The sequence below is a fragment of the Primulina tabacum genome, chromosome 3, assembly GCF_025594145.1.
Source record: "Primulina tabacum isolate GXHZ01 chromosome 3, ASM2559414v2, whole genome shotgun sequence".
Lineage (NCBI taxonomy): Eukaryota > Viridiplantae > Streptophyta > Magnoliopsida > Lamiales > Gesneriaceae > Primulina > Primulina tabacum.
Window position 1 is genome coordinate 5,689,371 of NC_134552.1, and position 212,048 is coordinate 5,901,418.

The 212,048-nt window shown below is 34.1% G+C and overlaps 23 protein-coding genes, 2 long non-coding RNA genes, 1 other non-coding gene and 5 pseudogenes across 45 annotated transcripts in view; 14 read left to right on the top strand and 17 right to left on the bottom strand.

Moving 5' to 3' along the window:
• Positions 1 to 5,437: 5,437 nt before the first annotated feature.
• On the top strand, positions 5,438 to 10,229 carry LOC142539597 (uncharacterized). Its single transcript, XM_075645160.1, has 9 exons — positions 5,438 to 5,754; positions 6,227 to 6,347; positions 6,457 to 6,557; positions 8,104 to 8,229; positions 8,319 to 8,439; positions 8,527 to 8,611; positions 9,035 to 9,148; positions 9,265 to 9,304; positions 9,658 to 10,229. Exons 1-9 carry the CDS (start codon positions 5,575 to 5,577, stop codon positions 9,808 to 9,810), a joined length of 1,041 nt encoding a protein of 346 aa, XP_075501275.1. The 5' UTR covers positions 5,438 to 5,574; the 3' UTR covers positions 9,811 to 10,229.
• Positions 10,230 to 16,224: 5,995 nt separating this feature from the next.
• LOC142539598 (isoprenylcysteine alpha-carbonyl methylesterase ICME-like) lies at positions 16,225 to 22,747 on the top strand. 2 transcript variants are annotated; one of them, XM_075645163.1, is made up of 11 exons: positions 16,225 to 16,740; positions 16,946 to 17,022; positions 17,396 to 17,465; positions 17,543 to 17,623; positions 20,824 to 20,898; positions 21,033 to 21,134; positions 21,532 to 21,669; positions 21,762 to 21,827; positions 21,912 to 22,055; positions 22,199 to 22,265; positions 22,343 to 22,747. In XM_075645163.1, exons 1-11 carry the CDS (start codon positions 16,490 to 16,492, stop codon positions 22,502 to 22,504), a joined length of 1,233 nt encoding a protein of 410 aa, XP_075501278.1. In that variant the 5' UTR covers positions 16,225 to 16,489; the 3' UTR covers positions 22,505 to 22,747. The 2 variants fall into 2 exon arrangements, with proteins under 2 accessions (XP_075501278.1, XP_075501276.1); XM_075645161.1 differs by having other exon boundaries at positions 16,227 to 16,740; positions 22,175 to 22,265.
• Positions 22,748 to 23,238: 491 nt separating this feature from the next.
• Positions 23,239 to 25,832, top strand: LOC142539600 (protein GAMETE EXPRESSED 3-like). 2 transcript variants are annotated; one of them, XR_012818949.1, is made up of 4 exons: positions 23,239 to 24,397; positions 24,470 to 24,582; positions 24,677 to 24,841; positions 24,925 to 25,832. XR_012818949.1 is itself a non-coding variant. In XM_075645166.1 (4 exons), the coding sequence occupies exons 1-4, from the start codon at positions 24,076 to 24,078 to the stop codon at positions 25,107 to 25,109; spliced, it is 789 nt and encodes a 262-aa protein (XP_075501281.1). In that variant the 5' UTR covers positions 23,239 to 24,075; the 3' UTR covers positions 25,110 to 25,832. The 2 variants fall into 2 exon arrangements, 1 of the variants encoding a protein (XP_075501281.1); XM_075645166.1 differs by having other exon boundaries at positions 24,470 to 24,841; positions 24,925 to 24,957; positions 25,048 to 25,832.
• A 195-nt stretch (positions 25,833 to 26,027) lies between these two features.
• On the bottom strand, positions 26,028 to 34,009 carry LOC142539599 (nuclear matrix constituent protein 1-like). Of its 2 annotated transcripts, XM_075645165.1 has the most exons (9): positions 33,644 to 34,009; positions 32,436 to 32,645; positions 30,130 to 30,383; positions 29,758 to 30,028; positions 29,571 to 29,654; positions 27,346 to 29,360; positions 26,606 to 26,873; positions 26,306 to 26,453; positions 26,028 to 26,165 (listed from the first exon to the last, which is right to left on the bottom strand). In XM_075645165.1, exons 1-9 carry the CDS (start codon positions 33,842 to 33,844, stop codon positions 26,146 to 26,148), a joined length of 3,471 nt encoding a protein of 1,156 aa, XP_075501280.1. In that variant the 5' UTR covers positions 33,845 to 34,009; the 3' UTR covers positions 26,028 to 26,145. The 2 variants fall into 2 exon arrangements, with proteins under 2 accessions (XP_075501280.1, XP_075501279.1); XM_075645164.1 differs by lacking the exon at positions 26,028 to 26,165 and having other exon boundaries at positions 26,255 to 26,453.
• A 6,153-nt stretch (positions 34,010 to 40,162) lies between these two features.
• LOC142539601 (transmembrane ascorbate ferrireductase 2-like) lies at positions 40,163 to 42,465 on the top strand (annotated as a pseudogene).
• A 9,308-nt stretch (positions 42,466 to 51,773) lies between these two features.
• On the top strand, positions 51,774 to 53,997 carry LOC142539602 (calcium uniporter protein 3, mitochondrial-like). The gene is made up of 2 exons (XM_075645168.1): positions 51,774 to 52,486; positions 53,339 to 53,997. The coding sequence occupies exons 1-2, from the start codon at positions 51,920 to 51,922 to the stop codon at positions 53,825 to 53,827; spliced, it is 1,056 nt and encodes a 351-aa protein (XP_075501283.1). The 5' UTR covers positions 51,774 to 51,919; the 3' UTR covers positions 53,828 to 53,997.
• A 3,742-nt stretch (positions 53,998 to 57,739) lies between these two features.
• Positions 57,740 to 58,975, bottom strand: LOC142539603 (fatty acid elongase 3-like). Its single transcript, XM_075645169.1, has one exon. The coding sequence runs from the start codon at positions 58,730 to 58,732 to the stop codon at positions 57,824 to 57,826; it is 909 nt and encodes a 302-aa protein (XP_075501284.1). The 5' UTR covers positions 58,733 to 58,975; the 3' UTR covers positions 57,740 to 57,823.
• Positions 58,976 to 64,829: 5,854 nt separating this feature from the next.
• LOC142539606 (uncharacterized) lies at positions 64,830 to 66,490 on the top strand. Of its 3 annotated transcripts, XM_075645173.1 has the most exons (3): positions 64,830 to 64,995; positions 65,415 to 66,135; positions 66,220 to 66,490. In XM_075645173.1, the coding sequence occupies exon 2, from the start codon at positions 65,490 to 65,492 to the stop codon at positions 66,087 to 66,089; it is 600 nt and encodes a 199-aa protein (XP_075501288.1). In that variant the 5' UTR covers positions 64,830 to 64,995; positions 65,415 to 65,489; the 3' UTR covers positions 66,090 to 66,135; positions 66,220 to 66,490. The 3 variants fall into 3 exon arrangements, with proteins under 3 accessions (XP_075501288.1, XP_075501287.1, XP_075501290.1); XM_075645172.1 differs by having other exon boundaries at positions 64,831 to 64,995; positions 65,415 to 66,490; XM_075645175.1 differs by lacking the exon at positions 64,830 to 64,995 and adding an exon at positions 65,091 to 65,237 and having other exon boundaries at positions 65,415 to 66,490.
• Positions 66,351 to 69,138, bottom strand: LOC142539605 (vacuolar lysine transporter YPQ1-like). 2 transcript variants are annotated; one of them, XM_075645171.1, is made up of 12 exons: positions 68,878 to 69,138; positions 68,662 to 68,704; positions 68,555 to 68,581; positions 68,327 to 68,425; positions 68,163 to 68,260; positions 67,905 to 68,076; positions 67,171 to 67,272; positions 67,012 to 67,104; positions 66,885 to 66,905; positions 66,746 to 66,804; positions 66,575 to 66,665; positions 66,351 to 66,490 (listed from the first exon to the last, which is right to left on the bottom strand). In XM_075645171.1, exons 1-12 carry the CDS (start codon positions 69,096 to 69,098, stop codon positions 66,413 to 66,415), a joined length of 1,104 nt encoding a protein of 367 aa, XP_075501286.1. In that variant the 5' UTR covers positions 69,099 to 69,138; the 3' UTR covers positions 66,351 to 66,412. The 2 variants fall into 2 exon arrangements, with proteins under 2 accessions (XP_075501286.1, XP_075501285.1); XM_075645170.1 differs by lacking the exon at positions 66,351 to 66,490 and having other exon boundaries at positions 66,494 to 66,665.
• LOC142539607 (uncharacterized) lies at positions 67,946 to 69,293 on the top strand. Its single transcript, XR_012818950.1, has 3 exons — positions 67,946 to 68,084; positions 68,882 to 69,041; positions 69,134 to 69,293. It is a non-coding gene; the product is annotated as an uncharacterized LOC142539607 (long non-coding RNA).
• Positions 69,294 to 72,514: 3,221 nt separating this feature from the next.
• Positions 72,515 to 75,246, bottom strand: LOC142538869 (serine/threonine receptor-like kinase NFP). The gene is made up of 2 exons (XM_075644164.1): positions 75,106 to 75,246; positions 72,515 to 74,998 (listed from the first exon to the last, which is right to left on the bottom strand). Exon 2 carries the CDS (start codon positions 74,387 to 74,389, stop codon positions 72,515 to 72,517), a length of 1,875 nt encoding a protein of 624 aa, XP_075500279.1. The 5' UTR covers positions 74,390 to 74,998; positions 75,106 to 75,246.
• A 2,738-nt stretch (positions 75,247 to 77,984) lies between these two features.
• Positions 77,985 to 84,048, top strand: LOC142539608 (BEL1-like homeodomain protein 2). Its single transcript, XM_075645176.1, has 5 exons — positions 77,985 to 78,225; positions 78,360 to 79,662; positions 80,571 to 80,956; positions 82,324 to 82,384; positions 83,438 to 84,048. The coding sequence occupies exons 2-5, from the start codon at positions 78,529 to 78,531 to the stop codon at positions 83,918 to 83,920; spliced, it is 2,064 nt and encodes a 687-aa protein (XP_075501291.1). The 5' UTR covers positions 77,985 to 78,225; positions 78,360 to 78,528; the 3' UTR covers positions 83,921 to 84,048.
• A 10,289-nt stretch (positions 84,049 to 94,337) lies between these two features.
• On the top strand, positions 94,338 to 98,113 carry LOC142539609 (uncharacterized). Of its 2 annotated transcripts, XM_075645178.1 has the most exons (12): positions 94,667 to 94,763; positions 94,844 to 94,920; positions 95,231 to 95,291; positions 95,573 to 95,656; positions 95,747 to 95,860; positions 95,949 to 96,326; positions 96,434 to 96,837; positions 96,926 to 97,025; positions 97,113 to 97,172; positions 97,260 to 97,346; positions 97,451 to 97,579; positions 97,666 to 98,113. In XM_075645178.1, exons 2-12 carry the CDS (start codon positions 94,856 to 94,858, stop codon positions 97,972 to 97,974), a joined length of 1,791 nt encoding a protein of 596 aa, XP_075501293.1. In that variant the 5' UTR covers positions 94,667 to 94,763; positions 94,844 to 94,855; the 3' UTR covers positions 97,975 to 98,113. The 2 variants fall into 2 exon arrangements, with proteins under 2 accessions (XP_075501292.1, XP_075501293.1); XM_075645177.1 differs by having other exon boundaries at positions 94,338 to 94,920; positions 96,443 to 96,837.
• An 88-nt stretch (positions 98,114 to 98,201) lies between these two features.
• Positions 98,202 to 98,895, bottom strand: LOC142539610 (STS14 protein-like). Its single transcript, XM_075645179.1, has one exon. It carries the CDS (start codon positions 98,878 to 98,880, stop codon positions 98,272 to 98,274), a length of 609 nt encoding a protein of 202 aa, XP_075501294.1. The 5' UTR covers positions 98,881 to 98,895; the 3' UTR covers positions 98,202 to 98,271.
• Positions 98,896 to 104,010: 5,115 nt separating this feature from the next.
• LOC142538870 (uncharacterized) lies at positions 104,011 to 104,635 on the bottom strand. Its single transcript, XM_075644165.1, has one exon. The coding sequence runs from the start codon at positions 104,593 to 104,595 to the stop codon at positions 104,101 to 104,103; it is 495 nt and encodes a 164-aa protein (XP_075500280.1). The 5' UTR covers positions 104,596 to 104,635; the 3' UTR covers positions 104,011 to 104,100.
• Positions 104,636 to 110,600: 5,965 nt separating this feature from the next.
• Positions 110,601 to 112,899, bottom strand: LOC142539611 (pentatricopeptide repeat-containing protein At2g29760, chloroplastic-like). The gene has a single exon (XM_075645180.1). It carries the CDS (start codon positions 112,755 to 112,757, stop codon positions 110,769 to 110,771), a length of 1,989 nt encoding a protein of 662 aa, XP_075501295.1. The 5' UTR covers positions 112,758 to 112,899; the 3' UTR covers positions 110,601 to 110,768.
• Positions 112,900 to 113,961: 1,062 nt separating this feature from the next.
• LOC142539612 (CASP-like protein ARALYDRAFT_485429) lies at positions 113,962 to 116,238 on the bottom strand. Its single transcript, XM_075645181.1, has 3 exons — positions 115,749 to 116,238; positions 114,430 to 114,562; positions 113,962 to 114,344 (listed from the first exon to the last, which is right to left on the bottom strand). Exons 1-3 carry the CDS (start codon positions 115,877 to 115,879, stop codon positions 114,153 to 114,155), a joined length of 456 nt encoding a protein of 151 aa, XP_075501296.1. The 5' UTR covers positions 115,880 to 116,238; the 3' UTR covers positions 113,962 to 114,152.
• Positions 116,239 to 117,318: 1,080 nt separating this feature from the next.
• LOC142539614 (oxygen-evolving enhancer protein 1, chloroplastic) lies at positions 117,319 to 119,256 on the bottom strand. Its single transcript, XM_075645183.1, has 2 exons — positions 118,957 to 119,256; positions 117,319 to 118,223 (listed from the first exon to the last, which is right to left on the bottom strand). The coding sequence occupies exons 1-2, from the start codon at positions 119,188 to 119,190 to the stop codon at positions 117,465 to 117,467; spliced, it is 993 nt and encodes a 330-aa protein (XP_075501298.1). The 5' UTR covers positions 119,191 to 119,256; the 3' UTR covers positions 117,319 to 117,464.
• A 2,553-nt stretch (positions 119,257 to 121,809) lies between these two features.
• LOC142539615 (uncharacterized) lies at positions 121,810 to 124,732 on the bottom strand. The gene is made up of 2 exons (XR_012818951.1): positions 124,675 to 124,732; positions 121,810 to 122,549 (listed from the first exon to the last, which is right to left on the bottom strand). It is a non-coding gene; the product is annotated as an uncharacterized LOC142539615 (long non-coding RNA).
• Positions 124,276 to 124,344, bottom strand: LOC142541235 (small nucleolar RNA Z105). The gene has a single exon (XR_012819299.1). It is a non-coding gene; the product is annotated as a small nucleolar RNA Z105 (small nucleolar RNA).
• A 1,696-nt stretch (positions 124,733 to 126,428) lies between the features above and the next one.
• LOC142539613 (BTB/POZ domain-containing protein At5g66560-like) lies at positions 126,429 to 129,060 on the bottom strand (annotated as a pseudogene).
• A 6,930-nt stretch (positions 129,061 to 135,990) lies between these two features.
• LOC142539616 (extra-large guanine nucleotide-binding protein 1-like) lies at positions 135,991 to 141,772 on the top strand. Its single transcript, XM_075645184.1, has 8 exons — positions 135,991 to 137,674; positions 137,763 to 137,900; positions 137,989 to 138,093; positions 138,232 to 138,417; positions 139,750 to 139,930; positions 140,149 to 140,390; positions 140,642 to 140,802; positions 140,995 to 141,772. Exons 1-8 carry the CDS (start codon positions 136,379 to 136,381, stop codon positions 141,572 to 141,574), a joined length of 2,889 nt encoding a protein of 962 aa, XP_075501299.1. The 5' UTR covers positions 135,991 to 136,378; the 3' UTR covers positions 141,575 to 141,772.
• An 848-nt stretch (positions 141,773 to 142,620) lies between these two features.
• Positions 142,621 to 146,195, bottom strand: LOC142539617 (uncharacterized). The gene has a single exon (XM_075645185.1). The coding sequence runs from the start codon at positions 145,653 to 145,655 to the stop codon at positions 142,866 to 142,868; it is 2,790 nt and encodes a 929-aa protein (XP_075501300.1). The 5' UTR covers positions 145,656 to 146,195; the 3' UTR covers positions 142,621 to 142,865.
• A 12,080-nt stretch (positions 146,196 to 158,275) lies between these two features.
• LOC142539618 (dof zinc finger protein DOF5.8-like) lies at positions 158,276 to 162,353 on the top strand. Of its 5 annotated transcripts, none has more exons than XM_075645187.1 (3): positions 158,276 to 159,262; positions 161,222 to 161,312; positions 161,401 to 162,264. In XM_075645187.1, the coding sequence occupies exons 1-2, from the start codon at positions 158,590 to 158,592 to the stop codon at positions 161,284 to 161,286; spliced, it is 738 nt and encodes a 245-aa protein (XP_075501302.1). In that variant the 5' UTR covers positions 158,276 to 158,589; the 3' UTR covers positions 161,287 to 161,312; positions 161,401 to 162,264. The 5 variants fall into 5 exon arrangements, 2 of the variants coding, with proteins under 2 accessions (XP_075501302.1, XP_075501301.1); XR_012818953.1 differs by lacking the exon at positions 158,276 to 159,262 and adding exons at positions 160,213 to 160,586; positions 160,698 to 160,805 and having other exon boundaries at positions 161,222 to 162,353; XM_075645186.1 differs by having other exon boundaries at positions 161,222 to 162,265.
• Positions 162,354 to 165,211: 2,858 nt separating this feature from the next.
• LOC142539619 (LOB domain-containing protein 10-like) lies at positions 165,212 to 168,843 on the bottom strand. 8 transcript variants are annotated; one of them, XM_075645192.1, is made up of 5 exons: positions 168,620 to 168,843; positions 168,422 to 168,478; positions 167,881 to 167,929; positions 166,646 to 167,748; positions 165,212 to 165,404 (listed from the first exon to the last, which is right to left on the bottom strand). In XM_075645192.1, the coding sequence occupies exon 4, from the start codon at positions 167,719 to 167,721 to the stop codon at positions 166,729 to 166,731; it is 993 nt and encodes a 330-aa protein (XP_075501307.1). In that variant the 5' UTR covers positions 167,722 to 167,748; positions 167,881 to 167,929; positions 168,422 to 168,478; positions 168,620 to 168,843; the 3' UTR covers positions 165,212 to 165,404; positions 166,646 to 166,728. The 8 variants fall into 8 exon arrangements, with proteins under 8 accessions (XP_075501307.1, XP_075501304.1, XP_075501308.1 ...); XM_075645189.1 differs by having other exon boundaries at positions 167,838 to 167,929; XM_075645193.1 differs by having other exon boundaries at positions 168,412 to 168,478.
• A 7,360-nt stretch (positions 168,844 to 176,203) lies between these two features.
• LOC142539620 (CDPK-related kinase 5-like) lies at positions 176,204 to 180,053 on the top strand. Its single transcript, XM_075645198.1, has 11 exons — positions 176,204 to 177,058; positions 177,481 to 177,611; positions 177,752 to 177,793; positions 177,924 to 178,032; positions 178,167 to 178,245; positions 178,323 to 178,619; positions 178,697 to 178,806; positions 178,993 to 179,100; positions 179,178 to 179,240; positions 179,340 to 179,507; positions 179,605 to 180,053. Exons 1-11 carry the CDS (start codon positions 176,492 to 176,494, stop codon positions 179,743 to 179,745), a joined length of 1,815 nt encoding a protein of 604 aa, XP_075501313.1. The 5' UTR covers positions 176,204 to 176,491; the 3' UTR covers positions 179,746 to 180,053.
• Positions 180,054 to 182,290: 2,237 nt separating this feature from the next.
• Positions 182,291 to 185,546, top strand: LOC142539621 (uncharacterized; annotated as a pseudogene).
• Positions 185,547 to 185,617: 71 nt separating this feature from the next.
• Positions 185,618 to 187,091, bottom strand: LOC142538871 (uncharacterized). 2 transcript variants are annotated; one of them, XM_075644168.1, is made up of 5 exons: positions 186,977 to 187,091; positions 186,684 to 186,779; positions 186,472 to 186,588; positions 186,314 to 186,387; positions 185,618 to 186,111 (listed from the first exon to the last, which is right to left on the bottom strand). In XM_075644168.1, exons 2-5 carry the CDS (start codon positions 186,768 to 186,770, stop codon positions 186,045 to 186,047), a joined length of 345 nt encoding a protein of 114 aa, XP_075500283.1. In that variant the 5' UTR covers positions 186,771 to 186,779; positions 186,977 to 187,091; the 3' UTR covers positions 185,618 to 186,044. The 2 variants fall into 2 exon arrangements, with proteins under 2 accessions (XP_075500283.1, XP_075500281.1); XM_075644166.1 differs by lacking the exon at positions 186,314 to 186,387.
• Positions 187,092 to 195,596: 8,505 nt separating this feature from the next.
• LOC142539622 (uncharacterized) lies at positions 195,597 to 205,174 on the top strand (annotated as a pseudogene).
• Positions 205,175 to 206,102: 928 nt separating this feature from the next.
• On the bottom strand, positions 206,103 to 210,258 carry LOC142539623 (tetraspanin-10-like; annotated as a pseudogene).
• A 1,694-nt stretch (positions 210,259 to 211,952) lies between these two features.
• Positions 211,953 to 212,048, bottom strand: part of LOC142538324 (fatty acid elongase 3-like) — a 1,084-nt gene continuing 988 nt past the window's right edge. The window contains exon 2 of the mRNA XM_075643669.1: positions 211,953 to 211,983. Coding sequence (XP_075499784.1) covers positions 211,953 to 211,983 — 31 coding nt within the window. The remainder of the gene's footprint in view (positions 211,984 to 212,048) is intronic.

Below are 212,048 nucleotides of genomic sequence, written 5' to 3' on the forward strand. Positions count from 1 at the left end.
TTTAAAAAAATTCCTATTATGATCGGATTAACAGATTTTAATTTGATTTGGCTTGTTTGGTTTTTTATTTTAAGAAAATCGAGCAAAATGAGATGAATCTGTTAAATTGTATGGTTTTAACTTTTTTTAGCAAATATAAATTGGCCGGTTTTTCATCAAAACTAAACAAATAGCATCGAATTAAAATAAGTTATTTCAGTCGATATTTGAATGAACCGAATTTCATGAAAAAAAATCTAATACCATTTGAATATAGAAAAGGAATTTTTTTAAAGTTAGTTTATTCGGTTTAACTGATTTTTTTTTAAAAAAATAACATAAAAGAAACCAACTAAACCGATTTGACACATTTTAAAAATAAAATAAAACTGTGTTCTTTAAATTTTATAAGTATATATTTTTTTACTTAAATGATAAACAATGGAAGCGTATGTATTGGTGATGATCACAAATGCATGTCTAGCTAAGTCGGTGTAGAATACATGCATGTCTACCCAAGTCGGTATAGAACACCACAACCTTGACGTCAACATGATAGACAGTACACTTTTGGGAATCATGCGTTGTGATCCTGCATACGAGATCAAAAATGTGCGAGAAAGTATTAAAGGAAAATATGTGTATGATATATCGCATACTAAGGCATGACAGAGTTTGAAACGTGCGGTGGAGGTCGTCTATGATACATGGGAAAGCTCTGCAACTTTGCTTCATAAATATATGGGAGCTTTGTTGAAGTACAATCTAGAAACTATTGTAAAATGAAAGCATCTTCGACCGTATGATCATCCACATAAAATTTTGAACTTTGTATTTTGGGCCTTAAAACCATATATAGATGGTTTTCGACGTTGTCGCAACATAATCAGTGTAGACGGTACCCATATATGCACCAAATATAAGCACAAACTACTCATATCAGTAACTTTGGATGCCAATAACCAGGTTTTGCCTATAGCATTTACGCTTGTTGATGAATAAAATTATTAGTCTTGACATTGGTTCCTACGTAATGCTGCACGACATGTTACAAGATGGTGTAGTGGTGGGTGTCTTATATCTGATAGACATGCGGGTATAACAAGTATAGTGCAAGATCTCTCTGACTTCAATCCTCCTCGTGGTGTTCATCGTTTTTGTTTGAGACATATTTGCTCTAATTTCAACAGTAAGTTGAAAAACATTCATTTGAAAGACTTATGTTGGGAAGCAAAGATACAACACCGAATAGGAAAATTTAATACGTCAATGGAAGCAATTAGAACAAATTATGTAGCAGCTTTCACTTATTTGTCAAACATTCCAAAGGAAAAATGGTCATTGGCTTATGATGGTGGATTAAGATGAGGGATAATAATGACAAACATGTCTGAGTGTATTAATTGTGTGTTGAAAGGGGTTCAACGTCTCCCAATAACTGCAATAGTGGAGCTGACCTTGCAGCTATGCGTGCACTATTTCATTCAATGGCGAACGCGAAGTGATAAGATGATGGAAAAAAATCAACCATGGACTGATTATGCATACTCTAAATTTGATATAAAGTCAAAAAAGTCAATTGAACGTCGAGTAGTAAAATTTGACCGAAGGGATAAAACAGAATCCGTCGCGACATAAGCAAATACAGGTCGTCAACATCACGTACAAGTTGTTAACATTTCTACGCGTGATTGAACATGTGGTAAATTCACAATATTGGAATTCTTTGTTCACATGTTATGTGTGCAGCAAAATCGTTTGGTTTAAATCTCACACAGCTTGTACAACCATGGTTTACACTGAGCGAATACGTGAACACATATGATGGAAGATCCTACCTTGTTCACGATGAACAATATTGTGATGAACCTACATTCCAATTACAACACAATAGTGTTCGTCAACAAAAGAGACAGGATGATAGAGATCGCAGGACACGCATAAGAAATGAGATGGATCAACCATCATCGAGGGAGAGACAACGTGGGAGGTAAAATATCTACAATAACGTATTCTACATTATTTTTACTTGATAACATGTGAAGTGATTAATGTAATTACAAAATTGTTTATTAAAATTTTATATTTATTAATAAATCTTGTCAATTGCATGTAGGTGCACGTGAGACGATCGAGTTATGGTGGCAAATAAATATGTTTGTAACACAGATGTGACATTTTAATAGAAGTAGTAAATAAATTGTATTCAGTGTTATATTGTTTTAAATATGTTTGAATATCAAGTGTGTTGACTTATTTGACTTAATTTATTAATTATATAGGTGTTTTCATTACTATAACTTTATCCCTAAATTTATTAATAAAAACTAATAAATCACATACACTATTTGAATATAAGTTTTGTTAATAGTTGTCACCATTCAGTTTGTCACTCTTGTTGAGATCAACAATGATAGATTTGATGTCATGTTATGTTTTTTTTAGAGGTGATAATAGTTGTTAATGCTCATTAAATGTACACTTTAGTTGTGTACTTAAAATTAACATCTATAATGATTTAACATAACGCATAGGCTCAAAAGTTCACTAATTTCCCAATCATCATCTACAATTCTAATGTTGCATAATTATAAATGTAATTTCTAAGCAAAAAAAAAAAATCAATTGATTTTAGGTGAGAATAACTCAAAATTTTCCAGCCTAAAAACTCCCACTCAGTTTGGAATATCTCAATAAATTCCAAATAAACATACGTAGATAAACATGTATTAAAATAAACTAACATTTGTCACACAATATGCTCATAAAAAAACATTGAAATAAACATACATAATAACAAGTCATCTTCCTAAAGAAAGTCTAATTTATTTTTATTTTTACACATGCGGGATATCATTTTGGTCATTCCTTTCGAGAGCCTATCTGATGGATCGAACTTCAAAAGACGAACTCCATAATTTATCAATAAAGATAAGTCTTCTTCATCTCAAGTTCAACCTCTTTCTCCCATATCTTAATCAATGATGACTTCAATTCTTCAAGGTAGATCATTCATCTCCTTTGGTTAAGTATATCATCGATTATACTCTTCCAACGTCCAGTTAGAGAATCTCTTAATAATCCAACTATTATATCATGTTCAAAGTGATAACCCAAATGCATAAGATATAAACGTTTGGTATCCCAAATTTTAATATGTTGAGGAAGGGTGTGAGTGGATCCATTTTGTAATGTTTAAACATGTGCAACTTTGCTATTCGATCTGGGGCTCTTTGAACTTTAGCGGCTCCCCGAAAGATACTAAGAGTGTGTTTAATTCTTGCCATATCTATAAGATGAGAGCAAATATTAAATTGGACACAAAGCCAACCTTAATATTTAAGATTCACGATGGAAGTTTTATTGTACCATGACAATATCTCTTTCTCAATCTTATTGATAAATTTTTTTGATATCAAACACATGAAAACTCTTGTTATGGATCACATCAGTCATAACATGCACCAAAAGGAATGATACTCATAATTATATGATATATAATTAGAAAAAAATTGTTCAAGGACTATACGGACTATTCATTCATTATAAATGGAATTTATTTCTTATCTTTAGTTTCTTTCTTACAATTTTTTTTTAGGCATTCAAGTATACTTCAGGTTTTGTATCAAATGCTCTACTCTAGACACGTGGCCCATTCATCATTTGATTTTATATATCCCTACATGAATTATCACACTTGACTTCCATAGTGTATATTCATTCATGTTTGAATATCTTGCTCTTCTCTATTCTTTCGACACATGTGCAAGAATCATGAGTATTAATTTTGTTTTCTTCATATATGTTCTCCCTTAGTGCATATTTTATTCCTTTCTTTAAAAAAAAAATAGTCACGTACAATTTTCACATTTAATGAACATAACAAAAAAAAATAATAATAACTTTCGGATCAAATGAGTTCACCGGAAAAAAAATGAACAATGTTCTTCGATGGTCAGATACCGATCACGAATGGAAATGAATCAAGTTTTCGCAATCCAAATGCTTAATAATTGTGATATGATCTATGTATTTTGAAATGAATGTCTCGACCTACTGTATTCTTCCGAGAACCAAAAATATATTATTTAGTTTGCGTAGTGAAACACTGGAAACTAAAGAAAGTTATCCAACCAAAAAATAACTACTCCCTCTTATAATTCAAAATCAAACTTTTTAATTATTTGGGTCCAGTAAAAGTCAATCCATTAACCCATTAGTTATTTCCTACTGTTAACAAGATAGCTTTTCATTATCTAATCTCCATGCTCGTCCTTTACTTGCACGAGCACTCAAGACAAAAGATTTCAGTGACTTGGTAGATATAAGGTTGGACAAAAGCTTCCTAGAAACTGAAATGTTCCGGATGATTAATGCAGCCACAGCTTGTGTGCATCATTCTGCTACAAGACGACCTCGAATGAGCCAGGTGCTGCCACTTCTTGAATTCTGCGGATGCCTTTCCAACCTGTTAGGATTATTTTGTCCGACAGATGCTCAAAATGATAAAAGTATCAATATACGATGTAAAATAGTAAATTTGTGTTTTATCAGAATTAAGTGTTGTGCCAGATGTTACAAAATCTCGGACAACATGTAGCGGAATATTATATTTTACAACACAAATTCACTTTCAATAACTAAATGGACTAGATTAAATTTGCACAAGTATAAAAATTAATCACTAGAAAAATCAATCGTTCACAAAAACCTAACACTAGTGATTATGACAAAAATCAATTTCCTCAACAAGTTGAGAAAACAAATGCTTTCTAAAACAAACAACCAGAATAAAACTAAAACAAGAAAGCAAAAAACGTGATCCAAAAAGGTAAATCCACGAGAAGCAATCTTCGGCCAACTTCTTCCCAGATGTTGTCCGCAGATGTTCTCAACATTCAGAGCAACACTCTATCACGCTCTTCACAGCACGTCTCTTGAATAGGTTTTCTCTGAATTCCTGAACGTGCACACGTGAGTGAATATTAACCGAGAGAGGAGAAGCAGCACGAAAATCTCCCACGAAAAACTCTTCCACGAAAAATCTCTTCCACTAAAACTCTTTGAATTTTTATTCGTCTCTCTCTACATAATTAAATATTATACTCAATCAAATCAACAAGGAATAGATAATATTAAGGAAATAAATCAATAAATATTTCCCTTCACAACCCATTTTCTTGGTTTGCAGATAGGGAGGGCTTTGGATTCCATGGACGGATATGCAGATTTGAGCCACCGAGTGAAACCGGGACAAAGTGGCCTTCACGAATCAAGAAATCATTCTGGTCAAATCTTCTAAGATATCATATTTGAGACAAAATCTAAGGTCTATTATTTTTTTAAGATGCCTTTGCTATATTATTTAAAATAATAAAAAAATCGATTTATTTGTGAGTGTATATATAGATCGGTCTACAGTACTTTATGCTAAAGTCGTGAAAAACACAACAGCGATTTTACGTCAGACCGGATAAATTGTTGAGAGCAAATCAGGAAAGCGGAGGAACAACGACGAATCTAGTAGTGAGAGAGTGAGGCTTAGGGTTTCTACTATCAAAGGCGCGAAGAGATTTCTCGGGGGTAGAGAAGATAATGGCTGGCGGAGAAGGAGAAGATCCGCAGAAGTTGAAGCGGATTGCGGCGGCCGCTTACGATTATGAGAACGATGCGCGGTGGGCGGACTACTGGTCAAACGTGCTCCTTCCTCCCCACATGTCTTCCAGATCTGATGTCGTTGATCATTTCAAGCGCAAGTTCTACCAGCGGTACATTGTATGTTCTTCTTTCTTCATTTTTTTTTGTATTTAATTGATTTTGAGATGGATATTCTTTTGCTTTTCGTTAATTTGTTTCTTGGTGAAGGTTTTTGGTTGTTGAAATCAGGTTGTTTAATGCTTTTCGTTTTTTCACATTTGAGAAGAATGATGGTTTTTAGTTGCTTAGTTGGGTGTTGCCAAACGTAACAAACGAATTTTATCTGGCCCTGATCTTTGTGGTATAGATGGGCAGCTGGTGTATTGAAATTCTTTTTCATTGCATCTGTTCAGTTTGCCGTTGTAAATTTAGGAGTGTGCGAACCCGGATTTTCCTCGTCTTCATACTTGTCTTGCATAAATGGGATATTAAGTTTTCAGTGTGAATATTAGGTGGAATGTTTATTGTGAATGTCATAAAAAGAATGTTTATACCTGCCAGTTCTTGATGTTTATTGTGTATAGCTAAGTTCATGTATATTACATGCCAGGATCCAGAACTTCTTGTCGAGCCCATGGCTACTAGTACCGCACCTGTAAGACCACCGGCACCCTCACCACAATCAACATCGTCATCTGCTTCTGGAAGTAATCCACGTCAACGGAGTTCAGGTCTGAATTAGTTATATTATATGAGATTGGGTGATGATTTTGGTCTATATATCTTATTCATTCTTTATTCCGATTTATGGTGTTATTTTCACTTGAACTTGTCATGTAGGGTCTGCGAATAGAACGTCAGGGACACCTGCAACTCCACCTCCTAACTCTACATCATTGCGTTGGGATAGTCGAACCATCCAATTTTCTGTCAACGCTTGGGTATGTTGAATTCATTGGAAATTATGTTAATGTTTAACTGCTTTTCTGTAGGTGCAAAAATTACAAGTTTTATGTCCAGATTGGAGCTGGCATCGCGTCTTGCTTTATTGGTCTATGATTTGATTCACGCCCTGCTTTAAATGTTCTTAATGTGTTCACAGATTTTATTATATCCTGCAATTTTTTGTCTAGTAAACGTTTAAACATTTTTGGGCCTTCGGCTTGGAAGGATGGGTTAATGTTACCTGCAATCTTGTGTAGATTTTGATCAAAATTTGAAAAATCAAGTTTATCTAGATCTGTAAAATATTGTAAACTTGCGCATCTTGGCACATTATACGTGGATATTTACATAAGTAATTTTTTTAGTGTTAAATACATTTTTGTTATTTTTTATTCATGCATTTTTATAATATTTTTTTATGCTAGGAGTTATATGATCATGTAAAGATTTAAAAGTTTAGATAAAGATAAATAAATATTTAAGTAATTTTAAATTTCTTTGGGATGATAGTTATAACCATGGTTATTTAAGGTGCAAGACGCACTAAAGCGCTAGGGTACCTTGAAGCCTGAGACGTAAAGTGAAGCGCACACTTTATCAAAGTAAAATGTATTTGGTATTAATTTTAAATTCAATATATATAAAGTGATTTATACTGGAATATTATATAAAATAAATATTTTTCACAAAGATAGCAAATATTGTAAATAAAAATTCATGAATAGATAATGTAATGTTAATCATAATCAAGAAAAAAACTTCAATCATTTAAAATTCATTGGTAAGTCATCAATTCATAATATATTAAAAAAATTACTTCAAGTATCTAAATCATCAAATTCTTCTTCATCAACTATATCATCATCAATTTTCAAAACAATGGTGATAAATGAGTGTAGAAGAAATTTGAGTAAAAGTTTTCATAAAGGATTACATTATAATCTGAATCATCAAATTCCTATTCATTCTCTTCAACTATATCACCATCATTCTAGGAGAAGATTACTGTAAAAGTTTGCATGTATGACTTTTTAACTTTCAAATAAAAAAGTTTTGCATAAATGAGTGATGATAGAGTTTTTTTATAATTAAATAGTTCGAACTTTGCTAATTGAGCTTCAAAATTGGTTGGGCTCGAGTTAATTTTTATTTACTATAAAATATCAACCCGCATCTTTAAAGTGCACGCTTATGCACCTCTTGAATGCCTCGCGACTAGGCAGAGGCGCATGAGATAAGCCGGCTTGTTTCAAGTGCTGCTGGGCTTGTCGCTAGGCGCACGCTTTCAATAACTATGGTTATAACCGAGCTACAAATTTACTAAATTATATTTGTATGATATTTTTATATTAAATAAAATGGGGTATTTTGTAATTTTAATGGTGTATTTTTGGCATTTTAAAAATTACATCATACCACCAAAGTTAGTTACTTTAGACCTCTTAACAAAGTAGTAGAGATAAACTTTCCTTGGGGTTGTTTTTTCCATCTTCAATAAAATTTTATTTAGGATACTCAAAAATTTCCCCCCTTCATCTGCAGGTATTTCTTGTGGGAGTCCTTTCGGTATTTCCATTAGTACCACAAAATCTATCAAATCGGGCATACCGGCTTTCGTTCTTGGGAACTGCTTGTTCTTCTCTGTATTCTCTATATTCATTGTATGGGGTAATGCCACTTAGTTTCTTTGTTTGTGTCGGTCCATGAATTTTGTTCTATTTATTGGTTGCCTATGGTAACTGATTATTTTTTTGCAGAAACCAAGAGCATGGAACTTGCAGGCTTTGCAGGTGTGGTTTCAATCAGTGGTGGCTACAAAAGATTTTCTCTGTGCCATTTACTGTCTTAACTTTGTTTCGTCGCATGTTTGCCTCAAATGTAAGTATTACTTGCTCACTTATTAGTTTCTCGGTCATGTTTACAGAATGCATGAGATTCTGAAAGTACCAATTTCGATGTTGGCAGTTGCTTTAATTCCCATTCTGTGCCGGACACTTGAGCATGTCACAAAGTTCCTGAGGCATAACTTTAACCATTCCACCTTGTACAGGTGAGAAAGCTAGCGCAGAATATTTCGAAATTCTTAAATTGTACTCACTGTCCTGTCGTATTGCTCAGTGGCACGACCCTTGATTGAGGATAACATCAATTGGACTATGTCTAAACTACAAGTCCTTCAAACGAGGGAAAATGGGTCGGACTATGTCTAAACTACAAGTCCTTCAAACGAGGGAAAATGGGTCTAATTACTGAGTTTTTGGAATTGTGTTTTCGTTTGTACCCACTTTGATATGTAGGTTGGTACATCAAAATTTGTTTAACCTATAGCTCGTCTAACGATATTTATGAAGAAATTTCTTCTTTTTTCCTAGTTTTGTATCAAATTTCCTCTAATAATCTGTCATAAATGAAGCCTAATTTGTCTTGAATGTTTGTTCCTCCTATTTGAGACATTCTTGATGATCCTCTTCAGGAGGTACTTGGAAAAGGCTTGTGTTTGGGTTGAATCAAACACGACCACTCTTGGGGTTCTGTCATCACAAGCTGAGATAGGAATTGGGTTCCTTCTGATAATTTCTCTTTTCTCGTCAGTATCTTCCTCATTTCCTTCATGAACAAACCCTGATTCAACTCATTATTTTATAGCCTTTTTTGATAATTCACATCGAAAATTGATGTTTTATGCCTTGATTTAATACACAGGCGGCAACGGAATATCATACAGGCGTTCATGTACTGGCAGGTGTGTGTTGCTTTTGCATTGCAACCTTGAAATTGATGTTTCTGCGCATCTAATTCTTGTTAAAGATTGGCGAGTTTCTGTTAAATATACCATTATCGTTGTCCACTATCCTGTCGGCATAAACTTGGGCAATGATCTCAAAATTACCATCAATTGGTCCTCTTTAATATTTCCATCATTTTACGTTGACTCGGTACTCATAATAGAGAATCCAGTGTCCAATATCCTACCAATACGTCGGAATACCATGAATTTCTATGATATTTATATATTTTACTTTGTCAAACATTTTATGGACAAAAAATGACCAACTTATTGAAGTTGATTCAGTTCTTGAACTTTCTTTGTGACAGCTTTTGAAACTCATGTATCATTCTCCTGTTACTGCTGGTTACCATCAAAATACATGGGCCAAGATTGGGCGTTCTGTGAATCCATTAATGCAGCAGTACGCTCCATTTTTTAACACTCCGATGTCTGCCATTCAGAGATGGTGGTTTCGGTAAAAGTTCGGTGGAAGGAAGAAAAAGAGGTGAAACAAGAGATTAATCGCGGCATACTCTGTTAGGCCATTAGAGGCGTAATCTTGATTCAAGAAAAAGAATTGTCTAAGAATTTGAATATGTGCCTGATCGATGACTAATCTCTGATAATAATCATTTGGGGGAAGCTCAATTTGAACCATGCTCTGTTTTTACCGGTAAGGAACTGGACTTGAAGATATACATTGATCTTGCTCTTAGTTCAAAAGACCGTGTTTCGAAGTCATTTTTTTACATAATTAGTTCGATTTTAAACTTGCTCAAGTTTAGTGCAGTTTCACCTCTATAAAATCAGTATTGGACTTCTAGCTTTTGAAGTTGTATGTTGAACAGAAATCCACCGTGAGAGATGTTTTTATTATATATAAGGTTTTTTAAATTGATTGATTTTGATTTATTTTAAAATTTATTTGATTTTGACATTTACTAAGATTTTAAAATCATTAAATGCCTCAACCGTCAGCCGCCTCCATCGCCTACAGGATAGTCTCAGACCATCTATAGAAATTGCCTTAGACAAAGCGGTACGGTCGAGGACCCGTGGCCGCCTCGATGAGAACATTGAAATTAACACCATAGTCGAAAAATCTCTATGACACACACATATATAATCGGATATTCAGATCGAATATGAATTAGATTTTTTAAAATGTGCCTCAATCTTCATGCAAAAAAACTTCATACATAATTAATCATTTATTTAATAAAATAAATCTTTATACTTACTCCATTCGAATTAGATCAATTTTCGTTCGAAAGAAATTGACATCCCAAACTACACGTATCTCTTGATTTCAATTTTATGGGCATAAATTTATATTCCTGTTCCATTATGTGGTCTGGATAGTGATGAATAATTAATGATAGGATAATTTGGAGAAAAATATATTTGTCTATGATTTATTTAAGATTCAGTACCCATAAATTTTTTTTTTTTAGTACCTGACAAAAGACCAACTGAGTTTTTACTACATGTTTCATGCATTTTTACCTTTTTACCCTTTTAATTAATAAAAAATTATATAAATACCTATTTTTGTTGGTCATCTTCTCTTTCCATTCATCATTCCTGATGCATTTGGATGACATGTAAATTGAATTTAAATATTTTTTATTTAAAAAAAAACAAATTCTCAACTAATTGAACTTTTTGAAATACTTAGTTTTATTTGCGAAATACTTAATTTCAATTTTAAAATACTTGATTTAGTAAATAAAATATTCAGAATGTGTATTAAAATACTGAATATTCGAATATGCAAAACAAGTTCACCAAATGCTCGCATTTCCATCCAAGATCCAGTTGGATGACATGTTCATTTCATTTATTTTTTTTATTGTTAAAAAAACAAATTCGCAACTAAGCATTGAACTTTTTCAAGTACTTAGTTTTATTAGCGAAATACCTAATTTCAATTTTAAAATACTTGATTTGGTAAATGAGATACTCAGAATGAGTATTAAAATAATGGATATTCGAATATGCAACGTAAGTTCACCAAATGCTCGTATTCCATCCAAGATGCATTTGGATGACATGTTCATTTTATTTAATTATTTTTTTATTTTTTTAAAAAAAATTCGCAACAAGCATTGAACATTTTGAAGTACTTACTTTTATTTGCGAAATACCTAATTTCAATTTTAAATACTTGATTTGGTAATTGAGATACTCATAAAAGTTAATAAAATACTGGATATTTTAGTAGGCAATGTAAGTTCACCAAGTGCTCGCATTTCTATCCAAGATGCATTTAGATGACATGTACATTTCATTTAAATATTTTTTTAATTTTTAAAAGAAAAACAAATTCGCAACTAAGCATTGAATTTTATAAAGTACTTAGTTTTACTTGCGAAACACCTAATTTCAATTTTAAAATACTTGATTTGGTAAATGAAATACTCATAATGAGTATTAAAATACTGGATATTAGAATATGTAACGTAAGTTCACCAAATGCTAACATTTTCATCCAAGATGCATTTGGATGACAAGTTCATTTCATTTATTATTTTTTAATTGTAAAAAAAAAACAAATTCGTAACTAATCATTGAACTTTTTCAAGTACTTATTTTTACTCGCGAAATACCTAATTTCAATTTTAAAATACTTGATTTGATAAATGAGATACTCAGAATGAGTATTAAAATACTGGATATTCGAATATGCAACGTAAGTTCACCAAATGCTCGCATTTCCATCCAATATGCATTTGGATGACAAGTTCATTTTATTTAATTATTTTTTTATTGTTAAAAAAAAATTCGTAACTAAGCATTGAACTTTTTTAAATACTTAGTTTTACTTGCGAAATACCTAATTTCAATTTTAAAATACTTGATTTGGTAAATGAGATACTCAGAATGAGTATTAAAATACTTGATATTCGAATATGCAACACAAGTTCACCAAGTGCTCGTATTTCCATCCAAGATACATTTGGATGACATGTTCATTTTATTTAAATTATTTTTTTATTGTTAAAAAAAACAAATTCGCAATTAAGCATTGAACTTTTTCAAGTACTTAGTTTTATCTGCGAAATACCTAATTTCAATTTTAAAAGACTTGATTTGGTAAATGAGATACTTAGAACGAGTATTAAAATACTGGATATTCGAATATGCAACGTAAGTTCACCAAGTGCTCGCATTCCCATCCAAGATTCATTTGGATGACATGTTCATCTAATAGTTTTTTTAATTGTTAAAAAAAACAAATTCGCAACTAAGTATTGAACTTTTTCAAGTACTTACTTTTACTTGCAAAATATCTAATTTCAGTTTTAATATACTTGATTTGGTAAATGAGATACTCATAATGAGTATTAAAATACTGGATATTCGAATATGTAACGTAAGTTTACAAAGTGTTCGCGTTTCCATCCAAGATACAATTGGATGACATGTTCAAGGACTTTTCAGCAGCCACAAAGCTTTGAAAGAGAAAAAAGGCTTAGAGCGAAGATTTGAAGATTTTCGGACAATGTTCTTCGAGAGAATAGACCGTGATAGGAACGAGTAACATAATCCGTGGATTTACAATTTACAGAGAAATATGAAGTCGGATACACGTCGATAGTCATAGTCCAGTAGATCGAAAGCTATGAGATTTAATAAAACGACATGCAATTCACCATTGATAAATAATTAAAGAGATTTAATTACTTCATTGAGTTGAATTAGTTTGGTATAGCTTGAGATGACGTGTTCAATTGGATATGAAATCTCGTCGAAAGCATAGATAATTGTCGAACGAATTAAGTAGATTAGCGAGGGGTAGGTGAACCAAGATTTCCTACAAATTCATTTCTCATTGAACTTTAATCAATCATTCTAACTTATTTATTTCATCATTTAATCCTTGAACAATTTCATTGAGTTTTTATTTAATAATCGTAGTAGTGAACAATCATATGAAGTATCGCTGCTAAAAATTGAATAATTGAGAATAATAATTGAGAAATACAGTCCTTAGACAATGAAAGTTTTGCTCAATCACTAAGCATGGAACATTTTGACATCGTGCACTTGTGATTATTGAAAGTCCATGACAATATTATTAATTGATATCGTGCACTTGCGATTATTTCGAGCTTGAATATTATTAATTTTTATTAAGAATTTTACAATGCAAGTTTTGCTCGATCACTAAGCATGGGTTACATATTCATCTTATTTAATATTTTTTTGGTAAAAAATTTTTCAAATAAGAATGAAAATTTTAAAGTACTTAGTTTTACTTGAGAAGTACCTAATTTGAGTTTGCAAATATTTGATTTCGTAAATGAGATACTCACAATATGAATTAAAATACTGGATATTCGAATATACAATATTTCCATGGAAAATTTATTATGATACTTATTCATATCATTTAAATAAATAAACATAGTTCATTATCATGGACTAATTGAGAGATGCATTATGAACATAGTTCGTAAATGAGCTTGAAGTTTGCACTTTAAGCATATCTATCGACTCTTGGATCAATGATTTATAAAATACTCATAAATATTAATTGACAATACTTTTTTATATTCATTGAATGACTTATTTGACAATTATACTTATTTGATATAATACTTATTGGTAATTATTCGTTATATTTATTAGCATTTTTCTGTATACTTATGAGTATTAATTTATAATATCATTAATATTCATTCACAATACTTGTTAGTATTCATTAAATGACAATGCAATACTTCATTTGATATCATCCTCATTAGTATTTTTTCATAATATTTATTGGTAATCAATCATTATATGCATCAATATTCTTTCATTATATTTATTATCAAATTTGAGTTTTTAAAGGGTAAAATCAATTATCAGTATAATATAATTATATAGTACTTATAACAATTTATGTATCACATTTTTATTTCACGGATCTCATCATCAAAGGCAACTCAATATTGACTTCAAATTATATATTTTGACACCATCAAATAATCGAATTTGAGTATTTAAATGGTAAAATCAAGTATTTGTGGAATCGTATTAGGCATTATTTGTATTAATTTAGGTATCACATAAGATACTTCTCAAGTAAAAATAAGTATTTTAAAATTTCAATGCTTAGTTGAGAATTTGTTTTTTTTACAAAAAAAATATTAAATGAGATGAATATGTCATCCAAATGCATCTTCCAAAGAAAGATGAACACTTGGTGAGGTTACGTTGCATATTCGAATATCCAGTATTCTATTACATATTATTAGTATCTAATGTACCAAATTAAATATTTGCAATCTCAAATTAGGTACTTCTCAAATAAAAATAAATACTTTAAAATTTTTATGCTTAATTGGGAATCTGTTTTTTCTTTTACAGAAAAAATACTAAATGATATGAATATGTCATCCAAATGCTTATTCCATGGAAATATCAATACTTGATGAACTTACGTTGCTTATTCGAATACCTAGTATTTTAATACATATTGTGAGCATCTCATTTACAAAATCAAGTATTTGCAAACTCAAATTAAAATACTTCTCATTTAGGGAGTAAAATAAAGTATTAGTAGACTCGAATTAGATATTTTGTGCACTAATTTGGGTATCACATTTTAACTTCACAAATGACACATTAAAAGTCACTCAATATTACTTGAAACTATATTTTTTATATCCCAAAATAATCAAAATTGAGTCTTAAAAGGGTAAATCAAGTATATGTGAAATCAAATTAGGTACTATTTGTACCAATTTAGGTAGCACGTTTTTTATTCACAAATCTCATCATAAAAAAATATTCAATATTATCTTCAAATTATATATTTTGACATACTCAATCGAATTTGAGTATTTAAAAGGTAAAATCAAGTGTTTGTGAACTCGAATTATGTATTATTTGTATTAATTTAGGTATCGCATTTTTGCCTCACTAATATCATCATCGGTGTCACTTAATATTACCTTCAAATTATATTTTGGCATCCTCAAATAATTGGATATGAGTATTTACGTGGTAAAATCATGTATTTATATACTCTAATTAGATACTCTGTGTACCAATTTAAGTATCACACTTTAACTTCACAAATGACACAATCAAAAGTCACTTAATATTATTTGAAACTTAAGTATTTTCTTACACATTTGAAGTATTCAAATAGCCAAATAAAATATTTGGAACCCGAAAATAGGTATTTTATCGATCAAAATAAGTAATTTTTCTAATTCAACAATGAGTGAGAAACTGTGTTTTTTCAAAAATTAGACGACATGAATAAGTCATCTTAATGCATTTTCAATGAAAATACCAAAAATTATTGAATTTATTGTGATAGCTTGAAGATCCAATATTTTCTTACACATTTGGAGTATTCAAAGAGTAAAATCAAGCATTTGAAACTCCAAAATATGTATTTTTTTTTGTCAAAATAAATACTTAACTTTATTTCATGATGAATGATGACCTATGTTTTTTTTTAAAAATAAAATGACATGAATAGTCATCTTAATGCATTTTTCATGAAAAGACTAACAATGACTGAATTTATGGTGAATGCTCGAAAATATAGTATTTTCTCATATATTTGGAGTATTCAAAGAGCGAAATCAAGTATCTGAAACCTCATAATAGATATTTTGTATGTCAAAATAAGTATTTACTTTTATTCCATGATAATTAAGAAACAATATTTTGTTAAAATTATATTTTAAATAGAGAAAAATGATATAATTTTTGTGGATAAAATAATATATTTATTTAAACAATAATGGGTAAAAATACAAAGTTTGCGTTATGATTAGTTAAATCTAAATGTATAGATTTGTAAGATATTGATTTTTAAAAAATTATGATTAAATATTAAATTTTAATTAAAACATTGATAGAAGTATTTTTTTGAAATTTACCGTTGATGGGACAGGTCGAATGAAGCAAAAGTTTCTAAAATTCTTACCTGTTTTGTCAGATTCTTACCGGTAAAAAAAACTCCAGTCGGCCATTACTGTTTCAATCACGCAACCCAATGCGAAATCCGACAGTTCGTGGAAGCTTTCCGAAAGAGGATTCTTTCGCGAATCCCGTGAGAAGAACCCATTCCTCCGTAGCAATATAAAATCAACTCCATAGAAATAGTTGGAATCTGTCCTCGGATTTCACGCAGACGCATCGGCGGGTATGGAGGCGACGACGTCTCTGCCGCCGGTTATTTCTTCCAATAACTTGGTAGAGCAAGACCCGGGATCGGATTCTCTGTTCAGGACCTCGAGTTTTCCGAGTGGTTCATCGGACCAGCGGTGGAGGAGGAGAACGTCGTCGTTGCTTGCTCGGCCGACTCGCCAGAAGTCATTTGGCCGTGAGGTCGGCCACGCTGCGGCGGAGACTTATTTGATTACTGGGCTTAGCTTCAAGCTCCTTAGTTATCTTGGGTATGCTATTCCCAAAATTCACTGTTCTATTTCTGGACAATGAATCATGATTCAGTGCAAGTTCTGAGCTTATTGGATTTTAGATGCAACGTAGCTCGAATGAGGAGTTCTTGTATATTCAGGAAAATAAATAAATAAATAAAAGTTGGATTTTTGCAAGGAGCTATTTTTATTTAAAATTTTCTCTAATAATTTCTGTTTTCAGGGTAGGCTATCGATGGATCAGTAGACTCCTTTCTCTTGTTCTTTATGCCATGTTTCTTTTGCCTGGATTTCTCCAAGGTGAGCATCAATTGTCCCACGTTTATTTGATTCTTTGAGTTATTCTTTAATTTGGGTGTGTGTAGAGCATATTTTTACTAAGGAAAGCAAATGAAGTTCAGAAATGCTGGGAGGCATTTTGTTAATGTATAACTATATAGAGTACTAGCAAGTAATAAGCAAATGTTTCCATTTGTTGTTTTGGACTTTTTTACTAATCTCCTCTGTGGAAACTGCACTTGATACGTTAACCTTTCACATGTTTCCTCTCTTTAGATGGAAATACCGTCCCATTTTCTGCAAATACTTTGACTGAACCTGTACTTTCGACATGCCTCCCTCTTTTTAAAGAATGCACAGTTCTATTTATCTTTATAAATCTGCCTATTTGTAGTTGGATTCTGTTACTTCTTTTCAAGCCATGTCCACCGAAGTATTGTTTATGGAGATCGGCCAAGAAATAGGTATGTTTACGCCAAAATAGTGCTTCTTCTCACTTCATTTATTTTCATGGTGTCGTGAACATGAAATAATCTTGCAGATTGGATTTGTATTTACCAAAAAATATTGATGGCCTAAAGCCTATGGTGATATTTGTAACTGGTGGAGCTTGGATTATCGGGTGAGTAAGCGAGAGGTCATTTCCTTTCATTTATATGTTAGGGGTCTGAGTTTGAATATTAGCTTGTTATTTGAGAGATCACTTCAGAGTTTCAACAGACTTGTACTTTTGGTACAATTGTTAAGATTGATTTAAAAGTAGAGAGGTGTTATTTGTAGTCCACAAATTGCTAATTACACTATCTTTCGGCTTCTTATACATTTTTCCGATACTAGTTACTTCTTAACTATTTAATGCTTGTAAGGAAAATCTTGCCTACTTCAAATGTTTTTGTTATCACATGCATAAAAGCATATATAAGGGGAGTCAGTTGTCTAAATTTTGTACATAAACTAGGATTAAAACCAAGTGTCCAAAAAGCAGGCATCTGTTTAATTTTCTTTGCTCTTAATCAAATTAAGTATTAAGTTCATGGGGTAATTTCACATTTAATCTATTAATTAATAATTAATACCAATTAACTTCATTTTATGCTTATGGTTTTGTATTTTTGACTTTCTACCCGTATCTTTTTTTCGTTATAATATTTAATTATGTCATATTTTATTCTATTTCTTTTAAACAAACAATATTTCATTCTATATACGTACAAATGTGTGAATTTTTTCGATCGTGAGAGAAATAAATTTGATTTATATTCATAATGAAATAACTCATTATAAAGTATATATATATTTTAAAAAAAACTTCAAAAAATTATATATACGAAGGACTCATGATAAGACACAAATGTCCTCCTTATTAATAAAAATCCGAAAATTCAATAAGGATATAAATGCTAAAAGTCTAACAAATTGCTAATGAATTATCACTACAATTACATTGATTGTAGTTATTTATATCATTTCAAGAATAAAATTTAACTCCTAATTGATATTCTCAAATAATTCATCTTTATATTACCTTTAAATGTTTTATCTTTTTAAATTTCTCTCTACATCATATTTTTTATTTTAATGCAAATTTGTAATTATTTTTTTAGTATATTTTCTAATTAAGTAATAAATTATAGTATCACAAGAAGAAATAAAAAAATTAATGCAATATGCGATAAGTAGAATAACATGATAAATATATAATAATATATTTTTTGGTTTTTTAACTAAGAATTGAAAATAAAGAGTTTAATAAATTATTTAGGAGAATTTTTATCAATAATTATGAGTGTTAATATATTAATAATACATAAAATATGAATATCTTAGAAGAATTCAAACAGTTTAGCTATAATAAGAAATTTAAAGATTTTAGTAACACTTTTTAAAAAATATATATATATATCAAACAAATTTATACATTCAATAAACAAAAATTTGGTAGCATTTGAAATATCTACTAAGAATGTTTAAGATTTAGATAATAAGAGTGTAAAGGTAAATTCGACCATGGTTTTCAGGAACAATGAAACCAAAATCAGAACTAATTTTTCTTGACTTCAGTTCCAAAATCAGCTCTCATAATATATAAATTTAAGACATGACTGTTAAACAATTAATTTCATTGTCTCACATATTATATAACTATTTTATTTAATATTTAGAAATGGATGATAATAGCAATTTTTTAAAAATATTATATGTCAGACAAATTTATAAATTCAATACAAAAAATTTGGTAGTATGCGATTTTTTTATTTATAATTTTTAATTCATATATATTTTTCTTAATTATTTATGAAATTTTAGGAAAAAAATTAAAAAATCTATAGTCAAGTAGGTGACATAAATATTGCATATAATTTTACTATGATACAACTCAAAAACTCAAAAACCAATGATTTTAATGTTCAATATTACGACCTATTTGATATTAAAAAATGGATCATAAAAAACGAATAGTTTGAAATGTTCAATGTACATACATATATAAGTACTAAACACATACATATACATATATATATATATACATACATATACATATATTTATATTTATATAACAATGCTGAATAAATTATCTATGATATAGAAATCTAAAAACAAAAGGTAAAAAGTTCTGTAGGAGGTTAAATATTTTTAAATTAAATATTATGAGTTATAGTTTACTATTAATATTATTATTTCATTAGTTTTGATAATATTTTGATGAGACGAAAGTTATTTCTTACTATAAAAAATAATATATGATATAATCCTTATAATAAATATAAATTATAATGATCATTGATTAACTTATGTCAAAGTATTAGAGTTTTTACATATGATATTTTAACATTTTTATTTATTTTGAAATCAAACTAACAAATTCATCAAATACAAAAATAGCATTTTTTATGCAAGTTTATTTTTTTTTTGTTATATTTCAATTTTTTATGTGAAAATCATATCAGTAGTTTAAAATATATATTTAATAATTATTCTATAAGTTTATTAGATTTTATTTGATATTTACTATATAATATTATTTAAATGTGTATTTCATTACATATGTTGATTTATATATTATTTTAAAATTATATTTAACAAGAAATTAATAATCATCGATATAGTTTATAAAAGATAGATTCTGATATAAAATTAATTATTTATGATATAAAATTCTAAAAACAAAAGTAAAAAAATTATGTAGGTGTTTAAATATTATTTAAATGAAATATTATGAGTTATATTTTACTATCGATATTATTATTTCATTAGTTTTAATGTTGTTTTGATGAGTTAGTCTCAATATTTTAAATTGATAATTATTTATCATTAGTGTGCTTGATTAATGTAAATTATGATTTATGCATTGATAAAGTCCACAATTTAATTGATTTTTAGTTTATTATGCCTTATACGTGGTGTTTGAATATATTTTTAACAAAATTTGTTTCAGTTCATTTGGTTCTATATATTATACTAATTATAATTTATTATATATCATAAAATTAACAATTTGAATTTTAATTTAACAAAAAATTCGAAAGTAAATTATATAAGTTCTTAATTAATTTATTCGTTTAATATAACAAGAGATTAAACTCAAATAAATAACAAAACGATTCAAATTATTTTTTTAGAAAATCAAATTTTTTTTTATCATATAATTGTTATTTACGTGCATCGCACGTGCTTCATTCTAGCAAAGTAAAAAGCTTGATGAAGTGTGATCAACATTATAGAGTGTAAACGGCACTATCATAAAAAATAACTTGCGGGATTTCCTGCTGAACCAAGTAAAACATCTCTATTCAAAACTATAAACATGATTTATATTTGCAGGTATAAAGCATGGGGGTCTCTTCTAGGACTACAATTAGCAGAAAGAGACATCATAGTTGCTAGCATTGATTACAGGTATCTGGCATGGTTCGAGTTATAGTTTGTTAATCCTATTATTCATGGTAATCAGTCTATTTTGTTTTTTTGGAATAAACATACATTCTTTGAGTTTCACACCATACATTCTAATATATTCATTTGCAATTCAGAAATTTTCCACAGGGGACAATTAGTGATATGGTTAAAGATATTTCTCAAGGGATTTCTTTTGTCTGTAACAATGTTGTTGAATTTGGAGGTGACCCGAACAAGTGAGTCATTTATTCTTTTACATTTAGATTTAGTTGCTTCTTAGTTGGAGAGTTTGGTATTCGATGAAAGGGCTCAAATGGCAAATCCTGCTACGCTTGATAGGCAATAGCTCTGTGTATCATCATTCAAGCCCTACATTGTATAACAGGAATTGATTTCATAATTTAACGGCCAACACGTTCCGATCTCAACTTTTGTTATGCTGGAAACAGTATCACATCATTCTTTGTCTTGTAATGTGAAGAAAAACAACGATATATGATAAACGGTTTCTGCTCTATTTTTTTTGTAAACTCCATTATCAGTGACGAGTGCTAGGCCGAAGCACAACGTTTATGTTAGATAATGTACAACCATAGATCTTCTAATACCAAGCTTTCCCTTTTGATTTATTAGGATCTATTTAATGGGGCAATCAGCTGGTGCCCACATTTCTGCGTGTGCTCTTCTACAACAAGCAGTCAAAGAGTCCAACGGAGATGGCATTTCTTGGAGTGTGTCTCAGATAAGAGCTTATTTTGGTTTATCTGGGGGGTGAGTTAAATGCGACAATTTCAAAAAATTACACAATGATAGGCACTTTGCTATTTGATGGGCATCATAGCTCCTAATTGATCAAACAACAGGTACAATTTACTCAAATTGGTGGATCATTTCCATGGCCGAGGCTTGTATCGCTCCATCTTTTTAAGGTGTGCTTAGTTTCTGGTCTTAACCTTTAGTCTAAAACAAATTTTGTATGTTTCTTTCATCGTCGTCATGATATTTCATCACAGTATAATGGAAGGGGAGAAATCATTGAAACACTTCTCTCCTGAAATCATTGCACAAAGTCCAGGCCTACATAATGCAGTTCCTCTGCTGCCTCATTTTGTCCTTTTCCACGGTACCTCGGATTATTCCATACCATCGGATGAAAGGTTCGTTTTTTTTAAGAAAGACGGTAATATCTTTACATTAAAACAATTTAAGTTAACACAATCTCTTGTAGAATCAAAACGTTCTCTGTTTTGCTGTCTAAACTTGGTTGCGATTACAGCAAAACATTTGCTGATACGATGAGGAAAGCTGGGGCTCGAGCTGAACTTATCTTATATAATGGGAAAACACATACAGATCTATTCCTCCAAGTAACTGATGATTCTATTTCTGCTTTGTTTTCTGTAATTCTTGGTCTCTGGATTCTAAAGCCAATTCCAAAATTCAGGATCCTCTCAGAGGCGGTAAAGATGAGCTTTTCGACTATGTAGTAACCTTCATACATTCCGATGACAAGGAAGCTCTTGCTAGTGATGCCATGGCTTCTCCAAGAAGACGCTTCGTCCCTGAAATTTTGTTGAGATTGGCTCGTGAAGTTAGCCCCTTCTAATGTTTAAGCAATATACACCTCGTCAAGATTCTTCAACTCGCAGATTCTTTACGAACATTCACCTTGTAACTGTTGAGAGTTCTCTGTTCGATATATTGTATTCCTATTTCCTAGAAATCGTATAATTGAAAATTTCCCATCTTGATACTATCACATAGGATCTTGTTGACGGAAAACGTAAAGGTGGATCAAAAAAGAGTGGAGTGGGAAATTATATGTAATCTGACTAAAATTTTTAAGCTATTTACAACGATGATAATTGTAGTTTAAAAGTAATCTGTATTTCGTAGAACTTCAAAGAAAATAAATTTTCTAGTTTCTAACAACTTGAGCTAGCATTTTCTATCGAATTAAATTTTTTTAGTTAATTTAAATCGAAAAAAAAGATGAAATTCGAGATAAAAAATCAGACTTTTAATTAGACCAAAATTCTAAATCCGTTTCCCGCCATGAACATACAGTTATATTAACCGTTTGTGGATATGGATTTCTTTCTTTGTGGGTACTTCTCAGATGTTGTGCTTTGCGAACTTAAGAAGAGAGATGTTTCTTCCTTATCCTGCTTTGATAATCTTGGCCATTGTTGTCCAATTGCCGTCTGTTGTAACATATAATTCCCGACATTTCAAGAAATCGTCATTGTTTGCAGGTACCCTTCAATCTTCTCCACTTAGGATTTTGACCGGGTTTTCTTTTTCTTTTTTTTAATGTTTCAGTTGGCTGTTTCGTGAAAAAGTTACTGTGACAACTTAAATTTTACGGATGGGGATTTCGATTACTGAATAATGATCTAAATCTTTTGACAAATGACAATTGGCCTACTGAAAAACAATGGACGATTTAATGTATTCAGGAAAGAAAATAGGATTCTCAGAAAATTAGATATTAAACTTTAAGATTTGGTGATTGAGGGCGTGAGTGGTCTGAAGAATTTTCTCGTTTCAGCAGATAAGTCTTCCAAGAAAGCAGGAGGCCAACTTTTCAAGAACTTTGTTGGCGATGATGGGCGGGTTTTTGCGTGTTCCGACGGGAACTTTTTCGCCTTTGACAAGAATGGATCCATTGCTTGGATGTTACATTTAAATTATACATGCAATGCTGATATAGCTCCAGTGCATGGGGGTTCAAGAAAGGCAAGGCCCAACACTCTTTTTTGTTGCATAAAATTTTCAACTTTTTAACGTATTTATTAGTGATCCCTGATATTTTCGAGTCCTACGGCAGATATATTTGGTTGCTGAGAACAGGGTACTGAAAATCCATCCTTTTAAAAATGGAAATACTGAGTCTGTGGTTGAAGTGTTCTTTGGTCCGGTTGAAACAGATATTGTTGGAATTGCAGTACGTATATCTAGCTCGCGTGTTGTTATAAATGTTAAGAACAGGGGCCTCTTCGCACTTAGATTACATGGAAAGCTTCTCTGGAGCGCTGGTCCGGTACTTTATCGGCATGGTTATCGCCAAGGTTGCCGGAAATGTACAACATATTCTTATTTTACTTCTGTCCCTGTCATTGATCATTGTGAAGCTAGTATATATGTAAGCCTTGATCGTCAATTGATCGCTCTTACATGACTATTATATATTTTGAACATGCGTTTAGTTTTAAGGTTGTGAAAGTATCACGTATTCTTGTCTACTTGCAAGGTCTCAAACAAGTAGGAGAACTCTACTCGTTATCGTTTCATGGTCCTCATTTCAAATGGATCCAAGATTTTAGTTTTTATGGAAACAAATTTACCATAACTTGTGGGAACAATGGTCTATTGTACGTCATTATACCCGATAAGGCCCGAATTCTAACCTTGGAAGTTTCCATGGGAAGCATTGTTTGGGAAGGAAGTGTTGAACCTTTAAGTTCAGAAGATAATGAGCCAGTTGTTGATGCTAACGGTAAGGATAAAAAATACGAGTAATTTATGCTTATTATTTACCTTCGAGACCAAAGTTGACCATATTAAGCAGGGTGGATATCCATTGGATCATTGGATGGATTCTTGTACTCATTTTCACCAACCGGATCTCTCAAAAAGTTCCCACAGTCAACAAGTTTGAGTTCGGTTATCCAGGTTAATCTGGTACGTGACTGCTCCGGTTATGCAGTTTATGTTTCTCAGACAGAAATGGAGGACAGAGAAGCCAACATAATAGGAGAGAACATATATGTTGCAGCAATGAAACCTAGGAATGCTGTATTTACATTGTTGGTTCCAGCTTTGGGGTCCTCGTACTGGTCTGAGAGCAATCACAGTAACTTATTGTTCAATCTGTCACAAAGCGATATGAAGCACTTTTCGACGGATGAAAGAACAGTTCTGTCATTTTTTGCAGTTTCGAGTAAGTTATCAAAACCTTAATCCGAACTCGTTACGCTTTCTTAATAATTAGGAGCTCAACATTCAAATCGTTTCATTGTGCAGGAAATGGCAATCCATTCCCTTGTCGTACTACTCGTAATGCTCTTCTGTCGAACCGGCATTTACCAAGTGATTGTAAATACACACATTAATGTCTTATATTTTGCTGTTGTTGCTCCAGGCCAGGCCAGAAGCTTGCATCCTACACGGGTAATTTGGTTTCAAGATATCATTTTTTGTCGAAATAATACAAAGCTTCAGTCTGATTTTAACATGTTATGCAGGTAACGAAAGCACGATTGTACTGTTTCTATTATCAGAATCAGTTCTACTGGTTTTACTAGCAGCATCTGTCAAGTACTGCTGTATACGAAAATTGGATTTTTAACAGCTAAGTACATTACTCTTTTGTTCAACCAGCGTTCACTGCGTCTGCAACAGAAAGAATTTGACAGGGCAATCACAGATCTTGAACAAAAAGCATCAGAAGCAGCAGTAACCAGTGAAGTGCTAGAAAAACTGAACGCCTTGGTTAAAGAAAGAGTAGGCATCAAGAGAAAGATCTCAACAACATATAGTTTGGGACGGGATAGGGAAAAATCAGGGTCGAAAAGCGTTCTCCCATTGTATGATGGGACCATCCAGGAGCCATTCATATCAGGGTTCGAAGAAAGAAAGTACTACAAGATTTCATACGCCAACTGACTGTTTCTTCAAGTGACAGCAGTCTTGATAAAGGGCAAGACACAAGTATCCGCAACAAGGCTAAGGGACAGTTTGTAGTTGATAGTAGCAGCAATGATGAAATTCATGGAGGTTTTGTAACTCTATTGATTTCGGAGCATTCTTGTAGTGAAATTGAGGGAGTGAGGATGGAAGGTGATGAAATGGGAAAGGGAAATATAGTTTGCAGGAGTAGAAGTTTGAGGAGAACGATGTCATTTCAGTGACTTCCGTTTAGAACGAGGTTGCAGCGTAGATGTAGTTTAAGAATAGGTGTTATGTGTGTAACGAATATTTGTTAAACTGCAATAATCATAATTAGAGTATCATTATATACATATTCAATACTGACTGCAAGATGAGCATTTGATTAATTATGGAACTTTCATTTCAGGGGCGACCCTACAGAGTCAAGAATTTCTGACAGAAGTTTATACAGATGAGAGAGTAAAGCAAATGCCAAAGAAATTGAAGAAACCAAATCCAGTGTCAATAAGTGCACTGATCAAGAATGTTACATATCTATGTAGTACAGACACCGAAAAAACCCTGGCTTTCTATTCAACATGAAATCCTGCAGCCTGAAACAGTTAAAACAAGCAGATAAACAGTAACTCCTGACTAAAACCTGAAAAGAAACTTGAGTCGTGGGACATGATTAAGATGACTAAAGGCTACATGGTGAGAAAAGTCCATATCTTTTTTCTGATTGAAACTTCACCTGGATGATTGACCTCATCGCCATCATCATTGTCAATCTCAAGGTTCTCACATCCTGCAGTTATATTTTCCTCTATCAAATCCATGTCATTTGTAAAAGTATTGGTTGTGTCCATATTTTCTTCATGATTGTCCCCCTGAGTTTTCAACTGTAAATGCAACAAATAGAAGTCAGGAAGTCTTAAGGTACATTAATTCTCGGTAGCATAAAATCAGGGTCATTCAAGATGAAGGTAGTTTCGATCACGGGGATAACTACATAAAATCATTATGGTGAATAATAGAAGCATGATAGACTGACAGGGCTGTCTGCTGAAAACTCACTAGCTGCTTCAGTACTCCTCACAGGCTCGTCACCATCACTGCCATGAAATCCCTCAGAAAGAGTAACTCCAGTTCCAGGTTCATGAATTTCATCTGTTGAAGCTCCAACACCTTCAACCATTTCGGAAGAGCTAGCCATAATGCCAGGTAATCTGTCATCTTTGCCTTTTTTACCACTGGCTGTCTTTCCCTTTCTCCTTTTCCTTGATTCATGCAAAGATCCATTTGCTAAAGTAGCTCCTAAACTGGATAAAAAAAATGTGAGGAAGATAAGTATCTCAACGATGGATCCAGAATACATAAAATGCAAATGGAGAAATGGCCGTGAGCAAGATTAGCCAACACATGTTTATGGCGAAATTGGGATCTCCTCATGAATCCACAAAAATAAATGACCTGCAGTTTCTCAGCTCTCAACCTTCAAAAAGCACGAGAAAAACTATCCATAAGGTATATATAGTCAAAAGGCAAGCATAAATATGCCACTTGCACATCCACAGCTGCTCCATTTCCAGCTATGTTTTCTCAATAGAAACTCCAACTGGTAGAGATGTACATGAAACATTTTAACTTGTACAAATGTTTTTAATTTGTTAAAACATTTTATTTTACGAAATTTATCAAGCAATTGTTTGGCCATTCAAACTCTTCAAAAGAGAAGTCCTTCCAATCTCTCTTAAACAATCATACTTTTCTATGAAATGATACAAGACTCACATTTTGGGTGTCCGGAGGTTATAACGTTTCTCAACAAATTTTTGTTCAGTAGCAGAAACTCTTTGTTGCTTCTTTCTGTGCTCACCATCAAAATGGCCTGCATTGTGTCTGTCATTGCTTGCCGTTTCTTGTGATATAAGCATGTGGTTTCGCTTTATTCTCTTTTTTTGTGTTTTAAAGAGATCAGATTCTGATACACAACCATTAACACACCAAATCTCATTCTCTTTGGTCGATTGCCCTAGAAAAGAGCTACCACCTTCAATCACAGCTTTCACAGAACGTGTTCTAGTTGGCCCGGGCCTGACATTCCTTCCAGGTCCATGGGAGTGAGTCTTCGCATCAGAATTCTGAGAATTTGCTGGAACATCTTCAGGGTTATGATTAGAAGATAAAGCTTGATTAGCTTCATCCTCCCTGGTGCCACTTTTGGACAGCATTATTTCAACATTACAAGAATCATCAGCAACCTGTAGGATTTCTGGTCCATTTTCAGTGCTTCTTAAGATATTTGGTGAATCCATGTCCATGTGCTTTATGATTGCATCCACGGCAGAAGCAGGTTCTGGTTTTTTTCCTGGTGAGAATTTAAATATCTTAGAGGTACATTTTCTAAACCAAGACATGGTTCCATCAGTAGCAGGAGATCCTGAATTAATGGGGAAAGGGGGCAATGCATTGATTAACCACACAGATGTGCCTTCGACCGGCTCCTTCAAATAATTTTCCGCTACTACTGGCAATGGAGGGGCCTCAAAGTTTTCCAACGCAGTTAGAGAATTAAGATTGGATAGTATATACTCATGAACACTATCCCCACATATACCGCAGTTCTTCTGTTTATCAACAAATGTAAGGAAGCGCTCTCTTTCCTTGACAAGTTGTCCCCTTTGATCCTTCAACTTTTGACTTAGTCCAATAAGATCCATTAAATCTTTTTTCATCTCAGAATGTTGGGCCTCCACTTGCTTCTTAAGATGTGAAATTTCTATTTTGTCTTTTTCGTTCCCATTTCTTTCCAACTTTATCTCTTCCATTTGTCTTCTCGCCACTTCCCTCAGGCAAGTAACATTGTTAAGCTCTGCCTTGCTCTCTTCCTTGAACAATTTTTCTTTGTCATGCAAATGAGTCTCCATCTCTTCCTGCCTTCTCAGCATTTCAGTCTCAAATTCTTGTTTCTGCAGTTCAAAATCGTATAGGAGTTTACTTTCGTCACTTTTATATTTTTCAACCAATGTTAACTTCTCATGCTCCATGCTAGCAGCAAAAGAATCTTTTGCTAATTTAAGAGCTTCCAATTCCCTCTGCACGTACTGTTGTATTTCGATCTTCTTGTTATTTAACATTTCCTCTTCAGACTGCCTTAGTTTTTCAAAATTCTTTTTCTTCTCGAGAACATCAGTCAATTCTTTCGTTATATCAGCTCTTCTATCATCCAGCTGTTCCCATTCTTTCTCAAATTTCTCCTTTTCTTGCTTCAAATCATCCGTCTCCTTCAAAAGCTGTTCATTTTGCAACCTCCACTTGTCCAACTCCCTTTCCAACTCAGATTGCAGGCGTCTATGCTCCAGTCTTTCATCTTCTGTTACCTTTAATTGTTCATGTTCTTCTTTTAACTTCAGTTGCTGTTTTTCAACGTCAGCCCTGAGGTATTCAAGATCAGCCTTGACATTAAACAAGTCTTCTTTTTCAGTATGCATTTGTTCCCTATCTTTCTCCAAGCTCTTCTCATCAAATTTAAAAGACTTTTCTCTTTCCTCCAAAACTTTAAATCTGGAATCCAAATCCATTTCCTTTTCCCTCAATTTCTCCAATTTCTTTTCAATTGCTTGATCTCTTTTCTTCACTTTCTCTTCCATACGAATAATTTCAGCTTCTTTTTTCTCCACTTCAACCGCCTTGCTTTTCAACTGTTCATCATGAAGCTTTCTTTTGTGATCCATCTCCAACTCAAATTTCTTCTGCTTTTCTTCCAGAATGGCCTTATGTTCATCCAAGTGTTTCTCCATCTCCAACTATGTATTTTTAAGAGAAAATGATGGGAGAAATGGACAATCAGATTCACCAGGCAAAGTATTAACGGCCGAAAATAACTCTCAGATGAAGTAAATATACAGGCGTTAGTTAATCACAACACTGAAGTATTTCAAAACACAGGTAAATATGTTCCGAGAAGACAAGAGTAGATGTGACTTGATAAATAATATGTTAAAGAAAATACTCACTTCTTCTCTGGTATTTAACTTCTTTTGCCATTCTAGCAATTGTTTCTCTTTCATCTCTAAGTTCTTTCCTACAACGTCAGCTTCCTGCACTAAAATTTCCTCACAACTTAAAGAGGACAACCTGAACAATTCCATCAAGTCACCAAAAAACATGATCTATAAAACCATTCAAGTAAAAGAATCTTGCCTTCTCCTTAAGAGCAAGGCCTGCTATTCTGCTGCTTATATCTTCTTCTTTCATCTTTAAGGTTGAATTTTCCATCTCAATAATTTTTTGCAGTTGTTCAAGGTCATTCTGTTTCTCCTTTGTAATCTTATCCTTCTCGTTTACCCTCTCCTCTCTTTGGTTCAGCAATCTGCGACAATCTACCAGCCTCTCTTCTCCTCCCTTTAATTTGTTTTCCCACTCTCGCAAGTCTTCCCTTTGTTTAGATAAAGCAGTCTCTTGCGTTTCACGCCTAAGAAAATGACTCCTTATCAGTATCATTTAGTTGAACATATAAACAAATCAAACTATGCAAGAGAGTTAGAAGTTATGATAAAGAGCTAAAACTTATACTCTGCAGCAAAAAAGAACCGTTCTCTTCTAAGTGTGTTTTCTTGAGTCTCCATGTCACGCAATTTCCTCTCCAACTCTGAGCTCTTCCTGCTCACCTCAGCAAGTTTGGCATCAGCTACATGAACCTGCTTCTCAACTTCCAATGATTTTTCCTCAGCACCAGCGGCCAGAGCAATCGCCTCAGCCAGCTTTGATTTAGTATTGAACTTAATTTCAGCGTATTGTGTGCGTATCTCACGCAGATCCTTCTCTAACTGTGCCAACAGCGGCACAAAAAGTCACTTAATGACAACAAATGACTAAAGACGTGATTATCATTAACGAACCCTCACGATCACCTCTTGAAAATATGCAAAAAAATCCATGATGTCTAGAACCCAAATTAATATTAAATCATGACAGCCGACCTAATTGATTTTTTCGTTTCCAAATGCTTACATCCACTTTGTTGCACACGGATAGCTAGCAGCTGCCTCAAGTAAAAATAATGTATCACGTTGAATCATAAATCACTATTAGCAGCAATAATAACTTCATAATTACCACAGATGTACAAGCGACAAGAAAGTAAGAGAATTTTCCCAAATTAAAAAAGCATTAACTAAACCGGCTAATTTATTACCTATTTTTGTGTGGGCCCTGAACACTTTTGGAACTTCTGAATTAAGAGTTTGTAGTTCAATTTCAATACTAAGTTCAAGCAAGAGATGTTCGATGAAGTGACAGAGAACCCAATCAAGCAGTAGAAAGAAATTAAGCGGAAGATAAACAGTTTAACTGGTAGAGATAATACATCCAATAGAGATAAATGAGCAAAGACATGTCATGATCATGAGTTAACCATGTAACCGCGTGTATACAATAACATATTACGGGATTGTTAGTAGGCACGTGATGATGAAACCGAGTTTCCTAAAAATAGTATTAATATGAGATTGATACTTTAAGTGAGAATTCACTATCATAAATTAAAGTTTTGAGCATAAGAGTGAAGAAATGAATACACTAAAAAGCAGAAGGAGGAGAAAATCTTAAGAGGAATTATTGCGATTTTAATTGTGGTAAGCACTTTTGATACTTTGCATAACATTTAAAAGTCTTTTAGTCAAATGCTTGATATGCATTTGCTGTAAAATATACTGTGGAAGTGATATTCTTTTATGAGATTAAAAGGGAAATATTTAATCATATTTTGCATAAAAAGCGTTGTTGGTACACCAGTATGATCATAAGTTCCATAGTGGTCAAGAACATTCGCAACCTCAGTGTTTGATTAACGTTTGTTCTGAATCTGTGGACTGGGGGTTAATTCTATCTTTTGTTCCTTGCTGTTTTCAACAGGTAAAATATTCGCAATATGTGATCTATAGTGAGGGGTCAATGTTCGCTATTATATGCTTGCAAAGGGTATATCTTGAATGAATATTTATGACATGATTACTTTGTGAAATGAGCGAGAATGACCAAAAAATAGCAAACATTTAACAAAGTATTACATATTAGTTTTGTTACATTTATGCTTTTGTCAATTCCATTTGTCTTGAGTAATTAACGCAAACAATGTTTATTCCGCATCAATTCTGTTGTGTTTACGATCTCTCTGTTTCATTAGCCTGAAAGCGATCATGTGATGTACTTTCATTTTTTTTTACTGATGTATATAGGCCATCTGATAGAGTTGGCAATTCACCATTTCCTTTCACATATGTACGTATTTCAGTCTTCAGATGACTAAAACCTGCTCGTGTTAATTATGTCCATGTTTCACATATTTTATTGAAACGTAACAATTACATTATCCTCAAAAGAGTATTTAAATTAAGCTTTGTAGTTTGTATAGCTACTATATTTGTTCGATCATTTACATAGTAGTTATATCTTATCCAGGTGTCAAGCTAAGATAATTCTGTTATGTTCATCTTCATATCTTAGTATTGACCACTCACTCAGTAGAGAAGTCTTTCTGTTCCATTTACACATTTTAAGCTCCGTTCTGTGTTGACACATTTACTCTCAATACAGATACTCCCGTCCATTTAATATTTTGGGCATGAAAAATTATGAAATCCAGATTTTCTGAGCTATAAATAATGAAAGTAAGTAAGACGCTTTAGGATCAGTAAAAGTCGCAGTGGGCAAGTACTTCATTATCGTTTTTGAGATTCTAACCGGGGTACTGCATCACAATTTTAGTTTTCCTTGACAAGAATCAAAAGTTAATTGTGATTTTTTTAAAAAAAATATTGAGCATCCTGATCTCAAAGTAAAGGTAAATTCATGAGGAAATTTGAAAGTATAAGTCTTACATCAAGTACACATTGTCTTTCTGTACCCAATGCCTTCTTTAAATTCTCTTCTCGCTTCTCCACTTCTGCAATTGCAATTGAATGTGCAGCCCGTTCTCTCTTGAGGGATTCATCAACCTCTGCTGAAGCATGTTTAAATTCTTCATACTTCATATTCCACTCCTTTTTTTCAATCAAAAGAAGCCCCATATTGTACTGATACTCAAAGAGCTGAAAAAATAAAAAACAGTGGAATATTTCTATATTGAGAAATTGAAACAAAAGAAACCTTTTGAGTTTTGAGTAATTGTCTTCAAACTCATATCGGCCCACTATTGGAGTCTAAAGCTAAGACTGGAAAAAGAATATCTTAGTTCAGATACCATAACATTAAATGAAACACTTTAGAATTAAAGCTAAGTTTAGATAAGTACAAAGCCTGAGATAATGAGAACAAAGGACTCCTCGCTGGTTGACAAGGCAAAAAAAAAAAAAACAATTGTCAGTGCATATTTATCATGTAACTACTCATCAAGACAGATTCGGAACCATAGTTTTTCATTTTACCAAGTATTAGATGTAATTACTCAAACCATCCTGACTTTTAGGAGGATTTCAAGATTTAGAGTATTAAATGCCAACAAATTCAAAACAATGGCTGAAATCAAATCAACTGGAACATGCTGCATCGAAGGCTGCTGTAAAATTTTTTTAAGACAATATTAATTAATATTTTTAAAAGTGGACTTGAAAAGAATGTTTCAATTTACGCCAGTGCAATAGGTTACAATCCTAAACAATCATCCCAACTACGTGAGACAAATCTTGGCAGAAACTGGACTCTGTGTCTCATATCAGACACCTTTGTAATGAAGGGTTCTTTGAATATTATAATTTTATTATAAGTTTAAGAATTTAATTTTGAGCGGTGGATCCACCCTACTGCCAAACATTTCGATGATCAAATTCGCTGCTTTATCCGAATTAATTAACAAGTACAAAAGTAGTCAAGATTTAAACTTAATGCGACTTTACAAATCTTGTTAAACTGCAGCTGTCCTGAATAAGAAAATCTAAATAATTTTCCCAAATTGCACAAATCAGGCACTAATAAATACTCAACTCAAGAAAATGCATCAAGATTACCAAAAAAACCCAGTGAAAAAACACATATAGTAACCATATCCAAAGCAAGCCATGGCCGCTAAATAAGGTAACCAACCGCCCACCTCGTTTTCGAGTTTCAAGACTTTATTAACTAGCAACTCTTGTTCATTGGCCCCGTCGTTTTCACAAACATCCACGTCTTTGTTTTTCCTTGAGATTTTCGAGTTCGAGTTCCACTCCGAGCCCGGCCCGGAAATCGACCCGTTCTCCTGGCCCACCTCGCTCCTCAGCAACGACCATAACTTCTTCTGCGGCGTGAACATCACATCAGATCGGAATCCTCCGACAGCGGACTTGAAAGAAGTCCCCAAATTTCGGTTATGAAGTAGTGTGATGTCCGGCAACTCGCCTTTCTCAGAGCCACCTTTCTTCTTGTGTGCGCATCACCACTCTCACGGTCTCATATTCGTCTCCTCGACAGCATATTTCATATGAAATTACACTTTCGTCCGCTGCAAAGGATGTATTCGAGCCGTTGAGTTAGGGCAGTTTCGGTATTTCACCGGACGCCTTTTTTTTGTGTGGAACGTGGGGGATTTGGCACTGATGTATTTCGAGCTCCTCGAGTTAGGGCAGTTTGGGTATTCCACTGGCCTTCTTTCTGTGTGTAACGTGTGGGGATTTGGCCCCGGGATCGTTGAGACGATATTACCCTTGTTCGATTGTACGTTGTGGGCGTTATTGCGGCGGGTCGGAGCGTAAGAAGTTGAAAATCAAAGGATTTGTCGGTAAATTTATTTGTCGGATGACTAATTCCACGTTGTTAATGAGTTGGATAACCTGAATTGGAGATGTTTTATTGATGACTTGTACTTTAAGACAAAACAGATTGTGGCGGCTTGACACACAATTTTCTTTTTCTTTTTTTGTTTTATAAATAAATAATTAATCCAATCTCGAATATTATTGTCTGCATTTTAGTGAAAAAGTAATAGTTTTGAAGCTTTTGGAGGTCGACTCATTCTTCCACTCGTTTCAGTATGAATTTCTGGTTAATTTTTCCGAAATGATTAGCATGTAAAGCTTGTTTTATCCTTTATTTTTACAGTTTAACTAATGGCCTAGTTTTTTGTATGTAACCAACTGTAAATGTGTTATCTGAATCGATCTCTTAATTTTCAATCTTTCAAGAATCGGAAAAATTGCATGAGTTACGCCCCATTTGTTACATTTCCTGATTTTTAGTTTATGCAAGCATGTAGATAAAGGATTTGACAATTAGCATAATTGTTGTTGCAATGGATCGGTATGAACAAACATAGTTGTAAATTCGATCATCAATTCATCTGATTTGGAGGTACAAAATCACCCTTGTTTTCACAAATCGGGTTATGAAATTTATGTTAGAAATGACTCGTATGAGAAATTTATTAATCCATTAATACAATTACATTTCAGTTAAAAACCCAAATTTGTGAAACAAATGATTGTGCCCATGTATGATTATGTATCAAGAACAATTGTCTACCAGTTGCACAGCACTATGTCGACAACTCACATGCACTGAAAATCACCAATGGTTGTTGATTAGTTGTAAAGGCTAAGGACTCCAAATGCTCATTGAATTGTGAGCTTGTTTTTCTAGAGTAGTATAAAGCTACGTTTGGTACGAGGGATTAGGTGAGTTTATAGTTTTTTAAACCAACTAATCTCATGTTTGGTAGAATTTTTATTAAACCAAGTCAATCCCTCTTATAAATTATTAGGTTATATTAACTAGAATAAAATAATCAATCCCCACCCCCTAAGATTATTTATCAACTCTTAATTTATCATATTTTTCCAATTTTACTATTCTCCTATATCCAAACTCATCACCACTTCTCGCCACCGACCGTCCATCGATCGCCGCCGACCAACGCCGCCGCCGAAGTGGATGGACAATTTTGTCAATTCATCAAAAGATTCTCATTCTTAACAATCATATCAAACATAATTGATGCGATCCGAGTGAAATGAGTGAGCAGAGTCGGGTGCTCCACCGGATCGAATCAATAATATTGTTCAGGAAAATGAGCAAGGTAGATGGATCTGTGAGCTATTGCTTCCACTGTGACCTGCAGACAGGGAGATAAACTCATGAATGGGCGCCGGAGGGGTGTCCGACGTGGCCACTCCGATGCTTAAGTCAGTGAATGATTCAAGCCAAGAACCAATATAACCAAGTGATGGTTGTGATATTAGTGTGAATGAATGAATGTAAATGTAAAGAGAGAACCTGATATTTATAGTAGAAGAAGTAATGATGACCTCGTTCTCCGTGCTACCTACTAATTATAGTAGGACGACTGAGCATACCCTATATTCTGACATATCAAATCTCATACTAGTCACATCCAGCCCATCTGATTTTGTCAACCCATCGGCCTGGTGTCAGAGATGGGACAGTCGCCCACATCCTATTCTGCTAGTATACTCGAGTGTGGTGCTCATATCGAGGTGGCCCGGGTAGAAAGTTCCCAGGAGCTTGAATGAGAGCCCGGGCATCCAATAACCCGAAGAGAAGTCGTCTCGGTCTTTCAACTGTTCGGCCTCTGGTGACCCTTCTAATAGATTTACCCTGACTTGAGCTATCTGCTAGATATCCCAGGTCGTCCGTGACCCGGGCACAAGAATCGTCCATGACTCGGGCACAACCCGGGCTATCCCGAGGGTATCATCACTTCCTCCTTAAAAAGTCGGGCTAGAGTCATACTCGCTGTCCCGATTAGTCTTGTGTGCCCGATCATGGAAAATATTTAGTTTGTCTGTAAAAGCATCGGGGACTTCATGTATCCCAGAGTTGGGATGAAATGCCGGAGTCTTACGTCTTATGGACTTGAGATAAGATGTCGGGACCTCATGTCTCCCGGGCTTTAAAATAGATTGCTGGGGCCTCATATCTCCCGGACTTAGGAATGGTCGAAGTGCGGAGCCCCAAGCCAGGTTTGAGAACCCTGGGCTTATGAATAACCAAGGTACGGAGCCTTGAGCCGGGGAGCATGTCCCGGGACTTGGGAGTGGTCGAGATGCGGAGCCCCGAGCCGGGGTATGGATCCTTGAACTTAATAGATAACCAGGGTGCGGAGCCCTAGTCTTCATGAATGGTCGAGGTACGGAGCCCCGAGCCAGGGTACGGATCCCTGGACTTAATAAATAACCGGGGTACGGGTCCCCGGGCTTAATAGATAACCAGGGTGCGGAGCCCTGGCCTTCATGAATGGTCGAGGTACGGAGCCCCGAGCCAGGGTACGGATCCTTGGACTTAATAGATAACCAGGGTGCAGAGCCCTGGCCTTCATGAATGGTCGAGATACGGAGCCTCGAGCCAGGGTACGGATCCCTTAACTTAATAGATAACCGGGGTACGGGTCCCCGGGCCAGGGTAGGGGTCCTTGGACTTAATAGATAACCACGGTGCGGAGCCCTGGCCTTAATGAATGGTCGAGGTACGGAGCCCCGAGCCAGGGTACGGATCCCTGGACTTAATAGATAACCGGGGTACGGGTCCCCGGGCCAGGGTACGGGTCCCTGGACTTAAAAGATGACCGAGGTACGGGTCCCAGGGCCAGGGTACGGTTCCCTGGAATTAATAGATAACCGGGGTACGGGTCCCTGGACTTAAAAGATGACCGAGGTACGGATCTCTGGGCCAAGGTACGGGTCCCTGGACTTAAAAGATGATCGCGGTACGGGTCCCCGGGCCAGGGTACGGGTCCCTGGATTTAATGGATAACCAGGGTACGGGTCCCCGGGCCAGGTACGGGTCCCTGGACTTAAAAGATGACCGAGGTACGGGTCCCCGGGCCAGGGTACGGATCCCTGGACTTAATAGATAACCAAGGTACGGGTCCCCGGGCCAGGATACGGGTCCCTGGACTTAAAAAATGACCGAAATACGGGTCCTCGGGCCAGGGTACGAGTCCCTGGACTTAATAGATAACCGGGGTACGGGTCCCCGGGCCAGGATATGGGTTCTTGGACTTAAAAGATGACCAAGGTACGGGTCCCTGGGCCAGGGTACGGGTCCCTGGACTTAATAGATAACCGGGGTACGGGTCCCCGGGCCAGGGTACGGGTCCCTAGACTTAAAAGATGACCGAGGTACGGGTCCCCGGGCCAGGGTACGGATCCCTGGACTTAATAGATAACCGGGGTACGGGTCCTCGGGCCAGGGTACGGGTCCCTGGACTTAAAAGAAGACCGAGGTACGGGTCACCGGACCAGGGTACGGGTCCCTGGACTTAATAGATAACCGGGGTACGGAGCTCTGGCCTTCATGAATGGTCGAGGTACGAAGCCCCGAGCCAGGGTACGGATCTCTGGACTTAATAGATAACCAGGGTGCGGAGCCCTGGCCTTCATAAATGGTCAAGGTACGGAGCCCCGAGCCAGGTTTGAGAACCCTGGGCTTAGATAATGTGCCGGGGCCTCGTACCTCCCGGGCTTTAGATAATATTCCGGGGCCTCCTACCTCCCGGACTTAAGATAATGTGCCGAGGCCTCGTTCCTCCCGGACTTAAGATAATGTGCCGGGGCCTCGTACTTCCCGGACTTTAGATAATGTGCCGGGGCCTCATACCTCCCGGACTTAAGATAATGTACCGGGGCCTCGTACCTCCCGGACTTAAGATAATGTGCCGGGACCTCGTACCTCCCGAACTTAAGAGATTTTGCTTTACCTGCTGTATTAGTTTTATTAAAAATCAAATCACTAACCTGGAAATATTGAATCCGAATTCATTTTCGGTAGAGTGAAACTTCTCTGGTTGAGCTAAATTAGGTGACTAATATAGCTGTATGCTACTGAGTGCATAGCAAATGCTCTTCATGCCAATCCGGGATAGCTGCTGAGCTTTGAGCCCATATGAAATCCACATATAAGATCTGAGTGCCGAGCTGGTCGGACTTGTATGTTTGCCAAGCAGATATGGGCTTATTTTTGAATGGAAATCATATCTACGTCTTGAGCTCAAATTCCCACAGACGGCGCCAATGATGCGATCCGGGTGAAATGAGTGAGCAAGGTCGGGTGCTCCACCGGATCGAATCAATAATGTTGTTCAGGAAAATGAGCAAGATAGATGGATCTGTGAGCTATTGCTTCCACTGTGACCTGCAGACAGGGAGATAAACTCGTGAATGGGCGCCGGAGGGGTGTCCGGCGTGGCCACTCCGATGCTTAAGTCAGTGAATGATTCAAGCCAAGAACCAATGTAACCAAGTGATGTTTGTGATATTGGTGTGAATGAATGAATGTAAATGTAAAGGGAGAACCTGATATTTATAGTAGAAGAAGTAATGATGACCTCGTTCTCCGTGCTACCTACTAATTATAGTAGCACGGCTGAGCATACCCTATATTCTGACATGTCAAATCTCATACTAGTCACATCCAGTCCATCTGATTTTGTCAACCCATCGGCCTGTGGTCAGAGATGGGACAGTCGCCCACATCCTATTCTGCTAGTATACTCGAGTGCGGTGCTCATATCGAGGTGGCCCGGGTAGAAAGTTCCCAGGAGCTTGAATGAGAGCCCGGGCATCCAATAACCCGAAGAGAAGTCATCTCGGTCTTTCAACTGTTCGGCCTCTGGTGACCCTTCTAATAGATTTACCCTGACTTGAGCTATCTGCTAGATATTCCAGGTCATCCGTGACCCGGGCACAAGAATCGTCCATGACTCGGGCACAACCCGGGCTATCCCGAGGGTATCAATAATATTACTTTATCATTATATATTATATTTTTACTTCAATTATTCTTTTGATCATTTATCTCTTAATCGTTCATAATTTTATCATCCAACCAAATGTAATTTAATAAACATAATAATCATTTATCAGAGAGTTAACGGTGCGATTCAAGTCCATCCGGCGTAATTCAAGTGTCGATTCAATAGATGGAATGTACGTTTGTACGTAGCAGCTGTCGTTCCGATGCCGAGAGAATGAACAATTTTTCAAAGAAGGTAGAATGAGAAATTATTCCTCTTTTGGATTAACCAGCTACTAACCCTCGACTCTTTGACCCTGGTAAAACGAAGGTATGAGAGGAAAACACTTTTATTAAAAATAAAAATAAAAAAGATTCGAATTGAATGGGTTAAGGCTGTCATAGAATAGAAGCTTGGGTGTCGGAACAAATTGAAAAACACGCGTCCTTAGGGGTGGGTACGGTACGGTATATCGTACCGAACTACGGTACCGTATACCGTACCGAAAATATCGGTATGGAGTTTTTTCATACCGATACCGATACCGAAAATTCGGTATACCGCTTCGGTATACCGAATTTTCGGTATGAAAAAATTTCATACTGGTACCGTACCGACACCGAAAATTTTGTCGGTATACCGAAAAAATGTCGGTATACTTTTTCGGTATACCGACATTCTTTCGGTATACCGATCTTAAATTTAAAAAAAAATAATAATAAAAAATTATTTTCGATATTCGGTATATACCGAAATACCGAAAAAAAAAATATTTCATACCGATATCGAAAATTTCGATACGGAAAAATTCGGTATACCGATTTTTTCGGTAAGTTCGATATTTTTTTCGGTACGATTTTTCGGTATTTCGATATTTCGGTATAAGCCTTGGGTGGCACAGTCTGTTCTTTTCAGCTTTCTTCGGTGGCTGAAACACATAATACTCACCAATTATCGCATCAAATTTGAGGTAATTGAGCACAAAAAGATTTTAATTCCATCTTCGAATGGCGGCGCCGGTTGTTCGGTTTCCAATCGTCCGTCTCGTGAGGTTAATCGGAATTACATTAGCCGCACTTACACTCATATGGACCGAGCGTTTCAGAGGAGGTATGGCTCTCGTATCCGAGGATAAAGCTCTCATTTTCAACGTAACTTCCTTTCTTTTTCTCTCGTTTTTGTTCATTTTTACTATTGACTCGAGTTGCTGGATGAATTCGGGAAGTGGTTCGTGTTTTGTTTAAACCTAAATTGAAATGCTGAATTAATTGGATGGTTTTTTCTCGTATGATTTTCAGGTTCATCCTGTTTTAATGCTCATTGGCTTTCTGCTTCTGAATGGTGAAGGTAAAAACAATGTGTAGGAGAATACAGTTTAGCTTGAATCCCAGTGATGTCACATTGAAGCATTGGTTACTGTTTGATCGAACTAGAATGACTTAAGTTTTCTTACCTTCTCGTACGACAAATTTGTGGAAAAAAATATAATCTTGTTGATTAGGTCAGACAGGGAGAAGTGTATCAGTCGCTCAATATGAAAAAAAAGGTGAAAATTCAAGTATTAACAATCTGATAGAATACACTAAGTTGATCTTCATCGATAGTTTTGAATTCAATACTTGTAACTGGGAACCTCTGGTTTGTGTATGCGACTAACTGACAGAATTTTTTCATGTTAATGTGGACTACTAAGAAATTGTTTCAACTATTTTGTAGATAATTAACTAGTTTTGTGTTGGCTGATTAATTTTGAATGTCCCCGTTTAGTTTCTTTTTATGAATGTCTATAGAGCTAATCTTTAACGAACTTTGAGGTCTTCCTTTAGATAGTTAAAAGTTGAAAAAGGTTTCATGAGGGATGCAGTGGTTGTCTCTGTGAGATGTAGGGAATTTGACATGCTATCATGTATCATTTTAGAGCAGTTTTTCTCTGTTGGAATCGTCAGTTTGGTCAGAGAAACTTATGCTTTCGATACTCTCCAACTTTCAATTTTATGGATATTATTTATATTGCCAGAATCTCTGTTTTTTCGATAGCTTTGCATCCTGCAACTAGTTCATTGCTGTGGTCTTTATTTTTGTTGAAATGTCTGTTATATCTTGTGGCTGTACAGATACATACAAGAGGCAATGTGGAAAACAAATGATAATTGTTAATTGTATATTTCTTACAGTTGAGATTACAAGCAACCGCTGTTGTTTTAATGAGCCCATTTTTTGTCCTTCACATGCCATGAATGGGTTCTCTCTCGTTGCATACTGTGTAGATACAACTAATTTGTTTCTTTTTCTTGGCTTTTATACATACCAATTACTGCGTTTTTTATGTGAAAGTTTTGAATATCCTTCCTTCGATTCTGTAGCCATGATTGCATATAAAGCTCTCTCAGGAACCAAAGACTTCAAAAAATTAATTCATCTTTCTCTGCAATTCTTGGCTCTATGTTTTGGAATAATTGGAGTATGGACTGCTTGGAAGTTTCACAATGAAAAAGGCGTCGACAACTTCTATAGTCTCCACTCTTGGCTTTTGGCCTAGCTTGCCTTTTCTTCTTCGGAATTCAGGTAGTAATTTTAGATTATTGACGCGGATACTTGATTATTTCTACCAATTCCAACATTTTTATTTCTGGAAACATCAAATGTTCAGCTTACATCAATTGGCAATTTCTTCTGCAGTTGGCTGCCGGATTTGTGACCTTTTGGTATCCAGGTGGCTCAAGAAACAGTCGAGCCGGTCTGCTGCCATGGCATGCGTTTTTTGGCATTTATATTTACGTCTTAGCAGTGGCTACATGTGCCACAGGTTTTCTTGAGAAGGCAACATTTCTTCAGATGCATAAGATAATATCACGCTACTCGACCGAAGCGTTGCTGATTAATTCTTTGGGTATCTTGACCATTGTTTTGGCTGGTTTGGTGATTCTTGCCGTTGTCTCTCCTTCAAAAGAAAACTTCGAAAAAGGTGAGGTTCTCAAAGTATAGGCACATAGTACAAGTTCATAATTGACTCTTTGAAAATAGGACATCCGCGGTTTGATTCTTTGAGAAAAAGAGGTGAATGGCTTAACCTTTTGTTGTTTGCACCGGACTTTCAGAAGTCTTTTTCACTGAGCAGACATCATTGTGTGGTCCGAATGTTTTTCTAGATTTTAATTCATGTTTTACTTCAATCATTAAACTTTTAAGTGACTATTTTAAACTCTAATAAGAAATTAGAGGTATGAAAAGCAATTTTTTTTTTCTTTTTTGAGAACGTTAAAAGCCAAATTAACATGTGGAAAAAACTTCCCAATTAATGTACAAATTAGGCCAGTTTAATCATTAGAATGCATCTCAAACTTGAGTAGGTGTCTTGTGAGACGGTCTCACGAATTTTTATCTGTGAGACGGGTCAATTCTAACGATATTCACAATAAAAAGTAATATTCTTAGCATAAAAAGTAATACTTTTTCATGAATGACCCAAATAAAAGATCTGTCTCACAAAATACGACCAAACTTGTATGAGAAAGTATATTAGAATCAAGAATTTTACGGACCAGTTTATAAGATTGTCGGCATTTAGTTAAATAACTCTTTGAAAAGGGTTTGGTTATTTTAACATATAATTATTTTGTAAGCTATAGTTAGATCGAATATTAATTGTATTGGTAGTTGATTATTTTAAAATTTTGGTTATTTTAGTGTATAATCATTTTCTGAAATATCATTAGATAATATAATTATCGTAAAATGTGTATTGAATATGGAAAAAATGACACAATGACACCAAAATTCACTCAAATTTTCTCTTATCTTTAAAATTTTCGGTACATGAGAAATCCAAATCAATCATTAGTAGTTAAATAATTATCATTAGTGGTGCAATAGTGGAGATAGTGAGCTACATACATGTGTGGATAATAATGGGTAACAGATGGGGTGGGCCTTTTGGGCCGCGTGACCCCACAATTTTCAGAATGGGCTAGAACTTATAAATAGATCTCGTCCAGCTGCTGCACGTGTGTGCAGTAAAAAGCTGCCATTTTGACCGATCAAATCTCAACACGTGTCGAATTATTACCCATTCCAAAATTACTCGTTCTCAACAGTTTTTTTTTTTTTTTTTTTTTTTTTTACTTCACACCATCTTATTATATAGTAATCATGCATACGATAATCGTATCCAATTTAATTTTTTTAAAAAATATATATATTTCAATGCAATGAAGAAAATAATCTACAAAACAAGATTTTTACGAGATTATATAGAATTATATAACCCGAATCAAAATCAAATAAATCTTTTATTTATAAATCATCATCTTCTCATTCCAAAAAACAAGTGCGCCCAAAATCTTGAGGGCAACCACAATATTTTTTATAATTTATTTGATTTATATTTAAATTAGTATTAAAATGTGACTATAAAAAATAATGAGCGACTATACTGTCATTTTGATATATAAATTTAAAAAAAAAAAGCCTAAATAAGAATATAACATGAAACTTAATATTTAGATAATAAAGATTTTATCTACTGAGTTACAGTAACTTATATAAAAAATTTAGCACTTTAATAATAATATATATATAATTATTAAAATTGATCATGACATCAAAAATTAGTTACCTTGAGTACCTCAAACTTAATAATATATTAATATAGATATTTATATTTTTCTGAAAAAAATACTAATAAAAGCCATGCGAAAGACAAGTTTACACAAAAACAAGGACATAAAATGTGTTGGGATAGGGAACAAGCCCACATGCCACCTCAAATATTTTTTAACCTTCGTTTCAGGAAAAGTAACTCGACCAGAGAAACATCATCTTTTTTTACTTTCATTTAAGCTTTGTAGTTACATTTAATTAATTCCCTTCACCCATAATTTTGAGATACAAGTATATATGTTTAGACTGATCAGTACCCAAGATTTATTTAGATTGATTTGATCATAACTTATAATAAAAAATTGAAAATAAAATTGAATTTTGAAGAAAATGAATGAATCAAAATGGCAATGACTATTTAATTTCGTCCCATTGATCATTCTCGATATTTTTTGGGAAGGAGCTAGACAGTCTTGACAATTATTTAGACTTATAAGTAGGCTGTATCTGGATTAGATGGCTATATTACAATTTGAGAAAGCATTTGAAATTAAGGTATTTATAAAGATAAATTTTTGAGACCATAAAAACATTAAGCTAAGTCAAACTATATGTGTATGATCGAGGAATATGTCGTTCTACAAAAAACTATAGATGATAGCAAGTGTGCAATTCAGATATTTTAATTCTTAGATCATCACAAGTATCACATGTCGACCGCTCGGGACAATTATTTCGACCCAGAAACGTACATTTTAAATTCATCATCTTAATTTTCATAATTAAATAAATAAATTTATTTGCCATTTTTAATACCACAAGTATGATATTGCTAATCATGACGTACCATCTTATCATTAATTCATTGTATGATCGACATGGTCTTAGCATATATTCTATGAAGCAAGAAGAACAAAAAAAAAATCCTAGCTTGAAGGTAAATTAGTAATGTCATCGTGATTTTCTTGCCTAGTCTCGCCAGCAGAGAAGCATCTCTACACATCTCCTCATTATGTAGAGCCTCCCTCTTTGTTCTTTCAGGAATTTTCCAAGTTTTGTGCTTGAATTGATCACTCCTCTCTTTGATCCTTCAGCTGTAAATTTCTTCTCCATATTCTTGAGTGCTAACCCTTTAAATTGCTTTGGAAAAAGAGATGAATGGAGAGGAAAAATCTGTGGATTTTGAAGAGAATGGAGAGGGATTGGTACACTGCAAAGCTTTTTAAAGGGCTTGGTTTTATGCAGGTTAATTTATGGCTAGACTTGTGGGTGCGGGTCCTAAAGGGCTTTCTTTTTTTCCCTTTTTTTTCATGGTCTCTTCGTGTTTCTTTTTTGATATGGAAACTCACAAACGCTATTCTATGTGCACATTGGGTAAACCACCGGGCAAACACAATAGTCTGAAAACAAAGCTAGTCAAGTAAACCATATTTAACAAGTCATATGTGACAACCTCATCTAATAAAGTATTTTTTCTTCATGACGGGAAGAAAGATTTTATTCTTGTGTTAGCGTCGATTGAATATCGGTTAATATAGTATAATTGAATAATATAAAATGACAGACTCCTTATGATCATCAAAGTACAGTTTAATAATCACATCGATTGTAAAACATATTTTTCTCCACGTGCGCAAATATCATCATCACTCAATATCCTTTTATATAGTATTGACTTGATCCTTGAACAGGTATTACACGAATAACTCCGGCCGGCGGCGTCTCACTATTTGTTCATCCTTTTTTAGGCGCCCTATGAACGAGGAATACTCCCTCGCTCGTGCTTGAAAGAGCGGTGCAATTAAATGTTGCGTGTATTCACTTTGTCGTTCCCCTATTCATTCAATAAATTGTGCTTTTTTTGAAGAAAAAAAATATCATGACTCGTCTTGAGAGAGAACTTTATACACTGACAAAGCCAGTTCATTGCAAACTGATGACTGAAACTTCAACACCAACTGGCATAACATTTGAGTTAGTAATGATTGTTAGATGCATGGCTGATGGCTCCCACACAATGTTGTATTTCAATTTCAGGCATGGACGGAGCCAAGAAATAGAGGTCGAGGACAAATTCTTTTGAAAAAAATTTAGAGGACATGGACAAATATTAGGAAGGAAAATGTCATTGGCTACGTTCCTGCTTTCAGATAGGATAGGATCATTTTCAGGCCTATCGAGAGAAAATTTACTTCCAAATATTTGAGGTTCCACCGCATCTAAAAGTTGATTTTGTTCTTACTATTATTTTTTTTCAGGTGTACTATTTCGGGCTGTCCCGGTGCAGTTTTCATTTTCAGATGAGACAGGATGGTTTTCAAGTGTATCGATAGAAAATTTACTCCCGGGCGAGAGGGTTCCACCCCATCGAAGAGTGAACGACGTATTAGAGGATCTTCTACCAGCATAGCAATTCCTTTTGATAGATTATAAGACCATCTGACATGGATTACGATCAGATCTTTTCTTTTTCAATAAGGTGCTGTTTTTGTTCTTACATGAGAATATGTAATAACTATCTTTCGATATGCCTTGGATAACTCTTAAAATAACGCAATACTTTGTAAACCACGCTAGCCACGTAAACCACATTGGACAAACTACGTGTGACAGACTCGTCGTGTTGGTTGAGGAAATCGAATCATGACAATTAGTTAAGCGCTTATATACTCCACCAACTCATACACACCCTTGTATATAATTTCAAATACGTGGACCATAATCACAGAAAGCAATCGAAGCTAAACTTAACATGGTGAATTAATTATTTTCTCCATTTCATCCTATATATATATATATATATATATATATATAAAGCACTTTTGTGTATAAATGCGACTCAATGTTTGTTTTAGGAAGATCGAGGTTTATTTTTCAAACTCCTATTGCCACATGACTTTGAATATTATTGTCGTAGCGTTAAATTGGAAATGCTATGATGGTGAACTTGGGGAAGAGACTTACGGAGGAGGAAGCCTCTCCGGACTCATGTACCTAAATAGCTCGATCTATTAGCACTCAAGTAGGTCCACTATGCTCTGTCACAAGTATAAGAAAATAAAGTTATGCATTGTCTAACCGCTATAGCTTTTGCCTAAATATAAAAATTTGATTCTAACACGTCTAATTGTCATTGTGCTTCACTCATTGAGGAATAGATCCATTGTTGCTTTTCATAAAATGATTTTACAACAGAGTAAAGTTATTATGTAGAGAAATACACAATCAAGCAGCAGCCTAGCTAATAAAGATGCAAAAATATAATTGAAATTTTGTCTATTAAATTCAAGTACCGTACCACGGCAAATTGATGATGGAGATATAATTAGAACGTACGTAATAAGATACCATATCACTAAGAGTGTACTCAGAGACAAGATTTGAAATTCATATATTTCGATTATAATTTTATTGTTTATATAATGGAACAATAGATCAAATATTAAATCAACAACTTATATTTTTTTACATATTAGTAATAAAAAGTAGAATTAATTTCAAATTTACATCATTATTTAATGAACTTGAAATACATCTTAATTAACATGAAATATTATATAAACATATAAGTGGTGAATTTGAAATTTATAGTTTTACATCTTTAAACAACAAAAATACATTGGAAATTCATGGATTTGAAATCAATCAATCCAAACGCAACCTTAGAATCAATTCACTCTAATATATAGATGGATTACGGGGTTTATGGAACATATTCCGAGCATGTACATACCAAAGAACATATGTTGCAATCGATTTGTTGTGCTCCATGGAGGCTAAAGTTCTTATCAATTCATCGTAAACGCGATAGAGTCGTATACTAAATCTAAAGTAAAAGATCAAATTTCATGATTCTCTCTTTCTAATCAAAGAAAATGGTTCTTTGGAACCCGAATAAAATCCTTTTTTTTCGTTCACCAAATCTATTGAACCGATCGCCTAGCTCCTCTTATTCTGTTTGGCATCACTTGAATGAAATTTCTGGTTCCTGTCTCCGGAGGTGTGTGCACTTTTCGTTTCCACAAATTCTCACTTCGATATAACTATGACTATTCAAAATTCTCTGGACTCATTCCGTCACGAAGAATTACCAAACCATTTGATAGACATTTGAAAAAAGTTTGTTACGCAAAGGTGCGACGTTTGACGCTCTTTTCGTGGGATTGCGGTATTAATTCTCGGCATTTTTTTTCCTGGGCAACTAGGCATATTCTGGTTCTAGGATACAAAGGTCCAATCCGGAGAAGCAGAATTATGTTCGAAATATTAGGGAAGTGCCGATCACACCTTCAATTACTTTTCATTCGAGTTCTTGAATAAATTATAGGATAAAATTCCAAAAACCGTTTGATTTTACAAAACGATTTTGGGTTTTTGTCGTGTAATTTGTCAAAATTTGACCTTGGTGTAATTAATTAATTCTTTCCTCATTTAGTATTTTTTTTTTTTAAAGAGTACTGACATGGAATTCGACACTGTTTACACTCATATTTCTTATTTTAGAATTTCTCTAAATTATAGAATACAGGATAAAGATATCATGTAAGAGTGAGTCGTGAGAGTGCGTGGGAGAAAGAAAAACTTGATATGCTTGGTGTGTAGAATACTTCGATTGATTGGAATATTTAATATGTATGATGATAAAGACAAAAACTTGTATGATATTATCTCACGGGTCGTATTTGTGAGACGGGTCTCTTATTTGGGTCATTCATAAAAAAATATTATTTTTTATGCTAAGAGTATTACTTTTTATCGTGAATATCAGTAGGGTTGACCCGTCTCACAGATAAAGATTCGTGAGACCGTCTCACAAGAGACCTACTCTATAATAAAATATACAACATGGAGAATAATATAATAGCTGGAACAGATTAAATCCAACATTGATATTGCGTGGTAGACAACTGCCTTGTAATATATAAACTTGAATCTATCGCCACCATTGTTTGAGCCGATAAGGTGCATGCGATGGCGTTTGAATTTATTTTTAATATTTCAATAAATAATTTATTAAAAAATCGATTTTTTTTATGAATATGTTACAATAATGTGTGGGGATATTATAAAAATAAAATGGATGTTGCCCGAACAGTTTCGCATCATATTAATATGGTCCCAAATTGGGGGGGTGATAGGTTCAATCCATGGGTGAGCCATATTGGATTTACCGAGTCTGGGGTTTAACTCTGAACGGGAGGGATTTAAGATATGTTGGGTCAAACGCGGCATCCGTCCGCCTTACTTTAGACATACCCCGTACCGCTAACTCAACGAGTCCAATCTTGTTTTTTCAAGTGAATTGCTCGAAACTTATTTTATCAACTATGTTACAAGAATGACAAAAATGATTTGTGTATGTTATCAATTAAAAATTAGTTGGGAGAATTTATTATCCAAACTTAATCAATATTTTCGCTTCCAAAATTGTGAAACAAACAATATTCAAATACTATGTACTGGTTCGAAACATGAATTTCATATTTTGTTTGGATGTTTTTGACATTATTAGTATTTGTTTATGACATATTATTTGAATGATATATTTTGTATATATTTTATTTATGGAATTCATGTTATTTATAATATCATATTTATTGATATAAAAATATATGAATATTAAATTTTAAGAGAATGGTTTGTGTGCGCTAGTCCCAAGCACAAAATCTCAGGTCCGACCAGGTATGGCAACGGGGCGAGGGCGGGTTTGTCATCTCCATCTTCGTTCCCGAATTTCATCCCCACCCCCATACACGTCCCGATCTCCGTTTTTTCGGGTTCAGGGAATCCCCAATCCGAAACTTCGGGGATCAACTTCTCATCCACGTCCTCATCCCCGTTTCAAAATATTAATACGGCAAGACGACGACGGATTCGGATATTTTCTCAAACCAAAACTTTTTATTATCCATTATTTTATTATTGATATTATTTTCGGGGCGGGTTCGAGGATGAGAATAGTAATCTCATACCCGCCCCGAACTACATCGGGATTTAAAAAAATCCTCGAACCCAAACCCGAAAAAATCAGGGATCCTCATCCCCATTTCGGGTTTTTCCCGTGCGGCCCTAAACCCGTGGGAAAAGTTTCCAACCCTAAGTCCGACACTACTCACCAACACATGAGCGAATTCAACTTGACCTAACGAAAACGGTTCTGGATCCATTTTCAAGCAACCGAATTTTGATCCATGATCAATGCTAGATTGGTTCACATCGGAAGAGATCTAAGTGGTTTCGAGTTACATATTAATACGGTACAATAAGCATCCTTAGATATTATTTGATCATGTCTCTTGTGAGATGGTTTTACGAATTTTAATATATTTATAATAAAAAATAATATTTTTAGCATTTAAAAAATAAATTTTTATGGACAACCAAAATAAAATATATTTATCACAAAATTGACACATACAACTGATTATCAAGAGTTTTTGTGATATTATTTTCTATTTGGCAGATTTTTTTTTATACAAATGGAGGAATATTCGTTTAGTATGCGGGTCAAATTTCCATCTCTACGCCCTCAACCTCTTGCAACAGAAAAATAATAGCAATAGTTTTAAATAAAATAAAGCCCATTCAAATATAACGGATTTGGTTCGGGTTTCGGATATGTGTTGCCCCGATTGTGATGTGGCGACACGGTTACGTTTACCCAATAATCGGACAAAGTTTTGTGACAACTGTGATGTGAACGCCTCTCTCCATCCTTTCCGGGTTGTTAATAAATGCGAAAAATAATAATAAAACAGTCCGGACACGTCATCTAGAGGGAATGATCCTCTGTGCGCCGTGCGATTGTCATATCACATTCGGCGCCGTTTTATAATTACTTCCCACGATCAACACGTGTAGAGTGTTATTTAATTTCGGCGGCCAGGATCGTCACTTTCAAGTCATCTACGGTCGTGGATTGCTTTCAGTTTTAGCCAACAACGTGGAAGGTGTTGTTTAGCTGTTCCACATTGTTCATAAATGTGATTATTTTAAATTAAAATAGTTTAATTTTGACTTACAACTAATTAATCTGAAAATATATTAGAGGCGTGGATGTATTTGAATGTAGAATTCAAGTATTTATTTATTAAGTTATTCACACACACCTAATTAGAACAGATAAAATGTAAAATTTGAACTGTCCAAATGTGCATATCTTTGCTCGACTACGTGCAATATTGTTTCATGTCTATCCAAAATATTATGTAATGGCTGGTCAAGAATTTTAAAATTGTTATATTTTATATAGAGTATATCTCTTATGAGACGGTCTCACGAATCTTTATCTGTGAGACGGGTCAACCCTACCGATATTCACAATAAAAAGTAATACTCTTAGCATAAAAAATAATACTTTTTTATGGATGACCCAAATAAGATATATGTCTCACAAAATACGACCCGTGAAATCTTCTCACACAATTTTTTGTCATTTTATATATTTGCATAGCAAGAAACGTGGAACGGACATTGGGTTGCTTAAGAGTTGTCGAATTATGGTAACATAGTATGTGAATCACAAAACATTTTGTGTCATAAATCAATTCTGTGAAACAAAACTTTTATTTGGATTACTTATGAAAAAATATTTTTATATAAAAAACATTATTTATTATTGTAAATATGAATATGATTGATCAGATCCGTCAAATCATCTCGTAAAAGACATATTATATATGTATATATCTTTTTTTTTATGGAAATAAGGCATTAATTTGGAATAAAGACACATAATATGATGCTATTTTACGGTAAAGATATGGACAGGAGTGAATAATGTGAAACAAATGAATATTACCAATATTATGCGAATATTCGGCTACATACAGAGCTTGACATGTAGCAACTAATTTTTTTTTTCAAAACCACTCATTTTTTCGTTAATTTCCCTCTAAAAATATAATAAAATTTCGCAATAAAATTATTTATTGTTTTTCTTTGACGGTAGCTATAAATAGACCAATAAATCTATTCCAGGTAAACAGCAAGCCATTATTGAAGCTATTCAAACGCAGCTGCAAACCCCTTCTACGATCATAAATGGCGTTCAAGAAATCATTAATCCAACACCTTTTCAACGTATCAAGAATCACCAGACTGGCCTCGGCGAATGGCCGGATTCCTTCTCCGGAGCCGGCCGTGAGGGCCGCCGCTCTCAATCTTCACGAAATGCCGAACGAACTGGCACTTGATCCGGGAGATAAAGGATTGTTCAGGCGATACTTTTATTCCCACTCGGCGGCTGCTTCGCCTCCGGAAATACGGTTCTTTCCCACCGGAGAGAAGCTCCTGGAGAAGCTTCGGGGGATGGATGCTGCGAGAGAAAGGATCAGGCTTGATGACCTTCGGCCGCCGTTGGCGGAGGAGGAGGATCCGGGGGAGGTGACGGTGGAGGATGCAAGGAAGATTCTTTTGCTGTCGCAGCTAGAGATGGTGAAGTCGAGGCTGCGGCAGATTGAGAATAGCCGTGTTTCTTATTCGGAATTCTTGCAGATTTGTGTTAAGGAAGCATCGAATGAGGAACAGGGGATTGAGTTTACTAAACTGTTGGATAAATCCGGGGCTGTTATTGTTCTTGGAAACACAGTGTTCCTCAGGCCTCAACAGGTTGGTTCTCCTTATTTTTTACGCATAAATCTCTGTCCAATGTTGAATTTTCTTGATCTTCCATGATTTGGTGTTGGTTCAGAGGAATGGGTTTGGATTAAAAAATTTAAGTTCTTGATTATTAGCTTTTACAAAATACTGACAAGCATTTTTTTTATTGTATGTGATGTGTTTGTTCCACAGGAAAACGACCCAGAAATCGTGCATCCGCACCTTATGCATTGGATTTATCACAAATACATAGTCCCTTAAAAAAAGACAAACTTTATACAAATATACACATTTATATTGACTAGGTATCTTCTAAAACGGTTTCACATATTATTTTTTGAGACGATCAATTATGTCTATATTTGACATAAAATATAATATTTTTTCTTAGATAAACAAAATAGAATATAAATATCACAAAATTGATAAAAAAAATTTCCCAATAATAGAAAAGTCGTGAAAATGGAGACATTAATTTTTTTCCTTTTTCGGAGTGGAAGAGTAGATCCATACAGATAACAAGTTGCGATTGTTTTAGTATATTTCAGGGAAATTTTTTTATGTTTTTAACAAAATTATACAACAAATTTGATTTTTTTGTTAATTTAGGTCAGAGCTGGAAATGGCCTAATGGGATGGAATAAATCTTAGTGGGGGAGGGGTTATTTGCTCAGCCACTTTCTTGTTAGTTTTTCTTCAAAATATTGGCTGAGAAGGGAGTAAAAGAGCACTTAAAATTTCTTTTGTTTTGTGTATAATCTTGTTTCTAAACATACAATCAGATGCGGAGATTCAATATTTGTAAATGCTTAAAAATGGCCATAAAAGTAAAATGTTGTGCCCAATTTTATTTGATAACAGGTGATGAAAGCCATCCAAGGCCTAATCCCTCTGTCCTCATTGCACACTGCCCTCAATGATCCTACAATACTGGAAGAATTTCAAGAAATGGAGCAGCAGAAATCAGCCATCGACAAGAAAGCCGAAGCCCTCGCTAAACGCGAGCTCTGGTGTGGGTTGGGCTTTTTGGTTGTCCAAACAGCAGCATTCATGAGGCTAACATTCTGGGAACTCACATGGGATGTGATGGAACCTATATGCTTTTATGTTACATCCATGTATTTCATGTGCGGTTACGCCTTCTTCTTGAGAACATCGAAGGAGCCCTCTTTCGAAGGGTTCTTCCAGAGCCGGTTTAACACGAAGCAAAAGCGTTTGATGAAGTTGCGGAATTTCGATTCAGAGAGGTATAATGAGTTGAAGAAAGCTTGTTATTCCGATTCACTTGCACCCCAAGAAAGGGATATGTCGTTTGGTTCATCACTTCTTGATCGTCATCGGAGAACATAACATTTTAGAATTGTATGATTAACATGAACTTCCGACTCTTTTTTATTTTTTTTTTTGATAATTGGCTTTTATTTAACCTTTAACTTGTTAGAGATGTATTTTCTTGGCGGCTCATTTTGTAACATACAATTTTTTTGAGGCCATTTGGCAATTGCAACGCATTTATTTTACTGTACCTTTCTCGTGGAGTTATAGTCAAATAATGCAACTAAGCATAAAGCATAAGGATCGGGTTCTAACCTAAGCCCACAGATAGACTAATATTTGAATAAGATTCGAATTTTATCTCATAGATGTATATCGTCACACATATAAAGATTCGTGAGACCGTCTCACAAGAAACCTACTACGAGATAAATTATAAATATGATTCGTGGATTAGAATTGTGACACGTGATATATAAACATTTAATATCGTTACACTTTATCTCCACGGTAAAACCTACTCAGGTTTGGCAACACAAATAGTTGAAGGAGATGTAAAATTATAGAGAATTATGTGATAGAGTAGGGATTGAAAGATTGTAGAAAAAAGAACAAGTTTCTTTCATTTTCTTAGCTCTCGTTGAAAAATATGTCTGAATTACTACGAGTTCAATCTACGTACAAAGACTCGAAAACACAATTTTATAAAATAAATTCGGAGAAATAAACTACTAATAAGTTAAATATTTTCTTTGTCACTTACTCAGATAGATAGTGACTCAATTTAATTATTTAACTCATTATTGATGTCTAAGTTAATTTTTATAAAATAAAGTCTGAGAAATAAACTACTAATAAGTTAAATATTTTCTTTGTCACTTACTCAGATGGATACGACTCAATTTAATTATTTAACTCATTAATGATGTCTAAATTAATTACAAAGGTTCAAGTCCATTATACATTCTAAAAAAATATGTAAATATGAGATGATTCTCATTGTTCAAGACTCTTTTTTTTAATGCTTAAACTCTTTGACTTTTAGATAACATTTTTAAATTATATTTCTGACTTGAGCGTCGAAGTGTCTACGTCGGTTAAATCCTGACATTTCTAATGTTTGTTTGTGACTCAGATTATTTACTTGATCCAAGATGTGTGAAGTAAACTATAAAAACGAGTCAAAGTCGCAGGTGATAACTACTAAATTTGTTTTCCACCAGCTACTTAGACTCTCTTACGAGAGAGTTAGAATACCGATATACGATTACTTAGATTCATTTATGAGTTTACAGAATAGTTCCAATAATATAATTTTTTTTGCTATATCATATTGAAAACTAATTAATTAATGTCGAAACTGTCCACTTGGTCAAATGCCACCGCCTCTTTCAAATACGAGAGAAGTTATAGGTTCAAAATAATAAATAATTAATTTTCGAAATTGACTGATTCAACTATGGAATATTTAGAATAAATCCAAAAAAACACATATTATTCTTGTAATAATAAAAAAACTCAAAATATATTAGATTTTATAATATTTATTCCAACAGAAACATATATTAGCAAGGTTTCCATATTTTACAAACTTTCTCAATACCTTTGCTGTGTTAAAAAAAAAAATACATTCATCTTTTTGAGAAATAAAAAAGTTCACATTTCGGTTGCATAAATTGAACAGATAATAAGGCGCCCAATGTGGTTGATTTCATCCTACTATGTAGGGCATTATCCCCATGATAGAATCAAGGGCCCAAATTTAGCCACACATACATGGAGTCCACTAATTTTTTAAAAATCACATATGTGTGTGAATCTTGTCCATCCAAATCATGTGAGGGCAGTGCCCCACATGTAGCATCGAAGCTACCCACAAGGTTGATCGATTACCCAAAAAAATCTTGAGTTTAATATATAGCGACATAAATGTAAGGGTTAGGTAGAAAAATTTCTTAAATTTAATTTATTCGATTGTTTTTTTAAATTATGATCTTCACATTTTTTTAAAAAAAATAACTATTTTTAAAGGATAAACCATTTATTTCCCTTTGTAGAATAATATAACTATATAATTCTATACGTATAACGATGTCTAAAAGTTAAAAAATTATATTACCACATTTATGTTTTTTTTAAAATCACATTTTCCATCATACCATTTAAATTTTGAAAAGCTATAACTTTCATTTTAATATTTTTAGATTAAACAGAAAAGTTTTAATATCCAAGTGTGATCCATGTCGGACAATAAATCATTCAACCGCTTGTTTTCAAATTCCAATGCCTGTGGAATTTCGTGTTCCCCAAGTGTAATTAAGTTTTCTCGGAAAGTGACACTTTCTCGCAATTCTATCTCCGATAAAAATTAATAGTAAAAATATTATTTTTAATGTTAAAAATATCATATTTTATGATAAATATTGATTAATCTCACGAATATATGGACAACATATATTGTCTCACGCAAACGAACTCTAATTTCAATTCTCACACTTAAAAGCCGACTAATTAATAAAAAATTAAATGAATTAAAATAAAGAAATATTTTAATAATTATAGATTATACACAAATTTAAAACTTTTTCAACCCTTACAGTCTTATGTTCGAATGAAATGATTAATTGTTCCAAGTTATCTGCCAATACAATGTAATAATAAAAAAATTAAAAATAAAATAGCAAGTCTCTTGTGAAACAGTGTTACGAATCTTTATATGTGAGACGAGTTAACCCTATCGATATTCACAATAAAAAATAATATTTTTAGCATTAAAAGTAATATTTTTTCATGGATGACTCAAATAAGAGATATGTTTCACAAAATACGATCCGTGAGACCGTCTCATACAAGTTTTTGTCAACATAAAAAGGATGGCACTGGTAATTCCCAAAATGAACGGGCAATCGCAGACAATCCTGACTTCAAAATTCTATCGAAGAATTATAAAATATAAATAAAAATATTACACTCAAAATATTTAGAGTAGGTCTTTTGTGAGACTATCTCACGAATCTTTATATGTGAGACCGTATCACGAATCTTTATCTATGAGACGTGTCAACCCTACTGATATTCACAATAAAAAGTAATAATATTAGCATAAAAATAATATTTTTGCATGGATGACCCAAATAAGAGATCCATCTCACAAAATATCACTCGTGAGATCGTCTCATGCAGATTTTTGCCAAACATTTAGGGAGGTGTATTCAATATAGGAGATTTAAAAGTCTAGATATATTCAATTAAGACTTTTACATACTCTATAGAAGTATAGTGGTGTTCAAAATAGACTTTCATAGAGTTTTAAAAAGTCAAGTGGTATTCAACATTGACTTTTAAAAACTCTATAAAAGTCTATAGGTATTCAAATTTTTCATAGACTTTTAATAACTTCATGGAATTCATTAACATACAAACATTAAAGTCTAAGGTACAACTATAAATTGTAAAAAATTGTATTTGATTCACCCAAAGATTTGGATGGATTTTTTAAAACTTCTAACTCATACGCAAGCTATTTATTTTTTTCTCTGTCGCTTCACATCACCTCTCTTCTTATCTTCTCTCCTCTCATCTATTTCTATCATTCTCTCGAATTTTCGAAGTATATTTCTATATATATTTTCATCTTTTAAATGATTAAATGATTTAACTTTTAAATAAGTAAATTTATTTATCAATATAAATATTGAAAATAATTTCAAACTGAATATGTTATATATGTAAATTAATTATTGGTTTACAGAAATTAATAAAATAATAATATGTTATAATTAAGTACAAAATTTATAAAATTTTATAAAAAAAACTCCACAAAAGTCTATAAAAATCTTGCAAAAAAATTTACATAAATCCACATAAATCTGTTTATAAATATGTGAGATTATGTAAAAGTCAATAAAAATCTATCAAATTCATAAAAGCCTATCATTTGAAAAATTCATTAAAAATAATCAAAAATTTGAATTGAATACATTCCACTTAAATTAACATGATATTATTATGAATATTTATTCTTAATAACAATGTACCAAGTCAAGGGAAACTAAAAAAAAATCTCAGACCTCAAATATCACGGCCTTTTATTAGCTCCAGCTTTGCTGCCTTTTCCACGGCGGCGCTTAGGAGGTCGCCACCATTTCCGCCGCGTACCGTCCTCCCTCGAAAATGCATTTTAACGTAGAAATTCAAGAAAAGAAACAGAATCGCTCCATTTAGGACGGAATTGAAGATCCAGGCCCCAATCCCATTGCATCCACCTTTGATTATGTGCATCAGGAGCACCCCAAAATGGCAGACCACATTGCAGCTCAGCAACACCATCTGGCAATTAACTACGAATGGAAAACACGCGCTTTGCAGCCCGATTTCCGTCCAGAATCTGTAGCCGTACACGACTGAGTAAACCAGCGTGGTGAGGAGGATAGCGAGTACTTGAAACGATTGCGAGAATTCGAGCCACAGGAAGGACGTGAAAATGAGGATCGAATTGTTGAAAAGTTTGAAGAAGGAAAGCTTCCGGCCGCGGATTATTGTGATGAAAGTCCGTAGCGCGTGGGGGAAACGGGAGAGGTAGAAGATGTACGACCAGAAGAACACGCGCCCGGAGGGCCGCGTCCCCAGGGGGAAGCAGAGGAGCCACTGAAAAGGGGTCGTGCGGTACCGCCGCCACAACCACCGCGTGTCGCGGATTTCAGCGGCAGAGGAGAGGAATATCCCGGAGAATATGGTTGCGGAGATGAGTGCCATGCAGAGAGAGTGCGCGGCGGGGATGGGACCCAGGGGGAGAGGGCGGCGGTGGCGGAAAACGAGGAGGAGAAGGAGGTGGACGAACGAGGAGGCGGCGACGTAAGCAGCGATGGAGGAGAACAAGAACGACCAGGTGGAACCCCATGATTGGGTGTGGCTCCATCGGAATCCAACGATCGACGGGTGATCCGAAAGGTAATACCTTAGGCAGTGCAACAACATCATCGGCGGAGACGAAGCGGTGGCGTTGACCGGACGAGATAGGCAGTGGAAACCCCCCCACCTGTACTCCCACAATTCTCCGTGGTTGATTCTGATAGCTTTGTGTTGGTTGGGTGAAGAAGAAGGTGAAAGCAACGATGGCCTCACAAAAGAGACGCAATTCACTTTGCTAACGAGACCAGTATTATTATAATTTTAAGATTAAGATGAATGAAAGACATGTTTGTTTTTTGACAAAAATTTGTGTGAGACGGTCTCACGTATCGTATTTTGTGAGACGAATATTTTATTGTAAATATTGGTAGGATCGACCCGTCTCAAGGATAAAGATTTGCGAGATCGTCTAACACAAAACTTAATCTTTTGTGTGTGCGTGAATTCATTTATTTTGGCACAACCAAAGATGCACGGATTAAATTCACAAATAAAGTTTTTTTTTTTGTTTTAAGATGATGATATATCATAAAGATTTTGAGAAATATTATTAAATATTTCTTTTATAATTTATTATCGTTTTATTGTATGAATAAAGAAATTACTAAAATCAAATTGATTTAAAATAACGTTATTTGCGATTGTTTATTTGGTCACATGTCATCAATCATTATAAACATTTTTATACATTAAAATATTTTCTAAAATGTTGAAGTAAAAATAGGTAAAACGTTTTCTAAATTATTCGGGTAAATATTTTACATTTTTACGTTGGGATCCAGTAAAGATAGCATTAGCTATTAATAAATAGACCGACGAACCGACTACCCGTGACAGAATCTTTAAACCACTTTCCCAACCACTTACCCAGTAGTCGCCGACCTGGAGCTGGAGATGTCTTTTAGGTCACGTCCAAGGAGCGAGGAAGCAATCCTTACAAGATGGTGCAAGTGGCTCCGCTCGGATTTCCTCCGCGCCGTTAAATATCTCTGCACATATTTTTCATTTTTTTTTTTACATATTTAAATAATTCAAATCACTGATAAAAAATTAAACAAAAAAATTAAATGAGTTCTTGGGATGATATATAATTTTTTTTTAAAAAAAAAACTATTTTATTTTGTGTAATTTCTCTGTAAACTTTTATATTTTTTTAGTTATGTGAAATTTGTATTGGTAATTAATTACATTTTTTAAGTGAATAAAAAAATAATATTTTAATATCATCTTACGCTCACAGAGCCGTAAGATGAAGCCATAAACACTGAACTTATCGTGAGATAAAATACTCATACTCAAACCATTGAACAAGCTCTTACAAGTTCGACATCGGACTGAACATAGAACAATGGTTAAGGTATTGTTTGTAAAAAAAAATGAAAAGTCGAAAATCAAGAGCGGATACTGTTTGATTGATAAATCAATTATTTTAACATTAACTTTTTACTATAATAACTTGTGTAGAAATAAGATCAAAATCTACAAACTTCTGAATTTTAATTAAATTAATCAGAATATAACGTAAATTTTGAGTTTAATAAACACACACAACTGATTTTTTAAAAAACGAAAAACAAAAATGACCTTAGTAATTGCATTATTACATGATTAGCTCCACATGCCTTCACAATCACCTTTTAGAGATCTACGAGCAAATGAGAACAAATCTTCTAAAACTTTTTTGTATATTGTCTTGAGTATCATTATTTTTTGTATTAAAAATAATTTTTTTATTAATAACTCAAATAAGTTTTTATCACACAAAATTGGACCGTAAAATCGTCTCACGTAATTTTGTTACGATATACTTATTTCTCGTTCATAATTTTGTATATACAGTTGGGAAGGCATCGGTTCGAAATGGCAATGATTGACGAAGAGTTGGCAAAAATTTCATACTTACGTGGAGGCTTCTGATTGCTCAGACGACTACGGGTAGTTTTTTAATTTTTTTTTAGGGATTTTATTTATTTACTTTTAAATTCCAACTGTATGAAGTGAAGTCGACGTCGCTCCTTTGTTTTTTGGCCGCAATATTGCGAAATAATAAAATAAGAATATTAATAATAATAGCTGAATTTTGCCGGTCGACATTGACGTCATACGATGACTAGGCCTTCACACGACTTCGTTTCTCTCATGTTCATATAATTTTCAAAACTTTATCTTCTCCTATTAATCAGATTAATAATATGTAAAAAATACTTTTAATCAAGTTATTTTTTCCAAATTAACTTGATTATTGTGAAGTGTTATATATATATATATATATTTATTATACTAAATCAAGATCTTTTGTAGTCTTATTTTTGTTAGAATATATATACAAATATAATAATGATGATCATTTAACACTAACTTAATTTAGACATAATAACTAATCATGCCATTTATTAATTAACATATTGTATAGTGAAATTTAAACTGATTCGTGGACCTCTATCGCGTGTAATGAAATGTGCTGCTCCACTTTATATATTATTCTTTTTATTGGTATAATTAGTTACTATGTCTTTATTATTTGGGAAGCAAATCTTTCACATGATTAAAATTATTATATCAACATATATTTTTTTTCACGTGTAATGTTACATAAAATGGAGCAGCCAATGTAAATTACCCCAACGATATTGTCAAGTATAATATGGAAATTTGTTTTTGGTCCAACATGTTTATCAATTTACGATTTTGATAATTTATGTTGTCAAATTTCAGACATAGATTGTTATCTCAGGAGAAAATCGAACCAATAATCATTGACCAAACGTCTATATATCTTACAAACTCATACGCCCCTAAGAGAGACTTGGGTTTTTTTTTTTTAAATAATATTAATTAAAAATGTATTTATTAAACAAATCTCAAAGGTTTTTAAAAATATAACCATCCGTGGAAATTTTCCACGGATTCAACATTTAAAAAAAAGAAAGAAAAAAAAAGTGTGTGACTAGACTTTTCAAATTGGGTTAGGTCCATCGGACCGGCCCGCCCCGCTATTAAAATTCAACGGGTTTGGTTGATAAAATAGCAGCCCGTTTGGAGGCGGGCCAAATGAGCTGAGCCCGTTTGGGTTGCGGGCCAAGACGGGTCGAGCCCAAACGGGACATGCAAATTAGGATAAAATTTTATATTTTTAAGTTATAAGTTTTATATAAAAATTGGAATAAATTTCATGCGCCTCCATGTCTTAAAACAAATATATTGATAATTTACTCTTAGAACAAATTTATTAATAATTTACTCTTACAACAAATATACATAAAGAAAATAAAAAAAAAAAAGAAATTTACAGATATACATAAAGAAAACAAAAGGGAAGAAATTCCTGTAAATTTTATTCATGAATCTTAAAATAATTTTTAAGCATATCAGTTGTTTGTGAACCCAAGAGTGGTTTCGTTTGAAGTCCGACGAGTTGCAGTGAAATTTTGTGGACCCGACGGAGGTTTGCTAATTATGTGTATTGTTGAAGACATAATATTTTTTAAAATTTACAACCGTCTCTTTCCTCGACTTTATGTTATCTTCCATGTCTCAATCTTCATGTTTGGTTTAAACACTTTACTTTTTATGGATTATATTGTATGCTTTCTTAATTTCTTATTTCAATGTTTTTAATTATTTTATGAAACTCTTTAACTGAAATATGTTTAGCATTTTTTTCTTAAAAAAAAGCGGGTCGGCCCGCCTAACCCGTGGTCCAAGGTGGGTTGGGCTGGGTTGACCATTTAGAGGCCCGCCCCTCCCCGCCTCGCCTAATGACGGTTTGCGGCGGGTGGCGGGCTGGCCCGTCCGCCAACCCATTTTGACATGTCTATGTGTGACAAACTGCCACGAATTTAGAATCCGTGACAGTGTGTCACAGATTCTTAAGAATCCCTCACCCACTGCTTATTTAATTGACGCCGAGCACCGAACACTCCTTTTCCAGCACCGATCTTCAGAAATATTTATTTGTTTATCAGCTTGCGTCTTCAACATTTAAGAAAATTATTTCAAAATTGCACGTCTCGACAGTATATGTATTAAATTAATAATAATAATAATAATAATAATATATTTTTATTCAATGATATATTTAGAATTAATTTAATTTAAACTTTTATTTTAGTAACTAAATTAAGTTTTAAGGAAATTTTTTTTCACGTGCTTATGTAGAAAAACAATTTTGACAAATATAAGTTTATCTTGTAAATTTTTCATTTGTTTATGTTTATTATATTTATTTTTTATTTTAAATTTATTGATATTCTTAATTGTTAAAATTTTAATATAAGAAATTGATATATTTGAAAATTTTAATAACGCATGTTTTAAAACTTAAATTTTTAATATAAGTCATAACAATTTTTTTATTATTATGAAATTGATATTATTAAATATAAATTTTAATAAAAATTATTTGACAATATAAATTTTAATAATAATAATAAAAAACTTGTAAGTGATTCTTGAAATTTTATTATGATTGTATACATTATGTCATAATTTTAATATACGTGTAAAAAACTCATAATTAAATTTTGTTATGATTGTATACATTATGTTATAGTTTTTGGTTGCAGACATGGATACTGTCAGGGTCTTATTTTATGTAGATGGCCATGTCATTATTGAAGATGGTAGGGTTGGATATAATATCCACGCGACCAGATACATTAAAATCTCTCGCTCTATTACATTTTCCCAATTGTAACTACATATTTTGTAGTAAACAAAATTTATTTGCAATTTTCGACTATAAAAAATAAATCGTATATGCTGACGATAAATTGATAAAAAAACTAATTACTATAAATAAACTAATTTCTTTTAAAAGTAAATAATACTTTCATACTACGTAAATAAAGTAATTACTATAAATAACTATATTATTTTTACTTATAATAGTAACATATAAATATAATAAAAACAATAGTAATAAGAATAACTATAAATATTTTAATTCCAATAATATAATTAATATTATAATGAATGTAATTAAAATAATTATAGTTATTATTATTATTGTTATTATTTAAAACTACTATGATTTAAGACAATAATTAATCTAAATAAAAACGATTAGTGAAATTATTAATATCATAATACATTAATATTATCCGTTTAATTCTAAATTTGTTTAAGCGTTGATGCAAAAATTAGTACACAATTAATACTATTATTATCATTATTATCTAAAGTTAATCACTACAAATAAAAATATTTAAGTTATTTTCATTAATATTACTAATGTAATTTTCTTAAAACGTACATTAAAAAACCGTATATTACTAAAAATTAATACTCATTAATGTAATTTTCTTAAAGCGTAAATTAGTACACAATTAGTACTTAAAATGTAAGTTAAAAAAACATATATTACTAATGTAATTTTCTTAAAAAAAACGTATATTTAAAAGTATGTTAAAAAAACTGTCATTATTAATTGTCTCAATAAAAAATTTATACAATCAAATCTAGTTTAATAAATCAACGAACAATAATAAATATAATGAACAAAAATAATAATATTACCTCTTAAGATTATGAAAAATGCCGAAGACGCAAGCTAATAAACAAATAAAAATTTATGAAGACCGGTGCTGGAAAGAGACGTGCTCGGTGCTCGGCGTCAATTAAATAAGCAGCGAGTTAGGGATTCTTGAGAATCCGCGACACACTTTTATGGATTCTGAATCCGTGGCAGTGTGACACACTTTTTCTTTTTCTTTTTTTTTAAAATGTTGAATCCGTGGAAAGTTTTCACGGATTGTTTTATTTTTAAAAACCTTTCAGATTTGTTATAGTTTAATAAATATATTTTTAATTAATATTATTTTTAAAAAAACCCCAGAGACTTGTATACCTTGCACTTGCTGATTAGACCAATTTGTCATCCTCCAAAGGTAATTTGGTCGACAATACATTTAAATATGTAAACTTAAGTATAATAAATACCAAATATATGAAATGAAATCTTTACTATATTTTCTATTTGTGTGATATAACGTAAAACATCATAAAAGGAATGGCCATTTCAAAAAAAAAAAAAAAAAAAATCATAAAAGGAATGGCTGTGTGCTGGAGAATAAGAAATATAGGCATATTAACGGGCTCGTTCATGTGAACTTTGGCCGAAGGTCCAATATAATGGTGGGCCACAACATGGCATGGTTGACTTTGTTGGCGGAGAGATCAAACGCTACTTTGACGAACCAAGAAAAAGAGAGAGCACTTGAAAATTCTAGAAGTCAAACGACATCGTGACGATGTTTTTTTTATGCTTATGTTCAGTTCGGTATTCGTCATAATCTGAAGTGTTTTGATTTCCCGGCTGATTCTTGACAACCGTGAGTTTCTTGTGTTGTGGATCTTTTATGTGTGTGTGGTTGGGATTGATTTGAATTCGTATTTCTACATTTCTGTTGCTGCATTTTGAAGTTAAGGTTTATGACGATTTGACTCGTGAATGTCAGAATTTGATTATCATATTTCCATGTTTCCATTGGGTGTGATGTGATTTTAGGAAGAATTGGTTGGAATTTAGGGGGGGTGGAACTGATTTACGCTTGTTATGACCAGTATTTTATTGGTTAGGATTCTCTTAGTTGCTTCTTCGACCATTTGTTTTGGTTACGGGTTTAAATTATTCATCTTGTTCCACGCACATGAATCACACTGGGTTTTGTTACTAATTGAGGATACTATTTCGGATTCATCGTGATTCACTCTTGACGAGATTTGTTTTTTCCCTTTTGCGGTATTTTAGATAAATGACAGAAGCTCGGGGCTGGACTTCTAGGGCGGTCAGGAAACTCGTCGTCGGCCTCGGGGAGCGACCGAGATGAAGCCAGTGATTTTGAGTGATATTTGCTTAGATTTAGCTCATGATCCAATCATCACCGTCTGTGGACATCTCTATTGCTGGCCGTGTCTTTACAGATGGCTACGTATTCACTCTCAATCACAGGAATGCCCTGTTTGTAAAGCCCTTGTACTGGAAGAAAAGTTGATTCCTTTATATGGCAGACGGAAGACACCAACCGACCCTAGGTCCAAACCCATTCCTGGTCTCGAAATCCCTAACCGTCCCGCAGGTCAGAGACCTGATACAGCTGCACCACCTCCGGAAGCTAGTAACTTTTCAAATATGGTTCTGGGGTTAATGGGCTTTATGCCACTTGCATCTGCAACTTCTAGTCACTTTGGAGTGTCTGCTGGCCTTCTTGGACATGTGTTTTCTACTCTTTTGAGTGTCCACTTTCATGGATTTTCGAATGCAAACGGGTTGTTCAGATATCATCATGGATACCCCGGTTCAATTCGTGATCGTGGGAGACTAAATCCAGACACCAGTCAAGTCGCGCAAGCAGCTGATGAGAATTTGAGGAGGATTCTTTTTGTCGCTATCATTTTCGTGCTTGTTGCCTTTTTGTTTCTGTGAAGGAATTTTCTAGCTGTGTGATCTCCAGCCCAGGTTCGATTTTCTGGTAAGTTTCATATGCACACACATGACCTGGTGTCATTTTGAATGAAAATATGTTCCTCTTTTATAAACTTATTGTTTTTTGCAGCGATGAGTCGTCTATCATAACCCTCGCCTTGCCCATTGAAGGAGATTTATTCATATTTGGACCCTTCACATACCTATACTAATCTATCAACTGGTTTAAAAGGTAAATGAAATTTTTAATAAATAATATCTCTTGAATTTATATCATGAAAAATTCTTTTGAATAACTCAGAAAAGCTACAAATAAGTCGGTTCTATTTCTTGTCTGCTTCATTGTAGTCTTCGTGTTCTGCTCTGCGAAAGTACCTGTAATACACATACTGTAATATTATCTGTTATCTGTGATTAAGGAGTAACCTTTCTTTCCCCCGTATGTTTGAGATAATATGTTGGAGTTCTAGAATATCAAAGGATACAAATAAGTCGAGCAGTACGCATACGACAGCGTCTAGCAACCATGGCAAATTTGCCTTGATTTTATGCCAAGCTGTTGATCTAACAAGAATGCTGCATCATAATTACCAATTATTAAAAACGTAATCTACGCTCTGATAAGTTTCGTAAGAACGCCTTTGGAGATGGTGTACCTGGTGACATAAGTAGCATTAGCAGCAAGCGCAAAGACAAACATGAAAGGATTCAAGCCCTGTGATATTAGATCCCTAGAGTCACTTTTCAATTCATTTCTCAATGGGAAAAAAGAAACAAAAGGTGAGAATTAACTACCTCAACACTTCCTCTTTTAATCTGCTCAATCAGAAAGCAAAAACATACGTCAGATGCCAGAAAAAAAGGGGGAAAATGGGTAGAACACATCTGTATTGCCACTCACGCAACACTTCATGACACTTACATTTAGCCATATTTGAGGCAGTCTACCACCCATGTAAATGGCAGCCATCATCCATCCCAATGACTGGCCTAACACAGTTACCGATCCGCCTTCCTGCAATAGAAACAACTTATTATTAATCAGAAGCAAACAAATGACTATTTAATTTCGAAATCGTACCTGCAACAATTTCCTCCCTGTTAGTCCGACACAAACTTGCATCAAAGCATTGGTGTCTGGTGGCAGGCTGATCGATGTAACTAAAAATGCTCCGTATCCAGCCTGATGTAGCACAACGCACAATAATGGTTAGTATTCTTCTTTCCCTCGAGAATACAATTGTGGGATTTGCGTCTAAGTTTTTTTCAATGTTACCAAGTAAAATACAATTCGAGTAATGTGTGTCACATTCGGAAATCCCACAATAACTCACTTCCAATAAATATCATTTTCATTCTTTCACAATAACTCACTTCCAATAATTCCTATAAATACACTCATAACCATTATATTATATTCTAACCCCACATTCAATACTTCAAAGTTTTAAATTCCCACAAAAAAAAAAAAAAACCTTAAATGCCAGCATAACCACTGGACTAGTCATTTAACACTAGAATCGTCCCATGTTATACAATTATATTATAAAAAAATAAATGAATTTATTTAAACTGTAAGATGTTATTAAAACGACACAGCTTCAAAGTTATCAGGAGTAACATGCTACACAAACATAATAATTCCAATGAAATTAAAAGCTGAGCAACTACACGACATTTTCCACGCCGAGAAAGATCGAAATCCATTCGATATCGACAGTAGAATTTTAGATCAACACATTCAAAATGGACGGCAGAAAACATCTCATGTCCACCTTATCCGATTAGAATGATATGATAAACAAGCACACTCACAGATCTCGGGATTCCTTTAGGTTTGCTGGAATATTTCTGGGGTGTGATCTGAATATCCTCATCATCTGAAGATGAGTCGTGTTCAAGCCCCACAGCAGAAGGGCCGCTCCTCACCGGGCCTAGTTGAGATCGGACCGGCGGAGTCGTGCTACCAGCCATTGATCTTGCTGACCTGCAATAGTAAGTATTTATTGTTGGTATCAAATAAAATTCGAACTTGGGAAAAGACTATGAAACATGTACGAATAAGAAACCTACGTATAGTAATAGACTTCTCTAGGTCTGCTTCTGCCAGGAATTGGGATGGCAGAATCAGCTTGACTTGCTGGTTTCAAAGGTTTTTTCAAGTCTTCGACCTACACAAGAGTTGAGTCAGTATTTGTTCTTTAAATGATCGAGAAATTGCGAAGAAAGTGGAAAACCTCTTGGTTTGATTTCTCTACGGATCTTTTCTTCCATTTCTTGAAGTGATCATAGTATATGCTTTGCAGCACTAGTACCACTGTGCTTATTGTATAAAGCTGTTTGACAAATTCATTCAATGGGGGATAAAATAAAACTTCAGAGGTTGAATTTTTTAAGGAACATAATATATATAAAATATTATGAATGTACACTTTAAAAATCATATAGAGAATTAATTTTCTCACCGCTGCTGTGTATAATTGAGTAGGCAACTGCATCATCCAAATATAAAATTACAATCCGAACATATATGAGTAAAACCTTGCATAGATTTAATACAAATAGAACATACCGTTGCTGGTTCAAGAAGGCAACCCACTAAGTTGAATATGTCACTGTCAAGAAAATTCAAACAGATTAATATATGTATCATACAAAAGACGCAATATCAACCTGGAAACCGTACTAAACTATCAAGAACCCAGAAATTAAATCACAAATAGTAATATGTTTTGTGGGAGTTCGTGATTATGATATGCAACAAATTTTTGACGAAAATGAGACTAACCCAGCAATCCAAGTTAGAAGAAACAAAAGAGAAACTCCGTGGCCGGATTTGGAGCGAAAATTAGTAATGATTTGCGGGATTTCTGCAACTCCCCAACACACAAGGCTCACAAGCCCAAAACCAAACGAGAATTCGTCTTTGACGTTGCATAGGCAATCGTTGAGGTATCTTTCCACCCAATATATGCATTGCTTTTGCTCTTTTACACAGTAATTCGTCATCTTAATTCTGCTCTCTTTGTTGGGAGTAAAAATAGCGGTGGAGACGAAAGTTGAGTTAATGTGAAGATGGGGGAAGCACAGAGCTCAATCAAGTACTTTGAGGGATCCGCTGAGAGGCGACACTTGTGTGTTGTACGTGGAGTAGCTTCCTTTTATATTCCATTATATTGATTATATTAAGAAATTATTTTGCTATATATCAGAATTGATGATTTCTACTGAAAGTGATCGAATCCATGGATGGCGTCATTTATTATTGCTTATATATTGCACCAGCATTCTGTGCATCAATGTAGCAGGAATTATTGGATAAAAATACATAATAATTTGATGGTTAAGGTATGCATTCACTTCACAAATAAATGTAATCACGCAGTACTGTGAATTATACTCCTATATATATTTTACTGTTCGAGGAAGTAACTGTACACTCGAGACAAACGCTGAACGAGACAAAGACAAGAAATATTATCTCTCGTGCCAAATGGTCATGACAGGTGCAGATGGCCATAAGATTAGATATGTATACTGTCCGTCATGATGTGGACATTCTACTTATCCGTGACTAGCTATATCATAATTTTAATATTAATTTATTATTGAATAATATGCACTGCAAGATTAATTCCTCAACTTTTGATTTAGCTCATGCAGTTAAGCTAAATGGGCATGCATCCATATAAATGTAAATGGAGGTTTCATGAATAACTGACCAATCAGGTTTTAGTATATAATTTCTTCTGGAAGTTAATATCGGTGGCTGCTAGGACTTAATTTCACTTATAAGACATAAGCTGACCAATTAGTGAATGGTGGTCCAAAAATAGAATGCGTGCGTGAGGATGAAATTTATGTAAATCTGCAGCAAAAAGAGAGCATATGGGACAGTCGGATTATTATGGTCCAAAAGCGGCGACGTTGCGCCGCTGGAAGCAACTGGGGACGCGTGTTGGCACACTGCACAGCACACATGGCTACTAGTTGAGAGTCATCGTCATCTCCATCCATCGCACCAAACAACTATGCAATCAACCCATGCATGCTGACTCTCATGTTTATCTTCTGAATATATATAGGAAAGCCCATTCTGTTTTTTTTCTCTCTTTTGTCCTACTTACCAATGATAGGCATATACATGATGCTCTTTCTGAAAACTAATGTCTTCTTTTATATCCATTTTTGTTTTATCAAAATAAATCAAATCAAACGGGCCGTGAGGCGTTATCAATTATACAATAGAACCCAGACTTTCGAATGATTAATTATGGAACTGGCCAAGGCTATTTATAGAATCAATTTAGGCATTTATAGTCCATATTCAGCAATTTTAATACTTAGAGCCCAATATTTCATTACTGTAATTAAACATGCGACAGACAAATAAACATCAAAGAAATGTTTTTTTTTTTATATATAAATAAATCAGAGATTAATTATTCTACCCCATATGAAAAGCTATTTTTCAAAACAACCTTGTTTGTTAAACATTCCACAATGTAGCCATGCATGGATTCATATTCCTGAAATGCCTTTTTTTTTTATTAGTTATTACTCTTTTCTATATTTCAATGCATTATTAAATCAAAATAGTTAAATAATTAATTCATAGTGCAGATTTCCACGCTGCAGATTTTTATTAGTTATTACCCTTTATTTTTCATATCAAAAATAAAATTCCTGTCAGAGCCTATCAACTTTCGTCTGCAACTATCATTTTTCTTCACTCTCCCTTTGTCGATCGGATTCAAGTACACAACTTTTTTTACATTGATTCTTAGGACTTGAATATTCTACGCATCCCAGAAGTGGCTTAATTCTCCTAACTCGACCGAGGTCCTCCATGAAGCTATCTATATAAACCTAAAAAAAAACATGACGAATTTGAAAAATTAGAATCAAGAAAACAGACATAAAAGTAAAAGTCCGACGGGTTATTATACATTCCATCAAAAGATTTCACGAGAATTGGTTACTCACTTGCAAGAATTCGTGGCCATGATGCTCCGCCGAATTTGTCCAGCATATCTCGCATGCTAGAGCTCCCATGCATGCAACTCCTGCAATAGGATGGTTTTGTATTTCTTTGCACGTTTCTCTCATCTTTCTACGTAAAACCTGGTCTCTGTGCAGTGCTTCAACCAGGAAGGTTGAGAGGCATTGGAGAGGTCCAAGGGTGTATATGCGCAATAGTGGACTACTGCTCGGCGGGATGGCCCATGTAAATTTGTGAGGGGCTACAATTTAATATTCATATTGATATTGAAAATTAAACAAACTGTAGAGAAAAATAAGAATTTGGAATTTTATTTTCCTCCTCGAATCTTCCATCGAATCAATCGATCGGTTGTGTTTAATTTAAATTTGTTGCAATAAAGTTTCAATCATATTGCTAGCTAGAAAATTTGTAAATTTTTTTTTCATTGAAATTATACATTTCATTTCATGTAAATTATTATAATTATTATTACAAAAAATATTACTATTTCAGTTTCGTATTGATTAATTTTGGGGGTTTAACCAACACCTATCCAACTTTTAAAATAAAGAGAGATCTTATGAAAATGTTACAATTTAGTTTTAAAAAGGGTAAATTGAAAAGTTTGATGATTTTAAATTTTTATTTAAAATATCAAATAATTTTGATTTTCAGCTATTTTGAAAAGTCATTTGCACATCTAACTTAAGCCTCAAAAGTAACTAAAATTTCTCATCTATTGTTTCAAGATGGTTGTTACATTATTTACACTGGCGTATTGTGACACATGCGATATGTGTCTTATGTAAAAAAATCTAGAATGAAGTAGTTTTTTTAAAAAAATTTAAAATAAAAGCGATAAATCTTGAAATGAAATTGGTAGGAGATAAAATAAATATAAAGAAAAATTAGTTTGGCAAGATGCGGTACTTCAGGCAAATACAAAATCACGTAACGACTTCATGTAGTTACTATAAGTTGCTCTTATATTATATATAGTATTAGATATTTGGGACTATTAGGTGCAAGAGTAGGTCTCTATAGTCTCACGAATCTTTATCTGGGAGACATGTCAATCTTATCGATATTCACAATAAAAAGTAATACTCTTAGCATAAAAAGTAATACTTTTTCATGGATAACCCAAATAAGATATCCGTCTCACAAAATACGACATGTGTGATCGTCTCACACAAGTTTTTTCCTCGATGCAAACCATGGAATATTAGTTAATCATGTACACATGTTTGTTTAATCAAACGCTTGAATCAAATTCAAAAAAAATTGAATAATTACGTATTCATCTATATTATCTTGATATGATATCTCATGCATCGAGCGGTGCCAGAACTAAAAAAAAAAAACATAAAAAAGTTTGAAACTATTATAAATATGTGAATTCCACATGCAAATTTCTAATTCATTTCATCTACCAACTAAATCAACGAGCTATGACCCGATTAACAGCAGGAAAAACTTCATCTGCTTCAAATCTTGAAATCAGATATCTGTCATACATTTGAGGAGATGATTGAGTTAGAACACAGAGGCTGAAGACGATTTCCGCCATTTTTGGTCTGTCAGAAGGATTTTCAGATGTGCAAGCTCTTGCCAAAGTTGCCAAACTTAGTGCATCATCAATAGGATAAGAACCCTTCAAATTCGGATCCATCCATTCACTTAGCCTCTCCTTCCTCTGTTCCTCGATTTCCAAGATACCCTTTATTTCTTTCCACAACGTCACGGCTTCCCGATTATCCTTCTTCTCCATGACTTTCCTCCCCGAAAGAATCTCCAGGACGACCACCCCGAAAGAGAATATATCAATCTTTAGCATGATAGAGGAGGTAGCAGTCCTCGCTGTGGAGAAATTTGAAATCTTGGCTTTGAAGTTTAAGTCAAGAAGAATGTTGTTTGCTCTGACATCCTTGTGGACTGTACTTGGTTGAGCATGTTCGTGCATGTATTGAATGCCATAGGCAACGTCTAGAGCTATAAACAATCGTTGGTTCCAAGTGAGGGATTCGACTGAGCTTCTTAAAGAAGATGACTCTTTCGGAAACAGCCATTCATCCAATGATCCATTCTCGGCATATTCACAGAGCATGAAAACGTTCCCACCGTTGTCTGAGGAGACACCCAGTAACCTTACTAAATTGGCGTGGTTTACTCTCTGTAATATTTGAAGTTCCTCTGAGGCATCTCTTGTTTTTTTTATTGCAAAAACTTGATCGTCTATCATGCCCTTGTACACCGATCCTCTGATTCTATACCGTTCACTGAGGTTCACAGTTGCCTTCATAATCTCTTGCACATCATACATAATTGGCTTGCCAAGATAGCCAGATACTCCAGGAAGTATTTTATCTTGAACGGTTTTTGGCTCGAAACAATCTTCTTTAGATGCTTTCTTGGTTCTAATAAGATCAGAAGTTTCTAAGGAAGAACTATTGCGGTTCTTATAGAAGTGGATATATGCAGATAGGCCAAACAATACTATCAGAAGAGCCATAACTGAACACGAAATTGCAACGAGGATCCGGTGATGTTTGGACTTCCCATGTGTTGCTGGAGAAGGATATTGTTGAACAAGAATTGTCGATTTTACTGGTATCAACACCGGAAGACATATTGCATCTGTGAAGTTCCTGTTATTGTTCTCTACCACAATATCTGACGGTGAAGCCTGAAACATGGCACTCACGGGCACTATTTGATCACCGGGCTGCCATACGTAAGTAACAAGGTATTGGATTCCTTTTTCTGAGTAAAATTTTCCGGGGCACTTACAGAGCAAAGGAAAGACAGCTTCCTCACCAATGGTCAAGTTAGTTGGATGCAACAAAGGGTTCATATCTTGGACCACAAGATAGTTCGTAAGGTTCTCGAAAGGCTTGATTGAAACGGAGTAGAAGCTATCATCTTTCTTTATTCGATAGGTGACATTGGAAAAATAATGTTTCCCGTTGCAAGAACATTTGACTGGTATCAGCAAGAGCTGTTCAGGAAAAAGTTTAGCATCCTCTGATGTAAGATTAGTGGCTGTAGCTATTTTCATTCGGCTGATCCCAAACAGATCAGAGATGCTTCCGAGATCAGAGTAAGGAGCTCTTACTCGGTAAGTTAGATATGTATCACAAAAATCCATTGATCCCGCCGAGCATGTGAAGTCCGTGCGTGCTGTGTTGTTAGGCAATTGAGCGGCAACTCGACAGACCAAAAAAACCAAAGAAAGCGAGAAGATTAGCAGTAAAGAATCAAAAGAGGCTGCCATATTCTGTTTAATGAAAGTTGCCATAATCTTAGTGAGGTTCATATGTAACTGAAGAGGTTCAATGCATATATTTGACTTATTGTATGGAGTAAAATATAGAGCCTTTGTTCCCTTCTTTGCTTGCAAACATCTTTCCTGTATCTACACCTGATGATTGATCAGTCAATTTAATAATACACATCTATTTAAATTATCAAAAAGGGCACTCAACTTGACACAACCGCTCTCACTTTTTAATTGGAATCATTCAAGATTGGTTGAACATAAAAAAACCAGGTTCAGACGGCATGAAATAGTCACTGCCAATTAATTATACATGCAGACATCAGCATAACAATTCAAGAAACAGAAATATTCATGTCCAAATCAACTTATATATGTATAAGGTTGTAATGAAAATGCCAATAGTCAACATCAAGCTTGTCCTTTTGCCAAATAGAACAGACAAATTATGATGCCTTTTTTTCTTCCCCTATTATAAAAAACAACTTAACATACTTGACTCGATATCTACTTCAAGTTCATAGATAAACCATTCGTTAACATTTAACAATGTAAAAACACAAATATTGCCCAACAAGATAGCTGACAATCGAGCATAAAAGTGGGACACAGGAGATAAATGGGAAGTGCTTCTTAGATTTACAAAAACTTGACTATTAAGATTGGAACCCAAAACTAGCTCAAGGGGGGAGGATTGTTCAAGCCCATATATACAACTCCCAGGTTATTTATCCAACCGACGTGGGACAATCAACATTGACTAGCTTGGGAAAGAGGTAACTTGCTGCTGGGGAAATTAAACATCAGCTATCTTACAACTAAAGTTATACAGAAAAAGGAAAAAGTCAAATATAATTTGATATATCGAAAAGAAAATAGAGAAATTTAGAGCAAAATGTCATGGGATAAAGTCAGACACCTTGAGTGGTTTAACTGAAAAAATAAAAGTTCCAAGTGTCCCATAATCGAAGAGCTGAGTTGGTTCTTGGACGATCAATGTTAAAATTGTATTTGGGTTGGCCCATTCTCTTAGTACATAGGACGATTAATGCTAAAAAAAAAAACATGTTTTTGAAGTGATCTCAGAAAGCAAGATATTGTGTCATAAAATTTTCAAGAATGTTAAATTAGCCGCAGTTGCCCAGTTGTTAGCCACAACAAAACAGTCTGTCGTCTGTATTTTATCCTGACACGTGCCGGGATATAAAAGCCCTGCGTCCACTATCGGCCGTGGACCACCGCACCCAAGTGGCTGCGGCCTTGTTTCCCGGTGGAGGACCACTTTACGGGATCATTCACATATCCCCACTAGTCTCCCTTCCCACACCCTGTCGATGATTCGTGTCCTTATCTTCTTAATGGGCCCATTACCTAAAGTTGTTCAGAGCCCATCTTGTATTTGATGCTTTCTCAGGTCCAACATTACTCCCTTTTTTTAATCTAATTTTTTATATTAAATTTACAATCTTATATTTAATCGTTCCATGGTTCAAATTTATAAGACTGATAGATATCTAACCTGACGCGTTTTATGAAAAAATATCATTTCTTACGAAGAAATTATTAATATTAATTGTAAATATAGATCAAATGAATCTGTCTCACAGATATAAATTTGTTATATACGTGATACCTTTTCACTATATATTTACTCTATTTATATTTGATTTGCACATATTTCACATAGGCTGTTTGGATATGGGAATTTGAAACGCTATTTTGGTACATGAGATTTTGGTGAGAGTGATAATAGACAAACCTTTGGTGAGAGTGATAATAGACAAACCTTGCAATTTTTGAATAGTAAGTATCTTGTGAGACGGTCTCACAAATTTTTATCTGTGAGACCGGTCAATCCTACCGATATTCACAATAAAAAGTAATACTCTTAGCATAAAAAGTAATATTTTTTCATGTATGAACCAAATAAGAGATATGTCTCATAAAATACGACTCGTGAAACCGTCTCACACAAGTTTTTGTCATTTTTGAAACATTTATTATATTAATAATTTTTATTTTTCGATATAGAAATGATCGTCTCTAGCTTACTGTGTCGATATTTAGTTATATTATATTTATACTCATGAAAGAGAAGCAAACTCATTTTTTTCAAAGGAAAAAAAATATACTTATGAAAAAACTAATACGATAATCATTTATTTATCAAATACTTTATCTTTAAAAAACATATTTTCTATTTTATTTTTAAACACTATCAACTTCTGATTTCTTTCACTTTGTCATCATTTATAAATTTAATTACTTCTATAAAAACACAGTATTCTACAAATATTTTCTTAATTTGTACCGAATTTCAAGTATAAATGAGCATACCAAGCAATCAATATCATATTTTTTGGTCAACTGATTTTGCTCGCAATGCTCGATTTCAATTCATCGAATAAAATATTAAGAAGCTACATTTATAAATTAAACGATGAGATAATATATTTAATTAAATTATAGACATATAATTAAGTAAAAATGGTAATTTAAATACTTTTACATCTGATCAATTATCTATGTAATATTAATTTTATACTCGGCCGGCGTTGGAATATCAAAATATAATATTAGTAATAAATAATATTTTTTATATATTATAAGAAATTTAATTAAAAAAATTAGAAATAACTACAACACACCAAAATTTTCAATATTTCGAAAAACATGACAAGAATTGGAGCTCTCATCATGACAATTCAAATAGTAATATATAAATTTAAATTATAAAGACATATAAATATAGCCATATAGGTATTTCCAGCCGTGTGGTGAATTTCTTTCAAACTCAAAATGATTGCGCCAAAAAAATAGAAAAGGTTAAAATAAAAAGGTTTAATTATACTTTATGAAAAAAATTACATCAATTTTATTGGAATAAAAAATTTTAAAGAAATTTGCAATTTCAATTAACGTTGAATGATTTTCTTCAAAAATTTGAGTTTTGATTGATCAATGGAAGAGTATGCATTAATCTAATAAGTCGATCGTGTCGATGATGAAAAGGACGACGTTAAAAGTCGAGCTGCAAAATAGTTAGTTAGATAAATCGCATTGAACAAGTCATATGCGATATACTTGTTCAAAAAATGTTGGCAAGAGAAATCGAATTTTCGATAATTAACAAAAAAAAGAATTATATAGAATATTGGGAAAAATATTTAAGATATAACATATTCAAGTTTCACGTAATAATAATATTGTAGCACTGCTATTAACTTAAATATGATGAACTCGATCTATTGCTGGAGCAAGGCTATTAAATGAAAAAACTAAAAACATTATATTTCTTGTAAATATATCTTAAAACTTACATACTTGAAAAACAAAAATACTAAGTGATTAATTAATTAAAATCATAATTATTCTTTTAACAAAAATATAGTAAATATCAGTATTCAGACAAAAAAATTGATCATTTTCGACGTACGAGCTACAAATTTGTAACACTGTAATCTATATAAAATATTTACTTATAAAATATAAATTTAATCTATTTAAATTGATTTTGTACCAATAAAATTAGTTTATGCTTTAACAATGAAATCGTGTTTGAAAATGGACATGGATGGGGGGCATCGCAAGAAGCAGAGAGAGAGATATTTATATTTTATTATTATTAATTGTTAATATTAATTATAAGAAGTTGTTCTTTCTCATTCTCTCTTTCAAAAAGGAGAAGAAAAGCACTCTTCCGGAGGGACAAAGAGATAGAAAAGGAAGGACGAAAGGGATAAAAAGAGAATAATTGATCGAGGGCACTGTTTTTTAAGTAATATTTTTTTGATTTATATTCAACAGGAGAAGAAAGAGAAGAAGAAAACGATGCGTGAGGGGTTCCCACCCTTTACAGTCTGAAACCATAACAGGTATGTCCATGTTTACATGAACAAATAAAAAGCTGATATTTTCGTATCTGTGAATGAAAATATTTTCCGAGTTATTTAATTTATTTCTTGGATCAATTTTCTTTAATGAGATAAATATACAAAATTAATGGCAGATTGAGCTGATGCAAAAGGGGGGACCGGGCTGGAGTACTGAGTGAAGTGTTTGACTGAACAAGAGATTGCGAAGAAGAAGATGATGATGATGGAGGAGGAGAAGAAGAAGATAGGGATATAAATATTATAGAAACGCGGGTTTTGACCAAGAAATTATAGCTAAATTCTATGTCCCAAGATTATCATCAAGGAGTTTTTAGTTTCTTTAATGGATTCGAGAGATCATCAGTACCGCAACAAGATAAGCTTAGGATTCAAGAGTTCGGACACTGTATGGAAGACGAAGGATCGGGTGGAATACCGGCGTACGAAACAGGCGGTATGCTCTCAGAAATGTTCAAATACTTCCCACCAGGCGAAACCACGACGGCTACCGAATTGATGGAGAATCAGACATCTGGGAGCTACGGGGATACGAGGCCATCTCTCGCCGGAGTGGATACCACCGGGGATTGGTTTCTGAACCGTCAAGAAGTGGTGGTGGGCGGTGGTTTAGTCAGCCCTTTGGTGGATTCCAAGAATCAGATTTCAAGCATTAACGCGGATCCAACGGCAGTCATGCAGCTTTTTCTGATGAATCCACAACAACAAAGGTCACCTTCCTCATCTCCTTCTGATCCTCCCACTGTTTCCGCTTCTTCCACTCTCCACATGCTACTTCCAGACCCATCTTCAAATCCCCCCACACTCCTTGGATTTCACAACGCGGCCGCCGGAGGGGCTTTTGGTCAAATGACGTGGGAACAAGACAGCCGAAATGGAATCAACCTGAATCATAATACTTCAGGAGTTTTAGAAGGGCGAGGGCTTTCTTTATCCTTATCATCTTCATTACAGCACTTGGAGGCGTCCAAAGGTGATAATTTAAGAATGCAGGCCGGAAATGGTGACGTGATCCTTGTCGGACATACCGGAGTGTCAGCTCCTCCACATTATCAGCTCAAGAACCCGGATGCCGGCTGCGGGTTATACCATTTTCACTGTGAAGTTGATCATACCCGCCAGATGCAAGTAGGCCCTTTTGGAGCATTCCACATACTGAAAAATTCCAAGTACACAAGGTCAGCGCAAGCGTTGTTAGAAGAGTTCTGCAGCGTCGGTTTTGGTCATCTCAAGAAAAATAAACGCACCAAACAGAATAACAATGCAAACCCAATTAGTCCCGACCAACACGCCGGCGCCACCAGCGACGGCGGCGGTGGGAATTCTTCATCTAAGCCAAAAGAACCCCCTCCACCGTCAGCTTCCGACAGGCTCGAGCATCAGAGAAGAAAGGTCAAACTATTATCTATGCTTGACGAGGTATATAATCTTTAATCTATTTTCTACTCATAATTAGCCAATCATGAACGCACATTTAGTCCAGAATCCATTGTTTTTTTAATTAACCAAAAAGTTTACTGCGATATTTAATTGCCGGCTGTTGAATCAGGCCACCACCAAATTTCAATTAATCAAATGAAATGTTTCCCATTACACGTAATATGATTAATTAATTAATTAATTAACTTTGGTTTATTTTCTAAATATTATTAAATATGCATCAAATATTATATGTAGAGTCAAATACTAAAACTAAAAAAAAAATGATGTTGGTAATTCTATTTCTAGTACCTAATGCATAGATACCTTGTTGTCTGTATTGGGAAAAGACACAGTATCAGCAACAGATGGACAAGGGACATCAACAATCATTTTATGTACCTTTGCTTTTATTCAATTATTTTTCGGATCTTGATTTTTCCTCATTTGTCGAAGTTATATGAAATAAGCCATCATGTTATTAAATTTGAAATATATTTTTCCAAATAGTTGTCGTGTGTGGGGTAAAAATTTATAAAATTTTTTTATCTTAGATACTATGATTAATAATTTATTTTTCTCACGCATTCCGTATGTATAAATTAACAAGAATTAATCTATATTTGTTAAAATGCATGTAATTTATAGATTTGTTGAACATTAGTGATAACAAAGAACAAAGAATAATTTTCCTTTTTGATGGTCATTTCTTGAATTTCATATCAAGTTGTTTCAAAAGTTTGAGCTAAAAAATGGCTGCATAATTAATAATTTTTTACTTTGAACAATATCGTAGCCTTATATTCCAACAGTAAAATTATTGAATTAACATTATAAAAAATATTTAATCATCAATTTATTCTCTTTTATCACTTTAAAGATTACAAGATATATATAATTGATTTCAGGTGGATAGCAAGTACAGCCATTACTGCGAACAAATGCAAATGGTCATGAATTCCTTCGATACCGTGATGGGCTCTGGCGCGGCGGCGCCGTACACTTCCCTAGCACAAAAAGCCATGTCGAAACATTTCCGAGGCTTGAAGGAAGCCATTTCAGCTCAGTTAAAGCTTAGCCGCGAGATTTTAGGTGAGAAAGACGCCGCCGGCACATCAGGCCTGACGAAAGGCGAAACCCCGAGACTGAGGATCTTGGAACAGAGCCTAAGGCAGCACCGAGGAATTCATCAGATGGGTTTGATGGAACAAGAAGCCTGGAGGCCTCAACGGGGCTTGCCCGATCGATCAGTCAATGTTTTGAGGGCTTGGCTTTTCGAACATTTTCTTAACCCGTAAGTTCTCTTAATATTTCTGTCCTATATATGTCTATTGCTGACGCAATTTGCAAACTTTTCTGGTAAAAAACAGTGTTCTAAAAGACACCTTCCAAGATCTTCTAGACAGTATTTAGACGCTAGACGGTACTTTTTACCGTCTTGATTTTTAGAATCAGTCTAATATGACATATAGAAATTTTTATTTTTATTTTTACAAATATTTTTTGCATATTTTTCAATTACGTGACTAATGCTTAAAAGGTGGAAGTAAAAATATAAATAAAAAAATGATAGAACATGATTTTGAAATGTAAATTTTTTATTTTTAACATTAATTTAATATTTGTTTTTTCTGGAAAATTATTTTGGGAAAAAAATAAAATCTTCTGTCCACGCAAGATTTATGTATTTGTTAAAAGATTACTTCATTATACAATCTAATAAAACTCCAAATTACGGCGTGAACATAATATTATATGTATATTTTCCTTGTATTCCTATACGGGATCTACTACTCATTTCTATTTTGTATTTTTATGCATGAGATGTTGATGAGAATACGATTTATAAACCCTCAAGTTTTTAACATTTAACATTACTTTAACTTTATTTATACAAAAAAACATAACTTCTTGAATAGTGAATTGTCCTTTGAGTCAGAAAGCTGAAGAAAATTTCTTTTTCTGGATCTGTGTTCTTTTTTTTTCTCAGAGTCTGATATCTCACTCACATGTGATTAATGTTTTTGATATAGCCCTGTAAAAGTACAGTTACCTAGCATAGAAAGTTATGACGCAAATACTGCTCTAATCTAATCTAATTACTCTAACAGAATAATAAATAGAGAAAGTTCTAGCATCCTACAAAAATATTTATTCTTAATAAATGTTTTCCAGAATTTCTCATGCATTATATTGACCATGGAAGAATGTTGACCCTTTCAAATGTTCTATAATAGACTACAACCCTATTTGTGTCGGACCAAATAAAATATGTATATGGGAACCATTGTGATCTTATATATATCATCTCAAAATAAAGTTACCAGCTTATAATTATTTCATTAAAATAAAAAAGAGAGAACAGGCATGCATGCAGCTGTACCATTTTACTTCTGCATCTGCTGCAGCATATGCTGCTGCGTACTACTCTGTGATCTATCTTAGATTGTCACGCCCATGCACTCAACTAAAGTTACTGTTTTCTTTAAAAAAAAAAGGTGAAAAAGCTTGAAAAACATGAAGTATATATATTAATATATACACATATATTGGTAAAGATATGGTCTAGATTTGTAGAATTTAGACACGTAGTGATCTTTATGTATAATAATGTCATTTTCCTAGCATTTTTTGTCTCTTAAGGTCTGAATATTTGAACAGGTACCCAAGCGATGCAGATAAGCATCTGTTGGCTCGACAAACTGGTCTCTCTCGAAACCAGGTAAACTTTTTTTTTCTTGACATTTCTTGCTCTTTTTCACGAGTTAAATAAATAAATATATAGAAATTAATCACTATTTCATTTCTATCTAAATATACGAACTCGTAAGCAATGAAACAATATTATATAAACAGAAAGTTTTATAATATTCATTGTTGGATTGATATTTTAACGTTCATCCTCGTATATAAACATTTTAGTCAAACAATTTGAAATATCATAAAATTCATCCTTGTATTAATTTTATGCGGTTAGTTAAAAGTCTTGTGACGCTGAATCGTCATATATTGTATTAATACGACGTCCGATTGAACATAAAAATTGAGGAATTAAAAGAAAACCATAAAACTTTTTTAACAAATTTTTTATCCTAAATCATTTTTTTTGTCTTAAACATTTCCTCTATTCGTATACCAAAAACCAAAAGTTTCAAAATTTATAGTTTGTGTTTTTCTTTAGCCGTAAAATTAAAGGCGAAGTGAATTTTTTTTTCTAAGAAATTAAAGTTATTGTTTGGAATATAGACTAAAAATATTTTAGTCGAAATATATGCAGATAAAAATAATAATTATTCCCTACATTGCTCTAAACAAGAGATTGAAAAGTCTTGACAATTTTTTAAAGTGAAATTTGTTTTTCTGGTCATGTGTGTTTGTCTAATTGGAATTTTGGACATTTATTTTGTCAGTTTTTATCCGCTACATTTTTTTTTTTTTGCGTTTTTAGTCATTTTTCTGACATGACATTGATGTGACATCAATACAGCGCTGACGTGAGTAGTGTTTCATCAGCACTCATTGAATTAAAAAATATTATATATAATTAACAAAAATCGAAAGATACATGACTTAAACTGAAATTTGCTAATATAAAATACTAAAATCGTAAAACAATAAAATTATATGACCAAAAAATGCAATTTTCTCTTTTTTAAAACATAATAGTCATATTTTTTTACATCTTTTGGTGATCATGAGCATCATTAAAATCTATAAACGAGATAACCTTGTGTAGGTTTACTGGGTTTAGTTTCATCATATATTTTTTTCCCAGGTTTCGAATTGGTTCATTAATGCTAGAGTTCGATTATGGAAACCCATGGTTGAAGAAATGTACCAGAAAGAATCCAAAGAGGATTCAGAAGAGCAGGAACAAGACCAAAGCAGCAATACCCCAGTCTGCAACGACATTTTAAAAACTCCAACACCGCACGCAGACTCCTTCTCCTCCTCCGCTGCAGGGATGACTCCTCCCCTCCCTTCTGCCACTAACCTCGCCTCCATATCTTTGGCAGAGATATCATTGCCGGAAGTTAACATTTCTGCACGCACATGCCACCATGCCAGCTATGTTTGCAGCGCTGATAATTATGGCACTATTAATCATCCCTTAAATGGTGGCATTGGATCCACGCTTACAAGGCTAGGGACAAGTGCAGGTGATGTCGTTTCACTCACACTGGGACTACGTCACACCGGGAACTTGCCGGAGAAGAGGCAATTTCGGTTAGAGAACTTGGGGGATATTGTTAATTGATTTAATAATAGGCAACTCGGAGTAAGTACTATATATTTGGCCGCATTTCTTAGTGTTTTGTGATCAGGTGCTTCTAAGAATATATGTACTGATGTTGAATGATAATAGTAAATGTATAGTTTTTAATAGATTTTGCATGCCTGAATTCCAACAATAAAATTCATATTTAGTTTAACAGTTTAAAGAAGGTTTTTAAAAAACTGGTGTTTGCTGTGGTAATCTAATCTATGTTGTGAATCCAAGCATCCAATTGATTAATTCTAGCTAGCTCACATATCAGTAAAGGGGTTGCAAGAATCTCATATAAACAATCACAAGTTTGAAATGCAAAACGATGGCCATAATGGCTTACATAGTTACATTGGGGCTACGATGAAGCAACCATTCATAAATCTGTAAAATTTTGTGGGATTTGATATGCAGGTTATTTTCCTCGATTTGACTATATCTATAAATATATCCATGGAAGTTTAAGTGGAGTGATCTTTAAAAAATCTCACAAAAGCAAAACTATGCAAATTTTTACACCATTGCATTTCGGCTAAACAAGGAAAAGGTCCGAGTGAGGTGATTTACGCAAAGCATCAAATGTATTAATGTGCATCTTTAAGTCCGACGAAGGAATCGGGGACAAAAGTATTGATGGATACATTGACTTTGCCGATGAGTAGCAGCAGTTGCTAGTTCAACTCGGTAATCATTTGCTTTGAGGGCAGCGGGAGCCGGGAAGTGTCATATTCTTCAGACCATTCCGGCTTATTTCAAATGGGTTTGGAGCTTGATCATTTAATTCATCTGGGTCTAATTTTTTTTTTTAAATACATAAATGCGGTACATAATGAAATTCATCTGATATACAAATCGACAATAAAGTACAATTCTTGTACAACATATGTTTATCTCAAACTAAAGTTCAGCAACTACATCAAGTACTGAAAATAAATCTATTCTAAGTCCGGATCTCCAAGCTAAACTTGAATCTCTCATCCTCTTCGTGACCCTGATCCTGTCCCACCTGTTGTCATGCATACATACAAACACAACAACAGCTGGATAACTCCGGTGAGAATATAATCACAGTATAAACAATGTATATATGCAATCATATAAACAGATATAAAAGCATGAAACAGATATCAATAGCATGTATCAAATCTGAAAGACATGAATCGATATAAAGTTGTAAATAAACTCTGGACTCGTCATCTCAGACTCGACTCATCTCTAATCTAGGGATCCCGGTTCATGGATATTACCATATATCGAATCTTCGCAATAGAAGCCGATCTGCTCCTACGCAACATCGATATAAATCAAACATCCAGTGTCTTGGCATATCCGCCAAAGACTTGGCATATCCGCCAATAACTAGGCATCTCCGCCCATGACTCAATACACGCTTTGCTATAACTCAATAGACTAAGCATATCAATCTCATAAATTGCAAATATCAATGCAATAAATAAAGTATGTGGTTTTTAGGAAACTCAAGTTCAATTTGACTCAAGTCGATTTCCTGGTTAACATTGATTTATACCTTTCCTTTGTCGGTTTCTGGTTCTGTCGAAGGCTTGAATTCGAATCTGTTAATTACTCAATCTGGCAATGACAATATCGAGGAGTATAATATCAATATACCACTCAAATCAATACTGAATATAATCAGAATTCAATCTAATTATATTTCAACGGCATAACTGCACAATCTCAATATACCCAGCAATACAAATCAACAGATATCAATTTCCACATCACATAATCGATAACAATACAAATCTGATATCAATTCTCAATCAAATCCATTCTGAAAATCATAACAATTTCATATGGTATCTGTTTCTCAATCCGGTTTCGATTATACGATGTTTATTATGTCATGAACACCATATATGAATCATATCTGATTCCTTCAATAACATATTTTCGAATCATAACAAAACGTAGTAAAACTTACGTCCAGTTGAAGCTCTTGCTGATAGGAACACAGTATTGAAGTCGGATTGAAATTCTGACGGGTGGATCTTGCACAAACTTCAAATTCCTAAAATATAAGGCGTAAGGATTTCTGGCAATTTCTCTGAAGCTTTCCTCGACCTTTTCTCGTTTCCTTTGCTGAGTTATGAAGGAATGAAGAGATTATATATATATCTCGTGCATGTCCAAGCCGTGTGGCTAAGTCTTTGTGCTGCACGTCTCGCGTATATGCGCGACCCTCCTCGACGCGTAACCTCACGGCAGCTCGCGCATATGCGCGCCCTCACTCGGCGCATATGAACGAGGTTCTCTGCCATACTTGCGCATATGCGCGGGTCCTGTCGCACATTTGCGCGAGGTTCTCTGCCTACCTTGCGTATATGCGTCTGGCTGGGTCGCGCATATGCGCGAGGGCTCATCCTCGCACATAAATTCCAATCTCCTTTCCGGCTTTCCCGATCCAATCCGATCCGTTCCATCTAAAATCACATCAATTATCAACAAATTATTTCAGATTATAATAACCAAATTCTCGGGCATTACATCTTGTATATATACATATGTTAAATTGATGAAAGTACGTCTTCTTGAAGTGCTTGAGATAAAAAAATGTGATTTTTGAGTGCTATACATTTCAAAAGTCTATCAGTGTGAATATATTCCAAAACAACGTGGCTGGATGATAAATATACCAAAAAAAAAAAACTACCACGCCTTGACTACGTCGGATCCCAGCCCCAACCCCCGAGTGACGTGCTCCATGTGAGATAGTTGCATCCACATTAATCTTCACAAAATCAGGCTGAGGAGCAGGCCAAGTACATATATGGGCCGTACATACATAAACTGCATTGCCTAATCCCCAAAAAAAACAAAAATTAAGTCGATCATCGAGCTTGACCCATTACAAAAAAGGTTTTCTACAGCTTAATTTATATTCACAAAATTTGAACTCAAGATCTCGAAATAAAACTCGTTTCTTTTCTTTTTTGCTGATAATTCGCGACCGCTATCTAGTAAATACACATTTACTAAACCATCGAAGTTAATGTTGTATCCTACAAATCATATCATTGAGTAAATCGTAATATACAAGTCTTGCTATATTTGGCCAAGAAAGTGTTGAGTGTATAAACATAAAACCATTTTTTTAACGTATACAAATTGCTCTAGGAGAAATATAAAAATAAATAAATAAAATAGGAGAGGCTTAGTTCCTAAAAACTTTGTTAGAATATATTACTCTTTTTGTGTTTACTCTATCTATATAAATATAATTATTCTTTGTATTTTTTATTCAGTTTTAAAATCTTGCTACTTGAATTTTTCGCTCATTATCTGTTTCTTCAAACTTAAAACCACAATCATCCTTTTCTTTTGTATGGATCTTGGAAAAGATCAACCCACGTACACATTAATTATTCATTGATTCTTTGACAAACGAGACTCACTTTTGTAGCAAAGACAACGTGGGTATCTCACATTTTTCTTAATTTTCAAGTAAAAAGATTTAGACAAAGGGAAACCCACAAAATTTCGTTTCCTTTCAAAGCATCCAATGTTCCCTTTTTAGAGCCAATTAACTTTCTTCCCTTTTGAGGTAACACGCTTTGTTTATCTTTTTTTTTTTTATCAATTAAGTTAAGTCCCTCTGGTATATATCTTTAATTCATTCAACTTGTAAATGGGCATGAGTTCCAACCCTCGATAAATATTCAATTTTTTTAATATGGATTCATTTGCGTGGAGATGTGTAAAGAATTCAGCCGTTATTTTAGTAAAGGAAAATGCTATTATTAGGATTTTAAAAAACATACATCTTGAGTCTTGACTGTAAGTTCTATTGTGCATTTCTTTTAAGAATATGTCTCTTATGAGACGGTCTCACGAATCTTTTTTCATGGATGACCCAAATAAGAGATTTATCTCACAAAATACGACACGTGAGAACGTCTCACACAAATTTTTGTCTTCTTTGAAAATTATTTTTTATTATTAAGAAAAAAACAGTTAGTCCTCGAATTTTCAATACTTTTACATCTACCTTTTCGCTTTTTGTTGACCTCATAATTTTTAACATCTTTTGAGTAGGTTTGCTTTCGTATATATTATATTTTAAATAGACTTGCTTTTGTTTTTATGTTAGGATCGAATAATGAAGTATTAATCGAAAAATATAATCAATTATACATACATCAAATAAAAATTCCACAATGGCAGAAAACATATCACACGGATTTTAAAAATATAACAAATTTTTTTAAAGAGAAGTGAGTGATGCATATCAGAAAATTTTATATTTATGGTACTAAAGACATCACAACTCACCTAAACAAGTACAAGTTTTTATTATTTAAGTGATTGATTTTCTTCACAAATGAGAGATCTATTTATAGAAAATATTTACAAATAATCCAAAAATAAATTCATCATTACCTACATCATCACACACTAATTTTCAATATTTACAACTCTTATTTTCAACATTCAAATATTCAACGTTCAAATATTCAACACAAATATTCAACACACATGTTTTAAATATTAATTTTCAACACTCCCCCTTGTGATGATGATCATAATGATTGTCTTCATTACGTGTTTTTATAATGGCTCGTTAAAAACCTTACTAGGAAAAACTCATTGGGATAAAAACCATAGTAAGGGAAAAAGAGTGCAGTCACGTAAACTCCCCCTCATGTTGACACGAACAATTCTTCACAAATTTCGTAGATTGTGCATCCCAATATTATATATGTGATTTCTGAATATTGTCGTAGGAAGTGCCTTTGTGAAAAGATCTGATGAGTTTTCACTTGATTGAATGTGACGAACATCAATATATTTATTCTTCTCAAGCTCCTTGGTGAATGCGAAGAACTTAGGAGGAATATGTTTATTTATATCGCTTTTTATGTATCTTTCTTTCATTTGAGCAACACATGCAGCATTATCTTCATATAGTATCACAGGCTTCTCGTCAAATGATAATCCGCATGAGATTTGGATATGTTGGGTCATTGATTTTAACCACACACATTCACGACTTGCTTCATGTAGTGCAATAATCTCGGCATGATTTGATGAAGTTGTTACGAGTGTTTGTTTCTGTGAACGCCAAGAAATTGCAGTGCCTCCACGAGTAAATACATATCTAGTTTGGGAACGTGCCTTGTGTGGATCAGATAAGTATCCAGCATCGGCATAACCAATTATACTTGGATTAGCATCTTTTGAATACAAATGTCCCAAGTCTGTCGTTCCTCGTAGATAACGGAATATATGTTTAATTCCGTTCCAGTGTCTCTTTGTTGGATATGTGCTAAATCTTGCCAATAAATTTACGGCAAAAGATATATCAGGCCTTGTACAATTTGTAAGATACATAATGGCACCGACAGCACTTAGATATGGTACTTCTGGACCAAGAATATTTTCATCATCTTCACATGGACGGAATGGATCCTTTTCTATATTTAATGATCTAACAACCATTGGAGTATTTAAAGGATTTGATTTATCCATATTAAAATGTTTAAGAATCTTTTCTGTATAATTTGTCTGGTGAACAAATATTCCACATTCTTTTTGTTCAATTTGTAAACCCAAACAATACTTGGTTTTTTCAAGATCCTTCATTTCAAATTCTTCCTTCAAGTATGACACAACTTCTTGAATTTCCTTATTCGTTCCAATGATGTTTAAATCATCAACATATACAGCAATAATTACGCATCCGGATGTTGTTTTCTTAATGAAAACACAAGGGCATATTGAATTATTTACATATCCCTTTTTCATCAAGTGATCACTTAGCCGATTATACCACATTCGGTCGGATTGTTTTAACTCATATAATGATCTTTGTAATTTCACAGAATAACATTCTCTGGGTTTTGAACTTTGTGCTTCAGGCATCTTAAATCCTTCAGGGATTTTCATATATATATTACTATCAATTGATCCATATAAGTAAGCTGTAACAACATCCATAAGACGCATTTCTAAATTTTCAAATATCGCCAAGCTAATCAAATACCGAAACGTAATTGCATCCATCACGGGAGAATACGTTTCTTCATAATCAATTCCAGGCCTTTGAGAAAAACCTTGTGCAACAAGTCGAGCTTTATATCTTACAATTTCATTTTTCTCATTTCGCTTTCGAATAAAAACCCATTTGTATCCAACAGGTTTTACACCTTCAGGTGTAAGGACTATAGGTCCAAAAACATTACGTTTATTTAGCGAATCCAATTCAACCTGGATGGCATCTTTCCATTTTATCCAATCCTGCCGATTTTTACATTTACCAAAAGATTTTGGCTCATGATCTTCATTATCATTTGTGATGTCAATTGCCACATTATAAGAAAATATATCATCACTTTCTTTTATATCTTTTCGGTTCCATATTTTTTCAGTATTAATGTAATTGATAGATATTTCACGATTCTCGTCAGTTTGTGATTCTGACAGAATATTTTCATTATCATGTGTTTCTTCAGAAACATCATTCTCTATTTTGTGATTATCATGTGTTTCTTCAGGAACATCATTTTCTCTTTTGTGATCATCGTGTTTCTCTATGAATTTTCTTTTTCGATGATTTTTATCCTTTGAACCGACTGGCCTTCCATGCTTCAGGCGTTTAATGACATCATGAGTAGCTTCAATTTGTTTCTTCGGAATTTCAATTCAAGCAGGGGCATTTGCAGCATGTATATATGATTTAGTTACCCCTTTTGTGTCTGCAAATGCATCTGATATTTGATTTGCTATTCTTTGCAAGTGCACAATTTGCTGTACATCTTTTTCACATTGTTTTGTTCTTGGATCCAGATGTAACAATGATGATACATACCATGTAATTTTCTTTTTGGTATGTTTCTTATCTCCCCCTAACATTGGGAAGATTTCCTCATTAAAATGACAATCAGCAAAACGTGCTGTGAACATGTCGCCTGTCTGAGGTTCAAGATATCGAATGATTGATGAACTATCATAACCGATATAAATTCCAATCTTTCTTTGAGGTCCCATTTTCTTTCGTTGTGGTGGTGCAATAGGCACATACACCATACATCCAAAAATTCTCAGATGAGAAATGTCTGGTTCTTTACCAAATGCAAGCTGCAATTGGGAGTATTTATGATATGCACTTGGTCTGATGCGAATTAATGAAGCAGCATGTAAAATTGCATGTCCTCATATAGAAATAGGGAGCTTTGTTTTCATAATCATTGGTCTAGCAATCATTTGCAGACGTTTAATCAATGATTCAGCCAATCCATTCTGTGTATGTACATGAGCAACATGATGCTCAACAATGATTCACATACACATACAATAATCATTGAAAGTCTGGGAAGTAAATTCACCAGCATTATCAAGTCTAATTTTCTTGATTGTATAATCGGGAAATTGATTCCTCAATTTTATTATTTGAGCAAGTAATCTTGCAAATGCAACATTTCGAGTTGACAATAAACATACATGTGACCATCTGCTGGAGGCATCAATCAATACCATAAAGTATCTAAATGGTCCACATGGTGGATGAATAGGTCCATAAATATCACCCTGAATACGTTCAAGAAAGATTGGTGATTCAGTTTGGACTTTGGCTGGTGATGGTCTTATAATAAGTTTTCCAAGAGAACATGTTTTACATTGAAACTTATTATTCTGAAAGATCTTCTGGTCTTTCAGTGGATGACCATGTGTATTATCTATAATTTTTTGCATCATTGTTGAACCAGGATGTCCCAATCGATCATGTCAATTTGTTAATATTGAAGAATTATCAATTACCATGTTTGATTCAATGGGACTTATATGTGTATAATGTAATCCAGTAGGAAGCATTGGTAGTTTTTCAATCACATATTTCTTTCCTGATTTATATGTGATAAGACACATATATTTCTTATTCCCTTCATTCATTGTTTGAGTATCATACCCATGTGAATATATATCATTAAAACTCAACAAATTTCTTTTCGATTGTGGTGAATATAAAGCATCATTGATCAAAAATTTTGTACCATTAGGTAACAAAAATTGTGCTTTACCACATCATTTAATCAAGTCTACAGGACCTGATATTGTATTCACCATTGTTTTTGTTGGTTTTAGTTCTAAGAAATATCTTTTATCTCGGAGGATAGTGTGCGTTGTACCACTATCGGGTATGCAAACTTCAGCTTTGTTCATAACATTTTTCATGTTTGAACTTAAAAAAAATATGCAATGAAATAAAATTACTGACAATACATTTATAAAAATAAAATACAATATAATATATATGTAAAAAATATAGCATACGATAAAACATTATCATACGGGTACATGAAAAAAAAAATATTTTACATATTTATTCCACCAGCAAATTGATCATTGTCTGAGAAATCAATCAGAAAATCTCCAGCATCAAAATGAGTTGAATCACTCAAAGGTTCACTCTGTTCAGTGAAGTTGGTCTCCTTTTCTTTCCCCTTTATTGATTCTTTATAAAGTTTACAAAGGTGCTCAGGGGCTCGACAAATACGGGACCAATGTCCTGGAGTACCACATCTGAAATAAGAACTTTCAAATCTTTTTGAGTGATTCTCATTAACACTCATATTTTCATTATGTGTTTTCTGTGGATGGTTTGGGACACTCTTTTGAGATGAGTTATGAAAGTAACTATCTCGATTATTTTCAAAACAACGGCCGCGTCCACGTCCACGACCACTTCCACGTCCACGACCACGACCACGATTTCGTCATCGACCAAAATCTTGTCTATACCTTTGATTTTGGTTTCCAGATTTAAATTCATTTTTGTTTACGACATTTACTTCAGGAAATGCCGTTGAACCAGTGGGTGGTGCCTGATGATTTCTCATTAACAACTCATTATTCTTTTCCGTCACAAGGAGACATGCGATAAATTCGGAATATCTCGAAATTCCACGCACTCTATATTGTTGTTGTAGAGTTATATGCGATGCGTGAAAAGTGGAAAATGTTTTTTCAAGTATTTCCAATTCAGTAATCTCGTGCCCACAAAATTTCAATTGCGAGATTATTCTATACATCGCTGAATTGTAATCACTGACTTTTTTAAAATATTGGAATCTCAACGTATTCCATTCATCTCGGGCGGTCGGAAGTATAACTTTCCTTATATGTTCGAATCTTTCTTTTAATCCATTCCACAAAGCCATGTGATCTTTTTCAATTAGATATTCACATTTCAATCGCTCGTCGAGATGTCGACGCAAAAATATCATGGATTTTGCCTTTTCTTGTGATGTCGATATGCCATTTTCTTTTATGGTCTCACTTAGACCCAATGACTCAAGATCCATTTCTACATCGAGAGTCCATGTCATATAAATTTTCCCCGTAATATCAAGAGAAATGAATTCGAGCTTTGCCAAGTTTGTCATGGTGGTACTAAAAAAATTTACGATGCATTTTATTAGTTAATGAATATTGCAATACAAAGTAATGGATAAACAACAAGTACAAGCATTCGTAAAAATAAAGAAAACACACGAGGAGGATATTCTCCAATAAATACAAGACTCGTGAGTATGATAACCAAAATAATTAAAAATATCTTTGAGAAAGCCATCTTCTTCGAAAATTTGATGAAGAATAATTTTTAGAGAAGAAGTGAAAGTTGGAGTGATTGAATGTGTTTATGAGATCATATTTATGGGGCAAAAACTAGCCGTTTTGTTACCGTTTATGACCGTTGGTGTACAAAAAAATAAATATATGCATTTGTAATATGATGTATATAATATTAGTCATGTTTAAATAATTATGTATATCATATCACATTATTATAATGCGGTGTCACCGGAAGTGTGGGATGTCTGTCGTCTTAACATCCTCCCAGGATTTATAACAAGTTTTTGAAAAATTTATTTTTATTATTTCTGAATAACATTATATTATATATTAAATAGATACACAATAAATAAATAAACAGTAAAATAAATATTATTACTTTTGTTACCTTTTTCTTCTGTTTTGGAGTTTGGAAAAATATGGAGGACTTTTAGAGCTTCATGCTGATAACGTGTTATGAAAAAGTAAAAATATATGGTAAAAAGTAAAAATCTCAAACTCTCAAAGTTATCAAACTACACACTTTATAATATTTTTCTCTCAACTCAATTGTGTATTTCTTCACAAATGGTGATGCTATTTATAGAATTTCTTTACAAATAATCCAAAAATAAATTCATCATTACCTACATCATCACACACTAATTTTCAATATTTACAACAATTATTTTCAGCATTCAAATATTCAACTTTTAAATATTAATTTTCAACCGTCGACATATATATATATTATCTTTCTTCTTTTATCTCCACAAAAATCTCAATTTTACTTTATTTGTAAATATATAAATAAAGCTTATCATCCAATCTTTCTATTATTCTTTCTCCAAAATAGTCAACTTTCTGAGCACTACACTACCGCCAGTGAAATTTCTTCGACAAAAGCAACAAAATCTGATTCCTTCTCTCTACGCCAGACGGAAAGTCCGTCCATTGCAAAAAATGGCCTAGTTTTCACAGCAAAAGAGTACAGAAAATGGTAATGGGAGCTGCTTTTCTTTAACAAAGAAGGCGTCTAATGGTCAAAAGGGCTTCCTTTTCTCAGCCATTTTTTGTTTGCGCACATGACCCTCTGTGGTGTTCAGACTTTGCATTTAGGAAGTCATTGCCTGGTTTGGTGCTGAAAGATGGACAAATGTAGAACAAGACAATTGCGGGCTTTGACTCCAAGCTGCGTTTCGGGACCATTTTCTACCCTAAAAGTCTTTCCTTGCTGATCATTTTCTTTCAAATAGAGCTTGTGGGTTCAATTCCTTGCTAATCATTTTCTTTCCAATAGAGTTTGTGAGTTCATTTGCCACTTCTTCCTTGTTCGTTTAGCTTCTCGTTTTAATGGGTTTCGAAGGGTTTCGCAGCAGCAAGTTGCCTGCGCTGGTTAGACACAGGCGTTCCAAGAGGTACCTTTTTACTCGGTTATTTTACTGTACTACGCGGTTTTATATTATGGGTTTGTGTTAAGCTTAGCTTTGTGAGCCATATATTTGGTCTTCATTTAGTTTTATCTGTTGTTTTTGGAGATCTTTTAAGAATTTGTCAATTTGTTCGAGTGGATAATCGGGTGGGTGGGAGCTATGTAAAATCTTGATTCCCGCGTCTATGTTTTGAGGCTTTTCGGGTTATTTTCTTATTTCCGCATTCAGTTTTTGCAGTGTGATATTTATATGTTGAGTTAAAACTCTGTTTCCTGTCACTGTACCGTAATGGCAGCTTCCCCCACAGCAGAGAACCTGAGGAAGATAACTTGGAACAACCTCATCAACAGAAGCTGGTAAGTTATGCTTATAGTAAACATATTTCAATAGAAACTTTTCCAATTCAGATTATCAGTCCTTTCTCAATTCTTTCTGGATTCAGGTTCTTCCAAAATAGCGAATCATCTATATTCCACTTTTGTTTATTCCTTTTCTGGAAAAAGTACTTTCCAGATCCTACATAATCATTTGTTATCAATTAATTAGTAGATATAACTCGCAGTTATCTCAAAGGTATGTATTTAATTGCAATCTAACGCGTTTAAAAATTACACGAACTTTTATTACTGGATTCCAGGATACAGGACACTTAAATGGCTCTTTCAGCAGCAATACAAATAATTTATGTAAATCTGAAATCCAAGATTCTTTGAGTCGAGAGGTATGCAAAAAAAAACATTTTCTGCTTGCTGATTAGTTGGTACTTCTGTTAAATCCTTCGAGAATTTGTAAATTTATATTTTCAATGCAGATACAGCAGCTCGAAAAAAGATTGCAGGATCAAGTATCTGTTCGCTGTGCCATGGAAAAGGCACTTGGTTACAAGGCTTCGTCCCACTATATAAATGAAACCACTATTCCTCAGGTATAGTATTTATCGATTTCACGCTTGCAAGTTTTAAAATCATCAGTATTTGAAGTGTAACAAAGAAAGATTTGCTACCGAATTCTAGCCAGCTGCAGAGCTCATTAAAGAAATTGCAGTATTGGAGCTAGAAGTCGAGCACTTAGAGCATCATCTTCTGTCACTGTATCGAAATGCATTTGATCCTCAATTCACTTCCCTAACCCCACCCAAGAAATTTGGAGTAAAATCACAGCAACCGGCCTTGAGAAGGAGGCGACTAGATTTTTCAGGAACAGATACTTCGTCAGCAGAAGATAAATTTGCACCTGAGATTAATACTCATTCATTATCTAAGGAAATCGATGAAGATATTCTTGTTGAGTCGTTAGTTCAACGCTCCCACTCTTCACTCTCTCAACGTACAGCATCGTCGAGCAAAACTTCTCTTAATACATGTTATTCTCAGCCATTGGCCATGATGGAGGTATTTATATTTTATTTCAGGCTTGGTTCATGAAAATTAGTACTTACGGTGTAGGATTCTGATCATAAATTTTTCTAATTACTTGCAATGTTTTGAACTTTTTACAGTATTCTCAGAATACGTCTTCGAATGTAATTAGTTTGGCGGAGCATCTTGGAACCCGTATTTCGGATCATTTACCAGAGACACCGAACAAGCTTTCGGAAGAAATGGTCAGGTGCATGTGCAACATATATTACAAGCTTGCTGATCCTCCATTGGTGCACCACAGCTACTCGTCGCCCACTTCATCTTTTTCATCTGTGGGTGCATTTTCTCCAAAATTTCAGCCTGACTTGTGGAGTCAAGGATTTAGAAACGAGTTTTCCTTTGATGTTCGGCTGGATAACCCGTTTCATACGGAAGGGCTGAAAGATTTTAGTGGACCTTACAGCACAATGGTTGAAGTAAATTGTATATACAGAAATAGAGAGAAATTGAACTATATCGAATACTTATTACGGGACTTTAGGTGAGGATACTTGGATTGTATAAAGGTTTTTCGGTAGACATATTTCACCTTGATCAAGCCTGATATGATAGTTGAATTTATATCGCAGGTCACTTATTTCTCGATTGGAAGAGATAGATCCCGGAAAGTTGACCCATGAGGAGAAGCTGGCATTCTGGATCAATATACACAATGCTTTGGTGATGCATGTATAAACTTGACCCAGTAATATTGTTACAACATGACAAATCTTGTAAACATTACAAGTTATGCATATGGTGTTTTTATGTTTACAGGCGTTTCTGGCATATGGCATCCCGGAAAACAATATGAAGCGGATGTTTCTACTGATGAAGGTAATAAAACAAGAAATCAATCATTTACATCTCCCATAAAGGGCTCGGCTGGAATAAATTGATCTCACAGTTGTACTTCTTACATAGGCTGCCTACGATGTTGGAGGTCAAATAGTGAGCGCAGATGTTATGCAGAATTCTATCCTGGGATGCCGAATGTCGCATCCTGGACAGGTACATTACTTGGATTTAATCTTGACACATGTTTACGTCATTCTTTCTGTATGAGTTAAATGTAGAACATTCGTTTATGCTGATGAAATGTACTCTTCATTCAGTGGCTTAGGTTACTGTTTTCATCAAGAACAAAATTTAAATCAAGCGATGCACGGCAAGCATATGCTATTGCAGGATCCGAGCCACTTCTGCACTTTGCTCTCTCAACCGGGAGCCACTCTGATCCAGCAGTAATCAATCATTCATGCCCTTATTCTTAAACCTCATCATGTTCAACATTTCTTGAGCTAATAGTCTTGTATTTGTATGCTATTAGGTTCGTACATACACGCCAAAGAAAGTATATCATCAACTGGAAGCTGCAAAAGAAGAGTACATTCGAGCTACATTTGGTATTCGGAAGGATAAAAGGATCGTCCTGCCGAAGATAGTGGAGTACTTCGCCAAGGAGTCAGGTCTCTGTGCTGGTGACATAGTACGGATGATCCAACAATCTTTACCTGAGTCTCTAACGAAAACCATTAAGAGAAGATCCAAACCTGCTCAATCTTCGCGCAAAGACATCGAATGGGTTCCACATAATTTTTCTTTCAGGTATCTAATATTGAAAGAGCTGGTGAAGTGAAAATTGGCCCGGGTTCATTCTTTATTCTTGTTACACGCTTCAGTTGAATGGTCTGGTTTTGTACTGTATATAGATCCAATCTTAGTTCCAGGTATACAACTATTTGAGAAAAATCTAACATCTCGAAAACGCATGCAATAAAGCTAATTAATGTCTTCAAGAAATCGAGCTCTAAACAAGAAAATCAGAAAAGGAAACCATTAAGAACCAAAATCAGAGACAAAATATATAGCAAAAGTTATGATTTAACAACTCCAAAAAACATCGTTTGCTCCATAACATTCATAGTACTTAATTCTAGTACGGTTTCTCTCCTATTACATTTCCAGGGGGATTATAGAAACAAATGGTTAAACTAGAACGCTCTTTGGGACAAACAGCCTCAGCACACCCCAGTTCCTGCGACTTCTTCCACACCACCTGTGTGTAAACGCCACAGCGGTGTTCCGGCGCGCAAGAATTGTTAGCGTAAGAGTAGAACTTCTTCTCCGCCACCCACGTCTCCACCGCGATTCGCGGCGTGACGGTGAAGCCACCGGCCCACAGCTGGTTGCCGCCGTACCTGCTGTTGCTCAAGTTAGCGAAGGTGCAGTTCTGTTTATCCCTCTGGAGCCTCACCGTAAGGCTGGCGGATTTGGCTAGTGGCTCGCTCCACACGAGGGGGCCGACACCTACTTCGGCCCTCGCTTGGTTGTGGGCTTCAAGATATTCTTGGGTCGAGTTGGGTAGAGCCACCGAGGGAGCTGGGGGCGCTGCCACCGGAGGAGACGGCGGCGGCTGAGCTTGGGTTGAAGCCTGGGAGATGAGCATTAGAGAAGTGAACATTGATAAGAGTAGGAACATCTTCGTTTTCTTTCCCCCAGTGTCAAATATTTTCAGGACAGTACTGAATGCTCTGTGATACATTTATAAAAATATCTTATTTTATTAGTTTTATATTCAAATTTTATAAAAATCAATTTTAAAAAAAATATAAATCTCTTGAAACTATATTATTAAATATTAAAACTTATAGATTTATATTTCAGTATCGTTTTTTTTATAAAAAAAATTGTTTAATGGACTTTTGTGTGGGAAATGCAGGAAAATTAGTGCAATGAGTTTGACTTTGTTTGTTGATGGATATATGTGTCCCACGCACGTGAATTATTGGAAGACACACGTGACATACATTAATAAATAATATACCAAGTAATAAATAATACAAAAATAATTAAATGAAATTTGACGATGGGGCCACGTCCACCAACCAGATGTGTTGGCGAAGAAATAAATCAGTGCATTCAATTCTTGGAACCGACGCAACAAAGTTCTTAGTGATCTTTCGTACTTCATAATTTATTATATACATTATTTTTTAAAATTTCTATATATTATAATTGATAATGATAATATCTCCCTAAATAGATTAATTTCTATTTCTATTATAAAAATACATACGTTTAAAATACCATTTTTTCATCTATTGTTTATTTCATCAACCTCGATTAAAAAAAAAAATCATACTGAGAAATAACTACTACTCCATCTATTTGGCCCATAAAAATTTCGAAAAATTGCTCGTTGAGGAAATCACAGTGGTGGAGACATTTTTCTCTGCACGTTTTTTTGTTTTAGGTACCGTAACTCTTCTTCAGCGAGACTTCGACAAGAAGAGGAGATCAAATGTAAGTATTAGCAGCATAACAAATTTATGTCTCGTCATTAATATTTTTGTTTGCCGCAATTGTGAAATCTCCGGGTAATCTATGACTACATCTTTGATACAATGCTGATACACCCGAGGCGTGGAAAACATTTTAACTGTCACACATGAGTTACTGTGCATGAATATTTTGGGTTCACTGATCCACATCAATCAAATATCTCATTTCTCAAATATTTAATATTTCACAATCAAATATCTCAGCAACCATACATTTACAAGTTTTACCATCACTTTATTAATATCAATTTACATTCATTTAAATAAATTGATGTATACATTGTATTTTTATCTTAATATTTTTTTATTTATAACTGATTTTATATATTTTTATAATTATCTAGAGTATGTTTTTTGTGAGACGGTCTCAAGAATCTTTATCTGTGAGACATGTCAATCCTACCGATATTTACAATAAAAAATAATATTCTTAGCATAAAAAGTAATATTTTTCATGGATGACACAAATAAGATATATGTCTCACAAAATACGACTTGTGATACCGTCTTTCACAGGCTTTTGTCAATTATCTAATACAAATTATTTAATATTAAAAAAATGATACTAAACTTTGGAAAATTATGAAAAGGTGCAACATTATTTTGGAGACTATCTTCTACATATGTCCCCTATTAGAGGTGCCATGATGGAAACAAAAAGCCACGTGGGTCCCAATCTTTTTATTAGATCAAAAAATGGGACCATGAGACTTATAATTATGACATTATCCATTTGGGTTACTTCCTTCTTGCCAGATCCAATATTTCAAAGGCTACATGGTAATTGAAATGTCTATCTCAATCATTTGGATATGTGTTAAAATATCTCATATTGGTTGTATAAAGTTTCTGAGACTCGTATTTATGAACTCAACCCTTAAGCTATTTTTTGAGATTGAGTTAGGTACAAATCACAGTCTTAACATGATATTAGAGCTCAAACACACTGTTATGTGTTAAACTACCCATAGTTAAGTCATCCGTTAATGTCTTCATGTTTCAATTGTTCATTCCTGAACGTGAGGGGTGTGTTAAGATGTCAAATATCGGCTGGATAAAGTTTACTCCTGCTAACTAATACATTTTATATAGACCGGAAGGGCCTCCACCTAGCTACTAGCCCGCTGCTACCTCTACAATTGTTTGTTCTAAAGTGATCTTATGCATAAGATTTCCAGTTATTTTAGTCTCGGAGGTGAAAAGAGAATTCTCACTACTACATGCTTTTGCTTGTCGGTGGCCATAACGTAAATATTGGGATTGCATATATGGATTTGAACATTCTTCTCTTATTGATCTATTTTTTGAGTTTGAATTAAATCTAAGTCTCAATCTTAACTTGTGTGCTCGAAAATTCCCTAAACGTTTAATTTTTTATTGGGGTAAACAGTAGAGTTCGTGAATAATTATTATGATTGAAGCCAATTAAATTGTCAAATACCTACGGGCCACTTGACCACATGGTTTGTTCGTGTCTTAAGCAACCCAATAGATAAAACCCAACCACTTAGTGAAACCCAAGTTGGGACAAATTCGACATGTGTGTGTCTGTCATACACACACACACAAATATATATATATATATATATATATATATATAAAATACCATTTATTTCATTTATTAAAAGTTATTATATGAACATAAATTTGTAAATTTTAAAATTATTAAATGATTTCTTAATCATAATCTTTAACAAAGATATATAGCGGTTTAGTTCGACCTAGATCCAATTATTACATATGCGTGTGAGAATTGAAAAATAATTAATTATTTTAAAGTCACGTGTAGGTAATTAATTATAAATAATTAGAATAATTCACACCATTTATCTTTCCCATTTTAAGGTATGTATAGCTTACAGTACACGCAGATCCAACGTAAAAAAGCGTTGGAACATAATTTGGTAATATTGTGTTTAATTAAAGTGTCACTCACTCCACTAATCTGATAATTTAAAGTGTGAAAACCACATACTATCCCATTATTTAACATTTGCGAAAATAGTATATCTTAAAATCGAATTTTGAAAAATATTCGCATAAAATTATATCTTGTTCCTACAAAAAACTATGACAAAAACTTGTATGAGACGAATATCTTATTTGGGTCATCCATGAAAAAGTATTATTTTTTATATTAAGAGTATTAGTTTTAATTGTGAATATCGATATTCTTGATTCGTCTCACAGATAAATATTCGTGAGAGAGGTCTCACAAGAGACCTACTCAAAGATGACAGGTGAGACAAAAATCGTTGCCATTATCACTCCTAAAGTCCTATTTATTGATTGTTTCTTAATGTGTCCGGTGTGTTATACCCTAATTTACCATATTGAATTATAATTTTTGGATCATGAACTTATCGACAGTCTCTTACTTGTGGATTTTTTATTTATTCATTTCATAATTCAACAATAATAAATGAATCTGAGTAATTTTGGCTCCATGTAATTAAAAAATGTGAAAATTGCAAAAAAATGACATTGTAAGTTGGTTTGCTCTTCATTACGTAAGTTAGGTTGTTTCCCTGATTTTCGGTCATATTTCACTGGAATGTTGCCGTAAATTTGACATAAGATCAAAAAAAAGTCATAGCTAAAAGATTAAAAAATCCAAAATATGCTATTTCGGAAATAATTTAACTATTTTCCCATTTAAAAAAACTGTGACTGGATTGTGACAACACGGACCTTGACGTTTTGTAAATTTTAGGGAAAAATTTCTCAGCCGCCAATTTTTATTTTTTATTTTAGTTGTATTATTTATAATTTGTATAATTTTAGGTTGCTGTATATATCAAACCTAGCCCTTTGAAGTGAATAATTAATTAGACATTGATTTGTTGAAAGCAGAGTCAACAGACACTTTGTTTTTTAATTTAATTTGAGCTTCAACTTGACTTTTTTGAATATGTCTATCATAAAACCGGTTAACTTGATTTATAGTTACAATATAAAATAATATGTTTTATATAAAAAAATAATATTTTTCATGAATCGAGTCAAAGATCCGTATCACATAATTTACCGTAAAACTCTCTCATATGAATTTTTTTGCAAACTGTTTTTGGATTTAATTTGAGGTCGAATCCATGAAATTTCATAACCATAATACAAGTAGAATAGCACATTTGGGAGTTCTCAAGTTATTGGGTAGTAGTACCTTCACCTAATGTAGCTATGCATCATGTGGTACATATTCTAAAGCCCTTTATATACCCAACCTATACTAATTCCCTACTAAAAAAAAGGAATTGACAACTGGAAATAAATACCACTTTATTATATTTTTCGTGCAATTTTTTAAATTACACTATGTTAGGATTCCAAATTCTTCTAACAGGTAACACCCAACCATCACATCGTTAAATAATACCAAAATTCAAAAAAACTTTCATCTAAAATTTTAAATCAACCAAAGTCAACACACATAAATAATCTTCCAAAGCATTATCCACTTACCAAAAGTACGTTATATATAATATATGAGTATGTTTATTGTGATACGGTCTCACGGATCTTTATTCGTGAGACGAGTCATCCATTCTCATGTTTATAATAAAAAGTAATATTTTTGACCCACTTACCAAAAGTACATTATATATATAATATATGAGTATGTTTATTGTGATACGGTCTTACGGATCTTTATTCGTGAGACGAGTCATCCATTCTCATGTTTATAATAAAAAGTAATATTTTTGACAAAAATAATAATACTTTTTCATGTGTAACTCAAATAAAATACATGTATCACAAAATTGATCAGTGAAACCGTCTCACATGAGTTTTTGTGTTATACGATTTGAAATATTTAACTCGAATAAGCATATATAAAAAATTAATTGTAAAGATAATCTAGATGACTTATCATGATGTTGATTTTATTGTATATAATGTTGGGAAGTAGTAATTTTTATAGTTGGGCCGGCGTTTATAAATGTCAGTCTCGCAAAGTCATAATACAAGCAGCGTATAAAACAAGGTCAAACAACAGGGCAATGAATTAAGCGGCTTATTTTATTTTTTAATCTCGATCAACTATTTAAAAAAAATGATATCCTCGAATATAATTCAAATATATTTGAAGATGTCATTTTCTTAAAAAAAAATTAACCAATATTATTTAACCAATTTTTCCGAATTAAACACACCTCTTCTTTGTCCCATCTCATATTCAAAGTTGATTCAAGTCAAATATGTATTCATTGAAATATTAAATGAAAAATGTCGAATTTAACTTTATATTTTAATGCTGGTTGTAAGTTAAATGTGCTAAAATATAGGTATTTAAGGTTGGATTAAAATTAAAGGATTCAACGAGGACCGAATTCGAGTAATTAATTATAACTTTGCGATCAATTCATCCAACACTAAATATTTACAAAATGAATATTCCTACCACTAATCTCAAAATACCCCTACTCAGGGATCGCGCTCAATTGCGCCGAGAACTTCCCACTACGCCTCCCGGCAGCGCGGCCGCCGCCAACATTCCGCCTCCTGGATCCGATATCTCCCATGCCCGACACCTTCCTCGACCTCACGCCACCACCATTCTCCTCGGAAAACAACAACACATTCCTCCGATGCCCGCATTTATCCCCACTCTTGGTCAGGGCAGAACTGGCTTTCACGGCCAACGCAGCCATGTCATCCGCCTGCAGCCTGCGCTGCAGCCGGCTCAACGGCAGCGCAAAGTATAGCTGACCCGGCTGCAGCTCCTCCTCTTCGCCAACCGCAGATACAACGCCGTCGAAATCCATCTCATCAGAACTACAAATGAAGCAAGATGGATTCTTCTGCAAGACGTAGGAGACCTTAACCGGGTGAGGGAACTCCTGTAATCTCCCATCGTACAATATCAATTTAGCAGTGGCCACAGAAGTCGCCTCGCAAGAACTGCATACACCCATCTTAAATTTCAACTTCTCTCTCTTTTCTGCACTTTTTTTTTTTGCGTGTTGAGGATAATGAGAGAGCATCGAGAACGCCTGTACATCTAAATAGAGAGTTGAGGGGTATTAGGGGAAGACTACATGTCAAGAAAATAAAGAAAGAATACAGGGTTTTCATTTTTAATAAATAATAATAATAATATATGTACCCATTTAATAATAATTCTACGATGACGTAGTTCATTATTTAAGATTTGATCTGAAAAAATTATACAACAAAATTATGCAATTTGAATAATTGAAAGAGAGCTGGAATGGATCCGTGTGATCTGAATATATTAAACAAAAACTTGTGTGAGATGATTTTACGAGTCATATTTTATGAGAAAGATCTCTTATCTGAGTCATCCATGAAAAAATATTAGTTTTATGCTAAAAGTATTATTTTTTATTGTGAATATCGGTAGGATTGACATATCTCACAGATAAAGATCGTGAGACTGTCTCACAAGATACCTACTCTTAAATGAATATTGTGGTAAATTATTTTTACAACTTGATGTTGTTTACATTATTATATTGTTATAAAAATAATTTACCACAATATTCATTTAAGAGTAGATCTCTTCTGAGACGGTCTCACAAATTTTTATCTGTGAGACATGTCAACCCTACCGATATTCACAATAAAAATTAATACTCTTAGCATAAAAAATAATATGTTTTCTTGGATGACCCAAATAAGAGATCTATCTCACGAATACGACCTGTGAGACCGTCTCACACAAGTTTTTGTCTAGATCCAATTGATTCATACAATTTTATTATATTTTTAAATTATTATTAAGATAACGATAATAAAATTATATTAAATACGTAATCTGTAGTGATAATATATGAATATTTAAAATAGATTAGAATGACATATATAAGTAAATCATATTAAAAGTATTAATTATCTAAAATTGATATTCTACTTTCGTAGAAACTAATCACTGTCACAATGTCAGATCACTAAGGGCATCAAATTTTATATATAGTATAATATAAATATAAATATCTAAAAAAAATACATGGGCAATTTTTTGAAATAATGCGTGAAAACAACTCTATATATATTAGGAGCAAATTTTAATCAATTAGATTACTAGCTAAAAACCCATATAAACAAAATTTATCGGCAATAAATAAATTACATTAAATTAAATTCCCGCGTGGAGTGGTATTATGGAAAATAATACAAAAACATAATAGTAATAATAATAATAATAAAAAGGAATCGGTGGGCGGGGAAGCCAACCTGTAAAGTTGGGCGTGACAGGTTGTACGTAGAGTAATCAGTGTATCGATACACGCGTCGCGTGTTTGTAAATTGAAAAACAAAAGAATAAAAAAATGATCTCAATGAGAATTGAACCAATAACATAAACCCCAGAAACAATGACTATATCATTTGAATTACATATAACTTGTATTAAAATTTTAACATTTTATTAATATATATAATTATTAGAACAGAAGATGACCCCAAATTTAATTATTCTAATATCTTAAATTTAATAAAATAGTATACATCAGTATCATCCACGTTTTTTTCGTCAAATCTACAGACAAATCGACTGGTAAAAAGCTTTTCTCTTGTCTTCTTCTTTCTTTCTTTGTTTCTTTTCCCCAGTGAAATGAGATTAGCATTTTCATATAATTTTTATTATATAAAACTAATTTATTCGAACAAACAAATTTATGATTAAAATTTGGGTGATCAACAAACCATCGAGTCACATGGTTCTCGAACTAACACAATAATCTACATACAACAACGGATCATGTGCGAGAAGTGTTGAAAAGTTAATCGAAATCATATGGTCAAACTAATAAATGCGAAGGTTGGGGATTGGCCGGCTTTAATGGTGGGCTCTCAATTTTATTTGCTTTATTTACCTAATGAAACCCTAAAGTTTTGCGGTTTGTTTCAACCTACCCGTGCAGGCAGGCAATGAACGGCCCGGATCACTCCACATGAGTGATCCGGGCCCATCTCCTTGTAAAATAAAAAAAAATTGGCTCGAAAAAATCCGAGCCGTTGGATCGATCCCTGCAGGCAGTGCCCGCAGGGGTAGGGTCGACCGAACCAAGTTTTGCTTTATACGGCAAAACAAATTTCGTGATCACATTTTAAGATAATCCCTCAAATTTAATTCCCATTATAACAAAATGGTGGGGGTACACGTTATTATTGGAACTTGGCCATTCAGCAATTCATAATTCTTTATTTCCAAAATGCCCACAACATGGCAAAGCTTCAAGATTAAGAATTAAATATATATATATATATATATATATATATATATATATATAATTTTTAATATAATTTTATTAGATTAAATTTTATTGGTATATATATATATATATATAATTTTTAATATAATTTTATTAGATTAAATTTTATTGGACCTTATGCAATCACATGATTCTTGCCCCTAGTATGGACCAGTAGCTTGTAGGAATTTTTTTTAATCTAAATTGTTTTTACTTATTTTTGTCCACAAATATAATAAAAGTTAAGACAGAAAAAATTTGTAGAATTATTTAGTGGTCAAATTAAAGGGTATTACATACTAGCTAGGGAGCTATGTTCGAATTTGTTTTTCTACTTTGTGGATAGTATTGGGAATGATCAATTATTAATTTCATTTTATTTTTATTATACAAGGTCGTGTTATCTAATAATATATTATTAATGTTAATTAGTTATATTTTATTTTAGATGTATAATATTTCAATGACTTACTTGTGGCCATTTTTTTATTGAAAATTTAACTAAATGTAATTTTAACAAACATATTTTTGAAAAATTAGTGATACATATATACGTTGTTGGATTTTATTTTGTTGGAATAAAAAAGAAATATAAGCAAATGAATCAAGAATCATAAAATTATTCGTGTCTAGGGCCGTAGCTAACCATCTAAAACTTGTGTGAGATGGTCTCACGAGTCGTATTTTGTGAGACAGATTTCTTATTTGGGTCATCCATGAAAAAATATTACTTTTTATGTTAAGGATATTACTTTTTATCGTGAATATCGATAGGATTGATATATCTTACATATAAATATTCGTGAGATCGTCTCATAAGAGACGGTCTCAAAACATGCACATAGCCACGTAGATAATATTTATTATATTTTTATTCACAATAATATATTAATTATTGGGTCATCAGACAAGACATGATATTTGTATTGGTAGTTTTTTGGACATGAGCATTCTCAACAAGAAGAAAAAGGTTCAATTGGGAATCAATTATACGATACAAGTTTGCGTGACTCACTGGCAAATCGACTCCAATATGAAATTTGTCCACCAAAAAATTGTTATACAAAGAAATTACCTATCGCATTAAATATTTAAAAACAAATATTAAATAAATATGTAGTTAAATGTTAAATATTTTAATTTATTTTTAAAATTCGAATTTTAATTTAATATATATTTAAAATATAAATTACATATAAATTTTTATATTGATTATATCATTTTATTTAATTTCATTTGTGATTTTTAGTTTTGTATTATTTTTTATATTAGTTCTCAATACTCTCAATCATATAATAAGTAAAAAATATTTTTTTATATAATATCACGTTTTTCAGCTTTTTTTAAAAAAAATCTTTGTGAATTTTGATATATCGATTGTCCATATTATTATTATTATGTATTTTAACTAAAACTTCAATATAAATATTTTTAAACATGTTTAGAAAAATAATTAAATTTTGTAATCAAAATTTATTCATTTGGTAAATGACAAAAATTTTGACCTTTTAAAATATTTTTTTTATTGTTTAAAATTTGCATAGATAAAATAATATACGATTTTATATATATATATATATATATATATATATATATATATATATTATTACAAACAGTTTCACTTATCTAAGATAAATAATTCAATTTGAAATAGTCGTCATATTAAATTATATAACATTTTTTATATAATATTTTTTGTAATAATATAAAAAATTTAAATACAATCATTATATTATATCAATAATTTTAATAATTATTCAAATAGCAATACTTAATCATTAATTAAATAAAATAATAACTAGTGTATCGCACCAAAATACTATTATACCATATAGTTGTGTTTGTGTGCATGCACGTATATTTTATATACACTATACATACATGAAACTCGCATGCTGGGTAATTAAAAATTAATATTATATTTTATATTTCCAAATCTGAGGCAATATTTAATAGCTGCGAAGCGTCCTTTTTGTCCAACAATTTCTGAATTTTTTTTTTGTTTTATTATTTTGGCACATTTCTCCGACAGATTAAACGTAAACCCATAGAATAACCTTAAATTACAAACATAATATGATGATGTCCGTTGAAATTAATTAAAAAAAGCAAAAATCTGTGTGAGACGATCTCACGTGCCATATTTTGTGAGACAGATCTCTTATTTAGGTTATACATAAAAAAATATTATTTTTTATGCTAAAATTATTACTTCTTATTGTGAGTATCGGTAGTGTTGAACCGTCTCACATATAAAGATTTGTGAAACCGTCTTACAAAAAACTCACTCTTAGAATAATTATCATCATAGAAAGTGGCGGGACAACATTATTTTTTAATTATAATCTCCAGCACCCATATCGAAGCTTCTCCGACATGAAATGTAAGTAAATATAAACCTTACTTTTAGTTAATTAATGCTATTATGATCGCATTATCAATATTATTAAATAATTATATATGGTTATGCATGTGCTTCAGATCCATTGAATAGAAATTAATAATCAAGCAATTCATCATTTTGAATTTCCCAAGTACTCGGGCTAAGATGTAGTACAATTAAATTTTAAATACTTAGTTTAAAATCTCTTTTTTTATTTGGCGCTTTAATTCATTTTATGATATATATAATCTCATCTTATAATATTTGACTGCAAATTTGTGATTAAAACATAACATTTGAGTTGTTAATTGACATTTGTGTCATGCTTAAGTATGCACAAAAAGCAGAGATTTCCAGTTATTTTATTCTCGGAGGTGAAAAGAGAATTCCTACTCCTACGTTTCGGCCTAAGTCAAAGGGAAAGCACGAGGGCTGGTTCAAGGCAAGTCGAATCATATCATAAGTCGAGGCCCTATTTCACTAATATAGGAAAGGTATTCCCCTCCTTTATTCAATCAATTCATTTATTTTTGAACCTTCGCCCCTACACACGCCGCGATCTCGATGGTGTTTTGGCTTTGATTTTGACCAAGAGAACGAGCTAGACACAAAAGGTATCACCGAAAGGGGTTCAGGCCAGAAATTGGAACACATTAATTCCGCTCGTTCCCGTCCTTCGCTTCAGGGCCTGTCCCTCGGTGTTGTCAGTACTCCATATTGTCGGGCAGCGAAGCTTACACTTGTTCACTAATTATGACGGTTCACCAGGGCCTCTTTCTTCCTCCCTTTTCTACTCACTGGTTGGGGTCCGGACCCCCACAAAAAGGGAGGGAGTCGACTGAACATCTCAGCCATTGGCGGAAATTTCGCGTGGTTTTAAAAAATTGGCTTACATAGCTAAAACTATTTATAATTTTTGATGGGTGTACAAGTGCTCGATCTTCAATTGTATTTTTAGCACACTTGATGGATGTACATTTGTGTGCCAATCGATGGTGTATGGATAAATAAATAACTTATAAAGACTTCAAAATTGTAAAAGGAAATTCTACAATTTAAAACCTTTTTGGACAACATATATTTTATGTATCATAATGTATAATCCACTAAACTTCATGTATCATGTAAAATATTGATCCTTCAGAATAATAATAATAATAGACACAAGATTTCTCCCTTCACTCTTCGGACCTCCGATTAGGGCTTGGTGATTGCAGGTGTTTTTCTACTTATTAAACAAAATTATACAATCCAATTCATATGTTTCACATCTAAATACAGACAACATTAAAACAATTCACCGCTAAACAAAAATATGCAATGCTTATAAAATTGGATTTCATTTTTTAAAAAATAGATTGATCCGGTTTAACCCAATTTTTATAAATAAAAATAACAAAAATCGAATTGAATAACCAATTTTTTAAATGGGACTTGTTTGATCCATTCCTCCATTCTGCATCCCCCAGCTGTAAATTTTAGCATTTGCTTACCAAGAATGTGTAAATAAGGCAACATTAAATTCGTACTGTTTGGATTTTAACTGATCCATCAATTGATTGAGCACATTGTATACAAGATCAGACGCTTCATGTTTCTTGTTGCCGACCATGAATTCAGAAATCCGGCCGCTGATTTCAATCGAGCTGACTGCTTCATGCTTTTGCACACCATAATCCTTCATTAGTTTCCACATCTTCTTCGTGTCATCCCATCGTTGAGCTTCGCAAAAAATATTTGACATGAGCACGTACAACCCCCCGGTGTAAGGTTCCAGCTCCAAAATCTGCTTTAATACTAGTTTTGCAAATAGAACATTTTTATGAATTCTGCAAGCACCAAGCAAAGCACCCCAAATAACTATATCCGGCCTTGTTTCCATTTTCCCAACCAGAGAGAAGGCCTCTTCAAGGCATCCTCCACGGCCAAGAATATCGATCATACATGCATAATGTTCAATATCATGATGTATTCTGTATACACGACTCATTTTATTAAAGAAATATCTGCCGATATCAATTAAGCCACAATGACAACAAGCAGAAAGCAAGCCATTGAAAGTTATTGCATCGGGCTGTATCCCAGAGGTTTCCATCATTTGGAAAAGTTGGATCGCTTTATATCCAAAGCCATGTAATGCAAGGGAACTGATCATTATATTCCACGAGACGATATTTTTCTCCGGCATGTTCAGAAAGACATCAAAAGCTAACTCTGTTGAACCACATTTCGCATATATGTCTACAAGGGAATTACACAAAGTGACAGTAGATTTTACCTCATTATCACGGCAATAGGCATGTAGTTTCTTTCCTGTAACCAAATCACCTAGTTGACCACAGGCCGAAAGGACACTAACTATGGTTGTTTCATCAGGAAGTACACCAGTATTACACATTTGGTAAAAGAGTTCTAATGATTTCTTGCATTGACCATTTTGGAGATAACATGAAATCATTGAATTCCAAGAAACCACATTTTTTACCGGCATTTGGTCAAAAACACTCTCAGCGAATTCAACAAATCCATGTTTAGCACATGCACTAACCATGGAAGTCCAAGAAACCACGTTTTTATCAACCATTCGCGTAAAAACTACTCCAGCCTTCAGCAAGTGCCCACACTTGGCATACATATCCAAAAGCGCGTTTTGCACATAAACATCAATATTGACCCTATTAATCTCAATATACCAATGAATAAACCTCCCCAGCTTCACATCGTAAATTCTCGAGCAAAGCGAGAGGAAACTAACAAGAGTATGCCCATTAGGCTCGAAGCCTGCATCCCTCATCTCATGGAAAAGACAAAATGCTTCATTCCAATTACCCATTTTCGCATATCCACCAATAACGGAGTTCCATGACACTAAATTTCTGATCTCAATGCCGTCAAAGACTTTCCTGGCACACCCAATCTTCCCACAACAAACGTACAAATTGATTAAGCCATTTTGCACAAATACATAAGCTTCAGAAAACCCCAATTTTAAAGCAAGCGCATGAACCAAAACCCCTTCCAGGTATGACTTCTGAACAGCACACGCTTTCAGTACAAAAGGAAAGGTAAACTCGTTCGGAAAAATCCCAGAATTGACCATTTGTCCGTAAAGAGAGAGAGCCTTTTCCGACTGTTGGCCATTCAAAGAGACCCTTATTAATATGTTATACATGTATCGATTCCGTTGGGGCATTTTCCCGAACAGGTAGTGCGCATATTGAAGATCACCGAAAGGATCCACGGCGCAGAACGAAATAAGTTTGCTGAGAGTGATGATTTCGTGTGTCAGACCTCGGAGGATTATTTGGCCGTGAATAGCTTTCAGTTGGCTCATGGAAGAGCATTTTTCAACGACAGAATGGAGCAAATGGTGAGAAGAAGAAGAGGGAGCGTAGGAAGTGGCGGTGGTGTATAGAAAAGGGGGAGGGTGGAGATTATGGCGCGAGACAACGGTCAAACGCTTGGGAAATTTGAGCATTATTTTTGCTCATTTGGACCGGCTTTCATCCTTCCTTTGATTGGAACAGAATTGAGAGCAATCACTTTCTTCGTTCAAGAAATATGATCTTAGGAAAATTCAAAATTACGTGTTCAAAATCTATAAATTGTAACGAAATCCTAAACTAGAATAATTTTTTAGTAATAGAAATTATACCTCCAAATTCTATATCTTGAAAACCTCCCATTTATATATCTTGAAAAACTTCACAGAATTTTTTATACATACATTTATGTTCAGTTCATGGTAAAAGGGAATTTCAAATTCCACTGCGTTATCGCATCGAAAATCATATTGTACCGAAAATTTTCATAAATACAATATTTTTCAATACAATTCCAAAAATTCATTATTTTTTCTAACCCCTAATCTTGAATACATTTATAAAAGGTAACACATATAATTACCACTCTGACCGGAAAGTACACATATAGCATTATTATTATTATTGACGGTAAAAGGGAAGATTAATTAGAGGTGTCAAAATGCAACACGACCCGTCAATCCGACACGATCCAACACGAAAAAAATCAGGTTCGGGTTGGTGTTTTTCGGGTTCGGGTTGGGTTGGTTCGGGTTAGTGCCAAATTAGACGGGTTTCGGGTTGAGTCGGGTTGGGTCGCGGGTTGACCCGAAAACTTTTATTTTTTGAAAATATTATCTATATTTTTATATATTGTATGTTTGAACGAAATTTATAGTATATTTATATGATAAATTTTCATCATTTAATATTTATTTTGTATATTTTTTATTTTTTTAACAATTGTTTATTTGATTTAGTAAATATATTTTAATTTTCTACGATTAAACTTTCAAATTTCAATTGGAAATTTTGTTATTATGTGTTTAAATTAAAATATTATTATTATTTTTTTATATTTTCGAATTTTTTTCATTAATTTTTTTTAAAAAATAAATAAAATTCGGGTTAGGCGGGTTGAGTCGGATTAGACGGGTTCGTGTTCGGATTTGGGGTTTTCGGGTTGCATCGGGTTCGGGTTGGGAAAAAAATAAAAAAATTTCGCGGATTGACCAGAAACCCGACCCATCCGATTTGATTGACACCCCTAAGATTAATGAAATTTTGTAATCATTTCCATGTAAATTGTACACCAGGGTCTCAAGTTACAAATACACCGATAATTGAAAGTGCCTCATAAAATAATAAAACAAGAATTCAACTCCAATTTCACTTTCTACATCTGTTTCTTTCCGAAGTATAAATTTCATCTATGAAAAAATCAACCAAAAATAAAAATTGCCTACAATGAACAACACTGAAATTTGACATGTATAATCAACAACAAAAAAATCACTGCATGCCTAACCCGGATGCCGTAAAAATGGAAAACGTAAGGTGTAAAAGTTGAGCTATAGAGAAGGAAGAAGCCAAAGATTGAAGAGAGATGAGGCAAACAGCAGAAACCATGACAAGAATGCCATTGCAGCAGACAGTTGATATCGTGTGCATAACTTCAGGCCGCAAAAGCCACCAGCAGAAAGAAAAAGATTGGTAACACTGGCTGTTGAACAAGATGCACCCAGCGATAGAAACGATAGAACCTACAGAAAATTGTTTATTTTTTTTGCATGTTATGGTGTTGTTTTTGTTAGTTGCAAAAATGTGTTTGATGAGGCTTTTAGTTACCCAATCTCCCATGAGAACAATGACGAGTATGCCAACTTGATTAGGTGTGCGTTTGAAGAAAGCAAAGTATATATCTACGACAGCCAAAGTCAAGCTCCATGGAATCGTTAAGCCCATGATAGTAACCAAGAAGCTGCAAGTAGAAAATTTTATCAGAAATATGTGAAAAAGCAATCACATGTGCAAGAACAATACAGAAGCAATTCATTATATTAACAAACGTGTAGTGGACAATGCAGCAGCTAAGAATCATGTAAAAAATTACATTAAATCAGCTATAGATTGCCTAGTAGATAAGATCCAACTTTTATGTCTATTTCTGTACCTAGTCTTCTTTAACTTATTACCTCTTTAAAGGTTGTTTACTGACTAAACCAAATTTCCCATGTCGAATCATCATTTCTCTCTTGTCAAATCCTATTTGTCTCCTAATGTAGAAAACAGTTCCATCCATGAGAGCCTATTAAATGTATGAGAAAACCACTCTAAATAACTGCATTTTCCCAGACTCGACCTTCCCATCACAAGACACAGAACAGTCCTTGATATGGATCATGAAAAACTAATAATGCATATTTGTTCTTCATCCATTTATCAATGTTTAGGTGTCACCTTCACTTATCATCAAAAGTAAAAGCATGCACGTAATCCCTCCTCGTCTTTAAATGAAGTCAAATAACACCGAGATGAGTCACAGATGAGCAGAATCATCAGCAAAACTAGAACTTTGGATGCGACATATTTACCGATCCTTTTGCATAACACTGGTGTAACTATGGAGCACAGCACTCTCTCCTAAGTCCCAAGAATCATAATATAATCCACCACGAACTCCAAACACAATTATCCTCCATATGTACAACTTACCAAACTCCATAGCAAAACCACAAGTTGCGTTTAACATATTAAAATGCAACTCGTTGATCTCCCTTCCTAATTTTAAAAAGTTGTAATATTTATTTATTCTATTACACGCATCTGATTCTGGATTTTAGTAATGCCCACTCAAAAATGTCAAACAATAGATGTTATGTGTTAACCACTCACAACCACCAATAATTAATAAAGGAAGATAGGATAAAGTTTGTTACGATGGAATCCGTGTGATCCCTTTGCCCCGTTGACGATCGACCCAAGTTTACACCGTCATAAATACAAAACAAGCAATCGAATGCTAAAAAGAAAACAAAAAAAGAAGGGTTGTTGTAATCGATTTACAAATAATCAGTATCCAATAATCTACAAGAAAAGCAGTAAAAATAAATTATTCATTACTCAGATTTATATATAAAAGAATGTAACATAAGATGTAGAATTACCAGAAAGCAGTGTAACTGTAGAACTCAACATCTAAACACATGAAAAGCAATGAAGCGACAGCAAAAATGGCTTGTCCCAATCTCAAGGCCAAGCTCGCGCTTGTCCCCAGAGAACCCGGCAATTCTTCCATCCGAACCAATCATAATAATCCCTTTTCCTATGTTTTCAGATATATAACTCGTATCGATCGCAGAGCTTCCTCGATCATGGATTCATGGCCATTCAATTCCTTCCACCGGCCACGCCACGTTTCCCATCAAAAGAGAATAAGGGATTAAAGGAAAAAAAAATGAAAGCAAATTCTTTGGGATTTAAAGGTAAAATGTTCGGAACAAAAAAAAAGAGAAAATCTTCTTCCTGCGTGGATTTGAAGATGGAATGGCAATACAAATGGTGAAGAGTGGACGGAGGAATAGGAAATGAAGAGTTGGGTAGAAGACTTATTCTATATTCTTTTCAGTGAGTAATATAAATAGATTTCATTTAATTTAATGTTATTTACTATCTTAACTTTATTTTAAAATTTTAATCAAAGTTTCCTAATGTGTTTTTATCAATAATATAACGTCACAACCGCTAAAGTTGTCAGATTATATATTAATTATTACTATAATTTTTTTTAAGGTATCGTCGTGTATGCATGAGTGTGTTATCTTCGGAATCAAATATTCTGTTTTATTCTGTGTTATATATTTTGCTATACAAATACGTGTGTGTCTATATATATATATATATATATATATATAATTGACCATTAATATTCATTGTTTCAGTTTGACAAGTAAATTATTATGAGTAGGTCTCTTGTGACACGATTTTAAACTTTATCTGTGAGATGGATCATACCTATCGATATTCACAATAAAAAATAATACTCTTAATATAAAAAGTAATAGTTTTTCATGAATGAGTCAAATAAGATATCTGTCTCACAAAATACGATCCGTAATACTGTTTCACGCAAGTTTTTGTCAATTATTATAACAGTTGAAATTGTTATCCACGGTAGTTTTGCAATGGAGCAGAGGATTTCATTATGAGATTTTCTGTTATTTGTTTATTTGAATATCGACTTGTGTTATAAATTATAATTATTCACTGATAATCGATTCAGTGGTTCCTCTGTATCATTACATCGTATGGGTTCGTTACGTTTTTATAGAAACTGACATATATATTGATGATGATCAAACTCGTAGCATAGAATAATTCGTGTTGAAATTACTCTTGGTAACTTTGTTAGTCATTTTTATCACTTAATACAAATTTTAAGGTTATCTAATGGGGTAAAAAGGAATAATCAAAGTTAACTATAAATAAATAATTGTAAGAATAGAATTTGATAATTGGATAACTAAGCAAAACAGAAACTTTTCCAAGTTTTCTTAGTAAAAGCGAAAAGAATTAGTTAGGAAGAAAGGGAGGATCCAAATGGGCTTTTAGAATATAAGGTGCTCTTAATTAATTAGTTGGTTATTTTTGAAAATCGGATACTTTAGGAAAATTCTTGAAAAGGAATCGAGTGGTTTTAGATTGAATGTGCGGTGATATGTATTACAGGTTCTTCAATTTCCATTTCAATGAGAGATCATTAAAGCCCAGAATGATATACAAGAATTGTAATAGTTTGGAGTGCAGCTTCACTTGGAGCTCGGTGCCCTTTAAAGGTACAAGACAACTCAACCAAGAAACAGTAGAATGGTGCTCATGTTAGCCTAAGACTCCAGCTGACCATACCAGATGCCTTGAATTTTGACCTCCTTGGGAGCCTTCGACCCCAAATCGGTATCCGATGGCTGGATGCTCTCGAACACTCCAATCACCTCACCAGTCTCGGGTTTTGATTGGGTCACGCTCAATGTAATCTTCCCTGTCGAGGAAGCGACGTTCTTTATGTTCTCCTTCGCGAGCTCCTCCTCGTCTCCCCTTCCTCCAGCAGGTAAAGCAACCGCGTTGTCATATCCAGTAGACCCACCCCTACCCTTTGGGTCAAGGAAAGATGAACCTCTGTATGATGGCACCAAAAATTCCCCACTAAATCCATTTGGTTTGCCTGTAGCCACAAGCTGCTTGATGGTGAAGAGGAAAGGCACACGCTCACCACCAGGGAGCTGAACGGTGACAGCCGCATAGTCGATCCCATCCTTCTCCTCAAATTTGATGGAGCCATCTTGAGATACTTCGAATGGTCCCTCAATCTCGTCAAGGGTGTAGGTCAGACGGGTCATGAGCTTGGTCTTTTGGAACTCAGGTGGTGCATTCTTGTTTATGCCTTCTGCCTTGACAGTGAATGATGTTGGCTCTAGGCAGAATTTCTGGGCCTTGTATTTGCCTGGTTTGAAGGCAAAGCCATCGACACCACCTACAATAGTTGGGCACTGATTAGCAGTTCCTGATCCTTTCACTTCTGTGTAGGTCTGGCTCTGAATTTCATCGTATGTCAGCCGTTTTGGAACACCTTCAGCGTTAGCTCCCTGTGCAAATCCAATAAAAAAAACGTTGAAGGCTCCAATGACAAAATACACACCTACACACATGAATTTATGTACCCACACATTCAAAATAACAAAAGACTTGCTGAACTTCTATTGAACTGTAGGAAGTACAATTTTGGGAATAACACTGCTACCACAACCAAATTCAACCTGTTCATCTACTCCTCGATCAAGTCTTCATATCTCAAGATCCAAATATACAGGGAAAAAAACTAAAACTGGTTTTTAACTCAAGTGTGGTGAGCTAAAAATTCCTATCACCCATCTTCTCTTATCCACTTCGATTATTTCAATTAATTTCGTTTACCAGACTCATGTTTATCCAACATTATGACATAACTCTTCATGTATCTTACCGTTTAGCACAAAAGCGCAATCGGGAGTGATCTGAAACATAAAACAGACAACCAAACGTTGGAGGTCCTCAATTTCACATGCCTGGATCGTTCAATAATTTTCAGAAGTCCAATTCTTAGTCACTTTGTATTTGTACTTTCTGAGTGTTAAGAACTTTATTGTCATGGCTGGGTGATTATAACGAAATCTTCTCATAACGTCGGTGAAGCTGGTTGTATATGTTTCCATTAAACTCATAATCTCATAATTTTTTTTAATCAAAATTGTTCTTCTGCAACAGCTGTTACCATCCCTTGGCATACACATTTGGCATCAATAATCGAATTCGAAAAGCTACAAAAGATTCAATCCATACCGAGACGACGAGTGCCGAAGTAGCAAGAGCAAAGCCAGCAATCTTGGCAGCATCGGTGAACTTCTGAGCCAACTCCTTGACATCAAGAGAGCATGTCAGCCTTGCGCCGCCGGGTTCAACTCCAAACGCCTTGCCGACGCTCTGAAGTGGCCGGAGCTGGGAGCTGTTCCGGGCCGAGACACCAACCTTGGTTGGTTGCATAAGAGTGGCAGCAGCCTGTAGTGAGGTGGCCATTTTCTTGATTTCAAGAGACTAATTGTGCCTCTGGTTCTCGTTATTAGTTATTACAAAGGAGGATAAGTTATTTTGGTGGCTTTGATTCGAGAGGGATAAGATACCAGATAAGGTGTTTTTCTACTGGTCGGATTGGGTTTCTGTCTACTGGTTCTGTCGGGTGCCACGTGGCGATCTTGGTGTTTTGGATAAAAATATTTACACATTCTTAAATCAGACAATTTTGTGTTGATTGGATTTTCAGAGGAACTTTCGTCATTTGTAAAAAATTTACGACAACAATTAAAGTTTAAGTTTTTATATGTAATTGATTGATTCTCGAATGGTTAATGAGTATTTAATCAAGATTTTAAAATATAATGTGCTATTTCGTTATGCCATCTATAGCAATCAAATTGTTTAGATTATGAATCTATATTTGATTTTTAAAAATTTAATAATCTCTGAGTATTTAATATTTTAAAATATATTGATTAATATTAAGCTACAATCTATCTAATATAATATAAATAGAAGATTTTTGTAGGAGTAAAAATTCTTACTAATATGAATAAAAATTCAATTTTTAAATGTAAAATAATGATATTACGATTGATTTTGGAAAAACATATTTTTTAAAAAAACAGAAACAATCCCCCTAGGTACTAGGTAGCAGGTATATTTGATTAGAATGGTTTTGATGAAGAGACCTGGCTTTGGTCTAAGTGGTTTCACTCACTTTCACTCTATAAATGGCTCAAACAAGGGCGGAGGTACATGGAAATATACCCGAGCTTTAGCCCAGGTGGCCTAATTTTTTTAAAAAAATTTATATGTAAATTTTGTATAATTTTGAAATAATACGATATTAGTTCGGATAGATCAATTTAAAATATTAAAAGATTTTAGAGTTTAAAATTCTAGCCCCAGACAGAGCCATATTTATGGCTCCGTCACCGGGCTCAAGTTCGATTCCTCCCATCCCATAGTTTAGGGGGAAAAAATGGGTTTGATGAAGAAAAATAGAACCCCACACATCTCAAATCCAAACAGGTAAATCCCATTTCTTAAGAGTCGTTTCATTTTAAAGATAATATAAAATATGAAGGGGATACATGTATTTTGACTGTGATGGGGGGTAGTCACGAAGAAGAAAAATATTCCCAATTTTGAGAACGAGAAAGCTTTTTTTCCCTCCAAAACGCCCGATTTAACGGTAGCAAAACTCACAATCAATTCCAATTTCGATATTCAAATCAATTTTGATTTATAAATATTATTTTCTGAGATATCAGTTATCAGAGGCGGAGCCAGAAATAGGGCTCCGCCCGTGCTAGAATTTTAATCTCTGAAATTTTTAATATTTTAAATTTATATATCCGGGTTAATATCATATTATTCTAAAATTATACAAAATTTATCTATAAATTTTTTCAAAAAAAATTGGGTCACCCGGGCTTTACTCATGTACCTCCGCCCCTGTCAGTTATCTATATGGTCATATGCATATACCACAAAAATTTTGGTATCGACTTTTTGTAGTCGTTTAAAAATGTTATCGGGAGACTGAGTATCGCCGTCGTCCTCCGGCACGTACAGTGGAACATTGGAGTATCTATGCGGCAATCAAGATACTAGCATGTGAACATGATCCTGCAACGATGATATCCGTGCTCGAAGACCAATGCACTCTTTTCTGGCAGCTCGAGCCTCCTCCCAAGCAACACATGCCTCTTCTCTTGCAGCTCGTGACTCCTCTTTGCAAGCAGAGGATGATGTCCCAGTACTCGCAACCCATCGTGGACACGGTGTTATGGCATCTGCATATATACCAGATCCAGATGTTTGTTTTCCCTAATCCGTACATCCGTCCGAGTGCCGGCAGCCTCCTGTCCTTCGGACATACATTGTGGATGCAATTTCACAAACTCTACAAAAGACTCGACACCCCTAAAGAACTCATTTGTTATAAACTCATTCTCTAACCAGCGATATGTCCAATTCTGTTAGTATCACCAATCGTGTTAATGTTTCCTATATAAGTAAAAGTACGAAGTAGAATATATATAAATTATGAAACTCATACACAACATTTATATTCTACGGTTAACCATAAAAATCAACAATCACTAAATCATAAAAAAAAAAAAAAAAATTAACAATGAATTAAAATAGTGTAAAATGTATATATTAAGTATATGTTCAAATATTAAAAGTATATATTTGTATAAAAATATTCAGCGCTAACCCACACACACTACAAATTTTTTTTCTAAAAAATCGTTGCTAATTTGATTAGCGACGGTTGTTTCATCGACAGAACTTAAAACCGAGCTAATTAGCGACAGTGTTTAGATACCGTACTAATTAGCGACAGTTTAGTAAAAAATTGTCGCTAATCAGGGAATTAGCGACAATTTTTAACAAAATATGTCGCTAATTAGCGACGGTTTATTTAGCGACGGTTTTGAGAGAAACCGTCGCTAATTTTTTTTAAAAAAAATATTTTTATAATTTATTAAAAAATATTGTAGTTTTATAATTATTTGTATGTTTTTTAAATAATCTCCTCAACTCATCTAAATTTATGAATTTCAAATTTGTAAATAATCAATGAAACGATTAGACATTGAGATAAAATAAGCGAACAACAAAATTAAATAATGTCATAAAACTGAAAAAAAAAATCGTTCATAAGTTTCAATAAATACAGGCATTGATAAAATAAAAAACTAAGGAGACTGAGTTTCATTATCGTCTTATGCATCATTGCTATCGCCATCACCGTTGTCATGACCAAAGTCTTGTGATGGTGGAATGTACTCAGGCGAGCACCTCGGGACCTTGCCCGAACTTCGATGACGTGATGATCCAGCTGCGTATGGGTCATCAAAATGTGACGACCTTGGTAAAGCGCGTCCTCTGCTAGATGATCCTCGACCATACAGAAATCGTCGGGATGTATGTGGCTGTGGCTGCGATAATCCCGCGATGAGTCGACAGACCTGGTCCTCCAGATTCGTCATCCTATCCTTCAACGACTCAATCTCATGTTGGGTCGTCTCCAAAGTGGTCTGTGTCGCCTGCAAGTCGATACAGAGATGCTCATTAATGCTTTTTTGTACCTCCCACTCTGCTCGCATCCTCTCTGTATCCTGCGACCCTCTACTGGAACTGCTCGAACCTCCACGTGGACGTCGAGCCATCTCATCCGGATAGAATGTGGAGGCCATGGAACCACAACCATACATTCGTCCCTTTTTCGGTCCACCGATGACCATGTTGAATATGCTGTTCACATCTCCCGAATTGGGCGGACTAGAAATGGTCCCGTCGTCGAGAGGTGTCAAAAACTCGTTCATGTAAGCCTGCATGGCTTGCTCTTTAAAAAATAAGATGTATTTTACTAAATCGCTATCATTTACTCATTAATTAAAAAGATTAATATATAAACTCCTTAGTTCCACAGCACGAGTAGGCAGATTTAATAGTTTTAATGTTGACCATTAATTGAACATTTAAATTATATAATATTTTAATAACAAACATGTAATAAATATTATTTAATTTCTAATTAACATGCAATAATAACAAACTTACAATCTGACCGTAGAAGACGTCGGAGCATCATGCACGCGCAAAAAAAATCAGCTGCAAAACGACTTACGCTACAAGCTAACAAGATTCATGATCTTAAGTAACACTAAGAAATTTACTAAGAATTGAAGCTAAAAAAAACTTACCCCAAATCGAAACTAAAATCGTCTAAGAGAAAAAATTTATCGCAGAGGGAAGTGATACAGAGAAAAATGGACTGAACATGCGCGCACATATTTATATTGCGACGGTTTTTGAGAAAACCGATCGGCGACAGTTTTATGAGCCGTCGCTATAAACGACGGTTTAAGCACCGTCACAAAATCAGACGACGATTTTTGAACACCGAATTTTTTTGTATAGACTGTATAAAAATGATTACTTTTTTAAAAAAATATTAAAAAATATGCTTATATATAAATTTGTCTATAATATACATAACAACCACATTACAACTAAAATCATATTGAAACCTACGTTTCAACATGAATATACCAAGTTAAGAACACAATTCAAACATAGACAAAAGTACATCTGGTTAAATTATTTTATCTTTTGTAAAATTTAATTAAAAACCATAATCAAAATAGATTAAGCAAGCCAAAAGCAACAAACGCCATACAAACAAAAGAATAGAGGGAGGGGATCATTAATTAAACCGCGTAATTCCACCAACCACAAGAGATAAAGCATCCAACTTGACAATATATGTGCCTTCTTATTTATTGCGTTCTGAAGAAAACCAATTTACTTGTACAAATTTAACAACCTATTGGTACGTTATTAATCAACATATGAATGAAATTTTTTAAAAAACAAAAAATACATAGACATAGAGATAGTGGCTCAAAAGTGCTTGGAAAACAAAATCATGGTTTCCTCTCAAATGAATTATTGAGAGCTTACTCATCTCTCTTGAAAGAAAAGAGGCTTGATTTTCTCATCATTGACACATTTCTTCTCTTGAAAATCTATCTGTATAAATAAATAAATAAATATTTGAGCTTCTTGTTAAGATTGAAACTTGGACCTAACTCAACCCCAAAAACTAGCTCAAGGAGGGAGGGTTGTCTAAGACCATATATACAACTCTCAGGTGTTTTTATCCAACCGATGTGAGACAACTAACACACTCCCCTCACGCCTAGGAATGAACATTTGGAACGTGAAGTTTACAAATGACTCAATTATGGGCAAAACGGATGACCCAACTATAAGCAGTCCAACACATATCATGTTAAGATTGAAACTTGAACCGATGTGAGACATAAAACACTTCCTCACGACTTTAAATTCAAGAAACTTTTTGCCATTTTTCTAAATATAGTTTCACAAGCAAGTACTCAATCCATTATTGTTAATAATGGAGTCATCCCTTAAATAACAAGCTACTCAAAAAACAAATTTCCATGAGAGTAATAATACAAAAAATGCAAATTTAATTTCCCATGAAATTGGGCATATTTTTCATTTGGGAATTTTAAGGTTCTAATAGCTAAACATGGGCATTCAGTATGAGTAGGAGGTAAAACTCAATCAACCGAAATTCAGAACAAAATATTATCATCATCATTCCCCTCAAAAAAATAATAGCTAAGAGGAATGCTCAAATGAAACCAAAAAAAAAAAAAAAAAAATTAAGAAACCAAGAAGTAAAATGCTGCGATTTGTCGCACGATTTTTTATATGAAAAAATTGGAATTCAACCGGACTCGTGCAAGCAATCTGTTGGTCACCAAGATGCATCGCGAAAAAATTCTTGTTATTTCGTCCAGAAAAAAAAAAAGCGTACGTAAGATAAAAAAAAAAAAAAAGAGAGAGTATGGGTCAATAGAGGAAATATCATCAAAAACTGATCCTATGAAGTAATGATTGAGAATATGGAATTGACTGGTGATTTTTTTTCACCTCAAATCCCCAAAGGTAATGATTGATTATGGAGCGACCGAGTTGGGGCCGCGGCGGGTTTCAAGCGGCAGTACTTTAATGGCTTCATTTGTGAATTTTTTTAATATAGAGTTATTGGTTTAGGGTTATTGCCTCGACGCCGGAATCCTTCGGTTGTATTTGGGCTGGACTCTTTGGGGTCCCAGTCAACCGCCATTTTCTATAAGATAAAAAATAAGTAGGATCTTGACCCAATTTAACTATTTGGATTTGGACTTGTGGTAATTGGAGTTCATTTATATTAAAAAAATAAAAACTTATATATATATATTTATATTATGTTTTAAATTTTTTTTATTAAAGTATGTAGCAAGCGACAAAAGCTACTAAATAAAATTGTTGTTTGTCATATTGTAAATTCTTACATCTTGTCCCTCAGCCACATGTTGTAAACTCTTTTGACTTAAAATAGTCTTTCAAACAGAAAAGAAATTCATTATACAACACATATTTGTCTATCGGTTAGTTGAGCACTAAATAGCTTCACATATATATTTAGCTATATATGCAAAGATAGCATTCATTGACCAACTTTTTGAAATGCTTATTTCTCTTGTATATGAGCAATTGCCTCTTCAATGAATTAAACAACAAAAACATGGAACTATTCAGACCTATCAAATATGCCAAGGATGCAAAAAGCCCCTGTGGACCAAAAGTTGGCTGAAATTTAAAGGAATAGCACAAAGAAATCAAGAATCAAATTACATCAACCAATTCACCGAGATGGATCAAATCAAACGACGCAAGGAAACAGCTAATGAAGTAAACAAAACTAGCACAAGCACCCAAAAAGGGTACAAACTAGTTGTGAGATGGGGGTGGAATTAATAAAAAGCTGAAATTGCAGCAACTGAGGAAAGAATTTCCAAAAGCCACGACAATCATACTTTGTGGCATGGTCTACGATGTTTTAGATATTCAAGTCCATATTCCGCTGTTTCACCATTCTGTTTTCACGTGATTTGGGCTAACTATTTAGGGGGGAAAAAATCAGGCTCAGGGCATGAGTCTCGTGTAATTGGTCACATTGCATCCGACAAGGGACCAATTTATATAATGAGATATATTCTTCTATCAAAATAATAGATTCGCTAGGGCAAATCAACCACTCGATGAATGATACCAAGGTAACACACACCTTATTTAGCACGATTTTGTCATCTTCCGTTGGATGAATTCTCTCCCTTAATCTAGAGTATACATCACTCGTGTTTTATGAGAGGTACATTTTTTTTTTTGAGGATCTAATAAATTATGTTAGGTCAAACCATACCATACATAGGCATCCAAATCCAATACAAATATTTAAAACCCAACAAAAATTTGTGTGAGACAATTTTACGTGTCGTATTTTGTGAGACAGATATCTTATTTGGATCATCCATGAAAAAGTATAACTTTTAATGTTAAGAGTATTAATTTTTATTGTGAATATCGATAGAGTTGACTCATCTCACAGATAAAGATTCGTGAGACCATCTCACAAGAGACTTACTCTAAAAACCCATACCATACATACGGATCAAGAAATGAATCCTCCTTTTAACGAGTATAAATTAAAACCTCTCCCTTTAGCTTTTTTCCTTACATATACCTCACTCTGAATTCATGCACAGATTCTTTATTCACATAAGATCAAAACACACAAATTCAGACAGTTGATATTTACATTTAGTTTTTTTGTTATTTACAATTCGTTTGTGAATAAATTTGATACATATTCACATATGAAGTGAACTGTAAATAACACAAATAAATATAAACTAGAAAGAAAAGATGGACCGAGAATTCAACAGCGGGTCATCAAAGTTCACGGCGGCGCTTCCCGCCTTCCGCACCCGTCGGTTCATGTGAATCACACACCTGAGTCTTAAATTTGCAACCCAACTTTGACCACCAACCACCGTTCTCCCCGTGTCCACGTGGGCCCGAATTGTCCATTTTCTCAATCGTCGTCTTCATCATGGAGCACTGACGTTCCAGATCCTGCACCCGCGCCCTCATGCTATGCATATCCCCGCGCAGCATCTGATTATCCCTCACTGCTGCCTTCCACGTGCCGTTCCCCTCCTCCGCACGTGACCTCTCGACCATCTCCTCATCCTCATCCTCCGTCCCTCGGCCGCCGAGAATGGTGCCGGAGATCGCGTGGCGGAGCTGAAGTTGTTCGAAGAACAGCACCTGCATCACCGCTCTGAGCGGCAGCCGTTCATTCTGTGCAGCGTGAGTACACGCCTCTAATGTCAGCTTCTGGCAGTCCAAAACTCCGCAGATTCTCTCCCTATCCGTCTCCGAGATCCATGGATGCGCCTGTGGCAAGGAAAAGAGTGAGAAATTGTTTGAATTTTACAAATGCAGATAAGGTAATCCAGATTGAATTGGTAATTCACCTTGAGATAAACATCAACAGCTCGATAAAGGCCATCGTCGAAGACTCTAGCACGATCGGGCAAAGTAATGGCAAATTCATAGAATTTTTCCGGCTTCAAATTAGCGTCGGATGCGATTTCCGACAGGTAACCGTCGATTAATTTCCCAACCGTTATCAACGCAGTAGATACAGGGCTATTGCCTTCTTCCTCATCGGCTTGAATTCTGGTGACCGATCTCTCTTCAAATCTTTGTAGAAAATAACCCAGAATTCTCTCCACGCTATCAACGTCGTACAATGTCTCGTTCAAATAGGAATAGCTCGGAATCAGCAGATCGTCCAAAGTGGCTTGCTCCAATTGCGATCCAATTTTTTTCTCCAATGATCGCCTTGAAACCTCAGAAGCGTTCAAAATGTACGACGTTCTTCACAATCCGAACAAGAATCTCGTCGTGTTCGAAGTTGAACGTGATGTTTTCTCCATCGGGAGATTGGAAATAATCGTCTCCAGAAGTTCCCTCCGCTCATTCTCTGATGGAAGGTTGGAAGAAGCCGATGGTTTCCGTGTTGTTGTGCGAGAAATTCCCGGAATGAATTTCTTCGCATAATTCATCAAACAGCTCTCTACAATATCTCCGCTCAGATTCAAAGCTTTCATGGCGAAAATCAAACGTTTGAAAATATGCACACTCAAATATCCAAGCTCATCCAACCACGAATCCGCTATCGCAGCTCCTCGCGTCACGTCACCATATGTCCTCCTAGCGTCAGCTTCAGTTTTACTATCCACAGCTCCGCCGTTCAACGGCCAACCGAAGAGCGAGGGATCTGCGGCGGCTGCTTTAGTAGCAATGGCTTCAATACATCTCTGAACAATGCCCAGATTTTCCGCCATGGGCAACAGTCTTTCACAAGAGGTCAAAGCTTTTATCGAATGTTTGATATTTTTGAGTGTAGACTGAGCAAGAAACCTCTCGGTCTTAGAGATGAGATTGTCTTCAGAGTATTCTTCAGTCATCTCCAAGTACTCTCCGGCACACCGGAGCGCAGCGACGTTGGTGGCGGAGAGATCCACTTTCACGCCGTAACAGAATTTCGCGGCAGGTTCAAACGCTTCGCAGCCGCCCGGGAAGTCAGGGAGCACGAAATGAAACTGACCATCGTTGTCCTCCTCTTGGATTTCTTCCTCTCCTTCGTCATTTTCATTGCTCTGGTTCTGTTCAGAGACTGTTTGGATCGTAGCGAATCTGTTTGTTGTTTGGTTCGTCTCTTGTTCTGTTATCATCACGTGAAGCTTTCTGCTTTTCCCCATCAGAGGAAACTAAACAACAAACGAGAGTACAAATCATCACAGATTTAGAAACAGAAACAGCACAAAAAACGAAGAATTTCAGTTTTAGGGTTCTTCAGAGCTCACTTTGTGAAGATGAAAAGTCATCCCGTCAACTTCAATCGCAATATCGCTGGGCAATCCTGTTGTGCAGAACCTGAAACAAATGCAAAACAAAAATCACCCATGAAGGAAAAAATCTGAACAAAATAGTTCAAGGAAGAGATTTTGGGCTCACCATGCTTGGCCTTTGGAACCGGGTTGCTTAGACGCCATTTTTGTTCGGAGAAAATCTTGACGGTGGCTTCAAGACACAAACATGGGAGCTGGGAACTGAAAAGGTATTTGACTAAATTTGCTTCCCTTTTTTGAGTTTTGAGTCTTATGAAATGATCAGGGTTGTGGAAATTCAAGCACGATGTGTAAAAAGGAGTAGTAGGTAGGGTGAGAAGACTGAAACAACACCAATAATTATTGGGTTTTGATTAGAAATTGAGAAAAGTAATTAGGGTTAGTGAGATTGGGATTTCGATTGATTTTGTTTACTGGGTCAGATCAGAATCTTCTCTTTCCTTTTCTCTCCTCTTCCTATGTCGGGTGTATGGGGAGGATCATGATAGACGAAAAAAGAGAGGCGCACTTAAATTTCTGTGTTTCAAGAAAATATTTAAATAGAACCAATTTACAGTTCGAAATGTTACAAAATCTTTAAAATAGGAGGGAATTGATTGTGGCAATGTGTGTAGATCTTAAGAATCCGTGACAAAGTTTGTACTTCTTCCGTTTCTGATTTACATATCTTTGGATTTTACAAAAATTACAGTCTCATCTACTCATGAAAAAAAAACTATTTTTAGATCAAAAATATCATTTTTTATTACAAAAATGAATCAAATCAACCTCGTTTAAAAAAGACACGTTCTTTGTAATCATGAGTAGTATATGACTAGACGGAAAATTCCATGCCCTGATTTTAAAAGAAATTGCTTCTGTTTGTTAATATGAGATGATAAGTGGACAAAAGTTGCGTGAGACAATCTCACGAGTTGTATTTTGTGAGACGAGTCTTTTATTTGTGTCATTCATGAAAAATTATTACTTTTTATTATAAATATTGATAGGGTTGATCAGTCTCACAGATAAATATTCGTGAGACAGTCTCACAAGAGATCTACTCTGATAAGTATATTAAAACCGATTATCTAAACGACAATAAAATCAAAACAACATTTAACATTCTGGTAGTACCACATTTAAAGAAATTCAGAATAAAAAGACAAAGAAGCTTACTTTTTAAAAAAAAATTATCCATTTGTTCTCTGTTGTCAAGACTCGAGAGTAGTTAGGACTGCATGGACCACAATTAATTTAAAATCCCATAATTATCAATTATGGCCACTTTAATTGTCTACATTCTTAAGGGGTGTGTTCATTCTATATTTTCAAATATTTTTAATAACTTTTTTTAAATGATGGACTTTTGTGGAGTTGATAGATTTTTATTGACTTTTATGGAATCTCATAGAATTGTAAAACAAATTTCATGGTTTCTTATAGACTTTTTTTCAAGATTTTTGTAAACTTTTGTAAATTTTTCATAGAATTATGTGAATTTTGTAGTTTATAATTGTGATTTATTTTTTATTAATTTTTTAAATAATTATTGGATATAGATAACCTCTTCAATTTTAAATTATTATTTTTATTTAAGAATGTAAATGAATTTTACTTACTTAAAAGTTAAATCAATTTAATTTGTGAAAAACGACAAATGAACTATCCAATTTATTGAAATCAAAATTTCAATTCTTTATGTCAATTCAACATATTAATTAATAATATTTTTATAAGTTTATAATAAAATTTTATTAAAAGAACACTCAAAATAATGAGTAGTCTTTTATAAAAAAAAATCTAATCATTACTGACAATTTGATCAACATCGTTCTACATTCCATTGGCTATGATATCCCTCCATGCATTAGCATTTGCTCGTTGTTGTTTTTGAGTATTAAATAACTGATCAAAGTCGTCACCTTCATAAACTTGTGCTGATGAAGACAATTGAGCTTCATTATATAGTTCAATTTGAAATTCATCAAATTGACACTTCTTTCAAAGAAAATTGTGTAATATAGCACATACCAATACAAACCCTGTTAGGGGTGGGAAAAAATACCGAATTTTCGGTATACCGAGATTACCATAACAAAAAAATATTGAATTTACCGAATTTTAAGTATACCGAAGATTTCGATACGGTAACGATATCCAATTTGAAAATTTTGGTATATACCGAAATACCGGAAAAATATACAAAAATTTTAAAATATATAATATTTTAAAACAATAAATTATAAATTTTTTTAAAATGTAAGGTTTTTTTGGTTCGGTATACCGAAAATTTTGGTATAGTATCGATATGAATTTGCTTATATAATAATTTAATATATAGATTAACTAAAATTAAAGAAAATAATTAAAAATAAAATGTTATATAATAATTAATAAAAAAATTAAATTTTAATTATGTTTTTAAAAAGTAAAAATAAAAGGAAAAATAAATAGATGAGAAAATAATGAAAGTTTGTATTGAATTTGGGAGATTTCTCAATTAAATGTACATCCAAATCTTTAGGTTGAATCAAAGACTTTTGTTGACATTTTATTGTTGTACCTTAGACTATAATTCTTGTACTTAATAGAATTCCATAGAGTCATTAAAAGTCTATTGACATTTTGAATATCTATAGACTTTTGTATAGTTTTTAAAAGTCAAGTTTGAATACAACATGACTTTTTAGAATTCTACAAAAGTTTACATTGAATACCAATAAACCTTTATGGAGTATATAAAAGTCTAGTTTGAATACCTCTAGACTTTTAAACTCCATAAAAGTCATTAAAAGTCTATAACCAATACACCCCTTTTAGATACTAATCATCCATTTTGTGATACTAATTTTTCATATTAATTCAAATTGGATAATAAATCTTTTTTCATGAATCAATCTTGTAAACGAAGTAGAATACGAATTCAGAAATATTCTCTGAAGTTATTCATCGGAAAATTAATCATGAGGGAATCCGTTCTGGAAGGAAGAAAAAACATAAAATTAATTATTTAGCCATATCATTTTATTTTATTTATTTATTTATAATTAAAGGATTCTATATCTCTTTGCAAAATAGCTTTCAGTTCGTCCTTAATAGCTATCAGTATACTATTGATTTATATACTTAAAATCATAAATAAGTAATCTCTTGATTGTCAATTTTTTTTTAAAAAAATTGAATTTCACTAACGTGGGAACCATCGTGTTGAATGCTTGATAATTCATGTCCTGTTTAGTTTTTTTTCCTTTTCTTTTGTTTTCTTTTAATGGTAAGATCTCGTGTTGAATAGTAATAATTTAAGAATTAATGGACAAATATTTCAATATTTATAGGCCCGACAAGCAATGTCATCCATATGGCAAATACAAATTCGGCCTACTCAATTTAAGGCAAATAGTTTATTTCGCCGCCTTAGGGAACATGTACAGCTTTCTCGTAAATTTTATATAATAAACCAAAGTATCTTTAACCATGATCGTTATGGTCATGTTTGGCTCGGATGAGTTGATTCAAAATGTAGATAATATAATGATTTATGATTTCCATGGATGAGCACAGTCAGGTCCAAATCAGATTTTGGACCCCCAGCACATCGCAACCAAAGTAGAAGGCTCATTACAAGCCCATGGATGAGCCCATTAAGATCGGGTCTAAACCAGATTTTGGACTTCTGGCTCATCCCCAACCAAGGTAGAAGCTCATCACATGCCTATGTATTCTCCTATAAATATGAGATTTGGGTGTCTAATTTATTTATTCACTATGTTATTTTTTCAGCGGCATCCTTAGCTGCTCTCCACTTATATTCCCAGTCTCTGACTTGAGCATCGGAGAAGCTGCGCCAGGATGTCATCCTGGTCCCCTTCTAACGGTCTTATTCGTGATTTCAGGCACATGACAATTTTGAAACATGCGTCTGTACTAGTGACATTTGCTAGAATCAGACCCTAAATTTCTCATGAATATCAATTTTTAACTATGATTATTTATAGAATTTGAGTCGTTTGTTGAATTAAACAAAGTTATGTAATAACTAATCAGGTGTGGTTCTACCCAGTGACAAGAGGGCAGCCTCGATTGTTTTAGGATGTCATATATTTGTGGGTTGTAATTATTCAGTTTTATTTTTATCTCTTAAATCGATCGAATTTTTCTAAAATTATTTTGGTAGATACCTATGTTCATAAATTTTAAAAGAAAATGGGAGGAATGAAGTTATTTTGGTAAATATATTTAATTACTTATATTGAAAATGAGAAATTTCATAGTTTGCCGAATGAATTGATTATTTATCAGTCTTATATCTATTCCATTTTATGCTATACAAACATACGCGTATATACACATAAGATCTGTTTGTTAAAAACCAACCACACACACTGGTATTTGTATACCAGGAAATTTTAAATATTCGAGACATAATCAAATTACTAATAATACCAATGTGTGACGTGGATATTTGTATTTAATGCACTCGAGAATTTGTTTTTTCTCAGTTATATATAGCGTTCTCACATTCGTGTGTATATGTATGTATATTTTATAATATTCTGTATTAAATACATTTAAACCTCTGACAATCATTGGATCATAAATTATCTACACAATATTAGTTCTTATAGAATCGACATCTTTCTGGTGCGTAAAATTAATTGCGGGTATTTAGGACATAGACTTAGTTCACTTATTTTTTTAAAAATAATTTCTTCGAGTATATTTTAAATACTAAAATGTCATTTTTTAAATAATGATTGATTAGTGTTAGATAACAATTTACCTCATTGACTTTGTTAGTTTACATTATACCGAGAGTGTATCTCCGAATATTTCAATATCATTAGATTATGTAAGTCTCTCATGTTTTTATGAAAATTGATTGATATATATGTTAATGATCTAAGTGATAACATTTGACCACATCATAAGGAATACATACTACATAATAGACAAAAACTTGTGTGAGACGGTCTCACAGGTCGTATTTTGTGAGACAGATCTCTTATTTGGGTCATTCATGAAAAAATTTATTTTTTATGGTAAGAGTATTACTTTTTTATTGTGAATATCGATAAGGTTGACTCGTTTTATAGATAAAGATTCGAGAAATGGTCTCACAAAAAACTTACTCCACTTAATAATCTCAATTCATTATATGGCAACATTAATTATAGAGAGGAGGAGTAGATTATCACATATAGTCGTTCTTAAAATTCAAATAAATAATACCAACACACTAAATGCTGATGCACGTATGGATATTTAAATGTGGAAATGTGCATTTAATATCCGGCTTGTGTAATTTTTTTGTGGGTAGATATAATGATAGTACCTATATTTGACATGTTCAAAGCTCGGTTTTTATTTTTAAATTTTTTTGAAGAAAAAATATTTCATATTCAAATTCGACAAAAATTAAAGTTTAAAGCTAATGGTCCATTCATTTTAACTAGAGAGTGAAATCATTTAGAATTAATATGTTAATAAGTATTTTATACATAGCTTACTTTGTTTTATTCACAGATATTAAGAATATAATTGAAAAACAAATTATACAAATAAATTTCTTAATACACCCGTATTTAATGATATTAGGGGAAAAAATTGGATATAGTGATACACATTAAACATGGGTATATTAGTAAAATGATTTATTAAATGTGGAAAATGAATTATATATTTAGAACAAACGAAAAAAATTAGACATCGCGTAGCCATTGTATGGTAGAAGAGAAGTCAGTTTTTAATAAAAAAAAATTAAAACTTAGGTATTGAAACATTTCGATAAACAAAACAAAGCAAATCCCAGCAATACGAATTCGTTGGAATCAAGATACAATATTCATGCTATTTATTTATTATTTTTATCTTTCGTAACATCATCAAGAAGTTGAGTTGTAGCAGTACCTGCAAAAACAAAACAAAAGGGGGAAAATAGTTATTTCTTTAACCATTATTAATCTCTCATTTCTTCGTTATACTCACGATCCCGGTAGTCGACTTAAGTAACTTGCTTAAGTTTTGGGAAAATAGCAAAGTTGGTTACACAAGTTTTGGTTTAAATTAAATGTTTATCTATAAACTAGCCAAAATTAAGATTTAATCCTTTCTCCACGGACTATGATAATAGGATATTGATCACATATCATCGATTATCGCTAAATGACCTCGAACGCCGCTAACATATCTCGTTTTATACATTCAGTGAGAAATGACTGAAAGTGTAAAAGAAGTTAAGTTGTTATACCAAGACTTGTTTTTTACTGATGAGAACTTACATATAACTTTATATTTAAATGTGTAAAGACGTAAATTTTCAAAAAAAAATCGACACGTACTGGTGGCGTTGCCCAGCGCCGATGCACCGGAAGGCTGATTCTGATTTTGAGTATCGGGGGGAATAACAACTTTCGGCCAAGATTTGCACGGGCAATGCTTCCGTGGAGACCTCTTGAGAGATAATGAACCAAAGACTTTCAAAAAATTATATAGTTCAGTTTGCTCTTTTCGTCTCTAAAGTCTTCATTTGCTCCAACTTTTATTAAACTTTGTCCATCAATTTTCAAGTGCCACTTGGTTGATCGAGTACACTCTTCTACTTCAGCTTTCTTACATTATTGGTCAAATATATGGACTAAATTTCCAAGTCTGTACGGACCAATATTGGAAGACAATAAATAAAGCTTTAAATATTTGTTTGAGTATTATAATATATAAAAAACTATGCTGGAGTACCTCATCCTGACGCCTCTATTATATACAAGCATCGACTATTTGAATGAAAAATTGTGCAAGATAAGTTTAAGCGCCGATCCAATCAATTGCTTAAGCCGTCGTAGCGCGTCCTATTCTTTTATGAGCGAGATTCTATCCAGATCTGCGACTAGTTGGGCAACGTTTTCTTTTTTATAAACAATCCATCAATGAATGATGCATTCCTCAATTTTCGCCTACGATCCGAGAAAAAACACGATCAAACCTTTATCCGTCTGAATGTAATTCATATCTCCTTCGTCTAGTCGAGAAGGGACAAAGCTTAAGGAACCGAGTTTGCTTACTAAAGATTTTGTCGTTGATTGCACGAGTTAGCAAAGGGTGTTAGTTATTTATTTTTATTTTTTTATAATGTTATATATGTTCATGCTAAGGATGAAAATGTGTTGGATATGAGTTGGGTTCACTATGTCTCATGTCTTGACTTGTAAAAATTTGGAATGCCTCCTATCTGTTTCAACCTGTTAAAACTTAGATCGATATTCGATCTCGGATCTAAATTATAACAAGTTGGACCTCTCAGATGTTTATATTTATATTATATTTAGTGATATAATTTTATCTAATACAATCTTAACAAAAAAAATAAAGGAAAATAGTTCGAGTTGAAGCTCAGATCATGATACGATCCTAACATCAAATATAAAAAAGTAATTATCCTGCTGAAGTGAAGTAGTCAATTGACCCCCTCACATGGCAACTAGCCGATGTCGCCGCCCCAACCCTAACGTCATCGATGGCACACAGGATTTGGGGTTCTCTTTTGCCAAAAATTTGAAAAACTTGCGAATGAATACAATAAGCCCATAGATAAAGGAAACACAAGATGCCAAACTCCTAAACAGTGCCCACTTTCTCCCTTTTCCCAATACTTTTTTTCTTCCACCCCATGTACTTCCCCACTATTGTGTTTTCTTCCTAACTCTTCTCTTGATATTCTTTCTTCTCCGTTTTGGTTGCAAAATTGCTTTCTCGGGACCATAGGATTGTGATTTTCGTTGTATTTGTGTATATGCGAGGTGGGTTTTGAGTTGTCAAGATTGGATTGGGTTTTGTCGATTGGAAAGGAAGACATGCCTGTGGAGGTGAGAGAAGGGATGGAGTATTCATTTGCAATGGAATACGACGGCCCGCCGATAACCCGTGAGCTGCCGCGGGCGGTACCCATCAATGTGGACAGGATCCCGGTGGCTGCCGTCGTTTCGCCGCTTCCATACTCAGATAAGTTGTTGTTGCCCATTGTTCAACCTATATCAGCAGCTGATTTTAACAAGAAATTATCCAAGGATTTTAGATTGAGCTCCTCCACTGAGTTATTGACCGTTTCCCCGACTTCAGTTATTGCGTTTGAGCCACGGAACAATGAGGTTAGTGAGGGCTCTTACAGTAAAGAATTAGGGTTAGAGTCTGATGCTACTGTGTCGCCGATCTCTGTTAATAATGTATTTGAAGATGCTGAACTTGTCAATTGTCGGGATAGTGGTGATTGTGCTTTGTCCGGGGATTTTAGTGATTTGGAGTGTCGTAATACTGATTTTGGAGCCAATGAATTGATTGAGCAGGGGTATTCATCTGCTAGTCGAGATAATTCCTCCGAGTTGATGGGTGTAGTTGGAAGTTCAGGCGCATTAGGTGCTTCAGATAGGTTTGAGAAATCCACTGAGTTTTCTGGGAGCTTTCTTGATGTTAGGGTGCCTAATGGTTTTAACGAGAGCTTAGATTTGAATGGGTATAATCGACTGGATTGGGCATCAAATGACTCGGTCTTGAGTGTGGATTATCCATCTTCTAGAGTGTCTTCTCGTAAATTTGGAGATGGGAATAATGAATGTTGCTCTGATCTGAGACAAGACCATTTAGTGACATTTATCGAGCCAGATGATGGAAATGCTAATGAGTTCAGCAATTCTGGACCTGAGGTGGTTAGAGAAAAGAAAGAACCTGCTATTAAGGTGAAGAAAGGAGCATGTTACCGGTGCTTAAAAGGAAATAGATTTACGGAAAAGGAAGTATGTATCGTTTGTGATGCGAAGTATTGCATTAATTGTGTTCTTAGGGCAATGGGCTCCATGCCGGAGGGTAGAAAGTGTGTGGGTTGCATTGGATTCCCCATTTACGAATCAAAAAGAGGCAATTTGGGAAAGTGCTCAAGAATGCTCAAGCGATTGCTTAATGATCTGGAGGTTCGGCAAATCATGAAGGCCGAAAAATTGTGTGATGTGAATCAATTACCCCCAGAGTATATTTCTGTGAACGGCCGTCCCCTTTATCACGAGGAGCTGATCGCATTACAAAGCTGCTCCAATCCACCTAAGAAGCTGAAACCAGGAAAATATTGGTACGACAAAGAATCGGGTCTTTGGGGAAAGGTGAATGCGATTGAATTCTATATTTTAGATTTTTTTGCCTTTTATTTTAGTAGCCACCGTTAAGTTGATGAACTTCTGACCTTGTCAGGAAGGAAAGAAGCCTTCACAAATAATTAGCCCTCATCTGAATGTTGGGGGTTCAATTAAGGCAGATGCTAGCAATGGGGATACACAAATCTATATTAATGGTCGGGAGATTACTAACGTGGAGCTGCGGATGTTGAAGGTTGTCTTTTGGGTTCATCCACCAAATATTTGATTTCTATTTGCATGACATAATTTATTGATTTTTTTCATGGTTTGGAATAATGTAGTTAGCAGGAGTTCAGTGTGCTGGAAATCCACATTTTTGGGTGAATGAAGATGGTTCATACCAAGAGGAGGGACAAAAAAACACCAAAGGTTATATATGGCGCAAGGTTCGATTTCTATCAAATCTTTTGTTTTTCCTTCTTGATCCTTATGTGATAACCAAATTAGAAGGAACTTTTATGCCACCTGCCTCTAAAATCTGGCGTCATTTTTTATTACTTTTCCTTCTTGTTGCTACTGTTCAGGCTGGAACAAAGCTGCTTTGTGCTGTACTTTCTCTCCCTGTTCCTGCAAAAGCATCCCATCCTAGTGGAGAGCAAGTAACTACTGTGAGTAGTCGAGCATTCCCAGACCATCTTGGGCATGAAGCAGTTCAGAAACTTCTTTTGATTGGATATAGTGGATCTGGGACAAGTACCATACTTAAACAGGTTACTCTTAACATTTTTCCCAAATATTTTTGGGTTTAAATTCTCATGAATTGACTTTAGATTGTCTAAATTATTCAGAGGGCGTGCTTCGTTTTGTTGAATCTACCTCACGTGCTGTTCTTGTGGAGTAATATCATCATTGTTGTAGTTACTGTACTTTGCAACATTTTTTCTGATCATATTACTAATTGGTAAACGATGTCTCAAACCTTGTCCACTTTTGATCTCTCTCAGTTAGGGTGAAAACGAGTCGAAGTCGACATAGTTGTCAAAGGCGAGCGCCTCTCGCTGCGCCACCAGGCGCTTTCCCCAGGCGCAACGATTTACAAAGGCGAAGGGCTCTCGGGCGCGCCTTAGGCGCGCCTGAGATTGCCTTTTTTTTTAAATTCAGTAACTGAGAAGTTGCATTTTGAAAATACAACTTCTCTGTTTTTTTTTTAATATTAACTTAAAATGTAAAAGGCCCAACCCAACCTTGAACAATTCACGAAGGATGAATGTATTTTAAAATTTTTGCGGCTTCATTCGAAAAGAAGAAACAGGTTGGCGCAGAAGCGTTTGAATGATCTAGTCTTCATTAAATATAACAGGGCATTGAAACGTCGATATGATTTGCGCGACAAAATTGATCCTATTTCATTGGATGATATCGATGATAGCAATGAATGGTTGATGGGAGGATTGGACAATGAAGAAAATAATCTAGTCTTTGGGGATGATGATTTGACATGGGGTGATGTAGACCGAAATGATTCGATAGAAGAAGATGAACTTGATTTGGATGATTGAAGAATTTTAATCGTGTTACTTATTATTATGAACTTATTAATTATTTGTTGTTTTGTGTGACATTGTGACTTAATTATTTCATATTTTAATATATTATTCTAAGATAAATATATTTTTTAAAAAAATAAAAAATGTGCGCCTTGCTTCGGTAAGGCGCGCGCCTCGCTTCGGTAAGGCGCGCGCCTCGCCTTGCGCCTCAGGCTCCAGAGCCCCTGTGCACCTCGGTGCGCCTTGCGCCCTTGACAACTATGGAAGTCGACCTACTCGTGAGCAGCTCGACTCGAGCTCGGTCAAAGCTCGAGTTCGAGTAGCTCGAGCTCAAGTATTTTATGAGTCTGCTCGAGTAGCTCGCGAGTTTGCGGATTTATATGTATATATATTTTTAAAATATATATTTAAATTTAATCATATATATTTATATATTTATAATTTTATTTATTTAAATATATATATTCCTTGCTCTCTTATTTTACAATGATACTAGCACTTGTTAGTATTGTTAAAAATTGCTGTTATTACTTCCTAAAAAAATTGTTGTATTAGGCTAAAATTCTTTACAAAGACGTGCCATTTTCGGAGGATGAGCAAGATCAGATTAAATCGGTGATTCAGAGCAATGTTTTTAGTTATATTGGCATACTCCTTGATGCCCGTGAGCGCTTTGAAGAAGAGAGTTTACATGAATTGAGGAAAAATCAGTCTTCTGATGGTTCAACTATTTCTGGTAAAAGTTTATTTAAATATCTTACTGATTAAACTGATTCTTGTCTGTTGTTTTTTATTCGTTTCTTCACTTTTTTCACGTCTGGAAGTCTTTTATCAGTTTATCTTTACATATTTTATGCCATAAATGTTTTTAGATTTTTTCTTTGTTTTCTATTTCGAGCGGAAGCTTTTGAAGGCTGTGATCCACTACTTGTTTCACGTTTGATTTTATTGCAGGGCATGTTGATGACAAATATGAAAAGATTCCATATGCCATTTGCCCACGGTTGAAGGCATTTTCCGATTGGCTCCTTAAAACCATGGCATCTGGTACATTGGAAGCAATATTCCCTGCTGCTAGTCGAGAATATGCACCATTGGTTGAGGAACTCTGGAATAATGCTGCTTTCCAGTTAACTTACAAGCGGAGAAGTGAATTAGAAACTCTCCCCAGTATTGCGAGTTATTTTTTAGAGCAGGTAAGATGATGAGCTTTACCAAATGTTTTAACATGAACGAGACAAATCTTTTGTAGGATATCTATGCTTTTGTGTGAATTATAGATGCCATTTGAACAAGTTCACTGTATAGCAGAAGGAATGTGTTGCCTGTTTGGCAACATGTACATTTTTTGACACGGGTCAATGCATAAGGTTTGATTGTTGGCTGACTTCTTTGTTGAAGTTGATTGTTTATGTGCTGTGTTATTTATGTTGCTCTGTTTCTTCAGGCTTTTGAAATATTGCAACCGGATTATAAACCTTCTGATGTCGACATACTTTATGCCGAACGTGTTACTTCATCCAATGGGCTTTCGTGTGTAGACTTCTCTTTTCCCGAGTCGTCAAACGATGATTCAGAAACAGGAGGCCTATCTGATTCCTTGCTCAGGTAGTCTAATAAAAACTTGTTTATCCGGTGCATATTTTGGTCGATGAACACATTGGAAAAATATGCAGTTATCATTATTATACATCCAAATTCCCGGATTCATTGTTTCTTGATCACTGTAAAGCGTAAACTTGAAGCTGTGTGGCCTTTTGCATTTTTCTAACATTTTATCCTTTCCTAATTGGCATTCAGATTTCAGCTGATCAGACTACAGGCAAAAGGATACGGAGAAAATTGCAAATGGCTTCAAATGTTTGAAGACGTCCGAATTGTAATTTTCTGCGTGTCTCTAAATGACTATGATCTGTTTGAAATGGATGGTGAAGGAAAGTCGGCAAACAAAATGATGTCAAGCAAGAAGTTTTTTGAGAGCATGGTTACTCATCCAACCTTTGATCAGATAGACTTCCTTCTCCTTTTAAACAAGTTCGACCTGTTCGAGGAAAAGATAGAACAAGTCCCTTTGAGTAAATGTGATTGGTTCGATGATTTTCAACCTGTAATGAGCCGTAATCGCTCCAGCAGCAACAATCCAAATCACCCAACAGTGGGGCAATTGGCTTTTCATTATATTGCCGTAAAGTTCAAAAGGCTCTTCTCATCTCTCACTGGTCGAAAATTGTATGTATCACAAGTGAAAGGCGTAGAGCCTACCAGTGTAGATTGTGCACTTAAATATGCAAAGGAGATCCTTAACTGGGATGAAGAGAGATACAACTTGGGCCTGAGCGAGTACTCGATTTATAGCATGGAGACGAGTTCCTCTCATTGAATCAAGCAAGATTAACCTTTTTCTTGCCAGTGTACATTTGTTTTATCTGAATCAGCACTGCACGTTGAAGTTTAATGTTGATCACAGTTTGTGTAATCAAGAACCAGTACATATGTTTGATTCTTGTACTATGGGATTCGGTGCTTATTTTCAGTGAAAATTCAAGAGAGAATGGAAAATTATTGTAATTTTGTTTCACCAGGTATCATATTTTGTTTTTTCGACTCGAAAGTTTGCATTCCTATGAAATTCTTAATGTGTTCAAAACTCCATGGACTGGATGTAGGAACCTGGTTTTTTCAGACTCAGTTAAAATGTTTTAGTTCCAATATTTCAATTTACATGTTGAAACTATGCAGTAATTCTTAATTATACTTGGTAAATTGTAGTTAATAATTATGATAATAATAACAACAAAGTCAAAACTTCAATACACTAATTTTATAATACAACTCAGCAATGAATTATGATAATAACAACAAAGTCAAAACTTCAATACACTAAATTTATTAACACAACTCAGCGATGAATTATGTTTGTGTCATCGATTGCAAGCTCTCACGGAAACATCAAAAGTAAAAAAATTATTCATATGAAAAAATGAAATGAAAAACAAAATACAACAATCATTGTAATAGAATGCAAATCCTCTTTCGACTCCTGTGAATAGTTCCTCCTAATGCAAAAATTCTACAGATAGCATTTAAATAATCATATCCCGTGTCACATTTTACGTGGCAAACAAAAATTATTAATGTACCTCAATAATAATTATTACTAATGCATATAATATTTTTAATAATTCATTTAATTTATATTTAAATGAAGATCAAAATATAATTATAAGAAATAGTGAAAGATTGCACTGTAATTTTGATATATAAATTAAAAAATAAAAGAATAAAAAAATAACTTGAGTAAGAATTGAACCAACCTGGATTTAACCTTCTATTGAATACAATAATTAGGATTTAACCTGGATATAAATTTCGAAAGATGTGCATAAATTTTTTTTGTGGCTTACAAATAAGCAGCAAATGATGCGTAAAAGTATAGTAGAACCAAGCAAAACAAGATGATTTTTACAGAAACACAATTCGCCTACGCTAACAACTCTTTCTGAAGGCTCACTATTATACGAAACCATACAAATTTCCAAATCCAAGCAAATAAAAAACAAGAACCGACAAATCCACCCGTGTGTGCTCATGATAAAAAGCAAAGCATTTCTCTGTTTTCTGCTCGTGGCAGCGGAGGCGAAAGGGACAAACATGTTAGTGTCGACTCCAGTTTAAATTTCTCCCTCTTCTGCAACGGTTGGAAGGACGACACCCTCTTTAACAAAAGCTGGATCAAGAAATTTGACAACAAAAGCCCACAACTTATAGACATCATCAAAATTGGTCAAGAAACCAAGTGAAGCAGTGACAACCTCGACTCTGATGAATCCGCTCTTACCATCATGCCTCCCATTTTCCATTGGCTTGCAGAGGGTCATACCATTCAGGCTCAGAGACCCTCGATGTTTGGGAGTGTCTAGAATCCGTATGTGACTGAGTATTCCAACACCTAATGAAATACCGTGTGACTCGGCCAGTTTTTGAACAACTTCGGGATTAACCAGACCCCTGTTTCTGTCTCTAACGTTAAAAGCAACAGCGGCCCCTCTTTCATATTTTATTTTTGGGCCGTAGATATGAACAAGTGGTGCACCATCCTCTCCATTCATATTAGGCAGTCTTAGCTGCAGTAACGATGTTGCAAGCCAATTTATCAAGAAACGTAGCCTAGAAGTGGTCTTGTTTAGCCCCAACATGTTTATGTGATCAAGATACCTGCAAGTTATCTCTGGCTGGCTTCTTTCTGATTCTTGCCCATCATATTCCCCATCGCTGATATAGTCATCATCATCCAGACTCGTTGCATATGATTCACCAGGCTCAAGAATCTGGCCAAGACGAGCACGGTGGTTGTCTTCTGTGCCAAAGGATACCCTTCTCCCTTTGCTTCCGGGTTGCTCAGTCTCTTCTATACCCAAAAATCTTCCACCAGCAAATCTACTTCTTTCTCTCCTTTCTAGCAATCTAAATTCACCTTCCGTTTCTCTTCTTATCGCACTATCCTTTGCTTCAACACATATCTCAGAAGATCGGCCATTCCGAGTGCCCTGATTTTTGGAGATAGCTGACACATTTTTGAAACTCGAGCCCATGTTGGTTTCTTGTTCTATTGCTTGAAGGCGTTGATTATCTGGAGACCTATATTCTCTTGAAGCAGGGGGCATCTCTATAAACTGTTCTTCAGGTATCTCCTTGACGTGATCTAACTCTTGAGACACTGAACGAATGGTAGCATCGAAAGACAACACACAAGCATCATCATCATGCACCAAGTTCAGTTCATCATACATAGGGCTGTTTAATAGTTTTGAGGTTTTTGGAGATGCCAGGTTATTATTCTTCCTGGTAAAAAACCAAGCTGGTGGTAGCGGAGACAAGGTTTTCTGTTTGTTCGAATGACCCGCATAATCAGAACCTAGAGGACTTTGACCCAAATCTATCCACAATGAGTTATCAGATGATTCGTCTTCGCTAATAACCGGGCTTTTCATAACCTCCCCAACAGAGAAACTTTCGCTTTCTTCAAAAATGGTACTCACCTCATCCTTGTCAGAGCTGTAATCATGCTCCATCTCACTCTCAAAAATGTCCCTCACCTGATCGGAAGTATAAGCCCCAGAAAAAGCAGGCAATTGCATTCCAGGACAAGTTTGAGAGCCCACTTCGCCATTCCCACTCGATTCTTCATCTTCACCAAATCCAGGGAAATTATCCATTGAATCACTCAAGTACATAGGAAAGAGAGGGTTAATTTTCACAATACCAGAACCTGTGTGACCAGACTGATTTTGAAGGCTTGACATCACAGATTTCTTAATTAAAAGGCACCCAAATCCAGTTGGGTCATACCCAAACACCCTGTAGAACGACGTGATAATGAAATCCGGCCGGAACAAAGACAATCCAAGAGAATCCATATCCTTCGGGCCTAATGCCCCTGCATCAAGCAAAACATGCCAATTGTTCTGTTGTGCCAGAGCCATCCACTGATACGAGTACTTCGCACCAGTGACTCGAGATTGAACTGGGAAAACGAAAAGACCAGTGGCCAAATCTTTCTTTCTCCTCTTTTTGTTAGAAATCTGCTTCCTTAGATCAGTTGAGCAGAGTTTAAGCGTGGGCCATTTAAACCACGCGCTCTGAACCTTGGCGCCTTTCTCTCTAGCACTTTGAGCCATCCAATCTAATGATTGGCTCTCGTGATCAAACATGGTCAGCAGCCTCTTGTTTGTGTGAAAAGGGTACGATTCAGCTAGCAATTTAAAGGCCAATCCTCGGCTCTCAGTAAAAACTAGACCATATTCACTCTCAGGTATGTTCAAATAATCCATTATTTTGATCTTTATATCATGTTCTATGGTGCCTCTCTCAGCTCCCCCATACAAAGCATGATTGCTCAAATTGGCGGTAATCTCAGATAAGATAAACGTAGATGATTCCCAACAATGGACAGTTTGCAAGAATGAAAGCAATCCAAATCCACAGTAATCTAGGCATACCTTCGATCCGGCACCAGAGAGATGTGAATAATCGTCCAACCTCAGCCGATCGATCCTCTCTGATGACTGATACTTGGGATACATCGTGAGGAATTTGGAGAATGCCTCATTAAGCTGTGGGATCGAGTCCCCTGCCTCGAATGTGCGCTCCGCAGCAAGGGCAGTGGCTCGGAGGAATTCTTTCTGGGCGTTTAACCTAGCCAAGGATCGTGATCTTCCCAAGTTATCAGCGGGGTTAGCCGCCAAAGATTCAGCCTCCATATCTTGAGACTTCACAAGAGAACCATCTTCAGATGCTTCTTCAAGAGCCTCCCTCAGCTTGTGCTCCTGCAATTTCCTGAAAACCGATGGATTCGCCTTGATTTCATGGTTCGAAGTGTCAGAATCGTCTGTTCTTCTGCTCTTCTTGTCCAAGATGAAAGCAGCACAGTGTGATATTGGCTTCCATAGTGAGAGATGCATTAAAGCTTTTTTAATTTCTTCCTTCGACAGATGACAAATGAGAGAAAACTAGCAATCTCAGAGCAACAAAAGGGAAGAGACGTGTTTTTGTATCAAGGTTTCAGCCCATTTATCAGCAAACCATTGTAAAGGTCTCAGTTTTGAACCACATCCCAAAAGGCAAAAGGAATCAAATCCAGCCAAAGAAAAGCTTCCTCCAGAATAAAACTTTGCTTTAAACAATCAAAATCTTCTATCTTAAGGAGGGAAAGAGAGGAGAAATCCCTTTTAGGCCAACATTCAAACACAAAGACCAGAGATTAGGGTGAAAATTCCAATTCTAATCGTAACTCAAAGAAAGGGGAAAAGTAAATTCTGGGCCAGATCAAGAAAGCCCAAGATTTGAACATTGCCCAAGTAACAAAAGAAAAGGGGAAGGTATAGTTCCGTTGAGGACAACAAGTAGAACATTGCCCAAGTAACAGAGAATAAAATGGGTGAACTCCGCAGATTCCGCCAGAAGATTTCGGGATTCAAAGTCTTGACTTCAAACTTCAAAGTATTGTTTTGTAAGTACAAAATTCAATTGATTACAATGTAATATTCTTCAAAAGTAATATTTTTTTATTGATAACCCAAATAAGAGATCCGTCTCACAAAATACGACGCGTGAGACCGTCTCACACAAGTTTTTGCGTTAATAAATTTGGTCATATATCATGAATTTTGTCATCTATCTAGTTAGATATTATTGGCTAAATTGGTTATTTATCTATTGAAATTTGAAGTTTAGTATGTGCTTATTTATTCTTAAGTAATAAATTCGTTAATATTTATAAGGAATATGATTTCGAACCTTATTCTTGAATTATTTTCAATTTGTCTCCTTTGTTTCAAGATTCTTGTAAAAAAAGGAAATAATAATAATAATAATAATAATAATACTGACAGCCACCAAATTTTTCGTATATTGCAACGTTAATTGTCAAAACAAACAAATCATATTACTGGCTGGCTGCACATGGCCATCTTAACCAAAAGATGTTTTTTTTAAAAGAGTTTACGCATTTAATTTATGTATAATTTTATAAATATTAACACATTATTATCCATGTATACTATATTCATCGTAAAAAAAAGAGCAGAAAAATTAATTTATGAAAAATTTAGTAAATATGTCTGTTGTGCCTAAAATATAATCCATGAAGCCCACTTTGAAGCCCATGAGCAGTAGCCCAACAAAGGAAAACCCAGGAGAATAGCGGTTGGCCCAGGGAAAAGCACGATGCACCATTATACGACATGAAAATCGTGGGGAGATCGTGGAATGTGGATGAAACTCCCCCGTGGAAGTTGACAAAAGCAGAAGGAATAATCAGAAAAAGAAAGACCGACAAAATCAATTCACAAAAATCTACAGCATAATTTCTGCATAATTTCATCAATTCTATATTCATTAATTTCGATTTCCAGTAGTCAAGTATTTGAATTTTATGTATTCCTCCGACTTTCTTGTAAGAATGTTGATCAAATTTCATAACAACACATTTAAGTTTGATGTTATTTATGGATTTCCTGTATAATTTCTTTATTTCCCCAGTTTATGCGTTTTAGTTTGGAGCCATTTCGAAGGAATTATAACTAACGGTCGAATCGAGATTCGCAACGCTTGGTAAACGAAGTCAGATTATTTCACAAATTTGGCACGAACACGTGCCTGGCACGCCCGCAAATTTTCGTGACAAACAAGTTGGCACGCCCAGTGGGACACAATGCCTCCAAAACGTACTGAGAAGAGTGAAGGAATTCCTCCATCACTGGGGAAAGGTCATCGCTCACAAGAAGAGTTTCAGGAAACTGATGCAGAAGGAAGAACGGTTGAAAGGCTCGTACACCAGTTCGAGGAAGAGACTATGAAGGAAGGAATTGTTGTTTCTGGTGGTGATGGGTCTTCGCCGAACTTCATGTTGGCCATGGAGAAAAATATCCGCAGCGATCTCAAAGAAATGACTCAAACTTTCGCTACTGTCATGATGGAATTTGTGGCAGAAATGAAGGAATGGAGAAAGTCTGCAAAAGGCGAAGTGGTTATACCAGAGAGTGATAAACTTCAAGATAATGACGTCAAGCTGCTGAAAGATCAAGACCAAGGATCAGGAGTTTCTCAGGCAGGTGAAAGTCGCCGCTTGGGGGAAGCACGAATTCCTGAATCTGCCAGGGAAGGGAGATACACTCCTCCGCACAAAAGGGATGAGGAGTTGGGGTTGAAATTCCAAAACTGCAGCAACAGTAAACAAATGGCTGGTAACATGTTCTCTGTGATGTCTCCTAACTTACATCCAGGGATGTACGTTGATGGGGGAATGCGTGGATATTCAGCGCCAGGTTTGGGGAATAACACTCGGGGGGCAATCTATCCTCATCACCAGTTAAGACAAACTCCAACGTTGGATTTTGAGATGGTACGTGATATGATTCAAGAGTTGTATGGCCCAGGAGTGAGGCCAATCAACCGACCAGAATTCCATAAACCGTATCCTGATGTTGTGGATCGTGACAACCCTTATCCAAAAGGATACCGCATTCCAGACTTCACGTTATATTCCGGGGAAGACGGTCAATCCAGCGTGGAACATGTGGCCAGGTTTACAATTCAGTGTGGGAAATTGGCAAATTTGGAGAACTTTTCTAATTACAAGTTACGTTTGTTCCTCAATTCCCTGACCAGTACTGCTTTCACATGGTATGCAACACTACCTCAAAACTCTATTATGACTTGGCACGATATGGAACGTCAATTCCATACACAATTCTTCCGGAGAGTACCTGAGATTAGTATAGCGGAATTGTCAAGGGTGGTCCAAAAACCGGGGGAATCTGCCATTGATTTCATTTGTAAGTTCAAGAAGGTGAGAAGCAGATGCCGAGTTTTCCTCCCTGAATCAGAATACGTGAAGATGGCACAGCGAGGACTCGATTTTGAACTTAGAAAGAAGTTCCAAGGGATGGAATTCCGTGATTTTTATGAACTTGCGGCCAAAGTGTCAGAGTATGAGGAATTGTTACGAGAAGAGAGTCATAAAAGAAAGTCTACAGTGGGCTCTTATTTCCAGGAAGTGGAGGAAGTTGCACTGGCAGAAGTAGCAAATTCCGGATCACGCACTGTCCCTTTATTGAAGCGCAAGAGTGAAGAACTTTCCAAGAAAAATATTCCTCAAGTGCAAACTCCTTATACTTTCGATGCATCTAAGACGGAGGAAATCTTCGATCACTTAGTGAAGAATAAGTTCATAACACTCCCCCCCAGATCACAAGCTACCCACGAAGGAGGAGTTGAAAGGAAGATATTACTGTAAGTATCACAATTCCTTCAACTATAATACTAATGCTTGTTGGGCGTTCAAGAATGTCTTGCAGGAAAGAATCAACAAGGGAGTCCTGAAATTTCCCGAGAAAAAGGAAGCGATGATAGTGGATGAAGATCCTTTTCCCCCGGTAGCCAATGTGAACATGGGCAGTACTGACTTGCGTTTCTTGATCAATGAGAGGAGAAGGAATGGGTACGGGGACAGGTCCATCAAACCAAGATTTACCATAAAGAAGTGTTGGGTGCCTCGAAAAATGATATTTGAGGTCAAGGAGAAGAAGACAGAAGCTGTTCATGAAAAAGACCACTATTACAGTGGAGGCGGTCTGCATTATACTGGGAGGAATATGAGGTATGACAGGGAATCCATGGCCAAAAGGCCAGGGAACCAGTACCTCAGAAGGGGCCCACATCCTTGGTCGATGAATGGCGAGAGGAGAGCTGACCGACAGTTATTTCAGAAGACAAGACAGAGGCCATCCTTTCTGGATACTGATAAAAAATATGATAGGAAGTCCCGCTTTGTTGTTCCTCCTAGAGCAATCCCCGATGGCATATGGAAGCGGGTAGAACATCCAAAGTTCCCAAAACCTCTTTCTAGGACCCAAAAACGACGTTTGTTGAGAGAAAAAGCTGTTGAACGCAGGTCTGGGGTGGATGAGTCATTTAAAGAGAAGAAAAAATTTGGGAGGAAGGCTACTGAAGATAATGAGAAAGAAGATGATGACTTGTTATCAGAGTAAGACAGTGAACCAGTCAAGAGGGCTACTTTCAAGGTGGGACAGATTCTCGTTTCATTTGAGTGTGCCACTGGCTCGTTAATGCTGCCAGAGGAATTTAAGCGCAAAAGGGTGTTTGAGTCTGATGTATCCACTGGAAACAAAAGTATTACGAAATCCATTCAGGCTGACATTTTGAATGATTGCGTTGGTGTTATTGTGGATGAAGAGAAAAGAGTGTTGATGAAGCGACCTACCAGTGAGATGACTAAACATATCAAACCACTCCATATTATAGCACATGTTAACGGAAAGCCGTTGTCTAGGGTACTGATAGATAATGGGTCAGCTGTGAATATTCTACTCTACAGAATCCTTCAGAAGTTGGGGAAGAATGTGGAATACTTGATTCCTACAGAAGTATTTGTGGCAGCTTGTACCGGAGAATCCACCAAAACCTTGAGAGTTTTACCGGCAAATGTCACTGTAGGGTCTCGATCCTCTCTGTCAACCTTCTTCGTTGTCAATTCCAGTGTTAGCTTCCATACTTTGTTAGGGAGGGATTGGATTCACACCAATCATTGTGTGTCATCCTCCATGCACCAGTTATTGTTAATGTATAAGGAAGTTGAGGTTGAAGTGGTACAGGCTGATTCACAGCCGTATCAATATAATTCCAATGTCGTGGAAGCTAGATATTATGATGGAGCTTTTGGTCTAATTATGTTTCGTAACTACAGGGTGTATGGGCAATCAGGAGCAGTATACATGGACATTCAAAAAGTTAATGAAGCAGTTGAGAAGGTGCTCAAACCTACTGCCATGGTCTCTCCTAGACCCATGGTCCGACCTATTATCGAGGAGGTCGATGACTAAGTTCACTAAAGAAGAGATGGAAGTCGCTGCAACTTCCGAGTGGAAAGACAAATGCAGCAGCTGGTGAACGAAGAGTTGTGGGATATCGATGGAGCTAAAGTAATATTTGAGGAGGAATGTGGAGGTAGTGAGGAAGACAATTTACATATGGAGGATTTAATCTTAGCTCTGGCTCAGATGAAAGATCGACAGCCGAAGACAGGTGGTTCATAAAGATGAAAAAGATGGGAAGTATTGTACAAAGTAGGCTGGATGGCCACTTTGGTTAATTTTGTCATATTGGCCTATAAGAAGTTTATGTAAATATGTGAGGAATATGCTTTTAAACCATTCTTTGCTGAAATTGTTTGTAAATAATGATGGAGCATCTGTGAATAAATAAAAATAATTGCTCATGGAATCCGCTGTAGTTGATAAATTTTGGGGAGGAATATTTGTTGTGTTAGTTGGTCAAATTGATGACAAAATGAATTTCGTTCAGTGCATGTCATGGAACATTGGGGAGCATTATTTGAAAAATGTTGTTCAACTGTTGGTTGGTAACAAACAGAGTTGACCCGCAATGTTTGCGTCAATGTTGAAGAAAACAGGCTTTTGGCCGTTTTTTTTAGTTTTTAGAAAAATTTTGGCAGAGTTTCTTTATAAATGTGATATGCCAAAATTGTAAACACCTGCAAATATATCCCAAGCAACATATACAAGAACAACAATGCATTTTACCAACAAAGTTTGGCTTTCGAGCCACTTTCTCAACTCTACACATCAGAAAAAACACTTGCCAAATCATGGTAAACAAGTGTAAAAACATACACCTACTGTCCTTAGCCTACATATTTTATTTCCTCTCGATGTGTCTGACACTCCTCCATACATATATGCTCAGCCGGTTGCAGAGATATTCATCAAAGCTTGGTAATTTTCTTTTTGATAGGCCAGCGACACTACCACGATGAATTTTCATCTCTATTGGTCTTTAAGATATTTTCTTGTATTGGCCTTTGAGATAAATTCTCGATTTCTCCAACTATGTTCCTGCGAAATAAATGGGACCAAGTGATGAATAACGGAGTGTTGATCAGCAAACTATGAATGCTCAAATAATAGTGCAACATAACAGCGAGGAAGAAGAGCATCTACTAAGCAGGATGGAAGATGACCAAGTGAATGACAGTTGGATGATTTATACATACCTCATTTACATCTTCTGAAATCCATCAGACTCTGCCATCTCAATCAAAGCTAATTTATACAGTGCTAGCTAATGATCTGGGCAAAAGAAGAGCAACTCCTGTGGTTGTGTTCTCAATATGAAGATTACAGAAGTTGCGCTAGCCATAGGCCAAGCTCTGAATATGCACAGCAAGGTAGCCCCTTTGTTGAAGTGCAACACCCATTGTTACTTATCAAAAATTCATTCAGACATATTCACAAATATCTTGCGTGCAGCATGAAATGTGGCATATTCTACAATATTTTTGTGATGGAGGATTGAGAAAGATGGTTAAATATACCTACCTTGAAAAGGTGTGGTTTGATGTAAAGGAGATTGATGATGTCAACTTTCATAAACTTGGATGGCATCACAAAGTCGATGGAGCGGCAATTTCTTCGAGAAAAGTGATGGGCACCGATGAAGGTTTGGGGGAAGTGAGAAAGAAAGGGATGAAGGGTTTAAGGAAGGTGAGAGGAATTAGGGATTCAGGGAATGCACACTTGGATTTAGCCCGATGGAAGAAAAACATGTGTCTCGGTCAATTCATATTCAAGTCCACAGAACCATTCTTTTCTTAACGATATGATTTCTACGTAGTGTATGAATAGCTAGTTTGGCCCATTGGGCCGAATTAGTGGAATTACCAAATAGCCAAAGTTGGGCCAAAATTGGCCAAATTGGCCAATGGCCCAAATTGGCTAGGGGGCAATTGTTGTGCCTAAAATATAATCCAAGAAGCCCACTTTGAAGCCCATGAGCAGTAGCCCAACAAAGGAAAACCCAGGAGAATAGCGGTTGGCCCAGGGAAAAGCACGATGCACCATTATACGACGTGGAAATCGTGGGGAGATCGTAGAATGTGGCTGAAACTCCCCCGTGGAAGGTGACAAAAGCAGAAGGAATAATCAGAAAAAGAAAGACCGACAAAATCAATTCACAAAAATCTACAGCATAATTTCTGCATAATTTCATCAATTCTATGTTCATTCATTTCGATTTCCAGTAGTCAAGTATTTGAATTTTATGTATTCCTCCGACTTTCTTGTAAGAATCTTGATCAAATTTCATAACAACACATTTAAGTTTGATGTTGTTTATGGATTTCCTGTATAATTTCTTTATTTCCCCAGTTTATGCGTTTTAGTTTGGAGCCATTTCGAAGGAATTATAACTAACGGTCGAATCGAGATTCGCAACGCTTGGTAAACGAAGTCAGATTATTTCACAAATTTGGCACGAACACGTGCCTGGCACGCCCGCAAATTTTCGTGACAAACAATGTCGACAAAAATGTATTTATTCGTTGTTACTTTAATGTATATTTTAGGGAAATAAAATTAGATAAATTCCAACAAGAATGAAATAAAATTATATACAAACATATTCATATATTCACATATTCATATGTTTATACTAATAATAAAATTATATAAAAACATATGCATATATCCCCCCCTTCCCCCCCGGAAAATTGATAATACTGAAACTAACTCAAAACACATTCCAAAAACTGTCCATGTATGCAATTTTTTCATAATTAAAACCAAATTTGAATAAATTTAAAATATTTCAAAATAAAAAATATATCATAGATTTATTAAGAATAATACATACCACACACATATCGCACGTGTGATCGAACTGCTAACACACACAAACAAATATATATATATATATGAGGCAACGAAAGAAAATCATCATGTAATTAACATCATTATATTTAAGGGATTTAATTGATCAAGTAATTTCTAATTTTGTTTTAATGTAATTTAATTTAATAATATTTGTTTTTCACCAATTATTTGACGTTAAGATTGAAACTTAGACCTAACTAAACCCCAAAAGCTAGCTCAAGGGAAGATGATTGTCCAAAACATATGTACAACTCACACGTATTTTATCCAACTGATGTGGGACAACTAACACACCACTCACGTCCACGAATGAATATCTGGAGCGTGAAGTTTACAAATGACTCAATTATGGACAGAACAGGTGACCCAACTATGGTCAATCTAACACATAACGATAGAACCTGAAATCTGATTGTTGGAGATTTAATAAAATAAATCTATAAATCATGTGATTAACTCGACGTGGCTTTCTCCATATCATTGAACAAAATGATCACTCGATGACGCAACTGAGTCCATCTTATTCTATTTTTATATTAGGTAGATAACAAACTTCAACTCTTAAATAATATCGACGTTCTTTAAAAAAAACATATAAGTGATTATTGTTTTACTAAAAGTTACAATAAATTAATTTATGTTTCAGCGAAACAAAACTTATGTACTTTTTTGAAATCATTACGAATAAATTTAAATATTTTTAATTTACTCGTATACAATCCATTCTTCGCAATTAAGAAAAGGGTCATCATAGTATTTCACAAAGTCCTGATTTTCTACTTTATTACATCTTCAAAATTGGAGAAACCATGCATATTTATTCCAATGATTAATGGGAAAGGCTTTTGGGATGCTTTTATCTTTTGCTTGATGGTTTGTCTTTTATAACGGAAGTAGACATTAGGAAATTACATGTGTATAAATAAACACGCCCCTTCTCTCTTTATATTTTTATGTTTTTCCTTTATCACTAAGGGCACCCGTATTAGTGAGTATTATAATACCCACCACCTTATCAAAAATCGTGGAGTCCATATGCCACATACACATTACATTAACACATCTATTCTTCCACATTCATTTTAACATTCACACTCATTATTTGTAGGTCCCGCTGTCCACTCATTCATATTATTCTTATTTTACATTAAATAAATTCAATTTCAAATTTTTTAAGAAATTTAAATTATTATTTTATATTAATAATAATTTTTGTTATATATATATAACAACGTTTAGCGACGGTTTTGAAACAAATAGCGACGGTTTTTTCAAAGCCGTCGTTAAATGTCCAATTTTCATAAATAATTCAAAACATGTGGGGCTCGCATGCCATCAAATCGGCGACGGTTTCTATAAAGCCGTCGCTAATAACGACGGTTTTTAAGTGTGCAATTTTTTAAGAAAAATAAATTGACACATGGGCGTTCATACAGATGAACGCCCCACACCCTCTCTCATGTGAGTGGGCGTTATAACGCCAACTAACGCCCACTCACATTGGAGAGTGGGTGTTAGAGGGGTGTTATACAATGTGGGTGCCCTAAGCCAAGAAATCTTTCACTCGACATTTTATAGCATAGCACGACTCATTAAGAGCATCTCCAAACCTACTTTATTTTAATATGAAACGTTAAAATAGTGCAGAATTTCTCTCCAACAGAGGCTGTACTATTTTGGCATTTTTGGCGCAGCCCCCTTCTCTACGCCACATTGGCGCAATTGGGCGCAGAGGATAGCTTCGCGCCAATTTGGCGTAGAGCAATTTAATTTTTTTATTACATTTTTTAATTATATTTTGGTTTTTAATTATTATTATAAATATTTATTAATCGAATTTTAGATAATAATTTATTTTATTTTATTAGAGTTGGGGTTGGGATAGAAACTGATTTTCCATTATAATAATTAATTCGTATTACATGTAATTTAATTACTATATAATAATTACTTAAATATAATGATAATTATAATATTAATATTGTTAAATTTATATTGCTATGTTAAACATAATAATTTATATAAAATAAAAGGAATATTCTCATAATATATTTTTAGTGTAAGATTTGAAGTAAATGGTTGGAGATAGACGTTGTATTTGATGTAGAAATCACACTATTTTAGTGCATAATTTACATCAAAATAATTTCTGTATTGAAAATAGCCTAAGCATATCCTTCATATTATCTTTATGGTTGGCATTTTAAAAATACCTCCTCATATTTTTTTTTCAATTTGATTACCAAATGCGAATATGCCAAAACGATCCGATTATCATTTTATCTTTTTTACACATTTCACATCAATCAAAAGTAAAATGATTGAGATGGGCCTTTGTTATATATTTTGGGGCTCATAAAAACTTATTGGGCTTAGATTCGTAGTCTTTCTCCATTCACCACAAAAGCCCAATTCTTCTCGTTCTCATTACGGACCATTGTCAAAGCCCACAGCGAGTAGGGACCTATTGCATTTTTTGGTGTAAAACAAAGAGCAGAATTATAAAATATTTTTTTGGGTTTCCTTGTTCCTTCAAATCTTCGAATCTATGCTAAAATTTTAAGATCGTGGATCATCTTCCGCGATTTATCTTCATCGAGGGACGATTCCATCAAAGATCGTATCTTGATTTCTCATGTCCTTGAAAATATCGGTATGCTAGTTTCAAAGGCTTGGTTCATTTCATGCAATCTTTTTGTTATCCAGCAAATTAAAGATGGAGTGTTTGGTATACAAATATTTCCTGAATACATACCTTATGCAGCTAAAATAAATGAGTCACGTAGATTGTGCACGCAAGATCCGTCTGATTAGTAAACTGGTTTATTTGCCCCGTAAATGAGCTCACCTGGCTGGTAAACGGATCCACGTAAACAATACACAGTTAATTTGCGGGCGTCATCTACGCCACGAACACTCGTCAAGTGGGCGTCGGGAGGGTTCCCGACATAGACACTCCGACGCTCAAGTCAGTAAGCAGTTCAAAGAAAACTAAAAGAACAAGTGAAATTTTATAAAAACGAGAGCATACCTTGAATTGTCTGGAAACTCCTCTATTTATAGATTTTTAAGAGAATCTAATGACTTGGACTTCTACAAGCATAATCAATATTTTAGACTTCAATAGCGCGAAATCCAATTGATTTTATTAACCCAACAAATAATTGGTCTAATACCCAACAATACCCTTAATTTTTGTAAAAAAAAATTTTATTTTAAAATAGAAACCGTATACTTAGGAGACCTAATAGGTACGTACAACCAGAATAGAACGAAAAACACACACAAGGCGTGCTTTGTATTGCAGATTGAGGCAGAAGTGCTCTAAAGACTATCAATTTTGTCTTTTTGGACGGAGTGAACAGTTCCATATCTTTTGATTATTATGGTATATTTTCAAATTTAAAAATAATTGGTCGTTTGTCATTAATAGATATTTAATTTCTAGTAGGTGCAAGTTGGATGAGATCGTGTACTAGGTAGGTCCACTCACTCATTTATATATTTTGTCCAAATTCCACATAAAATCTTGATTTGTAATGGAGATGGGGAAATCAAAGAAGGACGCTAGACAGAGGTGAGAACGGCCCAGCGTCAAATCTTGATTTTATTACTTGTATTGCAATCACGAGGACAAATTATCGCCTGTTTGACGTTTGGGTCATCGGATGCTGCTTAACTTCCACATCGCTCTCAATTCGGAGTAAAATCTATTCTATATCGACCGGTAATTTGGTATCATCTAAAGTAAAGTTACAATTTTAAGAGACGAGTCAATCCTATCAATTTTAATTATATGTGATCGTCTCACACAAGTTTTTGTCCAAATTTAATATTATATTTAGTAATACACAATCAAATAAAAATTTAGATAAAATTTTAACATTGATAATAATGATCAGTTCTGGTAAATTTACTAGTTAGAACTTGAAAATTAGGTCTCCATTTTCTCCATATAACTTCCCCATCATGATTTCTCACTCAAGAATCACCGTGAAAAGCTCTGTGACCGAATTTTTTGTTTGCAGTGTTTTGTATTTGGAATAATTTGTATTTGGAATAATTATGATAAATAATTGATAGAAAAAAAGATATTGATGATTTGTATTGGTAAAGTGTGTGGATCGAATAGGCGTGGGGTGGTGGTGGGGAGACATAGGAACGAGGAATCCGGCAAGGAAATTAGGGTACGGAAAGATGGCCTGAAAACGACGGGTCCCGCTCTTAGGGAAGCAACCCAATTATTGCACCCCCCACGCCATTCCGACATTCATCATTTTGTCTCTCCATCATTAATTATTATTATTTAATTTCGGTGACTATTAATTATTTTTAAAAATTACTTAATAAAGTGTTGTCATGTTGAAATAAAAAAATGGATGTGAAACTCTACTTTTTTTTAATATTCAAGCTTTAGCTTAAGCTAGCAACATTCTTTTGGAAAATTAATACAAAAAATTTGTTTTTTATATACCAATGAGTCAAAGAAAACATTGTTACACGCGTACAGTGTGTTCTGCTCTTTCTTTAATTCTTTCCCGCCGCTGTCCTTTGGTATTGTTCTGCTTGTCCCTATCCAACATTTTTCCATGTTAACTTCAGTTATTTTTACTCCATTGTCTAATGACAAAGAATCTATGTAATAGAAAACATTATTTTCATTTATCCACAAAACAAATTAAATATAAATAAAATAATAGACGTTTTCAGGAAGAGACGTCGCTGATAACCAACGAATGATAAATGTTCACGCACGCGGTTCCATTCCATAACAAGAACACACAAGACATATTCCAACCCCTTATTATCAAATGCTACAAAAAAATTGAACCATGGTAAGAAAGAATAAGACAATAATGGGTGAGCACTTTAAAAAGGGGAGTGTATTATTGATCCCCCAACAAACAAGAGCCCCCATTTAGGAGCCGACCCATACAAAGCCTGTTCCCGGCCGACTCTAACACATTCGAATACGCATTCTCCTCTCTCGCTCTGCAAAAGCTGCCCACAATTCTCAGAATATTTCAGAACACTACCGTTTCACTAATATCCCAGACAGAATCTCTTATTTTTCCCCTAAACTTCACCAATAAAACCCCCTAAAGCTAAAGACCATTCTTTCGTCTGGAAAAAAGAACCCAAGAGAATGGCGAGTGATGCTGTGGAAAGGAAGCCCACCAGAGCTGGCCATGTCGGCCCGCCGCCGCCGGAGCCGGAGCATCTTCCGTGCCCGCGCTGTGACTCTATCAACACCAAGTTTTGCTACTACAACAACTACAACTTCTCCCAGCCTCGGCATTTCTGCAAGTCGTGCCGACGCTACTGGACTCACGGGGGAACACTCCGTGACATACCCGTCGGGGGTGGCAGCCGGAAGAATGCCAAGCGGTCTCGCACCAGTGCCGTGTCTGCTACCACCACCAGCTCAGGAGCCATCTCGTCGTCCCATCATGAGTTCCGCCACCTTCCCACCGTGGGTTCCCAATTCTTGGTCCCCCTGACGGCTGATCACGGCGGAGCGGTTCCCTTTACCGGTGATGCCAAGGGTGGGTTGAACATGTGCGGGAGTTACACTTCGCTCTTGAATACTCAAGGGACGTCGGGGATTCTGGCGTTTGGTGGGTTCGGGCTCGGGCTAGGGCCTGGTCTCGATGACGTAGGCTTCGGGCTTGGGAGGGCGGTCTGGCCCTTTTCGGCGCCTACCGGTGGCGTTGGGACGGCGAGCGTGTCGGAACATGCGTGGCAGCTTGAGAACGGGGAGAGTGGTTTTGGTGGTGGGGATTGTTTCAGTTTTCCAGATCTTGCTATTTCCACGCCGGGTAGTACTGTTTTGAAATGAAATATTTATTATTTTCTCATCGCTGTAATGTTTGGTTTCTGCTTTTGACAATATATTCCAAGTTTTTATAGCTTTAAACATTTCGCACTTTATAAATCATGTTTAATTTCAACTTTTCAAAATTCGATTATTTCAGATGATGCACAAATTTAGATTTATATAATGCAATGGATGTGCAGTATACAGTCAAAAGTTTTTGTGATATAATCAAATATAAATAAGTCTGCAATAGTAAAAAATTTACATAACTAGTCAATTTAATCCTTAATTATTATACATGACATTGCTTCACTCACTTCAAGTCCAAAAACTCCATTTTTATGGGCCTGTCTTGATATTTGGCGACAGATCGCTTATTAGGGTCATCCATGAAAAATTATTAATTTTTATGCTAAGAGTATTATTTTTTATTGTGAATATCGATAAAGTTGACCCGTCTCACAGATAAAAATTCGTAAAATCGTCTCACAAGAGACTTACTCAATTTATTAAACAATAATTACATTGAGTCTGGCATTCTTTAAAGTTTCACGAGAAATAAGAAAATTAGATTTAAGAAATGGAGGAGTCTTATATTGAACGCAGGCGGCGGCCCAAACTCGTAAGATTTAAACAATCTCTGGTACGTACTCTGCCCCGCTATAATATAGGGTTTGGATTATTGTAATAATAGGGAACCAAAATGAAATCGTTTCTCTTGTGTTATTCTTACGATAATAATAATAATAATTAATGGAAAAGTAAATAATGGATACAAGGACGGACGGGACAACCTTAAAATGATATAATTATAATCGATAAAAATAAGTGACTAAAAAAACGTTAGTGGAATGGAACAACCAAATATTAATTTAGTGTGGGCAATTGAATAATTGCAGTCTATGCGTAGCCATTTATTTTAAAAATAACGTCGGCCGTACAGACCAATATTTGTTTGGCTTTAATTCCCTACTTTCTCATAGAAAATTTATTATGAGAAAAAGTGTTTTTTTTTTTTGTTAAATATTTTTTTCCTAAATATATAATTTTAACTTATTTAAATAATTTCGATTTGATTAGCGGATTGTGGATGCCAGAAATATCACTGGAGAACGAGTCGTCGGCCTGAATTTATACTTCTCTGCCGCCTTCTCGACGGCGCTCTTCGCCCTTTCTCAGTAACGAGCCTATTTACTTTTTTTTAAAGTCTATTTTTTCCCAAAAAATAATGGTCCTGGAAATTTTATTGTTATAATTCGCTGCATCTTGGAGCTGAACCTTTAACCACAGAATCGGAAAAAGAACTTTTAATTGCTCTATCTCAGGTTCAGCTTATGGATACAGATACTGTTGAACTGTCCTTGGAATTTTGAATCCATTTCTTGAATAATTTTTTCCTTGAATAAGGTGTCTTGCTTTTAATTGTTTAATTTCAGGTGTTCACACAAGTTAATAAGTGGACGCACCAATTCGGTTCCCAGTCAAAATTTGATATTGACGAGGCTTGTACTCTCTGTAAACCTTTGGGCACAAAATGGAATTCTGTACGTTTCAAAACTTTTATTTCCCTCTATAAAGAAGAAAATTTGTTACCAGGAGTTGGAGCTTTGTGATACCGGGGAATTCTTAGTTCCCGCGACTTCATATTCGGACAATCGCCATTGTTTGGCCAAAATCATTATTGTGGACCTGTTAAATCTTGCTCAGGCTTAATAATGAGCTACAATGCGATATTTTTCTGATTAATTGCATTGTTGTTACAGTGTTCTTTATTTTCCTGTACTAGCGTACCAAATGCTCCGGCCCTTGAAGATTGAAATAGAAATTCTCTGTCTGAAATTTGCTTGGATCATTAAGCAGTTAGACACTTGGTTGTACGCAGTCATTCTGATGGCATTTTTCTTCTTGAATTTTTCTTGTATAACTAATACTCACTCTCTTCACTATCTATTTGTTCTAGGTGTTCTTGTTTGCTGTCAACAATCCATATATATGGTCAACACTCAGCGGGGAAAACTTTTGTAGCCATTTCCAAGTTTTTGATTGTGCCAGTATGTTTAATCCGTGGCACCATGTGATTTTTGTCAAGTGTGGCATCTCTAGCTGTGTTCTCTATTCTAGCATTGTGTCTCTTTGCAGGGGAGCGGTTGGGAAACCTTCATGCATCTGTTGTGTCTTTTCTTGGAATTGACAATCGATTGCGATCTTTCATCTTCACATAAAGCTAGTGCATTGGCAGAAAAAAAAAATTCAAATTATGACTCGTCGATACCAAATTGGTCATTGACGTCGAAACCTGAAAGTGCTAAATGCTATGTTGTGACAGCTATAATTCGGGTTTTACGTAACATACTCAAATATCTAAAACAGTATTGCGATAGCAGAACCATGAAAATATACCTAGATTCTGTTGCCTCGTTGTTATTAAATGTTTCATGGGAAATTTTGAGTGAGATTCTTGTTGATTGTAATGCTGAAGCCTCTGATAAAGATGTTTCACTTCACTCAAAGCTTGTACATCCGAGAGAAATGGAAATGTTACGTGGCATTCTTCTTCAGTTTGTTTACTCCTTCGTGGATCAAATAGACCAAGTGGAAGATGGAGTGAGGCCTTCTGCAGATATCTGTCAAATCAATGATCTTTTATTTTTCTTCGCTAATTAGTGTTTTATTTATATTTTTCTTACATATTTGTTTGCATTAGATAGGCATCTATGGTCGACTGAATTGATATTATGAAAACAGATGCTAATGGTCAAGCTAAATTAGTTCCCAAAGGTATGTTATCTTATCCACAAGTTCTTTAATTTCAAGCCATTATCTGAATGAAAGCCTGATGAGAATTCTTCTATGGAAGACTCAGCTTTCCGTAGTAGCATTTGTGAACCAGGAAAAACTGGATATGATGTCTCGCCATCTGCAAAGACTTGCAGTTTTCATTTTCCTTAAATTTTCCCTGAATTTGGTCGGCTCAAAAGAAAATAACGACAAACAATGCACCCATGAAGATCTGAGGCTTTGTTTGACGTCTGATACGAATTACGATCTTATTTAAAAAGCTTGATGTATAATATAATGGAACGTTGATTCGATCATTTTATTAATGCATTGTTACAATGATGATGTTTGAGCAAAATTCCAAAGAGTACGAAGCATGCATGTTGATGAGGCAAACAATATTCTGGCACACCTTACTCCATGTGTGTATATTCTTCACACATGGAGACAAACACACAAAATTATTGTGCTTTACGACAACATGAACATGTGATCTGATCGACAAATTGGTTTCACTTCATCCGGTGGATTGTTTTGGATCATCCATAATCGCTATTACAATCTCGGAAGCTATTGTTCACGGGCCGAACTTCACCCCAAAATTCTTGGATAATGTGAATCTCTTGTACTTAAATAAATGCTCATTTTATATTTTGCAAATTCAAAAACACTCGTTCACCATACTACACGTAACATTCATTCTGGAAATACATTGATATTAATATGAGATAAATTAAAATCTAAATAATTTAATATTGAGAAAGAAGTAGAAACTTGTTCATGACCATACTACAATATATAAGAAATAGGGCAAAAACTTGTATGAGACGGTCTCACGGGTTGTATTTTCTGAGACGAATATCTTATTTGGGTCATCCATGAAAAATTAATACTTTTTATGCTAAGAGTGTTACTTTTGGTTGTGAATATCGGTAGGGTTGATCCGTCTCACAGATAAAAATTCGTGAGACCGTCTCAAAAGAGACCTACTCAAGAAATAGTTGGAAAAACAAAAAACAAAACTAACACACGAACTGCATGCAAATGCACTGATAGGTAGTGTATATTATGTGTGGGGAACGAGAAACTGGAGAAGCATTAATTTTAAGTAAATTGACAAAGAAGGGATCATTCATTAATGGTGTTACGTACTCAGTCGTGTATAATTCCTTTTGTCGTCCCTGATAACACAGAATTTTCATTTTGTTTTGAAAATTAAATTACATTGAAAAATTAAATTTATTTTTTTTAAAAAAAATCAAAATTTTGTAAAAAAGTGTGAGAGAAAAAACAATTTATTTAAGGATCATCTGAAAATTTATTATCTGATTAATTTATTGAAATTATTAAATTAGTAAGCTAACCCAAGTCGAAACTGGGAAAAAATATTATTTTAGAGAGATTTTTAATTTATATATATTTAATGTAGATATATACATATTCACACATTGACTATTTACGTAAATATTTAAATCAATTGTACTTTTATACGGAAACATGCAAATTTATTTTACCTTGAAAAAAATAAAAATAAAAAATAAAATGCATCATTATCAATCCCTTCCGGCTTTTTTTTATATATAATTTAACCGCAATTTTTGACATTAACAAAAACTTGGAAGACCAAACGAGCACATTTTATATCTAAAAATGTATTAAAATGGTTACTAGAAAGATCCTTTGATGGAACAAAACAAAATATCATATAAAGCTAGCTAGATTACCCATTAAATTAAATTAATAACTATATTAAAATTTTATTTTTTTAAAAAGTCAGATGTTGTACCAATTGTAGCAAGATGTTGTAAAATCGAAATTTTAGGTCAATCTTCTATATTTTCTCCACAAAATTATGTTTTCAGAGTAAACTAGGTTTTGTATGAACAAATAAGACAAATTCCCTTGTCAAATACGTCCAAAAATAAATAGAAAAATCTTTAAAGCTTTGCATAAAAGATAAAAATTATACGTAAATCTGACTTTTAAAAGTACGGCCGGAATAAGTAATAGTGATATGTACGTTTTACCAACTAGCTGATATATGCATGCATCCACGAGTTGGAATAATCGCAAGCTTCCCAAAAGAGAAAATTAATAATACGTTTGAAACATTTTAGATTGTGTTTTGAGAGATTGAAATTTTATTTTTGTAATAAAACAATATATCAAATTTTAAATAAACATAATATTTAATTATATAACAGTAACACAAAATTGAATCAATTTCAAACTACATCAATGTTAAATGAACTTGAAATTTATTTTAATTATTATGTATATTATACAGACAAATAAGAAGTGAATTTAAATTTTATGATCTTACTTCTTGAAAATATATTTAAAATCTATAGATTTAAAATATATAGATGTAAACACAATTTTAAAGAATTTGTTTATATAATAATAAATTTATTATTCTTTTCCGCTGTAATTAGGGCCACGTGCATGTGACTTTTCTTAGAGTTTAATTCTCAACGGAGGTGTTATCAAATTTCAATTCTCAACGGATCTACTCTATATTTTAATAAGAGCATTAATTAAAATTTTATTTTGTAATCATAATAGATTAAAATCTATCTCGTATGGAGTGTATTTCATCTCACACTTTTAAGACTCATTAAAGTAATTTGTCTGTTTCAAAAAAAAAAAAAAAAGGTAATTTGTCTATACCAAAAAAATATGTCTCGATAACCCCATTCGAGCATTAAAAAAAATTATTCTGCAATTTTCTTACTATAACACTAAATATTCGAATTTTATATTTTTTTCCTGTTTTAAAAAGATAAAGGCCGACTGAAAATTGACAAAAACTTATGTGAAACGGTCTCAGGGGTCGTATTTTGTGAGACATATATTTTATTTTGGTCATCAATGAAAATATGCTAAGAGTATTACTTTTTATTGTGAATATTGGTAGAGTTGACCCGTCTCACAGATAAAGATTTGTGAGATCGTCTCACAAGAGAGATCTACTCCTTAAAATTTTAGTTATATGGATGATAAATTAGTTTGGAAAAATTCTTTTTAAAGTATCTAATCTGTTAATTTTAAGGAAAAAAATAGTTTTGTTTTGTTGGCACATAAAATTGAATTGTTACATAGTAAACCCTAAATACAGAGAAGATTATATAACAACCTAAAAAGATAGAGAATAAACATGATGAAAAGTAAATGGGAAGTAAAATACTACTACTATATATGATTTGAAATGTATCCTTGAGTAAATTCTCTCTCAGAAACCCCAAAAAGTTGGATGAAAAAAACTGATTAGTTACGATCAAATGTGAACAAACTCTTACATTTCTCTTTACTTCTCACTCTACTCCTTTTTCTACTTTGAGCGCATGTTCCCTGCCTAAAATTTGCTGCAAGAAAAGTCAAACCAGTAATAAATAAATAGTCAAGATACACATTTCGGACAAAAAAATATAGAAGGAAAAAAAAATTCTTGTTTCTTAATTTGTACCTAAAAATTTATAAAATATATCCTTTTCGATATTAAATTTGATGGTTACAACTAATTTCCTATCATAAACAATATTAAAAAGTTGGTTTGTTGTCTAATTCAATGAAAAGAGAAATCTTGCTATTGTTTTTTTAGCACATGGGAACTGATATTCACTATCTTTCGAAATATACTATATAAACTCTCAAGCTAATACAATATTTTTCAAATCATGTTTGTCAAATAAACCACATTGTGTAATTCATATGCAACAGGCTCGGTTAAAAACATGTTAGTAAGAAAAATCGAATGCCTAACTATTAATCAATAGATCATCTACCACGCCAAACTCGTATAAGATTTGGGTCTATGGTATTGTTTCTTTGACTTCCAACTGTGACATCATGAGAACGTTGTAGCAAGTCAATTTCCTATCCGGATAATTACATCTTATTAAAACATCTTTCCCCCAAATTTTGGTTGGATTCTAAAATTTATATCCGCGACCCATCATGCCAGGTGACAACAAATGCTGCACGAAACATAAAATCTAGAATTTATAACCTAATTTTTAGACAGACAATTGAAAAGAATTAATGAACTAATCAGTGGATCTAAGTTAATAAATTAGCAATAAAAAAGACTTCTGTAAAAATCGGCTAACATAAAAGCTTGAAAACAAACCCTACGACCAGGAAAGAAAATATACAATTTTGTCTTTGTGGTACTACCAATTCTGTCGAGTGAAGATGCTTAGCTAAATCTGGCTCCCACACTGTACCCCACATAAAATGCAAAAACCGATGAGGCAGCATATGCAAAGGGCACTTGGGTTTTATAGTAGGATTTATGATTACTGAATAAAGACATGTATGGGCTGTGAAAAGACAACGATTCTCATAAAAACCCCCTACTGCCATTCGACAGATAGTAAATTTCTGCTACGCCTTTCCTCTTACTCAGCTACAACATCACCCTATTCATTCAAAAGAAAACAATTCCAAATGTCCAACCCTTAATGCGTGCGAGTGATCATACGTCACCTCTGATGCATTAATGGGATTAAAGAGGAAGAGAGAGAATTATTTAAACGCACGAACGAAACCAAGCAACATGTAACATGAAACCAGTAAAGAATAGGGTACAGAAGAAAGAAGTTACCTGGATGTTGGATTATTTGAAAGAATAAAGCTCAGAGTGCATGTGGGATTTTGATTTTGATTTTTTTTTTACATGAAGTTTGATTAACACGAAGAACCAATGCTTCTGCCCTCCTCGCTTTTCTCTTTCTGCGGTTGCGGTTGGGAGGGTGAGGTTTGCGGTTGAGCTAATTGCTGATGTTTCTGCTGCAGCTGCTGCTGATGGTGAGCTGTTGCAGCGCTCTGTTGCTGAAGCAGGAGCTCGTTTGACTGAAGCTGAAGCTGGTGCGGCTGATGAGATTGTGGATGGGTTTGAGAATGCGGAAGATCTTGCGCTTGTTGATGGATACGATAATGGTATTGGTGGTTTTCATAAGAGCCCAAAGCCAAGGAAGGATGCATAGTTGCTTCTGCTGCCGGTTCAGGCATTTGATTGAATCCGGTGGCAGCAACCTGAACTCCGGTGTCGTCAAACCCATTGTTGAACATCACTAAATCATTCTGCTGCTGTTGTTCATAATTTCTCAGCATTTCTTGCTCCCTGGCAGCGGCCACCGCCATCAACTGCTGCGCTTCAAGCATTTGTTGCTGTTGATGGTGCGGCTGAGGCTCCCTAATGATCAAATTCCCCCCATGTGGGACCGCTGTTGGCACTCCCATAGTCGGGTGCATATTGTACGGCATCACCTGATAAGCTGTCCCGTAGTTCGGATGTTGCTGCATAAAACCCGGGTGATTCAATATAGGCAACATAGCTGAAGGCCCAATATATCCAGCCAATTCCTTTTTTGCATTTTCTAAATCACACTGCACATTCTTGAGCTTACGCTGCAGAATCGATATAAGGCCAACGCATCCATAAACCGGGTCTCGAAGGCGGTAATCCGCCTCGTAGGCTAATGAATTCACCGCATCCTCACGCTGGCTTGGGTTGAGTTCGTTCAGAAGCTTCGCCACATTACTGGCACCGAAAACCTTATGAACATTGGTGAATTTCTGAGGTGTCTCCGGTGGAAAATAGGGTGCGAACACACATTCCTGCGTGCATTTCCGCCGGAGACACTTGCACGCGGCACATGGAGAGTTTGAGGAAGACATCTTCTAAGCCTTCAACTATTTTTTATCCTGTACGAAGCATGAAAACCACTAGCAATCAATTAACATATCCCAAGAATCACCGTAAGGGAAAAAAAATTAGTGTGTTCAAAGATTACTGTATTGTTTGATATTCAGCGAAATCTCGTTTTTCTTTCTCACCGATTAAAGAGAAGTGAAGCAATTAAGGATTGAGCATATCGAAGCCGACCTGGAAAGTCAATTAATCCATTCTTAAAACCCAAAGCATTGATTTAATAAATAAACAAAGTCAGAAGGAGAAAAAAATCAAACCAGTTTTATCAAAAAAAAAAATTAAATATAAAAAAAGAGAGAATTGTAGTAACAGCCTGACTGTAACCAGAGAAAACGATAAGAAGGTTTTTCTTCACTTCTCCCCCATAACTATATCAACTTTGAATACTAGAAAAGATGGGGATATTAAAAAGAAATTTCCAGATCCAAGAGGATCAAAAAAATCCAATCCAAATTTTAAAAAATACCGATACAGTTTTCTTTTCTATGCTAAATTCACACGTCGAGATCTTTCCTTATCTGTAACCAAATCTCATCTATCTATATCTTAAAACTAACTCACAAAAAAAAAAAAAAACGAAACAAATACGGTAAATAAAAGAGGATAATACAAAAAAAAAAAGAAGAAAAACTAAACGAAAAATGAAGTCGTCTCACCATTTCTTACCTTCTGAACAAAAATATACTTAAATCACTCTCTCCGAAGCGCTCAGAACCATAGCACCTGCAAAATCAAACGACAGAAAATATATGAACACAGAATATGCAATACAAGAGCTAAACAATAAAAAAATAAACTCCAATCTGATTCATTTTTTTTCGTAATAAAACCTCAGAAAATGGAGGAAAATATGCATGAGCGGACCTTCTTCACATCGGAGAGCGCGGAGGCCGAGGGTTCGAGCAAGAGAACCTTTGATCCGATCTTCAACCTTTGCGATCCCAAAATGTAAGGAATTTCAGAATCAAAAAGACGAAATATCACAAATAATCTACGTGAGAGATGAGAAATTTCGGATTTTGGATCAATTTGAAGAGAGGGAGAGATCATACGCCAAAGGCCCTATGCCATTATATATTATATATGCGTGTGTGAGAGTGCGTGTAAATATGTGTGAAATTTCATATATTTATCATTCAGAAGTTGATCTTGTATTATGCAAGAGCGTGTGGGTTAATCTGGTTCGTCCACGTGTGCTGAAAAGAGAATACTTGACCGCTGGATCGCGTTCAAGGGCTTGCTCTCATTTTCATTGAGAAAATGCTGAGTTACCCCCATTGTCTCCGTACGCAAAACTGCCCTCTTTGTATTTCATTTAGGCCCTTGGAGTTTCGGTATCTTTTTTTTTGTCCACATTTGAGGAGCTTTTATTAGTTCAAGCATACTTGGAATTAAATAAAGAATGAAGACACAGACAATAATGTTGGAGTTATTTAATTATCAAAATCTCGTTATAAATTCAATACAAAATATCACGAAATAATAGCAAAATCTCACAATATAAAAATAAAATCTTACGATATATTATTCTAAATATCGTTGTACGACAACGATATTTTAGTTATACATTTAACGTTATTCTTAATTTATTTCTTAGTGACCTTGTATTTAATTTTTTTTAGATTTTGTTTTATACTTATAGTTATTATTTGAAACTAGGTCATATTTACTTACTTATCTAATTTAGGTTTTTGCATGTCGCTGATGATTGTCTCTGATACTATAAATTTTGAAATTTTATGTATCATTTTTAAAAATAAATTAGAAAGTCAATCGCGAAAAAAAATACGGTTTCCGGCTTCTCCCATGGTTTTGGATACATTTAGTTAGTGAAATACTCTGTTGATCCATTTGGTGTAACATTTTATGACTCAGATTTAAACGAATATAATTGACCCTAAATATTTACTTATTTGATCATTGTAACTGTCATACTATATATATTATGACAAAAACTTGTGTGAGCCGGTTTCACGGGTCGTTTTTTGTGAGATTGATCTCTTATCTAGGTTATCCATGAAAAATTATTATTTTTTATGTTAAGAGTATTATTTTTTATTGTGAATATCGGTAGAGTTGACCCGTCTCACAGATAAAGATTCGTGAAACCATCTCACAAAAGACATACTCATATATAATTGCAACAAGAAATATTATGCCATTTGGAACATTTCGTCCCAATACTCTTAACAATATAGTTAGTACATTCTATATGATATACAAATTACGAAGAGTAGGTCTCTTGTGAGACGGTTTCACGAATCTTTATCTGTGAGACGCGTCAATCTACCAATATTCACAATAAAAAGTAATACTCTTAGCATAAAAAATAATATTTTTTTACAGATGACCCAAATAAGATATTCGTCTCACAAAATACGACCCCTGATACCGTCTCACACAAGTTTTTGCCAATTAGGAATATCCCTCCATAATTATTATGATTCTTTATTGTGTTTTAATTAAGAATAAATTTTTTTTGTCTTCTTGATCACAATAAAGTAACAATTTTAAACCTGCAATTTATATCTAATACCATAAAAATGGCACGAGTATCGGAACAATTTTAAGATGAAAATGTGATTAAATTTTACTTGTTCAAATATGGTTGCAACAGCTTTGACCTAATTCATGTGGGAAATTTTTATTTTTATTACCTCAGTTGGAATTTTATATTGGTCTGGCATTTTATATCACCTTGGCAATAGCAATTATAATTGGCCCACACAAAAGAGTTTCAAAAAATGAAGTGACACATCCTTAAATCTTTATCGGCCCGCAGCCTTTTTCATGATTAAATTTACCCTAACCTCTTTCTTTCGTATGTTTGTATATTTCCCTGCAATTTAATGTGTTCTGGGGTATTTTATTTCATTTTTAGCAACAAGGTCGATTGTTTTACAAGATAAAATATAGAGACAAAAATTTGTGTGAAACGATCTCACGGATCGTATTTTGTGATACATATATATTATTTGGGTCATCCATGAAAAAATATTACTTTTTATACTAAAAATATTATTTTTTATCATGAATATTGATAGGATTGACCTGTCTCACAAAATAACTACTCAAATATAGATTGTTTAAGAAATTCCTTATTCCAAATCAAAATAATTTGATGGATATAGTTGAAATTGAGTTATAATCATGCGCGATATCCATACATCGTACCACAATAAAATGATACATTACAAATATTCGACTAGTTTTTTTTTTTTTTTTTGAAAGAAAACACAATTAAACATTAATAGCATCCAACGATGTTACATCCATCGACTAGGATGGGTACAAAGAACTCGTAACTTTGGTCAAATATTTTTTTTTAAATTAATTTATAATATACTATAGTTTTTTTTTCCTTTGCATAACTGCCTTTAAATATCTAATAAAAACAAACATTCCCAAAAACTATATACAAAAAATTTGTTATGCATACCATAAATGGTAAGCACGATAATATATACTTCATTTTAACAGTATAAAATATTTTCGTAAAATAATTATGGAAATAAAATTGTATAGATATATATACTTAAATTATAATATCTCTAAACGGGACGAATATATACAGAAAATAGACCTACAGCTTTAGACTCACACTTCCTTTGCTTGTACCCCAGTTTGACTTTCCATTGTACATGGGGGATCGTTCGATCCTACCTAGGGTACTGCCCCACAGGATTTAGATGGTCCATATTTAGTCACATTTGTGATTTAAAAAAAAAATAGTGGATCTCATGTACTTGTAGCTAAATCTGGACCCTGGATCTACACATGGGGGCACTGCCCACACATGTAGGGTAAAATATTCCGTACATGGGATAGAAGTAACTATCATCGATTCCAAATCTAGCCAAAAAAAATGGAAAACTTACCAAAAACCACAAATGTGGACGTTAAAAATGAAACAATTATATAAGCCGCGGAGCATTTAAATCTTTGAAGTTGAATTTTGTTCGACCGCATTTATTGGTCAATATAACAAAGCATTCAAAGCCTCAACTGCATTAAATACTCTTAAATTTTTAATTAAATCAGATTTCATTAATAATATATATCTTTTGAATTCTTTTTTTAGGATCAAAAGCTCATAATATTATTACAAATAATTGTCAATTACAAGTTTAAGAAATTAGGAAATAAATTTATCATTCGTCCAAACAAAGGATGAAGGAGGACAAAGTAAAACGAACAATACGAAGAAGAAAATATAATATTTAACATATTGTCAAAATAATAATAATGCTGAAAATAAGGACACATACTTAACACACGGGTGTGTGTCAGTGCGTGTATTTTAAAAGGGGCTCTTGATCATAAACAAGCATGAAATAAATTATAATGTGTATATAAGATGTTAGTGTTGTGTTCTAATGTTGTCAACAACAGTACACAAATAAATATCATATTTAAATTATGCATGTATTCGTACTTGTGCAATATCTTATGACCAGAATTCAATATAAAAATTGTGTAAATCGATTACTCCAAAATCATACTAATGAGTATAACAAAACTAAATTCATTGACACTCTAAAGAATTAAGATGCATCAAAATAAACCAAACTCAAAAATAAATGCATAAACCGAAGTTGCTTAAAACAAATACTAGAAGAACACTCTTCGAACAACACTCTGCGTCAGTGTTGTTTTTCACGGACATTCAACACCAATCAATAACATGACATAAATGTGTATCAATCACTCAACACCGATTCTCGTAGTTTGATCTCCCGCAAATCAGCCAAGTAAATCACACTGACTAAATCTTATATGACAGACTTGTTCGAGAAAATATTAATCAAAGGAATATTAATTTCTTACCATTGATCAAATACTTACATATTTTACCAACTCAAACATCCTCAAACTATTTGAGGGCTTTGTTCTTATTATTATGAATTCCATTTGGCTCAGAAAGTCGTGTCTTTCAATATAAATAAGGCTGCGTTTGGTTTGGAGGATAAAATAAACTAATGATTAGTAAGTAAATGATAAAGAAAATGATCGTTGTAGGAATGTAATATATGATGTTATGTTTGGTATGATTTTTAAGTGTAGGATAATTTTGAATTTTTTGATGAAATGACAAAATTGCCCTTTCTTTTTTTTTCTTCTTCCAATCCGACGGCGACGGCGGCGGTCCGGCAACGTCGGTGCGGCCAGCAATCAACGGCTGCCGGCCGGCCGGAAGTTATCGGTCGGCGGCGACGGTCGATGGTCCGGCGTCGGACGGCGGCGATCGGTCGGCATTCGGCGGCGGGCGGTGGCGGCGGTCGTGGCGGGAAGTGGTGGTGAGTTTGGATATAGGAGAATGGTAAAATTGGAAAGATACGAAGGATTAAGAGTTGGATAAATAATCCTAGGGGGTGAGGAGGTATTATTTTAACCCACCTAATATAACCTAATCATTCATAGGAGGTATTGACTTGGTTAAATAATCACGCGTACCAAACTAGGGATAAGGTGGGTTAAAAAAAATAAACCCACCTTATCACCCAAACCAAACACACCAAAGTTGATTATTCTGCTCTAGTTTATTGTTTCACTCCTATCTATGTTCCAGAAGAAAATTTGCCAACATAACTGTTTTCTCGATACGAAATTGAGATTACTTGGATTCTTTAAAAAAAAAAAAAACATAGCATGTCTAAATCTAACTGAAATTTCTGGTGGTGGAAGAAGTGGTTGGAAAAGAATGAAATTCGACATGAAAAAAGGAAAAATATATCAAATATTCCATCAAAAAATAAAATCATGCCAAGGAAGATTTATCACAAAAAATTATAATACTTAATCGTATATCAAATTCAATACATTTTTTAATAAATGTTTGAATTGCACAAAAAAATATTACATATTATTATAAAAGATAATTTTAGCTCAAAAAATCATATATCAAATTCAATACATTTTTTAATAATAACAAAGAAAAATCTATACAAAAGAAAACAAAAAGAAAAAAGAACAACAATCCTCGATTTTTTGTACGTGAAACCATGTTTTAAAATTTCCTAATCCACGAGAAATAAATCCAAATCCCTATTATCCAATCATTGTCAAGGTCTTTTTCATCTTTTCATTTTTTTTATACATAAAGTTTTTTTTTCGGCTAATATTGAATATGTATCGTGTATATTGTATGGAATTCTGCTCAATTCGAGCCACAATTTTAAATATTTTACCTATTTTTAGTTTTTTTTTATTATCATATAAATCTGCCGGTTAATTGAAAAATATTTAAAACCTATAATTATATAAATTTATTTTGTTAACTATGCATTTGAATGTAAAAGTTCATGTAAAGTAACGTTTTTATGGGTTTTTATATGTGCATTGATTGGAAATGAACTTTTTAAAAAATTAAAAGTGTGGAGAATTTAAAAGGTATTAATTTTTGTTGTTTTTCTGTCACATATACTATTTAAAAAAATAATAACAAAAATCTAATGATAAAAACCATTCGTTCTAATGTTAAAAAAAAATTAAAACTTTTCTATTTAACAATACATTAAATATCTCTCTTTCTTTTTACCGTAGAAAGCACATTGAATTAAATTTACGACCTATTTACAGGCATTGGTTTGACTGAGGTTAATTAAATTTGATAATTGCGGCATTTGCCTAAAACGTCAAAGAAACCTACTTGGCATTCAAGCTACATAAATCGATTTGATTAAAGAAATTCAAAGCAAGCCAAATAAGACAAATTTCTAATCAATTTTCCAAGTTAACCTCTAGATTTGTCAACGTCATGTAGACTCGATCAATATTCAGATCTAAAAATAATATTTTTGATATAAAAAATACTATTTTTTTTATAAGTCGAGTCGGTAAGAGATTTGTGTGTGAGATGATATCACCTGAATTTTTATGCATAATTAAAGTGTGAGTTTGAATATAGCAACTGGCTCAAAATAATGTTTTACTAATATGGTGTTTAAATCAATTTTTTAAATAGAAATATAAAACTCAAAATTCAAGATTTTAAAAAAAATTTGTATTTTCTTCTTCAGAGAACTCAAACAATTTTTTATAGAAAGAGTTCTGAATCAATACGCCAAATATTTTTTTTAGCAACTTTTGAATCCAATAATAGCAACTAAATTAAAATATAATTTAGTGTAGCTATCCCACAAAATTACCTGATAAATAAATTCTGAAAATTGAATAAATTAAAACAAGTTTGTGGCGCATCCTAAAATGCATGAATAAGCATCTCTAATTAATTAAAATTACTTTACCGAGCTTATGAAACGTTAACTTAATCTTGAATTTTAATTAATTTGATATACTTTGAACGTCACTTTGTATCTTTTTAAATCGAGTAGGTCCTTATGAGACGGTTTTACGAATCTTTATCTGTGTGACGGGTCAACTCTAGTGATATTCACAATAAAAATAACACTCTTAAAATAAAAAATATATTTTGTCATGGATAACCCAAATAAGATATACTTCTCACAAAATACGGTCCGTGAAATCGTCTCACACAAGTTTTTGAGTTTTAAATTACCAAAGATCTTATTGCACAAATACTTTAAAAATAATGTAATAAAGTATGTCTCTTGTGAGACGAGACGGTCTCACGAATCTTTATTTGTGAGACGGGTCAACCATGTCGATATTCACAATAAAAAATAATACTCTTAGCATAAAAAGTAATACTTTTTCATGGATGACCCAAATAAGAAATCCGTCTCACAAAATATAACTCGTGAGACCGTCTAACACAAGTTTTTGTCATTGTAATATTGTATCAGTGAAAAAATAAAATATGTGTTTAAATAAGATTTTTGTTAAACTTTTTTGAAAAATGTTTTACATTTTTTTATCCAAGTATATATATATTTTAAAAATATTGAAATATGATTTTTTTAGAAATGAATATAATTATAAAAATCAAAACATAATATTTTTTAACTGTAATTTTTTTTATAGAATAATTGTCAACCATATTTTTTCTTAAAATAACTTTTTACAAAAGTCCATATCCATTTTGAAACATAATTGTAGTATTACTTTGAGACAATTATGAAATTTTCAGTAGGAAAGAATTTATTATGTTATAAAGTTACAAGACGAAAATTTGTGTGAGACGATCTTATGAGTCGTATTTTATGAGATGAATATCTTATTTCGGTCATCTATGAAAAAATATTATTTTTTATGTCAAGTATATTATTTATTATTGTAAATATCGGTAGAATTCTCGTATCAAGAGACTGCACAGAGTAGAAATATCTAAATGGGGCGACAATATCCATAAAATAAAATATTCTCGCGTCATCTGATCCCAAAAAAATTAAAATTGAACTTTTGTTAATTTAATCACCCAATCCCATATTGCCACGTGGACGTCAGCATACAGCCTTGACCATCCTGCCCTACATTAATGTTTCTTTAATTTATTTCACCAATACTCCTCTCATGACCATATTAATAATATTTAAATTTATTTATTTTTCATTGAAAAATCATCGTCGTCGTTTTCTTTTCAGCACCTTCTCCACAGATCCTTTCATCCCCCGGTTCCTCTATCCTGTCTCAATTATCAGTGGCAACAAAGTAATCAAAGTAAACAGACAAAACTTTTATTGTTATTGTTACTGAGAAATTTGTTTTCAAATCTTTGAATTAAAGGGTGTTTTATAAGCTGCAAAATTTTGCGTTCTTGGAGGAGAATTGTGAACTGGAAGTGTGAAGTTAATATTTTTATTTATTTTTGGCGAAATGGGTGTCTGTACTTCGAAGCCAAAGTTTTCCCAAGAGCCCAATTTTCAGTCACCAGATGGAATCAGTCCCGTCGTCATTCCAGTCAAGGATAACCCAATTGCGGCAAATAATAATGCCGGAGATTCTGTTGAGTTCGTGGAAAAGAAAATTGAGGACAAGGAAGCTGGAAAAAAGTCGCCGTTTTTCCTGTTCTATAGCCCAAGTCCAGCTCACTATTTGTTCTCGAAGAAGTCCCCGGCGAGATCTCCGGCGCAGGAGGGCGGCACTCCGAGGAGGTTTTTTAAGAGACCGTTCCATCCGCCGTCTCCGGCGAAGCATATCAGGGCGGTGCTCGCGCGGCGGCACGGCACCGTGAAGCATAACGGCGAGGCGGTTCCGGACGGGAAGGAAGTGGAAGAAATGAGTCTGGATAAGAGCTTCGGATTTGCTAAGAAATTTTACGACAAGTATGAGATGGGAGAGGAGGTGGGGAGAGGGCATTTTGGGTATACTTGTAGAGCTAAATTAAAAAAAGGAGATCTTAAAGGGGAGGAGATTGCTGTTAAGGTCATACCTAAAGCTAAGGTGTGGAAATTTGTTTTGGTATTGCAGTTTCTTGTTGTTTGAGTTTAAGTGATTTGCATTTGAATTTTGATGGAGTCTACTGGTTTCTGGGCTGTACGTAGTGTTAAGGTTGGGGAGATATGCGGCCATTTGCAGTTGTGCGTTTTGCAAGCCAAACAGTTCGTTTTACCAGCTTTAAAATTTCAAGCTCGAATTCGAACACGAAAAATGAGTCACATAGAGACTGAAAACTATTTCTTGTTAACCATGGAATTTTGAACGTGAATTGTGAAAAGGCTCGTTTTTTTTTCCTTTAGTTGACATTATGATGCAAGATCATCGTTCTGTTGCTCAAAGATGTGTAATTTTTTTTGTACTCCTATATATATTCTGTAATTCTGTCATTTTTTTTCCTAAGTTTTAATATTCACTTTTACTTCCAGATGACCAGTGCTATAGCTATTGAAGATGTAAGAAAGGAGGTGAAAATATTAAGAGCTTTGACGGGTCATAGCAACCTAATACAATTTTATGATGCATATGAAGACCATGACAATGTCTACATAGTTATGGAGTAAGCTTTGATTTCTTGATCTGAGTCTTGGCTCTTGAATTCCTAGCATAGATCGACTCCGAATCTTTATTGGCTTCTTCACGATGTCGTTGAGTATCTCTGATAAGAGGTCGCTCAATTGTGTTTGATATCTCTCTCAGGTTATGTGAAGGAGGCGAGCTTCTAGATAGAATCCTTTCGAGGTAATTTGTGGTCCTTAAATATAGCTTCATTACAAACTTAATAAACGAAATAATTGGTTTTATTTCTAATGAATAGTTGATTTCACATAGTATATAACTAAGATCAAAAAATAAATTCTCCATGTCATAGGGGTGGGAAGTACGAGGAAAATGATGCAAAGGCTGTGATGAAGCAAATACTAAGTTTCGTAGCATTCTGCCATTTCCAAGGGGTGGTGCACCGTGATCTTAAACCTGAGGTATTTATTCTGATGCTCGACCTAAACTAGATAATTATTGTTGGGTCCTTGTCATTCGAGATTATTCATTAAAGAAGATTTTGCATTCACTGTCAGTTGCTAGTATGTTTAACTATAGCTTGTCTCTGGATCAGAACTTCTTGTTTTCATCCAAGGACGAAAACTCGATCTTGAAGGCTATAGACTTTGGATTATCAGATTTCGTGAAGCCAGGTTTGTTTGTAAGTTTCATACCTTAGATAGATATACAAACGGGGCAAATGATATGGATTTTATTGAATTTTTTGCAGACGAAAGGCTCAATGACATTGTTGGTAGTGCATATTATGTAGCACCCGAGGTTTTACATAGAGCCTATAGTACTGAAGCTGACGTTTGGAGTATAGGTGTGATAGCTTACATATTGTTATGTGGGAGCCGCCCATTTTGGGCTCGAACCGAGTCTGCTATTTTCCGTGCTGTTGTAAAAGCTGAACCGACTTATGAAGAACCCCCTTGGCCAACTCTTTCTTCTGAGGCAAAAAACTTCGTCAAACGCATGCTAACTAAGGATCCGAGGAAGAGAATGAGTGCTGCTCAAGCTTTGTGTAAGTATTTTGTCTCGCGGAATCAAAAGAATGTGATTTTATGATATGGTGCCACTTACAAGTTTTTCTCACTTCAGGTCATCCATGGATCAGAGATACTGACTTAAAAACGCCTTTGGATATATTAATACTTAAACTTATGAAGGCTTACCTGCGTTCGTCTCCCCTCCGGAAAGCTGCTCTAAGGGTGAGTATATGAAATTATTGCCAAGTAACTCAACAAATATTGCTTTTTTCATTTCATTTTCTGCATCCTCTCGCTCTGTTAATTAATATCGACTCAGTCGACATGCATATTGGGTCGTACACCTTTTTGCCTACCGACTCTCCACTTTGCGTTTTTTCTCTAATCTCTTGACTGGAATTTTTGCAGGCTTTATCTAAAACATTGACGGCTGATGAACTGTTCTACCTGAAAGAGCAATTTGAGCTATTGGAACCAAACAAAAATGGGACTATAAGTTTAGACAATATCCAAGCGGTTGGTTTTTTGCATGATGTAATAACCTATAACTTGATACCAATTACATATAATCCCAGCTTCTGTACTTCGATCAGGCCTTGAAGAAAAACGCAACTGATGCCATGAACGAATCACGCGTATTCGATCTTCTTGTTTCGGTTTGCTTCTTATTCCTATTTATAACATCCCAATATATCTTTATTTTTAGCTCCACTTTTGTTTGTTTTATAATCGATATCTTTTTCCTGTTATGTCAGCTGAATGCCCTTCAATATAGAAAGATGGATTTCGAAGAGTTCTGCACTGCTGCTTTGAGTGTGCATCAGTTAGAAGCCCGTGAAAGTTGGGAACTACATGCTCATTGCGCGTATCAACTCTTCGAGAAGGATGGTAACCGGAGTATCATGATCGAGGAACTAGCTTCGGTAAAAAAAACTTCAAAAAACCCAATTGCAAAGATGATTTCAGGATGGTAACCGGAGTATCATGATCGAGGAATTAACTTTTGAAAATTTGTTTCAGGAACTTGGGCTTAGCCCTTCAGTTCCAGTTCATTCTGTCCTCCATGACTGGATAAGAGACACAGATGGAAAGCTGAGTTTCCTCGGATTTGTCAAGCTGTTACACGGTGTTTCTAGGCGATCCTTCGCTACAGTTCATTAACACTTTCCAGTACATTACAATCACCCGAACCCTCGAATTGGTCTTGCCTAATTATCTTTGTGAAAGCACGAAAGATCCACCCGAGATGATTCATCCGAGTTTTTATTTTTATTTTTTGATCTCTTATTCGAGATTCATTGGTTTTAATGTTTTTGACGTCATATCACGTTCAAGTAATGAACGAACAGGGCTGCTACACGAGTAAAAAACTAGCCTTTATGTAACCGGTTGTATACAGTAAATACGTATGCAATTTATTGCAGCCGTGAAATTTCTCGTTGTGAATGAAATATACTTGAAATCAACAACCTTATCCAGAATCTACGATTCAAAAATATGTGTTGGGTTAAGCATACATGAGTGAGAGTAGTATAGGGACAGGTGATCTATTGGGAAGTTCTCATGTGTTAATCTGCCGACATTCCGTCGCTTGATCTGGTTGGCTAAGTAGATCATAAAAGAGTGATATCAGATCTTAACGGATAATATTTTCTCTGATAGGGACATGACCTACGGTAGGGAAAGATAAGACTGTTCTTTAAGGGATATGAAACACCATCAATAGACAGACACGCACCTCCCCGAACTCATGGGATTAACAGCTCGATTCATTAGCACCTAAGTAGATGCACTCTGCGCTGTCACAAGTATAAGGAAATAAAGTTGCGTCTTGGCTAACAACTATAACTTTTGGAATAGTGATAATTGTTTGATCCTAACAATTGGTATCAGAGCGAGGTCATGGGTTCAAGTCTCCCAAGAAGCATATTTCTATACTTTTTGGTGGGGTTAATGTTGGGTTAAGCGTGCATGAATGAGAGTGGTACTAGATGCGTGACCTCCTTGGAAGTTCTCATACGTCAAGCTTCTGACGTTGTGCCGCTTGATCTGGTTGGCTAAGTGGGCCGTAAAAAAGTGACATCAGATCTTAAAATGTAATACCATCTCTGATGGTGACATGACTGATAATAGGGAAAATGAAAGACTGATCTTTAAGAGATATAAGACAATATCATTAGCAGATAAACACGCACCTCCCCGGACTCATGGGCTTAATAGCCCGACCCATTAGCACGCAAGTAGGTACACTCTGCGCTGCCATAAATATAAGAAAATAAAGTTGCGCCTTGGCTAACAGCTATAGTTTTTGGCCTAATGGTAAGTGTTTGATCCTAACAATATCACAAGTGGATCAGACCATTATATTTAGTACCAAGTTAGTGTGCAGACATCGCATGTTGTGACGCGTTTTAAATCCGTAAAGTCATAGACCAAAACGAACAATATCACAAATGGATTAATTCGTTGATTATTACCAGTAAATTATAATTTATATTCAAATGATCGAAATTTATAATTTTCTAAATTATTTTTATTAATATACAAAAATTATTTTGAAATAAAATAATGTATTATAAATTAAATTTAAAAATAATTTTATGTCGAAAAGTTAGTATCCCATGCTCTGAGGGTTAATTTATGAGATTCAGTATCTAAGTTTAAACATAAGTTATTATTCAGTATTCTTCTCAGAAAACATAATTTTAACTTCATGATCCGACATGTTTTTAAAATTTCAACTCCCTAAACTTAGAAATCCAAAGATTATATTATACACTCAATTTAAATTGATTAACACTCAATTTAAGTCATTTGGTATATAAAATACATATATTAATTTTTTTTTTCCAACAACACGTACCTTATTAACAAAAAATTTGTTAACATTTCATACATAAAATTATAATTATATATCAAATTCGATTATGTTGATACTTAAAATTTTTATTTTTGTGCTATAATCTCAACGATCTGTAAATATATTTATTGTTTTAGTTTTTATGATTCACGTATGGCATAATTAATATACCAAATTAGAATTTATTGTTATTCGAAACACATAAATTTGTGTCATAATTTCAATAATATGTAACTATTTGAACAAAAAAAATACCGTAAAACTGAATTATACAAACATGTGAGGTCAGACAATTCAAACAAACTTTTCCGACATCGAAACTGAATCATAAGTTATATCAGTGGCTGAATGCCAAGTTCCCCTTACTCTAATTACGTTTGAAAATAATAAAATTATAAAAATCATCACATAAAAAGTGTTTATGAATTTAATTATTCTAATATTTTTTTTATTAATGCTAGAAAAGGAAAGACTTCACATGGAATGTTTAATTTATGAAGTTGTAATGATGGAATTTGGATGAACAAAATGTTTTGAAAATAATATTTTAGGAATTTTAAATTATGAAAGGTTGTATTGTAAATTATTTGATAAACGAGGTTGTTTTTAAAAATATTGTTTTAAAGTGGGTTAGAATCCTCAAATTCTCTATATATATTTATTATTAATTGCATAATATTAGAAATATTTTTAACAAAGCATCTCGTGACAAATGGGAAATTTAAAAAAATAACAATAAATTTGTTTCTAAAAAAAATATTTTCCCTGCATTTTTAAAATTTTAAAATATAATTTATTTATGTTTTATCATCCGTTGAATTCTCCATTTTTCAGGGAACCCCAAATTTAAAACCCTTGGAAATTGACGGCGATTCATCGATATCCCAGTTCCATTCGAATTCAAATGGCGGGCAGGAAATCCAAGAAACGTGCATTTGTTGAGATATCTTCATCTTCTGAGGAATCGGAGTCTGTGATTGAGGAGTTCTCATCGGATTCTTGGTATTTTAACTTATAACGACTTAGTTTCCTCAGCAAAATTTAACCAATTTTCGTTGAATTATTTGAATGTGCCGTCTCTATGCATTATATTGGGTTTGTTATTTTCTTCTTACGCTTGGATTTTCGTTTCTTGATTCAGTACTGATGATGATTACGACGACGACGATGACGCGAGCAACTGGAGTTATTCGGAAAATGAGGACGAGGATGAAGATCATGCCGATGAAGATGATGAAGTATCGACGTGCAACAAAATTATTAAGTTTCTTCAAGGTGCAAGCTTGTGGGCATTATTGATCAACTAATATTTCGGTGAAATTGTTCATTTTTTTTCGTAATGATCTTATCTATCATGATTAGAATTAGATGAATTTGGATTGTTTGTAATGCTCGTAAATTAGCGTAGCACACGTTTACGCACGTGGATGCAGTTAGACTATTTCCCTATGTTCTGCAGGAAGAGCTGATCTTCAAGAACTAAAGCTTGTTGAATGTAAAGTGTACCTTCGAAGGCATGGTTTGAGGCTCTCGGGAACAAAGGAAGAGTGCATAGAGAGAATCCAGGAGCACTGGAGGTCAGTTATTGTATTTCATTATTCTGATCTATATATGTTTGCATGCAGTTTCTTTTCCTATTTGCATTGGACAGAATCATAGAACCGTGTGAACCTGAATCAGGCTGGTTTGCCCCTGATAGATATGCTAGGATTCATTAATGGCATCCATCAAGGGTCTTAGTTATTCGTCAAAGAGAAACTTTGGAGCAAAGGAAATGCAGGGATATAGCATCCTTGAGATAAGTGGCTGAAGGCTTTGGCCACAACATAAATTAATGGATTATCACCGTTCCTTTTTCAACCTCAAACCAGTACCTAATGAATCCCATGAATGCCATACTTAAAAAACTTGATACCCGGCCTTGTCCTCCTGATGAATCCTATTAAGAACACCAAAGGCATGCCAAGAGTGTGAACCATGATTGGAATTTTTAGTAGCTAAGCAAGTTTTAAAGTTAATTCCTGCCTTTCACATTTTTAAGTGAGCCCCTAGTTAGTACATCTCTTCATTTCTTGTTGCATCTGTTATCATATCTTTTCTTAATCTGAAGATCACTTTTTTCTAGTAACAGTTTTTGAAGTCTAACTGCACTCGTATCACTCGATTTGAATTCACAACAAGTCATGGTATTCTCCGGAAATGAAGTGTAGGTGTGTGCAAAATGCCTAGTTTGCATATGCAGGTTATGATAGGATTACCGCGAAATTCAATAGATAGTGCTTATGGTTTGTTGAAGTGTGAAATAGCTGGTAGGGTGAATACATGCTGATGTGATGGCACCATTTTCTTGTTTATTTCTCGTGAAATGAGGAGTTTTTGTCACAGGTTGAAAGATGGCAATGGTGAAGCTCTCTATCCCAGGTCATCATTTACTATCAACTGCACAGGTACTCTTTTTCTATCTTAACAAGTTGTTTGATTTCAGCCTACTCTTTTCCATTCTTTTAGTTTCAGTTTTACCTCTTTGGCTTTTCTCGGTGTAGGTGATGTGTGCAAGGGAGATGTCGTTTTGTTTAATCAGAGAGTATATGAGAGGCATCAATCACTACTGCTCCTTAACCATTATTTGCTATATAGTTTCATTCATTAGTATTATCTTCTTGATCGATCATATATATTTTTACAGTTTCAACAAAATGAGAAGACATGGAAATGTTCTTGGTAGAAGGACTGTTGTTGGGAGGATTGTGAAGGAAAGCTACGGTGCAGCTAAGCAACAACATACCTTTACTGTAAGATAGATTTTGTGCATCTGGATCTGAATTGTTCATAATAAATTCAAAAAAGATAACTAAACACGAACAGGAGAAAACTTGGTGGATCTGTTTGTATTATTATATATGCTTCAATCTTTTTATTCTTGTTGACAATCCAGGTTGAAGTGTTGTGGAGCAAAGGGACCAAGAAACTAGCTCCACTTTCCCCTTACTTGTAAAGGGCCGCAATCTTTACAAGATGAAGACTTTTAGACAGGTGAAATAATGTCTGACCTAGCAGACTGGTTTTGTTGTTAGACATTCGCAAAATCATTGTTTTCACATTGCCGTTTCAGCGTTGGAAGAATGAAGGAGAAAGATTAAACATACTTGCTGAAAAACATATGAGAGGAGCTGCTGCCAGAAGTATAAAGGCTTTGAGAAGGAGAAAAATGGAGATAAAGACAAATAAAACCCTCACCCATGAAGGTTTATCTTTCTTTTCCTTTGAATAGCATCTCGTAATACATTATTATTTGAAAGTTAATTTGATTTGTTATGTGGTGATAACCAGGAAATAAACGTTGTAAGCATTTCCGTAAATTGCATCCATCTGGAACAAAGGAGACAAATCATGTGAATAAGAATCGTGTATATGAGCCGAGAAAAACCTTCTCTAGAAAAAAGAAACACTACCCTCGTCAAAACTTTCCTCCATTTGAAGAACTTAACTCACACACCAGAGATTTTAGGCATCCTACACCTCATTTGAGACATAAAAGCCTGAAACAATCAGACCAAGATAGAGAACCTTTCTTTCAACCAAATAACAATCATTGTCAAGATTCCTACGCCTTCAATCCCGGCATTTCTCAAAGAAGACCACATCACTTTGCCATCAACCCTCTTTGGGAACTTAACCAGGGGAGCCACATGTACAATGCTTACTCACACTTTACTCAAGTACCGGAATCAAGGCGATTTGACCAAGTCCTTGGAAGAAAGAATGTTCACCCACAACTTTATTCATCGCCTCGTGAGGCAAACAGGTGGAGATAGCAGTATAGGCATCTGCTACTCCATAAAGAGCAGGTTATGGTTGATAAAATGGACATGCCGATTGGATTGTTTTAAGACCGTGAAACTCGAAATGTGGAACTGGGAATATATTGTATATATTCAATGTGTTTGTTGCTGATATTTCTGTGTTGTAGATAGAAAACTGAAAATGCTTTAATGATGTCAGGAATTTAAAATTGTAGGCGTTGAATGAAAATATGGTTGATAAAGAAACATTGGCGTTTGTCATACTTTATGATATAATTGGCCGTAGACTTGAGAATTAAGATACAATAGTTTATTTATATTTAGGTAAATATTTTGAAAATATTATATACATTTTTTAAAAAACGTTCAAGAAAAGTGACTGACCTCGTTTGCGTTCCAACTAAGATTGATCTTGACTCGTACTACAGACCTTTTCATTATACCCAACAAGCCAAATCATGGATCTAACATGGGATGTGTCTTTAACATTTCTATTTATTTTCACTAACATTTCTAATTTTTTTACACGTTCATATACTTCAGATAGTTCAAATTGTTGGCCTATACTTTAGGAAACCATGTGCGCCACGTCTTTTTATATGAAACACTTCTTCTAGAATGAGAAGGTGGAGGCCATGCCAAGGCTGATCCGATCTTAACATCGTTTTGTGATAAAGATCTCGAGTGCCCTCGCTTTGGAGTTGCAATGGATGATTCGTGATAGAAGCATGATGAATCCTCTGCGCACATTATTGAGGGCATGCGAACACTTTCCTTGCACAGATGTTGTCTGAACTTCACTTGTTCCTCAAGTCGAACGACTTCTTCTTCCAATACCGCAACTTCAGCCAGAAGTTCCATAATCTGAAATTTGACAAACCATATAAGACCAAAATTTGTAGCAGAGAAATGAAACCAGAATTTTAGATGTATGATTATTTATTACACTTATTGGGAAAGTAGATCTTTAAAAATATTACGCATACAGATTGAAAAATCCACCAGTTGGGGTTCTTTAATAGAGATTCTTAGCAAGTGATGGTGAAATTATGTCGATGTTGGGTACCTGTCTAACAGGGGATCCAACAAGGACGATCTCAAGGTTCCGACGGAAGCTTTGTTTGTAATTTTTCGATATTTCTGGTTTTTAAAATTAATGATGTACTAATTGTATCACAATGAAGAAACACATTAAGCTTGATGAAATTGTAAAATATTGCTTACATATTGAGGGAGATGAGCAGAAATAGGAGGTAGAGTCCCCAGGGGTCTATCGAGAGCTCTCTTCAAAGCCCTGTGCACATTCTCTTCATGTCTCAGCTTCTTCTTTAGATCATCAACCTGTCAAATTCGACGACGAAAACTGAACTACACTACGAATGTAACCAAAGACTATATGCTGAATGTGACATTTGTTTGTGACAGAATGTCATTACATCTTGGATCAAGGCTGATTTTCGTTCTCTCTGTGACCGGTTCCGTATAATTTTCTCTAGATGAGATATGAATCCTTTTGGTTCCATCTTCTTCTCCTATCAAGATTCAAACACACCACTAGTTACACACGCTAAAAAGTTGATGGGATATTCTATCCATGCATTTCTTGCGAGTTTTAGTTTTAATACAAAAATTTTCACATTTTGGCACCACATGTTAAAAGTTTACTCATCATTGAACTATGAATCATAATTAGACAGCAATGAAGAAGTTCTGAATTAAAGATACTCACTTGTTGAGCATAAGCATTGAGGTGCTTTCTTGAAATTTAAAAGATTGCCAACTGATCTTCTATTCAGGCAGTAAAAGAACCATACTGTATTTGTAGCATAAGATGACAGATGCACACACTCAGATATATATACATACACTCTCACGCCTACGTACAAGTATACACGCTTTACTACGTCGGCTGTCTTCATTTAGGATTTAGCATGTGTGGGGGACTGGCGAAAGAGAGTGATGGCAATAGTCCACGAGCACGACACATCGGTAAAATATTAAGAAGATATTATAAATATCATGGGTTTTAAACCCACTCGGCTTCTTGGAAGATTAAACTTTTTTCTGAAATGTGAAAAATCATGGTTAATTTGACACCATACATATTCATATTATGTATGGATTCTTGGGTTCTTGGGTACAACTCCACTCATTCAAACGTAGCTTTAGGACCCTAATTACTTAAATGCTTCATTAAACATTCAGTTCTTGAAAATCTATTAAAATGACAGATTAACTACTAGGAGTTGGCAAAGGTGCATCATATTGTTAATTCTTGTTTGCATGATTACATCGAAATTTAGAATCTAGTAGAATAATTATTTTTAATTGAAAAGTTTTTTTAGAAAAAGAATTGAACCATAACCATATATTCTCCATACCGGTGAGATATATTAAATTTTTTTATTTAAATAAATACATATTATATGTTTCATTACTTTTTGAAACTATGTGATTCATTACTAAAGTATAATATTTTGTCTTATTTTATTATTATTAATATATATACGAGGTATATAAGATGAAATTAAAACTCGAAGCTAGTCAAACCGATGACAATGAGTGGTTTAAACTTTAAACATAAGATTTAGATTTCTTTGTTCGTTCAAAATCAATTAATAAATGATGATCAATTTCTGTTGGGAAATAACTTAATGATGATAGAAACCTAAAATTCTCCCAACTTGTCGAGATAAATAAAACAGTCATTCTTGTACTAAGATATTATTACAATTTTAAAAAATATTAATTTTATTTTTTATATATAAAGGAAAAATTTGTTATTTTGTCTTGAAAGTTTATCGTTTTACGATTTTAGTCTCGTATGTTATAAAATTTCTATCTTAGTCTGCTATCTTTGTTTTTTTTTTTTATTATTATTGCAATTTTGATCATTTTTTCAATTGATGTAGCACCAATGCATTGCTAATACTATATTGATGTGAGTGGTGTCACAATATACAACCATCCAAGTGACAACCCAAATGACAACTTAATGTTGCTAACACGCTTTATTTTTTTTAGTGCATTTAAATTGAATCATTTGAAATAAATTTTAAACACTATAATTTTTGGTTAATTTTAAGGGGAAAATGATTTTTTGGTCTTGTATTTACTTCTTTTCGATTTTGGTCATCTACATTGTCAAGTTTCAGTTTTAGTCTGCTATCTTCTTTTTTCTGTTGCAATTTTAGCCCTTTTCTGTCGTGATAAAATTATTAAAATTGTTAAAAATACTAAATTAAAATTTGATAACCTAGATAACCAAAATCGCAAAATGACAAAATTACAAGACAAAAAATGCTTTGTTAGATTTAATTTAGAGGATTTCAATTTAATAGTATACACACAGAAATTCTATTACAACTAATGTAGGTTGACAATTGAAATTTATAATTCAAACTATTCAGTAAATTAAACCTCTACTTTCAAATCAAAATCTTCTACAAAGCGTAATGTATTTTAAAAAAATTATTATATAAAAATCGAATATCGTACATGTAGTATGTGACCTTCCTCTCTCCATCTAAAAAAGCCGCACATTCACTTCCAATTATTTAATTATATCTACATCTCCAAAAGTTACTCTTGCAAAAATATCTTGTACATATTTTGAGATCAGATTCGTTTAATTTTCTAAAATCATATTTGGGATATAGCAAATTTATGAAGATCTTTTGAGCTTTTAAAATATTAAAATAAAAAAAGATTTTAAATAACAAATCAGTCTAACACAAAATTAAAAAACCGAAATTTACCCAATACACATCAAAAAATAAACTTATTCGCTTGTTATAAAGAGTTCACAAGCAAGCACCTAGTCAGTGATTCGTGCGAACATTTGATTTCCAGTAATAAATAACCATTCGACCAAGCTCGTGCGACACACGAGTTCAAAATTCTAGTGAAAACATTGTAATATCATTTATTTGTAGAGAGAAAATATATAACCTGAAAATTATTCATGAGATATATTAAAAATATATGATACGGATACCCTAACTCGACCATCAATGATAGTTCGCGCTGGGACCAGCCGAGAAAAGATGTAGAACTCAAGGCCAACCAATCTATAATTCTTGCAAAAATAAGAAGCCAAAAATTTCTAGTCATGAAGCGAATGACCTGTACCGGGTCTATGCCCCGGAGCAGTGGGTCGAAAATTTTCGACGAACTCAACGGAAGAACCTCCATTATCTCCAACCATTCTGTTTTTCAGGGATTTAACATTATGTCCTGGCTTTGAACATGACTTCCTGCACTTCAAATGTCTTCCATTAACACTAATGATCATTTCTTGGCTCACAATGATGAGAAGAAGTGAAACTGATAAAAATGCCAAAGTCGGGCTTGCTTTTGTAGCCATTAGAAACAGATTTTAATATAACAGTTCCGGAATGTAGTAGAAAAGGAAGAGGGAATGTGGGAAGTTGAAGCAGAGGAAAGCGTTGGATTTATTTGAGTATTTTACTCAGACAGTTGCTAGAGCTGGTGCAGTAGATATATAAGGAATTAAAAAGTATGCATTGTTAAGCAATGAGAATATAGCGAATTCCTCACAATTTATCAATGAAAAAACAGATTCATTTTTTAAGTTTGACTGGAACGCAAAAATCATCATTTCTCTTTACTCAAAGATATATTTAATTGGTGTTTGGTCATCAAAATTCTGAAGTGCATGCTTCGTATGTGCCGGACACCTTTTGTTTTGGTTTGACAGGTTATAAAGGGAAGAACGAGCAGTGATAAATACAAGACATCGTTTCTGTCTGTACTTGTTCATCCACCCATTGCAGACAATTGGGATTGGGATTTGATCTTTGAGGGATTGTTTATCCCTATGTTGACGCTAGCGCATCAAATTTTAAAAGCGTGATTGAGTGTCCACGTTTTTTTTTACGATTTTATTCATGGAACTTGTCTTCTCTTCTTTTCTTTTCTTTCTTTTCTTTTCTTTTTTTTTTTACTCGCCAACATTTAGCTAAACCTAATAACTTGACATTGTTTTTTTCCTTTTTTTGGTCTGAAATCACTCAATCAACAAAATATTATTGTTTATTTGACATCGATGCTCTTTTACATGGCTCATACAACGAGAATAAATATACATTAAAATATATCTAAACAAAATTTTTCTCTCATTTTGAAATATTGAATGTCGTTTTGTTTTATTTTTCCCTTTGTTTGTATGTAGATTTATTTTAATTTGTATACTAAAGGTTTATTATTGCTACAAAAAAAAATGCCAAATAAACAATATTTGGTGAGTTTTTTGGTTTCGAGCTAAAAAATGATCAAAATAAAAAAAATTCCAAGTTATTATATGAAAATCAAATATTGACAAGTTATAACATACTAAAACAAAAAACAAGTCAATTTACGGACTAAAATTCACAATTTTTCTTATATATTATGGTACACACATATTGTTCGGCCAACTTTTTCTTGTATGCATGAGTTGTTAATTTATTTGGCATATGTTTTCAATTTTGGACTTGATGTCTAGCACATTTAAGTATGAAATTATTGATCCAATAGCATTTTGAAAGGAATAAATCCAATAGAATATACTTTTCCAAGAAGCTAGATAAAATTTAATTACCCAAAATGTTACTAGATAAAATTTAGTTTCAACGAACAAATTAATTGTTAGAGAAAAATCGTAATTTAGGAAAAAAATTAAAAATTTCAAGATTAATTATTAAAAATATTATGTCGGTCTCATTCAATAAACCCTATTTTCTGTAGTTTGAGGCACTATGGATACCGTCAGACAAAACATGGTGGACCTAAGCTCATTCCAACATCATATGTTTTACTACTTTACTCGAATGGAGTCATGGAGTTGGTGAGAAATATCTCTAACTTTTATTATTTTTAAGGAAAACTGTAATTTTTTTTTTTTTGTATTTTGCTTATTTGTAATTTTGACTTTTTATGTAATTCAATTTGGTTTTAGACATGTATTTTTCGACTTTTGGTAGGCGTGTCGATGTAGTGTTGACGTGTGTAATGTCAGAACTAAATTTTCTCAAAATACCAAAAAGTGTACATAGTAATAAATCATGAACTAAATGTATCGAAAAAAATATCAAAACACTAAACATTAAATCACTATTTTTCCAATGATACTAATTGTTAAAGTAACCATAATGATGCTAATTAAACTTAAAATTTATGAGAATCTTCACGTCAAACAAGACCTTTAGACCGGGACATGACATATAGTCCATGTCATAAATTTTGCAAAATTATATTTTTTCTTTGAAAATGTACATATTTTTCATTTTTAATTTTATTATTAGATAATTTAATATTTCAGTTCACTAACTTATATTTTCAATTTCAACCCTCATCATCCTGAAAATCGGTGATGTTGTAATGTTCGGCGCTGCATCGAAAATTTCAAGTTACAAATGATCATTTTTTGACGTCACGCCCGTACTTTGATGAGAATGATTAAAATTGAAAAATTCCACTCAATGAACTACACACATAAATCCATCGACAACTTGCTTAAAAAACATGACTCCAAGTATAATGATCCCCGTGTACTCCATAGACCATAACCTAAATGTTTTGAGGTGATTGATTATTAAATAATACACCAGCATTTAAAAACACTTTGTGTGTTAAAAATAGTAGATATAATATAAATTTATATTGTAATTCATATTTTCATTTTGAAGACATAAAGTAAGTAAAAAAAAAATACGTGAGAAAGCTGAAATAAAATAAAACAATAAATGATATGTGAGTTATTTTAAATAATTTAAAATAATTATTAATTTTTACTCCTTTAAAATAGGAAAAGAAGTTTAAAAGTAAGAGTTGGTCTTCCGGATTTATGTTCGTGAGACGGGTCAACTTTATCCATATATACTATGAAAAAATAATACTTTTGACATAAGCATTAATACATTTTCAAAAGTTGAAACATGTCAGAGATCCGCATAGAATTCATGGGCGAGACGATCTAAGTGTCTCACTTGTGTAAAAGGAATATGGGTGTTTTGGGTGAAGCAAAAAATATTTCACCATCAACACCAAAATTTATTCACTTAACAAATAGTAATAGATATTGTATTAAAAAAAATAACATTCAATTAAAATATAATTCTCTCGCGCATAAATATAGATTATACTATGATACGATTGAAGTATTTCTCCTCCTATGATGTGGATAAATGTTAGTTTTTGGATCATCAATATATATGTCGACTTTTATAAAAATATGAAAAATCTACGTAATTTAATGAAATTGGAATAAGAGAAAAACATTATTAATATATTATGGACTAAACTAAAAAATTCATTCATCTAAAAAAGTACTTTATTGATAGTTTGGCATATAACACGTAATATTAATTTTTTTTTTTAAAAAAAAAACCTACACGTAATATTAATTAAACGTGAAAAGTTGCTTATTTAATAAGTGGGTATCCACATAGGTGTTTCGGGATTTTTCATGCATCCATCGCAGAGTTTGAACAAGTAATATGAAAAGATAACTAAGTGACAAAAAAACAAAATTAAACTCATCTGGCTATCGCGATTTGTAAGTCACTGTGTTGTTCAAAAACTTATTCAATATATATTAAAGTGTAGTTTGGTACATGAGATAAAAGAGGGATTGATAAATAATCATCTTTTATCCTACGTTTGGTATCTTTTTAGAAAGTTCATGATAGTATCATGAGCCCGTGATAAATAATTTTATATAGAGATAAAATATCCTTTTTATGATATGTGATAATTTTAATCTAATGATAAAAACACCACAAATGACTTAATTGCCCTCAATATATAAAAATCATAAACCTTCTATCATTTCACTTTTTGGTAGAAATTAAAATCAAATAAATATTTTTATTTATTTTTATATATTATATAATAATATGATAAATATATAAATAAACTCAAGATAATTATATAAATAATTTATATAAATCTCAATAAAAATATTAATATCACTCAATTAACCTTAAAAATTTATTTTTGACTTGACTCAAAAAATTAAGGGCTCAATTATCATATTATATAATATATAAAATTAGGTAAAAATAAAAAAGAAATCATGTAAGCATTGTCGGTGCATGAACAGTTAAGAAATATGAACTCAAGCAACAACTTTGAAATTATAAATTTATTATGATAAGGTTAATTTTGTCATTACAATCTAATATATAAATTTAATCACTTTTATTGAAATCATATCAAACATTAAATATAATATCCTACGTCTTATTTATCATCAACTTATCCTTATTTTATATATCACATGTTTATTCTATCATGTGTACAAAATTATGCGTAACTGATAATCAAACCATGTCAAGCCCCATAAATTTAGTTGCACTGGCATTTATTAGAAAAATAATATTTTTATTTCAAATAAAAAAAATTCCATATGAACTTATTTTGGTACATTTATAATTTCTTAATAACTATTTCAGCCCATCCATTTTTTTTTCAAAATTTAAAAATTCACAAGTTAATCAAATATGTTTAATTTAGTTGGATCATTGTTTTCATTAAAAAAAATAAATATTATCCGAACAACTTTTACAAATTATGACAAAATAATCTCTAATATTTTCAACATATTTGTTATTAATGATTTTTTTTTATAAAAATCAATTTGTGCATATAAAATAATTATTTCCAAAAACCTATGGTACAAGCACTTTATCCTCAATCTTGGACAATGTACGCTCATGATTTTTCTAATGTGTCATTACTCATATCATTATCATATTCATGGAAATGGTTTTTTTAACTTCTCCAACACTCGAACTCAAGACTTTCAGACTTAAGTGCTTAGGTTCCTATAGTGTAAGTACCAATTGAGCGGAAAGACCATGAGGACACGAGACTTTAGCTATTTAAGCTTGGAATTCATGTTTTAGAGTGTTGAGGAAGACGAATGAAATCATTTTGAAAGATAATATAATACTATGTGTGATGACACATGAGAAAACCACAAGGACACGAGGTCTACGATCGAGGATAGTTCGTGGTTGTTATAAGCACGTATACAACACATATACAATTATACTAGTATTCAGGGAATAATTATAAGTTGAGATAATTAGGGAAGAACTGGACTCAGTCGAGCAGGAGTATGACTAAAGGAGATTTGGGCTTTCGGAAATTAGATAATATAACATCGCTCTTTTAGCAAAACAGAGTTGGAATCTAGTATCTAATCCAGTTTACTATCGGAAATTACATAATTCTTAATACCTAATATTTGTGAAGAGAGATTGCTTCAATAAGACAAGTTTCACCTTCTCCTACTCTTATTTTGTAGTGTAATTTCTCCCGATACGTTTTAATATTATCCTCCTTTGTATTTGAAAAAAACATATATATCCTAACAAAAAAATTGATATTCAATATTTTTATTATTAAATAATTATCCGAGATCGTTATGTCGTCTCGTTAAATGTGCAACTCACTTGACATGTCCACATTCAAATTTTGTGAATTAATGTTGTGTTTGAATCGATGAATTTGAATTTGTCGGAACTAATATAAAGAATAAATGTGAATTGAGGCGCAAAAATATAATTGACCAACCTAAATGATTTAAAATTTTTCATTTTGATTTTGAATCAAATAGATACAAAATATTTGAGATATGAAATTTTTCATTTTAATTTTGAATCAAATGGATATAAAAGATTTGACGCGTGAATTGAAGGCAACTCAAAGAATGTAAACGAAATATGGTTAATTGCACTTTCCCCTTGACTATACTAGTATTTCTTATATAGCCCCCAGTTAATCACATTCCAAAATTTTTATATAAATCAAATGAAAATGTGTGTTTTAAGTGGAATAATAATTCAAGCCAAGTACTCATTCATGTATTCGTCTGCACACTATCCGTTCACTCACGTGATTATTCATGCGAATATATTTTTCAATTTAATTAATTTCTTAATTTTTTTTGTTAATTAGTTATTATTAAGATTAAAATATTATAAACATCGGTTGATAATTTTTCGGTCAATACTTTATTGGTGTCGTACAAGATTATTTGTTTTATAAACATACAAAAAGATAGTGATCACGGGTTATTAGATGTTACCCGCATGAATAGTGCGTTCATCCACTCAACAATGACAAGTGTGCTGAGTGACAAATTATAATCATTTATTAATACATTATAATTTAATAAGTGACCGTAATTTATATATTTAACACTTGACGTATTATATGTCAAGTAAATCAGAACATTACCCATGTGATAACATGAACAAAACTACGATTAAATTATATGCGATAAATTATAAATCATATACATACAATATATATAAGTAGTTATTGGAAAAAAACAATATCAATCAGGAAACCACGCCTATTTCCGACACAATTCCCCATCCCACGTCGGTCATTATACGCCGCGGATTCCCCGCCTCAGAGTCGTCGCTGTGCCGTCGAGTCGCCGTCGTCTGATTCACCTTTCACGGAATTCATCCATCGAATATTCTGAAGAAGGCAAATTTACTGTGATTTTCTTTTTTTGTTTATTGACTTCTACTTCGTTCCGCACGCCGGGGAGCCCTCGGCGATCAGAGCGTATCACCTATTTTGTGTTAATTGTCTTATACGTTTCTCTTGTCACTTCTTAATCGCTAACTTATGTAGAGCAAGAAATGGCTGCAGGGATAGCTTGCATCCCTTAGCCATCAATTTGTGTTGAATGATTGACTTGTTTATATCATGAAATTGCTCTGTTAAGTCGTGAAATATGAGAAAACTTCTTGAACATTATGCGTTTAAATTTTTAACTATTTTTTTATGTACCTAAACTTCTCGACAAATCTACAAGTGTAAATCATAAGATTGCTAAATACAAACTTGGATCATAGCCATTAATGTACTTGATATAGTGAATTTTAAATTGGGCTATGTACATGGCTAGTTTCTCCATCTCTATTTCACTTAAGATTGTCAAACTTTTCCTGTGGATTGAATAAATAATTCACTGTAGAGCTGTCAAGGGAGTCGGAAACTGAAAACCGATGCAAAGACTAAATTATTAATATCTATACGAGACCTTGTGACCTGAGGAGTGGAGCGTATTCCTTGATCTCCCAAATGGGTTTTTAAGAGATACATAAAACTACATGCACACTAAGGAATGTAGACCTGCCTTTAGTTGAAGAATTTAGTGACTCAATCATGAACTGTCGACTTTCAAGATCCGCAAGACTCTCTTTCGAGTTGTGACTACTTCCATGGATTGCTGATAGAGACAGTTTAGGTCCCCCATTGTTTTGAGTTGAGACTAAAAGCAATTTAGCTCAACTCTTGACAATTCTATATTTTTATTCTTGGATTGACTTATTGCGTAACATTTTTTAAAATATTTCAGGGTACAGGTCATGGGCTGATAATTAATGCTCAACAATTTTCTGTCATACGTAGTGGACTTAGATCTATAATCGTATGCTGTATACTAGAATCTTTAGGTGCGATGAAGAATCTTTAGTTTGTTTCCTGCCTATGGAATGACATTATATGCTCCTTTATTAGCCATAGTATTAGACTGATGTTAGATGTTAAGCATATTTGGATGTATTTATCTCTTCTGCAAGGTCCATTGCCTTGTTACTTCACTTTTTGCTTTGAGAAACTAGGTAGCTTTTTTTATCAATTATTCTTAGAAAATAGTGCAAAGGGCGAGGGGAGTGATTAAAATCTGAATAAAACCGCGATTGATACTTGTTCTAGTTTAACAATCCAAGTGCAAATGCATTTTGGTCTTAGAAGTATAAAATTTGGCACAAAATCATTCAAATTATATGTAAGCAAATGGATTCTAGAATGACTTTTACATAAGTTTGACGGTGCATAAAATGGCATCTCTTCATTGGTTGGTTTTAACACTCATTTATTGTTCTCCTTGCTCTTATAAATGTGGACAAATTTGAGTGAACGAACTTTGATTATGCTTATATTCATTAGCACTTAGTTGATTGTTTCAGAACAGTTAGATTATTTTAAATAATTTTTTATGCAATGAAGAGACATGAAATTTATTCAGCAATCATCAGTTAATATTTTCTTTAGGGATTCTCGCAATGCACCGTGTTGGCAGTGCAGGGAATGCATCTACTTCAGTTCGTACGCGCAAAGAAAAGAGGTTGTCATATGTGTTAAATGATGTAGATGGTTCAAAGGTGATTCTTTTTGTTTTAAAATTGCATGCTATCTCACTTTGGTAATTCATAGGTGGCTGGCTTGTGCATTTTTATGTTTAACCACTTTTTCTTTAATTTGTACTTGTGATGTGAATTAGACAACATCAAATGTATCATAAAACCCGAATCGGCGATAAATCTTGTCGTATGATACATATTCACCGAAGGATAAACTTTGGTTGAACATTGTTTACATTTGATGTGCTGGTAGAAGTCCTTGCCATCTCTTTATTATGCAAGAAAACGTCCTCATCATCTCTGGCATTTTATTACTGGGAATATGAAATACTTTTGGACTTGATAATATCTGTAAGGCTGGAGAGATGAATTCTTCATTATTTGCAGCATTGTGCTGGAATAAACTGCCTGGCAGTATGGAATTCAACTGGACCAGATGGGTGTGATAATCTTTTTACTGGCAGTCGTGATGGTACATTAAAGAGATGGACATTGGTTGAAAGTGGTGCTACATGCTCTGCTACATTTGAGTCCCACGTCGACTGGGTAAGTCATTCTCATCTTTGGGTTACTCTAATGCCTACGGTATATCTGTATGAGGTTTTGAAGGTTTGAGTTGTCCACCAAGTACTAATTACCGACTGAACTAATAGTGGCTTTAATCATGGATGTCATCGCTAGTGCTTCTACTCAACATAAATCAGTAGTTCTAGGGCTTGATGGTCTTTTAGATAGTGAATCCAGCAGGCATATCGATATTCTTTCAGAATAGGATTTTTCCATCTTTTGAATTTTGTGGCTAATATGGACGACGTGCTCTTATTTTTTCATGTGTTGATTGGGCAGGTCAACGATACAGTTTTGACAGGTGGTAACACCTTAGTTTCTTGCTCCTCAGATGCCACTGTTAAGGTTTGATTCTCTGTTGCATTTATGTCTTGTCATATATTAAACTTTGCTCGTACATTGTTTTTTTCAAAACTCTTTATATTTTCATCAAATATCAGGTATGGAATGGCTTTTCTGATGGAACATGTGTCAAGACGTTACGGCAGCATTCTGACTATGTCACTTGCCTTGCTACGCCAGAAAAAAATGTACTATTTTCTGCCAGATATTTGTTAAGTACAATGAGGCATGATCTATGGGTGCCTTCTATCAGTTTACAATCTTTACTTTCATGCATTACAGAGTAATGTTGTTGCGTCTGGTGGCCTTGGTGGGGAGGTTTTCATATGGGATCTTGAAGCTGCACTTGCTCCTACCTCTAAATCAACTGATGCGACCGATGATGATTGTTCAACTAGTCTTAATGGTTTGGGTTCCTCCTTGCCAAATACAACAATTCGGCCCATCAGCTCAAGCAATAATATTTCATGTGCATGCCAGTCAAAGTCAAGGATATGTTCCAGTTGCTGCGAAAGGCCATAAAGAGTCTGTTTATGCATTGGCAACAAATGACAGGGGAACACTGCTTGTTTCTGGTGGAACTGAAAAGGTTTCATGGCTTGTTTTTTAGTTGATGAACTCATTGTGTTTTACTGATACTGAACAAGTGCTATTTTCCCCTTTCCAGTCCATATTTATCATAAGATGACATCACATCTCGGACCTGTTTCAGTTTTATATGATGAATTTTATAGGTAGTTCGTGTTTGGGACCCAAGAACTGGTTCGAAAACCATGAAGCTCAGGGGGCACACTGATAATATCAGGGCCCTACTGTTGGATTCTACAGGCAGGTTCGTTGAATAGGTTCCATTAAGCTCATTTACGACTTGCAAGGACCTTGATATTGGAAATCATATTTATCACAACAGTTTGTAGACAAAATTTATCGAAGTTAGCTTGGAAGTGCGTGGATGCTTAGCTGCAGCCAATATCAGCTAGAACATAATCATTTTTATACGGTTAATTAGTCTTGAAATTGTTTATTATTGTTAATCTTTCAGGTGATGCAACTATTCATCAATTTGACTTCCAAGATATCTGTAATTTTGGGAGCAATTTTAATTTCACATCTAAGCAGTCATGATTGTCTGCAGAATTTTTTTAGCCTCTCGTTCTTCTTGACTGAAATCAAAGCTGATAGAAAAATTAAACTATATGTTCCACAGGTTTTATCGTCTAAGTTCTGACTAAGATGAACCGCCATCCTTTGGTTCTTGAGCCTTTTTGTTCTTATATATAAATAAAATTAATCAGTATTTAATAATGATATCATCTTGCAATATGCAGATATTGCTTATCTGGGTCCTCTGATTCTATGATTAGGTATGCATCTTGTTTTGCAAATCATAAGCACCTCAGAAAGCTTCAATAATGTCTCAATGTATCATATACCTATGTTGTGCCGCTCTTGACGTTTGGCTGCTGGTCATGGTAAAATTTAATTTTATTGCTTCATTATGATTGAACTCCGTCGGCGGTAGTTCTGGGAAAGTCTTTTTTAGATTGGGTTGAACTCGCTGCGGAGTCAATAAGGAGTTCTTGCAAAGATTTTTAGTATATCGTTATGAAAGAAACATTTTTATTCAGAACCTGTAAATTTTCAGCCAGCTACGTGGCTGTATCCAATTTTATGTCTATATTGAAACTTCTTAGCTGGTGAGATTTTGATTGCAGCCTCAAGATTTCCTTGTATTAAAATTTCCATGTAATAATAGATCTTTTAGCTATTCTATTTATAGGACTTTTGTTTCATGGTCCTGTATGATTCAAATGGTTCCTGATTTTTTTTCTTGCATACTCATTGTATTCTGGAATCTAGTTTCTCTCTGCATATCATGGCAGCGGAATTCTAGCAATTTAATGGATAAAATCTGACCATGTTCATAATTCTTCTTTATTTTATTCATACTAGGTTATGGGATCTTGGTCAGCAGCGGTGTGTTCATTCCTATGCTGTGCACACAGACTCTGTCTGGGCGCTTGCTAGCACTCCAACATTTAGTCATGTCTATAGTGGTGGGAGAGATCTTTCCGTGAGTGCATATCTTCAATTCTAGTGATACCGAGATTTTCATCCGCTTTTACATTTTTTTCTTTTGCTCTCATTCTGCTGACAGGTTTCAGTTTGCTCTTTTAGTTGTATTTCACAGATTTGGCTACAAGAGAAAGTGTGTTACTTTGTACAAAAGAACATCCTATATCGCAATTGGCATTGCATGAGGATGGTATATGGGTTGCTACCACTGATTCTACTTTACATAAATGGCCAGCTGAAGTGCGCAATCCAATGAAAGTATTTCAAAGAGGAGGTTCATTTTTAGCAGGGAACTTGTCATTTTCAAGGGCAAGGGTTTCAGTGGAAGGGTCTACACCTGTGAGTTGGTTTCTTCACCACCACTACCCCCACCCCCTCTAATGTTCCAGCAGAGAGTTTAGAACTTTAACTGCGCAAGTTGGTGGAAGGGTCTATACCCTTGAGTTAGTTTTTCCTTCTCTTTAAAATGTATCCATGGTAGAGACCACTGCTTGTAGTTTTCTGACATAAGAAAATCAAATTATCGAGTATTTTTCTACTTAGGACTTGTGCCACCATGACCGTTTTTAGCCAAAATTTAAGTGTTGCTGGTGTATCTTCCCTCATGATTCCTGGACTGAAATAATAGAGCTTGAAGTTCGTCGACTAAGCACAGAATGAGAGCTTTGGCTTGTAAGGAAATTTTGCCTGATGAAGAATCTACAAATGATTGATTTCTTGTTACATTCTTTTCACTTTTTATTACCGTCGGCTTATTTGCTTATGTTCCATTAAGATTTGTGGAGTATTCATACTTTGTTGAATTTTGGTTCTGCAAGCTGGAAGTTATTGGTGCTTGCAATAGATAATCTCCAAGTGCTCTAGCTGACTGAGGAAACTTCATGTTCTTGATCTCTTTTTTGTTGTTGTGGTGTCCTCTTTCCTGTCTGGCTTTGAATATTCTAAAGTTTGTTCTAGATTGATGGTTTGTGTTTGTCTTAAACTGGCATTTTGGCACCTCTAGGTTATTTAAATTGAGTAGAATAATTTCCAAATTAAGCTACTGACTTTTAATTGATGGTCTAGGTTCCTGTATATAGAGAACCATCTTTTACTATTCATGGAACCTCTGCAATAGTGCAACATGAGATTTTAAACAATAGAAACATGTCCTGACTAAGGTAACTTGACATTTGATTTCCTTGAACTTGTGACTTTATGATCTACTTTTTTAAACTAGTTGAGTTCTGTCTTTTCAAGGACACGTCTGGTACAGTGAAATTATGGGAAGTTACAAAAGGTGTTGTTATAAAAAACTATGGAGAGGTTAGTGGTACTCTTTTTTTACTAATACTCTTGCATTTTTCAGATTGTCTTTTTGGAGCGTTCTGTTAACTTATCCTCCTGTAGCTTTAACCCTCACCAGTCTCTTCTGTGCCATTTTTTCTTCTGACAATTTCTGACTATTCACTTTTTATCATTAGGTTTCATTGAGAAGAAGAAAGAAGAGTTATTTGAGATGGTATAGATCATTTTCTGTGTTATTTACATCTGAAATTTCCATCCACGCCACGTGACTTTATTTTTCTTGTACAGGTCAGTATTCCTGCATGGTTCACGGTGGATACAAAGCTTGGGAGCTTGTCGATACATTTGGACACCCCACAATGCTTTTCTTCTGCTGAGATGTACTCTGCTGATCTCGAAATTAAAGGGAAGAGCCGGAGGATGACAAGGTATTTTCTTAAACAGAATTACTCCCCCCTGTAAAGCACCTATCTTTTACATTTTCATCTTCACCTTATAATCTGTAGATAGTACTTGAATTGTTTAGAAAAAAGATTAAGACAGCAATTGTAAATGGAGAATATAGGAAACTGCAAAAAATTTAAAACCGAAGAATTAGGCAGATAATTCCTAGGCATCCTGAAACTAACCATGAAGACAGAAGTCCTTATGAGACAAAAACCGAATTCAAACTATGAACTTTGTACTGAAAATGAGCCAAACCACAACAGATTAAATATCTTCCAGCTGTGATGGATTTTTTTATGTTTTTAAAAAAATTTAGAATGGTTATTTTCAAAATCAACTTTGTTGTGGCCTGTTAATACCAGGTTGACTATGGGCTTTTGATTCAGTTGATGCACCATTAATTCCATTGCATGCATCATTCAGTTCCACAAATTATTCCTTTTTTTATTTGTGTTGAAATTCAAAATTGATGAGTATTAGAGGACCATGTAGTTTGTCATTCTTAAAATCTGTCTTCGTTATTCCAATTCAAATGTAGTATGAACTATTTGAATAATAGGTTAATTTGGCAAGGGAAACCCTTAAAGGCCTCTTGTTCATTGTTAAATGAAAAGAAGGCACAGATTGGGATCACAAACGGCAATAAAATGGAGAAATTCCACTGTAAATGAGATTTCTGCAAGGACATTAGCCTTATCTCGACTTGAAGGGGATGGTAAATTGCGGAAAAGTGGTTTTATGGTTTATCCACCATTTGAATTTTCTGGCGTCTTGCCCTCCTTCCATTGTCACTGAAGGCTCTTGTAGGTGGCCCATGAGAAAGAAATTTACTAGCTTGGATGGGACGGAAGATGAGAAAGACTTACCATTGGGTTATTGATTGTGTGCTGATAATCGCCTGCCTCCAAGAGAAAATACCAAGTAATCTTCAAGGCAACTTTCGTCCAATATGAATGGTGGTTTGGCTGCAATTTTAAAGTGCCTTGCCAGTAAAGATTTGGTTCTTTTAAAAAATTATTCAGGCAAGGTGTCACTGCAATTTGGTTAAAAAGCATGGAGAACTTTTTGACACCTTGCTTTTGCATATAAGATTCTCCTGATTGTTGCACGTCCTAGTTCATTCCTATGAACCCCAATAAACTTTGGGAAAGACATTTTTGCTTTTTGAAAAAAATAAACTAATGATTTAATTATTTCCTTTTTGTTTTGGATATATTGGTGGTGATTTACGTATTATTTATGCTCTGGATCTAAATAATTATGCAGATTCTTGGAAACGTCCTTTAGATGTCTCTTTCTCTTTACAACAATAAAATTCGGTGTTTTGTAAATCATGATCTAAATTTTCATTTTAATCGTTTTTTTCTTTTTGTCAAGCCCCCCTGCTTGGAGTTTTGTTGAATCTATTGTCTCATCCCTGGGGTATTTCAAGTTATTGATTATAAGATGTTATAACTTTAAGTTTTCTATGCATGCCTGATTTGACTTATTTATCTTTCTTGAACCTATGTCATTGTGGTTTTTAATTTGTAATTTGGTGTGCATTCGTACCACATCACTCCCTCGTCCTCTTTTTTCCAAAGTCTGTTTTGCAGTTATCATTTTGTCTTTACTGCAGGTGTAGCTTCTACTTGCACCCATGTGAAGGCTCTACGGCACAAATCCTTACACAAGGAAAGCTTCAGCGCTCCTCGCATTTTACGAGTACATAAGGTAAGAGTTTTCAGTGGGTAGCTTATGTCTTGCTTATAAAACTGGCCTAAAAATGTTGTAGCTGTTAATTTGGATATGGATATATAGTGTCACTGCTATTTTTTTCATTTGTATCATGATCTAAAACCTTGCACTGTCAAGGATTTTACTAAAAATATAAGCATTTATATCAACAGTCTGGCAATTGAAATATCACCGTTCATATAAGTTTTGAGATTTCTATAATCAAGAAGCCACTAAAATTCAATGGATTATATCTTCAAACATGAATCCCTCAGTTGCACTTAGAGTATAATGTTGCCTTGTCGAAGCTCAATATTTTTATTCCATTAGATTATCAGGACTGCCAAAAGTGTAAATGCTTTCAAAATATTGTGAAGTAGTGCTATAACAAAGTGAAGTATTGATTAGACGTGGAGAAGCTTTTACTTCCTCGAAATGAGCTAAATTACAAATCTTGTTTGGTGCTTCAAAAGGTTATTTCTTTATGTGATATTCTGCAGTGTGGTCTATTTTAATGAATGATACCGTCTTTTTAAATTTAGCAAAGCTCACTAGTGAATGGTTTGCTCTAATTTATTTTTTAGGTTGTCAACTATGTCATAGAAAGATGGTCCTTGATAAGCCGGTAGATAGCATAAATTTGGATGATCATGTGCCCCTGGGTTGAAACCTTGGCCAAACTCAAGCCTTCTATAGAGATCACGTGCAATAATCAGGCAAGTTTATGAAATCTGTTGAACTCTGATTTCAATACCGAACAATCAAATATACCCCTTGTTTTTTTTTTTTCATTGTAGTTTGTTTCTTCTTAATGGGAGGAAGCATCCCTAGAATAAATTAAAATAAAATGAGGTATACGGAATGTTTTTGCAAATGTTGTTCAACAACGATTCTTTAAAATCGGTTGTTTCTTTTTTCTACTGGCCTCCAGTGGACCTGTATTAGCTTCCGAGAAGCTTCATAACTGCATGTGACACTGTCAAACAACAGAAACTGATAATATTTATGGTCCATGTACATGTAAGGAGGTTAAGTGACATTGAGTTATAGTATGGATCTTATTTCTCTTTTCCTTTTGATTTGTTTCTTTGCTTCATCACAGAGCCTCATAATGCGTTTCTATTTTGTTCAACATTTTTTCCTTCATCATCCATCCCTTCTTGAGTTCTAGATAGAAAGTCGCATCTTTCTCATTTGAGTGAAGTGTGGTGGTTCATCAGGTACTACATCCAGAAATGAGCTTAGCCACTGTTCGTACATATATATGGAAGAAACCTGAAGATCTTATTCTTAACTACAAAGTGGTGCAGGGAAGGTGAGGGATGACATATTGAGGTGGTACATTCTTTCTATGCATTTTGGTTCATGTTATGGGCCTTGCTACCTTTCCAAGTTTCATTTAGTTATTTTGAAATTTATTTTTCTGGTATTTCAACTTTTTTATTGGAGTCGTACAAATTTGAATCAAAACTTGAGTAGGCTAAGAACTCGACCAAAATTACAAAGCATTGTTGCTGATGTTAACTTTTGGCGTAATTACCATCTCCAAAATCTTATTGAAAAACAGGTTACTGTTCCTCTTTTAGCGCCTTATCTATTACTTCGCCCTGTGCAGGGTTAGTGAAAGTAATCTACCATTGTGAAGCATAATCCATGTAAAATTCTTGAAATTCTGCATCTTCCGGGTGAGCTACGCCTTTGGATACTATTTAAGTATAATGTGGAATTAGGATTTGGGTTATTAAAACAATCACAAAACAAAGCTCGACTTGCTAGTGTCTGAGGAGAGAACTTGCATTCTGTGGGGACTTTAAGAGAGTGGCTAATCACAGATATTCCCCAACGGATTGTGATTAAAATAAAGACTCTGCGAAGGGTTCTGAAAGACAATAATAGTACATATTTCCCCTCAGACTTCAAGCCTTTTGTTTCTGGATAAGTTTTTATTTGAAACCCATTTTTGTAATAATTAGCTTCTTTAGTTGGTTCAATCAGAATATCAGATGAAGGCTGCTCCTATTTATTGATAATAACATGAATGTTGGGTAAATGAATCTGTTTGCCGCAATTTTCCTTGCAAGATCACGGCATCCCCATTAAGGTTGGATGGTCTCGTACTCTTTTCTTGTATGCATCTCATACAAGATTTTGGTATATTTCGAAGCTCACGAGCTGAAATCTTGGGCCTGTCCGAAATGGACTCCATTTATTTGTAGAAAATGTGTGTGATATTGATGGAAACCGAACAACTCTCAAAAGCTGAACTCTTTCCCAAAAATAATTATAATACCACGCAAAATCTCCCTACAGCTCATATTTTTAATACATTATACAACACTTAAACCATGCCTTCAAACATCAACCGAGAAATACTAATTAGTTGATATCTACGGTACCAAATTTTCTGAATTCAAGCCAATACAATATGATGACACAGGGGCCAACCAAAAGAATGCTGATTCTCCTAGATATAAAATGCTCCATGCTTGAGCGTTGTTCACACTTTAGAGCGATTCTTGGCTGCATTTCGTCTTGCGCAGCATCCCACAAAGTAGACCATCGACTGAAGTAATACAAAATATATGAAGCAAGAAAAATTCATTATATTTGCCACATGTTACAGGCAAATCCAAAAAGATTAGTCAACATAATAAATATAGATCGAGTAGCCCATCTTGACTATATTTTTTGGATCCGCCCATTTAACATAATCTGTGGGTGGGAGCACGCTTTCCTGCCTCAGCTGATTTGATCATAGGATGTAAAAGGCACACGCACGCACGCACATACATACACATACAAACTACTTTTCTATCTTCTAAAGCAACTTGTTATCATTTTATAACGTCACAATCGGAAATTTTGGATTTTCTCTTTTACGCGACCAGCTTCGACCTTATGCCACGAAAATGTTGAAGGATAGAACTTTACCAAAACAACAAACAGGATAACATTGAAAATTGCAACCACTCTCCATTCAGTTTTCATGTACTGCGCGACACCAGCCCTGGATAGTTCGTAAAGATGCAAAAAAATACGCATCGTCTCGTTAGAATTTCTTATGAACAAAATGTGAACAATACCCAGGTAAGTTTCATTTACTTGCAGGAGTCGCAATTGTAGCACTTGATTCTTGGAGTTTTTGTAAAGTTTACAGTCCTTGATTGAACTGATTGGATGGAAGCTCAAGTCGTAGAATGAGGGGTTCACCACAGGATAACCACATCTAAGAACGACAAATGTTAAGAGAAAGTCAAAATGTCGGCTTTAAAATAAATAAAAGAATAGCGGCAAATACTCAGATGGGGGACGACAGCATCCAGCTTCAATGGGGCTTAACTTTGCCGATTCAAACTGCTTGAGCGTCTGCAGTAAACAGCTCAAAGACTTGATAACATTTAAGAGTAAAGAAATGATGAAGAGGCATCAGATTTACACAAGAGAGAGAGACCTTGTATTTCTTTGATAGGTCGTTGCAGTCATTGGATTTGACAAGACAACTCTTCAGGTGCTCCCAGTTGTGGGAATTGTTGAGCTGAAAATGTAGGAAAAAATGGAAACGATGCTGAATTTTCATGCTGTGAAATCTGCTCGATCTTTATTTCTGATTTTTTAAATTTCTGACAGAGAGAAATGAACGGATGCTCACTTGTTTAAGAAACCAGGAACTGTAATCTTGAAGTTGATATTCTTTATACCTGATAGACCAAGAGATTACTTTCTCAGACAAAACCAAGATTGGATCAAGACAAATAGCAAAAGGACACCCGAAAATGCACCCAAACACATTTAAATGCAAGGCCGTGAAATTTCTAGCTTGGCTTTCTAATTTCACGAGGACCCTTAGGACTTTGAAAGAAATGTGTTTATTTCATGTATTTGCTCAATAGCTCCCACTGAGTTTCTTCGGTTACTTTCTTTTTCCAAGCATTTGTTTAAAGTCCCTGTAACTTCTATGAATGGATAAGCCCTTATTTTTATATTTAAATACAACTACAGAGTTCACATATGCTTAAACCCCAATGACTAAAATTTTGGATCAATCTTTGTCCAGTCTTCTTTAATAAGGCATATATATGTCTGAGCTATGTCATTAGCAGAATGGACAAAGTTCACAATCCATGGAATGCGCAGGCAAGTGTTAGAATGAGCACAAAATTATGGCACCGTGGGTGAATTGTCTTACCTAAGTCCAGCTACAGTATGACCAGATCCATTATTTGTTACTATAAACCTATGAAAAAATAGACAGCAAAGTAGAAGTCATAAAACAGGTATATCTATCGTAAAAATGATGAGGTTAACACAGAAGGAAATATGTAATAAATACATGGTGAAGTAAATAGTAGGGGATGCGGCAAATTGATTTTATTCCACATAAATGATAAACATGAATTCCTACAAACATAAGCAAACAAATAATATTGTTTCTGTGGTTGTTTAACAGAACACCAAAACTCAGTGCGAATCAAATTCAGGATCTTGCTTTGGGCTAGCCATCTTTCATGCTCTAGGAAAAAATCATATCAGGGCCACTCTATACAAAAACCAATAAAATTTTAGTCTGTACTGGGTATCGATTCAACATGGAAGCATCCAATTACAATTATCTACAAAAAACTTAAGGGTGTGTTTGGAAAAGAATTGAAATCAAGGGATTTTAAATCCATGATTAGCTTGGTTTGGATTGAAAAATTTTAATTTGAAAAGAGAATTTATAATTTAGAGTTCTAATGACCCTTATTAAACAGGATTTGGAATCTATCATAGTGAGTAGAAAGAAAGTAAAATGCCATGCGGGGTTCGAAATTCAGATTCATTTATATCCAAATAAATACAAAGGATTTGAATCATGGGTTTGAAATTTTTTCCATCCAAATGCAATATATCACGTTTGGATGCACCTGAACAACATAAATGTCAATTCACCGCCTTCCATTTTTAACTTACTCATGAATCAATTACGAATTTCATATTCTCAAAAAATTGAATCATTTAAAATTTATCCATCATATACGCCTCCCAATCCAAATGCAACATTAATATATTGTATTTCTTATCTGTCGCAACTACATCACAAAAGCTTTCGTCAAATTATTTCAAATCCATGTCTAAATCTATCGTGTTTGTTTGGATATTTTTAAAATTCCATGAAGTTCAAGTTCTTCCACAATTTCATGCAATTGTAACGAGCGGTTGCAGAAGATTTCAAACCCTTCCAAGATAAAGCGAGTACGTGTAAGCTCAAAAAAGTCCACATTACAAGTACTTACGCCAACACTGTGAAGACCAAAATCGCCAACAAAATGATGCAAAGCAAGATGAGATACTGCAAGTAAAATGGTTAAAGAAAAACCAAACAAAAGTACATTGAGATATAATTGGTTCATGATAAAAGTTCATGATGCTAAGGATACAATCCACAAGAAGATTGAGTTTTTCTTCAAGGCTCCAAAAATCCAATTATTGATCTGTATTAACATCAAATAAAAAACAGAAATTTTTCATAACCTTAATGAAGATGATAGGAAAATTCCTTATCCACTTCGAGAAATAGCACAAAACACTATGATAATGGAAGCTTACACGACCAAGATTACAGCACCAAGGATTATAACAGGGAGCGTAAGAGATCTCTTGCAGCTGTCATGATGAGTGCTCATCCACACACCAAAACCTATGACTGCCACGGCTAATAGCTACATACGAATGACAAAGCCGATCTACTATTTACCATTTGGATACTTGACATTTTAATGATGATAACTTTAGCAAGAAATAACTCAATCAACTGGCATCTCACAATTTACACTAAAAAACATAAACCAAACCTATTTACATGCAATTAATTCGTAGACAACAGGAAATAACAAAAAATTCAAAAGCCCAGAAGAAAAGGTCTTTCCATAGAAAGGATGACACCCCCTTCCAATAATAAAGAACAATAAGCAATGCGAAACAACATTTTAACATAGTTCTTTACCATGGTCAGAAAGTTTATCCATTTGATTATAAAAGTGCTTGTTCCCATCCCTGAGCTCATGATGCCATTTCCCCTTCCTCTCCAACCTTTTTCTTTCAAGAAATAAAAACAAGCACGACACTCACAAATACACGATGAAAGCTTCAACAACTAAACAAAAAACGTTAAGGAGAATTCATGGCAACAAATAAAGATGAAATATTACAGATTGCAAGGAAGAAAAAATGGTTGGAGACAAGCAAAAGGGAGGGGGGAAAGGGAATTTCTTTTGTGTTTTGCTTTCTTGAAATGGAGTGGTAATTCAGGGAAGGGTAGTTTCGGAAAATAAAAAACATGTTCACGTGGTTTCCGTTCAAAAAACGAGTCTTTTGGAGCAGAACAAGACGAGACAGGTGTGGGTGAAGATAAGGGAATGTGGTGATATACCAGTTTAGGATTTGAGCCACGTTACGCGTCCATGTACGCCCCAAGAAATGGCATAGCTACTTTGAAGTTTGAACAGGGGTTGGCACGGGTCTGGTTTTTTCGGGTTTTTAGATTCGATTTTTCTGGTTTTTTTATTGTTTTATTTTTATTATATCTTAATCTCAGATTCAAATTTGCTTAAACTAAAACATACATAATGTGCTAGGTAGGATCATCAGCTAAAATATAACTAAAATAAACTATTTTTGAAAAAAAAAATTAATGGGGTACCTAGTTATACGATTGGATAGAAAATTATTAAATAATACCTGACCTGATATATTTCTATCAAACCCAAGCGCAAAAATTTACCTATAATTTTTGCCCAATCAGGTTTAGATATTAATGAAATTACTTCATTAATAAGGTAAAAAGAGTAAATATACAATCACACTGCTCCAGGAGATAAAACAACCCAACAAATCACACCTAATCAAACAAACTAATTAAACTGCAATGAAGACATCAATAGAATTTGGAAAACATCGAAGTAAGAGGATCTTGATCTTCTGAATTGTTGCGTCAATATCTAGTTTCTCCTTCTCAAACATGATTATGTATTTGCATTCCAAACATGGTAAACCGTTGCTGCAAGAGCCGAGCATCTCATCTTTGCCAACGTCGAGCTCCCTCGATACATACCTCTAAATGCCTTGAGTACCGCCATTTTTGAACCAATAATTTTTCCATGCCAAGCCATTGACGAATTCCATTCAAATACGCACAGAAATCGGGCACACGAAGAACAAATGCGCCATGTTTTCATCAATATTACACAACACACAATGTTTTTCCTCCACAAACTCGAGCCTATCTCGTGTTAGGAATCTACCGTGTGCAAACATCCATAATGTGAATCGATGTTTAGGTAATATACTTGATTTTGCTAGGAGTGGTTTCCATTGCCATAATCCCACATCCCAATAAAAAATTGTACGCACCACCCATCCCACCATTGCCACCAAACCATTTTTGTAATGCGCTGATGGCAGCTTCCACCGAGCCCTGTTTTCGAACCATAACTTTGATAAATTTAGGACTAACGTGGATTTTTAATATTTTATTGAGTAAATTAATAATTAGAATTTTTAATCAACATTTTATTCACACACAATAAATAATATTAAATATTTTTCTCCAATAACATGATTTTTTCCTAAATATAAATATATTTTGTATTTATTTTCAAAAATTATAAAATTTGACATTAACTCACATTATTATAACTTTTTTGCTAATTTTGATATAAAAATTCTTATAACATCAACAAATTAACATATTTAACTTATTTTTAAAATAAATGTTTTAAATAAGTTTATTCCATAACAATACCTCTTTTGTAACTTTTTATTATATAGTTTCAACTTTGATGCAAAGGTAAGCAAGCATACATCAAGTCGTCTTTATGATGAATGTTCATAATTTTTTCTACACGAAATTTTAAAATGGCATAACTACTCGAGCGCCATGTTTTTAAAGGCTCGTCTAACAAGAACAATTATCATTGCTTCTCGAAATCTAATATACTACCGGGAACACCATGTTTTTAACTAGTCAATGCATTTGCTAATCAGTCTGATACCCGGGAGACCCGGGTCATGGATATCAGATGATGCCCGAGTCATGGATCAGGGTATGAGATGTAAGTCCTAGATTCGACGACTATCCTCCTTAAGCCTTCTTCAATTGTACAGTCCATTACATTGAACAGTCTCGGAATCCCTCTCATTTCCGTGGGGTCGGTT

Bases quoted from the DNA above. Each gene is read 5' to 3' on its own strand.
- LOC142539608 (XM_075645176.1), top strand. From the start codon at position 78,529: ATGTCCCAAGATTATCATCAAGGAGTTTTTAGTTTCTTTAATGGATTC. The intron at 79,663-80,570 runs GTATATAATCTT...AATTGATTTCAG, and splicing joins TATTATCTATGCTTGACGAG to GTGGATAGCAAGTACAGCCA. The intron at 82,385-83,437 runs GTAAACTTTTTT...TTTTTTTCCCAG, and splicing joins CTGGTCTCTCTCGAAACCAG to GTTTCGAATTGGTTCATTAA.
- LOC142539606 (XM_075645173.1), top strand. From the start codon at position 65,490: ATGAAGCCAGTGATTTTGAGTGATATTTGCTTAGATTTAGCTCATGAT.
- LOC142539598 (XM_075645161.1), top strand. From the start codon at position 16,490: ATGGAGGCGACGACGTCTCTGCCGCCGGTTATTTCTTCCAATAACTTG. The intron at 16,741-16,945 runs GTATGCTATTCC...TTCTGTTTTCAG, and splicing joins AAGCTCCTTAGTTATCTTGG to GGTAGGCTATCGATGGATCA. The intron at 20,899-21,032 runs GTATCTGGCATG...TTTGCAATTCAG, and splicing joins GTTGCTAGCATTGATTACAG to AAATTTTCCACAGGGGACAA.
- LOC142539609 (XM_075645178.1), top strand. From the start codon at position 94,856: ATGGGTTTCGAAGGGTTTCGCAGCAGCAAGTTGCCTGCGCTGGTTAGA. The intron at 94,921-95,230 runs GTACCTTTTTAC...CCGTAATGGCAG, and splicing joins AGACACAGGCGTTCCAAGAG to CTTCCCCCACAGCAGAGAAC. The intron at 97,173-97,259 runs GTAATAAAACAA...CTTCTTACATAG, and splicing joins GGATGTTTCTACTGATGAAG to GCTGCCTACGATGTTGGAGG.
- LOC142539605 (XM_075645170.1), bottom strand. From the start codon at position 69,098: ATGACGAATTACTGTGTAAAAGAGCAAAAGCAATGCATATATTGGGTG. The intron at 68,582-68,661 runs GTATGTTCTATT...TGGATGATGCAG, and splicing joins GCCTTCTTGAACCAGCAACG to TTGCCTACTCAATTATACAC. The intron at 66,805-66,884 runs GTAGTTAATTCT...CTAATATCACAG, and splicing joins TTAAAAGAGGAAGTGTTGAG to GGCTTGAATCCTTTCATGTT.
- LOC142538869 (XM_075644164.1), bottom strand. From the start codon at position 74,389: ATGAACCTCACTAAGATTATGGCAACTTTCATTAAACAGAATATGGCA.
- LOC142539599 (XM_075645164.1), bottom strand. From the start codon at position 33,844: ATGTTCACGCCGCAGAAGAAGTTATGGTCGTTGCTGAGGAGCGAGGTG. The intron at 32,646-33,643 runs GTGGGCGGTTGG...TTATTTTTTCAG, and splicing joins TCTTGAAACTCGAAAACGAG to CTCTTTGAGTATCAGTACAA. The intron at 30,029-30,129 runs GTATAAGTTTTA...TCATTTTCTTAG, and splicing joins CGGTTCTTTTTTGCTGCAGA to GCGTGAAACGCAAGAGACTG.
- LOC142539618 (XM_075645186.1), top strand. From the start codon at position 158,590: ATGGCGAGTGATGCTGTGGAAAGGAAGCCCACCAGAGCTGGCCATGTC. The intron at 159,263-161,221 runs GTAGTACTGTTT...TATTTGTTCTAG, and splicing joins TCTTGCTATTTCCACGCCGG to GTGTTCTTGTTTGCTGTCAA.
- LOC142539600 (XM_075645166.1), top strand. From the start codon at position 24,076: ATGACTATTATATATTTTGAACATGCGTTTAGTTTTAAGGTTGTGAAA. The intron at 24,842-24,924 runs GTAAGTTATCAA...TTCATTGTGCAG, and splicing joins GTCATTTTTTGCAGTTTCGA to GAAATGGCAATCCATTCCCT. The intron at 24,958-25,047 runs GTAATGCTCTTC...GCTCCAGGCCAG, and splicing joins ATTCCCTTGTCGTACTACTC to GCCAGAAGCTTGCATCCTAC.
- LOC142539610 (XM_075645179.1), bottom strand. From the start codon at position 98,880: ATGTATCACAGAGCATTCAGTACTGTCCTGAAAATATTTGACACTGGG.
- LOC142539603 (XM_075645169.1), bottom strand. From the start codon at position 58,732: ATGATGTTGTTGCACTGCCTAAGGTATTACCTTTCGGATCACCCGTCG.
- LOC142538871 (XM_075644166.1), bottom strand. From the start codon at position 186,770: ATGGAACCAAAAGGATTCATATCTCATCTAGAGAAAATTATACGGAAC. The intron at 186,589-186,683 runs GTAATGACATTC...CGAATTTGACAG, and splicing joins AATCAGCCTTGATCCAAGAT to GTTGATGATCTAAAGAAGAA. The intron at 186,112-186,471 runs GTAAGCAATATT...GTCAAATTTCAG, and splicing joins CTGCTCATCTCCCTCAATAT to ATTATGGAACTTCTGGCTGA.
- LOC142539617 (XM_075645185.1), bottom strand. From the start codon at position 145,655: ATGCATCTCTCACTATGGAAGCCAATATCACACTGTGCTGCTTTCATC.
- LOC142539620 (XM_075645198.1), top strand. From the start codon at position 176,492: ATGGGTGTCTGTACTTCGAAGCCAAAGTTTTCCCAAGAGCCCAATTTT. The intron at 177,794-177,923 runs GTAATTTGTGGT...TCCATGTCATAG, and splicing joins CTAGATAGAATCCTTTCGAG to GGGTGGGAAGTACGAGGAAA. The intron at 178,246-178,322 runs GTTTGTTTGTAA...AATTTTTTGCAG, and splicing joins ATCAGATTTCGTGAAGCCAG to ACGAAAGGCTCAATGACATT.
- LOC142539611 (XM_075645180.1), bottom strand. From the start codon at position 112,757: ATGCTCAAATTTCCCAAGCGTTTGACCGTTGTCTCGCGCCATAATCTC.
- LOC142539612 (XM_075645181.1), bottom strand. From the start codon at position 115,879: ATGGAAGAATTGCCGGGTTCTCTGGGGACAAGCGCGAGCTTGGCCTTG. The intron at 114,563-115,748 runs GTAATTCTACAT...TTCTACTTGCAG, and splicing joins TACAGTTACACTGCTTTCTG to CTTCTTGGTTACTATCATGG. The intron at 114,345-114,429 runs GTAACTAAAAGC...AATTTTCTGTAG, and splicing joins TTGTTCTCATGGGAGATTGG to GTTCTATCGTTTCTATCGCT.
- LOC142539616 (XM_075645184.1), top strand. From the start codon at position 136,379: ATGCCTGTGGAGGTGAGAGAAGGGATGGAGTATTCATTTGCAATGGAA. The intron at 137,675-137,762 runs GTGAATGCGATT...TGACCTTGTCAG, and splicing joins AATCGGGTCTTTGGGGAAAG to GAAGGAAAGAAGCCTTCACA. The intron at 140,803-140,994 runs GTAGTCTAATAA...ATTGGCATTCAG, and splicing joins CTATCTGATTCCTTGCTCAG to ATTTCAGCTGATCAGACTAC.
- LOC142538870 (XM_075644165.1), bottom strand. From the start codon at position 104,595: ATGGGTGTATGCAGTTCTTGCGAGGCGACTTCTGTGGCCACTGCTAAA.
- LOC142539614 (XM_075645183.1), bottom strand. From the start codon at position 119,190: ATGGCCACCTCACTACAGGCTGCTGCCACTCTTATGCAACCAACCAAG. The intron at 118,224-118,956 runs GTATGGATTGAA...GGATTTGCACAG, and splicing joins CTTCGGCACTCGTCGTCTCG to GGAGCTAACGCTGAAGGTGT.
- LOC142539602 (XM_075645168.1), top strand. From the start codon at position 51,920: ATGGCGTTCAAGAAATCATTAATCCAACACCTTTTCAACGTATCAAGA. The intron at 52,487-53,338 runs GTTGGTTCTCCT...ATTTGATAACAG, and splicing joins TGTTCCTCAGGCCTCAACAG to GTGATGAAAGCCATCCAAGG.
- LOC142539619 (XM_075645194.1), bottom strand. From the start codon at position 167,721: ATGTCTTCCTCAAACTCTCCATGTGCCGCGTGCAAGTGTCTCCGGCGG.
- LOC142539597 (XM_075645160.1), top strand. From the start codon at position 5,575: ATGGCTGGCGGAGAAGGAGAAGATCCGCAGAAGTTGAAGCGGATTGCG. The intron at 5,755-6,226 runs GTATGTTCTTCT...ATTACATGCCAG, and splicing joins AGTTCTACCAGCGGTACATT to GATCCAGAACTTCTTGTCGA. The intron at 9,305-9,657 runs GTGTGTGTTGCT...TCTTTGTGACAG, and splicing joins AGGCGTTCATGTACTGGCAG to CTTTTGAAACTCATGTATCA.